Source organism: Melozone crissalis, unplaced genomic scaffold, assembly GCF_028551555.1.
Source record: "Melozone crissalis strain CALT ecotype California unplaced genomic scaffold, PUWL_Pcris_2 ptg000168l_1, whole genome shotgun sequence".
In the NCBI taxonomy this organism is placed as follows: Eukaryota; Metazoa; Chordata; class Aves; order Passeriformes; family Passerellidae; genus Melozone; species Melozone crissalis.
Window position 1 is genome coordinate 53,179 of NW_026535937.1, and position 288,358 is coordinate 341,536.

Sequence of the window (288,358 nt, forward strand, 5' to 3'; positions counted from 1 at the left end):
TTTTTTTCTTATTCAGATCAGCATAGCAATTAAAGAGAAAGTGAAAAACTCACCATTACTGAACATTTCATCATCTGCAGGCTGAGCATCCTTAGCATAGAGGACTCCAAAGTTAAAATTCACCGATCCCTGCAAAATAAAACCAAATATTGTATGATAAACAGTCAGACAGCAAACATAAAAATTTGTTTCCTCTAAGGACTTTCAGGTATGTATGTATCTTTGCATACATCCTACACATTAGAACATACACTTTATACCATCACCTAATACATAATAATTTACCTTTAAATTTTGATAGTATAGCATGAATTTTTAACTTAAATTGGTGATCTATTATTATTAAGTTGGTGCTTAAAGTTATTTCTGCTGTCACGTTCAAAAAAACATTAATTTTTTTTACTGTAATGACCAATTGATTTCAAAGTCATCACAAGCCCATCAAAATACAAAGCTCTGTTCACTGGACGGGTCTGTGAGCTAGAAGTAGTTAGGCTTCTACTTCCCTCTTGTTCTTCCAGAGCCAAGAAATCCTGTCAACAAAACCAGGATCTTTAGCCCACTGCTGTGAAAGATTCTACAAGGATGATGGTTTGATTTGTGTTTAGAAGTTTTGATTTGAAATGGCCAGTTCAATGGATAAAGACAGTTTAAGTAGTATTACATTACTGTTATTATTATTTCTATTATTATTTTTACTATTACTACTACTATTATTATCACCTGTTACTGGAAGAAACAGACCAGTAGTACCTATACTTAATTACTTTTATTTCCAGAAAATAATAAAGAAAAAAGAACCAAACCAAAAAAAGTCACTTCCTACCTTTTCTATCAAGGGATGAAAAATTTCTCTTGGGCTCTCCTCCAATTTACTGTTAAATGGAATGTTCTGTGGAACTGCCATTTCTTTCCCAAAATACTAACTTCCAACACTTCCTGAACGTATTTTGTATTTTCAAACAACAGAAGTTAGTGAGACTCTGTGGAGGTCAGGTTTAAATTTCTTTCCTTCTAAAGCACAGAGTTCTGTTCCATCACCCCGCCCTTTGGCTCTACACTGAATCATGGTGAGCATTTGAGGAGTGCTCAATAACCAATTCTATTTCTCTCTTTTTCTAGTTCTCTCTATTCTTAAATAATTCAAGACAAGTCAAATGAAAAATGACAAGTCAAATGAAAAAGTTCAGCCTCAAAGTCACACTTTTTCCCTTTGTCTGGTCAAGAACAGGCTCTATGCTGCCTTCAACGATTAAGACTTGCAAAACCGGTTTTACAGGTTTATCATAAAACCCACAGAAGGCAAGCTCTGAATAACAGGAAAAGGTACACAGGCAAATATCTAAAGGGATCACTTCTTTGGAAATACATACCTTGATAGAGATCGCACTGAGAACCTTTCTGTGGGACTCTAAGGGAGACGTATTTTCTGAGTACCCTGTAAACAAGAAAAGCTACAATATATTACAGGACACCCCCACTTTTTCTACACATTCAAATAGGATTTTTAATAAAAACAATTCAGTTAAAAAAGAAGGAACAAAACCAAGCTAATTTTACTCAGCTATATTTACTCCCGATTTAGAGGGGAAAAAAAAAAAACTCACAGGTGCTCGCCGTGCTCGCCCGGGGCGGCTCCCGCACAGCCCCGCGCGCCCGCCTGGCCCGCCAGCCAGTCATGTGCCGCGTCAGCCGTTGCGTCACGCGCCGCGCCGGCAGCAGGGCCTGCCGGGAGTTGTAGTCTCGGGATGACAGCCACGGCTCCGTCCCCCAGCGCCGGGACCTGCAGTCCCTCCCGGGCATCAAACGGGACCTTCACCCCTGGGCGGGGAAGGACCTGAGGCACCACCGCTCCTCCCGAATGCCCTCTCTTTTTCCCTCCAACCCTTTTTTCTTTTTTCACTCTGTTTTTCACCCCTTCCCTTCCCTCTTGCTCTCCCGCTTCCTTTCCTTTCCTTTCCCTTCCCTTTCCCTTTCTTGTATTTCTGATCTTGGTTTACCTTTCTAGCTTTAGAATAAAAAAACAGCAGTAGAAACTATCAGGCTACCTGGGAGTAAAAAAAAAAAAAAACTCCAAAACGAAAAGGATTTAAAGAAAACTATTTATTCCCTGGGAGCCTGAAATTTTCTACTGCTGCACGTGACATAGAGCTTTTATTCCTTCTTATAGAGAGTTGATATTTTCTACTTACTTTATACAGCGCCCCCTGCCGTCTGTCCCGGAGCACTGCAGGCACAGCGATCCCTGCCGTCTGCACAGGCGCACTGCAGGCACAGCGATCCCTGGCGTCTGCACAGGCGCACTGCAGGCACAGCGCCCCCTGCCGTCTGCCTCGGAGCACTGCAGGCACAGCGATCCCTGCCACCTGCACAGGCGCACTGCAGGCACAGCGCTGCGGCGTTGTTCGGTTCTGTTGAATGAAACTCGGCTGAATTCGGCTTGGTTCGGCTCTTGGTCTAAAGTCGTTTCAGTTCGGCTCTTCGGCCGAACTCGGCACGGTTCGACTAAACTCGGTCATATTGGGCACATTGTCTAAATGCGGCCAGTGTCGGCTACACTCGGCTATCGGTTCCAGTCGGCTATCATGGTCTCTTGGTGTAAACTGGGCGATTTTGGGCCGCCCTGGGCTCTTCGGTTCAAGTCGGCTGTTTTCGGCCACCCTCGGCTCTTCGGGTCAACTCGGCTATTTCCGGCTTCCCTCGGCCCTTCGGGTCAACTCGGCTGTTTTCGGCCACCCTCGGCTCTTCGGCTCTTCGGAACAATTCGGCCCGGCTCGGCTCCCTCAGGGCGCGAAAGCGGCCGTCAGAGGACCCCGGCACAGCGAGGCGTTTACCCCAGATGCCTGGCACAAACCCGCCAAACTACCCCGCCCGCGGCGCCGCTGAGCCCACAGCATGTGTCGGGTACACATGAAACGCCACAGAAAAATCCGTCGGAGACGCCATGACGTCAGTATTCTGTGCAGGCAGTCCACTTACACCCACCCCGGTCCTCCACTTCCCCGCCCTTTTCGCCGCCATGCTGAGAAGGTCAATTAAAAGTCCGCGACACCCGTGACGCGCCACTCCCAAGGTGGCGGCCTCTCGGTGCAGGGCTGCAGTACCGCGCTCTGCCCACAAGGCGGCAGCACTGCCGCACGCCCCAGCCGGGGGCGCAGCGCGCCTCGGGGCTGCGGGCAGGGAAGGCGGCGAAAAAGAACAGGGGCGGCCCCCGCCGAAAACTGCTCTGAAATAAATGCCCCAAAACAACGGGGAAGAGGAAAAATAAACTTCTGCCTCTAATCTAATAGGATAAAAGACAAAACAAAACACAACACACAAAAAAAACCCCCAAAAACCCAACAATGTCTTTTAAAAAATATTTAAATATTTTTTAAAAAGTTTTTTCCTATTAATATTCACATTTCTATTTACAATGTATATTGATGTACACTGTCCATTTATAAATTTCTTTTTATAAATACATTTCTATTCCATATTGCATATATCCCTAAAACTTAAATTTATTTGTATATTTTTATACATATTTTTACATAGTAAGTATATATTTCTGTTACGATTTTTACTTCTGTAACACTTGCATTATTTAAAATAAAACCTTTGCCTCCATCCACATTAAAGCCAAAAAGAAGCCCTTTCTTCTCAACGGTATTCAAATATTTTTTAAAATTCTAGTTTTCAGGTTCATATTCATATTTACATTTAAAATGTACACTTATGTATACTGTTATTTGTATTCTTCATTACATCTCTTCCTATTATTGGTATTTCTTTATATTTTGTGTTTTTATATATATATTTATATCTCGATTGTATATCTCCATATTTAGAAATAAATAACAATAATATCTACATTCATATTATTTAAAATAAAAACCCTGCCTCTAACACAACAGGAATAAAAAAACCCCCAACCCTTTGTTGTAAACAATATTTAAATAGACTTTATCCTAAAGTTCAATTTTTATATTCATATTTGTATTTATAAGGTATATTAATGTCTATTGCTTACTTATACATTTATCTTTACCAATGTCAAGTTAAAAATAAACTTATATTCTATATTACATCTGATGCGAGTAGTTATTTATGAATTTTTATATATTTTTATTCATATTTTTTATATTGATTAAATATTTCTGCCTCAAGATTTTTACTTCTGGAACACTTATAATATTCAAAATAAAACCCCTGCCTCTACTTAAATAAAAGCCAAAACATTCCCTTTCTTTTAAGCTATATTTACATATTTTTATATTTATATTCCCATTTATAATTTATATTGCCGTATAATGTTATTTACATTCTACACTACAACTCTTCATATTACTTACATATATTTATATATAAATTTATATTCATATTTTAGCAATTTCTCCTTATATATTTATTACATATTTCTATCTTAAGATCCACATTTCTATATTACTTATATTATTTAAAATAAAACTCCTGCCTCTAACCAAATGAAAAGCAAGGACGCCCCTTTATTTGAACCAGATTTAAAAATGTAGGAAGTAAATTTATTTTTCAAAATTAAAATGATATTCATATGGATATTTTAATTTATTTTATTCATAGATATTATATATATTAGAGAGAATACCTTCTAATATAATAAGAGATCTGTATTTTCTGTATTATAGATTTCTTTTACTTATATTTATTTAAATTAAATATTTATAGAGATTTGTATTTGTATATATATTTGTATATCTGAATTGATATTTTATTTCTATCACTTATTTAAAAACCCCAGCCTATAACCTAATAAAACCCCCCCATTTATTTTAACTCCATTTAAATATTTTCATATTAACTATCTATATTTATGTATCTTTGTGTATATATATATATATATAATAGACTATCATTTATCTATATGATGTTACAATTACATACCATGTATTACAGTTTTATGTATGTATCTGTTATCTATATTTATGTTTACCACTCTAATGTTATATTTATTATTAAATGTATATTTATTTCTATTTTCATCTCTATATTAAACCATACAAGTTCATTAACCCCACGCACCAGAACCACAACAATACCGTACCTTTGTCAGCACCGGCGCGCAGCACATGCTCGTCCCATCGCAGCGCATCAAAACAAAACCCACTGCTATTACTAACGGAACAAACGTCCCACAACGTCATTGAACCCTAATAAAAACTCAAATAAACCTAACTGTCAATAAATTTTAAATCCCACTATAAAGTAGCCCAAAACCTCCGCACATTCTCATCATAAACTTCCTCCTAAACCACTATCTCAAAAACCCCAAAAAACTCAAATACACCTTGAAAATGACACAACTGCTAATAAAAACAAACACCCAGTAAAAATTAAATCAAACCAACTCACGAGACTCAAAACTGTACAACTGACCCTAAACATTACTAAAAAAAGTCCCCAAAGCTCTACCTTTATGCTAATGCACAAATAATAACCTATCATCTAGAAAAGTTATTTGAAAAAATTAAAAAAAAATAATTAAAACCATGAAAATCAAAAACCTAAACTATTAAAATACTAAAAAACATCACTACCTAAATTAAAAAACGTATTGCCTAAAAAAACCCACCATATAAATGCCCCTGTCCCAAAAAATAAAAAAAACTATCGAACCAGAAAGAAATCAGAACTTAGGAACACTAAAACCATAGCGTTCAAGAAGTCACACCACATCCCTTATCATACACCAACTACAAACAACAGAAAACAATACAATGAATTCTTAAAAACCACCTTAAAACCACTACATTGAAAAACCTTTCCAAAATTAAAAACTGCATTTAACAAAAGCCATCTCATAAATTCACACCCAAAACTCCAGCAGCCCAGCTGGCCCTACCAAAGCTCTATGTTTATACAGACAGCAAACACAAACAAAAACAAAAATCCCAGTAAAACCCAACCCAAAGAATCCCATTGAAATTAATCCTGCCTCAAATACAAACCAACCCATCCAGAAAGTCAGCTTCACTCAAAAAACAATTTACACAGAGTTAATAATACCAAGAAATAAAACAACACACCATATACCACCAATGAATATAATAGTCAAGTAAAAAAAAAAAACACTACACCTTTTTCTTTTTATTTCTTAAACTAACTTCTTTTATTAGCTAGAACAAAAGATTTTGCCAGGACTGTAACAACAACAACAACCTCTTTTTCTTCTTCTCCTTCTGAAATGTCCCTTCTCACTCCCAAATTCCTTTCAACTCCTGAGTTTACATCCAAGCAAAAAGCAAAATTCGTGCACTCGTGCTCGTTCGCTGCTCCCGTCAGATTCTCTGTTCCCCTCCACATCTTCTCACACTTTCAGTCTCCATGCTGTCCCGCCGTGATGAGTCTGACAGAAGAACTGGCACAAGTTAACAGAGCATTTCCCTCCCTCCCTCCCTCTGCTTTCCTCAGCGCATTTCAATCCATCCCAGGCCTGCAACGATGCACCCTCACCCCAAAGCTCACAGCAAGCGTGCAGCAGCTCAGGCTCACCTGGCTCCAGGGCTCTGTGCCTTGGATAGCCGAGGAAACTTCTGATGAGCCTCCGTTCCAATCAACTGGAATGCAAACTCACCTCCATCTCAGAGCCTCAGTGACCTCGGCCAGCCCCTTCCTCGCTTCCCTGGGTCACAATGACTTCCAGGCACAAGGATGCCAAGCAGGTTCTTGTCTTTTCTCTTGAGTGCCAACAGGTCAAATCTGTAGGCTTTGACATAACTAATTACCCTCTCTTTGAACTCTCCCAAGGACACTTTTAAAGAAAAGACACAAGATTGCGGCTACAGCCATGTGGGATCGGGAGGAAAGCAGCAAGGATCCCAGGTCAGCGGCGCGGCCGGGCAGTGTCACGTCCCTGCCGCCCTGTGACAGGGCGCACGGCTGCAGGGCCCCAGAGCCTGCAGGCCCTGGAGCTGCCGCACGGATGGACCCGGTTCCCTCCCCGGGTGCCCAGAGGGAAACCTGAGGGCAGGTGTCCACCCCGAGGGTGCACCCAGAGCCCCGGGCACGGATGGAGTCACTGGCCGCTCTCTGGGGACGAGACCCTCCCTGCAGGTGACGCTGCCTTGCCCTCTCCCTCCCTGTGGCACAGGCACCTCCAGGCTCTATGACCAGCCTCCTTCCGTCAGCATCCAGGTGCTGTGTCGGAGCCAGAGGGGTCGAGGCTTTCCAGAACCATAGCGTCCTTTAGGCTGCAAAAGCCTTCTAAGGCCATCGAGCCCAGCTGCTGCCCCAGCACTTCCAAGCCCCCACCCAAATCAGGTCCCTAAACACCACATCTTGCCATGCTTCAAATGTCTCCAGCAATGGGGACTGCCCTGGGCAGCCCGCTCCTACGCCTGACCACCCTTTCAGTGAACAAATTGGTCCTCAAAGCCAATCTGAGCCTTCCCTGCTGCAACTTGAGGCCATTTCCTTTTGTCACGGCACTTCTTACCGGGGAGATCTCGGCACTTCAACCTTACCTGCTCCTTCCCTAGGAGCTCTCTGGCTTGCCTGCATGAGAGGAGAAACACTCCCAGCACAGGAACGGCAGCTCCGCAGGTCCCACACCGAGGCAGGGGAGCAGCTGTCCTCACCACAGCTCCCGTGTCAGCTCTCACAGATCGGCTCTGCTCTGCCTCCCGGGGGCAGATCTCTGCTCAGCGCTTCAGAATTGCCTGTTTGGAGGAGGGGGAAAAAACAGCTTAGCCAAGATTTTTATCCAGACTTATCTGATGTCTTTGCCTGCTTTGCCTCTTCCTGACTTCCTCCTGCTAAGAAAACAGCTGTCTTTGGACTTCTAGGGGCAACTGCCACGTAATGCTTGAAAAGGACCTACAGAAAAGTGCCTCATTTTTCAAGACTCAGCCAAGAAGACAGACAACTGCACCTTCTCCATCCCCACTGCCTGCAGAGCTGCCAGGCACCAGGCCAGCTCTGCTCCTGCTTCCAGTTGTTCCCAACTCTGCTGCAAGAACTGAAGGCTGCTTTGGCGTTCCATTGCTCCGCTCCTCCCAAAAAAGATCTTTCAGTGCCGTTCTCCCTCCACGGGAAGGGCCCTTCTGCCTCACACGCTCGGTGACACGAGGCTGCGCCAAGCTGCAGCAGCCTCTGCTCCAGCTGGGAAGGGCTTTCTTCCTCCTCTGGCAACTGGCTGGCACAGGTTGCTCACACATGCTGGGGCTGCCCCATCCCTGCAAGTGTTCCAAGGCCCATTGGTGCTCTGGGATCAGGCTCAGAGCGACCTGGTCCATGGAACCGTGTCCCTGCCCACGGCACCAGGCTCGGAACGAGGTGATCTTTAGAGCCCCTTCCAACCTGAATTATTCCATGACTCTGTGAACTCAAAAAACTCGGGGAATAAATCTGTAAAGTCACTAAATACATAAAAGCATATCCCCATCAGCATAATTTTGAATGAAAAGTATATCTACAAACAGGGAGAAATATTCTATGTATTTGCTCTTGCTACCTTTCAGGCGTAATTTCAGCTATCTCTTCCAGTTTTAAAATATTCTCTTTTGAAATAATAAGCGGTGTTCAAATTTTAGCATTTTTACACTATTGCAGCAGCAAAAATTGCTGACAATCAGGCCGTGTCATTCTTTATGGAGCAGAGCCATCGTGACAGCATTCCTGGGACAGAAATTTTACAGGACGTCACTCCACAGAGAGCACCAAAATCCATATCAGTTGGCAGTTCTGCTCCTCCACATCAGAAAGCTAAACTAGGACAAGACAGCCTCGGGATTCACGAATGGCAAGGCAATAAGAGACACGCCTTAATAATATCATTACAATTTCCACAGATCTGCCACCTGATCTGCGACAGCACAGCACCCTGGCCCAGAGGAAGGTGAGCCTGCCCAGGACAGGGGTGGAACTAGGTCGTTTTCAACATCTCTTCCACCCCAAACCATTCTGCCGTGTGATGACACAGGAGAGTTGTAAGGGAGAAGAAGGATGAATTCCTTTGGGGAAGGATCATTGTTTGCCTCTCTAGTAGCAGGCTTTGCTGGCAGGATTGTTTTGCTCTTGCACTGACCTTGGCTGAAGGTGCTTCACCCTGCAGAGAGCGGTGACAGCCTGCTGCACACGCTGTTCTTGGGCAGAGCGCACGGAGCCAGAGGGCAAAGAGCCCCCAGCAGGTCCGTGACAGGAGCGGATGCTCCTCCCCACCTTTGGAAATATCCATTAGGGATTTTTCCAGCAGATGGCAACAGCAGACCGGCGTGGACTGCAAGGGCAGACTCTGCGGGCTGCCTGAAACCTGGCTGGGCTCCACCCAAAGCACCTCTCGGGTCTGCTCCTCCCGCTCCTGGCATTGAGCCTGGCTGGCAGCCCAGGGCATGGTTACTGGAATACAGAATGAATCAGTGCTGCAGGAAACTGCACAACAAGCTCTGCGGCTCTTGCTGTGTGTGCAGGCCTTAAAACACACCTGGTGCATTTGGAACAGATGAAAATTATGGCTCCCCCTGAATAAACATGATTTCTCTCCTAGATATCATTTTGAAAAATAATACTTCAAGGGGTGATCAGAATGGGAGCGCAGACAAACACCAAGAATAAAAACTACAGCGTTTGATGCTTTATCAAAAGGTGTGCCTGCCCTACCGTGTCAGGAAGCTGGACTGCTGGACCCAACTTTGCAGCACATTCTTGTCATTGCTTCTGAGCCACCTTCACCAGCTGCTCTCGTGGCATTTGCCGTGCCATTTGCAAATTACAATGCGAGCGAACCTGGAAGGCAAAACACAAGATAAATTTACAGCTGGACGGTCAAATCTTTTTCTCCAAAATGCAATCAATGTACAGCTTTCCCCTTAAGCTGAAGTACAGGCCAAATTCATAGAATCACTCGGGTGAGAGAAGCCCTTCAGGCAGTGAAAACGAGCATTTAGGTGTGGTATGAAGCTTGGGGAGCCCTGAAGAGGCTGTCAAAGTCGACTGATATTCTTTGGAAATTACAAATAAAAAATGGGAGGAATGAATTTACAATGAATCCAGTGCGGAAACGCCGCAAGGGACAGCTTGCAGGGGAGATGCCTGAAAGCCAAAGCTGTGCTTCAGTGGCATCTGAGGTGACAATTTTGCAGAGTGCCTGTACACAAGTTTCTTTTCACTGCGAGCAGTGAGCAGCGGCTCAGAAGACCTGGCTGTAAAAAACACAGGTTATTGTCCCCAAGCACATGCCAGTGGTCTGGAAAAGGGTGACACTCGTTGACATGACTGTTGTGATTGCTCAAGGGGAGAGCTCCTCAGTCCTCCTCACTTCACCGATGCTCCCCCTTGGGGCGCAGGTGAATGGCACCACTGGGCTGTGCTTCACCTCCCTGGGTATATTCTGTGCAGGGAACTGCAGTGCCATTGCAACTTTTCTGCTCTCACATCATTCTTCCAGAGAAAGACAGTACCTTGAAGGGAAAAGTGCCCTGTCCCTGTCCCACTTCCTTTGTCACTTGTGCTAACCCACAGCACACACTCCCTGCACATGTTATCTGAATGTTAACTCTGTTTACAAGTGCTGTGAATAAACCCCAATCCAACTGACAAAGTTCCTCTTTGCTCACATTTCAATACAAGGCTGGAACTATCACCTTGCAAAGAACTTTCCTTTACCAGTGCTAGATGCAAAACCAAAAAGCAAACCTAGGAATGCCTGCCACACTCCAGCACACAAAGCTGCTGCTGCTGCTTTTAATGGCTTAGCCTGAGGGCTTTGCTGCTCTTCCTTTGCTCTGCTAATGGGAAGGACTGGGAGACCTCTTTGAACTAGCTACACATACCAAAGACTGAATAAACAAGTATTCTTCATCCCATTTCTCTTAAGAGTTTGTCCTGACAGATGTCTTCTCCCTCCTGAGGTGTGGATTATAGTTTGTGTTTCCCTTTTTTTCCCCCTTTAGCCCCTGAAGCATTTCACACCCTGCTGGGCAATGCCCAGAATTAATCAGACTGACTGAACACGGGAAACGCAGACAAAAGAAAAGGCTGGAAGCTACTGTTCTTCTCCCAGCTGGCACCACCAGCTCCTGAGGGCTCAGCCACCACAGCCCACGTTTGTGACAGTACCTGTACGCTCTGGTTGTGTGCAGCCCTTCCGTCCTGCGGCAGCCTGGAGCTGCAGGCTCAGATATCCACCGCGAGCTCCTGGATCCTCCAGGACAAAGCCAGCTCTCCCTGCTGCTCCCGTGTTGCGCTGCCTGTGGAGAAGGGAGGGAAGGAGAGGCACACAGGTTAGCACAGTGGCAGTGCACGAGCTGCCAGGCGTCACCCATCTGACCCGCACCAAAGAGGAAATCTTAATTTTCAGAACTTCCCATCATGCCACACAAGACACTGAAGCCGTCCAAATCTGGAAGGGATAGCCTGGCATGATGCCCCCCCAGGTCATATCTTACATCAAGAGTTCTTTTTCTCCTGCACAAGGCTCTATATCCTACTTGGACAGATATACAAATATCTATAGAAACTACAGATATTCAATAAGCCATCTTAAATCATAACAGCCAGGCCTCTGTACGACCGTGCTTAACTCCTGCTCAGCTCACGCCATCTCCCCGTTCCTCAGGCATCAGAAACCACTGAAACTCCCGTGTTTTCCTGGGGGCTGCCTGCCTGCAGCTGCCCTCCTCTCACCAACGGGGCCACCTGCCAGGCTCCCCAGGGCACAGCAGCCTCCAAGGGGAGCATTCGTCTGTTTGAGAGGTGATGGAAAGCCTGGGGAAAAAAAAAGCTCAGCGATACTGTGGCTCTGAAGGTGCAAGAATCATTACCCTGGAGACGTGCAGCTCACCTGGTTCATGCTGAGCACGCTCTCTGCTCGCTTCACCTGAGCGTTCAGCTGGAGAGATCCATTTCCACGCGCTGGGCTGGCTCCATCTCCGTCCCTGCTGCGAGAAGGTGTTCGGGGGGATGCCGCTGCCCGCTCAGCAGACGCTTCACACACTCTGCCAGCAGCAGGGGCAGCCTTTGAGGCCACACCAGCCTGGCACAGAGTCACTGAGCCATTCTGACTGTGTTAACAGCACCACTGATGAATCCTCATACCATCGGGCCTTCATTCTCCGGCACCCCGAGCCCCGCGGCTGCGCGGCAAAGAAGGAAAGCGGGCACCGGAAGAGAGGAGCGAGAACAGGGCATGACACAGGGCGGCGAGGGAGGGCGGGCTGTGCAGGAAAGCGGCACGGGAAGGGAAAGCCCGGGAGGGGGTAGAGGGAGGGTGGACAGAGGAGGCAGAAACGGGGAACGGGAAGGGAGTAGCGGGGAAGGGGCTGGACAGGAAGGAGCCGGGGTTGTGGGGGGAGAGGGAATGGGGGAAAGGGAGCGAGAGAAGGCGAATACGGGGAGAAGGAAGGAGGGCTAGAGAGAGGGACAGGCGGGGAAGCCTCACAGAGCCCCGGCTGCACCCCGAGCCCGGGCCGGCGCCTCGCCCTGCCCGGGAGGCTGCGCTCGGGGGAGCTGGGCTCGCTCCGGAGTCACTCGGCTCCAGTCGGCTCTTCGGCTAAACTCGGCTATTGTCGGCTAAACTCGGCAATTGGCGGCCGCATTCGGCTGCATTCGTCCCTTCGGCGCGCTTCGGCCCAACTCGGAGCCGCTCTCTGCGCGTTCGGCTGAGCTCGGCTCGGCTCGCCTCCCCGAGGGCGGGAAGCGGCGCCGCCTCACGTTAAACTCGCCCGGCTCGGGGCTCTCCTGCTGCCGCGTCCCGCGGGCGGCCCGGCCATCGCACCGACACGACCGGGAGCGCGGGGTGGCACAGGAGCTCATTGGGCTGTGACCGCACTCGCGCTAATTAGCGCGCACGAGAGCAGCGGGCTCGGTTCGGCTGAGCTCGGCTCCGTTCAGGCAGCCTCGCAAGCCTGGCCTCGGTTCGCTCGAGCCCGTCAGGTTCGGCCGGTCTCGCCTTGGTTCGGCTGAGCTCGTTCCATTCGGCCGAAGGCGGCCTCGTTCAGTCGTGTTTTTACAAATATCTTTCTATATTGACTGTATATTTCTATATTTAGATTTATATTTCTATATAAATCTTCCCTTTCCTTTCCTCACTTCAACAAGGGCAAAGAAATGCGTTCTCCCCTTCAGTTTCGTCCCCTACGAGAGCAGAAAAGAAGGGGCGCTCCTTAAATGAAAGTCTTCGACTGATGGGAAAGGGCGATTTCGACCTCCATTCAAACCCTTGAAAAGGAGGGACACCAGGGCTGCCCCCTCCATTTAAACCCGAGGGTGATGAAAATGGGGTGGGCTGCCTTCAAATCAAACCCATAACACCACAAGAATACTTTTCCCATTCCCCTTAAAATAGAACGCAGGGATTCCCTGTCACCCCCGGAATACCCCTAACAGCCTGGAAAAGGCAGCTTTTCCTGCAATCATCACCCTTAAAACCCCAAGTGAAGAGGGATCCCCTCAGTTCAAACGCAGACAATAAAAGAAGAGTAGCTGCTTCCTTCTCCTTAATCCCTTTTGTCCTCATAAGCTCCATTTTTGTTCCTAGGGAACCGGGGAGGGACTGGCGAGATGAAATTGCAAAGGGGAAGGAGAAAATTCCCCGCTCCAAACCCACACGGGCTCACCTGTTCGGCTGCTGCTCCCCGGCACCAAGATTCGTCCCTCGGCGCCTCCTTTAAGCGATGCTCCACGTATCCAAGCGCGGATCCAGGCGTTCCCCCCGACCCTGTGAGAAGCTCCTGCAGTCCTTCCATGAGACAGCGCCGGGAGCGCCCCATAAACCCCTCCACTCAGCGGCTCAGTTGCATAAATCTGTTTTCTTTATGAACAACAACGTGAGCAGCTGGGCCTGAGCATGCGACTTTATGGTCAGCAGGAACTTTGCCAATGACCTTTGTGATCCCAGGAGGAATAAAACCAATGCATACATGAATTCCCCTGCTTTTCACTCTTCACCTCTTGTATCACCTTAAATGCTGTACAAATCAGAAACGTTGATTCCCCTCAATGCCTAGGTCAGCATCTGTTATGATTTAATTAAAAGCTTGCTCTCTGAGGGGGTTTCTCTCTGTGATGATACCCTTCCACTCTGTTATTTCTCTTCTCATTTCTTAAACTGAATGAAGCAGTAAGCTTCAGGCTTTTAAAAATAAAACAATACAATTTTCTATTAATTTCATCATTATTTAATCAGATTTAATTTTCTACATATGTTGATTTATCTCAGATGGTCCAAATCCTTGCTGAGGAGTGAGGTTTCCTCCTCTGACTCACCTGCTTCTGAAACCTACACACAGCTTAGTCACATTTAAGGGTAATTAAAAATATTCCAGTCTCATTCTGCAGCGCTGAGCAGTTTGTGAAACGTGAAAACTTTCCAATTTGCACTATTTTATCTCTCAACTCAATTGCTCTCTTTAGTTTAAAATATGTTTGACCCTTTTACTGATATCAAATCATCATATCAAAGCATCAAATTCAAAAGCCGGATGAGGCTGTGAATAAGCTGCTCTGCTTTGCTTTTCATGTGCCCACAGCCAAATTCCTTCGAAGGTCCCACTTCCACAGTCAGGCTTAGCCTCTGCCCTCATTTATGCCATCAAACTCAGCTGAGCCAAATTCAACACAAAATCTTTATTTTATCCCTTTTGAAAAAGCAAGTGTGAGAGAATTAGAGGACTGCTTAAGTTATAAGATTTCTCATCAAGACAAGCTGCATCATAAAGTTTTATAGTCAAAGCACAAATCAAACTACCAAAATATCTCATACTCCTTCTAGTTGTCACCTGAAGGAAACGGCTACCATGATTTTCACATTTTAAAAGATAATAAAAAGATATTTTAAACTGAAATATAATGGAAAACCCACAACATCTCTCTACCCCATAGTCAAATGTTTTAATTAAGGTTGTAGAACAAATTCTAAAAGGACAGCTTTGTAAAAAAAAGAATTGTTTTCTTTCTCAAAGAACTTCTATGAAATGGTGTTGAACCAGATAGCAATTTATAGGGTTTCTTGGTTCTTTTACTACAAGTGTTACTTTTTCTCTGTCACTAAATAAAATAAATTGATGGAAGTGTACTATCTGGTATGTTTGAAAGACTATGCTTTCTTAATAAATACTTTCCTGCAATCCAGAAAAAACCCCAAAAGGTTCTAAAAGAAATTAATTCTTTTGTCATGTCATGGTCTGGGGTTTTGTTAGTAGTTTGTACAGAATATACCTTTGGTATAAAGCATATTAATTGTGTGTGTCTGTGTGTAACTACATACATGTTATAATGTGCATAAACCTACCCACTTTATAATATACAGCAGTGTGTCTGTATGTGTAATGCACATGGAGTAGTGTGGATAGAAAAACATGTAAACCACTGCTGGGTTTTGAAGTATTGGGAATTGACTCTGTTCCTTACAGGAAAAAAGTCACAGATAAAATTCTATAATATGCCGAGACATGTGGAGCTACATAAAAACTGAAATACTTTTTGCATTATGACTCCTATTCCTTTGAATGTTCCCAAACGTGAAGTCCTTGGGACACAGAAAGCCCTCATGACACACCTAGAATATGTCAAAAAGGGAATTATAAAAATGAAATAACTGCTCAGAGTATAGTGAGCAGTCCACTACTATTTTGAGGATGCTGAAGTCACTGGACAGTGTGAAAGAGCTACTCTGAATAACCTTAACCCACTTAATCTAACAAAAAATTTTCTAATTACCATCAATGTAGCTCTCTGACTCTTGCAGAGCCTAAGTTTAAACATGAAGCTTCACAGACTGGTAGTCTCTGTTAGAGAATTTTTCAAGCTGACATTTGAAACTTTAGATCTAGTCCAAATTTCCAAACAAAATTTGTTTTGTCAAACATACATTTAATGCTGCTATTTTTTTGTCAAAAATATTTTTGGGGGGAAAATGGTCTTCTGGGTTGTTTTTTAAAACTTATTTACAATATTTCAATGTATGAAACCACACTATACAACTGAACTTTAAATGCCTTGCAGGGAAACTGAAAGCACACATATATGACAACCATCCATCTCTGGAATTTATTAAAATGAAATCAAGATTAGTATTTTGTCATTGTATTTAATTCAAAGCATGTTTTGGTTGCTCAAATCGTTAATGTGATGTAGAGAATCTGTTCTGATCTATTTCAATGAGTCTTCCACTGGATCTCATATACTGTGGAATTATGAGGTGTTTTAATTGCTCAAACATAAAAAACCCTGAAAGGGTTTCATTTTCTTCACTTGAAGGTTTCATTTTCTGCCATAGAGAATTCAAAGTATAGCCTAATTTTAGTTGTTCTGTGACTGAATAGAAATTGTTGTTTTGTACTTCATACATTCTACGCTTCATAAGTACAACCCTTGGCAGTATTACAAATTAATGGGCTTGTTCTCACTGGTATTTATAAGATAAGAACAGAACTTCTTTGCACTGCATTTATATTCTATGGAGACTGCTTAAAAGTTTTTAAATAACAAAAATAAGAACATTTCTTTTCCTAGTATTCATCAAATTCCTCTGTGTCTCTAACAAATTATTTTCACTCATGATGTTTAAAAAAAACCCTCCCAACACAAAAATCCCCATATCAACATGCAAGCAGGAGGGTCCTGAATTGGCTCTCAGTATCCCAGAATTGGTAGTCTCTCTTGTGATAATGGTATTCATTTACCTGCCTGCAGCTGCATATCTAGACATCAGTAGTCCAAAAGAGTGAGTTGTAAACGACATTGATCGTGCATTTCCTCTAAATTGAAGCACGCAGTGAGTCACAGCCTCCCATGCCTAGGAAAATGTAGAGAAACATGCATTAGTGGAAAAGGTTCTTTTGTGAGTCAGTAATTGCTGCTCTGAGTCATTGCCAAATGCTGCTGCAGACATCGGCAAGCCCATCTCTTTGGGTCAGCTATCAGCTCAGAGGAGAAGCAGTGACTCCACCTGAGGGGCAGCTAAATTCTAAATCTAAAGTTTGCATGGACTACATGAGATCACTCCAAGGAAAAGCATTTCTGACTCTGCAGATCCCACTTCTAACAAAGGCTGTGCTGATTCTGTCCCGCCTTTCAGCATTCCAGAAATAATTTCACTGTTCTCAATGAATGACAAAAACCCTCATGGAAACCAGATGCCTCGGATCAGGATCATCTGAAATGTCTGTAGGCCATTTTTAGCCTCTGCAACTTTCCAAGATAAAGAAAGTAGGATTGAGGCTCACACAGCCTCAGACACTCTATCCTGCTTACACTGGTATTTTGTGCCTCTGAGAATCTGGAGCTCCATCTCTTTTGAAGGCCTTTAAAAATAAAATATTGATTTTATCTCATGAGGAAGATAATGGATATCATTATTTATGTCCTCTAGGGATCTAGCACAACATTTTTGCCTAAAAAGTTCACTTAGTTCTGACATGTTTGAAAACACTGTCAATCTAAATTAGCTCTAATTTTCCTGGTTCTTTCACTGTTTAATACATTTTCCCATGAAGCTATTCTTTTGGGGCATGGATTTTTTTTCCCTTCTTTCTTCTATTGAGTCCCTGCCAATAGAAAAATATCTCTTCCATTTGGTGAGAACCTCAGGAGCCTATAGGCAGTACAAGGGTCACAAGCTTATGCAAAAATTTTATTTTTAAGAAAATATTTCCCCTGGAGTTGTCTTCTAAAAATTAGTACATATCAAATATTGCAGAGGAAAATAGGGAACATGTCTTGAATAACACCAGTTTCTTCTCATTTGTGTTTTACCCTTAAATGTAATGCCCTCTGACACTATTGGCTTTGAACTGTATTTCTGTAGTATACAGAAATGGTAGAAAAGTTATTTTGTGATGAAAGTTTAAGCTGCCTTGTGAAAAAAGACTATTTTCATGAAATTGAGGGGGGTCTTTAAAGGTGAAGGTTAGAAGGATACTGTGTTATGTTCCAGAATAATCAATAACCTTAATTCTTACCATTTTAGCGCAGATCTTGAGAATCTTACACTGTCCTCCCCATTCCCTCTTCTCAAAATTTCTCCTTCATGTGAGCTTCAGAGTCCTGCTGTGCTTTATCTTCTACATTATGCATTTTCCCCACAAAATTCTGTCCCAGCATTTACTTCAAATGTATAAGCTTATTTTCAGAACATAATTAATAAAGTATAAAAAATAACATCCTGACAGTCACGTGCTGTCAGCCAATTCGAGGAAAAACTTTACCTCCAATATACAGCTAAAAGCCCACTACCATTTTCCTACAATTTGTGGCAAGTCTCCTCTCTTTTGGATGGTCTCAACTCCTGACCTTCTGTCTCCCCCATGAAAATTCAAACTGAAACAGTCGTTGTCATTAGTCATTGTCACTTTCTGATGTGAAAGGGCCCATGGAGGAGTGAAGCATTCCATGGTGACCTAAATAGAAAGCCAAGATGTCAGTTCTTGTAAAAGAAATTCCTGGAGTTCCCACTTCACATGGAGTTAATGTTTTGCAGGGGAAAAGGTGCACACACCGTCCAGAACGGGGACCAGTTCCTGAGGTGAATTATTATTATTATTCACCTTTGCTTGCCTTCGCTGAAAATCCTTGCTTGATGGCCGCTGGCACCTACACAGAGGAAGAATGTAGGGCAAGACCTAATTCAGCCACCCCTTTTCAGATCAGGAGTGCTTGAGGCCGTTGGGAAGAGCAGACCTCTGTCGACAGCTACAGAAAATGGAACAGAATCTTTAGTGCCCCTTTTTCTGGGCAGGCTATTCTCTTCCAATGAGGTGATCTGTGTGACAAGTCTCTTCCAGTTGTCAGCTCCTCATGTGTCAGAGGCACTACCACACTTGCATTGGTGTAGGATTTGGGCTGCCCTCTTTGAGCTGATGCTTTTCAGGAACAGGTATTTATTTTTGGAATATTCACTAGACTCGGTGAAAATCCAAAACTGTCACTGCCTTCATCATCTGCACTGAAATGCTGCTTTCCTCTGTAGCCTAGTTTCTACATGAAAATGCCTGATGAGACTGAAAACACTCAAATCCTCAAAACACATACTAAAACCTGAAACGCATATCACAAATTGAAAGGAGAATGGGTTTTTGTTGTTATCCTTTTACTGATTGCCAAACTCCATAGTTAACCTAATTTAGACAATTCTTGTCTTACTCTGAAGGCCACCAGAAGAAATTTTTGAGCACTAGTCAGTCGTGACTTCTCCTGAAAATCTGTGGTGAAGTAATGCTGGGAAAAGAGGCTACCCATAAAATAAAAATACTTTATCGACTCTTTTAGGTAAAGAAAGATGGATTTTTATGCCATGGAATTCTTTCTAAAATCAGTGGCTGTTTGAGAAACACAAAGATTTTATTGTGTTTCAATATGAAGAGTCCCAAGGCTCCACTTGAGAAAGGAGGACACTTCTTTTCTGAATGTTGCTCCGCTTTGGGTCCCTATTAATCAGTAAGGAGAAATGCAGCACTTTTCACATATGTTTCATTAAAAATTGTTACCAAGATTTCTGGAGGGATGCTTTTTATCTCTGTCACATCAGTAGCTTTTGCTGCCCATGTGCTGTATTGATCTTCTCCTGAGAATTGTTATGGTATGTTTGATATGACATTTCACTGCACAGATTTTGAGGATAATAAATATTTGTTTTGTTGGGTAACCAAGGTTGAACAGCTTGATGGTCATACTAGGATTGAGAGATAATCTGATTTAATGTGCTGAGTGATAATTTTCTACATATTACCTAACATTTTGTCACTCATGTTCTTTGATAAAAAGAAAATATAGTATTTTTGAGACAGTGAAAATTACATTTTCTGTATCAGTTTAGTGTGTTTTGTGGAACTAGAAGGATTCAAAAGTTATCAGTCTACTAAGCAATAGTAATCAATTAATTTAATCCAGAAAGATAACTGGTTGCATTCAAAGAGCAGTTAACAAAATGAAAACATCTTAAATAAGGATTTGAATAGCCAAAATTGCCATTATAGAGTTGGCTGCAGAAAAAGGGGTGAATGAGTAAAATAAGTATGTATAAAATATAATAGAGCCACAAGGTAAATTTGAAAAGTGGATTGAAAAGACTAGTGAAACACAGTCGGTGAATAAGACAAAGATTTTATATGAACCTGTTTCTTTTTACTTTGGTTTTGCACATAAACCCCACAGCTGATTAGTTTTCATTTGGTGATCAAAAGCAGACCTTGTATGACTTTCACAGTGATTTTGTCCTCTCAGTTGCAGACATGGTACTAAGTGATGTTTTTAGCTTTCATAAGGGAATTTGCCTTGATAGATCCAAGCCTTTTTAGTGTAACCCATTTTCTTTTCAAGCCTGACAACCTTTGAGACATGACAGAACATTTTCCATTAAAAAACCCAAAACAATACAAAAAGAAACAAACAAACAAACAAAACCAAACAAAACCCAGAACTCATTCCTTTTTTGGAAGATGGATTTTTATGTTTACTGTACTTCAGGAGCACAAGGTGGATATCACACCAAGAACTGGCTTTGTTAACTTCACGAGAAAGTTCCAGTGGTGCACTGCCAGGGCAAACTGCACAGGAGAGCTTTTTCTCCAAATTAAATAAAACTGGAGGACAATGTCAGGCCACCAGGGCTGACCCCTTCACCTGCCAGAGAGTTACGCAGCGCAGAAATGATCAGTGATCTCCAGCCAAAGCATGTCAGCTCTTTAAAAGAAGGCCTGCCAGTGCTGTTGATAGACCAGGAAAGATGAAACCTGAAAGCCATGGAATACCAGGAGTTCATTTGAGACATGCCAGGATAATCTCGGAAAGGCTACTGCATAAAAACCAAGAGGAAATCAGTAGCTCCCTAGATATTCCAAAGATATTTAGATATTTCTCTGTCGTATTTATTCCTCAGTGTCTGCTCCAGTGTCTTTCACAGAGCAAATTCTCACTGCTGAACACAGCTTGTGCCATGGCATTAACCCTGCTGCCCCAAACCCGTGGAAGATTAATGCCTTTAACGCTACAGTTTTTCCTGCCATTTCAGTAAAATTAGCCAACAGTTTCTGAGATTATTGGAGGGAAAAAACCAGACATGATTATATGAACCTTGCTCTCCTAGGAAAGCGGATTAAAACATTTTTAAAGGTGCCTGACACTCTGACCTGCAGAAAAAAATTATAGCCCAGGCATCCAATATCACCGTGAACATATTAGTAAGGCATGAAAAGCAGTGGAGAGGAGCCTCTGTCCCACCTCCCACCTTGCTTGGGATTCACTGTGTGATCCACAACTCTAAGAAATCTTGAGTGTTTCAGAGAAGGAAAATTATAAATAAAAATGCCAGAAACCAAGTTAGTATGAGAGGAAGGATTGTCTCAGGCATCTGACTGAAGTCCTGATACATGACAATTAATTGTAGCCATTATTTCAATGTGGAGACATCACTCTGCAGCCCCAAGATACTGATAGGCTCTTCTGAGATCAAACCCCCACCATTCTCCCTTGTCCTATTGTAAAATATCTCATATCTTCATAATTAAAGACATCTACCTATATTAAAACTCTCTACAGCCTTATTGACTTATCTATTGAAAAATAATACAAACGGAATTCTATAAATCCACATGGTTTGTTTTCTGCCTAATCTGTGTAGCCCTTTGTTTAAATTCCCTACTTTCTATTAAGTTCCATTTCACACAGAAACCAGAACTCAGCAGTGTTTGTCTCTAAAAATTCCATATGTGTTCATTCCAGGATGGCAACCAATGTTTTTCCCAGAGCATTGATGTGATTACCTACAATTTATTAAAAAAAAAAAAATCACCAAAATGCACAGCCTAAACCAGACCAAATATTTCCACACACCCTTTTGCATAGTTTAGCACTGCAGTTTTATAATCTGGTTTAAGTAATTCACGTGAGACATTCTTGTTCAGACAAGCCCTTCTCAGGACCGTGATTTCAGAACAATATAAGTGAAACAAATAACAAACTGAAGCAAGATTTAAACCTGCACAAAGGATGTCTGCTAGCACCAATCCATTTCTCACCACCAGCAGGTTCCCCTCCAAGGCAGCACACCTGATTTTCAGTTATGGAATTCTATAATCTTTACAGCACCCACCAGATTCAAATCCCACTGGAGAGCCTGAACTTTATTCTGCCATGTGTTGTACTGAAATCAATCTGTTTCCAGGACACACACTTTCAAGAAGAAAATGTATGGAAATGAAATTGAACGAATTAAATACATGTTGAATACTTTTGCATTCAACAAAGTATTTCTATATGAGAAAATTTTGTAATATTTTTAAACGTTCATTCCTTTGTTTGGAATCTATCCCAGCTACTTGCACACATTCACTGTGTCAGAATTTCTTGGCTGAGTCATTTCAAATTTCTATATATTTTCCTAGTTGCAGTCACTTGATCTTCTTGACACTTACAGTAAGTACAGCAATCCAGCTACGTGGATTTACTGTCCTAGTTGAATCTAGTTTTCTAAGAATTATCACAACCAATTAAATGTGTCTTCCCCTTAGTCTCAGGGGTTGTCCAGCTTTGGTAGCTGGAATGGAAGGCTAGAAAGAGAGGAGACTGCAAGCTGAGCTCCTTGCTGGTGGAGGGATTTCATGCAGTGAGGCCCAAGAATGTGGTAAAATACAGAGTTATGTATTTTGCTTTAGAAAATGAGGATGTACACATGCCAAATAAATAGAACAGCTCTGCTGTTACCAGTGAAAAGAATGTCTATGCAATCTGAGTTGAATATGTTGTAATAACGTAATAGAGATTTGTTAGTTCATCCAGTGCTGCATTCTCTAACTCACCCACATTCCTCTTTACCCACTTGGAAAATGCAAGTTCTAATGTCAGTGAAAATCCAATATCCTGTCTCATAAGATCATATCCCATCAAACTTTTCAGGTCTTAGTTGATTTTCCCCTTTGTGCAGTTATTTCCTATATCTTCTGTATAGTAGTAGTGATCTTATCCACAACACACAGCACTGCATTGTTAGTTCCATAACATTTCCCTCTTGATTTGGAGAGCATCTAGGGAAACCCTGAACACAGAAAATACCTTTATCTTCATTCTCACTTTTAATCCTACTCAGATCATGGTTCTGCACTGTCTCTGCACCTTCCCCCTCAGTAAAAAGAATAACTACTTAATAATAACATTTCTATATTTTTGCAATGTTAATACAAACTATAAAGACAGAAACTCGTGTAATTTGCATCACAAGAACAATTTTTGGAGTTAGTACATAACTTGCCTTTATTTTATGCTATCCACTACTACTTCCTAATTTTTACCTTTTTTATTTCCTGAATCCTTAATACCTTTTTTCAAAGATGTTATGTTTCCTATAGTCTAATAGCAAGGCTCCATTCCTGCAATTCATCAGCCTCCATCAGACACTCACGATTTGGGCTTCTGGTTTCCTCGCAGGAAGCAGTGATGAAGGAGTAAAACCTCTGAGGAGAAGGAGTAAAACCAAACCCTCGAGCAGGTGCATATAAGGCAGTGCTTCACCCATGTTTATCTAAGGAGCTTTTAAAAATTCACCTGTTGGGCTCTTGCTGTGTATCAGCTTTGACAGAGCAGGCTCTTTGGTTTCTCTGCAGTCTTGTACAATGTCTGAGGAACTTTCCCTGCCTCAGGAATGCCGTTCATCCATTATTTGTCATTTTTAAAATTGAGAAATATGTACTAGGCAATTGCTTCATTTAATTTAAAACCACAATGTTGACAAAGAAAATAAAAGAAAGAAAATAATTAGTCTTAAAAGTGTGAGGTTTTTCATTGAACACCTGTAACCACCACCCCTCCAAAAAAATAAACCTGAACATGAGATCAATCAGAACTTTATTTTATATTTAAGCCAGAGCAGTTGTAGTAGATTGAGAAATTAGTATAAGTGTTGGTTCAAGTCATGTGCAGAAAGTCGACAACAAGCCTAAACACGATTTTCTCCAGCAACATCCCCAGAGATACTCTCAAACAAATGCATTGATTAATCCTTTGTGAATTCTATATGAAAATTAACAGTGGCAGAAGCCTGAAAGAGTCCTATGTGCCACTGATTTTTCATCAAAACAAATGAAGGAATGTAGAAATAATTTCACCTGCTGCTGTGTTGTTGTTTCTCATCATAAAGGTCCAACAAGTAAAAAGAGGTTTCCTGTGAAACAATACAATGTGCAAAAAGGATAATCCACTGAGTGGACACTGCCAACAAAAGCAGTTTGCTGGAAGTAACCACAGCCTCAGGAAACCATAATTAACATAAACTGTCTAGACTTAAATACAGCCTGATCAACTCTGCATCTCCCCACAAATTTAATTTAGAGAAAATACTTGCTCGTTATATTTACTTCAGGTTATTAATTTATGCAGAGCAGCCAGCCAGGAAGTCTAAAGAGCTGCATTTCTCACAAGGAAAAATCCACCTTTTTTATTCTTTCCCCTTGAAGCTCTGTTTCCTTTTTGGTTTAGACAGGCTGGGTAGAGATGGAGGAAACTCCATGAGGAGTGTTATTTCAACCACAGAAATATCCAGAGCTAGAATTTAAACGGGATATTTTAATATCCACCATGTCTTTTCTGCTGGCATTGTCTGTGGGGTGGAAAAGCAATTATTGTTTTATAACTGGCATGGAAAGGCAGTGTTACTGGAGTGAAGGCCAGCTCTGACAGCACTTACTGTCAGCTCGACATGAGGCCACAGCCAGCCCTAGGACATCTGCACTCTGACACTCTCAGAGTCTCTAATTCCTGCCTGTACTCCTTAGAGCTCATGGAAGGTCTCAAGCTGCACTCAGGCACTGCATTTTCAGCTCAGATTGAAAAGCTTATTATTTCAAGAGGATTAATTTGGTATTAGGACCACGATTACTCCTTGGATAGTTTTCCTTTTTAGTATGCTGAGTATATTTGTGGATTAACCTGATTCTTTATTATTATTGTTTGCTATGGGCAGCACTATTTAATTATTTTTATTAAGTCTCCACCTGAAAACCTCAGAGAATACTGCAATAAAGAAATGACACAATAATAGTAAATCCATATACAGTTGGGAGTACATGATACAAGTTTGGTTTATGTCAGAACAATTAGTAAGAACAATTCAATTCTGAGCTTCTTTCATAGTAGTTTCAGGAAAACTATTAAAAATGGAGTTAAATTATAAAGACAATTACCACACTTTGTGTATTTCACTTCGTACAAGTTACAGTTGGCATCTCACAGCCCAATCCTGGTTTACACAGTTTGGTGCTCTTTGATGGAGACACTCTCAAATTTATCCTGAAATCATCCTTTCCTGCACGGAAAAGTCATCACCTCACTCTGATGAAAGGACTCCTGAATTTGGTGTACTTATGTCACACCAATTCTCTGTAGTTTTTTAATCTTTTTTTACCTTTCAAAAAATTTTAAGGGAATGGGCAGGGAAAATTCAGCAGTATTAGTTATTTGGGTTATTTATGCTCTTTCTGGGAATTTTTACATCTAGTCAGTCTCTTCACTGTGGAAATCCACCCTGTAAGTGCTTTAAAAAGAAGTGGAAAGCTCTGTGATACCAAAGAAAGTGCCTGTCAAACAATTACCAATTAGTTTGGCTTGTGGCTAGACAGAAAGTCATACACAGGCAGGGTGGTGGTCTTTGCCATGGACTCATTACCATGGTTATATAAAAAAACCCCAAATTCCTTCAATTCCCAACTCACAGATTAGGGAAGCGGTTTTGAGAGGTTAAATCTAATATGTGTCACTTTCAAAACAAATGTTTTGAAAACAAAAACTTACAGAAGAATTGCAATATTTCCTTTTATCACAAAACGTCAAGGCAGACTGGAAAAGAAGATCATCCCAGTTTTGGATATTTTGACCAAACTTCAAACCTGGCCTGAAAATCCATTTTGTTTTAGTATCATTTCTGCAGGCATTTTGGTACAAGGGGTCTCTCTTCAGTGAGCTTAATTTTCATTTGGAATGCAAAGAAAGATCTTAATTTCTGAGCAGTGTCAGCAGGAGTTATCACAATACAAATTAAAGTGTCTGACTTATCTTAGGGGAAGAATGGCGGAATATTCCTCTGGAGTTCACACAATGGTTTATTGAATGCTGGCACATCTGAAACTCAGAACCAAAGAGTTTCCAGCTGGGCACTGCTCAGACCTAGCTACAGAGAGAGGGATTTTTTACAATAGTTCCCTTATGTGGATTCCACAGACACTTGTATCAAACTTGATTGACCATCGTGTAGCCAGTTATCCCATATATCTCCAGAGGTTTGGCTATGGCTTACATTAGCAGAATCTCTATGTCCACAGATTCTGTGATTTCTGAATTTGCTTATTTGACTCCTGAGAAATTACACCATACTCTCAATAAAAATCCTAGTTCCAGAAAAATAAATTAAAGGGAAAATTCTATATGGCAAATGAAAAGCCAGGATTTGCAGCTGATAAAAGACAGAAAATGCTGCCCTGAGGATTGGATGGGACTGCAAGCAGCCTGGTCTAGTAAAATAGATGTCCTTGCCCGTGGCACAGGGATTGGGAGAAGATGGTCTTTAAGGTCCCCTTCCAACCCAGAGCACTCTATGACTCAATGAAGCTGCAGCTGACACAGAACACAAAACACTGTGGGAAATCAAGTGGAGTAAAAGGTCCCAAAGACAGCACTGACATTACAAATTGTCAAAACGTGGCACCCTCACTGCACAAAAGCATTAGTTGCCCAAGTGAAAAACTTTCCCTGCTGGCAGGTGATTTCCTAAAGCACACATTAGCGTCTCATAAAGACAGAGTCCTTTTCCAATCACCTTTCTTATCTTCTTCCCTCTTACTAGAATTCTGCTAAATCACTAAGGGTGTGGGGAGGCAGGAAGAAAACAGTCAAGAGAATGCACTTGTCATATATACCCTTACCTTTCCTTTTTACCTTTGGACAGCACTAATAAAAGAAAGTTTGTCATTGCTGCAATAACAGCAGCACTGCAGAGCAGTATCCAATGGTTCTGCTTAGTCAGGTGGAATGTACTGACATTCTAAAGACTGTCTGGACACAGGTCCCCACATAATCTTTGATAATGCTCTCCATTCCATACAGGCCACTAAGACTTGATTGCTAATGCATAGAATCTTCAAAGACAGTGTTTCTTAACTAAAAATATTTAACCATTTATCTTATTGTGTGGTTTGATCTCTGCTGGTCACTCTTCCCATCCTTACTCCCAAGGAAAGTCATTGAAAGGCATGATAAGTTCACTTTTCAGCTATTAAAGTAAAAGTTTAGATCTTGTTGCCTTTACCAAATTTGTATGCAGATTTTATTCAATAAGGTCACTTATACATTTGTCCACCAGAAGAAAATCTGAAACAAGAATTAAATAGAGCAGAGGATTCCCTGTATAGAAACTCCTACTTCATTGAAAACTGTTCTGCTTTTGCCTGGTTTTTTTTTTTTTTTTTTTTTTTTTGTTTTACTGATTTGAAACAAAAGTGGCTTATAACGAGGATCTGTCACAGCCTTTAAAAAGGCTGTCTGTGTTAGTTAAAGCACTTTTTGAATCATGTCCAGCAATACAACCTGTGCAGGAATAAATGCTTGGGAGGGCTTGTTTGACAGTGAATGTGGCACCTGAGGCCAAGAGCGTATCAGCTATCACACTTTCAGCAGCATCAGGAAGCTGGTTCTGTCTGTGAGCATGCTGAGGCTTGCACTCACATTAACAACATAACTGGTGAGGGAAGTTTTGTTCCACCAACAACTCGCTGCTCTGACAAGCTGGTAGGCTCCTATTTCGTCCTGTCCTGGGATCTGATTTCTTTTCTCTGGCATGCACGGGTGCTAAAAATGCCTTGATTGCTTTGTGCCGTGCTAGGTTTACGCACTGACCTCCCTCAGTGCAGACCAACAGGGAGGGGGAATCAGGGGCATCCACAGAAGAAGTTGCACTTGCATTCTACAAGGAAACATTGCCATTTGCTGATTATAGGGCTTATGCACTGAGGAGTAATAAAAAAACCACATAAAGAATGCAGCAGGATCACATTTAAAACAAAATCCAACTTAAATTGTTTATTCAGAAAAGCTGTCAGGAAATAAAACATTTAGCAGTGTGCACCATTAGCAGATACCTTTTCAGCAGCTCCAGCTGACAGCAGCTATAGAACACCAGGGGTATTTTTGTTGCCATTGTTTACTCCCTTTAGGGAGCCAGTAAGCTCAGAATACACCCTGGCCCAGTCTTTCTCCACTTATCCCCCAGAAAACCAGAGTTTGCAATATATTTTTTTAGCTTTGGGCATCTGTGTAGCAACATGGAATATGACCTCCAGTGATACATTTTCCCCTCCAACATCTTGCCCAGGCCATTCTGCTGTAGCTCATTTGTTTCCTGAGAGATTCGCTGTCCACAGCATTCCAGGAAAATTCAGGCAGATGATATCAGGAAAATCTTTCCAAGATTAAACACTGGAAGTCACAGGGAAAATCTGACTGGATTTTTGGGGGGCAGAGGAAGGATGCATTGTTTTCCCTTCTGTCTGACATCTCAATGGTGTGCCAGCAGGTTAAATATCACTCAGGAGTGAAAGGAGGGAGATGGGCTCTGTAAGCCCCCAGTTTTCTATGGTTCAGTATGCTCCCTCACCAAAATGAGAAGTTATTTAAGGATAATTCACAGCTGCTTAAGAAGAATAAAAATTGGTTCTATCTGCAAAACTCAGATCCACGATTCACATACTAGCAAGAGCTAGAGGTAACATGGACAAAGATTCAGAAATCTTTTCCAGGATCCTGCCCTAAGAAAACTTTGTTGGTATATAATATGAACTCCTACAAATACTGGTGTCAGTTCAGTGAAAAACCTGAAAGTTGCAGGTAGTGGATGTGTATTTATGGCTCAGAACCAAGTAGGCAGAGAAATCAAACTATTCCCAGTGCTCCTAGATATAAACAATGAATGAGCTGTACTAATTAGCTTTCACTTACAAGTGCAAAGCAGGTTAATTAAAAATAAACTTTACTACATTACAGCACTGAAGACATCCCTTACCCTAATTCAAGTACAGATGAATGGATACAGCAAATTGGATCTATATGTGTTCACTGGGTTAATTAAAAGTCACGCACGCATCTGCAGAACCAGACAGAATTTTTTATTTCTACAACGGCTGCTGGCAACTTGGGATTAAGAAAAAGATGAAGAAAAAAAGCATCTGGTATCTGTTGAAGTTGAAAGATCCTTTACAACAGGAAATCTAAAACACTGCTGACATGAGAAATGTTGACTCAAGCAAAGCCTTCCACACCCTATCCTCTGCACTGCCTTTTTTTTCCTATGGAAACTGCTGTGTCTATAGCATGATAAAAGCCTGAAGGCATGAACTCATTCTGAATTAGTTTACTGTCAGCCTCTTATTTAGAAATGTCAGCAGCACTGAAAGCAAAATGACTAAGAAAATCTCTAATCCTTAGGATGATCTTGTTGGCAGAGGCTTTAAATACACCTTCAGCAGTATCGGATTCTCCCTCACCTTTCCTGGAATATTCTTTGAAGAGATCACGAATTACGCATTCCTTAATGTGGTATATAATCTCTTCATATGGGAACCATGTGTCAGAAGAAAGTGTTGAGCAGATCCCTTCTGTGTGGGGAAGCCCATAAATGACCTCATTCATCAAGAATTCAAGCACAGCCGTGTCCCGCCCTGCCTCACAGAGGCAGCAATTTTATTGTACTTAATATTCCTCCTCCATCCCCCTTCAGTGGCACGAAATAATGATTTAGATGCAAGAAAACACAGTGTGTATGAGGAAATTATTGTCAAGAATGCTTCCTTCAAAACACTTTTGGCATACAAATGGTTGTGCTTCCACACCGGTGGCCCCCAAGGCAGCACCAAGCAGGATATTGGAATACCTGCCTTGCAGGACAAGGAGGCTGAAGGTGGGAGGACAAACATTTTTACTGCTCAGGGACCCCTCAGTCACCTTCAGTCCAAGGAACCCAATGCAGCACCAAAATGGCATTCACACACTCACACACAGTCAGTTCTTGCTGGATTTCTGCCATCATAATGTGAAAGGACCATCAATGTCCACGAGAACTGCAGGAGCTGAATCCAGCCCGAGAGTAAGAAGCGGGCACTTGTAAACTCCGTGCCAATCTTGGTTTTTCCAGTGACCTATGAAATACAGGTGATGAGGCTTCTCTTCCAACAAAGCTAAAAAGTCTGTGCTGGCTTATTCATAAAGCTGAAGTAATTAAGCAGTAATTCCACTGATATTTCAGCTGCTACTTTTCCTGTAAAACCTGCTGAGAAATATAACATACCCCAGAATGAAAAAAACCCAAACCCGACAGTGAAAATGTGCTTCTTTAAAGTTGCACTCTTCACTTAAAAGAAAACTGTTGGAGAGTATAAAACTAATTCTAAGTACTATCACAAGTATAAGAGAAGAGTAAACTTTATTTATCTCACTGTTATAGTTTTCAATAAAGATTTATTAGCAATCAGTTCCAAATGACAGCAGTTTGAAATCTTCCAATGCTGAACTTAGGAAGAGGAAATATAAAATCTGTTTGATTCCAAGGGAAAGAAGATATTTTTAAACAAAACCACAGGTGCAAAATACCCAGCATAGTCACAAATTGAATCTTTCTGAAATGAAATAATAATAAAAAGGCATGTATAAAACAAAATAATCTAAATAGAGGTGTTACCTCTCAAAGTATCACCAAGGATTTTGCTATTATTAAGGCACTAGAAAAGGGTTCAATATGATTTCAGATAGCTGGTTCAGAAAAGCAAAAGGAAATTTATTTTTAACTCCTCCCATTACTGTCTCTTTCCCAAATGGTTTGATCTTAGTGAAATGGTTGGAGTTGTCCTCCTAAATCATATGCTGGGGGCAATGTCATAAGGTCAAATGAGAATCCTCATGGGAAAAAATCTTTCTTCCCCTCAAGTTCCTCTGTGCAGCACACAGACCCACCTGGTACCTCAGCTCTGCTGCAGCACTTGGGGGAAAGAGTGGGCTGTGCTTTCAGATGGCAGAACGGCAAAGATTCAGCACAGGCCATCAGAGTGGGCTGTGCTTTCAGATGCAGAATAGCAAAGATTCAGCACGGGCCATCAGAGTGGGCTGTGCTTTCAGATGGCAGAACAGCAAAGATTCAGCACAGGCCATCAGAGTGGGCTGTGCTTTCAGATGGCAGAACAGCAAAGATTCAGCACAAGCCATCCGAATTCCCCTTACAGAGCCACTGCTGGAGCAGAGAGGACAGACAGACGAGCAGCACTGCCCTCCTCTGAAAAGGAAGCAGTCAAGGAAAAGGCAGAGAACAAACAGGCAGCTTGCTTTCGAATGCTCTTTTACATTCTGCAAGTGGATTTTTAAAACAGAAAGAGAATTAAAGGTACTCCCTTTCACATGCTACTAGGTTACAAAATAAAGGATTCTGAAGTTGTGAAGGTCCTGATTTTTCCTCGCAGAGTTGCCATCCCTGGCTGTGCTGCACAAGCAGGTCTGATGCAATCCCTCTTGGAAATAGCAATTCCCTGCTGAAATGATCTATGCTCTGAGGCCATGGGCACAGCACAATCCCCTCAGGGACCCCATCCTGACCTTGCCATGGCTCTGAGGGGAGCCTGTTGTCTTCTCTCCAAATACTCACCACAGCAGTAGTGGGAAGACCCTGTGCAACAAGTTTCACTTGGGAGAGCTGATTTCTTTCCTTTTTATTTTCTTCCTTTTTTAAATGGATCTCCTGTTCAGCTCAGCCTGTCAAGATGGAGCCTTTGCTTAGTGGAGGATTTGCCTCAACTGGCTGATCAATGGCAGCTTCCTCAGGAGGAAAACCACCATCACAACACCAGCTCCTCGAGGAGAAGGCCTCACGCCTGTCTTGGCCTCACTGGGTGTCCCTAGGGCTCCTGCAGCCCCTCCACAGGCCTCTGACACAATTCGGAAGAGCGGCCTTCCTCAAAGATACTCTTCAGAGTTTCCCAAAGGACCCCCTCACACCTTCCAGAGGGTTCTGCTGTCCCTGCAGTGAGACAGCCCCGAGGAGCTGTGGCAGGAGGCTCACAGACACCTGTGCTGGCCTGCAGGGTGCCCCCACCGTGGACAGTAACACAGAACTCTGGAAAACCCTCCCTGGAAATTAACTTACCAAGATTCACCAAACACGCTGGTTTTCTGGATGTTAACAACACTCCTGCCTGCCCATGTGTGATGCTGATGATGAAGAATGTCTCTGTGAGGAATTGAGGGAAGTGTCTCTGTGAGGAATTGAGGGAAGTGCTTCAACTGACGGTTTTTCTCCATGGTGGTGCTTCCTCTGGCCCCAGACCCAAGGAGATCTGTTGTTCCCCCTGTCAGAGGGTTTACACTCAGGGCTGCTTTCGTTAGTGGTTACACCTGAAATGTGTCTTGAAGGGCTGCCAGAGAAACAAAAACCCCAACCCTACCTCTACGAAACCCAACCCTTCTACAGTCCCAAGATGTTTAATATTCCCAAGGAGAATTGATTTTGTTTGGAATGATTGCTAGACCCGTCTGTTTGAGTAGCTAATTCTGTTGCAATGACTGAGAAGTAGGTGCCATTAAAAGAGCTTTTTTGGAAGTGCTGACTATTCACTATTCCACTGACAGGCAGCAACTTCTGAAGAGAGAATTGCCCCATTTATCTTTCTTCCTTCAAGACAAAGGGAAGCCATTTTGGCAAGGAGGAGACCAAGGGGTATTTGGGGCAGCCAATGTATTGCTGTATATTTGAATGCCATTGCTTTTTATAGCCATGCAGATGTGAAAACTGCCAGCAAATTTTTTGTCAGCACTGCTGTGATTATTCTGTGATTTCAGTGCAAGTCGCAGCAACTCCTTACATTTCCTCCAAGCTCAGAGAAGCACGTCTCTGCAGAGAGGAATTCAGGATATGGTATTCAAGCTGCTGCTTTATTTGTCAGCCTAATCTCACAATCCAGATGCTTAAAGCAATGTGGCTGTTGGTTCTTTCCCTTGAAATAGCAGTCTTGCATCCCCCTTCCACTGCTGCTCCAGCCACAGGGCTGCCAGGTATTCCACTGATGGCCATACCTGCTGTGCTGTCAGCCTTGCTTTCAATAACAATGATTTCTAACCTTTCCAAGTTAAAAAGCTTGACCTTATGGCTCAGCACAGGCTTTGCTATTGAATTAGCCCAGAGAGAGAGAGAGAGCACACTAAGCCCCTACATGTAGCTGAAAAGTATTTTATTTACCTTTCATTTCAAAACTTCCTTTCACCAAGTAAAAAACTAGATAAGCAATTTGACCAATAGCCAGCTTTCAATATTACAGTCTTGTCTGCAAATAGATTGAGGGCTACAGTCATAAATTACTTACTTTTAATGTCACTGCAGAGTAAATGTTGCTGCTGGCTAAATTCAAGATGCGCTGCTTGATTATTAAAAAGGATTTTTGGTACTGAATTTTGGCAGACTGGCAACATAGTACAGACATATCGAGACAACCCCATGTTCACTTCCTTAAAACAGCATTTATCTTGCTTTTCCACACCTTGAGCATTCTTGAAAAAGCTTTTCTAACACATCTTAGGCTTCTCTGTATTTTTTTAACAACAGCTTTATTTTCCTTTCCTCAGCTGAACAACACTGACAGCTGGCAGCTGCTGTGACTAGGATTCAGAAATCCTAACTTAGGCTATAGGTGTCTAATTTAAACTGCTTTTCAGAGCTCCCTATTTAGTCCCTTCCTAACTTAGATAAAGACTAATATCTTTAGAGGACAGGTCACACATTCCTTAAAGAATTGGATTGATGATGTTTCTGGCTGTGGCCATTTTTCTCCTGGGAATGTAAATGACAATTAGACTAAATATAGACAACAGAAGTGACATATAAACCAAGTCTCCACTTTAACATAAAATCCTTGATTATATATTTCAACCTGCTGTTTTTGAATTGCCTGTCCTAAAACTAAGGACTACCTGACATGAACCTAGCATGAACTTGTGGGATTCACATTCTCTGAACAGAGAGAGACAATTATCTCTCTCAGGCTTTTTCCTGGAGAAGGACAGAGGGAAAACAGTTCTTATCTCATGTGCTGCTCCTGTTGTTTTGTGAACGTGTGGAATGTGTTGGAAGATTATTTACCTGAAGGAATGTGGTAATAGGATTCTTGTGTGAGTGTTTTGTTTTCTTTACCAATCTTTGCAAGCTGAGTCTGGATGGTTGGTCAGGAGACAGTCACAAGATTTTGCTCCGTGGAGTTCTTGTTCAGTTTCAGTTTAGATGTAGTGTAATATAGTATAGAATAATAGTATAATAAAGTAATTAATTAGCCTGCTGATATCATGGAGTCCCCCTCATCATCCCTCCTGCCAATGGGGAGAAATTTCCCTGATATGAGCTAAGCTGCACAAGTGCTCCTTCCTTTACCTAAAGGCTTCACCCATTTCCCATGCTGTATAGCTTTGGGTTCACTAGGCAGTACTGGATAAAATACCCACTTCTGGTGAAGAAGAGCCCATGAGAAGGCTTGCAGTGATTCCTCCGCATCCCCCTGAGGGGTCTGTATGCACATGTGGGTATCAGTCACAGTCACAGTCTCTGAGAAGGACTGAACATCCAATGGCCTTTGGATTTGTATTGCTCTCAGGTATATGGGGTTATTTGGCCATACTTTATGAAGCATGGAGGAGTTCATTATTTCTTCTGGTCTCAAGTCCTAGGAAACTCTATTGAATAAAGAAATAGGATCTGACATGCCATAGACCGGCACAACTAATTTTTCCCATATCCATCTATTTGGGCCATTGTTTCTCTGGTTCTCTTTGTTATAGTAAGTTCAGATATAAATAACTTGTTATAAAAGTCTTTACAGGGAAAAGGAAGTGAATAAGTTATCAACTACCTATAAACATACTAAAAAATGTGAAATTATAATAAAGACCCATCTTAGTAAGAACATGTCATTTTAAAATGTGGTAGTCTTAATGATAGCTAATTTATCAATGAGAGAAATGCAAAGGTTTAATTTTCTTTTGGAAAACATTTTGATGTGGAATTTATCACAATTCCTCCAGCAGGTCAAATGAAATAAGGCAGCATTAAATTCAGATTGCAGTCTCAGAACTGTGATGGCAATGTGTTACATCTTGCATCATTTGCAAAATCTCAATGCAGTTAGCAACTCAGAAAACTGTGATCCGTTCCATTTTCACTGCTGAAGAATGTATCACTACAGTGATGGTAATTTGCTGTAGAATAAAGTAGAGAGACAAAAAGTGTTATGTCTGTATTCCTGCTGGTGCACTATATATATATATATATATATATATATATTTATATATATATATACACTCATTGTTATGAAGAGAAATACATATTACTGTGCACTACACCTTTTTCCCTTTTGTTTTATGTCCTTTTCTAGACAGTGGAAGAGGATGAAGATTATCAGCCAATAAAAACTGTAGCAAACACCAGGCAAAGAGATAGAGGAGTTTGACATACAGCCAGCATCCCAAGGTCAAGCTCCTGGGACATGGATTGCTGCAGGGAAGCACAGAGTAAGAAAATAAGTATGAACATCCAGCTGCCTCAAACAAGAATAGATATAAAACTCTCCTATCTGCTTTGTGTGCTGATCTGGAATTTAAGTTGCCTTAATTGCTATTAGTCTTCATTTTGCTGTTTCAATAACACACTAGAGAAATGGGAGATATTATGACACATTTTCTGTCAAACCTAGTCATGAACTGAGCAGTACACTGGGAGAAAATGATTGAGGAAACTGTTGAAGTGGAATAAAGCTTTTAGTACCATGCAAGAGGGCTGCAACTTCTCAAGTTACCAGATGAGCAATGAAAGCAGGAAGCTAGATTGTAAAACAAAATTCTGGCAGAGGAAAACTAAGTACTAGAAACTTCCTGTGGTGTCATAGATCTATATTGCTGATAGTGGCAGGGATTTATTGACACAGAGATGATTCAGATCGAGACTCACCAGAGTATTTAATCCATAGAAGGAACTTCTCATGTGTCTGGTTATCTTTTGTAGTATCTTCTTTGAGGACATGAACTCATATCTACTTATGTAGGTTATTCATTAAATCATGAATTGCTAATTAGATCATAACTTAAAAAGGAGATAGGAGGTGCTAGAGCAAAACAAAAGGCCAGCATATTTAGTAGGTCACAGGATTATGACAGTATTTATGATCCATGAGAGTGCAATCACAAACCATGAAAATATCTGAAGGCCATTTGATCCACACAGTTCCCTTCTTAGCTAAGGTGCATCCACCCTTCTCCCTAACACTAAGCAGTGCTCAGCTGAAAAAAGAATCCGTAATTCGGAAATGTGCCTTTCAGAACACTAATCATAGAAAAGAGTTTTGAATTAATGTCATATTGTAATGAAAAGAAAAATCAATTGACTCAGCCCCAAAATGTTCCATTTAAAACCTGTCACATCATAGCAGTCTTCTTCTCCAGACACCTAACAGGTATGGGGGCTGCACCTCAAGCACAGAAATTAGTGGGAGTATTCTGTAATGCTGGCTTTGCAAAAGTCAGGATCCTGTGTTTTGTGTGCTTCATGCTCTTGAACATAGCAGCGATATTTTCTTAACTCTACAATTTTCCCTTGTGCAAATGGCTGTTTGCGTGTCTGTTTGTGTGTGTGAGTGCAGACAATTAATAACTTGACAGGAATTTCAGTGCCTTAGTAGCACTAGAAGTTGTCATATTTTCATTTTAATGGTGTCCAAACAAATTATCTGTTAAAAATAAACTGCATGGTAGCACAATGGGAAGCAGAATTTAGCAGGCGGAAGATCAAAAGGAATTAAGTTCCAGAACTCTAGCCTATGTGCTTGTAAAAATTGATTTGACTTAATAAGTTTAATGCAAAAGCGAATTGCATAGTGTGCACTGCTTTCCTGTTGATTTTTAAAAAGTGTGGGATCACATCTCCCCTGCTGATGTCCATTAACCATGCCATTGAATATGTGAATATAAACTGGGTGCTCCACTTTTTTGTTTTTTGAACTCTTACTCAGTATTTTATACCTAAGTACACTAACTGGATTCACACACAAAAAACCTGCTAACACCTACTACTTCCCACCCATGAAATGATCACTTCTATTTCCCATACTGATATTAAAAAAGCAAAAACCCTGACTTAATTTTTTTTAATTAATTCTTTCTTTCAACAAAGCATGGAGGTGGTGTATCATGAGGAGGTAAAGGTAGTCATTAAAAGTATTCATTTATACTAGATGATGTTATTTTGTGAGTTTGGGAGTTGTTTTTAATTCCTGCTGAAAATTACCTTGATATGTATCAAATATTCCCGTTGAACAGTATAAATAATTAACCTATTTAAACTTAATTAAAAGTACTTAGAAGCAAGTAATTTATATTTACATTAGGACTTGCAATCAACCTCTAAAATTCTCTTTATCTTTTCTTTATCTAAAATGCTTTGTAACCTTTGGATGTGACTACAATTTTTATCTATCATAAAAAAAGCATTAAACCTTGATGCATTGTTACACTCCTTACCTCCTCAGCTGAGCACTGTCCTCTTCCCTTGCTGTTGGCAGAATGTGCAAAGTGGAACAACCATTTTTCCCTCAAAATCAAGCTCTTGCCTAGCAGAAGCAGCATTTGTGAACACATTCTGTTACAGGCAGCAATGGTCAGCCCAGTGTGGAACCCTGCAGACTGTGGTTCAGAAATATTATGTCACATACTCAAGCATGCTCTGAAGTAACACTGGAAAGGGAATCAGTGAAAACATATTTTTGCTATCATATTATTCTATCATCTCACTTCAGCTGTAGGTTCTTTCTCCTTTTCTGTCTTACATCGTTGTGAGAAGAAAGCGGCTCCCAGTTTACGAGGAAAATAAAATCCATAAACATGCAAAGTGAGACAAAGTAATTTAAAAATACTTTCACTTTTATTACTAAGAGACAAAACTCCTAGGCTCCTGTTAGCTGAATGCTAACAGCTTTTTAATTTATTTCCAAAGAAGCACCAATTCCCAGTGTTTTCTAAAGGTTATCAAGAACTCTGCAAGTAGTTAAAATCTCACTAAATATATTTTAGTAAAACTAAAAATGCTAACATATAAACAGAGATACTAAATTATGCAACCACCTTCTACTCGTAGTACTGACAGTACAGATGAGCCACATTTTATCATATACCCGAACAGAAGATCTGTTTGCTACATTTCAGCCAGCCATGGGGAACTTACCTTTCATTGTGGTGAGAGATCATATAATAAATCCGGATTCCAACAGAAACTCAAGAAAACAGCACAGAAGCAATCCATAATTATTTCCCAAGGAAATAATTTGCTGCGATGGTGAAGATGTGATACCAGACAAAGCATGACACATCACCTTTTTAAAAGTCTTCATTACGAAAAGCCTTGATCCCACCTGAATTAAAGATCAACAGTTATGTGAAAGGGATCTCCTTATGGGCATTGGAATGTTTTGTTTGCTTTGAACTAGAAAACGCATGACCCACCTGGTTCTGAGATGAAAGTTATGGTAAGACTAAGAAGAATATGAACTATAAATTTTTGCCCATTGCCGGCTTTTAAATGTTATTTCAGAACTTTTCTTAAATCCTTGCTCCTAGAGGTGATGAGACCTGTGAGTGGGCTTCCCCCAACTGCTTCAGGAGGGAACACACTGTCATCAGCATGGACAATCCTCCCTCTGGGCAACGCCACCGCAATGACAATGAAAAATGAATAACGAACAGAAAAGTCAGAAACATAAAAAATAAACATTAAATTTATTTAAATAAAAATATACACATAGTGTACAATGGACATGGCTTACAGACAGCAATGAAACAAAACTGATAAACCCTGAAATATAAAAAGCATTGAATTCCTATAGTTGTGCTTTGTTTCTCTGGACACACACATGCTGCGGACTGAGGTCCTGTTAATGTTACTGATACACAGCCCTGTGTGCTCCAGAATGTAAGACAGGAACATCACAAGGAACAGCTACACAAAAGGAAAACAAGTACCAAAGTAATTTGGGATTTTAGAAGTTTTAAAGTCAGGCCATTCATAAACAGAAGTGCTGAAAACTTTCAAGGCACTTTGCATGCAAGGAAGGAGTAACCAAACACCACTGCAGCGTGGTTGAATTCTCACTGCTCTGAACCTGGCATGGCCAGGGCACTCTGTTAGCACAGACTCCAACTGTAACCTTTTTTCCCAGCCAGCACACAAATCCTGTGCCTTATGTTTCAGCTCTTTGGAATAGGGAGACGCTGGTTCACAAGTGTCTTACAGTTCATTTATCCTGAAGTATTTGCTCATATCTGAGCAAATGTAAGTTTTTAACTTGGATCGTGAGTATCATGCTGATAGTCACGGCTGTTATATTACTTATTCAGCAGATGCTATGAAAGAAAGAAAATAAATGTTTGAGTCCTGCAGAGTGCAAGCCAAATGCTTGGCAGCACAACAGTTGAGGTGTTGTACGGCTAAGGGAAAACCCCAGTGTTTTAAGGACTGAAATCTGTGATTTTTTTCTCTCTAAAAAGCATTTGTATGATTTTTTTTTTTGTAAACACACAATATACAAGGTAAGTTTGTGTTTTCGAGAACAGCAAATTACTTTAAAGCATTTCCACTGTAAACATCTGCTTTTAAGCTGCAAGGAAGTGAAAAGCAAGATGCAAACATGCCTCATGGCACTACCTATACAGCGCAGTTCTTTATAATAAAAAAGAGCATAAATATAAATATCAATAGTTTCAAGTTTACAACATAACCAACTGGCACAATATACGTATAAGACTGTTAAGTGATTACATACATTAACTCACACAAGTAATTTTGCTGCATAGTTTTCAATGCAATTCCTTTCTTTATTACACTGGTGGATGTTCAGTGCATTTCATGCTTTTTTTTAAATGGACCAAAGGATTTCTTGGAACTTGTGTTTAATCTAGAAATAAAAATAATTTTTTCCTGAAACTTTTAATAGGCATATTATAGAGTAGGCTTCAGAACGGAGTGTTGCACTTCTTTATACCAAAATTACTAATGAAGATTTAGAATATCATTACAAGTTATTCCACTGCAACTAAGTGAATTTTCATCAGGAGAGATTGATTTAGACACAAAATTGTTTGTTAATTTCCTCATTTCACTTACGTAATGGCAAAATTCAGACAGAAAAAAATTAAAATTGCATTGCAAAGGGCTTCCTTAAGGCTACTTCCCAGTTAATATTTTGTTTCAGCTGTCCTCCTAAATTATTTTTTTTTATAACACAGACATTGCTAGGATTCCATCAAAATACATAGCTTCACATAGACAAAAATCACACAACATGATTAAAAATTTTTGCTTTCTAATTGCTCCATAAAAGCCAAAGTATGAACATTAATCAGAATGCATTTTAAATTCCTCAGAAGACCTCAAAAAAAATACCCTGCCTGCTTAATGTCAGTCATAAACATGTATTATAAACAATAGATAATATAATGTCACTCATAGACATGTATTATAACAATATTACAATCATTTCTGGGGAAAAATACTTTAACATTCCTTTCCTTATGTTTTTAGTTATTTTAGGCTAGCTCTCTATTTAGTCACTACTCTGTGGTACAAAACCCCCATGGAAGTGTGTGATGCATTGTACAAATATTGAAAGCTAGAAGCCCTTATTTCAGGATTCCTCGAGACAGATCCTGATTAGATTTCTACAAATAATATCATCTCTAAGACAAGATTTGGCTTTAGATGCCAGATGTATTTTTGAATTTTCATCTTCTAGCCCTTAAGAACTGCCCTCCTCTAAAAGCAGATTATTTTATACCTTACAAAAGTTTTAAGACAGCAGTTATGGAACAGTTTTTGTGGAGCCACCATCAAAATCACTCTGCTTATGTTATCCCTCTGCAAGACAAAAAATGTAGTTTGCTCATAAAAATTAAGTAGTGCACTGAAATGCACAGTGAGCTAGAAGATAATGTGCAAGACCCCAGGGATGATTTAACTCCTCTGTCAGACACTCAAACAACCCACAGGGCTGGGAGCAGCTGCTACAAAGAGTAAATGTACTCCATGTAGCACAACCATCAACCTGCAGCAAGCCCCTCTTTGTTTCTCCATAAAAGGCAAACCAGAAAACCCCAAAATTTTGAATCCATGGCCAGCTGACGGCACAGCCTTTGCCCACAGGGACCACAGTAGCCCCAGCAGGCACTGACCAAACAACAAAATCTTTGGGCCTGTTTTGCTACTGAAGCAATGAGGTTTTTCCAGGACACTTGGAGCGCTTGTGCAGGTTTTACAAAGCTCTCCAGACCTACAACAAGATGTTCCAATCCAAATATCAGTGAGAAAAATTTCAGCACTATTTAGCACAGAGCTCAGGCAACTCTTCTGTAATGGCCCAAGCACGAGGCTTCACGGCAGCTGACTGATGTATTTGTGGTTTTGTCTAATTATCTTTAGCAAATAAGGGATTTATTTAATTTCACAAGAACATACTGTGAATGGTTGCTAAAACAAAAAGGATAGCAATCCAGTGCCATTTTTTCTTTCTCCTCATCAAATCCATGGCTTCAGCGTGAAAAACAATTTCAACGCAAAAATAACATGGTAGTGATAACAGCAATTTAGAGCCTGGGCAGGGCTAAAATGCTGAGGCACAATCTTGAAATACTATTTTCCTGGCAAGAAAATCTAGAATAATTTCATATTTTAATGTGACAGAATGCCAATGGGACTCAGATAAAGAAGTCTAGGTACCTATAGCACCCAGCAAAGAGCACCATCTCCACTGAGATTTTTACAGACAGTTTCAGAATTACTGTGCAATGGTTGGCATTCTCTACTGCATGCCTGGAGGTTATTTCAGAGACCCATAAGGAATTTATCACTATCTCTAAACTGCATATGTAGGGGTTCTTTAAGCTAATAATAAACATGTATATAGTGAGGGTTAGTGCAGCAGCCTGACACAAGAAAAATTACTTTTCTAGGAAAGATTATGTTCCATAAATTCAGAAGAAAGTTTCACACAGATCAGCTACATTATATTAATAGACAAACACTAATTTATGCACATATCCAGCCACCCAATGAGTATTGTCCCCTTCTACTGGTACATGACAAGAAGAAATCAAGGCATTATGTTCTCATGAGTCTGAGCTTATCTGTGATGCATTGTCAACTCTTCTGACATATACTGAATACATTCCAAGAAAAAGGAAGCAATTAATGACAGCATATTATATAATAGAAATAAAAAACTAATGCACCAAAACACTACTTACATTATCTACTTTTCTTGGAAAAAATAGTTCCAATTAGCTAATGTATTGTATAGGTGAATTTCTGGCTCCACTGAAGTCAATGAGTATTAGAACAAGAATCTCTTTCTGATGTTTTCCTACAAACTCCAAAGCCTGATCTTGCAAATACACAAGATGGATTTAATTTTAGGCAAATGATAGATCAGTTCCATGGATCACCCAAATAGAATTTGCAGAATCAGGCTCTTAAATTCTATTATAGTTACAGATTTATACCCAGTAATGAATATTAATGGATTAAAAAGAACTAATTAAAAGTCACGGTGTATAGAGATTTCTTTGACTTCCATAGGAGTAAGCAAACGTCTACTTCTTTATCCATGGCAATTACAATTTCCTACAGATGCTCAAATTCCCAGGGTAGTTTCATTAGGCTACATTTCTCATACTTCTGCTCTAGATATAAAAAGAAGGCATTGCATAAAGGTCAGTAACCAGTGAATACTTGGGAATTTTAAATTGTATTCCTCTCTGGGAGGCAGAAGAAGGTAAATAGAAGTAAATAGACACAATTAGAAAACACAAATGTTCTTTGCAAGACAAATTTCAGGATTAACACCAGCTGGCAGAACATTAACATTCATTTTTAAAGCTGATAGCTCTTCATCCTAGAGTGTCTACCTGCAGCATTACAAATTTGATATAAATCAGCTGCTGTGGCTAACTAGTCCTAGTACAGCAGTTTACTCATAACATTTATTTTAGGCTTTCTAATAACATACAAGTTTTCAGAGTCTAAAGATACATTAACTCCTGTATATACAACTTATTTTCCCTAGCACTAAAGAAAATTTGCTTTTAAGGGTTTACACTAAAGAGGAGGTGAAATTCAAGTCACATGACTTGTGGAATTAATCGCCCTGATTTCAGTGTGATCTATGTGAAAGTGAAATAAGTGGTATTTGGCTGGGGTACAGAAAACCAAGAGTGATACATCCAAATGAACCGCAGGGAATCAAAATGGAATTACTGAAATTACAGTCTGCAATTACTAAAAACACATTATGAAGTTACCACGCTTATGTAAAGAAGCTAATTGTAATTACCAAAATTATATTTAGCCCAGGTATTATCATTAGCATCTTTCATAAACATTTCTGTGAAGGGTTTAATCCTTAGTGATCAAGACCTCAGTGCTCTGCTGGTTACAGAAAACACCTTTTCCAGCAGTAAGATACCCCTTAAATCAAATCTCAGGGTTTGGTTTGGAGTCAGAATGCCACCTTCCAGATTACTAATCTCTGTTCCTACAGCAAATGCCATTTCCCTTTTTAATCTTCAATCAAATGACCCCAGAAACTAATTCCAGCTGGCTTATGAGTCATACTAAGCTTCAATTTCACAAAGATAAGTTGAGTATATTTGATTTTCAGAATATCCAGTCCATTGCTTTTTCATGGTTTTATTTCATGACTAATCAGATTCATTTCAGTGTAAAGTGATAAAACCTGCTAAAAATAACACCTCCACTGGTCATACATTCCCAATTCATATGTCATAAACAGCAGTTGTTATATTCACTAATTAGCATGATACATGCTCCTGATTACACTTTTGTTAAACTTAGGTGTCAGCTTTTCCATATGTCCCCTCTGGAGGTCTGTAGTACTTTGGGAAAGCCATCAGCTGTATCATGTTGAATGCATACTTTCTGCATTTGACATTCTTCAGAACGTTCTCTATGCGGCATCCTTCTCTAGTGAAAGGGGGAAAAAGTACAACTTCATGAAACATAGAATAAATAAATATGCTTTATTTGTTCATTGCAGAGTTTCAGCAACAGTTGAAGTAAAAATAACAAGGATTCAACTCTACATTTTTGTTTTCCATGAGTGATGATACATCTTACAGAATTAAATCCAAGGCCAGGCCCAGTACACTTATTGCCCTCAGAAATAGGTGATAAGATTTTCCATCCCCCTAATATATCTGCCCTTGAGGTTTAAAGTTCAGTAAAAAAATTTAATAACTTTAATGATACATTTTGTTCTAATTCCAGAAATATATTTGCCTTTTAAACCTTTTCATACCTTTCTTTTTCAATTGATTTGCTATATATGTGTGAGTATACATTGCCCTAAAATGCACATTCTAGGAATAAGGAATTTTATTAAGTCTGGCCCTAGAGATTCGTGAAGGAAAGTTTCATCTCTGCTTCATTTGCTGTATGTTCAGCTTTGCAATGAAAAAAAGAGAGAATGGCTTTTCAAACAGCCCAATCCACCTCTCTGCTTTATAAAGGAAGGATGTTCGTTCACATACAGTACAAGAGTCACAAGTGCCAAAGTGGTGCATCAAGACATAAACAGGACTTTGTTAAAAAGAATATAAAAGTGTACTGAAAGCAAAAGCAACTAAAGCAACAATTACAAACAGGCTAATTTCATTACAAAACAGAACTTAGTATATTCTATTTACTCTACAGAAAAGGGTTAGTTGTAGCAAAGTAATAATAATTTATTAAACGAAAACAATCCCGTTAGCTAGTTACAATGAAAAAACACAACGGAAGATAAGTCTCACAAACCATTGCCCTGCCATATAGGGGTTAGTTTGTGTTGTGCAAATTTTTTTTTTTTTTTTTTTTTTTTTTTTTGTCAGAGTAATTACTCTGGAAAGAGGGATTCAAGCATTCAGGATTCCACAACTTCTATACAGTGACAGCATTGTAAGTGGGCTTTCTTTGCGCTAATTACAGTGGGAAAGCTTTACCATGAACAGAAAGAGCAAATCAATTCACTCAATGCATAGTATACTTCTCGGAGTTCAGAAAAAAAGAATGAAAACACAGTACATTTCAGACATGGGAATCTTAAAGATGAATCCTTGGGGTCTGAGACTGTAGAAATATTACAACATGATTCTTTTTTCTAGAGTTAGTTCGTTGCTGTTTGTAGAAAAGAAAGGAACACAAGTAAAGTTTATTGATATTTGGCTAATAGCAAAGCAAGACTTAAAATAAGCCACACAACCAGCAGGTGTGAGCTGACAAGCAGCAAGGCGACAGGATAGAAGTGTCGAGCAGTTGGCTTGTTATCAGTTAGACAGCCTGTTTCGGGATCATCCGAGTCAGTCAGTGCTCCCTGGGTCTGTCTGCTGTTAAACAGGGAAGTTAGGAACAGATAGAACAGCATTTCAGCAGCAAAGAAAGCCAACATGCAGGCATTTTGACAAAATGAAAGTACAGAGCCATTTTGAGGAAATAGATTTATCTAAGTACTTCCAGTATAACTTTTGTGTTCTACAGCTGACACAGGAAGCACCATCACTGGGCGGCTACTAGCATACTAATGCTACTAGGTGCCTTGGAGTAGTATTCACAAGTGAACATTAAATCACTTCCACAATGAACTACACCATCACTAAAATCAACACACACACTGAACAGAAATGAAATAAGGAGGTTGAAAAAAAAAGTTAAGGAAGCAAAGAAAAAAAGATCATGAGTACGTCATAATGCAACACTGAACAAATGATGTCTCCATGGTGCTCACAGGCTTTTCAGTCCTGCTTCAGTATCTATTAGGAAGTTTATTGGCAGAAATGAAAAGGCCACACACTAACAGCTATTCTAAAATAGTATTAAATGATGGTAAACTGACTTCAAAAATTCATCACTGCTGGTGACTCAAAGTCCATAGCAGTTCTTTTTATTCAAAGGCTCGCACCTGCATTCCTGTAAGTAAATCACCTTGTATCTTTATCAGTCAACACAGGGAGGAGCTAATCTACTTAGAAGGAAGTTCTACTGAATCACGCTGGATTGTGTGGTCCTTGTCCTACCAGAGCAACAGGGACACTTCCACTGCCAGGCTTGCCTTTTGTATTCTTGACAGATTCTCTGTAAGTACAATTACTCACACTGCAACCACACTTCTTCAATTCCTCTGAAGCTTACTTGCATACACTCAGGAGTCCTGTTTATAGACTTCCTTTGGGCAGCAAGGACTGGCAAGATTTTTTTTTTTTTTCTATTTACTATGAATATCCTGTGATGAAAAGATAACTTGCCATTTTTTAATGTGGACTTGAGAATATCCAAATATATCAGATGACAATGCAGTGCCCTTTCAGAAGGACAGGTCACAAGTATGCTCTTGCTTTCAAGAGAGAAAAAGCTGGCAGACATTATCTTTACTGTCCCACAGCTGCAGGTAAGATGAAGAGGATACTCTGAAAACAGCAGCAGCCACATCACCTTACAGAAAGCCTGCCTTCTGACTCGTGTGTTAAAGGGCAGTGCTACATTTCCTAAGCTTGGATAGCAAGAGAGGTGCAAGAGCTGCGTTTGCAGGTGGAACCCTAGGCAAGGGGGGGTTGATCAAAACCTTTCCTTGCCCAATTTCTCTTTTGAACAAGCCTTCCATAATAAGTTCTTAGTCTTAGTCTTTGCTTTGAACTTCAGTCTGTATGTCACACTAATAAAGGGATCAATACATACTATTTTGAATAGCAAAATAAGAGATAAAAAAATAAAACCCCTGCTATTTTCATCTACTGCTGGTGGCAGGGTGTTTGCTGCTTTTGTTCTACAGATCTCAAGTGTCCATGGATGGAACTTGGGCAGAACTGAGACTTTGCTGTAGACATTATCTCAGAAACTATCAAGAAATTAAGCTGATTGCATGGTTTATTGGCCTTGTCAGCACTGAAATAAGTAATTCTGTGTTTCTCTATCAGACTGCTCCAGCTATGCCTCTGTCCTAGGGCCCACCTACAGAACTGCCTTCCTCTTCTGCTCACAGTGACATTACTATTTGTGATCAGCTGGGAGGACTAACTTTATTGTTCCCAGTTAATGTTGTCCTCCATTATGTATTTCTATATACTTTTTTAAGAACCTGCTGCTTGCTGGTTTTCCTTTTCTTTTTTTAATCTCCACAGCATCCCACAGGTTTGTCCCTTTGACCCTGTCCCCTTACTCCCTTCCAACTCCTCAAGGTGAGCCTGCAGGTTTCAGCTTACTCCCCTTATGCCCACAACTCATGAGAAGTCCAGCTCAACCCTCCCAGTCCCATCTCTTCCTTCCCAGTCACAGAGTCCGGGTGATTTTTGTTTGCCCTGCATCCCTTCCATCACAGACATCACGTGTGCTCCTATGCACACACCAAACTTTTTTCTTCTGGAGAAATCCATCTGGGCAGCAGTGAAGTTGAGCATTCAGTAGGGTGCACAGCCACTGCATTAATCAGATTGATTGTTTACACCAATCTGGAGAGCCCTGGCTTTGCACACCAATGGTTCATTCCAAGCAGGCTGAGTCACACACTTGCAGGTTGTTCCTACAGGGATGAACCCTCCTGCTTCTGTGGTGTGCCTTGCTCTGTTGGACTCCACATCTCAACAGTGTCTGGCTTTCATCTGCATTGCTACAAGTCACATTAGCTTCAGTGAGATTTATGCGGGAGTAATGATGGAAATACAGATAAAAGCCATTTGTTCTCTTTTTTTTTTTTTTTTCCAACAGAAAAGCCTACAGTACATTTGTTCTTTGATATGCTGAAAAGAATGATCGGTGTCTTTTAACATAAAAAGTTTATCTTCCCCCCAGGAAAGCAACCGTGAACAGCTGATGCACAGGCACTCTGTTCCACAAATTAGTCACATCATTCAATGCATGATTCAATAAGATGTCGCCAAAATAGAGCAAGAGGATCCAAGTCCATTATTAGCTTCCTAAGAACAAGCTGAGCAGAATAGCTACGCATGCTTTTAATTGAGGAGGAATATTTGATCAGGGTCAGATGCCTTGCTATAGCGTGTGCCAACATTTCTCAGTGCAGTGCAGTGACAGTGCCTTCCAACACACCCCAAAGTGTCCTCTGCAGTGACTATTGAACAAAGCAAAGACCTACACCCAGCTGTCAGCACCATAACATTGCTTCCCCTGGCTCACCCCACCCTGGAGGAGTTTCACTGCAAACAGCAGAAATCCCACTAGTGCCCTGTCAGCTGGATTCATGTGGCTTCTGACTGACAGCACAACCAGAACAGAGCGCTAAGGGTGCTACATGCTCAGGTGTGAAGGTACAGCCATAGTTTCAGACGTTATCTCCATCACAAATTGAACTTAAACAGCAAAAGGAAGGAAGAAAACTTGAAAAATAACCAGCAAGTTTCTATTTTACAAATAATTTAAACAGAAGTAGTGAAACCACCTAAGTTCGCAACATCTGGAGTCATGAACACCCCACTAACCTATCATACAATTTTTATTCATTTACTCTCAAATTGTTCATTTGAGACCTCCGGCACAGCACAAACACATTGTAGCAGCCAAGGGTTCTGTAAGTTAATGACAATATAACCATTTCAGCCTGCCTTCTATCTCATTTGATGTTTTATCATCCTAAACTCCTGTTAGGAGTTGCTACATGCTTATCAAATGAGGCAAAGGCAAAACAGCAGGTATTTTTTGTTCTTTTCAAATTCAGCTGATAAATTATTTGGACCTCAAAGTAGTGAAGCAGAGATGATGAAAATGGTGTGAGGAAAAAGCCTCTCAAGTCCTTAAGAGAGTCAAGCACACACATGAGGGCACATTCTGGCTTTCGATTGTCAGTCACACTGATGTCCCTGAGCAACGTTTTTGGAGGAGATGATTTTCACATTTTGGGATGTATGCTTCTTTTTTAGAACTTTTCCAGCTACAGTTATTAGCAACACTGGAAACGTTGAACTCTTCTACACGATTTCTTCAGGTGGAATAAACAGGCAGCTTTCTATTAACAGGTGTCCCACGTGCTAGTGGTGACTACCGTTTGAATTCATGTCCTACTGCACTTGTACTTTATGGGAATTTCCCTTTTTTTTTTTGTAGACAGATTCAAGCAAGGTTTTTCTGGTCCTGATGTGTTTTTCTTCTTAAACTTCGGTGCTGACACAGAAAATAGCAAAAGTAAGTTGCTTCTCTAGAGTGCCATCTGGTAATAGTAGAGACATTTCTTCAAATAGAAAGGATGGCTAACAGTTCTCAGTCTTACACAATTTTGATAACTTACCTATTCCTTTTATTTCAAGACAGTCAAGTTCATAAGCAGCTTTCAAGAAGCAGCTTCTCTTAAGCAGTTTTTGGAACGAAAGCATCCTAATTTCTACATGATACATGTTACTGGGATTGACTGAAACACTTCAGAGAATAATCACCTGTATCAATGTACAGCACTACAGTTCAAGAAGGCAGCCTTAACTTTTTCAAAGAGAAAATGTGGGATCCTTGTGAACATCTCCTAGCCATTACCAAGCTGCTGCACTAGCACATCTAGAAGAATAAAACATCATGCAGAAGGAAATAAACAGGTATCAGCCTAGTCCTGAAGGATTTCAGTATCAGAGCAGAACTCAGATAAAACATATAAAGGAACATCGGGAAACAAAATTTTATTTTGAAATATGAAGTTGATGCAATAAACCTCCAACAATTTTTAAGAACAAAAAATGGTTCTGCATTGTTTCAAAATGGAAGCTAAGGGAGGGGAATCAGCAGAGACATCTTTTGTATCAATGATCTTTAAAATTATTCTTTTTCTGATACGCATTTAATAACTTAAATTTTTTCCCTCAAATCCACATGGCACTAAATAAAGTAGAAGATGCTAGAAATCAATTTTTGCTGCTTACATGATCCTATAATCTCAGCTCAAAACAACGAGAATTGCTGAAACTGATAAGCAGTCTTAGATCCAAGAATACTGAGAAATTCAGTTAGTGATTTAGGAAGCTGCTATTTAAACATACACAAAAACCCCAGACTGTTTATCAAATCTGTTTTATCAAATTGTCACACTAAACTCCCTCCTCCTGTTTTAACCTTTTGTAATGCAAGTTTTTCCCTACTCTTGTTGCTAGAATAGAAATCCTCTATTTCCCCACTCCTTTCTTCTCTCCTTGCTTGGTTATAACACACGACTTTTCTAATGCAATATTTAGGAAATAGAAAGGAAAGTAGATCATACAATATGAGGCTTGACCACTGAGTTGGACCATGCAGCAGATTCATGGTGCAGTCATGATGATAGGACACCTAGATCTTGAAAATCAGCTATTGTGAAGTAACTGTGGGGTTTGGGCTCAAAACCATTACAGAGTTTCAGTCTGTACAGAGCTAAAAATTCAATTTTGAGGAGGTGGTCAGAGACAGCAAGCTACTGGAGGCTCAGTGCTGGACAGGGTACAGGTTTTCAGCACTATTATGAACAGGCCTTAACAGTTCAGTACAGAGCAAGAGATTAATAAAGAAACCCTCTTGCAGCAATATTTAATAACAGGCAAGGAGACACTTGGTCCCACAGCCACACAACCACATCCGGGAAAACCCTGTTGTCTTATGTGCTGACATGGACAGGGATCCTTTGGAAGGAATGCTGAAGTCAAAACTCAATTTACACAGTTGCTCTTTTGCTCTGCTGTGTATGTGTTCTCCTTGAAGTCAAAATAATTATAAATGTGCAAATTTATGACCTATTTTATCAGCTTAGCTGTGTTTGGATTTCCCAGAGCAAGTGAAAGAGGCACACACCCTGCACTGCAGGCAACAAAACAGCACAACTCACTCCAGCTTTGGGCCATGGAAACATCTCCCGAATTGCTGGTTCACACAGAGCAACACCCCTATATTTGTCTATGTTTACTTTTTAACATACAATTAACTCCAAAGAATAGACGGGAAAAGGGCAGTTTCAAGCTTGATATCTAATATGCATAAAACATGCTACTGGGTAATATACATCTCTACCAGTGTTCATCTTAGCACTTTAGAAATCTCTGCTGATTGCAGAAGAATTAATATTTTCCTTTTTGACTGATACAGAATGCCTTCAAGAATGGTTTTCCCTCAATGTTAAAGAGTATCTATGTGGTAAAAAAATAACATTGACAAACTTATTATAGTGAAAATACAAGAAACATTAAGAAAAAATTCCAGTTAGAATCACAATTTTTGTCACTGGTGCATTTAGGACACCTCCATTAGCAGGCTAAATTCACCCTCAGCATCTGAACAGCAAAGCCAAGTTGACTTTCTGTGCCTGTGTCCCTTAATCTGCCAAAATGGACAGCAGATGCTGCCCCATGGGCACAGTATCCTGGTCATGCCAACTCCCAAAGTGCCCTGGAATCACTTGAGAGCACACTTAATCTGCCAAAACTGCATCCGCAAACATTTAATAATTTCACTGTATAAAATGACTGAGATCATGTTCTAGCATCTGTCCCCAGAGGTTTTCAATTTACAGCTGTGGCCAGAAGCTTCAAGTCCTGCAAAGTCATTGTGGTGACTGTGTGAGAGATTAGCTTCAGAACTGGAAAGTGATGGGTTTGCAGAGGAGATTCTTCTTTACCTGTCGAGACAGCAGAGCAGTTTCTGAAACATGATTTTCACCTCTACTGTACTCCAAGGAAAGGATTTGCTATTTCATTCTGCTTTTTACTGATAGTCCTCTGTAGTATTACACATCAATTTTACAAAGGTTTCTCTGTCTATCAAAAAGTATGGTTCTAATAATCTTCCTAGACACTCTTCTATAAAGTATTAGGATTACATGTGTATGGGAATTTCTCAGGTCAAAGTTGCGAAATCTTTCCTGACAAATTTCTCTTACAAGGTGTCAAATTCAGTCTAATGTACGACCAACACTAAAGCCAATGTGGTCTGCATCTCTGTGCAGGAAAACAACCAAGCAAAACCCCACGGGTTTGACATTCACTTGAGCTCTGAACAGATCCAACATTTCCCTTCCGTAAGGGTAGGGCACTGGCATAATTGGTTAGCGAGTCACACTTGTTTCCAGACTGTTTCTGTCACAGCAAGAGAGTTTTACTGAAGATGTAGTTACACATTTAGCTCACATAGCACAGTGAAACATAAATCCATGATAAATTCTTTCATATGTCTAATCAGGTTTAAATACTTTCTGTTGGCCATGAAAATAAATCTTTGTGAGTCATCCCTTTTCTTTTGGCAAAAATTTTTTTAGTCTTTTTCCCCATGCTGAGGACAAAGTAGCAAAGCTGATTTAAGAGGCAGAAAGGGCTTCCTACACTAGTTAACAGACACGTGTGAAAGATGAAGCTTAAAATCTGTTATTCATTTCGAGATGTCCAAATCTATGGGTAGGATGACAGAATTAAGGTCAGAGAACTGCTGGTGTAAACAGAACATCATTTAATCTATGTTGCATCCCTAATTTAGGTATTTTAAGGGAGGAGGGTGCTGAACAGAAGGAATTCTAAATTTGAATGTTGTGACTTGCTGGGTTTTCACTTTGAGATATATGAAAGGAGGAATGCAACTGCTTTTCATTAATGACACCAAGAGACATAGTCTCTTCATGGGATTAACCAAAGTGTGAGTCATAAACTGCAGACAACTGCTAGTCTCTAAATAATTCAGCTAAATAATGTCAGTTCATTAAAAAAACTTTCACCTAACACACTGATACATTTTTTAAAAACCACAAAACCAGTTTGAGATTTTATCTGTTCTGATCCCAGCTGTTCTTTCAGCAGCACACAGTCTGGGGGTATATTTATACAAGGTGAATTTGTGCACATATAGATTCCCCAGCCACAAAGAAAAATGCATCTAAATCTGATTTTAGCTGCCACCAGGAAAAAAAATGCAGCCCTGTTTTGGTTAGGTAGGGAGCTAACCAAAACAACCTATCCAAAAAATGCATAGGCTGGGATGCACACTGCAGCAACCTGAAAATTGTGTCCCAACATTACTACCAATAAACCATCTTCTCCTCTCTTCAGCAGGTAGATTGTTAGAGAACTTTGGAAAATGCAAGGAAAACTCCATTTGAATCAGAAACACACAATTTTTCCATGTACTTCCTTCAGGGCAAATGACAAGGCTGGATAAAATTCTAATTTAAATGCCTTGAATGCATTTGTCATCTTTTCTGTTAATAGGTACAATGTGGAGACTTAGAGAAATAAACCTTTCTATGAGAAATTAGGAGTGAATGTAATTCTTTCATCTTACTTGTTTTGTTTCAGTATCTTTTTAGAAGATGGCTGAAATTTTGGAGTCTGTTCTTCACTCAAGTACCAAGGAGGAGAACTGAAACTGAAATCTTTTAAACAATATTGAATACAAGCATTTTCTCTTTGGTTGTTAAGCTGCATTTGTAAGGAAATCTTTATTTGAATGCTACTGCAGATTTGTTAAGAAGTTCATTGTATCTCACAAAGACAATATTAGCACAGATTCACTTTTTAAGCAAAAATACCACTGCACTGAAAGGGAAAATAAAGAGATGAAAGCCCATACTATTTTTCCCCCAGTATCAAGAAAAAAAAAAAGACTTTCAGAAGATTTGAGATCACTAAAGACTAAAAATTCAATAAGCCATTTATTTACCTTCTGCATTCCTAAATCTTTGCTGGCAGAAAGGAGTAAATAATTTATAACACAGGTGCAAATACCTTCCTCTCTGCAATAACACTACATTTTTCTCACTGTTACAAAGAGCTGAAGGACGTGGTTTTGCTCAGTGCAGTAACAGTAATTGTCAGTTTGCCAAAGATCAAAGACGCAGTTCTCAGGATAAGCTCTATGAACTATGCTCAAGACTCCCTGAGCTCAAGAGGAGTTCACTGCACTGTCAGCAGCACTTAACCATGAGCTAAGTCTCTGACAGATGAAAAAAATGGCCATTTATTTCCTGACCTGGACTGAACTATCAGATACATATGAAGTTTCTTATAAAGTCAGTCTTTCCTGCGTTGCAGACTGTGTTCCCTCAAGCGCATGACCAGTGGTGCTGAAACATTATCACCAGAGTTTAAACTACAATGCCTTGGGACCTTCTACAGAACCTGCCAATTCCTGAAACTTTGGAGTCTCTGGGTTTGAGATATTTTAAGTATGAATGTTCCCAAGCACATGTTTAGCAAGCCACATATGCAACTGCCAAGCAGAACAGCAATGGGGCTTTCCACATTTGGTGGCAATTGCAATCACGGGGAAAAGAGGGTGTTTTCCTGTGAGAAATCCAAAACATTAAAAAAAAAAAAAAAAGAACCATCCAAGATTTTGTGGGAAACATTCATCCATTATTATTTTCTTCTGAAGAAGCAGCATGCCAATAGCAATGTTGGAGTATTCCTTCCTTCCTTCCTTCCCCAGGATGGGACACAGAAGGTAGCAAGTGGGTACAAATGTCTCACTGGGATGGTGGAGAGTGACCTTTGTCTGCAGTGCATTTTCCTACTCTATTATATGCACTGCTTATTATGTGCACTGGAAGGAAAACAGCTCAAGGTACATTTCAGAGTTTCATCATCTCACGGTGCTCCGACTTTAGCTAAACACTGCTCCAATTTTCCAGAAAAACTCTGTATTTTGAAATAACTACAAAATATTAGACTACACAGATTGAGGTTGTGCTGGAGGCAATGCCAGTGCCTCTGATTTTACACTCTCTTTATAAGAATACAGTTCTCAACTATATTCTTATACGTATATAAGATTACATTCTTATTACATTTGTATTACATTCATATATTCTGGTATGCTTATGTTTCTGGCCATGCCTTCTTCAGTCACTAGGAAAACCAATAACACTTATTCATATGCTTCAGGTGTTTGGATCAAATAAATATGAGCCAGAGGCCAGGTGTTCATACAGAAAAACCTACAGTGCAGCCAAAAAGCACACAGGTTGTTAATGAGAAACATTTCATCCTCTCCAAATGCCTGTAATGTCAGGCCTTAAGGAATTCCGCTTTCTTTTCAATTTCTAATAAATGCTAATGTCCTTCAATTATATTGCAACTCACTCCACATTAACCTCATTAGGAATAATGCTGCCTTTCCAGGTGAGTGAGGGATGTCAGCACTCACAGTCCTCTCTAGCACTTGCTCGTGGCCAGGGGACTACGAAAAAGGGCAGCCACCCTCCAAAAACATCTGAGCAGGCTGATTCTGTCCCTGGTTTTTAGATAATCCTGAGCTTCTATGTCTGTTGGACAGCACTTACAGGCTTCTGGTAACTAAACAATTTCGGTTTGGTTATTTTTTAAAGATCTCAACAATTCTTATAGCTTTATTCTCAATTACCCTTTATTAAAAACTTATGGTCAGTTAACATCATCTTGTCAGAGCCTGGTTTACACATGGAAATTAGTCCACTTGTCCCTTTTTATTAGTATTCAATTCTGTGTTAAATGCACTATTAATGTACAGCTACTGATAGCTTAAATAAAATCTATAAAACACAAAAGCTGCAATTAAACAGCAAAAGCAATTTAAAAAAAATTATCTTTGCAGAGCTACAGGCATCTCTTGTTATCTCATTAATGTACACATGGGACAGGGCTTGTGCTCTCTTTGTTGTTCATAATATCCTTGCTACTCTCTTAGAACACTGGAGTTGGTTAAAGCAAGCACTCTGAATTCCTTGAACTATTTCCTTTGCTTTTCCTGCTTGCATGAATAGCTAATGATGGCAGATATGAGATTCAAATAAAGCTAAAGATATGTGAGTGCAGGCCAGCAGCTGCACTTGTCAGACAAGAAGGCTCATCAATGCAGACAGAGTATTTTGATGTATGAAATAATAAATGACATTTTCCCATGTATGGTGCACAGTAATGAAGCACATGCAGAACACTACAGAATATGAGAAATATTATAATCCTCCCCAAGATGGAATTGCTCACAGATAATGGAAATTTCAATGGAAAAGTAATGGGTTTAGATTTGACCAATAATGTTCTCTCGAGTGCAGAGGAATTCAACAACCGAAGAAGCAACAGACAACCTGAGGGCAAGGAAAGAGCTCTCTACCAAACACTTGCTTCCATAAACAGGACATACTTTATTTAGAAAGCTTCCTCACCCTCCCATTCATTCAAATTATTAGCTGCATATTTTTATTAAGGAACACTGATTATAAGTTCTTTTTCAAAAATAAACACATCAAATCACAATGGTAGAAAAACTAGAGCAACATCTAACGAAATACTGAAAAAGTGTTCTTCAGTATAGAAGTATAACTTCTGCACATGTATCTACTCAAAATGGCTAAATATCTGCAGAATTTGTAATGTTGCTGAAGTTATGCAAGCTAAAGTAACTTTGTCTGGAAGAGTTATCAAATAAAGTTTTTCTATGAAAATAAACAAGAATTTAGCATAAGGGCACTATAACTACATCACTTGATGGCTACTGCTCTCTATGTAAACAAGGAAAGTAACCAAAGTGGACTTCTACCCTTATTGCAAAGCATGCAGTAGTTATCATATGAATTGAGCAAACAAGCAGCCTCTATCTTGTAGCAGCTAAAGTTTAAAGAGTAACTTAACAGTACACATTTCGTTTCTTACCCATTTCTTCTTTCTAATAACTCCTGGCTTCCTTGACCTCATGATAATAAATAAATTAGTGTCTAGTGACAAGCATATGTTTAAAAGCCCATCAGGTTCTGATGTCAGCAAAATTTTCCTCAAGCTAAGTTTTGCCCTCATACCTTTATTTCACCTTCAGGTATTTACCATGACAACTACAGAATACACTTCTGAGACCTGATCCAACTCCTTTAAAAGGCAACATTCCCTAACCATGAGTGGCAAGTCTTTGGGTGCCAAATTTAACAGCCCAGGCTTCCTCTAGTTCTACAGAGCATCCCCAGGATGATTCAGGGCCCCTAAATCAGGCTACTAACCATCCTCCCCAGGACAGTATTGGGAACCTGAGTCCTTAGCTGGGATACAATAGCTATCTAAAGTTTTATGATAGAAATAGCTTGATTATAAGTGTTGCACTGAATTCAGTGGTCTTTGGAAATAACTTCTCCAATGCCAATCGCCCAAATGTTTTTTCCCTCTCATCTTCAAAGAGCTTCATAATCTCAAGTCCATACTTGCACTGCCACTGTATCCCCTAAAATATGAAGCTCACAAGCCTAGATTTTATCTCCAGCACCATAAACATAGTCAAACATGATGGATAACAACATAAACTTTCAAGCTCACTTGACGACAGAGTACTTTTGAAGGACAGACTTGATTTTTGTCTGTAGTGTAAATAAAAGAAAAACCAAGAGATTTATGAGCCAGGAATTGTCAGGTTTGGGCTACATTATGATGTGGTACAGAACATTAGGCTTTGCAACAAGATGAAATGTATTATTTCTCTTTTGGCATTCCATACCCAATGGAGTATGGATAGCGAGCTTCAAGTTTTTATTTTTGCCATATAAGATCATTTGACTTTTTCCACTCCATTGTAGTATATTTTTAATTTAATAAAACTTATCATTAAAAAACCCCTTCTAGTTTATTCAAGGATTACAATTCAGAGGGGGTTCATTTAATTCCAATAGTTTTAACATCTGTGGTTTAAGTTGCAGAAAGCTTCAAAAGTAGCTATTGAAGTAATGTATTGCTTCATTTACAAAGGAAATTGGATGCCTAATGCATTTTGTGGTGCAATAATAACGAAGCTGTAGTATTTGCATAAAGCAGCCCACAGTAGTACCAGGTGTAGGTCCTGTCTGAAGAAAGGCTTTTAGACTTTTCCTAGCCCAGTGTGGACACATTATTCCATCGGGTTACACATTAGCATAGAGTTTTGCTTTCCAAATGGCTTTGATTGGTCTGATCAGAGGATCAGCCTCTTCATCTCAACAACCTATTATTTGCTACAAGGATCTCATCCTGATAATCATGAGCCATACTTCTTCTGGGTATGAATTTATGTAGACCTAATTCAAACCTAGGAGGTGAACTCCAAACGGTGTTACCGTATTCGCTGCAACAACAAGCAAAGCAGAAAATGTCAGGGTTTAATCTGCTCAAGAGAGAAACACTCTCAGAAGAGAACTATGTCTCAAAAATATCTGTCTTGTGTTTGAACATCTGTGTAAGCATGCAGGAGGTAATCTGTACTAAGTTCAAGTTCATTACCACCTCATTGCAAGTTTTTCAGATTGGAATTAAGTTAAGACTGAAATGAGGTTTTTTTAATCCCTATTGTGCTGCACCAAAGAAGATGCTTTGTGACAGCAGGAAGAACGATTGCCTTTAGGATAGAAAATATAAAATTTGAGATACATCTGTCACAAAAAGATTTTTAAATAGTCTGCTAAGCCTACAAATACTTTTCTACACTACTGTACCCAGCATTGTCTTGCCAGTGAATACCCTTGGTGTAAAAGTAAGAAAATGTGTCTGATTTGAAAAATGTTACTGCACTCAAGTTTCTCTGAAAACCAAGAACAAGAGCTTGATCACATTGTATGAAATGCCTACATTTTCCTAGAGCTTCTATCCCACCAAAATTTTCATTTACAAACAAAGATCATCACATGAAGATAATAAATCTGGCAGCACATCTTGGGCTCCTTGCATGGCACAGGAGAGAAAATAAACAGCATCATAGTCGTCTGATATGTGCCAAATTACTTGAAAAATAAATTCAAAAAGCGTCTTCACACGGCAAATGAACGTCAAACTAACTTTAATGTGGTTATCTACAAATTTGCTGATAATATCACTGTGATAGCAAATTTTTACAGAGAAAGGTGACATAGGGAGCAGCCTTCTCCCTGAGGCTACCACACAGCAGGAAAGCCAGAGAGGATTTTATTCAGGATGATGTTGAGGGAAGATTATCCATCAGCACTCAAAAGCTTAAACACCAGTTCAGCAGTGTCCAGAAGGCAGAGAGCCTTGAATTGTGCAGCCAGCATTGCTGCATTTGCTATGTCAGCATGAACCCAAGTAGCAAGGAGGAGTGTGAAAACAGAATTAGTACTATGCAGAAAAGTGAATGTCAGTAAGGTAATGAACATTATTTACAAGCTTTGCTATTGCACACTCAAGTACAGCAACAGGACTCTTATTTAAAGCAAAACAGTCTATGAGAAGAGGCCCTTTTAAAGAAAAAGTAGATTCAAATGAAATTTCAAACAAAGGAAGGACTATGATGTCATAAAGGACTTGGCACCTCTGTACTAGTTTTCTCCCACTTTAAAATTGAAAGAGATCCAAGAGCATTTCTTTCTCTTGCCCTTTGGTTGTCAATTATAAGCTTTTTAAATCAAAAAACATTTGACTTTAAAAAGTGCAAGTGGAATAAATACTCAAACCAGTTATAGCCAATATTATCAAAGCAGTCTCTTGTGGATTTTAAGAATAATTTAATGGATCTTTGAGAATGAGATATTGTTGTAGCTGCTTGCCTCTGCCTGATGCTACTTTGATCACTTCAAAACCAGCCAATAATGCCTCTGCCACAGTGCCAGTTTACCCATTTTCATTTGCTTTCCTGAGGCTTTCAATGTAACAACCATTTAGGAGAAATAAACTTAGAACAGAGACCATGCCAGTCTTGGTTAAACACCATGAGCTAAAACCCTAAAGAAACCAAACCAAAACCATGTGAAAAACACTCCACAACAAACTACTCTGGACCCTCACATATTTTACTTACTACACACCACAAGGCAGTTTGTTGGAAGCTGCAAACCTTTCTGAGCTGATTACTTTGTATTCTGTAGATGCTCTGCTATCAACAGTTATGAAAGAATTACAAAGGAATTTAAATTAAAAAACCACCAACTTTGGAACGATGGTTGCAAATCAAATATAAAAGCCAACACTATTTTGACAGGAATTATGTATTTTCATCAGATTTTCAGTTCACCCAGGACACAAACTATTAACCAGATGATCCTACAACGGGGTTTTATAAAATACATGACTGTGTGATCAGATTGCACCTCAGTCTTTTCAATGTTTCAGTAATCTAAACAAGTTCCTCAAATCTGAAAAATGCTGAGTGGAGAGGGGCTGAAGAGTAAATATATATATTTTTTAAAGTCAGGTGTATCTCAGTGATCTATTGCAGATAATATGATGCCTTTTTAGCCTGTCTTTCTCTAGAAAGCAAAGGGCACATGCTAGCTCTCGGTGTGAGGGGAAGGAACAGCAATGTGTACATATCCTCTTTGGGCACAAGGACTGAGTTCAGCTAAACTGAAATGTGGGATAAGAAGGCTCACACATTACAGTGTTCCCACAAGGGTAAGGAGACGTGCAGCCAAGGGGAGGCTGTAGCATGAAATTAAAGCTGATGATACATCAGAAAACCCATAGGATGAATGAGAGGGACAGAAAGGAAGGTTTCTTATCTATGTACTACACAACAATTTCACGGAGCAGTAAGTGAAGTTCCTGAGCAGCACACACAGAGGCATTGTCTCCCTCAGCAAGAGGCAACCTAACAAAAGAGGCTGGTTCACATACCAAAGGATGTCATCCCTTAACAGAAGAGAGAGGGAGCAGTGATTCCCTTCCCACGCGCTGATCTCCGTGGTCTAAGGGACTGTAGATCTTGGCTAAGCCTTGTCTGGAATCACAAGACTCTGCAGAGGCAGAAACGCGCTCTGGCACCTTCCTGGGGCATTAGGAGCATCTCCAACAGAGCAGAAAAGCCAAGGGCTTTTCCCACTGCTGGAAGACAACACACACATGGCAACTTGCAGGCTGGGGAGAGGAGACAGGCTGGCAGGGAAGTAAACCCAGACCAGGGCACGGGAACAGCACTGCAGATGCACAGCCAAACCAGTGCCCAGGGATTGTGGCATTAGGGGTTTGGTTAGACCCACAGGACAACTGCAGCACCACTAAGTCCCAGGGCTGCAGAAACTACTTTAACTGTTCTATCATTAGGAGTCAGCTGTGGAGCGGGCTGTGCACTTTGGCAGGACTCCAACATTTCCTTTGCATTAACTTCCTTACAAACATGTGCTTTCTATTCATACAAATTATAGCAGAGACCTCCACTACTAAGAATGCAAATTCCCCAAACTATCTCCCAGCTTTATCTCTGGGTGATCTAGAGAATAGGACAGCAATATAATACTGCTGTCTCCATTCCTGGGTTTAGTTCCAGCTGACTGCAGACAACATCATGAAAGTAGGAAATACATAATAGGTACATAATGATCCAAATGGAAACTCCTCTGGTCACTGCCCTGCAAACAGCTACCAGGACTTGTATTGCAGGTTAATACTGAGAAACAACTTGTTGCTGCCAGGGATTCCAGTGAAAGGTCACCAGTGGCTGCTGTAATGGTAAGGACACGCTTACAAAATGTCACTCACCAAACCAGAGCTGCCACAGAAAGCAACAAGTAGAAACTACTGCTAAAACTAAGCTGAGAAAAGCCACTGTCAGAAGAGTTTCTATAAAAATACCACACACTAAGATGTTACTGCAAGAGAGTAAGAAACAGGGAAATGCTCATTGGAAAAAGAAAAAGCAGCAGGCTGAAGGGAGAAAACCCCCATACATCAAAGACAGTTCCTCAAATTATGGTTATAAAATACGGGGGCTGATGATGACACACAATTACATCTCTCCTTTTATTTTGGTATCCAATATGATTTTAGATTCCTTCCCTAAAGAACCTGAGATAGAAAAATTCAGATCCAGTGTCTGAAGCTGAATAGGACCCTAATTATTTGAAAGCACAATTGTATAACAGAATGTGCCTGGTCACCTTATGAATGCATCATAATAAAAAATGGAAAAAGATAATGTGGAGATTGAATGCTGAATTCTCTCATGTCATGTACATCTTAAGCACTAGGCTAGCCCCCAGAGATGGTGGCTGGCCCTGAGCCAGTGTTCCATCCCAAAGGATGGGACTCAGGGAAAAAAAACCTGAAACCAGGCTGCTGGACAAGAAAAGATGATTATCTGAGCCAGAGAGCATTCCTACAATAGGAAACTAAGTTTATGAAGGGATCAAGGGAGTCTAAAATGAGAGGAAAGATAAACCTAGAAATGTATTTAGCTGCTTCCTTTACAAGGCAGCCAGAGCTATAGCCTGACACTCCGTCACCTTTCTCCTGAAGGAATGCAGGATCTGCTATCACAAAACCACCTTGTCTGGAAGAGCAGCTGGTTGCTTCATCCTTGTGTGCCCCCTCCCACCTTTGGACAGTCTGTAGGTTGCTGGGACTGCAGACAGGAAGTTATGAGCCCTCCCTGTCCAAGTTATATCACTCTGAGAAGAACACTGGTTTAGAGGCCAGTAACTTCTAGAAGAAATTTCATGTTTGATAGCTTTAACTCGCTGTTGTATGCTACTACTGCCCTCTTACTCTCATTTCCTGCTTCTTTCTTATCTACATTTTAGACTTGGCAGTGTTGTTCTTCCTGAGATTTAGCTGAACATGGCCAAAGCCATGGTAATTCAGCTGTAGGAACTGGATTTTCAATAGATAATGAACATGCATACAGGACTTTTCCCACACACTCTTCCAGGAAATCTTAATCAAAGTGAAATATAACAGGAAGAAACCTGGTATTACTCAGTCTGGTGATTATAAACATCTGGTTGTTGATTTCTGCTAAGACCGAGTTTTTCATGGAAGCTCTTAATAAGCAATAAAGCACTAGATGAATGAGAAAATTAATGAAGTTTTCCATAAGCAACTAGAAAAACCTCAAAAGTGAACACCAAACAATATTTTACAATAATCTAACTACTTGCATGCTAGCTTTGTCTAATCACAACAGGTGAATTAACTTTTAGAAAACAAGATGGATGGCAGTTCAAAGCACCAAAACTGGACCTTACTGTTACTTAATGCCCAGGCTCCTATCAGCACATCAGGTGATGCAAATCATCTACAGCTTCCACCTCCAAATAGAGATGTTAAGTTTCTAAAGAGCCATAGAATGATGTAAAAATCTATACTGGAAGTCAGGCTTGCCTTTCGAAAGTTTTGTTTGCACTGTGCTTATACTTTTAAAAGAAAAAAGAAAAGGTGGTGGAGGTCAGATATTCCTCCTCCTCAACTCACTCATTTTTAATGTCCTCAAACAGCTCTTTAAAAAAGGAGATATTTTCTTTATAATTGGCTCATCAAAAGCCCAATACTTGTTGTCCAGATCATTCATTCTTTGAACTCGTGCTTCAGGGAGATTTTTGATAGGCACTTTATCTAAGACACCCTGAAATATCCTTAACCGTTTCAAGTGGAAACAGTGTGTGCCACACTGAGTCAAATTTTGTATTCAATGTCAGAAACACGTGACAGGTGTTGTGCCCAGCTCAGAACGATGATAAGGCTGACAGCATGGAGGATTCACCATAGACAGTGGATTTGTCATGGCCTTTGTTACTGCTTTGAGGCTTTATTGGAAACATGCCCAATGACAGGAGATCCTGAGGTTATTCATGACCCACAGCCTCCAAAAGGGATCCTGTCACTGAAACAATAAAGCTAAATAGAGTCAGAAAAGAAATAAATTTTAAAAAGGGAAAAAAATCTATTTTTTTTTACAGAGCTACTTCATTATGCATTGCCCACCAGTCCATCCTCCCTTAACAGCAGTCAGCTCTAAAGACCAAAAAAATAGAACCATGTGACAGATACTGCAATGAACTCAGGTAAACCAGTTTTGTGCCTCTCTGTCTCTTGGAATAGACTTAACACTGAATGATAGGAAACATTCAGGTATGGGTGAAGGGAAAAATAAGAATATTGATGCCTGCAAAAAGAGACTTGGAAGTGGCAGAGACATTATAAACAGGGTTTTAATACGATGTGAATTACAAGCACTTGATACAGAGGGGATGATATATTGATTTTCCTCATTCTGAACTATGCCTGTCACTAAGATCAATGGAAGTCACAAACCTATATCAAGGAAATTATAATATGTGGAATTATTTATAGAATGGCTGCTCCAGGTACACATCAATTGCAGCATCATAATGGCCCGACTTATGACTGAGGACAAAGCCATCTATTACATATTGTAAATGAGAAAGTGTGCATTGCCATCATTGCTTCATTTTCCACATTTTTCATAAGTGAAAGGAAGAACTAATAGAAGCATTCTTGTACAGCCTTTTTTTATAAAGAAGCAACAAACATTGTAGAGTTTATCACTAAACGACAACAATTCCACTTACAAACTAAGTCATTAAAAGAACAGCTACAGGCAGTATTTTCCAAAACAGAGTTATGCAATGTACACCAAGGCAAATACGCTGAAACTTTGGGAATCACTTCTGGATTGCTCAAAATTCTGGGCACCCTGAAGAAGCTGAAAAGCAGCAGCACACAGGAGGGCAGCATCTCCAAGCTGCTGGTGGCAAGGAAGCATGAACCTGTAAACGCATGCTTCCTTTTTCCACTGCAAAAGCTCTGTCACCACTGGCAGACAAAGAAAAAGTCTAATGGCTACACAGGCACCTTTATAATTTTCATATCTCAAAATTATGGCATTTCCAATAAAGTCTGCTTTTGAATCACCATTTACTTCTACAGTTCACTTAGTTTCACAGCAGTCTCTACCTCCCACTGTTAACTCTTAAAAGAAGCCTTTCAAAGGTCAACCCAAACTGTTAGGATTCTAGATGGTAAAACTGAATTTTTCATGTCTACTTGTTCTTCTGAAAGGCTTAAAAGCAATTTGTGGCAATCAGCACAAAGGGATTTGATTGACAAACTTTAACAAAGTGATCTAGAGAAGATTCATTGGGAAAAAAACTGCTAAAATTGCAAATTAAATGGCAAATAGTTTTTCTCTGTCTGCCCTTGAAGGAAAATAGGTTCTCTTCTTAGACGTGAAAATTTTGAATTCGGGAGGGAAAAAGAGGAATTTGGCTGGGTTTTTTTTGTATTTTATTTTTAAACCTCTAGTATTGTGTTAGACTGATAGCAACCAGCATAGTTAGAAGATTTATTTCTTTACTATCCTGATGGTGCAAATTATTTTGTATGCTACTGCCACTACTGCAAAGCCTTTGCTTTAGTCCTCAGACAATCCTATTACCCAAGTCAAAGTAACTCATTTTTCACCTACTTTAATTCAGTTCTGAAATTCATATACAGGGCAAGAGCAGGATAAAGCTTTTGTCTGTTTGAAAGTACAGCATAACTGATAGATTTTACATTTTTGTAATGGTGCTTCAACCTCATATACCCATTTGCTTGTTTAATTTTTAAGTATTATTCTGATTTTTTTGCCTTTACAACATTCTTCTGTGACTTCAAATTACTGTTGCCTGCAAATATAACTAATGTGTTAATCTTCTCAACTTTCAAATCACTCACATGACATAAACCCACTCAAAACCATTTATATTTTGATCTACAAAAACCTACTACATTTTTTTACTAACAAGTTCAGGTTTTTTAAAATTATATTTATGTCTGTGAAAATTTTCCAATCTCCTACTCTACTCAAAGCTATTCTAACATTATGGCGATTTTATGTAATTAAATTATTTTCCTGTCTGGTAACTTACTGTAGTTTACATACTTTTGTATTTATTGGAGACATACCAGAAAAAAAAAAAAAAGCATTTGAAATGCCAAAAAACAAAATTTAACACAGAAAACTCAGAATTCATTAATGATAAAATATGTAGTTATGAAAGACTGCACAAAACTCATTCACTCACTGAATCACTACAGAGACTGAGGGATTTATGCAAGGTGCAATACATCCAAAACAATACAGCTCAGTTCAACACACCACATCTCACTGCATTAGTAGCACTTGTCAACTAAACCTACAGCTAAGCCATCTCAGCTCATTTACTCTTTATAAAATTACCTTTTCTCTTCAGAGCAGCTATCTTTGCCAAAGGACAAAGGGTTTATGTGGGCAAACCTACAGTATTAGTCTACACATTAAGCACCTATTCTGGCAATAATAAATATGAAGGTCCAGAATTACCCATTACAGACCGTAAACATGCTTGTTTACTTATTAGGATCTTTATAAAGCCACCATACAAACAATTTGTGTTTAAGAAAAGTCCAAGATATGATTCAGTTACTTCTTTGCAGGCTGACCAAAATATTTTCTATTAGTTTTGCAGTGACCTTTGTTATATGTTATTCTAGTGTCGGGGATACACATTTTAAAACTCCTCTTGACAATGTGATTAGAACTGTTACTATATGATTAAAACTATATGATTAAGCTCATTAAAACCAATGATGAAAGTTTCTTTAGATAATCTAGCATGTGGATTAATTTTATGATTGACATTTGTTTGCTCAAGAAGGTTTTTTTATTCATCAAAGACTCAGGTAATGAAAAATCTTTACATCTTTTAATTACACATTCCTGATAATATCAGCCTCAATTTCTGCATAGTTGCAATTTAGAATAAAACATGTTTTAATTCACTTCTTCTAAAGCGCAGTAAAGATTTCATCAGGTATTAGTGGCAAACACCACCAGTCCAAACCTACTTGGATGTTTCTTTTCAATAACGTGACTAGTAAGAATTGCCATGCGTAACAAATTTTTCTTTTGCTTTCTCTGTGTTTGTGTAGATGTCGAACAAAAAATTTAATGACTGCGCAAATGGTTTTTAAAATACCCTCAAAATTGAAAGATAACTTTTTTTAAAAGCAACTGCTGCTCAGACTACTGCTCATATTCTACACTCGGTGAGCTGACCCTTGCAAGATTTCACATATCTGTCTCACAAACTGTTAATGACAGATAAAACACACCGCTGCAAAGAGCCTGCCCTGAGGTGACCCAGCAGCAGTCAGGCTGCTGCTCAGGCAGGCCTGGGCTCTGCTGGGCACTCAGAACCAGCCTCAGACCCTGTGCAGGCAGGCCTGGGCTCTGCTGGGCACTCAGAACCAGCCTCAGACCCTGTGCAGGCAGGCCTGGGCTCTGCTGGGCACTCAGAACCAGCCTGGGCTCTGCTGGGCACTCAGAACCAGCCTCAGACCCTGTGCAGGCAGGCCTGGGCTCTGCTGGGCCCTCAGAACCAGTCTCAGACCCTGTGTGCCCGTGGCCCTGGGCTCTGCTGGGCACTCAGCACCAGTCTGGGCTCTGCTGGGCACTCAGAACCAGCCTCAGACCCTGTGTGCCCGTGGCCCTGGGCACTCAGAACCAGCCTGGGCTCTGCTGGGCACTCAGCACCAGCCTGGGCTCTGCTGGGCCCTCAGAACCAGCCTCAGACCCTGTGTGCCCGTGGCCCTGGGCTCTGCTGGGCACTCAGCACCAGTCTGGGCTCTGCTGGGCACTCAGAACCAGCCTCAGACCCTGTGTGCCCGTGGCCCTGGGCACTCAGAACCAGCCTGGGCTCTGCTGGGCACTCAGCACCAGCCTGGGCTCTGCTGGGCCCTCAGAACCAGCCTCAGACCCTGTGTGCCCGTGGCCCTGGGCTCTGCTGGGCACTCAGCACCAGCCTGGGCTCTGCTGGGCACTCAGAACCAGCCTCAGACCCTGTGTGCCCGTGGCCCTGGGCACTCAGAACCAGCCTGGGCTCTGCTGGGCACTCAGCACCAGCCTGGGCTCTGCTGGGCACTCAGAACCAGCCTCAGACCCTGTGTGCCCGTGGCCCTGGGCTCTGCTGGGCACTCAGCACCAGTCTGGGCTCTGCTGGGCACTCAGAACCAGCCTCAGACCCTGTGTGCCCGTGGCCCTGGGCACTCAGAACCAGCCTGGGCTCTGCTGGGCACTCAGCACCAGCCTGGGCTCTGCTGGGCACTCAGAACCAGCCTCAGACCCTGTGTGCCCGTGGCCCTGGGCTCTGCTGGGCACTCAGCACCAGCCTGGGCTCTGCTAGGCACTCAGAACCAGCCTCAGACCCTGTGCAGGCAGGCCTGGGCTCTGCTGGGCACTCAGAACCAGCCTCAGACCCTGTGTGCCCGTGGCCCTGGGCTCTGCTGGGCACTCAGCACCAGCCTGGGCTCTGCTGGGCACTCAAAACCAGCCTGGGCTCTGCTGGGCACTCAGAACCAGCCTCAGACCCTGTGTGCCCGTGGCCCTGGGCTCTGCTGGGCACTCAGAACCAGCCTCAGGCTCTGCTGGGCACTCAGAACCACCCTCAGACCCTGTGTGCCCGTGGCCCTGGGCTCTGCTGGGCACTCAGAACCTGCCTCAGGCTCTGCTGGGCCCTCAGAACCAGCCTCAGGCCCTGTTCGCTGGCAGCCCTGGCCTGGCTCAGAGTTCCATGGAGCCCCACGTACCTCCTCATGCAATCCAGCGCCCGGATGAAGAAGTCTTTGTGCAGCTGGTGCTCGTCCCTCAGGATGGAGCACTGCTCCAGCGTCACTGACATGGATGTCCTGTCTTTGGCACTCTTGCAGCAGGTGAAGCGCACTCCGTTCAGCTTGCGGCAAATCTGAAACACGGGCAGGCCCCACAGGTCAGCCCTTCCTTCCTACCAGGCTGCGCAGCCCTACAGCTCTGCAAGCCCAGCGAGGGCTTCCAGACAGCTACAGCACTTCTCAAGAAGAAAACATCTTCTGGAAGTTAGTACCAGTACACTGAATTCCTGAATTTGACATGGGACTTTCATAACTATAAAAGAAACAGTTCCTTCACCGTTTCCTCACTGAATGCAGCAGCTGCCCTGTTCAATGAAAGCTAAATTGTCTGAATATCTGATGAATGAAGATATGGTGAGTCTTAACTCACAAACATGAATGTAGCAGACTAACTTCTTGTGAAGGTATGGAGTCAGACACATCTAACTTACATAGTTTTTATTTTCAACAGGTGAACTGTTCAATGTATGGCTCACAATTAATAAAGTTTAACAAATTGCTGCCATGGATTGTCTACTTTCACTTATACTTTGAAAAAGTTATAACACATAAAGGAAACATGACATTTTGGAGGATGATTCCTCCTCTTAGGAATCAATCTGTGGTTGTATCATTCCATTAGTTTATACTATGGTTTCAAATGATATTTTACTAGAAAAAGAAAAATTGAAGGAGAGCTTCTGTGCCCAAATCTACCATTTCCCAGATATAACCTGTCCTGAGAAAAGGTAATACTTTGCTTACACCTATCCCTGGGGAATCACAGCTGTAATGGTACAAAACCTCAAAATGTTTGTGAGAATGCAGCAAGGCAATAAACTACAGCAGGAATCACAAAAAGAAACTTCCCGCATTGGCTATCATGGGAGAGCTCGCAGGATGAACTGGAACATGAACTGAAACATGACCAGTGTCAGTCCAGCAAATAAGTGTTTCTTCATCTAATGCTAATTGCATTCTTAGAAATTCTATTAAACAATAAATACTATTAAATTCTATAAAAATCAGAAAATACTTAGAGCCTTTAAGTTCTTTGTGATACCATGGTGAGGACAATCTCAAAAGTTTAATTTAGGGAACCAATTAAGGGAATCTTACTTAGAATCCAAAGAGGTACAGGATAGTGAAGGAGAACCTATGAGTGTTTCTTCCATCATATAATTGAAAATTTTAAAAGTTAAATCTGTTTAAAAATTTGAACAGTTGCACTGGGATTTAAAACAAGTACTATATGATAATCTGCTTAAATAATTATGTGAAAGAACTGTTTCATTGAAGAGATTAATTCTCTTTGCACTAGTATCTTTGGAAGCCCCCGATTCATTGGGGCTATTCGATGTGAATGAGTCCTAAAAAAATTTTAAAATATTAAAAAATCATTTATAAAATAAAGTAAAAAAATCCCAGGTAATTATTCTGGATGAGTGATGGGCTCATATGTGGAATCTTGTACTTCCACTGCAATAAAAAAGTGATATTGCACAGCTACTGCACTGACAAAGTTTTCTTCTTACATCTTTTTCAATAAATAAATGGAATATAGAATAACAGTGTGTAGATCACTAGGACCAGAAATACACATTTCAGAAAGTTAAAGTAAGGGAACCAAGCAATCGTGTCCCACATCATACCTCAAGGACACTAAAAAATTATTTTGAGTAATTTTATATTATCAAAGAATGGATATCAAACAAATCACTCAAATTCTAGCAGGTTCTACCAGTTTAAAAAGTGAGAAAAAGAAATTGTCTGCAAAAAACTATTACAGCACATCTGCCTCCTTTAACCAGTGAGTTTTCCAGTCATTTCCTTAAAATCCATTGCAGTTACAAAGTCAGCAAGCTTATGAAAATGAGTTTATGGTTAGTTCATCAATTTCTTTGAAACAAGAGAGCTCACCGTTGCAGCCAGCCACATGATTTCTACATTCTTTCTCTTTTTGGCCTGGATATTTTGATGAAGACTTTCTAGCAATCCCTTTAAATCATTTTGTTCTTGAAAATGTGGTAAACCTGGGAAAAAAGGACGAAAAAAGTTGCTCATTTTGATAAGGTTGGTGATATGATTGTCCCGACTAAAGAACGCTCATGGTAAAGAACAGGTCTATTATTTACAGCCTTGTTTTGGAACACAGGATAGAAATTACCAGCTAAATATTTAAGGAATAAGCAAACCTTATGTCTTTTGAGTATTGCCTTGTCCTCCCTAAGATCTTCACGTGGAAATTTGAAGTATCTTCAACCTTTATCTTATAAATGGATGGTGAAAAACAAAACCAAATCTCTGCTGTAGTTCTGTTCATCAGCTATTACAGACATTCAAAAGAAATCAGAAAAATAAAAAAAAAACTGAGTGTATTACAACCTGCTTTGATGGGATGATTATTTTTTAAAATTAAAGTAAAAAATTAGGGTTTTGTTTTCAAATTGAAACATCTAGTTTTTGTTTTAAAATATGCCTTAGATTTTTCTATAATGTAAGATAAGGGTTAAACAGCACTTAGTATCCCCTCTAAAAAGTAACAAAGTATATTTCTCCTGAAATTAAGTGGGGCTTTATTTTGAAGTAGAAAATAATTTCAAGTTTGCTTAAAATCCAAAAATTTACCTGCTTGTTCTGGGTATGGAATTTAAGTTGAAGTTTAATTTATCCTACATCTCCAGCAAAAATTCAAGAGTAGGCAATTTAATTTCCCCCTCTGTTTCATATGTATATAGAGGAGGGATTTTTCTAATGTTGCATTTATCCTTGCTAGTTCTGAAAATCAATAAAAACATGCAGAATCTGTTTTTTGAAATTATTTCTTCTCATGGTGGCAAAGTAAAAAGAATTTAAATCATAGTTATCACCAAATAAAGGGGCCAGAATCAAGTGGAACAAAGTGAAACTAAATTGATCAATGGATTTCTTCAAGCAGAGAAAGTAAATTATCCATCCAGTGAGGGGAAAAAACCCCACAACCCAAGCCCCAAACCCAAGCCCAAAAACTTATACTCAATTGGAAGAAAAAAAATGAGGGAAGTATTAATGAAGGTCAATATCCATTCTCCTAACGTGATCCAAGTTGGAATGATCCCTCTCATCAACAGGCTTTTACCTTTTACATCTAATAAATTCTGTAGTTTCCCTTATCCATGATTCATAGGAAGAAGTACTTTAAATCTATTCAAAAAGAACTAAGTTGCTCCAGTCATACTGTGCTGTCTAAAAAAACTCACAAACAAACAAGAAAAAAAGAAAAAGGGAGGAAAACGTACATCCAGAATCTGTTTTGCAATAATTTTAATGTGGATTGTTTTACCTCTGTATCACAAGCTCTGATTGTACATTAGATAATGTAGAGCACATAAAACCACATCACACTCTGCTAGACTATTACACTTATGGGTGCATCTGTTTCTTTAAAACAGAGAGCACAAAATGGCAAAGATGCTTTGAGATGATGCAAATGTATCACTAAACATTCTATTGCTCCCAGTAGCTTTCCTTTGGGTCACAGCAGAAAACGTGACATCTCAGAGGGATGACTTCAGCACAGGTACAGCAAGAGTCTCCTAATTCACAGAACTGCCAAAGGGGTTGCACCTTGACTGGAAATGATCAATGGCCTAAACTCCTTGGGTCCCCCACAGTACCAAACCACCAAATCAGGCTGATAAGGGGGAGAAGCCTGGAAATACCAAACAGCCTTTTTGTTTTCAGGTACTTACGTACTACTAAACAACTATCTTACGTTTTTGGACCCTTACTGTCTTAGTATTTCTATAAAAGCAGTACCATTTTGAGCTATATTTGGTCAGCATTTTTGGTAGGAACCTTGCTGGAAACATGCTCTTATTTTCAGTTTCTGCTAAAAGAATTTAAGAAGTTAACAAATGGGTAAATGACGAAGTGTATGTTCATCCTAAAGACAGAAAGTCAGTGGATGCTTAGTTACAAGCAAGACTATTATTGCCAAGGAGAAATACAGACACAAGAGGAAAACTAACAGCGAAGGTGGCAATACCTTTCAGGGAGTGGGAAATTGAATTCTTTGAAAGGGAATATATGAATGAGGCAGCAGGCCAGGGAGGCTACCAAGGGTGGATCCAACAGCCTGGCAAATAGGGCTGCAAATGCTCAAATTCTGTTGGGCTTTTTGAGCACTGTTTGGAACTGACAGCTTTGGGAACACAGTCCTGCATTGATTTTGTAGCACAGATTTGGCATTATAGGAAATTATCTGGATAGGTGGGACAAAACCATCAAAAAGCCATCAATATTGAATGCCTCTCACGTGGCCCCAGCACCAGGGTTGCTGCCAGCCTTGTATGGAGGTTTGTCTTCCAGACGAGGGGGAACAGGAGTGGGATTAAGTCCTGCCACAAATGAACAAGTTTGAGAGCTTCCCTTTTTTCCCAGGGGGCTGGTTTAAAAGGCACATTTCTCCAAGGCAAAAGACTGACTCTGTATACTGGCAGGGAGCTACTGGGAAGGGCAGTGGAACCAAAAGATGCTTTATGTTCCACAAAAAATTGTATAAAGAAGAGACTGAGTTCTTAAAGGTAAAGAAAAAAAGCAAGAAAGTTATAATAACCAGAAAATACACGATGAACTAGACACAATTAGTTCTCAAAAGCCTTCACAGTCTGAAAGAAGTCCAGGAACTGTGTGGCTCACTAATAATCCTTCAGGAAGGCAGTACAAGTTTAAATTGTGTTAATGAAAAGTAGCCAATACTGTCTGCATGCAGTATTTTATAAAATAAAATCCATTTATGAGGTAGCAGATCTACCTTAGTCCTAACCTGCATGAGGTTAGTTTTTCGAGGATGTTTTCTTAGCAAGATTCCCCTCAATTAATCACCCAACTTATTGTATGAGTTTCTCTGTAGACATCCTGGAAATAAATACTAGGTCTGTGGGGGGATGGATGGGCATCCTGCCCATCATTTAGGAAGGGCTTTTGTTTCTGTCAAAATGATTAACAAATTAAAATCATCCTGATATAAGAGATAAACATGTATACATACGCATGTGATGTATTAAAGTTTTACATAGCATTTAAACATCAGGCAGTTAAATCTCCCACATTTGGGACTATAGTTTGGGCATTAAAACTAACAGGATTCGATTGATGCAGATGTTTTCTTCAGTCCTTGCTTCTGGCAATCAGAGTAACAGCATAGTAATGCTTATGTTTATAATACAGAAGTTCTACAGAAGTGGAATACAGGGCCTATTCCAATGAAACCTTGTCGTTCATATAATGATGATGTGGCTCATTGCTTGTATTTGATCTGCAGATTTCTCCATGGTTCACCAAACCTCAACATATTTTCAGAATAAGAACAGAGGGTATGACTGAAGCTGATGAAATTGCCCACCAAGTATTTATGTAAAAATACAGTAGGTACAGACTGTCCTCTACATGAAATATTAACAAACTTATTATTTTAATAACTTAAAATAGCTGTTCAGTTCATCATTCCTCTGTTTCATTTTCTCTGTAGTTTCTGCTGTGGCACAAGGCCTGAAATCACTCCTGAGACCAGCAGGGTCATGTACAGGTACAAAATGTTTAAATTTATGGAACAAGTTATGGGATTCTGCTAATATTACTGTCTTATAACCTTCTACCTACTCAAAGCTTTTCAAACCGATTTGGACATTGCATTATTTTGTACTCACAATCAGGAGGCATTTTTTCTGTAAATAACTTGTAATATTCTTTGAGAAGCTCTAAGTTTTCCTGGTTAATGTTTTCCTGCAAAGTGGTATCTCCAAACCTATGAAAATACACAATAAATTATGAAAAAAACCCAAAACCCACAAACAACAACAAAAGATAAATTATCCTTCATAGTTATTTCTTTGCATAAAGAAATAACTTTGGTGCTAAATGCATTAGATTTTGTCAAACATGCAGTAGTTAAGTTCTTGTATGCTTTGGAATTAATTTTTGGAAACGAGATCATCGCTGATGCATACTTCTTCCAAAACTTTATTAACAAAGCAATCTATTTACAAACATGCAATAAGGCACTTATTCTTTTCCCCTCACAAATCGTGAATAAATGGAAAGGCACTTTGGGGGAATTCCAATTCCAAAAATTGGGTACCACAGGCAGAGAACACCAACTCTCCATCTCTTAGTGCTGCTACTGCTTAAGCATACCAATTTCTGTAAGAGCTGGATAATATGGAAGTGACACAAGATGGAAGAGAAGCTTATCTACAAAATAACTGTAGCTATAAAAACAAATATCTTTCTCTCTGAGACCAAGATTTCTACAACAGCCACATTTCACATGCCAAGAAACTAAATCTCACGGTACTACAGGAGATATGATTGTAAAGACACGAATGTCCCCATGACAATTAGGGCCAAAGTTTTGAAATTCATCTTCAGAATAGATTTGAAAAGGGAATGGAGGAGTACAGGAAGAGAGGCATGGGCAGATAAGTGAGAAACTCAGAGAGAAGGGGACACAGATCAGAAGATACCAAATATGCTGCTAAATTGGGAACAAGGGAAGCAAATATTTCAACAGGCCACAGGGAGAAGATGTAACTACTTCCTTAGTAGCCATTGCTGCACTGTCACATGAGAACATTTCTTTTAAATCGGAAACATTCTCAAGTGTATTCTATCAAAAAACAAATTAAAAGATTTTTTTTCTAATACAGTAACATTTCCTAGAAATTTGCCACGAAAGTGTTTTTATATTCTCAGGTTCTTTATCCCACAAACCCCTCCATGTTTTTAGCCATAAATCGTGTGTGGTGTTTTCAGTCTCAAAAACAAATGTACAACTTTAGGAGTTAAGCAGCATTTTGAATTAAGACAAAAGCAGACTGTAACTGCATGCATTAAAGCTGCTTCTGCATTGAACTTATTTTCTTGGCAGATATTAGTACATATCCATATTTATAAATATGCAGTTATTTTGTTTTCTCCTATGGCTTTCTTTGCACACAATGTAAAATGACCACTGGGAACAACACTTCCTGCCACTTCACTTGCAAGCCAGACATCTTTTCATACCAACTCCTCTACAAGCCCCCAGGTAATCAGGCTATTTCTAAATGTTGTCAAATTTTTCCTCAGACTATTCATAACTCAGTCCTTCCTGCCTATCTCACTCGTGTAAGCTCCCACCAGCCTGCTTCTTGCTTACCACATCATGTCTTACCTCTTATTTTTTGAGTGTCCCACTCAGAACTGTCATGACTGATTTTGTTGGTTTTGCACATTATGAGTTTGGCCACGTCACTCCTCTCAGCACTTTTCTCTTTATGTCATCAGAATAACCTATTTTCATTTTCAAGAAGTTTCCAAGTTCTCTAACCAGCTATCCAGCTCTTTCACAGTAAAATGCCAGATTTTACTGTCTTTAGATTCAGTCTATGTCTCCCATTTCAACTTTCTGCCTAAATTTTCTCACATACCACCACTCAACTTGGAGAAGTGTCCCATAAACATTCACAAAGCTACCTAATGACATTCTTTAGTAGACTTCTTTAAAAGACTGGGTTTACTTGGCTGTCTACAGTGAACAGGAGATAAAATCCTGTGGTGTTTAACTTCTTGCCTATTACCCAGGTTAAGGATTTTCACTGTATCCCTCCATTACTCCAGCTACAGCTTTGCTATAAGCTTTTGGCTTAGAGCAAATGCAACCTCAAGATAAGCATTAGGTATTTTGGACGCTCTGTTAATAAAAGCAGCTAAAAGAAAAGAAGTTTTAACAAAGTAGCTGTCTGTATTGACATCTTGACTTCTACTTTGCAGTTTTAGCCCTGCACAAATGTGGTAATTTAACATGACTGACAGATACCCTTCTCTTGGAAGAGAAAATTAATACGTTGGTGAATCCATGACTATTTTTATACTAATTAATTAGTTTCCAGCAATCTGTTGCAGAGGAGTACTAATTTCTCTAGCTTATCACTTGTTTGGTCTCTTCAAACCCATCTTCAAGATGTAAGAATTTTGAATTTTCAAACTTGTGTGAGAATTTCAGAGTACTGCATACAACCAAAATTCTGCATCTGAAATAGAAATCCATTTTGCACCTGTATCCAAGAGAAACATGGCACCAACTCTGTGAAACGGAGCCCTGCTTATGATCTTATCTTCATCTGGACTTTTTCACTGTTCTACATTGCTTCATAGCTTGTGTTTATTTCCTTTAATACCTTTGAAAATACACACTGAGTCAATGTGAGATTGTCTAAGAGCAAATAACAAAGAAGATTTGTTTCTAATCCTGAGAGATAGCCTGTACCAGCATGGAGTACTTGGACAGAAAATGCAACGTGACTTTTCCTTACCTCTCTGCCAGTGTTTGCTGCTCATTGATTCCAACATTAAAGAGCACTGGATACATGCGAAGCAGCTTTCCCTCTTTAATCTCTTGTGGCAGCAGCTGAAACATCTTTGCTGGGAGCTGGACCTCTATAATGTAATGTTCACTAGCAACAATGAAAACAAGAGTGAGGATGGGGTTCTTGAATGTCAGGAAAAGTTTCTTCAGCCAGAGAATGGTTGAGCAGGTTGAACTGGCTCCCCTGGGAAGTGTCACAGCACCAAGCCTCACAGAGTTCAAGAAGCATCTGAACTCTCAGGCACGGGGTGTGATTCTTGGGAAGCCCTGTGCAAGGCCAGGAGTTGCACTTGATGATGCATATGGGTCCCTTCTAACTCAAAATATTCTGTGATTCTGTAAAGAATGTTCCAAAAGCGCCTCTAATAAAAGAATGGCCTCTAATAAAAGCATGTGAGCTCCTGAACAGAATTTCACCTCCCCTGGGTGGCTGGTGTCTACCACCCACACCAGATGATCAGTGCACTGCTAGACAGTGCCACACACTTTGGATTGATTTGTTTGTGCACACAGAATGTCAGGTTTAAGCACTTTCCTAGAAAAAACAATTACAAGTAAATATGCTGACTCTTCAAGATAAGAATTTGTAGTTTGATTTTTCTGTCTTGCATTTCTACAGTCTTTCACTCTCATTTATTGAGCCATACCATATAACAACCAAAATAAAAATGGAGGGTTTCTAAAAAAATTATTAGAAAATAACTAGATTTTCACCTTTTCATCTTTTCTTTTTACGGTTCACTTCCAATGCTGTTTGATAGGAGCAGTCTTATCACAGCTCTAAGAGGAATGGCACTCCTCCACATAAACCTTGTAGATTTTATTTTTAAAATTTTTTTAATTTTAATTATTCCCATTGTATTGCCTATCATATTCCAGCCTTCCTGTTATTTATTCAATCCCTTCTCAGAAAGCCCATATGATGAGAGTGAATCATCCAGATTAATTAAGTAAATCAGTGGTGAAAGCCCCCTTCAGAGGAAACATATATTTTCTAAAAGTTCCTGCTTTTAGCTGAATTTAATTTACAGTCATCTTAAGAGCAATGATACTATTAAGGAAGTGATTTTTGCAAAATAAAACTATTTGGAGCTTCAGACTAGAATAATAATAAAGATGAAAAATCCATTCCAATCTTGTTAACCCTCAAATAGCCAAAATAAACGGAGTATTGCAGTATATGTCCTGACATTCAGCAGTACTCACGTGAGATTCATAAAGGATAAGTGATTTTGTGCAAGGATTTCTGAGACTGCCTATGTCCTGTGTGATTTTCAGCAGCTAAAAAAGGCTTCCATTTTTAAAAGTGACTACTAAGTTTTTAATACTAAGTGGCATCGGAGTTTTTTGGTTTCCATCTTAAAAACAATCAAGGCCTAACTCTTGGAACTGCAGTTTCATTTCTCATGCTGAAATACAAATTCAGGACATTCAAAAGCAAAGTTTCTCAGTTAGAGACCACATTTGTAAACAATGGCCTTGTCACTTGTCCAGGGTTCAGTATCCATGTGTGAATAATGCACCAGCAGCTCTGCACAACACAGACGCTGCTCAGATTAATCTGTATTAGTAACTGGAACTTCACCTTTTTATCAGGAGAGTAACCCAGAGCCTACTGGCTTTTAGAATCCCTACTAACTCACCTTCTAAAAAGTAAAACAATGCACTTTCAATAAAACAGAACTCAGCAACAAGAAAACCATTAGACGGGTTTCATGGGCTACAGATTAAAACTGCAGCTCAGTTTCCTGGGCTCCAAGAAACAAAGTTCTTACCGCCTTCCACTTATAATAGGCAAAAAATCTTCTGACTTGGCTTCAATTACTCTAAACATTACTTTCTGCAAATCTGAAATGCCCACAGCCATGTCTTCGAGCATCCCTGCTTCTTCACCTACATGAAAAGATTAAAGAGACTATTAACAGAGTTGGCAGATCAGTCACTGTATAGGTCAGGGCAAAGCAATATATTTTCCAGTCTGTGCATCTAAAAATCACAGTTCTAAATCCACATTACAGTAACCTACATAAAACCAGACTCATTTCTTGAACTGCTGACAATTCTGTGCCCTAAATGGTAACCATGAGTATTAAGCAATTCTGAAAATCAGCCTGCTCTATATAGACATAAAATAACCTCAGAAAAGCCATTTTTGTCTATTCTGAAAGTTTTCAAAAGGCTTTCCTGCTGATGGAGGACAAAGGTTTTGAGAATAAAAACAAGCATCATGTAAAATGAAGAAGACAGCTATCTCCAAATGAGCAACTGCATAATAAAGCTGCACAAATGCTAAATTCCTCTACTTTAGTCAAAATCTCTGATTCAGGGAATGATTCCAATAGATCTAGTTCAAAGTTTGAAAGATAAGGCAATTTCTCCCTCCAAATTTCCTTTTTAATACATATCAAATAATGGCATGTGTAACAAACTATGAAACTCTTTTCAGGCTATCTTCACATTATCAGCACTGGGGATCAGGGCCGAGGCTGATAAAAGCAGTAAGTGTTTAAATCTTCCGTTTGCATTAGTTTTATAAACCTGCTATTTTGGGTCAGGTCTGCATGGAACAATAAGCAGGCCGTGTTCTCTGAGGAACTCAGAATGAAACAGATTAATAACTTTTGCTGCAGAATTAACAACACAGTGTCAATGACTTCAGCTGTGCTATTATGTGCAAGTCTACTGTCTTGTAAGGACAAGATTTGATTCAGCAAGCCAAATAAGAGGCTTGCTGAGGTTAAAATAAGAACTTCCTGGGTAACTTCTGGGCAGGGAACATAAGAAACTTTGTCCAAGAGCAATACTTACTGTATGTGCTAAGGAGTCCTTCATACTGCACCAGCAATCCAACAGTGTGAAGCTGTTGTAAAAATCCTTGATCATGTAAACCTGTGTGCAATTTGATTGCAAAACCACAGACCAATCCAGCGAGTTGTAAAGATAATTAAAACATGTGCAAGAGTGTTACAAGACAAACAGATACAAGACATTTCAACTGTTACAAGACAAACAGTTAAAATGAGGCTTGCCATCATTATACACAACAGAGGTAGCACCTACATATTTGAGAAATCAGCATAGGTATTTCTGTTTAGTGACTAAGTACATGATTTCATAATAATGTATTTTGATGGGTTTTTTGGGGGTGTATAAAGTAGTGAAATATTCTGTTAAGGTATATTAGATAAGCTTAATTTGTTTTGTATCATTGTGTGTTATTTACACTGACATAAATAAGACCAGAACCTCACTTGTCAGGCTTCAAACATGCAAGACTGTGAATTAAACATGTGAATTCTGATGGATTTGAAAGTGGTTCAACATCTAATGTAACTGAATCTCCTAGGCAGCTGCCAACTTAAGAGAGAAATTAAGTGAAATGTTTAGAAAAAAATCTATCTGAAAAAAACATGATATACAGGAGAAGACATAAAGAGCTTCAGTTATTTGCCAAGAAAAGACAGTTCTAAGGAAAGACATGCTAATAGTATTTAAACACTTAAAACACTGCCACAAACTGAAAACAAATTGTCTTCTCCCTATTTCCAAGGTGACCAGGAGAAAAAAATCTCCCTGGCTTGGATGCTGCCTAGCCAGTACCATGGATTTCTACTTCCTATTTAATTTCTTACCACATTATAAATTATTTAGGTGAATATAATGGAAAATAAATGAAAAAGCTGTATCAAATTGTAAGGGAAAAAAAAAAAACCAATGAGAAAGAAACCCACAAACACTGGCATGAAGAGTATGCTTATAATTAGAGCAAGAGAAGGAAGTGAGCGACACAAGACAACCTACTGCTTGGCTGAAGACGATGTCTCTCCTCAGGGTCAGCATCAGGCACTGGGGCAAGCCACAGGCAAGTTCCTGGAGCAGGACAAAGGCCATGGACTGCTTGGCCCTGGTCACCACCTCTGCCATGCAGTCCTTCAGCGTGACCACCAGCGGGTACAGCTGCTCGTACCAGTCACCTACAACACGACAGGTCATCTGCTCCAGACTGGAAAACTCGCAGTGAAAAACCCTTCTTCACTAGGAAGGATGGCAGGAGCAGCTGTGCACATCACCCTTCCCTTTAAAACAACCCCTGCAGCTCTCCCCAGACCACTGTGGGACCACAAATGCCACTGGAGAACATACTTATAAGCAGGATTCCATCTTACCACTGGGAATGGGGTTAAATCCCTGGCCTGAATCCAACTGCACTCTGAAACAATGGCCTTTTCCAACAGTCCCAGCATCCCTGTAAAACTGGTATTCAAGTGTCACAAACAGAGTACACAGGGAAACACATAAAACCTCATTTAGCACACAGAGATTAATACAGTGGCGATGGAGTCTCCTTTCAGGACTCAGAACTGGCTATGTAAGAAATGAAATAGCATCAAAAATGCAAAACCAGAGAGAATAACCAAATATTTAAGAAAAGGTGGGTGCTGGAGGGTAAAACACAATAACAAATAGGTATCTGGAAGGGTATCACCTACTTAATCTACAGGCTGGAAATATAAAAAGCTTCAGACCATATTCCTTTTTTTTTAGATTCTGTGTTGTTCTCTTTAAACATTTAGACATTTTGAACTCATTTTAGCTATTTCTATCAGAGAGATGCAGAGTATTTTGAAACATGTTTTTCTCTATGAAAATACACGCTAGGCATATTAAAAAAAACACTCATGAAATGATTGAAAAATGTGATTCCTTAATACATTACAAATGAAACAGTGATAACTAGGAATGGAGGAGAATTGGAACACCTTACACAAACTTGCCCAATAATCCCAGCTACTCCTGAATTTTATATGATTTAATAAAATCAGACCTGCCTGGTAGTTGCATATGGCTTTGCCTACCCCTAAGTTGAGCAAATAATAAAAACAAATAAATAAATCCCCCTCCTTCAGAATCTACATCTCAGTTTGATTGTACAGTTTGAAATGAGGGAAATCAACACTCTAGAAGAATCTATATAAAAGTTGGGAATGCAACTGACAATGCAACAGTCTATAATTGGCTCATATTTTCTGTAGGTCAGTGTAATTAAGAATCAATGATAATTAAAATCTGTTGTAATTAGGTGCAAGACAGCAGCGTGTTGTTTCAGGTAACATTCTGAGTCAGGCCAGTAAAACCTCATTAGAACTGAGGAAGTTCTTGAGGCAGAAGACAGCTGCCTGTTGCCAGTCAATTTGGCTGAGCTCCAGAAAAACACACAAATTAATAAAACTGCAGCCAAGAAGACTGCAGAGAGCTTTGAAAGCTGGGAGAAATTAGAGAAAGCAAGGAGCAGGAAAGGGGAACAAGGACAGAGCATGCACAGAGAATCGGATGAGCTCTTTGTTAACTTTGTGGTCAGACAACATGAGTTTTACCACAGTCATACATATTTAACCATGAGTAACACAGACTGAGGAAGCATTCCCTGGAAAAAAGCAGTTCTGAAGCGAGTGTCATCCTGACAAAACAGACCATGAGCCACCCCCAGGCACAAGCTCCAGGTGATTTTATACATGTCATTGGCTAACAGAGTGATGACACGCTGTGTGCCAAACGCTGGTGTACACGTTTTAGAGAGGCTGCTGGAAAAATGGAGAGCTTGCAGCGCAGAGCTACCAAGATTTAATCTCCTTAAGCTGATGAAAAAGACTGAGCAGCAACTTGATTTCCCCTCTTCCTGAGGAGAAAATAACAAGAACTAACTGTGGTGTTTATTCCAGGGAATAAAAGCAAAAGAACAACCAGAGGCTGCTGCAAAACACAGACGAGTTTAGAAATAAGGTAGACAAAAAAGTGTAATGTACTGGAAGCCAGTGTAGACAGATCAGGCAATCTAAAGTCTCAGTCAAATTACAATCCTTTATTAATTTAAGCAATATACATATGCCAATAAAAGCATCAGCAGCAAAGTAAGCTCAAAGTCTAAAGTCTAAGAGTTCTCTTAGAGTGACTCAGTAAATCATATTGTATACATTTTAGAATAAGATATTTTTCAGAATACCTTTGTAGAATCACTTCAGGAAAGGAATAATACAAATTATTGCTTTTAACACATTCATGGACTCACACACATTGAGCCTTCGGATCTCAACTTTCTTTTAAATTAAAATCACAGCGGAAAATTGTTTGAAGAAGGGGTGAAGAATTAACTGAATGAGTGACCATCTAAAAAAAGGAGATTAGAAGCAAGAACAGAAGCGACAAGGAGACTCCGGGATGACTGTCAGGTTGCTAAAATGACATGGGCAGCCTGTCAGTTTGGAACACTTAGCATCCAGAAGAACTGTCAGAGTCTCCGGATAAAGCAAAGAAACTCAGCACAAAAATAGAGCTAGTCAGCCACGGGAAACTAAAACAAGGCATGAAAACCAAACATATTAAATTAAAAAATTAAAGGATGAAACTAAAAGGACAGTACCACCGCTATGCAGTTAGAATGAGATTAAAACAAAAGTGCATGTTCCACAAAGCACTGAGTAAATATTCCATGTTCATTGCCAAGAGAGTGATGGCAGCTCAGTCTGTGACAGGATTTGCCCTTTGGTTACTGGAAAACGCCCTTCAGCCCCATGTTCCTGTAATCAACAGGCTGTGCAGGCAAATGACCTGCTTAGCACCCAGCTAGTCAGTTCTGCGTGCTCATATCCAAGTTGCAATATGTCAAACCACATGTTAAATTTTATAAACTTTGGCAGAAAAGCAAGCTTCTGGTCTTTTCAAAGTCAGGCCCACTGAAATGCTCATTAAAATATGCTGGTAACCAAAAAGGATGCTTCAGCATAGTACTCCTATCTCCTTTAGCCCTAGCAACAGATTAAAAAAGCCAATTTTGTCACTGCTATTTGTGCCACCTAAAATCCATAAATTGCTTTAAGTCACTTCAAAACTTGAATGGTATGAAGTTAAAAAACCAAACCTTAAAGAAAAAGCAGAAGAATGCATAATGTTGTGCCCTTAAAGCAAAGGGGGGCACTACAGCCACACAAATGTAAGAAATACAAATATAAATGTGACGTATAAATGTAACAGCAGATACCCACGAGGTAACGTTTCACTTAAATTAATCACTCGCTACCTGATCATAAAAATATTCCATGACAGAATTGAAATAATTAGAGGTAAAAAAACATAAATGAGTTGTCTTTATATCACAAAGTGATCATTAGACAAACTCTGTTTTAATGAAAAAGGCAGGCAAATCAAACCAACCAACCAACACAGCAGCAGTAAATCCCTAAAATCAGCATGAAATAATTAACCCAGAATTTGATTTTACTGACTTAGGAAAGGAACAGTCTTTGAATTAATGTTTTTTTTTTTTTTTAAAGGGAGGTTTAAAAAGACAGAAGATTGCACATATTCAACTTTGCACCATAAAAAGGTCAGTGCCTTATTTCTTTATTTTGCCACGCAGCTCTTGGAGCTCAGCTGAACTGCAGCTGAGGGCTAAGCTCTTTGAAAAAGGAGGAGGCTTTGTACTCATAATGCTGCAGCAGTTCTTGCAGGAACAATAAAAACCTGAATAAGATTTCCTGGTGTTCCTGCACTTGAAGGTAGCAGTTTGCTTTGCACAGTTTGGGTGTCCAGAAATTTGGAATTCTTGGGATTTATTATTCCACTGCAACCATCCAAGATTTTCTCCACTGTCACATGGATTAATAGCTAAACCCAAAACCATCCAATAATACCTACATGAGCATCTCAGCATGCTTAGTCAGAGTGAAAACAGAAAGAGAGGACAAAGGTAATAAAAGACAAAGCTAAGAAAATCTAATACACTTTAAGCATAGGGAGGTTCTGTGAATGCTGTGCAACTAAATATTCTTATATCTTGTTTTAGTTTGTTGATTCAGTTAAACAGTCTTTCCCTTACATATTTTTCAGCTTCTGTTTTTAGCCAAAGTACTTAGAGAAAGTACTGCTGAAGGGGATTGTCTTGTATTCCTGGGCTACATTCAGCCCAGATAAGGATCCTATCAAAAAGAAAAGGATGACACAGAAGAGAGGGGAAAAGGGGAAAAAAAAGCATAAGTAAAACTTTTGTAAATACAAGCTTCAAAGAAAAGGAAGGAAAAATGTGAGGAAGAGGAAGGAAAGAGAAAGCTTTTCACATGTGACTGCTCTAAATAAATTATGTCTGCTGCTCAAGGACACAGACCACAGAAAAATTTTTCATCTTCATGACTAAACAATATTTTATAATAAAAGCTTTTCTGAAGATTCCAATAAAACTAGAGCACGGCTTTATTTCCCACAGAACATAGCTTTATTTCCCACTTCTACCAGCCTGCATTGGAAGGGATGCAACGAAAGATGTAGTCCCCATCCCCAGGGCAATGAAAGTCCGAAATTTTGAATCTAAACTTATATAGTCCCCAACAGGTATGAGATAATACAAGAAAAATAAACCCACATGTGTCTGTAGCAATGTGAGTATGAACAGAGGTCTCCTGTAATTCCAGCTAGGAAATGTGGCAATGTTCCCCAGGTGCTCTTTGCAAACCTATGCTGAAGGTTATCAAGGGCCAGTTCACGGAGCTCATGATTCCATAATTCACTTAAAGGCAAAATCCAGGTGCAATCACACTGGCAACTCAAATTGTTTGTGATGCTAGGTGGATCCTGTGTGTATCAAATGGGGGAGTCCTCACGCAGAGGCAGCGAGGGAACGGCTGGGTGGGAGCTCTGACAGGAGGCACGAGCAGCAGACAGAAACAGCAGCCACATGCAGCAGCCAAGCACAGACATCTGTCGGGGCTGTGCCAGCACCAGAGCCAACGCTGTGTTCCACTGGCACCTCTAATGCTGCAGGACAGGCTTTCACATCACAACTCTCACGGAAAACGAAAAGGCAAAAGTGAAAAGAATTTAATGTTGTCACATATTTCTCCAAGGCAAACCAGACTAGAGTCAGAAGAACAACAAAAAAGCCCTCTCCTTAAAAATCCTTCTACTCTTCCTGATTTATCCTGCAGAGGATTCATAATCCTGCGACTGATGAAACCATAGCATGTTACCTTGGTAACTGTAACTCAAATTCAGTCTTTAGAATACACTCAAAGGTCAGACTGCATGAAAAGTTAAGGCTAAGGAAGGTATAATTCACATTGAAAGGCAGAGTACAGCAAAAAAAAGTGCTCCAGTATCTCCAATTACAAAGATTCCAAACAACAAATATAAACATGTTTGAAAAAAGAGAGTAAGACCACACAATGCTATAGTCACTGAGACTGCAAATATCAACCTACTTTAGGAAACTCTGAATATATGTTACAACAATATCTAAATTTATATGAAAATGCTATTGCATCAAAATATTGTCATAATATTTTCTATCATCTAAAATGAACAGATGTGCATTTTTTGAAAGGTCTTTCATTGCTATATGCTACAAAAAACCAGTCAGGTTCACTAAATAAGCAAAAATTTAATCTCATACTTCAAGGCTTATTTGTTATTATTTTGTTCAAAACTCTGCATTCTTTTTCTTACAAAAGCAGCCCAATTTCTCTGAGTATCAACTAAAGCAGTTTCAGACTTAAAGATCAACCTGTGCCATATATTTGCAGTATTAATGAAATACATTATGCTCAAATATGCTCAAATTATGTATAATATATAAGCAAGATGTGGCAAGCTTTTCATTTATGTCACGTTTGTGAATTTTAAGTAGTGCAAAAGTCTGTTATTTTAGAAATGTATCTATGGGCGTACACAGTGTGATTTTGTATCTAGGAAAATGCTGTGAACTCATAATCAGGCTTCAAGTTTAAAATGAAGCAGAATTAAAGCCAAATTTGTAACTGTAAACTTGGAATCTCAACCTCTGTGTAGTTGCTTCACAGTGCAGCCTTAGGGTTTCACGTTAAATTTCAGAGAGGGAGATGCAGAGAAAAACAAACATCTACACCCACACTCTCATAGAGAAGTCAAGCATGAAAAATTCTGGCCCCAAAGTTTTGAAAATCATTAGGGAACCAACTTTGGCACACACCTGGAAAGCTCTTCGGAAAGCTCCATCTTTCAAGTTAGTCCTATAAAAGAAAGCAATTTTAAAACGTCTCCATCTCTATGTGACCTTGAAAGTCCTATAAACTGTCCAAGGCATTCCTAAAACGATGTCTTACTCAAAAAGGACATGAAAACACAGCAGTTTGCCCCACAGATCTCTGCAGCTCTCATGTGAGGGAGTGTTAGAGAACTTTCAGGACAGCTCAACAAAAGCACTGCTCTCACTGAAGGACACCTGTACTTATTCAAGAGAAATAGGGATGGCTCTGAAATGAAGAAAAAAGCAAGGATTTATTCCAGCATCATAGCAGTTGGATATTTTTTGTGTCTTTGGCCCACCAGCTCCAGAAGACAACCTCTCAGCTGGATGAAGCTCATCTAAAATTTTCTAACCATCACTATTATCATTATTGCTAAGCAAGAGCTACCTTTCATTCTACTTGATGACTTGATGGCTGCCTTATTACAGTACTTTAAATGATGCAACTTTGCTTTTTCCTTTTTTGTTTTTGGCTTGTGACCTAAAAGTTGTAACCAATATTTCATTTGCCTGTGCTGGTTAAATCCATAACACGGCGTATAGCAGAGGAGATACTCAGGGGGTTGAAGAGAGTGAAGGAAATTAGGGAAAAGTCTGTAAAAGTCTGTAAAAGGCCCACCATCTAAGGATTCTCCCAAGTTCAAAACTACACCTACCTAGCTGTTGAATATTTGTACTTTCTCTGAGGAAGGCGGGAAAGGTGTAGAAAGCTGTGTTGATATTTTTCACCTGCAAGCCTTCACTAGAGAGCAGAGATTATATCACCCTCCTGTCTAACATTACATGCCTGGTAGACAGAAACTTAGAGAACCAAACAGATAAGGAATAAGCTGCTCTCTGAACAAATCACACAAAATCAAGTCCAACACATCTTGCACTGAAAACAAGGATGCCAGGACTCCAGCATAAACCTCTCACACTGGTAAAATGCAGATGTTACAGCTGCATTAAAAATCAATACTACAACCAGAATTCACAGATCTCACCAGTACTACACAAATGACATAAAACTTTAAAAGTGATTTTAATTCTTGTTGTGTAAGAAATAAATTACAAGTGAGTACTGATAACTTTAAAAGTCTTTATATAAAATGATGTAATTAAATTCCGTGGAGAACATGTAAGGGAAGACACAGGATAAAATGCACAATGAAAAAAAAGAAAATTGAAACTATACAAAACTGTACAAAATAAAGCAGTTGTGTTGGTTTGTTGTTTTGTATGGGGAGTTGATTTATTTAGCCAAAGAGTGGCACAAAGGTTGGCTCTGATGTCCTTCCATTAGGACTACTACCACCATCACTAAGGATCTGTTTCATTTATTGCAACACACTTTCAGACTAGAAAATTCCATTAGACTTATTAAGCAGATATAATCTATGCATCAAGAATGCAAACATGAATCATAGGAGAAGATCAGAAGAAGATCAGAAGATGAGAAGGAGAAGATCAGAAGGTGACAAGGACCCTTGTCACAAAATTTTCTTTACATCATCCCACTGAATTATTCCATTTGACCTTTTGACACAGGCTGACAGGTATATCCAGGTAAACATGAATTTTATCAAATCAGAAAATAAAACTCAGTATATCACCTCAGAAAAGCAGAAGCATTTGCAGGAGAATGACACTGATTCAGAATGTTCACCTTTCCTTACAAATTTTCTATGGGGTAAGACACAGTCCAATTTTTTTTTTCCTCAAAATACTACACGCAAGTAAAATCTAGAGTAAATTAAATTACATCAGCCTACAAAAAGAAAAGACTGTAGTTTCAAAAGGTTTACACTCTAGTACAAACAACTGCACATGGCAAGCAGTCTGAGCACACATTAAAGCTGTACTTTGATAAATAACCTCCCACAAATGTGTAAACCTTGCCATTAGCACTCTCATCAAAGATACTATGGAGTCTTCTCTAGATGACTTTTCTGTAGCTGTGCAAATTTTTCTTTACTCTTGTCAATGACTAAAAAAAAAAAAATTAGGGGAGGTTGCTTACCGCCTGTATGCAACACCTTGCAATCTTCTGCTGAAGGCTCATTTTCACCCTCTTTGATGTTGCTGATGTTGTCCTTTTCAAGCAGCCTGTCCACCATGGCAATAAGGCAGTTCAAACTCTTTGCCACGTTGGCCCAGACCCTGTCCTGAAAAGACCAGAATTATCACTGCATGTTACTGCAGAAAAAAAACCAAAAAGGGACAATAGTAAGTTATTCATGATGTTAGCATACGACTGCTCCTCTCATCCTTCAGCCTATTACCAACCTGAGCCTTTTTCATGGAGATTCTCTTGCAGCGTAAATGAACCCAAACTTTTATGGTTTTAGACACTGTGCACAAGCGCTTCAAACTCGACATAATGCAGACAAAGTTTCAGGTCTAATAGCAAGGAACTGAGCAGCTTGTCTATTTAAATGATACCTTAAGAGTACAGACACACTCAAAGCTTGACAAATGAAACCTTGTGTGGGCCAGTTTTGTCACAGTGTTTAATAACCTCTTTTTGATAATTTAACATATCCTGTATTTTATCACATCAGTTACTCTGCTGAAGAAAATGTTAATTCAAGGACTAAAATGAGAAACTTGCTGTCATGGCATATTTATTAGCTAACACAATTTCAGTTTTGTTCCTCACCTCTCACACAAACTGCAACCATCACACTTAACTGAGTTTACAATAGGAGAATTAGGGAAGTAATAGAGAGGTACAAAAAGTTCTGTACAAGCAGAGAGGAAAAGAAATCATGTGGAGCATAAGAAAGAGCTGTTATGGATCAGAGATATAGGGAGGGTCCTTCAGGTGCTGGATGCTGCAGAAATCAAAGCTTTTGCACCTACTTTTGCAGCACTGAATAAGAAGGAAGAAACCAAGCCATACAAGTAATGAGGCTGTTCACAAGACAAGCAATCAGACTAAAACCAAACCATAACAAACCCACAGAAACCACCCTTCCCTCTCCAAGTATATGTTTCAATGCTGAGTCATTCTGAAAGTATTGCAGAGCAACCAGAGTTTGCTTGAGGGTTAAAAATGGGAATTTAACATCACTGCTTTGTTTTGTATTTTACAGAGCCAGAAGCATTATGTATTTGTCAGGTCTTCAGGCAGAAAAATGAAGTTGCAAAAATACCAAGAGAGAAGGTTAAAGAAAACTGAGAACTCAGAGAAATAGCATAGTTCCGTTTAAATGGCAACCCTTGGATTTTGAGTGGAGGCAAATCTAGAGCCACTGCTAAGGCAAACATTTAAATCTAATGTCGCTTTTCAACTATATGCCTCGCTTCAGCCTGACTAGAGGGATCTTATCTTATGCCCTGCTCCCTCCTCCTGAGGACACAAAAGACTGAGGGCAGGTATAGATTCCTTCAAAAGTTTCCTCCTCTATGCACTTCAAGCAATCCTGAAAAAACATTTACAATATGTGTGAAACTACTGATTTTTACCGCCCACAAGCATAATTCTGGGGAGAAGGATTCTATGAAGAATCCTCCAGAGTATAAGGGAGCTTCAGAGCTTTCAGTCACTGAAGTTGCTGAGGAATATGCAAGTGAGGTTGCTCAGAGAAGTTGGAGCAATCTAATTTCCCTTTTCTTTTGTGTGATGGGGGAACTTAATTCCTGCACAAAAAAAGCATTAAGCTCTTAAAGAGCATCTGGAGTTATTGCACAAGCAACACAAATATGAGCCCTTGTTTCACATTGGAAAGAGCACTTTTTTCAAACCAACTATTAACCCAGCATTGAGATGATTTCTATACAATATTCCCACAAACGTTCCCTGAGGGTTTAGAAGCGAAATTCATAAACATCTGTTGACAGAAAGCTCACTCTTATTATCATGTATCTGGCTTTTTTATATACAAGCAACTGAGAGGGAGCAAGGGCCTGTTTCACTGCCCCTTTTCTCCACACAGGAGGCTCCTGGGATTGTGGGCAGATAGAAAATGTAGAGGCATCTATTTATCATTCATTGAGATGTTATTCTGTCTGCACCAAAGGCAGTCACATTTATCTAAGAAGGCTGTTGAAATTCTGCAGTTTGGCAGGAACAATTTTCAAGTAAAACTGCAGTTTCCCATCACTGAAAATCAAGTGGCTTCTATGATTCTCCATGAGAAGAAATTAATCCGTTTCTTTGTTGGAGAATTTTGCTCAGACATGGCTTGAAGGAAAAAAGGCCATGAAAATATACAGCTGATTGAAAAGTAAAAGGCAGCTGTAAACAGCAAAGTTCTCAGGCTTGTTTTTAATAACAAGTAAATACCTTGTCCTTGGGTAGTGATGGGAAAGCAGTGACAAACATGGAGGCCTTGAGAACAGTTAATAACAGGATGAGAAACACAAGTTTTGGTCTCAATAACAAACCACAGGTATTGAAAACAAGAGGAGGGGTTGCTGTGTAATCTGTAGCCAATGATGAGCTCGGGTTTTGCAATATGTATGAACTTAATTAACACGGTTATAAAAATGTGCATGTTAGATCAATAAATTGGAGTTCGATGCTGATCAATTAAGATGGGCCGTCTCCCTTCACTTCGTCACTTCTTATTGTCATCTTTTACTACTTCCAGAATATTTTCCTGTAGCCTAGCACTGACCTTTCATCTTCTTAAGCAGATGAAAAGATGGAAAGGCAGGCCTTGGCATCAGTGAAAGCTGGGCACCTCTCCTAGGACAATTAAAAATGAGCCTGTAAAATAATTCTCTTTCATTCATCCAACTGAAAAAATTGTAATTAAGTTCCATCTGATCAGAAAGTATCATTAAAAACTAAGACACCTTCCTCATTTCAGAGAGCAGGAATGGACACTCCTTTCTGTCACTGCACCTGACTGGATGTCTTCCTTCTAAACACTGCCAGCCAGTGGAGTCCCAGAGGCTGTTTCTGTTTTTAAAGGATTCTCAGCCTTTCCGAATTCACCACAGAGCTCCTCAGTCACTTCTTGTCCCTCCATACACACCACTTCAGCTGTGTGCTTTGCTTGTGCCATGTATGGCACAGCATCTGCACGTCCAAGCACTCTGAAGATGCTGTGTCGCCTTCATTTCAGTGGATATTCAGATAATTCCTTAAGGCCTTTTTGAGCTCTGCTCAGAGATTAACACCCTCGTGGGCTGCTTCAAGGGTCAGCTTAAAGAGTTGTTTAAGGATGTAGATTTCAGGCAAAACTAAAGTTCCAACTGCAAAATGTAACACTAGTACTTATAATAGTACTTATAACACTTAGTACTGATAATAGTGAGGAAAAAACCTACAACAGCAAAGGAGGATAGAGCATTGTGCATACAAAGCAACATATATTAAAGTTTTTCCCTTTATAGTTGTGTTTCACAGTGGATTAAGTGTTTTTTCAAATTTTACATGCCTTTATTCTTTCTCTTTCCATCGTGCTAATCACAATTTGATTATTAAAACTCATATCACCTCTACTGACAGAAATAACTGAAAAGTTTAACCATTCAAATCCAGAAAAAATCACAAAATTTCTCCAAAATTTATACTGTCTCAAGTTTGACAATGACTCTGACTCAGCTCAATTCAGAAAACAGTGAATGATACATTTAATTTGAATCAAGATTACTAATTCAGCAGAAAAAAATGAATGCTGTTTAAAATGACCCACTTATGCAGTTTAATAGGTGAGGACCAAGCACCTGGCGGCTTTTAGTTATGAATTACAGCAAAGCTATCTTCTCTTCAGAGATGCTGAACTGCAGTACTGAATTAAAATGCAGCTTTCACAAATGCCACTTTTTCCAGTGCAAAATTTATCTCTTTTACAAAAACTATTGTGTTATTTATATCTCTAAATGTTTCAACAGCTAAAAACAAACATTTTGGCTTTAGTTCAAGCAAAGAGCACCATTCCAGCCCCTCAGGTTGTTGAGAAAACAAGAAAAAGTGAATTAAAGGCTCTAAAACTGGAGGACAAATGAAATAATGAGTTATTTATTGTTTAAATTTCACGAATACTTAATGCATGGGGCTGGAAATAATTGCCTTTCTTCTAGAAGAAATATATTCTTCTTCCTTTATTTTTGGTGTGGAAAAAATTACAGGTTAGGTGGAATACCATAGCTCACACAAGTTATTAATTATTTACAATAGAGATGAATATGCTGACATCCTTTACGTCTATGAGAATACAGTGATGAACTCAAAGCATGAGCCTGGACTGAATAAAAATAGCTTGAGTACGTATGAAATAAAGTAACAGACCTATTAAAGAAGACATCCACCAAAATAATTGATTTATAACATTTCAGCCATATAAATAATACATATCTTTGAAAGATATGCTAAGAATGTTAAAATCCAAACACTGTATTTAATTCTTTTACAGAACCTCAGACAGTTTCTAAGAACAGAGTCTAGGGGCAATGGGCTGAGGGTTAATTCAGTGTATTTAAAATGATTACACCCTGAGGGCTGGAGAGGGGTGTTGCAGGGGGTGGGGAAGAAAAAAACCATTTCCCTGTGAACAGCATATACTGTTCCAGTCCTTAAATCTGCCCAACTAGCAAAACCAACCCAAGTAAGAACAAAGACTATTCTTGTGTCTGGGCAAGAATACACTCAACACCTTCACTGTTCTATGCACAACTAGGCAGTCTCAGAGCAGCACACTGTACTTAGGCAAAGCCTTGCAATTTAGCTTCAAAATCTGCATATCTGCGATGCATCTGAGAAGCACAATTTTACAGTTTTGCACCCCTTTGCCCCCTGCAACGGCATGTGACAAGGACACTGAGGGCTTGAGGTGGCTTATGCTAATTTGTAGGGTTTCACTGGCCAAGGGTTTCTGTCCACTTACCCACTCCTCCTCATCATACTCAGAATGATGGGGTATGGAGTCCTGCCTTTTGATGTGAGCAGGATGGTCCTGGTGCTGTGCATCAGCCCCATCCTCTGCACTGCTCCTGGGCACAGCTGGTTTCTTGAGCACACAGCCAGGCCGGGCCGTGTACAGCGCTAGAAGGGCACTTCTCACCAGCTGGTCCTTGAACGTGTGCACAAATAACTCCGTCTAGGGAAAAAACCAAACCAATGGAAAGGTTAGAGCAACGAATGTGGTATGGCAGCAAAGCTGTGTAACACTGAATTATCCTTAGGCAGAGCGGCTATTTGTTTCAGGCCTGCCTGGGAGGCAGAAAACAAAGTAGGCCAACAAATAATGAGGAAAATTTCAAGAGTTTTAGAGATCACATTCTACAATCCCAGTGTTCTAAGCATTAACACAGGAGCACATTATCTGTCAGAGATCACAATCTTTTCACATTTTATTTGAATTCCAAATTTCACCTCAGAGGCAAGCCTCAACAAGAACCACTTCCAAGAGTAACCAACCACAGCACAATGATTTCTGAATAAGTGTAAGATAAAACACAATTAACCAGTTCAATAATCTCTCTAAATAAAACCCACCACTCTACAATGCTGAAATAGCAGTATCTGCAAAAGCAGTATTTCCACAGATAAATTTTACTACTGGTAGGTGTCAACCCAGATATCATGGTAGGTGACACCTGATTTCAAGCTTGATTTTTTTGTATATTTTAAAGAAAGGAAACTCTGAAGTTGTCTTCTCGGGTCTTCTGAAGATGCTATTCAATCTCTGCATCATTTTTCTATGTTGACTGTTACAGCTGGCATTTTACCGTATTTTTTAAATCCTTCAACCTCCCTGCATTATTCATCTCCCTTCCACCTCAACAAGGAAAGTATGCCTTTGTGCAGACAATCTTAATTAAACAGGGATGTGGGAAGGTATGTAGATAAGAGTCAGAGGATCCAGCCTCAACCAGCAGGAAATGCCAAAAATGAGGGCTGCCCAGCCAAGCTCTCTTCAGCCCTTATGTGCTGCTTATGCAAAAACTGGAGGGAAAAGTAGCCAAAAAAACCCCAAAACAAACAAGTGCCAAGTGCCAGCACCTCCCTGGAACTCCTGAGAAGATTCCTGGAAGTCTTTTCTCCCAGTTTCTGCATTTCTTATCCTATCCCTTTCTTCATGCTACCTGTTCCTCTTTTGCACCCACTCCTACTCAACTTCTTTTTCTTGCCTTCCTGTCTCAAGACCCTCTCAAAAGTTTACAGATATTTAAGACAGAAAGGCTCTAAAAAATTAATGGTTTTCTTAAGGCTCCAGCTGCTAGGTGAGGTACTTAAATGAGAAGTTTCTGTCTTTCCCATTTTCATTATGTTTACCAAAAAAATGCTTTCTGAATTGTTTCACATGGACGGGCTGAAAATTTTACTCCAAATAAATCTCTACAGTTCTAAAAATAAGAACTGCAGGCACATCTAAGAAAAATTATTGATTTTTTAAAACCAAAATCAGACCTGACTTGGGATTCTTTAGACTTGGCAACGCTACTCATCTCCCTGGCGATATTACCAGACCCATTCCTTCTCCTCATTACCAACTTGGTGCCTGAGGGAAAGGCCATTTTTTAACAGTTTTCTCAGGACTGTCTCCTCGTTGTCCTGAATTGCTCTGCAGGACAATTGCAGTTTTCTACATTTCCAACCCAGATGGTGCATGCCTGGAGAATGACTTAGTCTCTGGGGAATAGTGCTATCACACCCCACCATTCTTTGCCTTACCATGGCACAATGAGATTTGAGGGGTTGTGTGGTAACAGCAAAGCTCCTCTTCAACACTTCTACAGTTCCATAGCAAGAGAGTTGAAACTCCATTACTTGTCTACCCTTAAAAACAGCAATATCATGGTTTTGCTGAGGTTTAATATCTACCTTCCCCACAATGTCTGTTTGAGAAAATTTCACGTTTCTGGTTCAGAATAACGCTCAAAAAAACTTTACATTTCAAAAAATTAGGAGAATTGGATAGCTTGATGTAAATAATGCCCACTAGGACTGCAAAGTTTAAGTAATATAATTGAATAGAAATATTTTATAGGGAAATTTAGTTTTTAAAAGAAAATCAGTACAGAAGTGTGACTCCATTTTTCATGCAGCAACTCAAATAATTCTGTAATTAAATTCCATTCAGAGATCCCATTGGTTTTACAGCAGTCTATGTTTTAACTTCACTTTCTAACAGCTCAGTACAGCTAAATTTGCAGAACATCACTATTTATGAAACTGCACTGAAATCACAAAACCAGTCTATACAAAGAAATAAAAACTCTGCAAATTCTTTCAGATACTCTACTAAAGAGTATTTCTGCAAACAAAGATAGGCATAGCTGGAAAATTAATTTATCAAGCCTGCTGCAAGCTGCAAATGCTGATACACTTGTCGATAGCTAAAGGCTTCCTTAATCAACTAACAAAAAGGGATGATAAAAGGTTAGTCTCAGGAAAACACTACAGGAAACTGTAAATTATATATGGAGATGCTTAACAGGAGAAAATAAGCTCCTTTTAAGAAGCAGCAGTGGAATTATTTGATTTAATTTTCCACTTTCAATCCATGCAGCCAGTCCTTCCATTTCCAACATGAACACTTTAATGTAATTCACATTATTGATAATTCAGATTTACTCACTGCTACCTAATAATTATAGAAAGAATTCTTATATATACCAAGTGATATGTTTTTTAATAAACTTGCAGAATTTAATCACCAGGCAAATAATTTTTATGGCTTCAAACAGATGTTTACTTTCTAAATATCTATCCAGTTAAAACATCAGAGCATTTATTTTTTACATACAAAAAGTGCAGGAAAGATGGAATAGCAAAGCACTACATATGCCTCAGGAGCACAAGCAGATATCATGTCATTATACTCAGCAGAGCATGTGCTACTCTGTGTTAAATGCAAGCAGGAACACTCTGGTAGTCTTGGTTCTCCAGTACTGTACCAGACTATACAGACAGAATATTTCAAGACAGCAATATAAGGCTTTGAATTAACCATGAGGGATCTAATTTCAGTATTGTGTGGGTTCACTGAGTTTAGGGCTTTGAAATTGTATTTCTCTTTCCTGAAGCTGTTTCTTGGTCTCTCTTCCCCATCTCTCCTCCCCTCTTTACAAGCAGCTGTCCCAGCACACTTGCTTCCTCAGCAATCCACCCTATTTCTCTATTGTCCACCTTTTCCTAGGAGTGCATTTGGTAATAGACAGGGAAGCAGGTATTGAACCACTCCTGCTGCAGTTGTTCAGACAACTGGATTTGTCTCTTCCAAGCAAAAGGTGGAGGCTAGACAGACATCCAAGGAGTACATGGGGTGAGACTCCTTCTTCTGGGAACCTGAGCTCATGCACTAACAGCAATTTAATCCTGGTCCTGAAAAGCTGATATGAACACACTCAACTAAGCCACCAGCTATAAATGTAAAATACCTAAGGCTTTAGCAAACTGAATGAATTGTCTTTTTTGTCCCCTTTTTATAGCCAGAGTCTCTAGCGAGCCATGGTTCAAGCAGTACTTTAGTACCATGGCTCCTGCCTCTGAAATCATCCCCTCCTCCTGTCCAGAGGCCAATGGCAGAGAAAATGCACATTGCTCAGCAACCACCCCTTGGATCTTCAGAACAAACCCTTCTTTGCCTGATTGGCTTTGCCTGTGCATACAGATTTCTTTGAACTAACCTCTAACAGAGCAGCTTCACTCTTCTATGCACAGCTAAAAATGCCCTCCTGCATCCAGAGGTACACCATAATCACTACAGTCCCCCTCCTTAAATTCCTCTGTTTCATTTCCAGGCTGAATTCTGCCTTCTTCCATCACCCCTGACGCTCAGAGCGACTCCACATTCTCAGAGCGAGTGTGGATTCACACATCTGCCGCTGAGAGCGATGTTCCTCTCCCTAGTGCTCTTCTGGAATGCCTTCCCAGCAAGTGGCCAAGCTCAATATCAATATTTGAAACCCTCCTATGGCACGAGGAGCTGCTGGGGTAATGGTGCTCAACAGACCAACAGGGCTGTCACTTCCCAATAGCTGAAGATGCATGGAAATGGTTACTGATCGTGTTATTGAGCCATACTGGGATCATACTGCTGAAGGGATGGCCCGTGGAGAAATGGGAAACTCTTCACAAGCTCTCGGGTCACAGGGTTCATATTGTTATTCATATAAGGGCTCATATTTTTATAGGGTAACATATGCTGGGAAGCACTACAGGCTTCAGCTAATCTCCATTATCAGTCTGTGAGACCAGCGGCGAACATTATCTTCTCTAATTTAGAACTAAAGGAACTAAAATGAGGAAGAGGTTACAGCTACAGACAGATATAATAGGAAAAAGAGAAATAAACTTTGAGATCTCCTAGAGCAAATTTCCCAGCTTCTCCTTCCAGGCTGCATCACCATTTCTGATCATGCTGTTATTCTAAACCTTATACACCAACCTGGCTTGAACTACCTCCCATAACCAGCAGCTTGAAATATCATAGAAAGAGAATGAAAAAAAAAGACTTCTCATACTACAAAATTATTTATAATTGTTGATATTTTCATAAACTCCAGTATGTAGCCACTAGAGGATGAAGAAGCTACATGAAATTAAATTAATTACACTTTTTAATAAAGCAATCTTTATAGATTTCATTAATTTTCTATACGGAAGGCCTACAGAAATGCTAAATAACATTATTTTTCTAATAACAACATTTTGATGCTTATTTTAGCTGAGTTTATTTAACATTTCCTGATGCTGTGAAAGTCAAATGATGCAGAAACCCCCCCCCCCTTCCTCCCCAGCAGTTAGAGAGACTTGGTTACTCCATTTTCCATTGCAGTGAGGATTTGAATCTTACTTTTTCTGAAAGCATCTTTAAAGAGTTCTTCAAGCTGTCTGGAGAACGCTGGCTTGCAGAACTGAGCAGCAGGTCTGCATGGCTTGATATGAGAGGCTGCAGATGACTGATGTTGCTGAGAACTTCTTTTGCCTTGGCTGTGTTTTCAGGTGAATAGTAAATACACTGGTATCCAGTGCTGTGATAACAGAGAGTCACATCATGTCAAATTCATTTCTGCCATTAACAGCAATGCTTATGGTGCTAAAAATCTTACCACTACTTTTGCAAAAAAAAAAAACGCCAGATGCCTGAACTTCACAGACACCACTGATCCTGCATTTAAGGGTAAAAACAAACCTTTCCTTGAACAGTAAAAGCATAAACGGCATGAAACAGCCCACCACCACATGCTCCAAGTAATACAGTGCAAAATTCCTTTGAGTGGGTGATCTGAACATAAACCCCCATGTTTTTATGTGTTTCTTTTAAACACTGTAATTCTAGAGACAGAAAATATTTGACAAAGTCAGGTAATAATATCAAAGAGCATAAGGCTCCTTATTCTTCCAACTGAGCTCCCCAAAAGAGAATTGACTGCCTCACCGAGTCTTTCCAAGTGGGCCATTAAGGTTGAATTGATCAGTGGCCCACACTGTGTTTTGATTGGCCTCAATGATGTCCAGGAAGAGACGATAAACAGAGTTATCTCCAATAAAGAACAGGCATCTGATTTGCAAGAAGAGACCCAGCAATGGGTGCGGAAGTGAATTACTTCAAAACCACACAAATGCACACTGCAAACTTCCTACTGTCCACTGTTCAAACTACTGCAATTATTTGGCAGGACTTCTCCTATCCCTCTTTCTTCTTTTCCTCCCTACAAATTATGCAATATCCTCTTACACCACTGTTCTCAAACACCACTTCAGACAGCATGCACACACCCACTGGCTCTTGCCTGCAGCCCACAGCTCCTCACCTGAACCTCTGGTACGTAACCCTTCCTTTTATAAAGCCCTGGTTTAGTCTTTCAGAGAAACTAACCAAAATCTTCTGCAGCTTCAGATTAAAACAGGAAAAAAAGAACCCAAGCCCCTCCTGGCACATCACCAATGCCAGAGGAATGTACATGCTACTCCCAGCTGGTACTGTTTGTATCTCCCTTCTCTCCTTTTTGTCTGAAGTATTTCAGTCCCTTCAGCCATTTCACCACTTTCTTTCTTTCTTAATTTGGCATACCAAGACCAAATACTGACACTTGTTCAATCCTCTGAACTTTATGCATTCGCTTTCATTTCAGTCTTTGTCCAGATCTCTTCCCTACCCCCAGTTCCCCTTTGTGCCTTTTATTGAGTGAATTCTAGTTCCTTCTCTTTAGTTTTCTACAAATTAGAAACTAAATCTTGATCAGTCCCTTCCAATTCAGCATTTTCTATGATTCTGGCAAATAAGGATAGCTTCAAGCAGTTTTAAAATGAAGGCTCTTGCTTACATATTTTGCTGAGGTATACTCTCAATACCCAATTCTAATTTTCTATTCCCCAATATCCATTCTATTTTTCTGTCTTTCACCAATGTCTTCATTCCTAGATACAATTCTTTGTAGAAGCAATCAGGATTAATGGCATATAGCTGCCATTACTACCAGCCACATCTAAATTATGACGCATCTCCAACTTACATGAGCTACTCATGTCTACTAGACCCATGTCTAGTAGAAGTCATAATTCTGAGTATTTCAGCAAAGTGAATAATATAAACTGTCCCTCCTAATGAATTAGGAAAAACAAGCAAACCTCTGTCCCTCTGAGTAATCAAGAAACTGCCACAGTTCTGCCTTTGAGGTGGAGAGCCTGTTAGTGAGATGACTTCCAGAGTCAGATCTGGCACTACATCCACTGGAACCCTCAAGCAGCAGGCTCAGTGGATAGGGCAGGGACAAAGAGCAACAGTCTATGTTAATTGCAGTGAAGACATAGTCTTAAAAGTCTTGACACTTCTCTAATTCCCCATCAGGCTTTTCCCTCCCTTTATCAAAAAGTCCTTTTTGCAGGCTGAATCTGGCTAATGCTGTTATCAAGTTCACTCCTTTCTGGGATTTCCCTCAGTCTTTAAATCCTAGATAGTTTTCACTGATCTCCCACAGCTCTAGGCTTCACTGAATATTGCAGCAGAAAAGCTACAGACACCACTTGTAAGAAAGAGGGCAGTGACACCAAAGGTGTGGGCAGTTCTCATTGCAATTAAGTAAATCATAGCTTTTAAGTAAAGGAATTAGTGAAGAGAGAATGACTCTTCAGAATGAAGTGCACTACCAGACTGGTAATTATTTGGACAATTTAAACATTTTCAGAACCCTAGAAAGCACGACACAACTTCAAATATTTAGTTCCTCTCATAATTTGAGAGCAACTTTCTCAATCCCCCTAGAAGAATGTGTAATTATTTTTCAGAAACAACACGTTTGAAGTTTCTAACTGTTGTGTTCACACTGCTGCATGTATGACTAGCTGAGGTTTTCTGTGGCCTTAGCCTTCACAAACAGATATTCCCACTCACAAGTAAGCGACATTCCCTCCTCTGCAGCTACTTTTAAAGCTTACTGCTGCATGCAGCTCTGGTATGTAAGCACTGTTAGGCAGAAGAGAAACTTTTCACAGGTGTCCTAAGGCACAAACTGCATGAAACTTCTGCATTAGGGTAAAGGCCGCATGGGTAGGTCCAGTGCAGAATAGCAGCAGCATAATGAAAACATACCTCTCATATGTAAATTATGACTCAGGTACCTTTTGAAAACTGTATTATAATGCTTTCTGGGAAAAGTTTGAAAGCTTTCACTAAGCATATAAAACCACACTTGACCATTTCCATATATTGGCGCCATCATTAACCATAACCACATGACTGTCAGCGGTCATTTCAGTCCTAAACTTGCTTTATGGACATTCTTCAGATCACATACCAGAAACTTTTCACTTAAAAGAAAAGCCTTTCTTGCTCTCATTTCAGGTCCTATTTTTTTTTTATAATGTGCCTTTTATAAAAATTGGATATGACATTCCTGATGGTAATAAATGAGAGAAGAATTGCAAAGCCACTGCATTTTTGTAAATATTATTATACAGGACTTTCCCTTTGTGTCTGCACAAAGATTGATATTCTGTGTAATAGAAAAGATGCCAGAACTATCTTCACATACACATTTTCCACATTCTTCTGCTTGATAAACTTTCACAAAACATATGTCTCAGTCTTGTTTTTGTTTTGCAACTGCAAATGCTACCAGATAACTGTTTCTCTTTGTCTGCAAATTCCACAAGTCTAAGACTGCGCAAGAAATATATTGCAATATGCTGACACTGTTGAATATTTTGATAAACTGCTCTAATAATCAGACTGAAGGTCAAAAACACGCAAGGCAATTCTGTCACATCTAGACAGCTGCTAGGATTGGCTGAGAACTAGTCTCTTCCCACGTCCTGCATTAGGTCTTCAGCTCAGTTAGCCTAGAGAAAACGGCTGCTGAATCTGCATTTTTCCTGTTCGTTCTGTATTCTGACTGATATCGCAAGGTGTCACTTCTTCCTTCAACAAAATCTTCAGAAAATCTAGCCCCATCATAAAACAGGAAATTCAAATTGCAGAAGGTGCCCCGGGGGACACAAGGTGTCCTCAAAACACCTTTATCCAGCAAAATAAACAGGTGCATGCAAAGTAGCACTGTTGTCGCCAGAGTGAAATAAATTTGTCCATTATAAGATTGAGAATGTAGTAAGAAATGGTTCATTTTCTGAAAGGTGAGCACTGTGAGAACTGTAATGCTACTTTATATCATATAACTTTAAAGGATTATGTCTATTATATTATTTATATCTAGCAGCTTCAGTTATAAATTTTTATGATAAAAACCCACAAATCACTATTGCAACTGCATTAATCAGATAGTAAAGGAGAAAATACTTTAAGAAGTGTCTTCAGGCATTTTCTTCAACAGAAAACATGTACTTTCTAGGCCCTCATATGATGGGGATGAGGCTGCCCATACCAGTTTGCTGACAGCAGAATATTAACACCGAGTTTCTCGATGCGTCTTATGTGATCAACATGATGTACGTGTTTCATTGGCAGGTTTCAGCATCAGAGGTGGTCAGGGAAATGAAAGCTTTTTGAAGATTTAACAGGGTTTTTATACTGTGTAGGGCAAGCAAGACCCCCTCAATAATACAGCTTTCAAAGCAACTAGATCTGCTGGGTTTTGTTTGATGTTAATATTAATGCCAGCTCCTATTCAACCTAGAAGTCAACAGAAGAATTGAATAATTTCCCTTTTATTCTCTATGATATTTTATCCATGAAACTTTTTTGAGCATTGACTATAATGGAATTAATTTGCTGTGGACTGTCATGGTAATTTAGATCAGAGCACTCCCTCCCTGCTTTCCCTTTGGAATGCTGTAACACTGCAGTTGGCACCATCAGCTGGAGCACTGAGCAGTCACAACTACTGAAAAAATCTGAACAGCCACAGCAACAAACACAAATACATCCCATTCTTAGGAAAAGATGTGACTAACACTTTGGCGCATGTTCAACAGTGAACAAAGCATTTGAGCTCCACAATAAACTGAAACCTTTATTTTTGATTAGTCTTATTTTGGCTTTCTGAAGAATAAGAGTAGTTTGTTTTTTCACAGCGTACTAAAAATACTTCTACCTTAGCATACACCCAGGCCTGTCAGAAATAAAGCTGCTACCTTAAGTTACAATTTCTGTATTTAAAAATTGTCTACAGATACATTCCTCTTAGCACAAGAATTGCCAAAGAGATCGCTCATTCTGAACAGCAGGTTTTCAAGTACTGATATACCTCCAGCTTCCTAAAATACAAGGAAAAAAAATCATAATTTTGAACCATTAAGGTTGCAGAGGACCTCCAAGATCATCGAGTCCAACCTTTGACAGAACAACCCCCATATCAACTAAACCGCAGCACCGAGTGCCGAGTCCTGCCTTTTCTTGAGCACTTCCAGGGATGATGACTCCACCACAAGTCCCAATGCACAAAAACCCTTTACATGAAGAAATCCTCCCAACCTGAACACCCTGCAGCACAGCTTGAGGTAATTTCCTGTGTTTACTCAAAATTGGTCTTAACACAAGAACTAGAGCGTGTTTCAATTTTCATCAAAGCAGGGGAAAAAAGGGGAATATTTTATGAATGCAGTGTTCAATCCTACCAGATTTTAATCTTCCATTCATTCAGCAGGATAAACTGTTTTGTTATTCAGTGAGCTTATAGCATTTTAATGCAACCTTAATGGTATTTTCCCAGCTGTTGGAAAGAATACTTACTTTCGTCTTTCAGCCTCAAATTTACTCAGCAGTTTCCGGAGACCACCATTCTTAAATCCTTGGAAATGTGCTTCTGGGGCTCCCACAGTGATAACATCATACAGAGCATCTGGAATGGGAACAGAGGAACACAGACATCTGAATGCTTCTATCCCTAAATCATGGAAACACTATGACATCTATTCCACAAAAAGTAAGGACAAGTCTATATAATTTCCAGGGAATAATTGATAATCCATGTCCCAAGAAGGCCCAAGAGCTAATCAATCTTTCTATACAGCCACTGCACACTTTAAAAAGTTCATTTGATTTATGGCTATATGTAAATTATGTGCCACTGAGTAGAAGAATATTCCAGCTCTGCAGTTTACAAAGCTGACAAGTAAATTGGCCCATTGCGTATTCCACTCTATTGCCCCTTTCATTATTTAACTTGTAGTCATGTTCAAGCATTTTAGAGTCAAAAGAGACCATTTTGATGGAATAGTCTGACTGAATAATAGAGACTACTGAATCACAGCTAATAATTCCTGCATCAAGCTTGTCTCTTGGTTGAGTGAAGGCATCTCTTTGTTTAGGCATCTAATCTTGATTAAAAGATTTCAAATGACAACAAACTCACTGCATTCCCAGAGAAGTCAATTAGGCTAGTAAAAATCCCTATTCCTTTTCTAGCTTCAATTTGTTCGGATGTAATGCTACTGTACTTTCAGATATAATGGTGTTTAATGCTGAATTGGTGAGCCCTGCTCTAGGATATACACTTCTTATATATGTTTATAAACACAAAGTCAGTTGAGAAGCTACCAGAATAGGAAATAAATCATACTAATGAAATGCTTGCTGAGAAAACAATCTGTTGTCTCTTTCTGTATATACCTGGTGCCTTATGACATAGGGGATGAATTCTTTTTGTGGATATATGCTTACAGAACTGGAGGTGAAACATCATTTTTCAAAGAGCTCGTGATTGATTCTCAGGGTGGAGATGAAGATTTAATTACATCCCACACCACATAACTATTTTTTTCTAAGTTTAAAAATTTACATTTACAGTAAGTACCTGTTTTGTACCTGAACTTACTGGAGGTACAAAAGTGCAGTTCCGAATGCCTCATCTTTAAAATGCATTTCTAAAGGAAACGTTACAGGATGTTTTTTGAGAACTGTTTTATTCCTCAAAGAAGTTTCCCATGTAAATTAAAATCTAGACCTCTCCTAAAATAGAACTTGCATTGTGATGATAAATATGCCCAGAAGCATGAGCACTGTACAAATGATTCACAGTTAATGAACTATGCCTTACTTCCTGAGCTGAATCTCAGAACACATTTGCTCAAATTGATTTGAGCTCTAATGAGTTGGTGACTCTTCAATATCCACTTAAAAGGAGAAGTGACATAATTTCATTTGCCTAAGGTGAGCCTCAAGGTTCTTAAATAGCCCATTCTTTTAGGTCTTTATACAGATTATCACTAATACATATTCTTCAGCTATTAGGACTCCACTGATACTTGACAATAAGGAGGAGGAGGAGGCAGTCAGTGTCTTAAACTGGCCAGATGCAAAACAAAAACCACTTCAGTTCACCAAATCTATTTAAAACAAGCACATATTGCAAACAGAAACAAAAGCAAAGCTATGTCAATATACAGATTTAAGTTCTCTAGTATGATGAACAGAGCACAATGTGGGGTTTATCAAATGGATAAGGATACCATTGACCCATAGGAAAACAGTATTTTTCCTCAAAGCTACTCCTACTGAAAGCTTAAGCACACTTTCTCTTCCATTTCAGTACTCAATGACAACCCAAACAAAAGTTCAGGAAAAGCAAACCTATTATTATACATGTCAAACACAAAAAAACCCACATACCAATGTGTATATACAATAGATGGGATAAAAACCTATCTTGCATTCCCAAAATTAAGATATCTGATAGTGTAAGGGCTAATGACACCTCCATGGATCATTAGCTTGTTTAAATGCCACCTCCATGAATTTTTATTCTTCCCCTTCCAGTATCATTCTCCTGGTTATATTCCAGGTGTCCTTTGATATATGCCAAGCAAACCATGAGCTGAGAAAGACCAACTTCATATCGAAGTGCTGCCTATTCCAGATCAATTAGCAATTGCTGCAAACTGCTTAGCCTGCATATATCTAATACAAGACACAGGGAAGAACATCAGTTAACTAACAGAGGCAGAGTTTTATAATTTGAAGATCCAAATTTGGAAGACAACTAGAACAATTCTAACATTTATCTCTTCCTGTACTCTTTTTGATTATCAATTAATGATGTGTGCAAAGCAAAATGGTTTTGGAGAAGAAGGGAGAAAATTCATTAAAAAGCAAAACAAAACTCCAGTACTGTAAAAGTTGTGGGTGCTTAAGTAAGTCACAGATTTCACTCAAATTCTCTTTTTATTTAGCAAATAGAACAGTGTCCTGTTCACAAAGAGGTTTTGTTGAAAAGACAACGTTAAGCTTCTGGCCCCCATTACAAACCTAAAAATCCTTTTCAGTTAATTAATTAACTTGAAAACATTAAATTAAAATCTGTGTTATCACATTATGTCACTATAAATCCCCATCTTGTAGAAATATTTGGAGGCACAGTTTTTTAGTAAAACAAATAACAAAATATTGAACCAACAAGTATCTAACAGATAATTGGAAGCCCCTGTGTCCCAATTTAGAAGTGGATGTATACTCACACAGTACAAAACAGGAAATTTACCACTGTTTTTATTTCCTGTTTTACAATCTTAGATGCAGAGTGTATTAATAAGGCAAAAACCGTATCAGAATGTAATTTCTGTGTTTGTAGTTACAGCAAATTTATCAGATCTCAATTGATCAACAAATTATTCACTGTGCCATTTGGTCATATATATGTATCAATATGATCTTTGATCTGTAAAGGAAGCTGCTAAAATCATATGCAAGTGGCAACAACAGAATTCTGTGTTAAAAAGAACCACAGACCATGTTAGAGAAAGTTATCCCCCTTTCCAGGGGATGTTGGAAGTTTGCAGTATTTTCACTCAACACTGAGCCAAAATAGCACATATTCTCCATTTACTTATTTGCTTGAAGTGTCATAGGAACAACATGAGCACATTCTTGGAATCTGTTTTTAGAAAAGAACTTGGAAGAAATTTAGTTAACCAGCCCCTAGTTTTCCAAGATGTGCAGTAATTGTCCACAACTTGTGGCATCAGAAGACGAGGCAGGGAAATTCCTTGCAGAGCTTTGACTTTGGATGTGATTTCTAGATTTCAGTGAAACTGTGTTTCAAAGCACACTTAGTCATACTTGGGGAATTTCTTTACCTTTCAATCGAGGACTATGCACATGCATTCTTTGCAGATGAAGATTTATTGGGATGAATTCTAGTGTTTTTTCTCCTTTGCTACAGCTTGATTTAAAGGAAGAACCTGAAAAACAAAAGTTTAAAGAATCATTGTCTTAACTACCCAGATGTTTTTGTATTCCTTTTAAAGGGAGACAATACTTGTATGTGAGGAGTTGTCTTTAATTTACCTTCAATGGATAATTATATATTAGGAGATGAAATGTTCACTGAGTCTCAGCATGTATCCATACTGGAAGCAGCAAAGCAGCATTTAATTCACAGAGCAATCTAACTGTTTTATTCTGGGAGACAGATACTCTTCCCTGCTGTCTGAAATCAGTCTGTAGTCTGCTGGAGACAACGCAGCAGTTAATGTGCATTGTGTATATTCTGTGCTAAAACTGCGAGGTTACAGAGCTATGATGGCACTGCATTTTTCCAAGTAAGATTATTTTCTTTGAAGAAAAGTATTGTATTGAATAGGCTATGCGTTCTTCCTAGAAAGGTCAAATAAAGAAACACAAACTATCTTAAGAAAAGCTATATATTTGTTCAGAGGAGGCATGATGCCTTGGAAAAACAAAACAAAACAAATTAATATGGCTGTATATTTCCAAAACATTAGAATTTGAGTAGTTTTTTGGTAGCGTAAAGAAAAATAATTAAAGTCCAACAGCATTAAAATATAATTTACCTGAACACATTTAATACAGAATCTGTATAAAATAAAAGGGTGTAGATTAGGAAAGAGAGGTGGCCTTGTCTTCTAACTCAGGCAGCCCAACGTTCACCTAGGCCACTTTTCCAACATTCTATCATTTCGCCAACTATTAATTACTAGAACTAAAATTCCTCTCACTCAGATGGAATTTTTAAATAAGTTTTGCCAAGGTTCAGCCTTTTTTTGAAGCAAACACATAAAAAGATAAAGAAAATATTTTAAATTGTTTTTTGCTTGCCCAATCAAGACTTGCTAGTGTTTATCTGTTGAAACTGCCACAGGACTGAGCACTGAGCCTCCCAATATAAACCACTCTGCCAGAGGGCACCAACGATGCTCCAGACCAGCCAAGCATGCTCAGGCTGCTCCCTAAGTTAGGAACTTTAAATTATAATTTAATACAGATGAAGAGCACAGCCAGGAGTCAAAATTTTAGATTAGACAGGAAATCCCATGATGCAGATTGAAACAAACAAATAATTTTCAAAGTTCCACTCCCTCCCAATATCACCAAATCTGTGCTTTAGAGTTACCTGAAATTACTGGGCTTTTTGTTTCCTAACACTTATATCTTCCTGGTATATTTCCTTACAATAAAATGCTTTACATTCTCTCAAATTCTCCCATAACTGAGGATAAAAGTGTTTGCCAAAACAACTCAAATCTGAAATAGTTTTAACTTTCTTAAACATCCATTTTCAATAAATATGCTGGTAAACCAAAATTGCTGTCTAACACTAATGTGGCTTCCTCATACTTCCACAGCAATCTCTCAACTTCAAAAAGAAATTAGGTGGTCTCCTAACAGCCTTCTCCACTAAATTCCCAAATAGTTTGGTTGAGTTCAAGTGGGTATCACTCAAAAAGCCCAACGTGAGATTATTGTGCTGGGGAAGCATGAGCATATTTTGGAGAAATTTTATTTGCAGGTGCCATCTGCCCTTCTGAACAATTCAACACAAACTCAGGCGATGTTTTAGGATGAAGAAAGACACCTGCACTGGCTACACTGAACAGCAAAATGGTTTTTGGCATGCCTTGAAATATGTTGACCTGAAAAGTCTGAATTAAAATTGTACTCACATCCCTAATCTTAGCAATTTCTACTTCATAAGTACTTGAATTTCAACGTGCTCCCAACGTAACTATTTGTTCAACTACAGTATTAAATCAAATCTATGTCTGGCTTGCTTTTCTGATCTTGTATACAATCTTGTATTAGACTGCTTTGTTTTCTGATTAATGTCCCTTTCTCTTTTACATGTGCTGATTTGCTCCTCCCGGATGACCTCAGTTTCCCAGGACCACATTATTTCTCTCAAGACCCAATTAAGATGGGTCCTTTAACATTATAAACCCTTTAGAAAGCCACTTTGCACAACACAGGTCTTGCAGGGTTTATGTTTAAGAGATTATATTGTCTGTTTTTTAAAATCTCAAAATGTCCCCTCAATATCTTCCTGAATGTTATAATTATTACATTGGATCTGTCATTATCTATATTTATTGGCTTGTTTACGACACTTTATGGAGCGCTTTCAAGATTAATTAGGCAAAGATTGAAAATACATATAGATACTATTTAAAACAGAATCAGGAAGTGCCATACTGGGCTAGACAGTAGATGCCAAAATTGGAACTGGGATATTCTGATGATGACAAACAATCATAAATACAAGAAACGTCACTTCTGCCAACAAAATGGAAATAATTATACAACATTTAGTGCAACACAAGAGCTTTTTCCCCCACCAAATATTTAAGCAGCTGACCGACTGCTTTCAAAAAGGTGACTTTCAGTTAGAGACTGGTTTTTTTTAATACACTCAAATCGGATTTCTCCTTTTCTGTGACCAAGATCTCTGCATCCAGCTCTGGGCTCCCAGCGCAGGAGGGACACAGACCTGCTGGAGTGAGTCCAGAGGAGGCCACAGAGATGCTGATTGGAACAGTTCAGCTTGGGAAAGAGATTTCAGGCTGATGCAATTGCAACCTTACTGCCTCAGTACCTGGAGGGAGCTTACAATAAAAGCTGGAGCGGGACTTTCTACAAGATCATGTGATGACAGGACAAGGGGATTCAAACTTAAATGAGGAGATCTGGATTAGACATAAGGAAGAAATTCTTTAATGTGGAGGGAGGTGAGACACTGGAACAGGCTGCCCAGAGGAGCTGGGGATGCCCCATTGCTGGAAGTATTCAAGGCCAGGCTGGATGGGAGTTTGAGTAACCTGGTCCAGGTGGGCTAGAACTTGATAATCTTTAAGGTCCCTTCCAATCCAAACCATCCTTTGATTCTAAGATTTTTATGTATTTTATTCCCACTGAATATGCCAGTATTTTATAGCTAACAATCTAGTAAGCTCTGAAAGGTTCCAGATAAAATCACAGATTCCCACCTGTATGCTTCCCAAGCTCTGCCAGAGTGTCCTGGTACATGCTCAGCAACTGATCACAGTGAGCAATTACACTTTTGCGCATGTTGTCCCAGTGAGGAGCAAGTTCTCCCAGGTCTTTAAGCTCCTGATTCCTGTACCAAAAAGCAAAAAGGGAAGGCGCTAATTAACTCATTAATCTATCAAGGTTCATCCAAATTAATCTAAAACAAGTTTGCTACAAAACATCAGAAAGATTTCTAATTGAAATAAAATCCGTTTTCGGACTGCTTGTGAGATCTGCTTTTCATCTCTCTTTTACAAGTAAACAATAAATTATGTCAGTAGATAATGCAGTAACTTTTGTGCTCAAAACTCATCTGGTATAAATGCAGTAACCTTCAAAATGAAATACCACTTCTTTCATGAAGGAAAGAAGGCTTCCAGGCTCCAGAGAGTTGTGCTCAGAGCAAGTAACTTTATCTCAAGAGATATTAAACAACATTGGAAAGAATATAAAGTTTCTTTTTCCTGCAAAACTTTCAGTATGGTTGTTTTGATGCACTACTCTTTGTATACTTTCATAAACATTTCATAAACACATATTTCTAGCAGTGTTTCTACAAATTCAGTTTAATCAACACATCAGCTCTCACCACATTTCTTCAGGATTCAAAACAAAATATACACAAAAAATCCCAACACCTGCTCCCTAAAATGTCATGTCCAGTGTTCATCAGGTCAAAAAAGTACTGCTGTGGTAACCAAACAGGTCACTGGAAATCCAAAAGGAAATCCTTTAGTAAATTATCAGTTTTCCTGTACACTCCTGAGAGCTGACCTGAGTGAAATAGAGATCATCTGAATTTCCTGCACAAACAAGCTTAGTATTTTGGGCTTTCTGTTTGGTTTTTCCTCTTGCAGAGGAAGTTTCTCCTGTATCTCTCCCAAAGCCATTTTGTGGGACCTGCTTTTAAGGAAAATAAAAGATCTTCAGTCAGTCTTCAAACATCTGGAATTTAACAGGAGAAAATGTTTGCAACACAACCAGTTTTCATTATTTTCCTTGGAGCATCAAGAAGAGTGTTCCACTGTAATTCTTGGAAGTCTCCAAAAAGTCTTCCAGAAGACAGTTCTTGCATATAGAAAAATTATGTAAGAAAAAGCAAAAATAGGGTAGAAGAGGTGGAAAGAGGGAGGAAAGGACCAGTGAGCTTGCAGCGCAGGAACACAGAGCTCACTTATGTGAGCAGCAGATCTGACCATTAGTCAAAAAAGCCTTAAAATGACTTCTTAAATGGAACAGCAACACACTGGTGGTGCTTTCCCCATCATTATTAGCTTTGCATTAGTGTGAGCAGTGCAGTCAGAACAAGCTCCATAGGCAGACCTCTGCTCCTGGTGTAGGTGACAATCAAAACCAGAGAGACTGCACTGGAAGCGGAATTAAAGCATTGCATTTGTACATGTTCTTGAAAATATCAACATGGAAACAAAGACACAACACGTGGACTTGCTGACAGTCTATGTTAACGATATTATTACTTTCTGCCATTTAATTGCTCCTGAAGCTGAACCAATTAAACTTTCCTCCAGCAATACAAACTGGTAATGCTGTAGCATAAGAACAATCTGTCACGAAGGGATTTGAGAGGATAAACCAAACATTCTCAGGGACCATTTTCTTTGCCAGTTTTTAGCAGTATAACATGAGGTTCCCTTTCAATTAAAATCTTAGGGCTTCCTTCTCAGCAAAATGTGTAAAATTTGTCAGGATATGCAATTTTGTTTATGTGCAGCGATAATGTTTTGGCCCTTAATATTTATGGTGTCTGATTTAATAGTTTTAGCAACAATGTTTGGACCTGGCTGGCTTCCAAAACTTTACTACTCCTTCTGTATAGGAATAGAGTATTCTATCCAAGAACTACATCCCTGCCTCCATCTAAGCTCATGCCTGGAGCTGCTGGTCTCAAACTGAAGTTTGAGAGTTAACTCCACTGACATCAATAGCAATGGGAATATTAATTTTAATAGGTCTTCAAGAAATATCAAATCCTGTCCCCATTACTGGTGACAAGGTTGGTATTTGTTTCTCCTCAGAAACATGTACAAATCAATGAAGTAAAAATTCAGTCTTCAATATGTGGCAAAAAAAGACACATCAACAATGCTTAAAGTGAGAGTACAGCGCTATAGCAATCTAGAGCATACACAGCGTGGAAATTTTAAAGACTACGATTTCTGAATTTATTTGCATTTTAAACTCCAGCAAAATCAAAACCATTAGAAAACAGGATTATATGGCAGACACTTCCATAGAAAACAGTCTCATAGCCTCACTTTATTTCTTTTTCTAATGAAATTATAGAAGACAGAGCATTTAAATTGGATTTATGTCTCGTGGTCTTTTTACAGTTTATCACTGCTGTTGTTGACTCCATAAAATTCTGAGTTATGAATGAAAAAAGAGTTGTCTTTTCTATATCTAAACTCCATCAACAATACTCCACAGTACCAAGCTTTATTATTATTACATGAAAGGCCTTTTCTAAAAGTACACAGAGTGGAAAAACCATAATATTTTCCATTTTTGAAAAAGTTTACAGTTCACACTAATACAATTGTTGAAATTTTTAATAATATTTTAATACTTTAATGTTAACTTATTTCATTGAATAACTTTAAAAATCCACTTCAACCAGTAACTGTGTCAAACAACAATTGTGCTATTAAAAAGCACATAAGCTGAAAATGCTGTATGAAGGCCAAGTAGCAATTTTTTATACATACAGCTTCAAAAATCTAATGATGTGTTTCCTAGTAAAGCAAACATGACAAATTCAAAACCTAGAAGACTAAGTGATTTTGGCCTCCGCTAAGCAAAATGAGCTTCTGAAATCTACTTTTGCAAAACATCAGTGCGCGAGGGCGTACACGGCCCTAAGTCCGGCTAGCTGAAGGGGTAAAGCGGCCGACGCCCCTGCGCATCTGAGGCCAGCCCCCCTTGGCGTCCTGGCCTCGGGCTGGGCTGGATTGCGGACTTGGGTTCGCGCTGGACGAGACGAGAGAGGAGGCGACCACTTGCTGGGGGTAAAACGTCGGTTTATTGAAGAGCCCACATGCAGCACAGGGCAAACCAACAGGTGGAAAAACCCACAGCAAAAATGGCCCCGAACACGGGGGGAGACAGAGTTTTACAGGGAAGGGGTGGAGACGGGAGGGGAAGCCCAGCTAACCAATAGGGGAACATGTGGGGAGGTACATAAGAAAACTGACACAAGAACTTATCCAATAAGGAGGGGCCCTGGGACGCCAGCCAACTATGACCCCCAGAGAGAAGAATGTTCTCGAAAGCAGGGAGGAGTGGGGGGTGATTGACTGGGCCCAGGGAGGAGGAAAACTTTACTTATATGGTGGGATAAGGGAGGAGCAGTTATGTAACTTGAGAGACTGACAAATAAGGGGGACAGGGGTAACCGTGGTAACATAACTGCCAAAGACTCTGTGGCGGGAAAACTGGAGGGGGAAGAACCATCTTACAAAGAACAGGGAGAGAATAATACCTAAAATGGGGGAACAAAACAAGAAACTTAAAAACACACTACAACATCTCCCCGTTTCTTAATAAATAAAATAAAAAGAACGGGAAGTCCACAGAAACTTAAAATTCAGGATCTCGCGGCTGGTCCGGCCAGGCCTCGCTTTCTTCGAGCTGGAATCCGCCCGCCCCTGGGTGGTCGAAGGACGGTGCGGTCGCCCCTTCCTCATCTGTAGCTTCTTCGGCCTCCGAGGAGAGGTCTTCCAGCTCGATGGGCTTGTCCGACGGGACTGCGGCATGGTTGACAGATGCTGAGGTATCTCTGACCATTAGTCTCTGGACCAAACCGCGGATCAAAATAATGAAAACTAAAAGTACTAATTAACTCAGAACAACCTTGCAAACAGATCCTATTATGGAACCGGCCCACCCGCTGAGGCCCCAACCCTTGAAAATGTCCCCCAGCCAGTCAGAGGTTTCTTGCTTGACCTGATGGACAAGGTCTTGCAGCCTCTTGATGGAATGTCTGGCGTCCTCGGCTCGAGAGGATAGGTTCAGGCAGCAGAGGCCCTCAAACTCCTCACAGTGATGATGATGGAGCAGCAATAGAAAATCTATTGCTGCTCTGTTTTGGAGTGTCGCCTTCCTTGTTATTTCCTCGTCTGTGAGGAGGTCGTAGAGCGCGGCCGAAGTAAAATTTGCTTGTTTAGCCACCCAACACTCTAGACAGCCCAATTCACCTAGAGCCTTCGCCACCGATACCCAAGGCAACAAGATGGTAAAGGCGACGGATTTTGAGTGTGACCAATGAGTAATTTCATCATCACAATCCTCAATGAGATCCTTGAGATCTCTTTTAGGTCTAGCCAATTTAGATGTGATGTTTGTCTTCTTCCAATTGATAATTTGAGTGACGTTGGGGGTAAACAGTGTCAGCCGGCCAAAAGTGCACGGCCCTTCCGACCAGGCCAGAGGGGATGCCTGCCCACGCCCGGTCGCCACAATTAAAAACACGCCTCGGGGAAGGGAGTAAGGGGTCCGTCTGGTAGTGGTGGGGCCGAGGATCTTTAGGACAGCCTTACACCACTGCTTAGCTTGGTATTCTAACTTGGACTGTAGCACTACCTCACTACCCCTCTCGACGGGGGTGATTGTATAATCAAACTGAAAGCAAATTGATGCATTGGTCGAACCGAGGAAATGTAACTCTGTGGGCTCGGAGGGTGCAGGATCTAGCCTGCTCACTCCGTCTCTCCAGGCGTTGGAGGAATCACAACTGGGGAGGATAGTGAGGCTCTGGGCTAGGATAGCATTAAAGGCACTTTAGAAGGCAGGGAGAAACTCGCCTGGAGAGAAAGGGATCCCCACAAGGCGACATCGGGTCCTCTGCTGCGCCGGTGTCTAGGCATATACTGTCCTGTCCTAACGATTGAGCCAAGGCACGCCAGACGTTGACTTTCCGCTGGGGGATGACCCACGGCTCCGAAGGTGGCAAAAGGAGTCCGCAGGTCGTCATGATCGCCATTAGCAGGCTAGGGATGGGAGTCAGCGATGTTGAAACGGGGGCCATGGGGGAGATGTAACTGAAATGAGATAAGATAGTAAAAGTATGACGAATTCACAAAAATGGTTCTTCTCCAAACAACCAGTTTAAGTAAAACATACAGGGGGTAAGAGCTGGAGCAGGGGGTGAATGGGAGGAAACATGACATAGGAGGTCAAGGGGTGGAGGAGAAGCTGGAGGAGAGGGCTCTTCTGTAACTGGGGGAAGATCTGGAAAGAAAGACAAAGATTGATGGTGTGGTTTCCTCCGCCAACGCCAACAAGCTTGCCGGACTTGTGGTACTGCCTCCTTCTTAGTCCTCTGTTTCGGGACGAAGGGCCTGACCCACTTAGATGGAATCCACCTGGGGCCTGAGGGAGTGGACACGCAGGCATATCCCCTCCCCCAGGTCACCAGGTCAAAGGGGCCCTCCGTCCGCCAGGTCTCCGGATCTTTTACAAGAACCGGTGGCCTGGCTTTAGGCTGCAGCTGCTGGTGACTGCCAAAGTGCCGGACCACTGGAGGATTTTGGCTGTCAAAAGAGCAATTTAGAAAGTTAAGCGTGTACAATGCCCTTGACAGCCGGACGTGGGGGGTCTCCACCTTCATCGCCGGTTGTTGCCGGGATAAGATCTTCTTAAAGCTCTGGTGGGCCCTCTCCACCATGGCTTGGCCTGTTGGGGAATAGGGGATGCCAGTCATATGGACTACTCCCCATTGCTGCAGGAAGCTCTGCAGCTCCTTGGAGGTATACGCAGGGCCATTATCTGTTTTTAGGGCCCTAGGGATGCCCAAGACAGCGAATGCCTGAAGCAGATGCTTCTGCACATCCGCTGCCTTTTCACCTGTGTGGGCAGAAGCATAGATAGCCCCAGAGAAGGTATCAACTGAGACATGGACGTAACACAATCGACCAAAAGATGGGACATGCGTCACGTCCATCTGCCACACTTCGCAGCTCGCCAAACCTCGGGGATTGGCCCCTGAGGCCACAGTAGGCATCTGATCTTGTTGGCATTGGGGACATGTGGCCACTATCGCCTTGGCCTGATCCTGTGTCAGACTGAACTGCCGGACCAGGCCAGGCGCATTCTGATGGAAAAGTTGGTGACTGATCTTAGCCTGGCCGAACACGTCTGGGAGAGGGGCCTGCGTAACAGCAGCCGCGGCCAGAGAGTCGGCACAACGGTTGCCTTCCGCAATAAACCCGGGCAGAGCAGTATGTGATCTCACATGCATAACATAAAAAGGGTGCTCGCGGTGGGAGACTAGCTCGACGAGCCTGTTAAGCAACTCAAATAATCTTTTGCTGGTGACCTCTTGAAGAACCGCAGACTCAGCTTGAGACACTACACCTGCGACATATGCAGAATCTGTAACCAAATTAGAAGGCCCAGGGAACCTCTGGAATGCCCTGACGACTGCGTCCAACTCAGCAACTTGTGGAGAGCCCTCCACAACAACAACATCAGTCTCCCACTGCTGAGTCTGAGAATCTTTCCAAGTCATTACTGACTTGTGGGATGCTCCAGACGCGTCTGTGAAAACTGTCAAGGCATCCAGCAGCTTCCTGCTCTGAACCTTTTTCAGCGATAATTTAAACTCCGAATTGAATAATTTGTGGGCCGGCCGATCTACTGCGATGCGCCCGGTGTAGCTGTCGAGTGCAAACTGAAGATATTCATTAGTTTGCAGCAGTTCTTCAAAGGTCTTTAATTTGAGTTGTCCTGATTCTAATTTAATTGGGATATGTATGCATGCGAAATCACACCCCGCCAGCTCCCTGATCCTCGATCTTGCTTTGAGGATCAGTTCGGCTACCAACTCCTGTGGCCGTGTCATTCTTTTGGACCGATGGTGGCTGAGAAACACCCACTCTATAATTAAGAGGGGGTCACCCAGCCCCTGGTCCTTTACACTGGTGTCCCACTGGTGTATCACGCCATGGAGATGTGGCAATTTTCTCAGTATAATAAATTTGAAGGGCAGGCCCGGATGGTAACGGTGGGCCTGCCTGGCCAAAATAACTTTCTGTATCTTCTCCAAAGCCACCCCTGCCTCTGGGGTGAGAGCCCTAGGGGAACTCAGCCCCTCTCCCCCTTTCAACAAATTGAAAAGGGGGGCTAGGTCTTCAGTTGAAATGCCTAGCCAGGGTCTCACCCAATTTAAAGACCCACACAGCTGATGGACATCTGCTAGGGTCTGGACTTTTGTCCTAATAGCCAATTTCTGCGGAACAATGGTCCGCTTTGTGATTTCGAGGCCCAGGTATTTCCAAGGTGGCATCCGCTGAATTTTGTCCTGCTGGAGCTCGAACCCTGCAGCAACCAACGCATTGGTTGTCAGGTCAAGCGCATGGGCAAGCAGACTGTGGTCGGGTGCACACACGAGGATGTCGTCCATGTAATGGTGAATGATGACGGCATCCCCGAGGGCTGTACGTATGGGTGACAGCAGCAAAGCGACATACCATTGGCAGATCACAGGGCTGTTCTTTAGGCCTTGCGGAAGCATTCGCCAATGATAGCGCTTGGCTGGGGACTCACGATTGATGGATGGAACCGTGAACGCAAAGCGCGGGGCATCGTCTGGGTGCAGGGGAATCTGGAAAAAACCATCTTTTATATCTATAACTGCCAAATTCCAGTTTTGGGGGAGCATTGCTGGGGAAGGCATCCCTGGCTGAAGAGGACCCATGTCCATTATTTGTTCGTTAATTTGGCGGAGGTCGATCAGGAGCCGCCACTTGTCCTTATTAGGCTTCTTAATGACAAACACTGGGGAGTTCCAAGGTGACATTGTCTCCACCAGGTGGCCTTTCAGTAACTGCTCCTGAATGAGCTCATTGAGCGCTTTTAATTTTTGCTTGTTGAGTGGCCACTGCAAGACCTGTACTGGTTTATCTGACAGCCAATTCAGCTTCCAGGTCTGGCGCTCCTCAGTGGCCACTGCCCGAAAAACCTGGGGAGCCTTTGGGAGGTCAATTCTGGCTCCCCACTGGGCTAGTAGGTCCCTTCCCCAGAGAGGCTCGGTATAATCTAAAACGAACGGGCGTATAGAGGCCAATTGCCCATCGGGCCCCTTAATTTGCACAATGCTCTTAGATTGATTGGCCAATTGAAGGCCCCCAACACCTGAGATTGTGCCCGCAGCGCTTTGCAAGTCCCAATGTGACGGCCACTCCCGAGAGGGAATGATCGTCACATCCGCACCTGTGTCCAAAAGACCCCTCACGATCTTTCTGTCCCCTCCCAACGAGAGCTGACAAGTCAGGCGGGGCTTCTCCCTCCCCACCAGCTGTGCCCAGGCTACTGTCGGAGGCGATGTCTTCTCCACGGAGTTCTTCCAATTATCTTTATCTGGAACCGGAATAGCCTGGGCAATGATCTGTCCCTTAGGGAGGAAGAGTGGGGGTCGGACACAGTACAGCCCTACCGCGAAACGGTCCCGGTCGGTAGTTACTAGACCAGGGACGATGTGAATGTCTCGCGGTGTGTGCTTTGTGTCCCCGACGACTGTCCACCTGCAACGTCCAAGTTTCCTCCAGCGACCCGGGTGTTGCAGGTCGACAGACACCAGCTGCATGTCACTACTAGGGAGATAGAAGTCCCTAGTTAGCTGCAGCCTGTAGGGACAGAGGACATGGTGTCAAGCGCAGGTGTAGGCTGAATACCACAGGTATGTGTCAAGTCTGGTACTAAGTAAGACAAATCCGGCAGTGTGTACGGCAGCTCTCTGTCGTCTCCTCCCTCCCCGCTTGTTGTTAAGTGGCCTGCCGCATTTTTGTCTTCGCGCAGGGAGGGGCTGCGCTCCAGGCCTAGTTTTTTGTGCCCTTACTCTCCTCCTTTTCCCGCTTCCTTCTATACTCCAAATAATCTAATCGCATCTGGCATTGAGGCATCCAATGCCCTGTCTTGCCACAGAGGTGGCAGGGGTGGGTGGCTGTTGATCTTCTGCCGGACCCGGGTGTTGGGGGCCCGGCAACGGGGGCAGCTTCTATATCAAAGAAGTCCGGTTCGGGGTCCTCCGCAAAAGCCACTGAGGCTCTTTTAGGCCGCGATGGTAAGGATACCTGGCCTACCACGGCCTCTATCATGGCCTCCACCGTGGGCCGGGGACTTCGAGGGAGCCTCCTGATGGCCTTCCGACACTCTAGGTTGGCGTTGCTATACGCCATCCTCCAGAGCATCTTCTCCCTGTCGTCGTCCCCGGTCGCCTGCGCCTCCACGTATCTGTAGAGGCGCTCGATAAAAACCATGTAAGGCTCTTGCGGCCCCTGCCGGACTTCATCGTCCTCCCATTGGGAGGTCATCACCTCTAGCTTATAAAAGGCCCGCTCTGCTGCCTTAGCGGTCTCTACAAGCTGAGACGAGAACAAGGCCTTTGCTTGAGCTATCCCCTCTGCCCACTGTCCCTCGCCTAAAAGATATTCTTGGGAAATTGCCAAACCGGCCGCGTCATGAGACACTGAAGGATTCCCCCAAAGAATCGGGAGAACCTCCACTATCTCCCTCCTCCATTCCCCCACCCAGACCCTAAACTCCATGGGTCTTGTTAAACTAGAGAAAAGGGCCCTCAGGTCCGCCGGCACCAGATCTCCCTGTGCAAGGGCATTCCGGAGCATACCCCAGAAGTATTCAGACCCGCGGGAGTAGTCCTTCTGCGCCTTGCACAGTTTCTTAATCCGGGCCTGTGCTAAAGGCACCCACTGGGCCTGAGAGCTCCCCTCCCCGCTGAGGTGGTACGTAACCGGAGCGGCTTCCAATAAAGGCGCCTGCCCCGGCTTCCAGTCATCCATCCCCCCCCACCCCGAACACAAGGCGTGAGAACCGGAAGGGGGAGCGTGGGAACCGGAGTTGGAGGAGGTTGAGGCGGAGTCTGGCAATGGGGCAGGGCGAGGGAGTGGGCGCGGCACACCGCCCCTCTCCGCCCCCTGGGTGGAGTTCGGAGGCGGAGCAGAGTATGAAGGTGGAGCAGGGGAGGAGTAAACAGGGGGCTGAACTGGGGGAGGAACCTGGGGAGGAGCCGACGGAGGATCGGAGGGCGGAGAAATGGAAGGAGCAGAGGAAAGAGATGGGGGAGGGACAACCGAAAAAGAGGTTCGGTCCAGGGGAAGGAAAGGGTTAGCATTAGGGAGGAAAGGGTTAGGAGCAGAAGAAAGAGCCCTGGCGGGAGCGGCCGCGTGGCCGCCGCCATCTCGGGCACCAAGGGACCCCTTTTGAGGGTCGTCGCAAAACCGAACAACTTTGGGGTTTGGAACCGGGGACTTGGGGACCGGGTTGGAGGGTAAGGGAAGAGAAGGAGCCTGGCCAGGGCTCCTCGAAGGGGGAGGCCGAGCCGGTCGAGGGGGAGCAGGGGCAGGATGGACACCCTGCCTCTGGTCGGCCCTCAAAATCCCCCTCGAGGGCTCATGCCTACGGGACGAGGGAAAGGTTTGGGGGACAAGGGCAACTGAACGAGGAGAACGAGGGGACAAACCAGAAACCGCGGGACATTTCTTAGGCTCCACAGGCACGCCGAGTGTCGCATGAACTCTGCGCGCGCAATACGCCACGGTGGCTAGTTTTGTCTCCCCGGAATTTATGGCCTCTTCTAATTTTGCCACAACGGCTGCCCAAAACCGCGGCTCTTTTACGCGTTCCGGGGAGACCTCGGGAAACCTAGAAAATACCCACTTAACTAAACATTTTAACTCCTGCTTGCGGGCTTTCTGACCACCCCCAAGCAACAAACCCTTCACAACATAATAAACCTCCTTCTGGGATTTTCCCATTGCGCCTTTCTAGAGCAGAAACTGCTACCGCTAGAAAGGGGGAAAATCCTCTGATGACGCAACCGCACGCCCGGGAAACAACGAGAACTTAAACAATGAGCCGCCTGCCGCCGGCCCCTGCCCCCCCCACTGCCCCAAAGTCTGGGTAAACAGCCGGAGGGAAAAAGAGATTGGGTGATGGGTGCGGCCCCACGTCTGGGGAAATCCGGCACCCAAAGGGAAGAGAAAACAAAAACGGCGCGGGGACGAGGAAAAACCTCAAGGAGAGAAGGCGGGGGGGTAGGTCCCCAACGCAGGGCATATACCCCTAGGGAAAGTTAAAAAGGCAGAGGGGAAGCCGGAGAGTCCCCAGGACGGGGCCCGAACTCACCAATCCTGCTGCGGCGACAAAGAAAAAACCAGGCGAAGGTCACTCGTCTCGGGGAGTCGTCCTCTGAGGGTGCGAGGAGTCCCGACTCCCTTCCGCCGGGGAGCGCTGCTTCTAAAACGAAGCCTGCTACTACCCGGGGTAGTCTGGCGTCCAGAGGGTAAGTAAATCCCAACTCCGCAGGGTCCAGTCCGTGGTCAAAAGTCCACTTCGTCGGCCCCAACGTTGGACGGCAAACTGCGCGAGGGCGTACACGGCCCTAAGTCCGGCTAGCTGAAGGGGTAAAGCGGCCGACGCCCCTGCGCATCTGAGGCCAGCCCCCCTTGGCATCCTGGCCTCGGGCTGGGCTGGATTGCGGACTTGGGTTCGCGCTGGACGAGACGAGAGAGGAGGCGACCACTTGCTGGGGGTAAAACGTCGGTTTATTGAAGAGCCCACATGCAGCACAGGGCAAACCAACAGGTGGAAAAACCCACAGCAAAATGGCCCCGAACACGGGGGGAGACAGAGTTTTACAGGGAAGGGGTGGAGACGGGAGGGGAAGCCCAGCTAACCAATAGGGGAACATGTGGGGAGGTACATAAGAAAACTGACACAAGAACTTATCCAATAAACATAGAACAAAGGAGGGGCCCTGGGACGCCAGCCAACTATGACCCCCAGAGAGAAGAATGTTCTCGAAAGCAGGGAGGAGTGGGGGGTGATTGACTGGGCCCAGGGAGGAGGAAAACTTTACTTATATGGTGGGATAAGGGAGGAGCAGTTATGTAACTTGGGAGATTGACAAATAAGGGGGGCAGGGGTAACCGTGGTAACATAACTGCCAAAGACTCTGTGGCGGGAAAACTGGAGGGGGAAGAACCATCTTACAAAGAACAGGGAGAGAATAATACCTAAAATGGGGGAACAAAACAAGAAACTTAAAAACACACTACAACACATCAGAAGCAAAGAGCTTAGCAGGATTCAAAACAAGAGGGGACATTTCTGCAGATTATATTTGCAAAACTTCTGTAATATTGTAACAGCTTAAAAATTCTGAATATTTATCAAACAGCAGCTTTGGAGTAAATATAAACTATAGCTTTGGGATATGACTCAATCATTCATACATAATGGAAGTTTAGAAGCTTCTAAGGAAAGGAGCACAGGAATTATTCTTCCTAACAAAGTTCACTTTAAAATGTATGGATAACCACTTCAATTTTTTTTTTTTTTTTTAAAGAACAGAATCAGATAAAATTACTCTCATTTTTCTTTGCTACAAGATATGCTTCTGTGATATATAGGCAATAAACTCCAGACAAACAATATAACATTCCCTCCAGAAATAAAATACTCATAGCTTTTTCACTCTGTTGTTTCCAAACCAGGCAAATAATTATTACGGAGGAGTCAATAAGAAAAAAAAAAGAAAAAAAAGAAAAAAAAAAAGGCATGTTTTTCTTTCTCTACTAATAATCTCATTTTAGACTCTCTTGAAAACAGTTGCAATTTTTGTCTCCTTACAGAATTTCCCAAAATTATTTCAAGTTTTGGTGAGCCTGACCCGACAGGCAACTAAAAACTTCAATGTGAGTTGTGCTTACCTTTGCATGCCCTGAACAGTTGTTTAGAAACAGAAAAAGAGAAAACAAAGCAGAAAAAAGAGACAAAAGAAACCCCACCAGAACCCCATGAGCAAACTACCCACCCCAAAAATGGCAACAAATACATTTAAAATTATTTTAAAGCCTCTTTTCCTATGCATGTGAGGAGAATAGACTGGGATTTGCAAAGCCATGATACGATTTTATATGGTTCCTAAGAGATGAAAACTTTAAGTTCCTTTTAAATTTCTATCCACTACACTTTTTATTATACAAAAGTGTAGACAATTATAAGCTAAATTTAACTTGTTTCTCCCTTCCTACTTTAAGATCATTTTGCTTCCATTCCTGCTTTAAATTCTTTCCCTTAAAGTTAAAATAAAGTCAAATACTGTTAGAAGTTACAAATTTCAAAGCATCATGTCAATAAATGAAAGGGTTTGGTTAACAATGAACACTGAAGTTTTATCAAGAGACAATCAATCTCAAGATGGCGAGAAAAGGGAATTTAAACTACAATTTTTAATGAATACTGAATAGCATTAACACTTACTGGCACATTTTTATAGATAATTGCTTCAGGCCTGACTATATTGAAGCCACAATAAAAAAAATGAAACAGGCTGAGTATGATAAGTGGCTTCTGAGACAGAAATATTTATCCTTTTATACTAACAGAGGGGAAAAGACACAGAGAAGAATACTTGAGCCCACACCGAATATAGCAGCATCCTCCTCACACGTTCTACTAGACTACAAGTGTAAGGACTCCACAAGAACACACATCTCCACAATTGCTTTTCTTGAAAAAGAAAGGCCAGACAAAGCAGAAGCTCCAACTCACACTCTTATATGATGGTAGATGACACAGATGCTCCTGTTCCCACCATCTGCTGGTATTCTACATAGTGTTGCTCATTTTGGTTAGTCTTATCTCCTCCTCCAGACTGCATCAATCACTTGGTCTCTTTCTTTCACACCCACACTTTCAACTAGGCTTGAACAGCTCAACCACACCGGCAGTCAGGAAAATCAGAGGCACTTATCTCAATCTTTGTGCCACTGTTACTTCTGTTTCTTTTTCAAATCTTTATTTTGGTGAAGAGAAAACCCCACCATGGTGAATTCTTACTAGGAGTTTGTCCAGGGAGGTGAATTCTATAATATGATACAACAACAAGGGCTATTACTTGTATTATGCCTTTGGAGAGAATAATGCAGAAGTAGTAAAAGTGGTTCAAGTAATCCTCTAACATTTAAAAGGCACTTACCCATGAGGCAAATGAAAATATGGGAAGTGCATGAACTGTGAGACTCAGTATAATCTATTTTTATTGCTTACTGCAAAAACCTTGCCCATAAGTATTCTCAAACAAGATGAGGCCATAAATGCCTAAACACAGTACTAAATGAATAAAATAAACTATTATAACAATTCATAGGAATTTTATAACCCATCATCACCATGCATAAGGATGTATCAGTCCAGTGACTTTATTAAAATCAAGATTCCAGCCTCCCACATGCTGTTCTATTGGCATATAAACATCACAGGGAAGCAACAGATGGGGTAAATAAAAAAAGGAAAAGAAGCTTGGTACTGCAGAACAAACAGCCACAACAGGTTGTTTTGGGATGTGACACAACAGGAAGGAATTGCCTCAAAGCGCACAGGATGGCTTTGGAATGCAGCACTGGGTCCCAGCATCACTCTTACACATGAGACCAGCTGCCCATCTATGTGTTAAGTAACTTGCATGAGGAAGGAGGCAATATCTTCTACATCATCCATTATCGCTGGAAGAAGAAGGAGGCACTGTCTTCAGGGTAGCCCTGGGTTACTTAAAAAGATGTTTCCCCAAATTTTATCAGCACAGCTTACAAGGGTTCAAGGACAGGCTCCATTTTAATCACTGCAATGGCAAATTGGACATTCAAAGGCTTTTGGGACACCTGTGTTCTCTATTCTCCTTTTTCTCCAGGCCATACACATTGTTATGATTCTCAGATATCTCTCTGGGTTATGAGGCCAAACGTTAGGGTTTCAAACAAACATTACTTTGGAATCCTTTTCTTATGCCAACTAATTTAGATTAGCTAAAGGAATGTCCATTTTATCCTCATTGCTCCTTTATTCACTATAAACTTGTCATTTTTCATGGCATAATGTTTGTCTATGTTATTAACTCTACCCAGACACATAGCCAAACACAGCACAATGTTGCTCAGCCCCCTGTCATTTTCTGATCCTTTATAAAATGCTAATGTTCCAGAATATTTAAATTGTTAATCAAACGGTGGTGCTAACAGGTTTAAAGCCATGACTGCACTTTAGCACAGTTCATTGCTCAGAACTTATGAGGTCACTGGAGTCCTATTGAGCAATCAATTCTGTTCAGTTACAGCTGTAAATTCTTAGCAGCTATAAAAGTGCCCATTTCATACTACAAATAAATATATTTTAGCTCCTCGTCTGCATGATTCAAAGTCAGAAAAATATAATTTATATTGCTGCCTCTTCCTTACCTTCTCATGTCCTCCTTTATGTGCAGATTTATTAGTTCTTTAGGAACGTGGAAGGAGAGGGTGGTCTCAGCCATCTGCTCCCGGATCCGCATCCACTTGTTGTCAGAAGTAGGGAATCTATACAACTTACAAACAGGGTTTCTCAACACTGCAAAGAGCAAAAATAATATCATTGCTTTCATGTGCTTATATGAGTCCAAACATTTATGACAATAACCTGCATAATTATTATATTATTTCCCCCTAGCTTACAAAATTAATTTTAGTATCATTAAAATTCCACTAAAAACATTTAATATCTATTTCATTTTTATACCAGCATGTGGAGGGCAAAGTATTACTAGTACATCAATAAATCACATTTTACCAGCAGAGTAGCTAACTTTTGAATTTAGGTCTTCAAAGTAGTGAGAATGTCAATCAGACTCTCTTTTCTTGCATTTCAGCTGGAGTTAGGAAAACCAGAGAGCACAAATGAACAATGAACTCAGTACAGCCACCACCACAGCTTGCCAGCACCACTCACAATTCCAATAAATTGCACAGGACTCAGGGTTCAGCTGCATCTTCCCCTGGACATGCACACACAAATCATTAATGCAAATTGGAGGTGTGCTTCTGCATTAAAGGAAACTTGAACATATTAGAGTTACCTGGAACTTTGATGGGGTCAAGACACTGCCACTACATAGAAATAAATATAACAGCCCTGTCGATATGTTACACACACAGTTTTCAGATCACTATTGCAATGTGACATAAGAACATCACTTGACTTGGAATGAGTGACAGCTACTAACAGTGACAGCTACTAACAGACATTTCACAGACACCATTAATGTTTATGTAGTCTGATTTATAGAGAATTAAAAATAAAAGGTACCCAAACTGCCTTGTCTATCTAAGCAATCAGGATTTTTAACAAATATCCTTTAGGAAAGGCCTAAAAGAAGACCAGAGATTTAAATACACTGATAATAAACCCACTGCTTGCAACCCGAAGAAAGGAGCAATGTTTAAGTGGTCGCACTGCTCTATATTCCCATCACTCCACTGAGATGTCTTTCATCAGCAATCTTGGATGAAAAACTGTTGTTGGATTATGCCCTTTTCTGATCCAGAGATGGAGCAACCGAGTCTTAAAAAACTTTTATTCTATTTTCAATCTCTTGGGAAGGGTGAGACAATACAGATGTTATAATTTACGCCTTTACAATCAGAAGCCAACTATTTCTTAATTACAGTACATTATAAGCACTTCTTGCCATTTTATTGTCATTTTATGAGCCTTTTTAGAGTAATTTTGCCTTTAGTTCTTAGTGATTTTACTTTCAAAAACTAAATTTTCACTCAGTATTGTGAAATAAGCGAAAGAGATGCTTAATTTCTCTGACATATTAAAAAGAGCAATTTTTCTTTACTATCAATACCCAAAATATCTCAATGTTCAAACCTCAGGAAACTAAGGGCTAATTCAAGGGCTAATTCAAGTCTGGCCTTAAACAGAAAACTGCCAAACCAGATGATAATTTTGAGTTGGTACTGTTTTTTCTGTTGTGCCCCCCGATCAGCATATTACCTGGACATTTTAAATGATGATGCCCCTGACACAAAAGATTCTTTATTTTACCTTTTTATATCTACTTCCTAAGGAGTTTATCAAGGGATTTTTTCCAAGAGCAGCCCTTAAATTCACACTCAGAATCGACTACACTGAAAAATGCACATTAATCTGTGAGAACCTAATGCAAATATGTATCTGAAAAATCTCTTTCCTCCCATCTCCCCAATGTTGCCACCATCACAAAGTAAAACAAAGCCCAGAAAACCCATCACAACTGCACCAAGGGACAAAGAACACTAAAAATATGGATTCAAAGTTGTGACTTTTATTGTGGCTAGAATTATTAAACTCCTCTCCAGGTACTGGCTTCATCTTCAGGTCTTTGATTCAGGTCTGAATTTTCAGATGGGGATAATCTCAAGTGTGTTGTAAGTTTTTTAAATGGTCAAATCCATGGGTTTAAGAAGAAAATTTCATTTACAAAGTCAAAAAAAGCCTGGGCATTTTTCCCAAATAATCCCAATATGCAGTATTGCTAAAGCTTAAGATTTAAGGCCAATAAAAGCTGCATAAGTACTTGATGTTTTTTCCTTATAAACAGAACTACTGAAGGCATGCAACTCCATAAAAATCTCAGAAGTATCTTCCCCTCCAACTGCAACAATAATTAATTTCTACCTGTAACAAGTTGTCTAGAACCAAATTCTAGAGGGCATGTACAATAAGAAGGGTGAGACTAGAATTGGTTTTCATAAAAAGTAGTGATTAAAATGAGTGGAAGTTTCATAAAGATAATCCTTGCTGTACTCAGACAGTGATCATGAGAGGCATTGAAGAAAACCCAAAATCCACATGAACTGCAGTGGTTAAAAAAGAGAAAACTCTGTTTTAAAAGCTTTTCTCCACAGCATCAAGCCTGAAAGCCAATGCCATATATTTACCCATGAATATTTTTGGACATTGTCATTTTTAATATGAAGAACCTCTGTGCTTTTTATTCCATGCAATATCCTTCACATTGCTTCCCCTGAAAGTACAATAAAAATAATAAAAGATTGAATACTCTGGTTTTATTTTCATTCCCTATTGAACACAGATCAAAGCATATCTTTGCCATATATTAATTTGCTAACAGTGTTCCTATTTATATCTTTCTTTGTAGCATAGGAATATGATGTGTATTACCTCAGGAATAATAATTAAAGCTTTCCTAATTTTGCTTAATTTCAATTACTTTTCTTATCTTTCTTTTTTAATTTAGAATGCAATTTGTTTACATGTAAACAACTGGCAAACTCTCCAGCATTATAAATAAGTAACTGAATTTTGAGACGTAAATTCAGTCTCTGGAGGTATAGAAGCAATAGTGATAAGGCTCTGAAACACACTGCTTATTCCCACTCGCTCAACAAGCATCTCATAACTCACTGGAGGGCTGAGAGTTCCCTATCCTAGGATTTAAATTTCACAAGAATGCCAGCATGCTTCTATGCCTACAAGCTTAAGGATTCACAGAGGCAGCTTTTTTTTTCAGTTTCATCATTTTGAAGGCCTGATAAACAACAAGAAAATACCAGAAAGCTTTACAGCAGCATACACGTGAACTAAATATGAATGTATATGGAAAACATACTGTTCTGGGGGCAGTTCTGTATGAGCACAGCATGTCAGCAGGAAAGTGGAGGTGATGCTGCACGAGAAGAGAAAGTCACAAATACAGGAAACAGACTGAAGACTAATTATTTATCTGAGAAAAACTTCCTGTGAGTGCAAACTCTTCCCAATAGCCTGCATGCTGTCATTTCTTGCATATGCACCTCTTTCCCCTCAATTCTTTAAAAAAAGCCTGACAACCCAAAAAATGACAAAAAAAAAAAAAAAAAAAAAAGCTCTTCAAGGTGTGTTTGACTTTATAACTTTATAAACCCGAGTAGTGTTGGGTGGGCTTTGGTTTTATATTGTGTTTGTATATGACAATAACAAATGTGAAAACGCTGCCTAGATACACTGTAGAATCACATGGAAATATTCTTGACAAATTGATCGAGACTTCAATATTCCTAAAACTGACATCTACCTTGGAAGTTCCAACAAAACATATTCACAACCTACAGCATTTTCCTATACAAAAGAAGTCAACAAAAAACCCCAATCAGACCTATACAAGGGAGGCAACAAACAGAAAACAATCTGTTGTGAATCAGCATCGTTCTCTGGCAGAAATGTCATTTCTTCAAGTCTCACTAATCTGGATGACATACAGAATCACAACCAAAGAACTGCACTGGGCTAGATGAAATCCTTCACCTGGCCTCTGTATCTTGTGCCCAAGAAAAGCCATAAATACACACCTGGAGACACAGGATACCCTCCATGCCTCCAGCTATTTCCAGTTCAGGAATTTCTGGAGCCGGATGTAGCTCCGGCACATTCAGAAATTCTCAATTAACATCTTTCTCACTTTGAATTGATGAAAATAAATGGTATTTCTCTAGAACATATTTTTTCTGATTCTGATCTAATCTCAACAACTCACAGAAAAAAAATGCAATATTCACACACATATGGAAGAACTTAATTTTTGGCAGTTTTTAGGGCTTCCTTCAGACTGCAAAGCAGATTCAGAAAGTCTGCCCTATCAGAGAAATCAGATTAAAAAGTTTCAAGAAAGATTTTAAAAAGTTGTAAAAGTTTGGTAACATTCCTCCTCAACGGTATGTAGCAAACACAGAATTCTTGACAGTGCTGTGGTTTTAGATGACCCATATAACTTATTTGTGACATTGTTATTGCCGAGTAATGGAGATTCATAAACTCGGGCTAATAAAGGTTTTATGGCACAGCACATCAGCATGTAATACTCCTCAGATAATGAAAGAAAAACAGATCTAGTTTAACACCATGCACTCAAGCCCAAGCTGGCCTAGAATTGAGAATGCCTTGCCAACAGCTCCCTTCATTCTAGGACAGACAGTTTCCAGATCAATCTGAAACTGCCACTTCACCAGTTATGAATGAGAGAGATTGATTGTCCTGGGTATTCACTTACAAATAATGCAGAATTATTTTACAGAATGCCGTGCAATGACACAACAGAAACTAATGATGGTAATTCCATGCCCATGGAAGTCACTGACAGTGATTTTTAGTCACTGAAAATCACTGAACAGTAAAGATGCAGGAGATGGAGATTTCAGCACTGCTTCAGAAAGCGCAATTGACACACACTTATTCAAACTTCTCCGTGAAATGATAATGCCAAACATGTATAAAACACTAAAATATTGAACTTGAACATCTGTGCAGCATTTGAAGAGACATTGATGAGCTCTGCCACGAATCTGTGTGATTTCTACAGGACCAGAGGTGGAGTTGCAAGAGCTGTCTCTTACAGATATTGGAATTCTTACCTGCATTTAAGGAAGGCAGGTTGTCCTTCCCACTTATGCCCTCAGTGGCTGTACACTCACGAACCAATGCACACTGCAAAAAAATACAATACAGATGTGACACATTCAGGGGGTCTGAGATAAATCCATGGCAGTTTATAAAAGGTAGGCTGAAAACCATGAGTGATAATAATACAAACTTCCAAAGTCTTACTTAGAATTTACATTTTTCTTTATATTTCTGTTCCAAGATACTGAAACACAATCAGAATTATAGCCAAGAAAATGAAAAAAATATGATCAGCTGTTCCATAACAAAACAGAAATGTTTCCTACCAGTATTATGGCAGAAATGTTGAGAGATAGTAATAGTTTAGCTTAATACGTTTTACTATAAAAATAAGGCACTTTAGTTTAAAACCATTTTTGACAAGTTCCATACTTTCGAAGAGGTTTCTTTAGACAAAGCAGTTTTCACATGCACAGTGCAAGAAAACCCTTCATTAATTTTTAAACAAGGGAAAAGCAGGAAGCACAAAAAAGTCCTTAAAATGTGCTCAGATTTTGTGATTCACCAGTTCAAAACTTATTTATTTTTTATTAATTCAATGACTCACCATTCTCACAATTGCATCCTCACTATCAACATATAATCCAAGACTGTGTTGCCACTGATTTGTACAAACCAAGGACTCCTTTAAAGACCATACATTGGTCATGAGTCTGGTCTCTCTTTACAAGTATTAGAAACCCCTAGAAAGCTGCTATTAAAGCCTTCTGTGTCCCCCAGGCCCAACAGAGCTCAGTAACTACATCTCCAATAACTGCAAGGAGTCTCATTCCACATTCTGCAGTGGAAGAAAAGCCAAATAAAAGAGAAGGCTGAAAAAAACAGCTCATGTTGCCTATATTGTGCAAGTTTTACGGGTCAAAGTCAGGAAGATTTCACAGCATTTGTTGCTTTTTTGGAACTGGTCACACTCATCTAAGGCATTGAAGTTCTCTGAGATAAGCAGTGAAAAAAAAGTGTGAAATTTACCCTCAGACTGATTTTGCTATGCAGAAAAGATACTGAAAATATTGTCCTCTGCTCAAAAAATAGTTTTATATGTAACTTCCAAACAAAAAAATCCTGCATTCCCTGTAGCAATATTTCCTTTTATTCAGGAAGAACAGGATACACCACAGTGTTAAGCAGTGAACTGTTGTATTCTGGCTGCAAAAATTGTGTGCTCCCATTTAATGCAGATGAACCTGCCCCTTTGCAAGGGAATTTACCTCTTCTTTGCTTTGCCTGTCTGTCATTCTTCCAGCTTTTCAGTATTGTGGGCACAGATTGCACATAAAAATCAACATAAACAGGACTTCAAGGGCAGAAACCAGACCAGCTGTCCAAGGAAAAAAGAAGCTGTATTTATGGCATCTCTCTGGACAGTTTTTATCAGAAGTGATCAAATATATTCAGTTGAGATAAAAATAAGCTATTTTTTTCTTCAAGAAGGAGAGGGCCTAGGAAACTCAGGTTAGGATATTACTCTGTACATCTTCATGAATTTGGTTTTTTTGGATGAGGGAGATAAGTTTACACAGCACTTGCGCCACAAATTTTGTTTTAAGTTCTTAACCCAATTTGGTAATTAGTATTTTAGACATCTGGTACAACAGATCATTCTAATTAACTTTGTGCAATAAACTGAGTTTCTACCTTTTGATCCTGAGCATCTGCTGTGATGTGGTCTGTTTCCCCCTCATCCAGCTCTCCCATCTTCATAAGATTGACTTCAATGGTACCAACTGTCTTTCCACCATCAGATGTCCTGGGAAAAAAACCAACCCATGACACCGGGTCACTTGCAGCATCAAATCCTTTCAATTAGAATAACATCAGTAAATATTTAGTGCCCTCTCCATTCTGTAAAGTGCAGCCACCGCTACTGAGCTGGCTATTTACCATCACAAACCAAATGTTAACAACAATGAGGCAACTTCTTCAGGACAATGAAAGCTCTCATCACAACACTGAGGACAGGTAAGTGCTATGAATGGTGCATGAATCCATGAACACTGCCAGGTTCTCATTCTAGACCTTATCCTCTTTGTGGACCATTGGATAAAGGGCTGTAACACTGCACCAATATTCCACTTAGGATCTGCAATCCCAATGCAGAGTACATGGCTTTGTTTCCTAACAATCTGCAAAGAAAGGACAGAGTGTATTAACAGAATCCCTGCAAAACCAAAACAGTGAAGCTAATCTGAATATCACGTTTCCCTTTGTAATCCCTCCACAGAGAAATTATTCAGAATCCATCCCATTTCTTGAACTATATGGGAATGGTAGTATAGTTACAGGTGAATTCCTTCATTATCATCCCCATAAATAGTTTACTTTCAATTAATCAAAAACAAATAATTTAGATGTACATCACCGAGGGAAGAGCATTGCTGACTTCCTTTAGGAAGAAACAAGGATTTAAACTCCTGAAAGATACCAAATGCTTTTTCAGCTTTCACTGGCAGCACAGCACCAAGTTTATCTCCCTGACTTCTTCTGAACAGCTAGATTTTTTTTTTTTAAAGGAAGGAAAGAAGAGTAACTGATAGTTTCATAATAATGAGGAAAGGGTAACAAAAGGCACCAAGCAAAAATAGGCAAAAAGGAAATGACGAGAATAAGTTCAGCACAATTACAAAAACACAGCGAGGAAGGAGAATCAAAACAAATACGTGTGGGGCAATACTGTGTCTTTTCTGAGCAGTGGAAATGAAGAGTGATGAATCAAGAAAAAAGAATACATAGAAAACTTCAATGTCATAAAATCATTAAACCACAGAATTATTGAATATGCTGAGTTGGAAGGGACCCATTAAACAAGTTCAGCTCGTACAGTAAAGTCTCAAAAAATAGTTACCCCCAAGCTTTCAAATTAAATAATTATCTTCCTTGAAAACCATTAGGCTTTACTATGCACTCAGTAGAATACACTCATCTTGCAACTACACAAATCTGGTCTTCTATAAAACCTTGCAAAATAAACATAATTCTTCATATTTTACATGTGTAAAACTTCATCTGCTCTAAGCCAAATTAATTACTGACAATAAAGAGACTATTAAAAATGAACCAGTTCCAGATATTTTTGCAATTGAAGAAGCCTGTATTAATTTAAGAAGTATCCAGAAGAAAAGCAGTAAGGGTTCAGTGTCCAAATTATGAGCAGAAATACATAATAATATTGAAAGGGCCTTCTGAATGAAGAACTTTCTCTGGAGTTGCTACAGCCGTGTGGCTTGACTGCTCCTTCTTGTGTCAAACCAGCACCCAAACTAGGCTCTGTCAACAAATGCACTGCAGCATCCCCAGCAGAAAGGGAATACAGCAGATGTCAGCAAATCACATATCTTTAGAAGCCAAAGTGTGTGGTTATGAGACTGACAATTTTTCAGGAGCTTAAGGTGTTCCGATCAAAGTGCCAAGCAAATGAACTGATCCAAACCAACAGGGCCTGTTGCTCCAGTAAAATGGAAATGCTAACTACACTTTCTCATCCTTGTCTCCTGTTCTTTAGAATCCTAAATATTTCCCTTGGTGCTATTATTAAAAGCTTGGCCTCAGTATGATAACGAGCATTGCACTGTTTGCCTGCACAAGGAGCAATATGTATTTTGTATGGGTTTAAAAACAGTGATTGATATAATTCCACTTTTATATATTTTTTTATTATTATTTTCTTCTCAAAATCACTCCTGTTCTGGTCTAATACATATTTAATACTACAATCTGTTACAGGTGTTACCTGTAAGAGAAGGTAATGCAACACAATAAAACTAAACAGTGGGACTTGTTGCACTGTAGTTGCACTCCTTTCTCCAGTTCTTATCTTCCCACACAGAAATACGAAGACACATTTTAACGAAAAAGGCAACAACAACAAAATCAACAAATCCAAACCCAAAGTTTCTTTTGAATGCTACAGGCATACAAATCAACAAAGAGCTCTGTAAATGCCCAGGGTAAAACTGTCAGACTGATTTTAAAACACCAGCAGTGCTTGAGAGTCTTCAGCTACTTGAAAACACGCATTTCAAACTTTCCAGCAATACCATGAGATTAAAATTTCATTTGAAAGAAAATTTAAAAAGAGAAACAGAAGTGACGGAGTGGGAAAAAAAAAAAAAGCTTAGTGATCATACCTTAGTAGGATAAAACCCTGCATAATTTTACTTTGCACTAACAGTATTGAGCACACACACACATTATGTATACACCTCATGTCCTTTGCTTGTAGAGATGTAAAAAGTCTCACACAGACACACTGTTCAACACAGCACCAGATAAGGAATCAATTGGTTTTAGGATACTTCACAATGCATTAGAATGAGATCAGCTTATTTGCTGTAGTTTAATAAAGCTGAGAAGGGCACTCTGCACTCACACGGTGCAGTGAAGACGGTCCCTGCACCAAATTGCTTTCAGTCATGAGTGAGGAGACACATCCCCACAAAACAAAGGACTGCACCTTGACAACCTGCTTAGGGCGAGTTGGGATGGGGAATCTGGCCAAGAGAATAAACTCAGCATCAACATAAGAAGCCCATACACGGGACAAAACCCACCTGGCTTATGGAGATGGAAAATTGCTGATATTTTTTGGCACCCTGGGACAAGGATCAGCACTCATCTGATACCTGTCAGCAGAGCACCTGCATTTGAAACAGATTTCTCTACTATCCCAGGTCCTTAAGGATCCCCAGGTCAGTATTAGTTCCCCCAAATGTGAGGGAAGGAGATAGCCAGTAACACCATGAGCAGCAGGAATCTGTGCCCACCTTACTCCTTCTGGCCATAAAATGCTGACCAAGGCATCCAGGGAGAAAAAAGGTAACAAGCTAGTGATGGAAAAGTAAGTGAACAAGATGGACTGAGAACAGCAGGCATTTGCCTCCAATCTTCTAAAAAAAAAAAAAAAAAAAAAAATCAGCTTTTATTGCTAAATTAGCAACCAGTATACCTAGCTCTTATTTAGAAAGGAAAAAAAAAAGTGTGATTTTATTTTTTTCATCAGACACACTGTATCATACACTCAATATTAAGAAACATTCTCCTACTGAAAAATACTTCTGTTGCATTCAACAGCCCATTTTTTGCCTTTCATCATCACAACTGTATGAGAAAGCTGGAAGCAAGTGACATTGCGTTATCACTGCAAAATGAAACATGCAAGTCTATAGAAAACCTCTCTCTTCTTATAAATTCCATATTGAAAACTGCAATCCCAAATCTCTAATAACTAAATTCCTCTCCCAACACCTGTTGTGTACACTGAAGTAATTCTGCAAATCAATCTTTTTGTGTTTTGATGATTACTGCATAGATCTACCAGAAACACTCAGCCACCAGTTTAGGACACCTTTATGGAGAAGAAAGGACAATCAAAATAAAAACTTCTTTTGCAGAGGTTTTGTAACTTGTGTCCCTAATCACTATTAGGGCACAATGGTAGAAAAAAAGGGAAGTAGAGCACTGTGTGTCAGCAGTAAGAATTTGTAGACACAAGCCAGCTCTCCACAAAATAACAGAAAAACACAAGAATGCTCCTTTGAAAACACTTTTATATTGTTCCATTGTACCTCAGAAAGATAAAGGAAAAACATAACTAAAAAAAAGGAAAAGAAAAAGAAAACTCAGTTAAAAATTAAGCAGATTCTATAATTACACCAATCTTTACAGGGCACACCACAGAGCTATTTCTGGGTCCTTAAATCTCTACTTTAAATCTAACAAAGGAGTATCTCAATCACAGGCATGCCCTGATAAACTCCTATCCAAAGAATATCAACAAGAATTAAATAGAATTTGTTGCTCTGACAAGTCCCTTGATATATCCTCTATCCTCCTGAGAGGTACTAATATTGCAGGGTAATTAGAGGAAAGCAAGCTTAAATAAGTAGACTGCTCTGGTTAAATTGCCATCAAAGAAATGTGGATCATTTCTACTGACATTCTGCTGCCCAATAGTCATAACCAGAAAACAAACCCACTTTTGAAAGGTTAGGATGTTTTTCTTAAAAAATATCCAACTGACTAAACCCTACCATTTAATGTGTCTGCAAATTAAATTTCATTGGTACATTTGTATTTTAGTGTTAGCTGAACAAAGAGGGCAACCAAGACTAAAAATATTAATGAAAACCAATTTTTTCATCTATTTCTTATGAGTTTTCCATCTTAACTTTTTGCTTACAAATTGGATGGCTGAGATACAAAATATTTACTCTGAAACCGAAGCTTTCCGTTCTGTCAATTACTGTGCCACCTGTTGGAGACAATCTTCCAGATCAAATTTTCAATATGTCAGTTAGGGAAACCAAATTTATCCCAAAGAGCTGAAGACAACTTGAATTCCTGTAAGAACAGATTCTTACGATCACTAAGCTGGAGTTCATCAACCTAGGTCTGTACCCTGTCACTGATTAGAGTTCTGTATCACACCCCCTGCAGTCTCAGTGTAGCTGCATACAACGAGTTCAGGAGACCACAAGCATTTTCATGTGGGAGACACCTTCAATAATTAGGACCACCTTCTTTAAACATGCCTAAAAAAACCTGTACACTGCTAATTCTTTAAACCACACACACCAAACAAAACTGACAATTTTATGCTCCTTTCTAAAGGAAACTTTGAATGAATATTCCCTATGCCAAGTTCTCTACAATTCTTCCATAGGTTATCATGGTATAAAATGAGCTTTTCTAATCTGGCACATGGGAAGCTCACTTGCTACCTCTTGGGAGAAGAGACCAACCTGCATTTCTCAACATGGCCTTTCAGTTAACTGTGGAGGGTGACAGGGTCTGGCTGAGCCTCCTTTTCTGCAGGATGAACATGCCAGCTCCCTCAGCCATTCCTTGTTCGACTCGTGCTGCAGACCCTTCCCTATCTCTGCTGCCATTCTTTGGATGAGAAATGCCAAAGGTTAGTACTTAGAAAAACCCTGATTTACAACACTTACCTGAGGGTGAGGGTCAACTGCTGCTCCTTTGACTTTACCAGATCACCCACTCTAAAAGTTGCACAGCCCAGGAAGCTTCGCTACAAATCAAAGCAGAAAGAAAAGATAACATATTCATTCATTTTTGTTATTTCTTTTGCTCACACACTTGAAAATCTTTCTTTGCTACAAAGAAAAATATTGCATTTCAATATAACAGTTTGATACTTAATCCTCTAGAATTTTTTTTGTGCAGCATGATTATCAGTAAACTGTTAAAAACTTTGGTTTTATGGGCAGGAACCTTTCTCATTTCCATTAAGAACAGTCTAACAACCTGACAAAATAACAGGTTGTAAGATGTACAGCCACAGGAAGATTTTCATTCAGTACCAGTATTTGCATTTTGCATCTGTTCCTTCCTATTTTTCTAATTTCTGGATTACAAGAAGTGCTAAGTTTTCAGTGTTATACCAAAGTTGTTCTTGTTATGGTTTTTCCTCAAGCCATTGGCACTACCATCCACGTATTCAAAATATGAATGTATGTGCTAGGAAGGCATTCTTAAATTGAGTTCAGCACAAGTTTATTAATAGAAATGTTTTATTTCTCTAGTTCTTGGCAATGTTTTAAGTAGTGTTTTCCTCTATTTCCATTGTAAGGTGAACTTATTTACTGCATTAAAATTGCAGAGAAATGTGGTAATGTAACTAGAATGCCTAAAGTTAAATTAGGCTACACCACTGTATCTTTTTCTTCTATAAAAATCACTCTTCACGCATAACAAAGTACAAAGAGGAAAAAGGGTTAAATCTTCTCTTGCACTTGGGCTATTTTTTAACCTCTGCTCATATCCTGCTGAGATCCCATTTTGTCAATTTGGCCAGCAGTAGTATTCTTGCCTTGGGAACAATGGGCAAGAAACTAACAGCCATCTTCTACCAATTTATCTTTCAAATGTACAACACAACATCACTTGCTCTAAATAAATTGTAAGAAGATCATGACATTATGTTTAATTTTTAGCAAAAAAAAATAAGAAGGGCACAAAGTTTGGTTTTTCTTACATAACACTAAGTTTACTGTTGGAATGGCAAATTAGAATTCCAGGCTAAATTATATACATTCTTGGCTATACAAATGAAAGAAGAATCAAGTTGCTCTGAGTCAACAGAGGCTGCCTACAGAGAGCAATGTTCTCTTCAAGGAAAACAGAAAAGAATTTGTCACTGCTGAGAAGAGTTACTTCTCTGGTAAAAAAACAAACAAACCTTCAGCCTGCTTTCTTTCAGGAAAGCCAGCAGGATGTTGTGTGCTTGAATGCAAACAATAAAGCTTTACACTAAGATAAGTTTTCTTCCATACACAACGTACAGTTCAAACACCAACTCTGAAATTGGGCAAGCACCCACAGTGCAGTTAGTAAACTGCAAACTGCATGTCTGCAGTTCAATAAACTGAGTCATGAGGTAAGGCTTGTTCCCATAAATGGCACAGCCTTAGATTTCCTAAGCAGCATGTAAGCAGCAATGGAACAAGGACACGAGTGTCTAGGGCAGGCTGGAAAAACATTGAATTTGGGAAGCGATGAACAGGAAGAAAGGAAGAAAAATAACACAGCCACACAAGCAAAGAGCACAGTTAGTTTTCAATGCCAAAATTAAAGGCACTTCTACAAAAAAAGACATCCAGGTGCAACACATGGTGATGCACAGCCTTGCTGGAGTGAACACACAGGTGGTTCTGTCTTCCTTTGGATGAGTCAGTGTGAGAGTGTTTCCACACTAAAACTCTGTGGTCACACACACTTAGCCCAGATTATTCATCTTCTTCCAAGAGCATATCCTTCTCCATGCTGCAAGAACGCATTCCACAGCACTGTCTCTCCACAGCAGCCTTTATTCTGGCATTTCATGACATTTGAGTGTTTGTATTTGAAACCTGACCGCTTGGAAAGGGGAAGAGGGCTATTTGGAATGAAACTGATATAAGGTTTGGTCACCTGGGGCTTCTTTCTGCAGCAAAATAGAACCATAAATATATTTAAGAATCCTAAGTCAGAATCCTCAAGTGACCAGGGCCAAGAGACAACTACACTGCTCTCTCATAAAGCCAAAGAGCTTTGGTCATTGTACCCACTAAACATGTCTGAGCATCAGATCTACTTCTTCTGTGTCATGAAATTAAAGGTGAATGATTTTATCGGCTTAAAATGTTCTACTTAGTTCTCTGTTTCATATTCATATGCTTATTTAGAAAAAAAGAAATTCTTTGCTTGACAGCACAGAGCTATGTGCAAAATCAAATAAAATTTCAAATGATCCCATGACCCAAATTAAGAGAGTTATGCTAATGTTCAAGGGGTCTAATATCAAACTGGAGAATACTTTTTCTATACTGATTCAGATACCAATAGTCCACCCTGGGGCCTGAACTGGCAGTCTACAAACCAATTTAACTTTGCCCACATGACTTGGAAAGGCTTGAAAAGTAGGCTTTAGAACAAAATTTGTGCTGTAATCCTAATCGCAGAGTAATGCTCCTTCGGAATTTTGCTAGTGTTCCAGACACAAATCTAAAGACACTCGCCTTGAGTAGTTTGATGAATAATCTCAACTAGCCAAAGAGAAAAGTCTCTATAATAGCTATATGGAAAGCTAAAACACACTGATTATTTCACTAAGATTGAACTTGCTGCCAAGCTACAGGTTTTTCAAACACTAGCTGAAGTCTTGAAAACCATGCCAAGGAAGCCCTTGTAAGGCAGAAAAGTCAAACCCTTAGGCTAAAAAATTGAAGCCTCCAGGCATTTTCCATATTTGCAGACAGATCTGACACCTGCACCAGGTGAGCTTTGTTCTTCTACTCAGCTCGAGCAGGACCAACCTTTCCCACTCCCACCAGGGGCCCATATTATCCATGAGGTTTTAGCCCTCTCAGAAAATGACTTCCCATCCAGACTGCTTGCTTGATATTAGCAAGGACTTTACAGGGTTATGCTGGTCTCAGGATAGCTTCAGTTGAAAGAGGTTTTCAAAAAGATGTGAATGGGATGACATCAATCCATGAGACTGCCACTCCTGCCTTGATTATTTTATTCATTCCACCAAAAACTTTCGCTATTAAAAAAGCTTTTCAGCTCCTGTTGAGCACTGAGTGTTAGTGCCTTCCAATGAGATGGAAAAAAAAAAAATCAATTACTGAAAATGATTTCTTACCCCAACATCTGCTCTTGGTTCCTTGTGGTCAGGTAGGACACTGGTGTGGACCTGAGAGAAGGGAGGGGAAAAAAAGGCAAGAAATAATCAAACTCCTTCTGTAAATCTCTCTGCAAAAGACTCATTTTTTTTCCCATGCCCTCAAAAGTGACCCTCAATTCTTCTATTCTAGCTGCAACTTAGTGCACAAAAAGAAACACTCCTTTAATGTAAAGATAATTTAATTGTCTGTTTGTTATTCTAAATACATGTTGTTATAAAGCACCAATATAAAGGCTACCACAAAGACTTGACAAAGCAGAACCACAGCTTTTCTCAGCCAGCTCTTATCCCTTGATTTCCTACAGTGAGAACTTTGATTTTTCCACAAAAGCCTGGAGATAGTAAAAAAAATGCTATAATTAATTTATTAAGGGACAGCATACTTTAGAAATCTGTGGGAGTCCTCATATGGATGCAATTTTACATTTCGATTTTCCACACTAATACATTAGCAACTCCAAAGCATTTGGAAATCTACAGAAAGCTAGTATAAAATGTTCAATCATGATATTTTTATCTAAAATTAACCTTTAAATGCTTCACGCCCTGAATGAAAATGAAATTACTGGCATTTTCTTGTTGGTGATACCCATCTTTCCCTTTTGAAGCTGAGGAAATAACTTAGAGCAATCTGTTTCTTAAAAGAAAGATGGAGTATCAACACCAAACCAAAAATGCTGTGTCATTTTAAGATGCTAAAAAGCTGCTCTATGTGCCAGCCTCAAAGAAGTGACATCTGGCCCAACAACTGAGGTATTTATATTTTCTAATTATTATTATGGCTATTTATTCAAGAGAAATAAACTAATAATGTAAGAATTAACACTCCTTTTCATAATTTACTTACGTATTTGTAACCCAACAGCAGTTCATATTTTTAACAGTGTATGTGTTTTTATATGAGACTACGTTGTATTTCACAGCAAGAGAAAGCTAATGTTTCTTTTACACATACTGAAATCAAGGAAATTCAACATTAATTTAGAATCAAAGAATATTAATTCCTTCTTTTGCTGGATAAAATATCAATTCAGGAGAACATATTTCAGCTTTTCTGACCCAACACAGGAGCAGAAAGGGATGTCAACACCTGACTAACCTAGAGTCTTCCATATAATAAAAGCATATTCCTGAATTTCAAATGGACTTAAAATACAGAAAAAACTTCTGCTGCATTTTGCAATACTTTTTGGTTCAGCTATGTTTATTTGTTTTCATTGGGTTTTAACCCCTTTAAATTAGACTGTACATTAGACCGTACCTCTCTTCTTCCCAAAGTATATTTTGTTTGAAATTAAATCTAGTGCCTTGATCCAAGTGTGTGCAAATATCTGCAATTTCGGAAGCAGTTTTACTATTTGACATTTATCAAAAGAGAAGCCACATATGTGTATGTAAATACATACATGGGTGGTACAGGCTGAACACTATCAGGCTGTCTGTTGGTTGAGTTCCCGAACAAACTCTCTGAATGCTGCAATTACTGGGGTATCATTATGGGGTGTTCACACAGGCCTCATTATAAACATCAGGTCAGCTCATAAAAACTTATAAAACATAAGAAACGAGTCAGTTTTAGTCCCAGTCCACAAAATGGAAGAGAAAAAATGGGAGATAAATACAGAGGATTTGACAGGTCAAATATCCTCCCAGCGCATTTCTTGATTAAACAAACTGCCACACTTTTTAAAACCACGTCATAAATCAACTTTTCCCCTCTGGCCCCATCCAGAACAACTATAAAATCTAAAAGCAAACAGAAAGTCAGATTTTATTCCCAAACCTCCACTACTCTGTTAGAATTTCAGTTTTCCCATTACTCTCTCTAGGTTTTCCTGTGCAAAATGCAAACCTCTGAGTGGGGAGGTCATTCACAACCGGGGTAAGCCCATGCCTGCAGGGAATAGCACCACTACTGCTTTACCTTTGTGACACAAAGAGATCACAAAGGCACACAAGAAACACAGCTTGTGACCTGGACTAAATGCAGCAAAGGTTTTGGCATCTATCCATTCCTGTAATTTTGTGTGTAGAACAACACAGTTACCTTTTTACACCACAGTGGAGGCCTGTGAACCCACTGGGAAAAGGGCAGTGTGATGAAGGTTCGTGCAAGTGAAAGATGCACAAGAGTAGAGTTAGTTTTCAATGCCAAACACATCAGAGTCCAGGAGTTACGACTCCCTGGAATTTCCCAGTCAAACAAATTGCAGCTTTGTGTGTTTGTGCTGGGTGAGCCTAAAATGCCAAAACTGTTATGGGGTTCTGCCACAAAACCAATCAGTTTTTCCTACAGTCCATATAAAACAAAAGAGAAAATCTTTTCAAAATGGACATGCACGTGGTATTGCGGGATTCTACAGTTCCAATGGAAAACCTGATAGGCAGCGAAACTAATAAATGTTAAAACTTCATTAAAGATGAAAACTAATAAAGGGAATATAAGATTTATCAAATTACTGCAACATTGCATAATAACTGCATGATTTTTATTATATATTAATTAGTTTAAACTTACAAAATATTTTTATATATATATATATATATATATATATATATATATATATATATATGTGCCTGTGTGTGTATATATATATATATATATATATTTCCTACTACAGATAGTAGGGAAAATATGTATGCCCCTATCACTTGCTGTATAGCAACTGATATGGCACGAGAGAAGAATCACGAGATCCCCCAAGCAAAGACTGAGTTTAACATAAATCTAAATAATTTTAATATGTTTTTAGTATATGCAACGAAAAAAATGGAAGGAAGGAAGAGTTTATTTACCTTCTTAACACAGCACACAGCGTGAGACTGGATTCAATTTTTTTAACCAATTTGAAACAGCATTTTTTCTGCAGAGAAAGCTTTGTCACGTAAGGTTATGCCACAGATAAAAAGTGACAAAGAAAAACGTGTATAACTGTGACAGGGACACTCAGGCATCCCAGTGCCCCACAGTGATGAGTGCTGACTGGCACAGACCCACTGGGGTTTTTTTAAGCAGTTGAATTTTTGCAATCCATGACCACTGGTAGCAAGCTAATGAGCCACAGGCTTTTTCTGCCATTTTTCAGGCTTTTTTGAACAAAGCCCAATGATGCAAAGTAGCCTTCTAAAGTCTTAATAGGTACTGAATATTCTAAGCATTTGGTCAGTTATAATTTTAATGAAATAGAGCAGAAAATCACATTTAAGTCTGTAGCTGTTACAATCAGCCAGTTAGCCTTGCCTCCTCCCCATAATAATTCCCAGGAATGAACCTGTTGAAGTCTGTTTTATGCTGGGAACAATCTGCAAAATTTGAAGAGTAAAAATACCCTTCAAAGTGCTTGCGGTGCCTCCTCTTTCCAGCTTTCTTCCACTGTGAAATAAAATTCACAAAAAGCAAATTCTGGCTTCTGTCAGCAAGCTACAGCTGGAGCATTCCTAAGCTCTTCTGGCTCTTCATTTACATGGAGCAGGCAATGGGGACCTGTGTTCCCAGATCCAAACACCTCAGCCTAGTCACTGCAATGGCACTATTCAAAAATCCCCGAGACAGACTCCACAGTCCAAACAAGGCAGCAGCTAATGGCAGCCAAAGAAATCCAGATGTTCTGACAAATTATATCCCAAAAAATACTCACTCTAGTGCGATGAAGGAAATAGGAAACTTGAGAGGATGCAAGCCCAAGCTGGTAAAAAGCTCCTACAGTTGTCTGATGAACACTCAGGTCAGCTCCACCTCGCTTCAGTGTATGGCAGACAACATGAATTAAAGCAAGTATTACTGGAGTGATCAGATGAGCTCAATGGCATAACAAAATTTCCAGAACATGATCTTCTGCCTCAAAACTTCAGCAAAATTTAAAATTTGACTGTGAATATCTGACAAAATAAACTGAAATCCTATATTTTGATTTACCGAATAAACAGCCTTTTTTGAATATGCTAAAGTCCACGTTTCATAATTTGCATCTATTACCATAGAAGCTGCAGTAAGAAATCTTAGTATAAATTAAGCATGATGCCATTTCCACTGACGAACCAGTTACAAGAAACAAGATTGATTTTATTCATTTTTTAGAGGTATATCCAAGTGTTCCAGTTCCTTACCAGATTGCAACATCTACTCAAGTGACAAAAGATTATTCACATATTAAACACAGAAAAAAAGTCTTGCTGCCTTAAACAAGTCCAGACCCTTCAAGACTCCACACAAAATACCCCTGTCTTCTGACTCATGGCAGAAGCTGAAATGAAGAACTCAGAATTTAACTTGCTGGAGCAGTCCATGAACCTCCAAAGTTCCCTTGAGGAGCTTGTATTATCCCTCTGCCAAGAAGACCTAAGTGCATTTCCAGCTGGGGGCCTTGAGTTCAATATTTTGAAAGAGTTATTTTCATGTGAGGTACCAAACTAACCAAATATAGAAGCAAACAGTGGTTTTAAGATCACCCCCAAAAAACAGTGAAGATTTTATCCCCCACTCCATGTTTTATGGTAACTTTTTAACATAAATTTTTAGATTCTAAAGTGAACACTTTCTAACTACACATTGAAATTATTTTAATTTCCTATTTCCTCTGCCTCTCTTCTGACTGGAAGGTCATTCAAAACACAGGATTGCAATGATAGCTCAGAGTCCTTTCCTAATCTACAGCCCATCATTATTCATGGCAAGTTTATACTCCTTTGCTCTTCTGCCAACATGGTGTCTTAGATAAGTAATTCTTTTCTGTTCCTCATACTGGTCTCCTGATGAATCAATGAGAAAGGAATCATATGCCCTCTTGTACTTCATTTTGTTAGGATAATAAGCCAATCTTTTCCAGTACACTGTCATACCATAAGCTCTGCATTCCCCAAATCACATCATCTGCTCCAGTCCTATGTCACACTTTGAACAACTAATTTACCTTTTTTTTTCCTTCACACCATTTGTTTCTGATGTATTAAGTCTTTGTTCACCCAAAAAACTTCATGTTATTAGAAAAGCACAGAGGCATGTACTGAGAGTCTACTTTATTTCATCCTGTTTGCATTGTTCCAGCTGGCAAACGCTTTTTTTTTAGGAGAACTAAGGGAAATTTCTGCACACACCAAACTTTTCTCTAACACATAGAAGCTGAAGGACTCTCGCACAAACATCCACAAAAGCAAAGAAAATTATATTTGCCAAGAAGGATTTTTCTTTTCTTCTCCTGACAGTTTGTGATAATGTTTAAAAAACAGCTGAGGCTGAGGTCTGGTGCTAGCATTACCTAATGGATAGGATTTCACTTCTCCTTTACAGAATTAGGGGTAAAATTGCTCATCAGATTTACTGTGGCAGAAGGTGTATTTTAGACAGATGAGAGGGAGTAGGAAAATATTTGGGGCTTCCTACAAGCTCTGGTTTTTTTTGCCTTCATAGACAGGATCTATTTATTCACAAAAGTCTGTTCTAGCAAGATTATAGCTGCACTTCCATAGTGAATGTCCCTTCCAGCCTGTGGAAAAGCAGCATGAGAATTCATGAGAATTACTGCTCTGTCCAGGGCTCCCACATGCTCCGTCCACATTTCTAACAATCCGCGCTCGAGGGGAGCAAGGAATTTTCTCTAAAGAGCCTCCAGAAGATCCTGGGAAAATAAATGTTGCCAGCTATCCAAATATAAACACTCCCAACTACCCAAATATAAACATTTCTAAAGCTATCTAAAAAGAAAAAATGTACAATTGTTTTTTTTCATTTGAGAAAGCATTTTTTCTTGGGTTAAAACAGTTAAACCTGCATAGCAAGAATTAAATTCTTAAGTACACAAACACTAAAACCCATAACCTCCTGATCAGCTATCTTTAAATAGTTTTTGCTAGTGCTCTGCCCTTTGCTCCCTGTCTTCTGAGATGAGAAACTGAAAGGAGTTTTATTTATTTATTTATCAAATAAATTCACTGCTGGCTTTGGAAGAAGTTTCCAGACAAATGTGTCATCTGTCCCACAATCTAAATTAGTTTCTGCTTTAAAGGAAGGAGGAGGTATCACTGGGAACAAGTATCTCTGTGGGACTATTTCACTATGCAGCAACCCAAAAGAAACTTTGTGCCTACAAGCGAAGGTAAAAAGCAGTTTTCACACAGCACCTTCTCTCTCCTGTACCAGACACAGGTTTGTGTGAAGAGAAGTTCATTTTCCCATCAGTGATACTGTATTCATGGCTACATCCCCATTAAACACACGTGATTTTGCTCTCCAAACCATTTCACAGGAAGAGCAGCTTTCCTCACCAGAGTGTGCGTCATTGTGCCTGACTGCCACACAAAGATAAACCCTTTCCCTCCTCTACAGCGTCAATTCTACTTTTTTTAAAGCACAACTGCAATCTGCAAGACATGGTAATCCTCTTCTGCAAGCATGATCAAGCTCTTGCAGAGATGTTACTTAAAACCAGGTAAGAAATGAGCTCCCTACTTTCAGACTGATAAGCAGGCTCAGGAAAGTTCATAGTCACAGCTGCCTGAGATAAGTAATTAAACTCTGATTCTTACGAAGCACAAGGTGTGAATAAAGACATTAGGTGTATGTTTTTAAGCAATCATTTTGCCTCTTTCAGAATTAATGCAGAAAGATGCTAAGGCTCAGAGAGCCAAATATATTTCAATATTTTCACTGCTTAGAAAAAACAAAATAAGAGTTTTTTCAGAACCTGAAAAGTGGCCTTTTTTTGGGGAACTGTTTCAGTGATGCTTTTTCTGCAAATAAAAGGATCTATTAGGAACAATATTGTTGGCAAAGCTGCTTAGGTCTGAAATTTGACCACCACACTTCTATTTCTAGAAATTACTTACAGATTCTTTCTTCCTTTTTATATTGCATCTTCTTATTTGGAAATTCAGCATGACATTGTTTTCTGGGAAAGATAGGATCTGTTATCAGACAAGCTGATGTAAGATGGAAACAGGCACTTTTTTCTTGGCCCAAGGTTCCTTCAGGAACTAAAGAAAGCTCGTGCTTCTGAAAATTTCTGTGTTTTCTCCATCATACCGCAAGAATAGGGGTTGAAAAAAGCACGTGCACATTTCCACAGCAAGGATTTTATGTAATCTAAATTAGATGACAGAGTTGATTTCTCTCTAAATAAAGTGAAAGGAACAGATACATTTTGCCGTAGACAAATCTAAATATACATAACTTGAAATGGGTCACTACAGATAATGCAACATCTTGAGGAGGGACTTCTGAAAAACAGTGAGAGATTCTATCAGTTTAATAAACCACATAGTCTGTGCTTCCAAAAATGTGTTGGTGGCCTCATGTATCATAAGGCCACAGGCCACAAGTTGTAGGTATCATAATTCAGCCAAGTACAGAGCAGCTTCACTCCTTCCACATGGAGCAGAACCTCCTTCCCTGACAAAGGGAGTCATTATTTGTAAAAGAAAACCATTTTAACACATGATGGATGATATGAACAGTAACTTTACATGTGAAAATATGGTAACCTCCTCAGCCTGAGGACAGCTGGTGATATAGCATCCCCAATAGCACAGCATCCCATGTGCTGGCAGGATAATGGTAGTTCTGGAAAATTAATGTTTAAAGGCTTCCCCTTCCACAACTCAACTAAAAGGGAAAAAGATATATGCAACAAGGAAGAGCTTATATGTGAAATAATGTTGTATTCACAGAACATCGCACAACTCATGCTATAAATTCTCCGTAAATTATTGCAGACCCACATTGCATCCAATATTACTATTATGGTGGAATCATAGAATCATCAGTGTTGGAAAAGCCCTCCAAAAGGAGTCCTCCAACTCAACCATCTTACAGATGGGTCCTTCTGACAAAAATCAAAAGCAAGACAAAACTCCATTAGATAAAAATGCATTCATTTTTATCTAATTAATTCCAGGAAACATTTCAAGATATTAACTAAGCTAGCATGAATGCCAAGGGTCACGTGCCCAGTTTTCTAATAAAACCCATTCAATTTCCAATGTTAAAAAAGCCATATCCAGCAGCTGAATTGTCCAAGTTAATTCAGAATCAAACCCCAAAAATACAACCCCAAAAACACAACCCAAAACACCTCCTACACACAGATTTATGACTTTTATTTGTCATACCACAAATAAAGAGTCCAAGTCCTCATCCACAACAGCAACAGCCACACTGAAAAATGACAAACAAAACATGAGGATGTAATGAGGTCAATGAACACTGGAGATGAGTAGAGAGTCTAACCTTAAAGGGAGACAGACAGTGTCTGTTTCACACACATCATTTGAAACACCCCATATAAAAGTTTATCACATCTTTCTGAAGACAGAAAAATCCCATTCTCACATATATGCCCCAACTTAGTCATTATTTTGTACAGTACCAGTATCATCAGAATTATTTTGAAATTAATCCTGAGTCTTCTCTCCATCTTTAAAACTTCCATAAAGTTGGCCAAAATTAATTTTGTCACTTCTAGCTTATTTCACAAAGGAAAGAATAAAAAGGCTCAAAATGCTTTTCAATATTTTGGCTAGCAAATCAAAAAAATATTTTTAAAATCTAAGAAGCTAATAATTTAACTTTAAAAAGAACCAAACACCAGCAAAATCACAATAAGTATTTCCATACACATCTCCTAGAATTCGCTACAATTTCCTCTATTTGCACATAAATATTAGCACCATTAAAAACCATCTTTATTCAGATGTACAAGAACGAAAATGGGCAGTTAAACCAAAGTATACCAATTGTTTATTTATGCACCTTCAATAGACATGGCCTAAACGAGAATAATTTCTTTTTGTTGCAGTCTGTGATTTCATTAAGTCACTCTGCTCAGCTTTAAGCACTAAAGATCTTGAAATAATACCTAATTTAATACTGCTGCAAGAACCTTAACTCCAAAGCTATCAGCACAGACCTCATCAGAGAGCCATTAATAAAATGCTCTTTATTGAAGTCTATCTTTTGGTTTTGAAAAGATCAGAGTGGAATAAAACCCACATTAATGATCTTCAGTAATCATTCCCTGCAAAAACTAAAACATGCTTGGACTTGAAAGCACACATTTAAAAATAATAGCTGAGCATTCTTTTAAAAGGAAGGCCCAGCACTGATCTAAATTTCATGTGAGGCTTCAGCTCAAGATTATGTTAGGATTAACAAAGTGTGCATGACAGGTGTGATTTAAAGACTGCAGCTTAAAATTCTCCTCCTTCCACACAAATCTCATGGCACAGAAAGGCAGTGATTTATGTACCACTCTCTACCACAAACCTTTGAGCAATCCACAATTGCAAATACCTTGAGAGGGACAGTTTCAGGGCATGTGAAGGTCCTCAAAAACGCCAAGAATTCTCAAGGTTGGTCTGAGGGTCTGAGTTAACAATACTTCCCTTTTCCCTTGTGCATGTAAGAATAAACCAAGAGCCCTTGAATGAAGCCCATGAAGAACGTTTTGCAAACACAAGAGTGACAGACTTGCAGACCTCTGCAGGAAGGTTGATTGTGTGAAATAGCAAGCTCAAAAGCTAGACATTTATGGAAGCTGTTTTCTGGTCAATATTCATCTCATAAAAGCCATCCATGTCTATGTAAAACTAAATGCCTTTGTCCTGCAGAATGGAGGACCTAAGATGCTGGAGCCAGGACATCAATTCTCTGCTCCACCTGTCCTCTCGTTTCTGTCATGGTAGTTTTTGTTTCCCCTACCCCAATTTAATTCAACTGTTAATTTATTTTCTACCTAGCATCTTTGTCCTTAGCACACAGCAATTCCTTCCATGCTGCCACAGTGAAACACGTCCTTCCTGAGGCAGCACTTCCCTTAATTCCTCACCATGACTCACAACAGGACAAAGAATGACATTTTCAGCCTCTGTCAGAGGGAAGTCAGACTGCACAGCACTCAGCACCCAGACCCTTCTTTTCTTCAAAAGCCATGTGCCAACCCAGGCGTATTTTCTCCTGAGATATTTCTCTCCTGGAAGAGAGAATTGCTTTTCCTGCCTAACAGTGAGCTGAACACAGTGATCTACAAAGCCCTGCTGAGGAAAGCTGGTATTTAACACCTCAACCTGGACAGCACCAGGATGGATCACATGTCATAAGCATCCTTCCAGGATTCCTGGACTCCCATGATCAGAAACTTCTCTTTGCTGGTAGGCCAAACTTCTACTCTTTTCCATTCTTCACTACCAAGAATTTGATAATAAAGTTTGCTGCAGAAGTTTCCTTTTCATGTAAGTCATTATGACGTTTTACCACTGGCATATGAAACAAAAGTTAAGTTGGTTACTCTTTTTTATTTTATGGACATAAAAAGGAAACTCATGCAAATAAATGCCTTCATTTAAAAAAATTACCATTCCCTCTTTTTAAGTTTTATTTGTGAACACAGCTGGTAGAAGCCTTGGGAAAAGGCACACAGCTGCTGAAGGACTACTTTTTGGCACATGTCTCTTCCAAGTTCTTCCAAATGACAGAACCCATTTTACTCCTAACTTCAGTTTCTACTTAAAAATACCATACCAGTTATCCATAACATATAATCACAGAAACTTGGTTCTTCCAAAGACAACATTAAGAAGCAGCAACTGGAAATGTCAGCATCATGAGAAGTATTATTAGTCTCACGGCCAAAAAATTCCTGTTGGTTCTTCTGGTTTGCCATGTATTGATGATCATTTTACAATCATGCACTTCACCTGCCTACACACAAGAGAGCTCCTGCCAGTACTATAGCTACCATAACCCCACAAATCCAAGTGAAGTCTGGAAGATATTTTTTTTTCCCTGCTAAAAAGTGATCTTCAAATGACAAAGAATTATTCAAGGTTTAACCTTTTTGTTCATCTACTGTGTTGTGGATGCTAAAGATCTCTCAAGGGCAGAGCTACTGTTCTTGTTCCATTTCACCAAAGACATAAGCACAGTGTCATCCCAGCAAACTACACTTTCCAGGAAAGAACATCTGTAGGCTGGCTTCCATTTTGTCTTGCATATTTCTCTGTAAAGATAAGCACCAGTGCCTGGTGAACATCGTTTAAGAACACCAAACTTCCTGAGCAGATGCTCAGTTTGCTTCCAGCACTGCCTCCATATAGCAAAGCAACGACAAAAGCCACTTCCAGTTATGCAGCTCAATTGTATTAACAGCAGTATTTCTTCCTCTCCCTTTTTTTCTCCCCTAAATTTCCCACATCCTGTGCTGATAATAAACAGCTCCAATGCATTCTGTATAAATCCTGCTCTGTTGGCAACCCATGAATCATGTGGCAGTATAATTCCTCGTGCCTGCAGGGCACAGATAAAGGCTGCCCCGTGGCACGGGGCCAGTGCAGCACATTCACTGGTTCCAGACACCAGGAGTCGGCATGGTCACGCTGAACCCAGAAAAGGGTTTTACTCTTTTCTCTGTATATCTTATTCTTTTGTTAGTAACCACAAATCAAACTAGGCTCTGTGCTTGACTCGGAGCAACCAGCTCACTGGCCACCAAGTTTGCATCACAAAGGAAAGTCATCTCTGCTTTTCTAAACTCCCACATTCACAGCCTTTTTATATTAAGGCCTTAACAAACTCCATCTGCAAAGTTTCAAATTCAAAATTATCAAAGTTCGCATACATGTCTTTTAACTTTCACTTACATGTCTTTTAACTTTCTTTTAATCCTTACCGTAACATTGGCAAATATATTCCTGGGTGTGATCTACTAGCATTTATAATAGGATTTCACAGAAATTTTTTCTTGTACAAATATTTTAATATACACCACTTTCCATGAGGAGACACACACACATTAGACTGCACTAAACAACTGTTCGGTTATCTACTCCTGACTTTCCTGCTCTTTATTTTCTGAGAATAAGATTTGCTCTCTCCATATATGAAAGAAAATTATTCATAAACGGTCTCATGCTCCTGCAAACTTCAGTAATTTCTGTACAACAGTAGATCAGTAGATCAGAAAAACCTGACACCCACATTTCAAATTTTAAAGAAACAAACAAAAAACCTCTCCACTTGTTTGCATATTAAAACAAGCAACACCACCATACTCAAAATAAGTGAAAACAAGCTGCAGTGAATAGTCAGGGTGAAGCCCCCAGAGGCTGACTGGCAGCCAAGCAGGACAACACAAAATATTTCAGCAAAGGTTACACACAGTAACATTTAAGTTAAAGGCAGCTCAGTCGGGTAACTAAACGAAATGCCAGCTCAAATCACATTCCTGACCATCACACACAGTAATATTCCATGGAACTCACTCCAGTGTATCTGCAGCTGCAAAAAAGGGTTAATAAACCAAGAATCTATGGAAAAGCTTTGGATCCCTATTCATTTCAGGTAGACAGATGAACTCTAGCTACAAAAGCATTAAAAGAAAAAAATCTGTTTCTATTACCTTGATTGCTGTGTATTTATATACCTTTGTGAAAGAAAAAGAAGGAAAAAAGAAACACACTATAGGTTTTTTACTTGGTTTAGCTGTTCAGAAACTGTTTTAAATTATGGCACTCTTCCTCCATTCTGGTCAGAATTCACCACACAAAAGAGTTTGGGCTGAAATGAGTAACTTTGCCTTCTCCCACAGCCCAAGACCCCCAGAGATAAAATGAATTACTTATGAGGAATTTACCTGCAGAAAACTAAAACCATTCCTCTCCACGAGTGATACTTTCACAAGGGGCATGAATAATACTGCTTCAGAACTCCTCACTGGAGTCAGGAACTGCCTTTGGCAGTGGAATGCACGCTGGTTTGGGGAAGAGGTGAAAAAATTATGCGCAAACAAGTTGTTGCACCAGGATGGAAAATAAATTCTAAAGCCGCTGGTAGCCCCCTGGCATCCCAAGGAAGAAACTCAACTTTTCTACTTAGTTAGAATGCAGATGGCTAATATCAGTAGAGTCTAAAAGCTGGGGTAGTCTTTAACCAAAAGCAAAGAACTGAAGCTTTTGGAACATCCCAAACACTATGCCACAGCACGTGGGGACACCCAAACCAGACAGATAGCAGTGTATTAAAGACTCCAAGCAGGTCTAAGTTTCTCAGCATCCCTCTATTTAGAACTAGTGACAAGAAAAGTGGCAGAACCTTACTAGAAAAAGTGAACTTCCTTGCATCCAAATGCAAATAGATAAAAATAGATACAAGTCACTGTTTAAAGACTGAATAATACCAAAATAATTTAAACAAGAGATCCCCTTGTGACTCAGCATAATTATTTTTCTTTCAGAAAAGATTAGTTTTCAACCTAACTGAATCCTATCTTCCAAATGACCATATCTTCAAATGTAATTGAAAAATTGCAAATTCCCTTTGGGCTGTACTCCTCTTGAATTCTTTTGGGCACTCCATGACTGCTGCTATGCTTGCACTGCCCTGGGGACCATGACTGCTATTCTGGGCCACAGCAGACACACTCAGCTATGAATCTGGCACAGTTTTAACCACCTGGCCTGGATTCAGTGGCACAGGCTCAAAGCACCCAAAATTCCTGTTTTGTCCTGAGGTGTGTAAAAGAGTAAGAGCATTGCCTTGCTTAAAATAGTGACAGTATTGTTGTGCTAATTACATACATCCACATAAGCACAGGATCGGTACTGTAGCCCCCAACACAACCTTCCTCATTCCTCCTTACCCTATTCTCGCTAATTACTTAAAATGAACAATAAAAAAACCCAAATAACAAAACCCCCCACAAAACTAACCCAGCCGAAGAACCTCTTCCAAACCAAACCATCACACTCAAGCACCTCAAACCAATTACTTTTAAAATTAATTTTAAAAATAATAAGCATTACATATATTCACACTGTCAGAATAAGAGGTCCCTGTATCAAAATCTTCTTTGACAAAAAACCCTGCAAGAGAATAGGAATTTCAGAAAGGACTTGCTGACAGAGCTGAAATTTCCTAAATGCATTCTTGTTGCTGTTCTAAACACTTACTTTCCTTTCCAGTGGTCCTTTATAACAAAGATTTAGAAGCAAAAGGCATCACAGCCTTCATGGACCTTCCTGTGACTGTAAGAACAGGAGTAATGAACACACGTTCATATTTCAGTTTAAGAGTTTTATTGCTAAGTTTTTTCACTAAAAAAGGATGGAGAGGGAAGCAAAATGTGTTTGTTTTTTGACTCCCAGGAATGTGTTTCATCCAGACCCCTGATTAATGAATTCTTGGAAAGGTGCTTGGTCTTCCTCTCTGAAGTAAATGGAGCATACTGCTTTGTGTAGGTAGGCTGAACTCTGCATTCTAACAGAGATGCTCTGTTGGGCACCACTCTGGAGAAGTCAGGGTCACATTTTTCAAATGCACACGGAGTCTGAAAATGGTGCTGACACATTTCTTCAAGCAGTTTTAAAAGTGCCTGAGGAGATACATGGGGCTAAAAAAAAAAAAAAAAAAGTATCTCAAATACCTAAAAAAAATGGGAAATTGGATGTCTAATTTGATTCAAATCCATTGAGCAGCCCATTGACATCTCCAGGTGTATAAGTATCTCCCATCAGAATACCTTTATAAAATCTACCCATAAGAGTTAACATACTCTTCAGCTACAGCAGAAGTTCTAACATGAAGGAAAAAAATGAAAAAACATTAAAAACTCATGTTTCCTTCTTAAAAAGCACCTTAGACAATCCAGTCCCATTCCAGACCTTTCAGTCTTTTTCCAGCCCAGTGTATAAGCTATGATTTCCCCAAAGGCTATACAGCACATAAATAGTAACATCTACAGTCTTAGTAGGTTACGTGCAAACTCTGTGTGTTAGGGGAGTAACTTTGTCATGCAGGATAAACTGCCTTTTTTCTTTGCACTGCTGTGGTAAATCCATGCTAAAAGGTAAAAAAGTAACAAATAGTGACATGCAGCAGAGCCTATCACAAATTACATAAATCTAATTCTACAGGTGAATGAAAATTATATAAGAATCAACTGCCTTTGCAGCAGCCAACTGAATGAAAAATATTCAGTGAAATTTATGTCAGAAATCTCCCTTTTGTTCAAGGGTATGATGTGTTGTGCTTTAAAAGACAAACAAGGTAGGACCGTGAAACAGAGGATGCCACAAATCATAAAGCCATTGAAAAGAAACTGTTATTTTTTAGGGCACTTTTCAGAAATCTGTAAGTTTGTCAGCAGAACTGGTTTCATTTGCTACTGACCTGACTCTTCAACTTTCTGAAATTAACAGAAGGGAACTACAGCAGCAAGCACCATGAGCAACATAAAAAGTTCATGGCAAATTTAACAATTTCCATGAAGATCAGTGAGGAATCTACTCTTCCCTTTTTCTCTTTGCTTTTTTCAACAAATTTCCTTTCAGTTCCAAATAAGGACAGACTGATTAAGAATCCCATTATATCTGAAAAGACTGGATTCAAATACAAGTTCTGGAGCTGAAAGTAGGTAAATTTTCATGTACATTTACTGCAAAGAAAATTTTCATTAGCAAGAAATTTTCAGAGTTATGTGAACAGTAACACTTTTAACAGAACCCTCAGAAGAAAGACGTGGGAGCACTCAGTACATGTTGCAAACAACTCTGTGTTTGAAGTGATATCACCAGGGAAATCCTGCAGTCACACATCACTTCAACTTCCAGAGAGACACTAGAGAAAAGGATTTATTAACAGAACTCGTACATTTCCAGCTCTGGATCTGAAGCTAATCAAATGTAGCAACACAAGCACTACTTCAGCTCCCTTCCCTAAAAACTGAAAGGTTAAGGAGAGACAGTGAACTTGATCAGCAGTAACAAGGACTATCTAGATTTAGAAAGAGGAAAACACAAACAAACAAACAAAAAATGTAAATAAAGATACCTGATACCGTAGCCTACATTCCAGCCTTTTCCTTTAAACATCTTGAAGAAACTATACCTCAAAAAGTAGCATCTTTTCTAAGACTGCATGTCTCTAAATACAGGTATACAAATTCCTCCTGCATGAATACGAACTGCTCTATTAACATGCAGCAGACCTTCAATGCTATTCATTGTTTTATCATAGACTGTTTTCATTTTTCATAGGACTTTGTTAATATTGACTCTAGAAGCAGCACACAGGAAAAAGAGCACTAAGCAGCACACTCTGCTCTTGGGTACAAACTCCAGTCTTTACACCTAGCTTAGAAAATAATCCACCTATATGTGACCTCCTTACTGCTCTGAAAACCAGGAGGAGGAGTAAGAGATTAAAGGAAACAACTTAAGCTGCCTTCCAGAAATGAATGTAGAAACCTTCATGTAAGGACATGCACCTTTTAGAATCCTAGCCCTGTCTCCTGCAAATGCCACTGTGGCTGAGACACTAACCTACATTCCAGGCTGCAAGCAGCACCCTGCCCGCAAACTCCGAGCCAGCTCAAGCTCCAGCAGTTACACCACATGGAAATTCTGACTCATCCAGCCAGCTAGGCCTACGAGGTTTAAAGCACTATCAGGCCAAGGATCTTGACAGAAACAGTCCCTTTCCCCCCTAAAAGTATCTCCCAATCAAACCAAACCAAACCTAATTCAAGGGAAATCAAACACACCAGGTGAACATTCTTGGAATTTTATTTCAAACATTTAAAGGGTACTTTGTCTAATATCAGCTTTTAGAACAGTTTAAATTTCATGGAGGACAAGAAAATGAAAGCATTTTAGAAATATGAGCCAAACCAAACGTCCCCATTAACCACTGTGTTCTTCAGGAAGGTGAGGTGTTATTAGAAGTGAATGGCCTCACAGTAACAGGAGAGGCTAATTTAAGATAAAGTGATGATCTGCTTAAAATAACTGCTAATAATAATGCAATATTATTACATTAGTTTAATGGTAATGACAACGTTTCCTTCTTTGGAAAAGCCAACTTACATATTTCATTGAAAAATTAAATTATTTTAATAAAGTATTGAAGGCTTTTTCTCATATGTTGCAGGGCTAATCCTGAACAAGACATGAATACATCACATAAATGAGCAACCACAATAAAATGAAATAAAGTACTTGAATCACTATTTTGGTATAGGCAAGCACACTAGACAATTTGATATTCTCTGAACATGTTTTTAAGATATTAAGAAAAATACTTGCAAAATTCATCACATATAGACACCTGTAGTCAATGGTTACATCCAATTTGTCTTAAAATAAAAGTGAAAAAAAATCAGGTAACTCTAAAAGCAGCTTCATCTAGGAGTTTCAGAAACATCAAATAAACAGCGTGGTCCATGCTGAGCATACAGAACAGGCTGCACACCTAGCAGGGAAACCAAACTGCAAATCTGGAAAAAAAAATGAACTGGCAGGAAAAGGGGGGAAACAAACCAAACCCAGGGCAAATAATGCTTTGCTTTTTCAAACTGCATAACACCCCTTCACTTCTTGTTACCGTCTCTTCAACTCCTTCAAAAGATAGCTCATGGATTATGAGGAACAATAGTTCAGATGTTAAGAATGCCAGTGTCCTATTCCTGTGGAGTTTATGCCACTGGAGTCAACAGGCTTTTTGTCTTCATACTGAATACCCTGCTCATTATGAGTTTCGCCTGCCTGAGAACAGACATGAACACTTCAGGCCCTGTGGTCCCTCCGAGAGGAGCCTTTTCCAGGGGCCACTGAGATGCTGCCTAAGGAACTTCAGAAAGCAGTAGAGAAAAGGAATACATCCCTGCCCTACTATCAAATACTCTGTACAGGGCTAATTCTAAGTCCAGACAGAGTTATTCACCACGAGAGGACTGCAGGCTGATAATGCCAAGGTCGTCTTAATGGGCAATGAAACTTTGGACATGACTATTTTGGGTCAGAGAGAAAAGTCTCTCGGGAAGCCTCTCAATGAAATTGGGTCTATGTGCCTATACTTTAATTTATACTGCAAAGACAGTCTTCTGTCATACCCAAGCCTGAAAGCCATTTGGACCCAGCTAATTATTCAGAACCTTCCTTGTCTCACAGGGATGACGTTATTTCAAAACAGGGTAGCAATAATTGGGCAGTAACCATCCAGAGCTTCCACGTTCAGAGATAATTTCTTTAGCAAGAGTCTAGCAATTACTTCTTTTTGAAAAGCTGCCAAGTTATTCAGCAGGAACAGAGGCAATGAGAATCTACAGCTATAACAATCAAAGACCTCAGTGTTCGATTTCGCTGAGGCAGCTGTGTGCCAAAATCCAAGCCTTCCAAGGATCTCAAAAACATACTAACCGCTGCCTTCTACAGGCAAAAAATCACATTTGTCCCTCATGACACAGACCTTCTGTTCAGAAGCAAACAAACCTGTCTGAAGGGTTCTCAACAGAGAAATTATTTTTCCAACACAAACTCATGGATCTGCATTTTAAGACAAAACATACCTACACACAACTACTCACAGTGTAGATGCTGTTGCAATGAAAGGAAATAGCTTGTAACTCTGGATGCACTTCTAATACACCCAGTAAAACTTCTGTAAAGTAGGGAAAAAAACCCTGAAGCGCTGTGATACAATGCTGCTCCAACTGCTGCTGCCAGATTTTGATGGAAATAGTAGAGACCAATTTCTAAGACACTTACACCTGCACAATTTGTTTTTGCTAAAAGACCCAGACTTCTACTCCACGGAGAGATCTAGAAATTTTCTTTCTTTCACTAAAAATACAGTAACAAATGCCCACGGTCTTGCCTTAGAACCAAAAAGCTGAGCAATGTAGACAACCATAGGCAACAGTGAGATACATGAAGTAAAATGATTTCAGATTCCACCAGAAAGGGTTGTCAAGGCAGATATCAAGTCAGACTAACATATAACATAGACACACTCAAAACCTTCATTTTATCTCACAAGAATACATATGCTAGAAATGTTCTGCTTACTTACTATTCCTGATGTGTGTGACAACATGTCTGCTTAGCAACTTGCAGACGAAATACATTCCTCTACTTCCTCTCCAGTGAGAGACCTCTGAATTTCGTTGACGTTAGTGAGACTGTGTATACAGCAAGGGATTTAAGGATGATAAGCCTGCAAGAATAAAGATCAACAGCTGCATGGTACTCTAAAAGTATTCAACTATTCTTGCTTTAAAAATACCATGATTGCAATGAGAAGAACTCAGGAGGGTGGTGGAGGGTGAGGTGGGAAGGGAGGACAGAAGGGAGGGGGAACAAAATGCACTGAATTCTCATCACTGAAGAATGGTGAAAAAAACCACCAAAAAAAGAATAAATAGAAACATAACCAATGTCTCCCTGTGTCAGTGAATCCTTGGTTATAACCCAAGATCTCACCTAAAAGTAATAAATTCAAGGTGAAAGGACATCTCAGACACCACAAATTGCCAGAACACTACAAAGCAGCTGATGCTCTGCTGAATGCAGTAACTGCTTTGCACACTGAAACCTTGGGCCCACAATTGTTGCTGTTGATAGTGCTCATTCACATTTATGCTGCTGAGATTTTGACAGGACCACATGCACTAAATTCTGACCATGCTACAAGACTGCATTTTTTTCGTTTGTTCTCCTGGCTTTCTGGTCATCACTACGCAAGCTGCATTGTTTAAAAACGATGCATGTTAGAAGGCAGGGATTCTTGCCCTCTCTTTGAGATCACACAATCTGTGACGAACAGGACAAAACAAAGAACAGATCAAAACAAAATCCTCATTTTTGGCATGAAGAAAGACAAGCATGGAGAATTTCAGCCACATGGGAATTTAGCTCTGTAAAATACTGCATAATGATTACATCAAGAGGCTTTGATTACTGTAAAATACAATGATACGTGCACTTCTAACAGCATTGGAAATCCTAAATGATTACACAAGCCTTTCATGTTTATTCATCAAATATTTAAAATACAGCATAGTACAAAACGTTGAACTAGTTTGCTTTGAGAGCAATTTACTGTGCTCTTCCAGCAAAAATTTGCTCAAGAAGATAAAGTCTCACGTTACGTCCAGTGCATATGTTTCTAACGTTATTTTTTAATAGAATTATTTCCTCAGCTTTAGTTTTTAGGTACAAATTTTCAAATGTAAACATTTACTGGTACAAGCATGGCTGTAACTGTAAAAGACACTTTTATGAGGCACACGGCAGAGGAAGAAAAATCTGTTCTAACAGATTGAATTTGCTGCTTTCAATTTCACAGAGCACACACTCCAAAACCTCCAAAGAAAAATCTGGTTCCAACCTCTGAGTACCTGCTCTCATAGCACAGAAGCAAGGGCAGACTTACCACTGCTCCATACACCTTTCTTTTCATCTTTTCAATCCTGATGGGATACTTTGCTCTGTTTGACATCAATCTCTACAAAGGGTGCAATGTCTACAAACCCTTCAGAAGGGGTAAGCAAGGAAGGAGATAGGAGGTGGGGTAGCCCCACATGTTAGGAAGGGCTCTGTTAGGATTGTCTAGAGCTGGGACTCAAGGAGAAAAAGAGAGTTTGTGGCCCTTGGAAGAAAGGGAAAGCAATGCAGGAGGACTACAAGGATTCCATTCGCTTATACAGGGAGAAAATTAGAAAGACCAAAGGCTAGCTGACATTTCATTTGGCGTCTGCCATCAAAGACAGTAACAAATGTTTCTATAAATACGTTAGCTACAAAAGGAGGGCTAAGGAGAACCTCATCTTTAATGGATGCAGAGACACACAGAGACAAAAGACGAGGGAAAGGCTGAGGTACTTCAAATGCCTTCTTTGCTCCAGACTTTAATAGCAAGGCCAGCTGTTGTCTGGCTACCCGTGCATCTGAGCTGGAAGAACTGATCAAGAAATGAAAAACTGACAACAAATAAAAAATGACCAATGAGAACAAACAAATCTCATCCTTGAAGTGACTCTAACATTTCCATGTTGCTGCATTTAGCTCAAGGAAATCCTTCACCCCTGTGGTGTGCCTGGGCTCCCTAGGAGGGCTTCAGTATCCAGCACCAGCCATCCCTCCTGAGGGATGAGCAGCTCCTCCAGTGCCTTGTCCAGTAAAATTTACAGGAAAATGCAATCATTTACTAATTCGTTCTTTTCTTCCTAAGCAATTTTCAAGGCAACCCTTTAAACTCTCAGAGAATACCATTAGTCTCATTGCTAGGTACTTGTACAAACCTTTGCCCAAATGTCAGCTCTTAGAACAAACCTTTGCCTGATGTGAGGCAGCAAATAACATTTGATTGGCAGAGCAGGTGGAAAAGGAAAAGAAAATAGAAAATTAACAAACAGTAGGTTACAATTTTCCCTGAAGATACAGGAAGAGGGAGGAGTTTTCCTCAATAAGAAAAGAAAAAAAAGTAATAAAAGGGTAGGAGAAAAAGTAGTAGATAGTTTCAAAGGGAGAAAGATTTTTGCAAAACCAAATCCTCCCACTAAATTTTCAAAGGTGAGGTGCAAAGAGCAGTAAGGCTACAAATGGACTTTAAGCCTATAACTGTAACTTGACCAGTCTTGACACTTCTCCTCAATTCTCTTACAGATAGACTAAGATATATGAAACCTATTTGTAGCTCAGCCACTTCAAAGAAAGAATTTATATCAATATAAACCCAAAGAAAAGTCAGTAGTTTGACTTTCCCTTTTTGCATCCAAGACTTTTAAAAAATACGGAAACAACTGACAATACTTTAGAGGGATTCAACATGCAGGTGCCTCGAAGAATCAAAAGACGTTCCTCTCCTCCTCCTAATAATGATGTTTAGTAAGAACATCCAGCCTGATGCAAAAGGAAAACTAAATCTATCATCAAATATATATTTATGAAAAAAATAGATGATTTTGCAGAGAAAGATGAACATCTAAAGCTTTAATGCAAGTACTTCTGTGGGTAGGACTGTAGCAGACTACAGTACTGCTCTATTACGGAGAATGAGATAATAGGAGTTTCTAGTTTAAGGCAATATTTCTCTGCAAATCCTGCAGAGACAGCAGGGAACACAACTGATAAAGGGAAGACTTAGGTGTTTTTGTCTTTAAACAAAGTATACCACTTTGCTTCAGCTTTTGAAGATAAACTGTTTCGGTATTTTTAGCATTCGCAGGAATGAGGGACTGTGTGCACTGTGGTGCAGGCAGAGAACGGGAAGGCGAGGTAGAGATTTCACATTGATCTCTGCCAATGCATTTTACACACTGCCCTGCAGCACTCCTGGTGCTCCAGTGTCCCCTCAGCAGAGATGGCAAAGGCACAAGGACCAAACTGCATGGTGGTGGTGGTGTAACAGGGATCAGTGCCCACAAGGGAACACAGAACGCTGTCACTTCAGATTTGGCTTAACTCAAAACGCCTCTGTCGTGATGGACAGGCCTCATTTTCCAGCTCACCCCAGCAGGATTCAATTTTAACAGGGGCGCTTGCAAAATCAAGAAACACACAAAGCAAAGCCTTTTGCAAAATATCATTCCCAGTGAACAGGTTTAATAGAAAATTTAAACCCCAAAAGTTAGAAGACAAGTTATTTAAAGCCTGAGTAATCTTAAATTGCCACTTTACAAGATATATTCCCATATCAAAAACAGAACTTCTAGCCCCACTACTTCTAAGATTATCAAATGAGTCGACTTTTATTCTGAGTGATTAAGATGAAATTTGGGGAGTAAAAAAAGGGAGACCGGACTGTCAAATGCAATATTTTAACAGTATTTTATACATCCAGTTTCTCCTTGCCCTCAGGAGATAACACTGGAGTGGCTGTGTGTAACTTTCAGTACCGCACATGAATTCCAATAGTAATATCCATCCAAAGGAGATTATCTTTGAAGGGATGACGCAAAGATCAGATATAGAAAGTTCCCAGCAGGTTCAGAAAGTTGCTCCTGCCTCTGTTCCCAGCACTTGTCCATGTGTGGATGAAAAAGAAGTGGCCAACTCACTGGGTATGAGGTTAATTCTTGCTGCAGGATAGACATATTCCAAACAAAGAACAACACCCACTGCCTCCCAGATGAGGAGCAGAGGAGGAGGAGGAGTCCACACTGAGTAGACTTCTCTCAGTGGAACACAAAACCATCAGCTTTGTATTCTCTGTGGCTCTGCCATGCAGCAGTGGTACCTGACTCGTGCTATGCAGTATTGTCCCAGAGAATGAGCCCAGCTTCAGCTCTAAATCTTGCCAGACCAAACTGGGCTAACCTACATGCCTATAAGAAAGGTAAGAACAGCATGCCTGTGCAAAAGTGGGACAGAGGTAATTTTTCAACGATTTATAAGCCTATAATTCTGATCTTATTTGACAATGACATAGAACAGGTACAGCCCCAGCATTACAAAAAACCCAACTTTATAAAATCCTAAAGACAGTGTAGCTCAAGCCAGCAAAACATAAATTTGCCCACGGCAATATGAGAAGAAAAATCTTTGTGATGTAGAAACAGATGTCACTATGCATTTCTCACAATATGGCATTACCCACCGATCTGTATGCGTGGCTTCGCTGGAAATATTTAAAGGATATTTCATAAGCGTTTCAGCTACGTTGTTCTGAGTATATCTAAGTGAACTGGGAATACCATAGTCTTTCTTAAAAGTTTCTATTTACGTGAAAACTTACAGTAACAAATCACTTAGAAAGACTAGTCAAAACAAACAAAAACCCCCCTTTCATCAACCTAAAAAGCCGCAATAACAGAAAATCTGACACAGCCAAGATATAATTATGATCAACATCAGACAGAGAAGCATAAAAAGTGAGAAGTGCAGTCTGAACATTCCGGGTGTCAAGCAGAGTGAATGTGATCCCAGCTGCACAGTATTTCAATATAATTAAACCATACTTCTTACATAATGGAAGTGAAGTGACAGTCAAGAGTGAAGCAACTAAAAGCTTCCTGGTACAGGAATACTAGCATTGAAAGGTAATTTTCAAGATTTTTTTTTTTTTTTAAAGAGCAGGCCAAAAATAAATTCTGGTTGTTTCTCAATGAGGAGCATCTTCTTTCACTTTAATGTTATCACTTGTGTGCACAACTCAAGAAGTATTTAGTTAGTTTTCTATTATAGTAAAATTCCAGCAGATTTGAAAATGAGAGCAAATTCTCTTGTACAGTCAGAGCCAGGTTTAACAAAACCCAAGTGTCATGGTTTGACCCGGAAACAGGATTTCTGGGATGTTGTGTGGATGGGGCCAATGAGTGCTCAGATTTGAATATTGCCATCTGGCCTAACCACTGGGCACTGGGATCCACCTCTGAGAACACAGGGTAAAAGCAGGGCTCTCCCCCGGCAGCTTCTCTTTGGATTTCCGGCGGCGAAGGAGTTGGGTCTCTTCCCCCGGCCCAGTTGCTGGCTGGGCGGGGGGAGGGGAAAAGCCATGCGGCCCGGCCCGGGAGAGGTAGGCCTGGCCCCCCCCAAGGGTGGAAGGAAGAAGTAAAGAAATGCCAGGAAGCAATGGGCAGCCTGTTCCCCCCCCTTGGAGACAGACAGAGAGAGAGAGAGGGCAGCCTGTGTTTGTGTGCCGTTACCTTGAAAGCAGTAAACATGTGCTGGCAGCAGGCAGCCCGGCTGAGGAGATGGGGGGGGTGCAGCCAGGAGTCCAGCCGCTTGGAGGAGTTTTTCACCCTTTTTTTTTGGACAATGAAAACTTCACAGAACATTACCCCTTCCTAGACGAGAGATAAGAGTGGAGGAGGACGAAGGAAATGAGCGAGTGATGAAGGTCTGGACCAGAGAGAGAGAGAGAGTGAGAGATGTTGGAAAGATGGAGAAGAGGGAGTGGCATTTTATGCTGGACTCTTTTGTGTAGCCATGGACAGAGCTATGTTTCCGTGTAATACAGAGACTGAGTCCAGGGGGAGAAATGTCCCAGAGCCAAAGAAGATTCAGTGTGGGCACCCCTCGGCCCCAGGGGGTATATAAAATATGGGGGGGACAGATGTCCCAGAGGTGAGAGATTGAGCTTTTCTGGAACTGGACACAGCCTCCTTAAAAGGACAACCCTGGAAGCAGCCCTGATTCTGGTCCGGTGGTGAGAGCACCGGAACAAGGACGGAAAAGGCCACCATGACACATGGAAGGACTCCCTCTCCTCTTGAGGAACTGAAGTCGAGTATTCTAAAGGGTGGTGCTGGACCCAGAATTGATTTTGGATTGTATTGTATTGGGAATTTGGGGGGGGGAGGAGGAGGAGGAGAGTGTTTTTGTGAGGTTTTCATTTTCCTTGTGTTTTTTTTTTTCCCCTTTCTTTTGTGTGTAGTTTGGTAATTGTTTTTGTAGTTTAGTTAATAAATTTTTCTTCTTTTTCAAGTGAGAGCCTGCTTTGTTTATTCCTGGTCAAAATCTCACAGCAGACACCAGAGAAGGTGTATTTTCATGGGGGCATTTGGCCTTGTGCCAATGTCAAACCTTTGACAACAAGAAAATGCTTTACCCGTGATGTACTCACTGCCCTTTTCCCGCCTTCTCTACAGTCTTCTATTTGTGGTAGTAAAATCCTGCTGAGTTTAATTCATGCACAGAATTCACTTCCTATAGTTGCATCAAAATAAATAAGAAAAGTTAAAGTATTTATTTGTGACAAGAGATATTAACTACTTTGAGCTCATTAACTGAGGCAAGCAGTAGCACAGCCCTGATGCTGTGGGAATTATTGCTGTAACACGATTTCTGCAGAACAGCTCACAGTCCAATCCAAGGTTTATTTCTGCTACAAATGCCCAATGATTTGAGCTCACATCTGCTCTGGAGCACAGCCTGGAAGAGCAGGGCATGCCTAGCAGGCCTGGATTCCCCCCCACCCAAAACTGGATTACCTGTCCGTTTGGAGGAATGGTGGGACTACATTTGGCAGCTGTAATACGTGGCAGCACTTTTTGAAGAACAGGAAAGCCAGCTCTGCTGCAGACTGGAGAATCAGAGCTGTGACACCACAGCCCTGGGAGCAGTTTCACTGCCAAAGGGACATATCCAGTTTGTTTGGTTTGATCTCCAAGCATGGAGATCCGTGCTGTTGCAGCTATGCTGGTAATGATATCAAATTATAGCTCGTTTTAACCTGACTCTTATGAGCCTACATAAACATCCAGACTTGAAAAAAAATCACCCAAACTAATAGAAAGCATGATGGTTTCTAATTAATTACAGGTAAGAAAGTCAAGTGATAGCATGACTGAGATTCTGGGATGTAAACAGAAGTGGAAATATTGCCACAGACGAAGTTGCAACTAGGGTAGCCTGGGGTCATTCACATATGCTGCAGCTCATCTTGATTTAAATCTTGCATCTTATTTAATTTTTTATTGCCTACATCCAGCTTAAAATGGTTGAGTAGTAAAAAATGCTAAATGTATGTAAATCAGAGATGAGATCAATACTTGCCCCCACAAAAAGGTCCTACAGCACAGATCTAGAATGTTTCACATAGGAACAATACAAATGCTACGACAAAAGAGAAAGGTATTATCTCGTGATTTACAAGCTACATCAGTGGGATTCCCTGGGAGAGACTCTAGTCCTGAACTACAATTGTAAGGAACAGTTACAGAAAGTCCTTACATGTTTGCAAAAAGCTTATCAAGTTCTATTAGTTCTCTAGGGTAGATCTTCTCTTTCATAAGTGGCAGTAGAGGAGCCTGGAGCTAGAAAAGCAGTAACACAGGGAAAAAGTACTACCAACCCAGTTCACTTTTATCACTTACTGATAGGATATTATTTTCCAGCATCTGTCAGTCAAAATGAAACTGGAAGGGAAGGACAAAGTCCAACTCCATTAACTCAATGCCTGTTACCTGTCCACAGGTGACAACTCTATTGAAGAAACAGCAGATCCCATTTTAAGTCCCTGTAGTCTAATCCAACACCAAATTTAAAATATATACATTATAAAATGCATATACATGTCCCTTCCCTTCTTAAACAGAGAAGAAATTCAGATTTGATGCTTAAGACACTCCACATATTCCCATGAAAGAGCACAGTGAGGGGACAGAAGCAACCTGCTGGCTCACAAAGGTTGAAAATTTAAACAAATAGACCAATAATTTTCTACCTGAAAAAATTACAAGTTCTCAAAACATAGAACTTTACTTTTGTAAGCAGCTCAAAGACAGTCCCAAGCTTCAAATCATGTCCTCGATTACCTTCTTCTAGATAATGAACATATATACAGCCAGGACAGAAGCTTGCACTTGCTTTCATCATGCTGGGTGCCAACTACAGAGCAATTCAGTCAATTCAACACAGGTGTCAACGTGGCCATTCTTGATGGCTGAGAGCAAACTAATCAGCTGGACTCCAGCCTGCTGCAGAAGAAAAATACACATCTCCCACAGGTCCTGTTATGACATCTAGCTCTGTCCTAGGCTAAGACAAAGGCTTAGCCCTTGTCTAAGGCTGTCTTGGATTATCTGGAACACATCAAATAGTACTCAAGCTCTTTATTTGGCAGTTTAACCACTCAGATTGTTCCTCTGACCTCCATGTATCAGCCCAAGTGAGTAACTCCCAAGAATAAAAAGCTGACTCTGTACTCAAGAGTCTACAACACTGGAACCCCAAATGATTCACCTTTAGCTGTAGAGTTTGGACTGCTACAAATCAAGAACAAAAGCAGCAACAGAAAGCTGCAGGTATCACCACCCAAGAGATTAAATAGGAGTAGCTCTCTCCCAAGTTACAGGCTCTACTGTCATTCTGGTTTATGCAGAGAAGTAAAATATTATCAGAAATATATTTCTGAAAAGTTATTCACAGCAGTGCTATCAGAGTCTATTCCATGTGTTCTCTGCTCTCAAAAAGCACAAGAGAGCAGTCTTTTCTTTGCCAGGAATACCTGTGCTGACTCATGTAACCAGTTAAAAAGCCAATAGCAAAAAGCCCACCTTAAGTGCATGGTTCTCTTTCTCTAGTCTCTAACATATCAACAACAGATGAAGTAGATTTTAGGCACAAGAGAACAACAAAACCAATTTGACATCAAACCATCTCCCCAATTTGCTAATGAGAGCCGAAGAACAACACAGCAAGAAACTCATTCCTCAGTCAGATCTGTGCACGGACTGAAGCAAAGCGCTTACCGTGTCTTGGGATTTATCTTTGACATCGTAGACCGTGAGTTTTATTTTAGTTTCCTCATAGATGGGGTATTCCGGTGGGAAGGTCACACCAGTCAGAAACAGAGGATCTTTTGTACCCTGTGCAACATGGGCAAACACTCAGTAAGGACAGCTGAGCAATGTGAAGGGTGTCACTGTGGAGGTACAGAAACCCAGAGGGTGCCAGCTGTCTACAGCAGAGAGATGGAAACAGCTCAGTTTTATTACCCAATCAAAGAGAAAAAACAAACAGCCTTAAAACTTTATCAGGAAAGCTAAAAGCAAACAAGCAAAACCCAAACAAAACTACAAGAACTTCCTGGAAAGTTTTTTTAACTGGGAAGGATATGAAGTGCTTCAGAGGCAGAGCCTGCTATCACATTTTTAAACAGCTCAGCTAGTACCAGGTTCTGGAATACAACCTATAATAACCAAAAAACCTTTCTTACTCCCTCAACACTTTTTGAAAGTACCAAAATTTCATCTTAATTTAGATGAACTAAGGATTTAACATGCACACACATACAAAAAAGAGCAATCTTCATTAAGCCACAATACTGAGTGTATAGAAATGCTACAGAGACTCTCAGTATTACATTAAGGATACTGATTTTGTGGAGAGGGGATTGAAATATTCCTCTTTAGGCTGTACTGCTATAAAATAAAATTCCTGTGCTTTGAAACATTATGATTACACTTAAAAGCTGTACACAGAACTAACTATATCATAGCTAAAGATGTACAATTAAATGAATAATGCAAAACATTATTTATAATTTCTTCATGTTTAATTACACCTAATTGCCAAAGATTACCAGGTGGGTATCATTAAATTTTCCATTAAGTAATTAAAAAAAAAAAAAAAAAGGCTTGTGCACGACAAAGGTAATTTATCTTACGGATTAACTTTCTGTGACCCTGCCTTGCCCTCCACCAAAGCTTGACTACAAAGCCAAGAACCTTGATAAAACAAATTCAGGAATTTATTGAGGTCTAGGACATTGTATTAGGAAATGCATCAACTTCTATTTCAAAGAATACATGGTTATCTATCCATCTTTTGCACAACATCATTCCAGACAGTCTGCAATGAGACATCCTGATCAGATACAAGATATTTGAATTAGACAGTTTCAGGATGGTTGAGGGCTGAAATCATAATAATTTAATTAGTAGTTGGTTGAAAGTAATCACACAAAGACCTCATGAAATATTCTCATTGTATTTAAGAGTTAAAACAAGCCTCTGGTGAAATCATGTGTGTGTTTACAATGAGACTTTCCTGCTCTTAATGAATCTCCCCTGTAAGTTAAGCAAGTTACATCTACATTGCTCACCCTTCATTTTCTCTGAACCATTTTCGCTGTTTCTGACACCAATGCTTACAGGGCAAAGTCAGGATTAGCAAAGCAGCCTCAGACGACTTTTGTTGTCACGTATGGTACCAATTACTAATTCTTACATGTAAAGTCACAGACATTACATACACACATTTCTTTCCCAAATTATAGATCTAGAGTAATATTTTTCAAATTGCAAAAGCATCAGCTCTTTAATGGAAAAAATAGAACAAAAACCAAATAGGATAACAGACCATGTAATACACCTATGCTTTTCTGCATTTAAAAATACTTTCCAAACTCACTATACTCTTAATTAAGTTTTATTTTGCATTGCCTTGTCCCTTCATGAGAGCAACTATTCCCTGTTTCATTCTAAACCTGTGTCTGGAGAATTGGAATATTCTCCATGCCTCCACTTGGAACAACAGAGCTTTCATGAGAAGCCAAGTGAATTTCTCTTGATCCTGCTTAAATGCCAAGAACTACAGCACACTTCAGTATGCTTTACTAACTGCCAGGGTGTGCTTGTCTTACCTGGCACTATGCACCAACTTGTTTTATTCCTAACTCACTTTCTAAGGAAGAAATGAGCAATGGAACAATCAGCATGTTAATTGAGTAAGGAAGACTCTCACCTCCACGATTTCAGTGCTCGAATACCGCGCGGCAATGTGCTCTGCTGGATGCACCACTGAGACCTGGACAAACGTGCTCAGCTTCCGATCACGAGTAGCAGCCACTAGACCCTTGCACGCTGGAGACAGTGCAAAATAAAAATGAAATACTCCAAAGCAAACTCCAGGAAAGTGCTGTCAGAGGCACAGGACAAAGCAGACCACGCTCCAGCTCCAGATTAAATCTCCAGAGACGAGTCCATTTAACAGAGGAAGTCCCTTGGAAGTAACCTACCGAAATAGGAAGTCACATGCCGCAGAACTGAGCTGAGGTCTCCTTTCCACTGAAAACATTTGCAGCTTCTGCAAAGCTCCCTGCCAGAGGCTCATCAGCCCCAGCCCACCAGTGTGCACGCGCATACGCTGCAATAGTAAGGAATTTTACCGAAGTACTCATTTCATTTGCCCACAAAATCTCTTTTAGCAGCCTGATTGGATCTTCTCTTGTCTGACAATTTCCCCAGTTACACAACCTTTTCAAACACATTCTAAAACAGCTAATTGCTACCAGTGGTTAAGCTGGTTTCTATCGTTTGTTACTACTTGTGAACTTAGAGCTAGTTGTCAGGTATAAATCTACATACCTAAAAGCAGGCAGCAACAATCAATTCTTTTGTCAGGGTATACAAATGAGAAATGCATTCTGCCTATGTGGCATCATTCTTAAAACCCATTCTACCTCAGAGAGAAATTCTGTTCTAATAATTCACTTTTATCCTGGACTCAGAGTCCCTTACCATGAGATCATTCTTTACACTTCCACACCTTATGCCTTCAAAATGAAAGGGTCAAAGCACTGAAGAAAAAGAAGGAAGGAAGAAATAAATAAACGCATCATCAGCTACTCCACAGAAGGGACACAGATTAATGAGCCATGCATTGAAATATATATGTATTTTATATATATATATATATATATATATATATATATACAGGAATATACAGCAGTGAACACTGCTGTGGGATCTACCCAGTGCTTTCTGCAGGGCAATAAACTATCCTGGGCTCCCAGAAGCCTGAGGCAAGCAAAGACAAGACCATGGTCCAGAGAAGGTAACTGTCAAGAAAGAGCTGAGAGTATTTTTATGAGCCTGCATTGCCTACCAGGGGCTTCCTCAAGTGCAGCTGACCTTTACCTTTCCAAAAGGTGAGTCAGATTATCCTCACAGCAAGCAAGCTTGGTCTGATGAGAAACCAATGCTACAAAAGCTCTGATACATACAAAAGGCCAAGTCAGCTTGTTTTACACCTTTTTTTTTTTTCCTTTGGGCTCGAACCTGCTGCTGGAGTAAATAAAAGGAAAACTAGCTGAAGCTTTTTCACTACTCTTTTATTACAGTTAAGAGAGGCAGGGAGACAATTAAATCTAACCTTCAGAGATTAAAGTTTTTGCTTTAGCCCAAATTGCCAATGAAATCTCCTGGTATATAGTTTCAAATTGACCCCTATTTTAATTTGGTGGAAAAAGTGGGATAAGCATAAAAGTTTGTGCATGATGAAGCCTTCACAAAAGAGCTGATGTAACAGCACCAGGCTCAAACAGCGAGTTGCCAGCAAGTCTTTGCTGCTAAGACTCACTGCCTTATTAAAATGACTGAATACTAGCACTACTTGACATCATCTTAAAAATTATAGTCGATGTCGTGCAAAGCAGTTGTCAAAAGGCTCAGCAGACACCTTCTGACGCTATTTGACTTTGTCCTCTCTAAAGCTGATCACGAGTAGTAGCAGATCACTGAGATTTCCAAATACAGCCAGTTCCCCCCACAGAACCTGACCTCATGCCACCATACAACCCTTAAATACTGCACTCCATAATCATCTTTTTAGAATGTAGCACAGTTTCAGAGGAATGGCAAGAGAGCTCATGTTCACCAGAGGCTGGAACAGCGAGACAGTCCAATTTTTCACACCTACCACACAGGAAGGCTAGCTGGCTCACAACTCACTAGAATGCAACAAAAGTGAGAAAAACAAAGACACACAGAGACACCTAGGAAAAACAAAATCAGACCCCCAAAAAACCTTATCAGTGTCTCTGGTAGGAGCTCTGCAGCCGAACTCTTGGAAAATGTACTACCGCATGATGAATCGAGGCAAAACCCTCACAAATAATCATTTGATCTAGTTGTGTCTTGTCTCAAATACATTATCTAGATGTGACTAAATCTTTTAGCTGCCAAGAGCACAGGCTTTTATGCTACTGAGAAACCATTAACAATAGGAAGAAGATTTGCACTAAGTGGTCACCACCTTGCTGCTATCTGAACATAGGAGGCAATTTATTTCCATGACAGTACTGCAATCCAGTCATTAGATTATTTTTCCTGTAAAAAGGTGGCCTAGCAGCACGATCTTGACTTTCATTGGACAGAGCTGACAGAAAAATAACTCATCTGCATATCTCCAGTAGGGAGGATCAGCACAAAGCATCAGAACTCTTCGGGAAACACTGGTGCAGAGGATAAATGAAATTAAATGAAACCTGCATCTACTTCGATAACAGTGTTATTTATCTCTACTGTGACACTGGACTAGTGTTGTTCACCACTCTCCTTTCAGTCAGAGAGGATATTCAATAAAGTTATCCCAGTAAAGAACACAGAAGTTGCCAGTTTGAGCCACAGTACATCACTTCCCTTCAAAACAGCCCAAATTAAAAGTTTCACAAAACAAAAGGACTACTTTTAAGCTGATGCCAAAGAATAGAAGCTTGTTATATCCTGTTCACAGCCTGGCAAGCTCCACAGCCCCATGCTGCATTATCGCCCTTTCAACAATTTTACTATCAGCACCTTAGGTCTTCAAAGAAACAAAGTGGACAAAGTGAAACATTACGCAGTTAGGAAAGTATGCTATATATTTAAACAAGTTTGTTAGGTAGTATAGGCATGCCCCTCAAAGAGAAACTGATAAAAATACAAGCATGGAAGGCATTCTGAGGCTGTTTCCTTAACTGCAAATGTAGCATTGTGAGAGCAGGTAACAACATCAACTCACTTTCCACCATAACCTACGCCCAAGCAGAGCACAGGTTATGTTGCTTCTCAATGCTTCAGAATGTCTGAATTAACTCTGGAAAAATTCATCGACAAAACACAGTGAAATGAAGCACCAGCTTGTACTTACATGCCAAAAGTATATGAATCTACTCATTGTGACTGTTGACTCAGAGTGTAAAAGCCTGAGTCATCCATTCCCCAGTGACCAAACCTTTGCTGAGCCTATCAGCGTACAAGGAATGTTTAAGGAAGAACCGCATTAAGAATAACTTATGCTTTAATATCAACAAAGAAAAAAAGTTAGGATAGCAGGAAGAAACAAATCCTCTACTGATATTTCACTGTTCTCTGTGCTGCACTGACAGGATGACTGTGCCCTCTGCCCTTCTGAGTGTGTGCCTACACAAAGAAATGAAAGACTGGTTACTGTTTCCTCATGGGACCTTGGAGGATTTTTGAAAAATGTTATTTCTATATTGGAAGAGAGTACAGAGAGAAAAACTAAAAAAAAACCTATTAGCATATAACAGTAAGAAGAAAGGAAACAAACAAAACCCAAAATAGAAATAGCCTGGAAATTCACCATCTACCTTCCCTGAAACTGTAACACTTCTGACCAGGCATTTTGCACTCTCTGCTCCAAGCACAAAGCCCACTGGAGCAAAAAAGAATTAGTCTGGCAGAGAAACAGAGAGATGCAGCATCTCCCAGAAATGGAAAAGATCCAGTAGCCAGAACAAACAACACAGGCAGCGGGAATGAAAGACATTCCCAGCTCAGAGTTGTTTGGGAAATGAGGCAAGAAGGATATCAAAAATTGGGAAATGGCATTGAAACGGAATCGTTTATTTTTGCTAGTGAGGAAAAATACAGTACCCTGGTGAATGTCTCCTCATACTCTGGATTCACACAATGTATGTATCAGCCCATCTCACAGCGTGCAAGGTAGCTCTTTCTTTAACCAGGGACAAACACCGTTTCCCCACAGCTTCATTTCTTCCCATATTCCAAACCAAAACATTTTCCAGGGGCTGGCTAGGAACAGGAATTCACAACACAGCCCTGTTGTCTCCAGGGTATGCTATTTTGTATGCTGTCCAAACAACAGAAAATGAGTAGCATCTGATGGCAAGGGGCATGGGAAAAGCCTGTGCCTCACATGCACATATATATGTGAAGGTAATGTTCAAATTTTTACTCATTCATCGACAGCGCAGAAGCATTATTATCCCAGAGCAACTTAGTTTATAAGCAATAATGTACAGTCTGTCTTGATAAACTAATCAGTAAGGTGTAGCTATTCCTTAGTGGGCAAAAGGACCTGATAGAGAAGGGAATGCCAGACTTGGCAATTTGCAATGTGGACTCCCAGAATAATTCACCATGCAAGACTAAATTAGAATGCCCATGCTATCACAAAATGAGAGCACAGTTACACAGCCATGCAACAGGTATGCATTAGGAGGGACACCTTTTAATTGTAGCAACCAAAATAGATGCTCAGACTCAGGTGAACTCTATCATGAAAAGAAACTCAGGGCAACAGAAAACTACATTGGAGCATATATACAAATAAGTAAAGATCCATTGATTTTTACCCATGGAGACATTCAAGATCACTGTTCCTGTCTCTGGGGGTGAGAGGCTTCTATAAAAATAATAAATCTCTTCTCCAGAACATACGGCTGGTTGCCAAAGTAACCTAGTTATATTTTCAAGGAAAGGTACATACATAAAACGATTAGTATCCTTCAGGGAGGTATGTAACAAACAGCAGGAAGAAAATTTCTACCAGTAATCCAAGGAGAAAGATGATAGGGAAGTCTTACCAAATTAATCATTAAAAAAAAATAATCTCTAAGACCTACAAGTACAGGTTTTGAGGGAATAAACCCCCACAAGCACAAAACAATATGAACAGTACTAACCATACATAATCTATCAGTATGCTGCCCAGAAAAACCTCAGTCATCAGCCACTTAATTTGCAGCTAAAAGAACATAATTATTTATGAGTCACTGAAGTAAGATACACATGAATGCTGCTGGGGAGAAATGCTGTACGCTGGTAAGGGATCATGCCCGTGAGTGGAGATGCCAGCTGCACTCATCATCTCATTTGCAGATGAAGCGATTAATGTGGTTAGAATCATCAGGGTGCAACCCAGAGGTGATCTCTCTCAGACCAAGTTTAGAATCACCAGGGTGCAAACCAGAGGTGATCTCTCTCAGACCAAGGTTAGAATCACCAGGATGCAAACCAGAGGTGATCTCTCTCAGACTAGGGTTAGAATCACCACCAGGGTGCAAACCAGAGGTAATCTCTCTCAGACTAAGGTTACAATCATATGTGTTCAGCACCCATCCAGTGCTATTCACATTTGTTGTGCATTGATCTGCTGCTAACGTCAGACAATCGGTTCCTGCACATCCACAACCTTCCTCCAGCTTTATTTACAGTTGTGAGAACCGAGTTCTGTCATCTTCATGCTCTAGGCTTCAGCTACACAACAGCAACATGAGGAGAACTTAGAGCTTGGCTTAGAAAAGCTCCTCAAGTAATGAAACAAACTGGTTTTGATCAAAATTTTTAAACTTCTGTAATTTTTGAAAATGCATCGGAGAATACACATCTGCTTATTGCTTTCAAGTAATTGCGAAAAGATATTTTTTCCCAAGAAGATTTCCTTACTGAGCACATTGTGACTCTAATAGCACAGCAAGCTTTCTCAGAGATGCAGCAGACTTGTGACAGCAAGGCAGATCTCTTGCTGTTTGCTTTAGGTTATCAATTACCCTCTTTCCTTCTGTTCAAAACTATTCTACACAAGGCACCAGCTCCTAATGATATTTAGGCTCTTCTCTTCAGTTTTGTAGGGAGAGAAATTAAGAAAGAAGGGGGCAGGGGCTTGAAGCCTTACAAAAACTTGCTATACATTACTAATCAAAAATACATCCATATCAAAATAAATTTTGCTACTGCAATTCCAATGCTGCAATTTATTTTGGGGTTGTTGGTATTTCAGAACACCACCAAAGGGTTTGAATCTTCATGGAAACAGAGCTAAACACCATTTTCTCCTTCCCCTTCTCCTAATATTGTCATATCAAGTATCTAACGACAAAGGAATCTTGCTGTAGTTTCTCTCACAGATTTCTAGCTATCCAAAAAAGAGAGTGGTTACAAGTTAAAGTAGCAAATGAAGAATCAGAACATCTGCAAATGGTAAGCAGAACTCCATTACTCTGTGAACTATTACCTGCTTCATACCATAAGCTTATACTGGTAATCACTTCATCTGAAATAAGATGATGACTGCAGCTGGCATCTCAACAAAAATCACTAAGGACCTATAACAATTAATTTCAGATTCCATTTAAAATATATATTCTTCTGTTTACTAACATTTGACATCTCTGTGGAAATAAAATAAATGTAAAAAAAAACATCAGCAACACCACAAGAAAATGAAAAGAAACAAAAGTGCCACGGATTGAAAGCATCTTAAACATGTCAAGTATTTCATTGTAGATGATCTGTGATCCAAATACTTCTTCCACCTTAGAGAGGGACAGAACAATTCTTCCATATCACGATGGTTTAAAATTCTATCAAGCAATGTTTTGTGCTGAAAAGATCTCACCTATTTTTTCCTTTTTTTCAAAGAAAATATTCCTAGACATACAAGACATGAGAACTAAGTAATTTAAAAGAAACAAATGAAATGAAAATGATTTGTAAATGGAATGAAATGAAAAGCTGTCTTTTAAATAGGAGCTAAATGTTCAACAGAATTTTTGTACCAGGCATTTGAACTATTGCACCAGCTCCTTTGCCCATAAAGAGAGGCATTTAGCATTTCAGTCTTTTCCAAGGTGTTCATGATCTTCTATGCTGATCTCTGTGTGTGCCTAGGTGTGTGTGGAAGGGGGGGCATGTGAACGGGAGTGTGTAGGTTTGCTTAACCCTTGTTGTGGCAGATTCATGCCTCCGCTCCACATTTTGTTTTAGAAAGGTCACACAGAGTGGATATGAAGTTTACTATCAACAAGAGATCAATTCCCAAACCATCCATTTGACTCTACCTTATAAATCATGTGCTTTGTTGCATATTTGATCAAACATACTTTCAAGCCAGATGGAGGAAGGAGAATGTGGGAATCCCTCCACTGTCTTGCGACTTTTATGCAAGTAGCTTTTCAAGAAAATCATCCTTTCTCTTTTCAATATGTCTGGAACAGGCATGATGGTGGTGTCAACCTGTTGGAGTTTTTCTTGCTGGGAGAAGTTATACAAAAGGATTGGTTTTTCCATTGAGCAGTTAGTGAAAGCAGCGCAGGAATACACTGGAAATTCAACTGGGAGTTCCTTTTCCCCGCAGACTACTTCCAGAACGAGCTTGTCCGCTGAAGCTGACTCTTTTGCTCTCTTTTTGTTTCTTTCCTATTTTCTTGGCTTCTTTGCCACTATCTAGACAAATTCGGATCTTTTTTCCCAACTCAAATCTCAAATGGTTTCAATAGTCTGATAGTGATAATACATTTTTACAAGGAATTTTTAAAATCTTTCCTCCAGTTAAGAAAGTCAAGGACTTAGGTCTTTTTCTTCCCTTATCAATATTGCAATGAAATTGAGAAATAAAGACCAACTCTGTATTTTTGTTTTTAACCCAAGTAGATGATTCCCATCCATTCATCCATTTTGTGGACCAATATTTGCCATTCTGATGTCAGTTGTCACTTCTTAACAGTAGACATTCTGTGACTATGTTGACAACACTTTGGGTGAAGATCCTAACTGGTCTTAGATACACATAGGGAGAAATTTGCTCAGCCAGTGTCAGTCTAATGCACGCGTATCAGAAGATCTTTCTATAGCTGGGAATTTACCCCTGAAAGGGATTCAGTTAGGGAAGAGATACTTGTCCCAGAGTTTTATATTCTTCTTGAACACTGCTTAAGGAACTTAGATCCCATGTCCATTTGGATCTCTGCACAGAACTTTGTCATGCCAGTGCTTGAAGTGCATCTCCAAGAGAATTCACTAGCACAGAACGACTGAGAGTGGAAGGGGTTGGTGGGGCTAACCAGATCCAACCCCCCTGCTAAACCAGGATACCTAGAGCCTCTTGCCCAGGATTCTATCTGGGTGTAATTTTAATGTCTTCAAAGATCCAGGCTCCACAGCCTTTCTGGGCAGTCTGTGCCATGGTTCAGTCACCCTCACATTAAAAAATCTTTTGGTGATGTTCAAAGGCAATATCCGGTATTTCAGAGTGTGCCCACTGCCTCTTGTCTTTTCACTCAGCATCACTGAAAAGACACTGGTTCCCTCCCCTTAGCATTATTGCTTCCAGTATGTATGTGTGCTGCCATGCAGAGAAATGCCAAAAACCTCCCTGAGGCCCAGGCAGTCAAAATTCCGTTCATCGACCAGTCGATTCATCAGAGGAGTTGAAAAAGATGTTCAGCAAAAAATTCCCCCGGAAAATCCATGCTGACGACCTGAGTTTGCCGTACTTCATGTGCCGGGCAAGTCTTTCCAGGAATAGCTGCTCCATAAATTTCCTGGAGATAAAAAACAGGCTGGCTGGTTCGGACTCTTCCGAGCACACCTAATTGCCTTCTTTGAAGATGGGTGTCATTTGCTTTCATCCAGTCTTTAGCGTCTCTACACGTCTACATCTTAGCAAAAAGCTTTTCCACTACGTCTGGCAAGGAGAAACTGTGCCAGCACAGAAAACATCTCCCATCGTGTTCTAGAAGTGTCACAGAGGTCTGCAGAGTGTTTTCCAAGAAGAGGAAGAAAGTTGTCCAAAACAGCTTGGAATCGAATGTTCATGTGAATAGAAAAGGCAGGAGAGTGGTCAGGTACTGTTTTCTCTCAGTTGGCAAGCTGCGCACACAATCGCAGTGTTGTACAGCTTGTTTCATCACCTTTGCGAAGCTGCCGCTCTCTCCGGCTCCCGGAGACGAAGAAGCTGCTTCTTCAGGCAAAGACGATTCTGCCGCTCACAGTGCTCTGCGGTGTGCGGCTTCTGCCGAAAGAGGCCCGGGAGCGGTGCTTAGCTCTGCAGAGCACCGTACCTTCGTCTTTAGCCTCTCTTCTCGTCTACATCTTAGCAAAAAGCTTTTCCACTCTGTCTGGCAAGGAGAAACTGTGCCAGCACAGAAAACATCTCCCATCGTGTTCTAGAAGCTGCACGGAGGTCTGCCGAGTGTTTTGCAAGAAGAGAAAGAAAGTTGTCCAAAACAGCTTGCAATCGAATGTTCATGTGAATAGAAAAGGCAGGAGAGTGGTCAGGTACTGTTTTCTCTCACTTGGCAAGCTGCGCACACAATCGCAGTGTTGTACAGCTTGTTTCATCACCTTTGCGAAGTTGCCGCTCTCTCCGGCTCCCGGAGACGAAGAAGCTGCTTCTTCGCGCAAAGACGATTCTGCCGCTCACAGTGCTCTGCGGTGTGCGCCTTCTGCCGAAAGAGGCCCGGGAGCGGTGCTTAGCTCTGCAGAGCACCGTACCTTCGTCTTTAGCGTCTGCTCTCGTCTACATCTTAGCAAAAAGCTTTTCCACTCTGTCTGGCAAGGAGAAACTTTGCCAGCACAGAAAACATCTCCCATCGTGTTCTAGAAGCTGCACGGAGGTCTGCCGAGTGTTTTGCAAGAAGAGAAAGAAAGTTGTCCAAAACAGCTTGCAATCGAATGTTCATGTGAATAGAAAAGGCAGGAGAGTGGTCAGGTACTGTTTTCTCTCAGTTGGCAAGCTGCGCACACAATCGCAGTGTTGTACAGCTTGTTTCATCACCTTTGCGAAGTTGCCGCTCTCTCCGGCTCCCGGAGACGAAGAAGCTGCTTCTTCACGCAAAGACGATTCTGCCGCTCACAGTGCTCTGCGGTGTGCCGCTTCTGCCGAAAGAGGCCCGGGAGCAGAGCTTAGCTCTGCAGAGCACCGTACCTTCGTCTTTAGCCTCTCTTCTCGTCTACATCTTAGCAAAAAGCTTTTCCACTCTGTCTGGCAAGGAGAAACTGTGCCAGCACAGAAAACATCTCCCATCGTGTTCTAGAGGCTGCACGGACGTTTGCCGAGTGTTTTGCAAGAAGAGAAAGAAAGTTGTCCAAAACAGCTTGCAATCGAATGTTCATGTGAATAGAAAAGGCAGGAGAGTGGTCAGGTACTGTTTTCTCTCAGTTGGCAAGCTGCGCACACAATCGCAGTGTTGTACAGCTTGTTTCATCACCTTTGCGAAGCTGCCTCTCTCTCCGGCTCCCGGAGACGAAGAAGCTGCTTCTTCGCGCAAAGACGATTCTGCCGCTCACAGTGCTCTGCGGTGTGCGCCTTCTGCCGAAAGAGGTCCGGGAGCGGTGCTTCGCTCTGCAGAGCGCCGTACCTTCGTCTTTAGCCTCTCTTCTCGTCTACATCTTAGCAAAAAGCTTTTCCACTCTGTCTGGCAAGGAGAAACTTTGCCAGCACAGAAAACATCTCCCATCGTGTTCTAGAGGCTGCACGGAGGTCTGCCGAGTGTTTTGCAAGAAGAGAAAGAAAGTTGTCCAAAACAGCTTCCAATCGAATGTTCATGTGAATAGAAAAGGCAGGAGAGTGGTCAGGTACTGTTTTCTCTCACTTGGCAAGCTGCGCCCACAATCGCAGTGTTGTACAGCTTGTTTCATCACCTTTGCGAAGCTGCCGCTCTCTCCGGCTCCCGGAGACGAAGAAGCTGCTTCTTCGCGCAAAGACGATTCTGCCGCTCACAGTGCTCTGCGGTGTGCGACTTCTTCCGAAAGAGGTCCGGGAGCTGTGCTTAGCTCTGCAGAGCACCGTACCTTCGTCTTTAGCCTCTCTTCTCGTCTACATCTTAGCAAAAAGCTTTTCCACTCTGTCTGGCAAGGAGAAACTGTGCCAGCACAAAAAACATCTCCCATCGTGTTCTAGAGGCTGCACGGAGGTCTGCCGAGTGTTTTGCAAGAAATGAAAGAAAGTTGTCCAAAACAGCTTGCAATCGAATGTTCATGTGAATAGAAAAGGCAGGAGAGTGGTCAGGTACTGTTTTCTCTCAGTTGGCAAGCTGCGCACACAATCGCAGTGTCGTACAGCTTGTTTCATCACCTTTGCGAAGCTGCCGCTCTCTCCGGCTCCCGGAGACGAAGAAGCTGCTTCTTCGCGCAAAGACGATTCTGCCGCTCACAGTGCTCTGCGGTGTGCGCCTTCTGCCGTAAGAGGCCCGGGAGCTGTGCTTAGCTCTGCAGAGCACCATACCTGCTTCTTTAGCCTCTCTTCTCGTCTACATCTTAGCAAAAAGCTTTTCCACTCTGTCTGGCAAGGAGAAACTGTGCCAGCACAAAAAACATCTCCCATCGTGTTCTAGAGGCTGCACGGAGGTCTGCCGAGTGTTTTGCAAGAAGAGAAAGAAAGTTGTCCAAAACAGCTTGCAATCGAATGTTCATGCGATTAGAAAAGGCAGGAGAGTGTCAGGTACTGTTTTCTCTCAGTTGGCAAGCTGCGCACACAATCGCAGTGTTGTACAGCTTGTTTCATCACCTTTGCGAAGCTGCCGCTCTCTCCGGCTCCCGGAGACGAAGAAGCTGCTTCTTCGCGCAAAGACGATTCTGCCGCTCACAGTGCTCTGCGGTGTGCGCCTTCTGCCGAAAGAGGCCCGGGAGCTGTGCTTAGCTCTGCAGAGCACCGTACCTTCGTCTTTAGCCTCTCTTCTCGTCTACATCTTAGCAAAAAGCTTTTCCACTCTGTCTGGCAAGGAGAAACTGTGCCAGCACAGAAAACATCTCCCATCGTGTTCTAGAAGCTGCACGGAGGTCTGCCGAGTGTTTTGCAAGAAGAGAAAGAAAGTTGTCCAAAACAGCTTGCAATCGAATGTTCATGTGAATAGAAAAGGCAGGAGAGTGGTCAGGTACTGTTTTCTCTCACTTGGCAAGCTGCGCACACAATCGCAGTGTTGTACAGCTTGTTTCATCACCTTTGCGAAGTTGCCGCTCTCTCCGGCTCCCGGAGACGAAGAAGCTGCTTCTTCGCGCAAAGACGATTCTGCCGCTCACAGTGCTCTGCGGTGTGCGCCTTCTGCCGAAAGAGGCCCGGGAGCGGTGCTTAGCTCTGCAGAGCACCGTACCTTCGTCTTTAGCGTCTGCTCTCGTCTACATCTTAGCAAAAAGCTTTTCCACTCTGTCTGGCAAGGAGAAACTTTGCCAGCACAGAAAACATCTCCCATCGTGTTCTAGAAGCTGCACGGAGGTCTGCCGAGTGTTTTGCAAGAAGAGAAAGAAAGTTGTCCAAAACAGCTTGCAATCGAATGTTCATGTGAATAGAAAAGGCAGGAGAGTGGTCAGGTACTGTTTTCTCTCAGTTGGCAAGCTGCGCACACAATCGCAGTGTTGTACAGCTTGTTTCATCACCTTTGCGAAGTTGCCGCTCTCTCCGGCTCCCGGAGACGAAGAAGCTGCTTCTTCACGCAAAGACGATTCTGCCGCTCACAGTGCTCTGCGGTGTGCCGCTTCTGCCGAAAGAGGCCCGGGAGCAGAGCTTAGCTCTGCAGAGCACCGTACCTTCGTCTTTAGCCTCTCTTCTCGTCTACATCTTAGCAAAAAGCTTTTCCACTCTGTCTGGCAAGGAGAAACTGTGCCAGCACAGAAAACATCTCCCATCGTGTTCTAGAGGCTGCACGGACGTTTGCCGAGTGTTTTGCAAGAAGAGAAAGAAAGTTGTCCAAAACAGCTTGCAATCGAATGTTCATGTGAATAGAAAAGGCAGGAGAGTGGTCAGGTACTGTTTTCTCTCAGTTGGCAAGCTGCGCACACAATCGCAGTGTTGTACAGCTTGTTTCATCACCTTTGCGAAGCTGCCTCTCTCTCCGGCTCCCGGAGACGAAGAAGCTGCTTCTTCGCGCAAAGACGATTCTGCTACTCACAGTGCTCTGCGGTGTGCGCCTTCTGCCGAAAGAGGTCCGGGAGCGGTGCTTAGCTCTGCAGAGCACCGTACCTTCGTCTTTAGCCTCTCTTCTCGTCTACATCTTAGCAAAAAGCTTTTCCACTCTGTCTGGCAAGGAGAAACTGTGCCAGCACAAAAAACATCTCCCATCGTGTTCTAGAGGCTGCACGGAGGTCTGCCGAGTGTTTTGCAAGAAGAGAAAGAAAGTTGTCCAAAACAGCTTGCAATCGAATGTTCATGTGAATAGAAAAGGCAGGAGAGTGGTCAGGTACTGTTTTCTCTCAGTTGGCAAGCTGCGCCCACAATCGCAGTGTTGTACAGCTTGTTTCATCACCTTTGCGAAGCTGCCGCTCTCTCCGGCTCCCGGAGACGAAGAAGCTGCTTCTTCGCGCAAAGACGATTCTGCCGCTCACAGTGCTCTGCGGTGTGCGCCTTCTGCCGAAAGAGGTCCGGGAGCGGTGCTTCGCTCTGCAGAGCACCGTACCTTCGTCTTTAGCCTCTCTTCTCGTCTACATCTTAGCAAAAAGCTTTTCCACTCTGTCTGGCAAGGAGAAACTTTGCCAGCACAGAAAACATCTCCCATCGTGTTCTAGAGGCTGCACGGAGGTCTGCCGAGTGTTTTGCAAGAAGAGAAAGAAAGTTGTCCAAAACAGCTTCCAATCGAATGTTCATGTGAATAGAAAAGGCAGGAGAGTGGTCAGGTACTGTTTTCTCTCACTTGGCAAGCTGCGCCCACAATCGCAGTGTTGTACAGCTTGTTTCATCACCTTTGCGAAGCTGCCGCTCTCTCCGGCTCCCGGAGACGAAGAAGCTGCTTCTTCGCGCAAAGACGATTCTGCCGCTCACAGTGCTCTGCGGTGTGCGACTTCTTCCGAAAGAGGTCCGGGAGCTGTGCTTAGCTCTGCAGAGCACCGTACCTTCGTCTTTAGCCTCTCTTCTCGTCTACATCTTAGCAAAAAGCTTTTCCACTCTGTCTGGCAAGGAGAAACTGTGCCAGCACAAAAAACATCTCCCATCGTGTTCTAGAGGCTGCACGGAGGTCTGCCGAGTGTTTTGCAAGAAATGAAAGAAAGTTGTCCAAAACAGCTTGCAATCGAATGTTCATGTGAATAGAAAAGGCAGGAGAGTGGTCAGGTACTGTTTTCTCTCAGTTGGCAAGCTGCGCACACAATCGCAGTGTCGTACAGCTTGTTTCATCACCTTTGCGAAGCTGCCGCTCTCTCCGGCTCCCGGAGACGAAGAAGCTGCTTCTTCGCGCAAAGACGATTCTGCCGCTCACAGTGCTCTGCGGTGTGCGCCTTCTGCCGTAAGAGGTCCGGGAGCTGTGCTTAGCTCTGCAGAGCACCATACCTGCTTCTTTAGCCTCTCTTCTCGTCTACATCTTAGCAAAAAGCTTTTCCACTCTGTCTGGCAAGGAGAAACTGTGCCAGCACAAAAAACATCTCCCATCGTGTTCTAGAGGCTGCACGGAGGTCTGCCGAGTGTTTTGCAAGAAGAGAAAGAAAGTTGTCCAAAACAGCTTGCAATCGAATGTTCATGCGATTAGAAAAGGCAGGAGAGTGTCAGGTACTGTTTTCTCTCAGTTGGCAAGCTGCGCACACAATCGCAGTGTTGTACAGCTTGTTTCATCACCTTTGCGAAGCTGCCGCTCTCTCCGGCTCCCGGAGACGAAGAAGCTGCTTCTTTGCGCAAAGACGATTCTGCCGCTCACAGTGCTCTGCGGTGTGCGCCTTCTGCCGAAAGAGGCCCGGGAGCTGTGCTTAGCTCTGCAGAGCACCATACCTGCTTCTTTAGCCTCTCTTCTCGTCTACATCTTAGCAAAAAGCTTTTCCACTCTGTCTGGCAAGGAGAAACTGTGCCAGCACAAAAAACATCTCCCATCGTGTTCTAGAGGCTGCACGCAGGTCTGCCGAGTGTTTTGCAAGAAGAGAAAGAAAGTTGTCCAAAACAGCTTGCAATCGAATGTTCATGCGATTAGAAAAGGCAGGAGAGTGTCAGGTACTGTTTTCTCTCAGTTGGCAAGCTGCGCACACAATCGCAGTGTTGTACAGCTTGTTTCATCACCTTTGCGAAGCTGCCGCTCTCTCCGGCTCCCGGAGACGAAGAAGCTGCTTCTTCGCGCAAAGACGATTCTGCCGCTCACAGTGCTCTGCGGTGTGCGCCTTCTGCCGAAAGAGGTCCGGGAGCGGTGCTTAGCTCTGCAGAGCACCGTACCTTCGTCTTTAGCCTCTCTTCTCGTCTACATCTCAGCAAAAAGCTTTTCCACTCTGTCTGGCAAGGAGAAACTGTGCCAGCACAGAAAACATCTCCCATCGTGTTCTAGAGGCTGCACGGACGTTTGCCGAGTGTTTTGCAAGAAGAGAAAGAAAGTTGTCCAAAACAGCTTGCAATCGAATGTTCATGTGAATAGAAAAGGCAGGAGAGTGGTCAGGTACTGTTTTCTCGCAGTTGGCAAGCTGCGCACACAATCGCAGTGTTGTACAGATTGTTTCATCACCTTTGCGAAGCTGCCGCTCTCTCCGGCTCCCGGAGACGAAGAAGCTGCTTCTTCGCGCAAAGACGATTCTGCCGCTCACAGTGCTCTGCGGTGTGCGCCTTCTGCCGAAAGAGGTCCGGGAGCGGTGCTTAGCTCTGCAGAGCACCGTACCTTCGTCTTTAGCCTCTCTTCTCGTCTACATCTTAGCAAAAAGCTTTTCCACTCTGTCTGGCAAGGAGAAACTGTGCCAGCACAGAAAACATCTCCCATCGTGTTCTAGAGGCTGCACGGAGGTCTGCTGAGTGTTTTGCAAGAAGAGAAAGAAAGTTGTCCAAAACAGCTTGCAATCGAATGTTCATGTGAATAGAAAAGGCAGGAGAGTGGTCAGGTACTGTTTTCTCTCAGTTGGCAAGCTGCGCACACAATCGCAGTGTTGTACAGCTTGTTTCATCACCTTTGCGAAGTTGCCGCTCTCTCCGGCTCCCGGAGACGAAGAAGCTGCTTCTTCGCGCAAAGACGATTCTGCCACTCACAGTGCTCTGCGGTGTGCGCCTTCTGTCGAAAGAGGTCCGGGAGCGGTGCTTCGCTCTGCAGAGCACCGTACCTTCGTCTTTAGCCTCTCTTCTCGTCTACATCTTAGCAAAAAGCTTTTCCACTCTGTCTGGCAAGGAGAAACTGTGCCAGCACAAAAAACATCTCCCATCTTGTTCTAGAGGCTGCACGGAGGTCTGCCGAGTGTTTTGCAAGAAATGAAAGAAAGTTGTCCAAAACAGCTTGCAATCGAATGTTCATGTGAATAGAAAAGGCAGGAGAGTGGTCAGGTACTGTTTTCTCTCAGTTGGCAAGGTGCGCACACAATCGCAGTGTTGTGCAGCTTGTTTCATCACCTTTGCGAAGCTGCCGCTCTCTCCGGCTCCCGGAGACGAAGAAGCTGCTTCTTCGCGCAAAGACGATTCTGCCGCTCACCGTGCTCTGCGGTGTGCGCCTTCTGCCGAAAGAGGCCCGGGAGCTGTGCTTAGCTCTGCAGAGCACCATACCTGCTTCTTTAGCCTCTCTTCTCGTCTACATCTTAGCAAAAAGCTTTTCCACTCTGTCTGGCAAGGAGAAACTGTGCCAGCACAAAAAACATCTCCCATCGTGTTCTAGAGGCTGCACGGACGTTTGCCGAGTGTTTTGCAAGAAGAGAAAAAAGTTGTCCAAAACAGCTTGCAATCGAATGTTCATGTGAATAGAAAAGGCAGGAGAGTGGTCAGGTACTGTTTTCTCTCAGTTGGCAAGCTGCGCACACAATCGCAGTGTTGTACAGCTTGTTTCATCACCTTTGCGAAGCTGCCGCTCTCTCCGGCTCCCGGAGACGAAGAAGCTGCTTCTTCGCGCAAAGAGGATTCTGCCGCTCACAGTGCTCTGCGGTGTGCGCCTTCTGCCGAAAGAGGTCCGGGAGCGGTGCTTAGCTCTGCAGAGCACCGTACCTTCGTCTTTAGCCTCTCTTCTCGTCTACATCTTAGCAAAAAGCTTTTCCACTCTGTCTGGCAAGGAGAAACTGTGCCAGCACAGAAAACATCTCCCATCGTGTTCTAGAGGCTGCACGCAGGTCTGCCGAGTGTTTTGCAAGAAGAGAAAGAAAGTTGTCCAAAACAGCTTCCAATCGAATGTTCATGTGAATAGAAAAGGCAGCAGAGTGGTCAGGTACTGTTTTCTCTCACTTGGCAAGCTGCGCACACAATCGCAGTGTTGTACAGCTTGTTTCATCACCTTTGCGAAGTTGCCGCTCTCTCCGGCTCCCGGAGACGAAGAAGCTGCGTTTTCGCGCAAAGAGGATTCTGCCGCTCACAGTGCTCTGCAGTGTGCGTCTTCTGCCGAAAGAGGCCCGGGAGCTGTGCTTAGCTCTGCAGAGCACCGTACCTTCGTTTTTATCCTCTCTTCTCCTCTACATCTTAGCAAAAAGCTTTTCCACTCTGTCTGGCAAGGAGAAACTGTGCCAGCACAAAAAACATCTCCCATCGTGTTCTAGAGGCTGCACGGAGGTCTGCCGAGTGTTTTGCAAGAAGAGAAAGAAAGTTGTCCAAAGCAGCTTGCAATCGAATGTTCATGTGAATAGAAAAGGCAGGAGAGTGGTCAGGTACTGTTTTCTCTCAGTTGGCAAGCTGCGCACACAATCGCAGTGTTGTACAGCTTGTTTCATCACCTTTGCGAAGCTGCCGCTCTCTCCGGCTCCCGGAGACGAAGAAGCTGCTTCTTCGCGCAAAGACGATTCTGCCGCTCACAGTGCTCTGCGGTGTGCGCCTTCTGCCGAAAGAGGTCCGGGAGCGGTGCTTAGCTCTGCAGAGCACCGTACCTTCGTCTTTAGCCTCTCTTCTCGTCTACATCTCAGCAAAAACCTTTTCCACTCTGTCTGGCAAGGAGAAACTGTGCCAGCACAGAAAACATCTCCCATCGTGTTCTAGAGGCTGCACGGAGGTCTGCCGAGTGTTTTGCAAGAAGAGAAAGAAAGTTGTCCAAAACAGCTTGCAATCGAATGTTCATGTGAATAGAAAAGGCAGGAGAGTGGTCAGGTACTGTTTTCTCTCAGTTGGCAAGCTGCGCACACAATCGCAGTGTTGTAAAGCTTGTTTCATCACCTTTGCGAAGTTGCCGCTCTCTCCGCTTCCCGGAGACGAATGTTGGAATCCATAAGGTTAGAGGGTTTTTAGAAAATGGTTAAAAAAGGTATAGGCCTCAGACTGAAGTTCTGTTAGCATTGCAAATGCAAGCAGAAATGTTTCCCATGCAAGCAGAAAAGTTTCCCAAGCAGTAGACGTGACAAATAACAATAGGTCTCTGTAGAATTGGTTTTAGGATGGCAACAAGGTTATTTAATGTATATCTTTAGAAGGTTAGCATGAATAGAGCTCTGTTCATTGTCTCTTATGAACCAGTCTTTGTTTTAGCTACGATTACGTATACTTTATGAGATTGGATAGAATGCTTGTCAATATGTGTTTTCTGTGTGTGATTGGCTGAACTCTAGATTGAGATGATTTTATGTATTGCTGTATGAGCCCTCCTGGGGGAGACATTTAAGGGGTGGATCAGTGAGCTGTCATGTCTCCTTCTTGTATTATGAGACTGATGTGCTGGAAATAAAATCAGAAATCTCTTCACTGGTCTGTTTACAATGTTATCCATATTTGGATATTTGCCGCGGCATAGTGGGTTCCTTTTTAAGACGTGGGTTCCTGACACAATTGGACTTATATCTACCCATCCCCCGACAACGAAGAAGCTGCTTCTTCGCGCAAAGACGATTCTGCCGCTCACAGTGCTCTGCAGTGTGCGCCTTCTGCCGAAAGAGGTCCGGGAGCGGTGCTTAGCTCTGCAGAGCACCGTACCTGCTTCTTTAGCCTCTCTTCTCGTCTACATCTTAGCAAAAAGCTTTTCCACTCTGTCTGGCAAGGAGAAACTGTGCCAGCACAGAAAACGTCTCCCAACGTGTTCTAGAGGCTGCACGGAGGTCTGCCGAGTGTTTTGCAAGAAGAGAAAGAAAGTTGTCCAAAACAGCTTGCAATCGAATGTTCATGTGAATAGAAAAGGCAGGACAGTGGTCAGGTACTGTTTTCTCTCAGTTGGCAAGCTGCGCACACAATCGCAGTGTTGTACAGCTTGTTTCATCACCTTTGCGAAGCTGCCGCTCTCTCCGGCTCCCGGAGACGAAGAAGCTGCTTCTTCGCGCAAAGACGATTCTGCCGCTCACAGTGCTCTGCGGTGTGCGCCTTCCGCCGAAAGACGCCCGGGAGCGGTGCTTAGCTCTGCAGAGCACCGTACCTTCGTCTTTAGCCTCTCTTCTCGTCTACATCTTAGCAAAAAGCTTTTCCACTCTGTCTGGCAAGGAGAAACTTTGCCAGCACAGAAAACATCTCCCATCGTGTTCTAGAGACTGCACGGACGTCTGCCGAGTGTTTTGCAAGAAGAGAAAGAAAGTTGTCCAAAACAGCTTCCAATCGAATGTTCATGTGAATAGAAAAGGCAGGAGAGTGGTCAGGTACTGTTTTCTCTCAGTTGGCAAGCTGCGCACACAATCACAGTGTTGTACAGCTTGTTTCATCACCTTTGCGAAGTTGCCGCTCTCTCCGGCTCCCGGAGACGAAGAAGCTGCTTCTTCGCGCAAAGACGATTCTGCCGCTCACAGTGCTCTGCGGTGTGCGCCTTCTGCCGAAAGAGGTCCGGGAGCGGTGCTTAGCTCTGCAGAGCACCGTACCTTCGTCTTTAGCGTCTCTTCTCGTCTACATCTCAGCAAAAAGCTTTTCCAATCTGTCTGGCAATTAGAAACTTTGCCAGCACAGAAAACATCTCCCATCGTGTTCTAGAGGCTGCACGGACGTCTGCCGAGTGTTTTGCAAGAAATGAAAGAAAGTTGTCCAAAACAGCTTGCAATCGAATGTTCATGTGAATAGAAAAGGCAGGAGAGTGGTCAGGTACTGTTTTCTCTCAGTTGGCAAGCTGCGCACACAATCGCAGTGTTGTACAGATTGTTTCATCACCTTTGCGAAGCTGCCGCTCTCTCCGGCTCCCGGAGACGAAGAAGCTGCTTCTTCGCGCAAAGAGGATTCTGCCGCTCACAGTGCTCTGCGGTGTGCGCCTTCTGCCGAAAGAGGTCCGGGAGCGGTGCTTAGCTCTGCAGAGCACCGTACCTTCGTCTTTAGCCTCTCTTCTCGTCTACATCTTAGCAAAAAGCTTTTCCACTCTGTCTGGCAAGGAGAAACTGTGCCAGCACAGAAAACATCTCCCATCGTGTTCTAGAGGCTGCACGGAGGTCTGCCGAGTGTTTTGCAAGAAGAGAAAGAAAGTTGTCCAAAACAGCTTGCAATCGAATGTTCATGTGAATAGAAAAGGCAGGAGAGTGGTCAGGTACTGTTTTCTCTCAGTTGGCAAGCTGCGCACACAATCGCAGTGTTGTACAGCTTGTTTCATCACCTTTGCGAAGTTGCCGCTCTCTCCGGCTCCCGGAGACGAAGAAGCTGCTTCTTCGCGCAAAGACGATTCTGCCACTCACAGTGCTCTGCGGTGTGCGCCTTCTGTCGAAAGAGGTCCGGGAGCGGTGCTTCGCTCTGCAGAGCACCGTACCTTCGTCTTTAGCCTCTCTTCTCGTCTACATCTTAGCAAAAAGCTTTTCCACTCTGTCTGGCAAGGAGAAACTGTGCCAGCACAAAAAACATCTCCCATCGTGTTCTAGAGGCTGCACGGAGGTCTGCCGAGTGTTTTGCAAGAAATGAAAGAAAGTTGTCCAAAACAGCTTGCAATCGAATGTTCATGTGAATAGAAAAGGCAGGAGAGTGGTCAGGTACTGTTTTCTCTCAGTTGGCAAGGTGCGCACACAATCGCAGTGTTGTGCAGCTTATTTCATCACCTTTGCGAAGCTGCCGCTCTCTCCGGCTCCCGGAGACGAAGAAGCTGCTTCTTTGCGCAAAGACGATTCTGCCGCTCATAATGCTCTGCGGTGTGCGCCTTCTGCCGAAAGAGGCCCGGGAGCTGTGCTTAGCTCTGCAGAGCACCATACCTGCTTCTTTAGCCTCTCTTCTCGTCTACATCTTAGCAAAAAGCTTTTCCACTCTGTCTGGCAAGGAGAAACTGTGCCAGCACAAAAAACATCTCCCATCGTGTTCTAGAGGCTGCACGGACGTTTGCCGAGTGTTTTGCAAGAAGAGAAAAAAGTTGTCCAAAACAGCTTGCAATCGAATGTTCATGTGAATAGAAAAGGCAGGAGAGTGGTCAGGTACTGTTTTCTCTCAGTTGGCAAGCTGCGCACACAATCGCAGTGTTGTACAGCTTGTTTCATCACCTTTGCGAAGCTGCCGCTCTCTCCGGCTCCCGGAGACGAAGAAGCTGCTTCTTCGCGCAAAGAGGATTCTGCCGCTCACAGTGCTCTGCGGTGTGCGCCTTCTGCCGAAAGAGGTCCGGGAGCGGTGCTTAGCTCTGCAGAGCACCGTACCTTCGTCTTTAGCCTCTCTTCTCGTCTACATCTTAGCAAAAAGCTTTTCCACTCTGTCTGGCAAGGAGAAACTGTGCCAGCACAGAAAACATCTCCCATCGTGTTCTAGAGGCTGCACGCAGGTCTGCCGAGTGTTTTGCAAGAAGAGAAAGAAAGTTGTCCAAAACAGCTTGCAATCGAATGTTCATGTGAATAGAAAAGGCAGCAGAGTGGTCAGGTACTGTTTTCTCTCACTTGGCAAGCTGCGCACACAATCGCAGTGTTGTACAGCTTGTTTCATCACCTTTGCGAAGTTGCCGCTCTCTCCGGCTCTCGGAGACGAAGAAGCTGCGTTTTCGCGCAAAGAGGATTCTGCCGCTCACAGTGCTCTGCAGTGTGCGTCTTCTGCCGAAAGAGGCCCGGGAGCTGTGCTTAGCTCTGCAGAGCACCGTACCTTCGTTTTTATCCTCTCTTCTCCTCTACATCTTAGCAAAAAGCTTTTCCACTCTGTCTGGCAAGGAGAAACTGTGCCAGCACAAAAAACATCTCCCATCGTGTTCTAGAGGCTGCACGGAGGTCTGCCGAGTGTTTTGCAAGAAGAGAAAGAAAGTTGTCCAAAACAGCTTCCAATCGAATGTTCATGTGAATAGAAAAGGCAGGAGAGTGGTCAGGTACTGTTTTCTCTCACTTGGCAAGCTGCGCCCACAATCGCAGTGTTGTACAGCTTGTTTCATCACCTTTGCGAAGCTGCCGCTCTCTCCGGCTCCCGGAGACGAAGAAGCTGCTTCTTCGCGCAAAGACGATTCTGCCGCTCACAGTGCTCTGCGGTGTGCGACTTCTTCCGAAAGAGGTCCGGGAGCTGTGCTTAGCTCTGCAGAGCACCGTACCTTCGTCTTTAGCCTCTCTTCTCGTCTACATCTTAGCAAAAAGCTTTTCCACTCTGTCTGGCAAGGAGAAACTGTGCCAGCACAAAAAACATCTCCCATCGTGTTCTAGAGGCTGCACGGAGGTCTGCCGAGTGTTTTGCAAGAAATGAAAGAAAGTTGTCCAAAACAGCTTGCAATCGAATGTTCATGTGAATAGAAAAGGCAGGAGAGTGGTCAGGTACTGTTTTCTCTCAGTTGGCAAGCTGCGCACACAATCGCAGTGTCGTACAGCTTGTTTCATCACCTTTGCGAAGCTGCCGCTCTCTCCGGCTCCCGGAGACGAAGAAGCTGCTTCTTCGCGCAAAGACGATTCTGCCGCTCACAGTGCTCTGCGGTGTGCGCCTTCTGCCGTAAGAGGCCCGGGAGCTGTGCTTAGCTCTGCAGAGCACCATACCTGCTTCTTTAGCCTCTCTTCTCGTCTACATCTTAGCAAAAAGCTTTTCCACTCTGTCTGGCAAGGAGAAACTGTGCCAGCACAAAAAACATCTCCCATCGTGTTCTAGAGGCTGCACGGAGGTCTGCCGAGTGTTTTGCAAGAAGAGAAAGAAAGTTGTCCAAAACAGCTTGCAATCGAATGTTCATGCGATTAGAAAAGGCAGGAGAGTGTCAGGTACTGTTTTCTCTCAGTTGGCAAGCTGCGCACACAATCGCAGTGTTGTACAGCTTGTTTCATCACCTTTGCGAAGCTGCCGCTCTCTCCGGCTCCCGGAGACGAAGAAGCTGCTTCTTTGCGCAAAGACGATTCTGCCGCTCACAGTGCTCTGCGGTGTGCGCCTTCTGCCGAAAGAGGCCCGGGAGCTGTGCTTAGCTCTGCAGAGCACCATACCTGCTTCTTTAGCCTCTCTTCTCGTCTACATCTTAGCAAAAAGCTTTTCCACTCTGTCTAGCAAGGAGAAACTGTGCCAGCACAAAAAACATCTCCCATCGTGTTCTAGAGGCTGCACGCAGGTCTGCCGAGTGTTTTGCAAGAAGAGAAAGAAAGTTGTCCAAAACAGCTTGCAATCGAATGTTCATGCGATTAGAAAAGGCAGGAGAGTGTCAGGTACTGTTTTCTCTCAGTTGGCAAGCTGCGCACACAATCGCAGTGTTGTACAGCTTGTTTCATCACCTTTGCGAAGCTGCCGCTCTCTCCGGCTCCCGGAGACGAAGAAGCTGCTTCTTCGCGCAAAGACGATTCTGCCGCTCACAGTGCTCTGCGGTGTGCGCCTTCTGCCGAAAGAGGTCCGGGAGCGGTGCTTAGCTCTGCAGAGCACCGTACCTTCGTCTTTAGCCTCTCTTCTCGTCTACATCTCAGCAAAAAGCTTTTCCACTCTGTCTGGCAAGGAGAAACTGTGCCAGCACAGAAAACATCTCCCATCGTGTTCTAGAGGCTGCACGGACGTTTGCCGAGTGTTTTGCAAGAAGAGAAAGAAAGTTGTCCAAAACAGCTTGCAATCGAATGTTCATGTGAATAGAAAAGGCAGGAGAGTGGTCAGGTACTGTTTTCTCTCAGTTGGCAAGCTGCGCACACAATCGCAGTGTTGTACAGATTGTTTCATCACCTTTGCGAAGCTGCCGCTCTCTCCGGCTCCCGGAGACGAAGAAGCTGCTTCTTCGCGCAAAGACGATTCTGCCGCTCACAGTGCTCTGCGGTGTGCGCCTTCTGCCGAAAGAGGTCCGGGAGCGGTGCTTAGCTCTGCAGAGCACCGTACCTTCGTCTTTAGCCTCTCTTCTCGTCTACATCTTAGCAAAAAGCTTTTCCACTCTGTCTGGCAAGGAGAAACTGTGCCAGCACAGAAAACATCTCCCATCGTGTTCTAGAGGCTGCACGGAGGTCTGCCGAGTGTTTTGCAAGAAGAGAAAGAAAGTTGTCCAAAACAGCTTGCAATCGAATGTTCATGTGAATAGAAAAGGCAGGAGAGTGGTCAGGTACTGTTTTCTCTCAGTTGGCAAGCTGCGCACACAATCGCAGTGTTGTACAGCTTGTTTCATCACCTTTGCGAAGTTGCCGCTCTCTCCGGCTCCCGGAGACGAAGAAGCTGCTTCTTCGCGCAAAGACGATTCTGCCACTCACAGTGCTCTGCGGTGTGCGCCTTCTGTCGAAAGAGGTCCGGGAGCGGTGCTTCGCTCTGCAGAGCACCGTACCTTCGTCTTTAGCCTCTCTTCTCGTCTACATCTTAGCAAAAAGCTTTTCCACTCTGTCTGGCAAGGAGAAACTGTGCCAGCACAAAAAACATCTCCCATCGTGTTCTAGAGGCTGCACGGAGGTCTGCCGAGTGTTTTGCAAGAAATGAAAGAAAGTTGTCCAAAACAGCTTGCAATCGAATGTTCATGTGAATAGAAAAGGCAGGAGAGTGGTCAGGTACTGTTTTCTCTCAGTTGGCAAGGTGCGCACACAATCGCAGTGTTGTGCAGCTTATTTCATCACCTTTGCGAAGCTGCCGCTCTCTCCGGCTCCCGGAGACGAAGAAGCTGCTTCTTTGCGCAAAGACGATTCTGCCGCTCATAATGCTCTGCGGTGTGCGCCTTCTGCCGAAAGAGGCCCGGGAGCTGTGCTTAGCTCTGCAGAGCACCATACCTGCTTCTTTAGCCTCTCTTCTCGTCTACATCTTAGCAAAAAGCTTTTCCACTCTGTCTGGCAAGGAGAAACTGTGCCAGCACAAAAAACATCTCCCATCGTGTTCTAGAGGCTGCACGGACGTTTGCCGAGTGTTTTGCAAGAAGAGAAAAAAGTTGTCCAAAACAGCTTGCAATCGAATGTTCATGTGAATAGAAAAGGCAGGAGAGTGGTCAGGTACTGTTTTCTCTCAGTTGGCAAGCTGCGCACACAATCGCAGTGTTGTACAGCTTGTTTCATCACCTTTGCGAAGCTGCCGCTCTCTCCGGCTCCCGGAGACGAAGAAGCTGCTTCTTCGCGCAAAGAGGATTCTGCCGCTCACAGTGCTCTGCGGTGTGCGCCTTCTGCCGAAAGAGGTCCGGGAGCGGTGCTTAGCTCTGCAGAGCACCGTACCTTCGTCTTTAGCCTCTCTTCTCGTCTACATCTTAGCAAAAAGCTTTTCCACTCTGTCTGGCAAGGAGAAACTGTGCCAGCACAGAAAACATCTCCCATCGTGTTCTAGAGGCTGCACGCAGGTCTGCCGAGTGTTTTGCAAGAAGAGAAAGAAAGTTGTCCAAAACAGCTTGCAATCGAATGTTCATGTGAATAGAAAAGGCAGCAGAGTGGTCAGGTACTGTTTTCTCTCACTTGGCAAGCTGCGCACACAATCGCAGTGTTGTACAGCTTGTTTCATCACCTTTGCGAAGTTGCCGCTCTCTCCGGCTCTCGGAGACGAAGAAGCTGCGTTTTCGCGCAAAGAGGATTCTGCCGCTCACAGTGCTCTGCAGTGTGCGTCTTCTGCCGAAAGAGGCCCGGGAGCTGTGCTTAGCTCTGCAGAGCACCGTACCTTCGTTTTTATCCTCTCTTCTCCTCTACATCTTAGCAAAAAGCTTTTCCACTCTGTCTGGCAAGGAGAAACTGTGCCAGCACAAAAAACATCTCCCATCGTGTTCTAGAGGCTGCACGGAGGTCTGCCGAGTGTTTTGCAAGAAGAGAAAGAAAGTTGTCCAAAACAGCTTCCAATCGAATGTTCATGTGAATAGAAAAGGCAGGAGAGTGGTCAGGTACTGTTTTCTCTCACTTGGCAAGCTGCGCCCACAATCGCAGTGTTGTACAGCTTGTTTCATCACCTTTGCGAAGCTGCCGCTCTCTCCGGCTCCCGGAGACGAAGAAGCTGCTTCTTCGCGCAAAGACGATTCTGCCGCTCACAGTGCTCTGCGGTGTGCGACTTCTTCCGAAAGAGGTCCGGGAGCTGTGCTTAGCTCTGCAGAGCACCGTACCTTCGTCTTTAGCCTCTCTTCTCGTCTACATCTTAGCAAAAAGCTTTTCCACTCTGTCTGGCAAGGAGAAACTGTGCCAGCACAAAAAACATCTCCCATCGTGTTCTAGAGGCTGCACGGAGGTCTGCCGAGTGTTTTGCAAGAAATGAAAGAAAGTTGTCCAAAACAGCTTGCAATCGAATGTTCATGTGAATAGAAAAGGCAGGAGAGTGGTCAGGTACTGTTTTCTCTCAGTTGGCAAGCTGCGCACACAATCGCAGTGTCGTACAGCTTGTTTCATCACCTTTGCGAAGCTGCCGCTCTCTCCGGCTCCCGGAGACGAAGAAGCTGCTTCTTCGCGCAAAGACGATTCTGCCGCTCACAGTGCTCTGCGGTGTGCGCCTTCTGCCGTAAGAGGCCCGGGAGCTGTGCTTAGCTCTGCAGAGCACCATACCTGCTTCTTTAGCCTCTCTTCTCGTCTACATCTTAGCAAAAAGCTTTTCCACTCTGTCTGGCAAGGAGAAACTGTGCCAGCACAAAAAACATCTCCCATCGTGTTCTAGAGGCTGCACGGAGGTCTGCCGAGTGTTTTGCAAGAAGAGAAAGAAAGTTGTCCAAAACAGCTTGCAATCGAATGTTCATGCGATTAGAAAAGGCAGGAGAGTGTCAGGTACTGTTTTCTCTCAGTTGGCAAGCTGCGCACACAATCGCAGTGTTGTACAGCTTGTTTCATCACCTTTGCGAAGCTGCCGCTCTCTCCGGCTCCCGGAGACGAAGAAGCTGCTTCTTTGCGCAAAGACGATTCTGCCGCTCACAGTGCTCTGCGGTGTGCGCCTTCTGCCGAAAGAGGCCCGGGAGCTGTGCTTAGCTCTGCAGAGCACCATACCTGCTTCTTTAGCCTCTCTTCTCGTCTACATCTTAGCAAAAAGCTTTTCCACTCTGTCTAGCAAGGAGAAACTGTGCCAGCACAAAAAACATCTCCCATCGTGTTCTAGAGGCTGCACGCAGGTCTGCCGAGTGTTTTGCAAGAAGAGAAAGAAAGTTGTCCAAAACAGCTTGCAATCGAATGTTCATGCGATTAGAAAAGGCAGGAGAGTGTCAGGTACTGTTTTCTCTCAGTTGGCAAGCTGCGCACACAATCGCAGTGTTGTACAGCTTGTTTCATCACCTTTGCGAAGCTGCCGCTCTCTCCGGCTCCCGGAGACGAAGAAGCTGCTTCTTCGCGCAAAGACGATTCTGCCGCTCACAGTGCTCTGCGGTGTGCGCCTTCTGCCGAAAGAGGTCCGGGAGCGGTGCTTAGCTCTGCAGAGCACCGTACCTTCGTCTTTAGCCTCTCTTCTCGTCTACATCTCAGCAAAAAGCTTTTCCACTCTGTCTGGCAAGGAGAAACTGTGCCAGCACAGAAAACATCTCCCATCGTGTTCTAGAGGCTGCACGGACGTTTGCCGAGTGTTTTGCAAGAAGAGAAAGAAAGTTGTCCAAAACAGCTTGCAATCGAATGTTCATGTGAATAGAAAAGGCAGGAGAGTGGTCAGGTACTGTTTTCTCTCAGTTGGCAAGCTGCGCACACAATCGCAGTGTTGTACAGATTGTTTCATCACCTTTGCGAAGCTGCCGCTCTCTCCGGCTCCCGGAGACGAAGAAGCTGCTTCTTCGCGCAAAGACGATTCTGCCGCTCACAGTGCTCTGCGGTGTGCGCCTTCTGCCGAAAGAGGTCCGGGAGCGGTGCTTAGCTCTGCAGAGCACCGTACCTTCGTCTTTAGCCTCTCTTCTCGTCTACATCTTAGCAAAAAGCTTTTCCACTCTGTCTGGCAAGGAGAAACTGTGCCAGCACAGAAAACATCTCCCATCGTGTTCTAGAGGCTGCACGGAGGTCTGCCGAGTGTTTTGCAAGAAGAGAAAGAAAGTTGTCCAAAACAGCTTGCAATCGAATGTTCATGTGAATAGAAAAGGCAGGAGAGTGGTCAGGTACTGTTTTCTCTCAGTTGGCAAGCTGCGCACACAATCGCAGTGTTGTACAGCTTGTTTCATCACCTTTGCGAAGTTGCCGCTCTCTCCGGCTCCCGGAGACGAAGAAGCTGCTTCTTCGCGCAAAGACGATTCTGCCACTCACAGTGCTCTGCGGTGTGCGCCTTCTGTCGAAAGAGGTCCGGGAGCGGTGCTTCGCTCTGCAGAGCACCGTACCTTCGTCTTTAGCCTCTCTTCTCGTCTACATCTTAGCAAAAAGCTTTTCCACTCTGTCTGGCAAGGAGAAACTGTGCCAGCACAAAAAACATCTCCCATCGTGTTCTAGAGGCTGCACGGAGGTCTGCCGAGTGTTTTGCAAGAAATGAAAGAAAGTTGTCCAAAACAGCTTGCAATCGAATGTTCATGTGAATAGAAAAGGCAGGAGAGTGGTCAGGTACTGTTTTCTCTCAGTTGGCAAGGTGCGCACACAATCGCAGTGTTGTGCAGCTTGTTTCATCACCTTTGCGAAGCTGCCGCTCTCTCCGGCTCCCGGAGACGAAGAAGCTGCTTCTTCGCGCAAAGACGATTCTGCCGCTCACCGTGCTCTGCGGTGTGCGCCTTCTGCCGAAAGAGGCCCGGGAGCTGTGCTTAGCTCTGCAGAGCACCATACCTGCTTCTTTAGCCTCTCTTCTCGTCTACATCTTAGCAAAAAGCTTTTCCACTCTGTCTGGCAAGGAGAAACTGTGCCAGCACAAAAAACATCTCCCATCGTGTTCTAGAGGCTGCACGGACGTTTGCCGAGTGTTTTGCAAGAAGAGAAAAAAGTTGTCCAAAACAGCTTGCAATCGAATGTTCATGTGAATAGAAAAGGCAGGAGAGTGGTCAGGTACTGTTTTCTCTCAGTTGGCAAGCTGCGCACACAATCGCAGTGTTGTACAGCTTGTTTCATCACCTTTGCGAAGCTGCCGCTCTCTCCGGCTCCCGGAGACGAAGAAGCTGCTTCTTCGCGCAAAGAGGATTCTGCCGCTCACAGTGCTCTGCGGTGTGCGCCTTCTGCCGAAAGAGGTCCGGGAGCGGTGCTTAGCTCTGCAGAGCACCGTACCTTCGTCTTTAGCCTCTCTTCTCGTCTACATCTTAGCAAAAAGCTTTTCCACTCTGTCTGGCAAGGAGAAACTGTGCCAGCACAAAAAACATCTCCCATCGTGTTCTAGAGGCTGCACGCAGGTCTGCCGAGTGTTTTGCAAGAAGAGAAAGAAAGTTGTCCAAAACAGCTTGCAATCGAATGTTCATGTGAATAGAAAAGGCAGCAGAGTGGTCAGGTACTGTTTTCTCTCACTTGGCAAGCTGCGCACACAATCGCAGTGTTGTACAGCTTGTTTCATCACCTTTGCGAAGTTGCCGCTCTCTCCGGCTCCCGGAGACGAAGAAGCTGCGTTTTCGCGCAAAGAGGATTCTGCCGCTCACAGTGCTCTGCAGTGTGCGTCTTCTGCCGAAAGAGGCCCGGGAGCTGTGCTTAGCTCTGCAGAGCACCGTACCTTCGTTTTTATCCTCTCTTCTCCTCTACATCTTAGCAAAAAGCTTTTCCACTCTGTCTGGCAAGGAGAAACTGTGCCAGCACAAAAAACATCTCCCATCGTGTTCTAGAGGCTGCACGGAGGTCTGCCGAGTGTTTTGCAAGAAGAGAAAGAAAGTTGTCCAAAGCAGCTTGCAATCGAATGTTCATGTGAATAGAAAAGGCAGGAGAGTGGTCAGGTACTGTTTTCTCTCAGTTGGCAAGCTGCGCACACAATCGCAGTGTTGTACAGCTTGTTTCATCACCTTTGCGAAGCTGCCGCTCTCTCCTGCTCCCGGAGACGAAGAAGCTGCTTCTTCGCGCAAAGACGATTCTGCCGCTCACCGTGCTCTGCGGTGTGCGCCTTCTGCCGAAAGAGGTCCGGGAGCGGTGCTTAGCTCTGCAGAGCACCGTACCTTCGTCTTTAGCCTCTCTTCTCGTCTACATCTCAGCAAAAACCTTTTCCACTCTGTCTGGCAAGGAGAAACTGTGCCAGCACAGAAAACATCTCCCATCGTGTTCTAGAGGCTGCACGGAGGTCTGCCGAGTGTTTTGCAAGAAGAGAAAGAAAGTTGTCCAAAACAGCTTGCAATCGAATGTTCATGTGAATAGAAAAGGCAGGAGAGTGGTCAGGTACTGTTTTCTCTCCGTTGGCAAGCTGCGCACACAATCGCAGTGTTGTAAAGCTTGTTTCATCACCTTTGCGAAGTTGCCGCTCTCTCCGCTTCCCGGAGACGAATGTTGGAATCCATAAGGTTAGAGGGTTTTTAGAAAATGGTTAAAAAAGGTATAGGCCTCAGACTGAAGTTCTGTTAGCATTGCAAATGCAAGCAGAAATGTTTCCCATGCAAGCAGAAAAGTTTCCCAAGCAGTAGACGTGACAAATAACAATAGGTCTCTGTAGAATTGGTTTTAGGATGGCAACAAGGTTATTTAATGTATATCTTTAGAAGGTTAGCATGAATAGAGCTCTGTTCATTGTCTCTTATGAACCAGTCTTTGTTTTAGCTACGATTACGTATACTTTATGAGATTGGATAGAATGCTTGTCAATATGTGTTTTCTGTGTGTGATTGGCTGAACTCTAGATTGAGATGATTTTATGTATTGCTGTATGAGCCCTCCTGGGGGAGACATTTAAGGGGTGGATCAGTGAGCTGTCATGTCTCCTTCTTGTATTATGAGACTGATGTGCTGGAAATAAAATCAGAAATCTCTTCACTGGTCTGTTTACAATGTTATCCATATTTGGATATTTGCCGCGGCATAGTGGGTTCCTTTTTAAGACGTGGGTTCCTGACACAATTGGACTTATATCTACCCATCCCCCGACAACGAAGAAGCTGCTTCTTCGCGCAAAGACGATTCTGCCGCTCACAGTGCTCTGCAGTGTGCGCCTTCTGCCGAAAGAGGTCCGGGAGCGGTGCTTAGCTCTGCAGAGCACCGTACCTGCTTCTTTAGCCTCTCTTCTCGTCTACATCTTAGCAAAAAGCTTTTCCACTCTGTCTGGCAAGGAGAAACTGTGCCAGCACAGAAAACGTCTCCCAACGTGTTCTAGAGGCTGCACGGAGGTCTGCCGAGTGTTTTGCAAGAAGAGAAAGAAAGTTGTCCAAAACAGCTTGCAATCGAATGTTCATGTGAATAGAAAAGGCAGGACAGTGGTCAGGTACTGTTTTCTCTCAGTTGGCAAGCTGCGCACACAATCGCAGTGTTGTACAGCTTGTTTCATCACCTTTGCGAAGCTGCCGCTCTCTCCGGCTCCCGGAGACGAAGAAGCTGCTTCTTCGCGCAAAGACGATTCTGCCGCTCACAGTGCTCTGCGGTGTGCGCCTTCCGCCGAAAGACGCCCGGGAGCGGTGCTTAGCTCTGCAGAGCACCGTACCTTCGTCTTTAGCCTCTCTTCTCGTCTACATCTTAGCAAAAAGCTTTTCCACTCTGTCTGGCAAGGAGAAACTTTGCCAGCACAGAAAACATCTCCCATCGTGTTCTAGAGACTGCACGGACGTCTGCCGAGTGTTTTGCAAGAAGAGAAAGAAAGTTGTCCAAAACAGCTTCCAATCGAATGTTCATGTGAATAGAAAAGGCAGGAGAGTGGTCAGGTACTGTTTTCTCTCAGTTGGCAAGCTGCGCACACAATCACAGTGTTGTACAGCTTGTTTCATCACCTTTGCGAAGTTGCCGCTCTCTCCGGCTCCCGGAGACGAAGAAGCTGCTTCTTCGCGCAAAGACGATTCTGCCGCTCACAGTGCTCTGCGGTGTGCGCCTTCTGCCGAAAGAGGTCCGGGAGCGGTGCTTAGCTCTGCAGAGCACCGTACCTTCGTCTTTAGCCTCTCTTCTCGTCTACATCTTAGCAAAAAGCTTTTCCACTCTGTCTGGCAAGGAGAAACTGTGCCAGCACAGAAAACATCTCCCATCGTGTTCTAGAGGCTGCACGGAGGTCTGCCGAGTGTTTTGCAAGAAGAGAAAGAAAGTTGTCCAAAACAGCTTGCAATCGAATGTTCATGTGAATAGAAAAGGCAGGAGAGTGGTCAGGTACTGTTTTCTCTCAGTTGGCAAGCTGCGCACACAATCGCAGTGTTGTACAGCTTGTTTCATCACCTTTGCGAAGTTGCCGCTCTCTCCGGCTCCCGGAGACGAAGAAGCTGCTTCTTCGCGCAAAGACGATTCTGCCACTCACAGTGCTCTGCGGTGTGCGCCTTCTGTCGAAAGAGGTCCGGGAGCGGTGCTTCGCTCTGCAGAGCACCGTACCTTCGTCTTTAGCCTCTCTTCTCGTCTACATCTTAGCAAAAAGCTTTTCCACTCTGTCTGGCAAGGAGAAACTGTGCCAGCACAAAAAACATCTCCCATCGTGTTCTAGAGGCTGCACGGAGGTCTGCCGAGTGTTTTGCAAGAAATGAAAGAAAGTTGTCCAAAACAGCTTGCAATCGAATGTTCATGTGAATAGAAAAGGCAGGAGAGTGGTCAGGTACTGTTTTCTCTCAGTTGGCAAGGTGCGCACACAATCGCAGTGTTGTGCAGCTTGTTTCATCACCTTTGCGAAGCTGCCGCTCTCTCCGGCTCCCGGAGACGAAGAAGCTGCTTCTTCGCGCAAAGACGATTCTGCCGCTCACCGTGCTCTGCGGTGTGCGCCTTCTGCCGAAAGAGGCCCGGGAGCTGTGCTTAGCTCTGCAGAGCACCATACCTGCTTCTTTAGCCTCTCTTCTCGTCTACATCTTAGCAAAAAGCTTTTCCACTCTGTCTGGCAAGGAGAAACTGTGCCAGCACAAAAAACATCTCCCATCGTGTTCTAGAGGCTGCACGGACGTTTGCCGAGTGTTTTGCAAGAAGAGAAAAAAGTTGTCCAAAACAGCTTGCAATCGAATGTTCATGTGAATAGAAAAGGCAGGAGAGTGGTCAGGTACTGTTTTCTCTCAGTTGGCAAGCTGCGCACACAATCGCAGTGTTGTACAGCTTGTTTCATCACCTTTGCGAAGCTGCCGCTCTCTCCGGCTCCCGGAGACGAAGAAGCTGCTTCTTCGCGCAAAGACGATTCTGCCGCTCACAGTGCTCTGCGGTGTGCGCCTTCTGCCGAAAGAGGTCCGGGAGCGGTGCTTAGCTCTGCAGAGCACCGTACCTTCGTCTTTAGCCTCTCTTCTCGTCTACATCTTAGCAAAAAGCTTTTCCACTCTGTCTGGCAAGGAGAAACTGTGCCAGCACAGAAAACATCTCCCATCGTGTTCTAGAGGCTGCACGCAGGTCTGCCGAGTGTTTTGCAAGAAGAGAAAGAAAGTTGTCCAAAACAGCTTGCAATCGAATGTTCATGTGAATAGAAAAGGCAGCAGAGTGGTCAGGTACTGTTTTCTCTCACTTGGCAAGCTGCGCACACAATCGCAGTGTTGTACAGCTTGTTTCATCACCTTTGCGAAGTTGCCGCTCTCTCCGGCTCCCGGAGACGAAGAAGCTGCGTTTTCGCGCAAAGAGGATTCTGCCGCTCACAGTGCTCTGCAGTGTGCGTCTTCTGCCGAAAGAGGCCCGGGAGCTGTGCTTAGCTCTGCAGAGCACCGTACCTTCGTTTTTATCCTCTCTTCTCCTCTACATCTTAGCAAAAAGCTTTTCCACTCTGTCTGGCAAGGAGAAACTGTGCCAGCACAGAAAACGTCTCCCAACGTGTTCTAGAGGCTGCACGGAGGTCTGCCGAGTGTTTTGCAAGAAGAGAAAGAAAGTTGTCCAAAACAGCTTGCAATCGAATGTTCATGTGAATAGAAAAGGCAGGACAGTGGTCAGGTACTGTTTTCTCTCAGTTGGCAAGCTGCGCACACAATCGCAGTGTTGTACAGCTTGTTTCATCACCTTTGCGAAGCTGCCGCTCTCTCCGGCTCCCGGAGACGAAGAAGCTGCTTCTTCGCGCAAAGACGATTCTGCCGCTCACAGTGCTCTGCGGTGTGCGCCTTCCGCCGAAAGACGCCCGGGAGCGGTGCTTAGCTCTGCAGAGCACCGTACCTTCGTCTTTAGCCTCTCTTCTCGTCTACATCTTAGCAAAAAGCTTTTCCACTCTGTCTGGCAAGGAGAAACTGTGCCAGCACAGAAAACATCTCCCATCGTGTTCTAGAGACTGCACGGACGTCTGCCGAGTGTTTTGCAAGAAGAGAAAGAAAGTTGTCCAAAACAGCTTCCAATCGAATGTTCATGTGAATAGAAAAGGCAGGAGAGTGGTCAGGTACTGTTTTCTCTCAGTTGGCAAGCTGCGCACACAATCACAGTGTTGTACAGCTTGTTTCATCACCTTTGCGAAGTTGCCGCTCTCTCCGGCTCCCGGAGACGAAGAAGCTGCTTCTTCGCGCAAAGACGATTCTGCCGCTCACAGTGCTCTGCGGTGTGCGCCTTCTGCCGAAAGAGGTCCGGGAGCGGTGCTTAGCTCTGCAGAGCACCGTACCTTCGTCTTTAGCCTCTCTTCTCGTCTACATCTTAGCAAAAAGCTTTTCCACTCTGTCTGGCAAGGAGAAACTGTGCCAGCACAGAAAACATCTCCCATCGTGTTCTAGAGGCTGCACGGAGGTCTGCCGAGTGTTTTGCAAGAAGAGAAAGAAAGTTGTCCAAAACAGCTTGCAATCGAATGTTCATGTGAATAGAAAAGGCAGGAGAGTGGTCAGGTACTGTTTTCTCTCAGTTGGCAAGCTGCGCACACAATCGCAGTGTTGTACAGCTTGTTTCATCACCTTTGCGAAGTTGCCGCTCTCTCCGGCTCCCGGAGACGAAGAAGCTGCTTCTTCGCGCAAAGACGATTCTGCCACTCACAGTGCTCTGCGGTGTGCGCCTTCTGTCGAAAGAGGTCCGGGAGCGGTGCTTCGCTCTGCAGAGCACCGTACCTTCGTCTTTAGCCTCTCTTCTCGTCTACATCTTAGCAAAAAGCTTTTCCACTCTGTCTGGCAAGGAGAAACTGTGCCAGCACAAAAAACATCTCCCATCGTGTTCTAGAGGCTGCACGGAGGTCTGCCGAGTGTTTTGCAAGAAATGAAAGAAAGTTGTCCAAAACAGCTTGCAATCGAATGTTCATGTGAATAGAAAAGGCAGGAGAGTGGTCAGGTACTGTTTTCTCTCAGTTGGCAAGGTGCGCACACAATCGCAGTGTTGTGCAGCTTGTTTCATCACCTTTGCGAAGCTGCCGCTCTCTCCGGCTCCCGGAGACGAAGAAGCTGCTTCTTCGCGCAAAGACGATTCTGCCGCTCACCGTGCTCTGCGGTGTGCGCCTTCTGCCGAAAGAGGCCCGGGAGCTGTGCTTAGCTCTGCAGAGCACCATACCTGCTTCTTTAGCCTCTCTTCTCGTCTACATCTTAGCAAAAAGCTTTTCCACTCTGTCTGGCAAGGAGAAACTGTGCCAGCACAAAAAACATCTCCCATCGTGTTCTAGAGGCTGCACGGACGTTTGCCGAGTGTTTTGCAAGAAGAGAAAAAAGTTGTCCAAAACAGCTTGCAATCGAATGTTCATGTGAATAGAAAAGGCAGGAGAGTGGTCAGGTACTGTTTTCTCTCAGTTGGCAAGCTGCGCACACAATCGCAGTGTTGTACAGCTTGTTTCATCACCTTTGCGAAGCTGCCGCTCTCTCCGGCTCCCGGAGACGAAGAAGCTGCTTCTTCGCGCAAAGACGATTCTGCCGCTCACAGTGCTCTGCGGTGTGCGCCTTCTGCCGAAAGAGGTCCGGGAGCGGTGCTTAGCTCTGCAGAGCACCGTACCTTCGTCTTTAGCCTCTCTTCTCGTCTACATCTTAGCAAAAAGCTTTTCCACTCTGTCTGGCAAGGAGAAACTGTGCCAGCACAGAAAATATCTCCCATCGTGTTCTAGAGGCTGCACGCAGGTCTGCCGAGTGTTTTGCAAGAAGAGAAAGAAAGTTGTCCAAAACAGCTTGCAATCGAATGTTCATGTGAATAGAAAAGGCAGCAGAGTGGTCAGGTACTGTTTTCTCTCACTTGGCAAGCTGCGCACACAATCGCAGTGTTGTACAGCTTGTTTCATCACCTTTGCGAAGTTGCCGCTCTCTCCGGCTCCCGGAGACGAAGAAGCTGCGTTTTCGCGCAAAGAGGATTCTGCCGCTCACAGTGCTCTGCAGTGTGCGTCTTCTGCCGAAAGAGGCCCGGGAGCTGTGCTTAGCTCTGCAGAGCACCGTACCTTCGTTTTTATCCTCTCTTCTCCTCTACATCTTAGCAAAAAGCTTTTCCACTCTGTCTGGCAAGGAGAAACTGTGCCAGCACAAAAAACATCTCCCATCGTGTTCTAGAGGCTGCACGGAGGTCTGCCGAGTGTTTTGCAAGAAGAGAAAGAAAGTTGTCCAAAACAGCTTGCAATCGAATGTTCATGTGAATAGAAAAGGCAGGAGAGTGGTCAGGTACTGTTTTCTCTCAGTTGGCAAGCTGCGCACACAATCGCAGTGTTGTACAGCTTGTTTCATCACCTTTGCGAAGCTGCCGCTCTCTCCGGCTCCCGGAGACGAAGAAGCTGCTTCTTCGCGCAAAGACGATTCTGCCGCTCACAGTGCTCTGCGGTGTGCGCCTTCTGCCGAAAGAGGTCCGGGAGCGGTGCTTAGCTCTGCAGAGCACCGTACCTTCGTCTTTAGCCTCTCTTCTCGTCTACATCTCAGCAAAAACCTTTTCCCCTCTGTCTGGCAAGGAGAAACTGTGCCAGCACAGAAAACATCTCCCATCGTGTTCTAGAGGCTGCACGGAGGTCTGCCGAGTGTTTTGCAAGAAGAGAAAGAAAGTTGTCCAAAACAGCTTGCAATCGAATGTTCATGTGAATAGAAAAGGCAGGAGAGTGGTCAGGTACTGTTTTCTCTCCGTTGGCAAGCTGCGCACACAATCGCAGTGTTGTAAAGCTTGTTTCATCACCTTTGCGAAGTTGCCGCTCTCTCCGCTTCCCGGAGACGAATGTTGGAATCCATAAGGTTAGAGGGTTTTTAGAAAATGGTTAAAAAAGGTATAGGCCTCAGACTGAAGTTCTGTTAGCATTGCAAATGCAAGCAGAAATGTTTCCCATGCAAGCAGAAAAGTTTCCCAAGCAGTAGACGTGACAAATAACAATAGGTCTCTGTAGAATTGGTTTTAGGATGGCAACAAGGTTATTTAATGTATATCTTTAGAAGGTTAGCATGAATAGAGCTCTGTTCATTGTCTCTTATGAACCAGTCTTTGTTTTAGCTACGATTACGTATACTTTATGAGATTGGATAGAATGCTTGTCAATATGTGTTTTCTGTGTGTGATTGGCTGAACTCTAGATTGAGATGATTTTATGTATTGCTGTATGAGCCCTCCTGGGGGAGACATTTAAGGGGTGGATCAGTGAGCTGTCATGTCTCCTTCTTGTATTATGAGACTGATGTGCTGGAAATAAAATCAGAAATCTCTTCACTGGTCTGTTTACAATGTTATCCATATTTGGATATTTGCCGCGGCATAGTGGGTTCCTTTTTAAGACGTGGGTTCCTGACACAATTGGACTTATATCTACCCATCCCCCGACAACGAAGAAGCTGCTTCTTCGCGCAAAGACGATTCTGCCGCTCACAGTGCTCTGCAGTGTGCGCCTTCTGCCGAAAGAGGTCCGGGAGCGGTGCTTAGCTCTGCAGAGCACCGTACCTGCTTCTTTAGCCTCTCTTCTCGTCTACATCTTAGCAAAAAGCTTTTCCACTCTGTCTGGCAAGGAGAAACTGTGCCAGCACAGAAAACGTCTCCCAACGTGTTCTAGAGGCTGCACGGAGGTCTGCCGAGTGTTTTGCAAGAAGAGAAAGAAAGTTGTCCAAAACAGCTTGCAATCGAATGTTCATGTGAATAGAAAAGGCAGGACAGTGGTCAGGTACTGTTTTCTCTCAGTTGGCAAGCTGCGCACACAATCGCAGTGTTGTACAGCTTGTTTCATCACCTTTGCGAAGCTGCCGCTCTCTCCGGCTCCCGGAGACGAAGAAGCTGCTTCTTCGCGCAAAGACGATTCTGCCGCTCACAGTGCTCTGCGGTGTGCGCCTTCCGCCGAAAGACGCCCGGGAGCGGTGCTTAGCTCTGCAGAGCACCGTACCTTCGTCTTTAGCCTCTCTTCTCGTCTACATCTTAGCAAAAAGCTTTTCCACTCTGTCTGGCAAGGAGAAACTTTGCCAGCACAGAAAACATCTCCCATCGTGTTCTAGAGACTGCACGGACGTCTGCCGAGTGTTTTGCAAGAAGAGAAAGAAAGTTGTCCAAAACAGCTTCCAATCGAATGTTCATGTGAATAGAAAAGGCAGGAGAGTGGTCAGGTACTGTTTTCTCTCAGTTGGCAAGCTGCGCACACAATCACAGTGTTGTACAGCTTGTTTCATCACCTTTGCGAAGTTGCCGCTCTCTCCGGCTCCCGGAGACGAAGAAGCTGCTTCTTCGCGCAAAGACGATTCTGCCGCTCACAGTGCTCTGCGGTGTGCGCCTTCTGCCGAAAGAGGTCCGGGAGCGGTGCTTAGCTCTGCAGAGCACCGTACCTTCGTCTTTAGCGTCTCTTCTCGTCTACATCTCAGCAAAAAGCTTTTCCAATCTGTCTGGCAATTAGAAACTTTGCCAGCACAGAAAACATCTCCCATCGTGTTCTAGAGGCTGCACGGACGTCTGCCGAGTGTTTTGCAAGAAATGAAAGAAAGTTGTCCAAAACAGCTTGCAATCGAATGTTCATGTGAATAGAAAAGGCAGGACAGTGGTCAGGTACTGTTTTCTCTCAGTTGGCAAGCTGCGCACACAATCGCAGTGTTGTACAGCTTGTTTCATCACCTTTGCGAAGTTGCCGCTCTCTCCGGCTCCCGGAGACGAAGAAGCTGCTTCTTCGCGCAAAGACGATTCTGCCGCTCACAGTGCTCTGCGGTGTGCGCCTTCTGCCGAAAGAGGCCCGGGAGCTGTGCTTAGCTCTGCAGAGCACGGTACCTTCGTCTTTAGACTCTCTTCTTGTCTACATTTCAGCAAAAAGCTTTTCGACTCTGTCTGGCAAGGAGAAACTGTGCCAGCACAAAAAACATCTCCCATCGTCTTCTAGAGGCTGCACGGAGGTCTGCCGAGTGTTTTGCAAGAAATGAAAGAAAGTTGTCCAAAACAGCTTGCAATCGAATGTTCATGTGAATAGAAAAGGCAGGAGAGTGGTCAGGTACTGTTTTCTCTCAGTTGGCAAGCTGCGCCCACAATCGCAGTGTTGTACAGCTTGTTTCATCACCTTTGCGAAGCTGCCGCTCTCTCCGGCTCCCGGAGACGAAGAAGCTGCTTCTTCGCGCAAAGACGATTCTGTCGCTCACAGTGCTCTGCGGTGTGCGCCTTCTGCCGAAAGAGGTCCGGGAGCTGTGCTTAGCTCTGCAGAGCACCGTACCTTCGTCTTTAGCATCTCTTCTCGTCTACATTTCAGCAAAAAGCTTTTCCACTCTGTCTGGCAAGGAGAAACTGTGCCAGCACAAAAAACATCTCCCATCGTGTTCTAGAGGCTGCACGGAGGTCTGCCGAGTGTTTTGCAAGAAATGAAAGAAAGTTGTCCAAAACAGCTTGCAATCGAATGTTCATGTGAATAGAAAAGGCAGGAGAGTGGTCAGGTACTGTTTTCTCTCAGTTGGAAAGCTGCGCACACAATCGCAGTGTTGTACAGCTTGTTTCATCACCTTTGCGAAGCTGCCGCTCTCTCCGGCTCCCGGAGACGAAGAAGCTGCTTCTTCGCGCAAAGACGATTCTGCCGCTCACAGTGCTCTGCGGTGTGCGCCTTCTGCCGAAAGAGGCCCGGGAGATGTGCTTAGCTCTGCAGAGCACCATACCTGCTTCTTTAGCCTCTCTTCTCGTCTACATCTTAGCAAAAAGCTTTTCCACTCTGTCTGGCAAGGAGAAACTGTGCCAGCACAGAAAACATCTCCCATCGTGTTCTAGAGGCTGCACGGAGGTCTGCCGAGTGTTTTGCAAGAAGAGAAAGAAAGTTGTCCAAAACAGCTTGCAATCGAATGTTCATGCGATTAGAAAAGGCAGGAGAGTGTCAGGTACTGTTTTCTCTCAGTTGGCAAGCTGCGCACACAATCGCAGTGTTGTACAGCTTGTTTCATCACCTTTGCGAAGCTGCCGCTCTCTCCGGCTCCCGGAGACGAAGAAGCTGCTTCTTCGCGCAAAGACGATTCTGCCGCTCACAGTGCTCTGCGGTGTGCGCCTTCTGCCGAAAGAGGTCCGGGAGCGGTGCTTCGCTCTGCAGAGCACCGTACCTTCGTTTTTAGCCTCTCTTCTCGTCTACATCTTAGCAAAAAGCTTTTCCACTCTGTCTGGCAAGGAGAAACTGTGCCAGCACAGAAAACATCTCCCATCGTGTTCTAGAGGCTGCACGGAGGTTTGCCGAGTGTTTTGAAAGAAATGAAAGAAAGTTGTCCAAAACAGCTTGCAATCGAATGTTCATGTGAATAGAAAAGGCAGGAGAGTAGTCAGGTACTGTTTTCTCTCAGTTGGCAAGCTGCGCACACAATCGCAGTGTTGTACAGCTTGTTTCATCACCTTTGCGAAGCTGCCGCTCTCTCCGGCTCCCGGAGACGAAGAAGCTGCTTCTTCGCACAAAGACGATGCTGACGCTCACAGTGCTCTGCGGTGTGCGCCTTCTGCCGAAAGAGGTCCGGGAGCGGTGCTTAGCTCTGCAGAGCACCGTACCTTCGTCTTTAGCCTCTCTTCTCGTCTCCATCTCAGCAAAAAGCTTTTCCACTCTGTCTGGCAAGGAGAAACTTTGCCAACACAGAAATCATCTCCCATCGTGTTCTTGAAGCTGCACGGAGGTCTGCCGAGTGTTTTGCAAGAAGAGAAAGAAAGTTGTCCAAAACAGCTTGCAATCGAATGTTCATGTGAATAGAAAAGGCAGGAGAGTGGTCAGGTACTCTTTTCTCTCAGTTGGCAAGCTGCGCACACAATCACAGTGTTGTACAGCTTGTTTCATCACCTTTGCGAAGCTGCCGCTCTCTCCGGCTCCCGGAGACGAAGAAGCTGCTTCTTCGCGCAAAGACGATTCTGCCGCTCACAGTGCTCTGCGGTGTGCGCCTTCTGCCGAAAGAGGTCCGGGAGCGGTGCTTAGCTCTGCAGAGCACCGTACCTTCGTCTTTAGCCTCTCTTCTCGTCTCCAACTCAGCAAAAAGCTTTTCCACACTGTCTGGCAAGGAGAAACTTTGCCAGCACAGAAATCATCTCCCATCGTGTTCTAGAGGCTGCACTGACGTCTGCCGAGTGTTTTGCAAGAAGAGAAATAAAGTTGTCCAAAACAGCTTGCAATCGAATGTTCATGTGAATAGAAAAGGCAGGAGAGTGGTCAGGTACTGTTTTCTCTCAGTTGGCAAACTGCGCCCACAATCGCAGTGTTGTACAGTTTGTTTCATCACCTTTGCGAAGCTGCCGCTCTCTCCGGCTCCCGGAGACGAAGAAGCTGCTTCTTCGTGCAAAGACGATTCTGCCGCTCACAGTGCTCTGCGGTGTGCGACTTCTGCCGAAAGAGGTCCGGGAGCTGTGCTTAGCTCTGCAGAGCACCGTACCTTCGTCTTTAGCCTCTCTTCTCGTCTACATTTCAGCAAAATCTTTTCCACTCTGTCTGGCAAGGAGAAACTGTGCCAGCACAAAAAACATCTCCCATCGTGTTCTAGAGGCTGCACGGAGGTCTGCCGAGTGTTTTGCAAGAAATGAAAGAAAGTTGTCCAAAACAGCTTGCAATCGAATGTTCATGTGAATAGAAAAGGCAGGAGAGTGGTCAGGTACTGTTTTCTCTCAGTTGGCAAGCTGCGCACACAATCGCAGTGTTGTACAGCTTGTTTCATCACCTTTGCGAAGCTGCCGCTCTCTCCGGCTCCCGGAGACGAAGAAGCTGCTTCTTCGCGCAAAGACGATTCTGCCGCTCACAGTGCTCTGCGGTGTGCGCCTTCTGCCGAAAGAGGCCCGGGAGCTGTGCTTAGCTCTCCAGAGCACCATACCTGCTTCTTTAGCCTCTCTTCTCGTCTACATCTTAGCAAAAAGCTTTTCCACTCTGTCTGGCAAGGAGAAACTGTGCCAGCACAGAAAACATCTCCCATCGTGTTCTAGAGGCTGCACGGAGGTCTGCCGAGTGTTTTGCAAGAAGAGAAAGAAAGTTGTCCAAAACAGCTTGCAATCGAATGTTCATGCGATTAGAAAAGGCAGGAGAGTGTCAGGTACTGTTTTCTCTCACTTGGCAAGCTGCGCACACAATCGCAGTGTTGTACAGCTTGTTTCATCACCTTTGCGAAGCTGCCGCTCTCTCCGGCTCCCAGAGACGAAGAAGCTGCTTCTTCGCGCAAAGACGATTCTGCCGCTCACAGTGCTCTGCGGTGTGCGCCTTCTGCCGAAAGAGGTCCGGGAGCGGTGCTTAGCTCTGCAGAGCACCGTACCTTCGTCTTTAGCCTCTCTTCTCGTCTACATCTCAGCAAAAAGCTTTTCCACTCTGTCTGGCAAGGAGAAACTTTGCCAGCACAGAAAACATCTCCCATCGTGTTCCTGAGGCTGCACGGAGGTTTGCCGAGTGTTTTGCAAGAAGAGAAAGAAAGTTGTCCAAAACAGCTTGCAATCGAATGTTCATGTGAATAGAAAAGGCAGGAGAGTGGTCAGGTACTGTTTTCTCTCAGTTGGCAAGCTGCGCACACAATCGCAGTGTTGTACAGCTTGTTTCATCACCTTTGCGAAGCTGCCGCTCTCTCCGGCTCCCGGAGACGAAGAAGCTGCTTCTTCGCGCAAAGACGATTCTGCCGCTCACAGTGCTCTGCGGTGTGCGCCTTCTGCCGAAAGAGGTCCGGGAGCGGTGCTTAGCTCTGCAGAGCACCGTACCTTCGTCTTTAGCCTCTCTTCTCGTCTACATCTTAGCAAAAAGCTTTTCCACTCTGTCTGGCAAGGAGAAACTGTGCCAGCACAGAAAACATCTCCCATCGTGTTCTAGAGGCTGCACGGAGGTCTGCCGAGTGTTTTGCAAGAAGAGAAAGAAAGTTGTCCAAAACAGCTTCCAATCGAATGTTCATGTGAATAGAAAAGGCAGGAGAGTGGTCAGGTACTGTTTTCTCTCAGTTGGCAAGCTGCGCACACAATCGCAGTGTTGTACAGCTTGTTTCATCACCTTTGCGAAGCTGCCGCTCTCTCCGGCTCCCGGAGACGAAGAAGCTGCGTTTTCGCGCAAAGACGATTCTGCCGCTCACAGTGCTCTGCGGTGTGCGCCTTCTGCCGAAAGAGGCCCGGGAGCGGTGCTTAGCTCTGCAGAGCACCGTACCTTCGTCTTTAGCCTCTCTTCTCCTCTACATCTTAGCAAAAAGCTTTTCCACTCTCTCTGGCAAGGAGAAACTGTGCCAGCACAAAAAACATCTCCCATCGTGTTCTAGAGGCTGCACGGAGGTCTGCCGAGTGTTTTGCAAGAAGAGAAAGAAAGTTGTCCAAAACAGCTTGCAATCGAATGTTCATGTGAATAGAAAAGGCAGGAGAGTGGTCAGGTACTCTTTTCTCTCAGTTGGCAAGCTGCGCACACAATCACAGTGTTGTACAGCTTGTTTCATCACCTTTGCGAAGCTGCCGCTCTCTCCGGCTCCCGGAGACGAAGAAGCTGCTTCTTCGCGCAAAGACGATTCTGCCGCTCACAGTGCTCTGCGGTGTGCGCCTTCTGCCGAAAGAGGTCCGGGAGCGGTGCTTAGCTCTGCAGAGCACCGTACCTTCGTCTTTAGCCTCTCTTCTCGTCTCCAACTCAGCAAAAAGCTTTTCCACACTGTCTGGCAAGGAGAAACTTTGCCAGCACAGAAATCATCTCCCATCGTGTTCTAGAGGCTGCACTGACGTCTGCCGAGTGTTTTGCAAGAAGAGAAATAAAGTTGTCCAAAACAGCTTGCAATCGAATGTTCATGTGAATAGAAAAGGCAGGAGAGTGGTCAGGTACTGTTTTCTCTCAGTTGGCAAACTGCGCCCACAATCGCAGTGTTGTACAGTTTGTTTCATCACCTTTGCGAAGCTGCCGCTCTCTCCGGCTCCCGGAGACGAAGAAGCTGCTTCTTCGTGCAAAGACGATTCTGCCGCTCACAGTGCTCTGCGGTGTGCGACTTCTGCCGAAAGAGGTCCGGGAGCTGTGCTTAGCTCTGCAGAGCACCGTACCTTCGTCTTTAGCCTCTCTTCTCGTCTACATTTCAGCAAAATCTTTTCCACTCTGTCTGGCAAGGAGAAACTGTGCCAGCACAAAAAACATCTCCCATCGTGTTCTAGAGGCTGCACGGAGGTCTGCCGAGTGTTTTGCAAGAAATGAAAGAAAGTTGTCCAAAACAGCTTGCAATCGAATGTTCATGTGAATAGAAAAGGCAGGAGAGTGGTCAGGTACTGTTTTCTCTCAGTTGGCAAGCTGCGCACACAATCGCAGTGTTGTACAGCTTGTTTCATCACCTTTGCGAAGCTGCCGCTCTCTCCGGCTCCCGGAGACGAAGAAGCTGCTTCTTCGCGCAAAGACGATTCTGCCGCTCACAGTGCTCTGCGGTGTGCGCCTTCTGCCGAAAGAGGCCCGGGAGCTGTGCTTAGCTCTCCAGAGCACCATACCTGCTTCTTTAGCCTCTCTTCTCGTCTACATCTTAGCAAAAAGCTTTTCCACTCTGTCTGGCAAGGAGAAACTGTGCCAGCACAGAAAACATCTCCCATCGTGTTCTAGAGGCTGCACGGAGGTCTGCCGAGTGTTTTGCAAGAAGAGAAAGAAAGTTGTCCAAAACAGCTTGCAATCGAATGTTCATGCGATTAGAAAAGGCAGGAGAGTGTCAGGTACTGTTTTCTCTCACTTGGCAAGCTGCGCACACAATCGCAGTGTTGTACAGCTTGTTTCATCACCTTTGCGAAGCTGCCGCTCTCTCCGGCTCCCAGAGACGAAGAAGCTGCTTCTTCGCGCAAAGACGATTCTGCCGCTCACAGTGCTCTGCGGTGTGCGCCTTCTGCCGAAAGAGGTCCGGGAGCGGTGCTTAGCTCTGCAGAGCACCGTACCTTCGTCTTTAGCCTCTCTTCTCGTCTACATCTCAGCAAAAAGCTTTTCCACTCTGTCTGGCAAGGAGAAACTTTGCCAGCACAGAAAACATCTCCCATCGTGTTCCTGAGGCTGCACGGAGGTTTGCCGAGTGTTTTGCAAGAAGAGAAAGAAAGTTGTCCAAAACAGCTTGCAATCGAATGTTCATGTGAATAGAAAAGGCAGGAGAGTGGTCAGGTACTGTTTTCTCTCAGTTGGCAAGCTGCGCACACAATCGCAGTGTTGTACAGCTTGTTTCATCACCTTTGCGAAGCTGCCGCTCTCTCCGGCTCCCGGAGACGAAGAAGCTGCTTCTTCGCGCAAAGACGATTCTGCCGCTCACAGTGCTCTGCGGTGTGCGCCTTCTGCCGAAAGAGGTCCGGGAGCGGTGCTTAGCTCTGCAGAGCACCGTACCTTCGTCTTTAGCCTCTCTTCTCGTCTACATCTTAGCAAAAAGCTTTTCCACTCTGTCTGGCAAGGAGAAACTGTGCCAGCACAGAAAACATCTCCCATCGTGTTCTAGAGGCTGCACGGAGGTCTGCCGAGTGTTTTGCAAGAAGAGAAAGAAAGTTGTCCAAAACAGCTTCCAATCGAATGTTCATGTGAATAGAAAAGGCAGGAGAGTGGTCAGGTACTGTTTTCTCTCAGTTGGCAAGCTGCGCACACAATCGCAGTGTTGTACAGCTTGTTTCATCACCTTTGCGAAGCTGCCGCTCTCTCCGGCTCCCGGAGACGAAGAAGCTGCGTTTTCGCGCAAAGACGATTCTGCCGCTCACAGTGCTCTGCGGTGTGCGCCTTCTGCCGAAAGAGGCCCGGGAGCGGTGCTTAGCTCTGCAGAGCACCGTACCTTCGTCTTTAGCCTCTCTTCTCCTCTACATCTTAGCAAAAAGCTTTTCCACTCTCTCTGGCAAGGAGAAACTGTGCCAGCACAAAAAACATCTCCCATCGTGTTCTAGAGGCTGCACGGAGGTCTGCCGAGTGTTTTGCAAGAAGAGAAAGAAAGTTGTCCAAAACAGCTTGCAATCGAATGTTCATGTGAATAGAAAAGGCAGGAGAGTGGTCAGGTACTGTTTTCTCTCACTTGGCAAGCTGCGCACACAATCGCAGTGTTGTACAGTTTGTTTCATCACCTTTGCGAAGCTGCCGCTCTCTCCGGCTCCCGGAGACGAAGAAGCTGCTTCTTCGTGCAAAGACGATTCTGCCGCTCACAGTGCTCTGCGGTGTGCGCCTTCTGCCGAAAGAGGCCCGGGATCTGTGCTTAGCTCTCCAGAGCACAGTACCTTCGTTTTTAGCCTCTCTTCTCGTCTACATCTTAGCAAAAAGCTTTTCCACTCTGTCTGGCAAGGAGAAACTGTGCCAGCACAAAAAACATCTCCCATCGTGTTCTAGAGGCTGCACGGAGGTCTGCCGAGTGTTTTGCAAGAAGAGAAAGAAAGTTGTCCAAAACAGCTTGCAATCGAATGTTCATGTGAATAGAAAAGGCAGGAGAGTGGTCAGGTACTCTTTTCTCTCAGTTGGCAAGCTGCGCACACAATCGCAGTGTTGTACAGCTTGTTTCATCACCTTTGCGAAGCTGCCGCTCTCTCCGGCTCCCGGAGACGAAGAAGCTGCTCTTTCGCGCAAAGACGATGCTGCCGCTCACAGTGCTCTGCGGTGTGCGCCTTCTGCCGAAAGAGGTCCGGGAGCGGTGCTTAGCTCTGCAGAGCACCGTACCTTCGTCTTTAGCCTCTCTTCTCGTCTCCAAATCAGCAAAAAGCTTTTCCACACTGTCTGGCAAGGAGAAACTTTGCCAGCACAGAAATCATCTCCCATCGTGTTCTAGAGGCTGCACGGAGGTCTGCCGAGTGTTTTGCAAGAAGAGAAATAAAGTTGTCCAAAACAGCTTGCGATCGAATGTTCATGTGAATAGAAAAGGCAGGAGAGTGGTCAGGTACTGTTTACTCTCAGTTGGCAAACTGCGCCCACAATCGCAGTGTTGTACAGTTTGTTTCATCACCTTTGCGAAGCTGCCGCTCTCTCCGGCTCCCGGAGACGAAGAAGCTGCTTCTTCGCGCAAAGACGATTCTGCCGCTCACAGTGCTCTGCGGTGTGCGACTTCTGCCGAAAGAGGTCCGGGAGCGGTGCTTAGCTCTGCAGAGCACCGTACCTTCGTCTTTAGCCTCTCTTCACGTCTACATCTCAGCAAAAAGCTTTTCCACTCTGTCTGGCAAGGAGAAACTGTGCCAGCACAGAAAACATCTCCCATCGTGTTCTAGAGGCTGCACGGAGGTTTGCCGAGTATTTTGCAAGAAGAGAAAGAAAGTTGTCCAAAACAGCTTGCAATCGAATGTTCATGTGAATAGAAAAGGCAGGAGAGTGGTCAGGTACTGTTTTCTCTCAGTTGGCAAGCTGCGCACACAATCGCAGTGTTGTACAGCTTGTTTCATCACCTTTGCGAAGCTGCCGCTCTCTCCGGCTCCCGGAGACGAAGAAGCTGCTTCTTCGCGCAAAGACGATTCTGCCGCTCACAGTGCTCTGCGGTGTGCGCCTTCTGCCGAAAGAGGTCCGGGAGCGGTGCTTAGCTCTGCAGAGCACCGTACCTTCGTCTTTAGCCTCTCTTCTCGTCTACATCTTAGCAAAAAGCTTTTCCACTCTGTCTGGCAAGGAGAAACTGTGCCAGCACAGAAAACATCTCCCATCGTGTTCTAGAGGCTCCACGGAGGTCTGCCGAGTGTTTTGCAAGAAGAGAAAGAAAGTTGTCCAAAACAGCTTGCAATCGAATGTTCATGTGAATAGAAAAGGCAGGAGAGTGGTCAGGTACTGTTTTCTCTCAGTTGGCAAACTGCGCCCACAATCGCAGTGTTGTACAGTTTGTTTCATCACCTTTGCGAAGCTGCCGCTCTCTCCGGCTCCCGGAGACGAAGAAGCTGCTTCTTCGTGCAAAGACGATTCTGCCGCTCACAGTGCTCTGCGGTGTGCGACTTCTGCCGAAAGAGGTCCGGGAGCTGTGCTTAGCTCTGCAGAGCACCGTACCTTCGTCTTTAGCCTCTCTTCTCGTCTACATTTCAGCAAAATCTTTTCCACTCTGTCTGGCAAGGAGAAACTGTGCCAGCACAAAAAACATCTCCCATCGTGTTCTAGAGGCTGCACGGAGGTCTGCCGAGTGTTTTGCAAGAAATGAAAGAAAGTTGTCCAAAACAGCTTGCAATCGAATGTTCATGTGAATAGAAAAGGCAGGAGAGTGGTCAGGTACTGTTTTCTCTCAGTTGGCAAGCTGCGCACACAATCGCAGTGTTGTACAGCTTGTTTCATCACCTTTGCGAAGTTGCCGCTCTCTCCGGCTCCCGGAGACGAAGAAGCTGCTTCTTCGCGCAAAGACGATTCTGCCGCTCACAGTGCTCTGCGGTGTGCGCCTTCTGCCGAAAGAGGCCCGGGAGCTGTGCTTAGCTCTCCAGAGCACCATACCTGCTTCTTTAGCCTCTCTTCTCCTCTACATCTTAGCAAAAAGCTTTTCCACTCTGTCTGGCAAGGAGAAACTGTGCCAGCACAGAAAACATCTCCCATCGTGTTCTAGAGGCTGCACGGAGGTCTGCCGAGTGTTTTGCAAGAAGAGAAAGAAAGTTGTCCAAAACAGCTTGCAATCGAATGTTCATGCGATTAGAAAAGGCAGGAGAGTGTCAGGTACTGTTTTCTCTCACTTGGCAAGCTGCGCACACAATCGCAGTGTTGTACAGCTTGTTTCATCACCTTTGCGAAGCTGCCGCTCTCTCCGGCTCCCAGAGACGAAGAAGCTGCTTCTTCGCGCAAAGACGATTCTGCCGCTCACAGTGCTCTGCGGTGTGCGCCTTCTGCCGAAAGAGGTCCGGGAGCGGTGCTTAGCTCTGCAGAGCACCGTACCTTCGTCTTTAGCCTCTCTTCACGTCTACATCTCAGCAAAAAGCTTTTCCACTCTGTCTGGCAAGGAGAAACTTTGCCAGCACAGAAAACATCTCCCATCGTGTTCTAGAGGCTGCACGGAGGTTTGCCGAGTGTTTTGCAAGAAGAGAAAGAAAGTTGTCCAAAACAGCTTGCAATCGAATGTTCATGTGAATAGAAAAGGCAGGAGAGTGGTCAGGTACTGTTTTCTCTCAGTTGGCAAGCTGCGCACACAATCGCAGTGTTGTACAGCTTGTTTCATCACCTTTGCGAAGCTGCCGCTCTCTCCGGCTCCCGGAGACGAAGAAGCTGCTTCTTCGCGCAAAGACGATTCTGCCGCTCACAGTGCTCTGCGTTGTGCGCCTTCTGCCGAAAGAGGTCCGGGAGCGGTGCTTAGCTCTGCAGAGCACCGTACCTTCGTCTTTAGCCTCTCTTCTCGTCTACATCTTAGCAAAAAGCTTTTCCACTCTGTCTGGCAAGGAGAAACTGTGCCAGCACAGAAAACATCTCCCATCGTGTTCTAGAGGCTGCACGGAGGTCTGCCGAGTGTTTTGCAAGAAGAGAAAGAAAGTTGTCCAAAACAGCTTCCAATCGAATGTTCATGTGAATAGAAAAGGCAGGAGAGTGGTCAGGTACTGTTTTCTCTCAGTTGGCAAGCTGCGCACACAATCGCAGTGTTGTACAGCTTGTTTCATCACCTTTGCGAAGCTGCCGCTCTCTCCGGCTCCCGGAGACGAAGAAGCTGCGTTTTCGCGCAAAGACGATTCTGCCGCTCACAGTGCTCTGCGGTGTGCGCCTTCTGCCGAAAGAGGCCCGGGAGCGGTGCTTAGCTCTGCAGAGCACCGTACCTTCGTCTTTAGCCTCTCTTCTCCTCTACATCTTAGCAAAAAGCTTTTCCACTCTCTCTGGCAAGGAGAAACTGTGCCAGCACAGAAAACATCTCCCATCGTGTTCTAGAGGCTGCACGGAGGTCTGCCGAGTGTTTTGCAAGAAGAGAAAGAAAGTTGTCCAAAACAGCTTGCAATCGAATGTTCATGTGAATAGAAAAGGCAGGAGAGTGGTCAGGTACTGTTTTCTCTCAGTTGGCAAGCTGCGCACACAATCGCAGTGTTGTACAGCTTGTTTCATCACCTTTGCGAAGTTGCCGCTCTCTCCGGCTCCCGGAGACGAAGAAGCTGCTTCTTCGCGCAAAGACGATTCTGCCACTCACAGTGCTCTGCGGTGTGCGCCTTCTGTCGAAAGAGGTCCGGGAGCGGTGCTTCGCTCTGCAGAGCACCGTACCTTCGTCTTTAGCCTCTCTTCTCGTCTACATCTTAGCAAAAAGCTTTTCCACTCTGTCTGGCAAGGAGAAACTGTGCCAGCACAAAAAACATCTCCCATCGTGTTCTAGAGGCTGCACGGAGGTCTGCTGAGTGTTTTGCAAGAAATGAAAGAAAGTTGTCCAAAACAGCTTGCAATCGAATGTTCATGTGAATAGAAAAGGCAGGAGAGTGGTCAGGTACTGTTTTCTCTCAGTTGGCAAGGTGCGCACACAATCGCAGTGTTGTGCAGCTTGTTTCATCACCTTTGCGAAGCTGCCGCTCTCTCCGGCTCCCGGAGACGAAGAAGCTGCTTCTTCGCGCAAAGACGATTCTGCCGCTCACCGTGCTCTGCGGTGTGCGCCTTCTGCCGAAAGAGGCCCGGGAGCTGTGCTTAGCTCTGCAGAGCACCATACCTGCTTCTTTAGCCTCTCTTCTCGTCTACATCTTAGCAAAAAGCTTTTCCACTCTGTCTGGCAAGGAGAAACTGTGCCAGCACAAAAAACATCTCCCATCGTGTTCTAGAGGCTGCACGGACGTTTGCCGAGTGTTTTGCAAGAAGAGAAAAAAGTTGTCCAAAACAGCTTGCAATCGAATGTTCATGTGAATAGAAAAGGCAGGAGAGTGGTCAGGTACTGTTTTCTCTCAGTTGGCAAGCTGCGCACACAATCGCAGTGTTGTACAGCTTGTTTCATCACCTTTGCGAAGCTGCCGCTCTCTCCGGCTCCCGGAGACGAAGAAGCTGCTTCTTCGCGCAAAGACGATTCTGCCGCTCACAGTGCTCTGCGGTGTGCGCCTTCTGCCGAAAGAGGTCCGGGAGCGGTGCTTAGCTCTGCAGAGCACCGTACCTTCGTCTTTAGCCTCTCTTCTCGTCTACATCTTAGCAAAAAGCTTTTCCACTCTGTCTGGCAAGGAGAAACTGTGCCAGCACAGAAAATATCTCCCATCGTGTTCTAGAGGCTGCACGCAGGTCTGCCGAGTGTTTTGCAAGAAGAGAAAGAAAGTTGTCCAAAACAGCTTGCAATCGAATGTTCATGTGAATAGAAAAGGCAGCAGAGTGGTCAGGTACTGTTTTCTCTCACTTGGCAAGCTGCGCACACAATCGCAGTGTTGTACAGCTTGTTTCATCACCTTTGCGAAGTTGCCGCTCTCTCCGGCTCCCGGAGACGAAGAAGCTGCGTTTTCGCGCAAAGAGGATTCTGCCGCTCACAGTGCTCTGCAGTGTGCGTCTTCTGCCGAAAGAGGCCCGGGAGCTGTGCTTAGCTCTGCAGAGCACCGTACCTTCGTTTTTATCCTCTCTTCTCCTCTACATCTTAGCAAAAAGCTTTTCCACTCTGTCTGGCAAGGAGAAACTGTGCCAGCACAAAAAACATCTCCCATCGTGTTCTAGAGGCTGCACGGAGGTCTGCCGAGTGTTTTGCAAGAAGAGAAAGAAAGTTGTCCAAAACAGCTTGCAATCGAATGTTCATGTGAATAGAAAAGGCAGGAGAGTGGTCAGGTACTGTTTTCTCTCAGTTGGCAAGGTGCGCACACAATCGCAGTGTTGTACAGCTTGTTTCATCACCTTTGCGAAGCTGCCGCTCTCTCCGGCTCCCGGAGACGAAGAAGCTGCTTCTTCGCGCAAAGACGATTCTGCCGCTCACAGTGCTCTGCGGTGTGCGCCTTCTGCCGAAAGAGGTCCGGGAGCGGTGCTTAGCTCTGCAGAGCACCGTACCTTCGTCTTTAGCCTCTCTTCTCGTCTACATCTCAGCAAAAACCTTTTCCCCTCTGTCTGGCAAGGAGAAACTGTGCCAGCACAGAAAACATCTCCCATCGTGTTCTAGAGGCTGCACGGAGGTCTGCCGAGTGTTTTGCAAGAAGAGAAAGAAAGTTGTCCAAAACAGCTTGCAATCGAATGTTCATGTGAATAGAAAAGGCAGGAGAGTGGTCAGGTACTGTTTTCTCTCCGTTGGCAAGCTGCGCACACAATCGCAGTGTTGTAAAGCTTGTTTCATCACCTTTGCGAAGTTGCCGCTCTCTCCGCTTCCCGGAGACGAATGTTGGAATCCATAAGGTTAGAGGGTTTTTAGAAAATGGTTAAAAAAGGTATAGGCCTCAGACTGAAGTTCTGTTAGCATTGCAAATGCAAGCAGAAATGTTTCCCATGCAAGCAGAAAAGTTTCCCAAGCAGTAGACGTGACAAATAACAATAGGTCTCTGTAGAATTGGTTTTAGGATGGCAACAAGGTTATTTAATGTATATCTTTAGAAGGTTAGCATGAATAGAGCTCTGTTCATTGTCTCTTATGAACCAGTCTTTGTTTTAGCTACGATTACGTATACTTTATGAGATTGGATAGAATGCTTGTCAATATGTGTTTTCTGTGTGTGATTGGCTGAACTCTAGATTGAGATGATTTTATGTATTGCTGTATGAGCCCTCCTGGGGGAGACATTTAAGGGGTGGATCAGTGAGCTGTCATGTCTCCTTCTTGTATTATGAGACTGATGTGCTGGAAATAAAATCAGAAATCTCTTCACTGGTCTGTTTACAATGTTATCCATATTTGGATATTTGCCGCGGCATAGTGGGTTCCTTTTTAAGACGTGGGTTCCTGACACAATTGGACTTATATCTACCCATCCCCCGACAACGAAGAAGCTGCTTCTTCGCGCAAAGACGATTCTGCCGCTCACAGTGCTCTGCAGTGTGCGCCTTCTGCCGAAAGAGGTCCGGGAGCGGTGCTTAGCTCTGCAGAGCACCGTACCTGCTTCTTTAGCCTCTCTTCTCGTCTACATCTTAGCAAAAAGCTTTTCCACTCTGTCTGGCAAGGAGAAACTGTGCCAGCACAGAAAACGTCTCCCAACGTGTTCTAGAGGCTGCACGGAGGTCTGCCGAGTGTTTTGCAAGAAGAGAAAGAAAGTTGTCCAAAACAGCTTGCAATCGAATGTTCATGTGAATAGAAAAGGCAGGACAGTGGTCAGGTACTGTTTTCTCTCAGTTGGCAAGCTGCGCACACAATCGCAGTGTTGTACAGCTTGTTTCATCACCTTTGCGAAGCTGCCGCTCTCTCCGGCTCCCGGAGACGAAGAAGCTGCTTCTTCGCGCAAAGACGATTCTGCCGCTCACAGTGCTCTGCGGTGTGCGCCTTCCGCCGAAAGACGCCCGGGAGCGGTGCTTAGCTCTGCAGAGCACCGTACCTTCGTCTTTAGCCTCTCTTCTCGTCTACATCTTAGCAAAAAGCTTTTCCACTCTGTCTGGCAAGGAGAAACTTTGCCAGCACAGAAAACATCTCCCATCGTGTTCTAGAGACTGCACGGACGTCTGCCGAGTGTTTTGCAAGAAGAGAAAGAAAGTTGTCCAAAACAGCTTCCAATCGAATGTTCATGTGAATAGAAAAGGCAGGAGAGTGGTCAGGTACTGTTTTCTCTCAGTTGGCAAGCTGCGCACACAATCACAGTGTTGTACAGCTTGTTTCATCACCTTTGCGAAGTTGCCGCTCTCTCCGGCTCCCGGAGACGAAGAAGCTGCTTCTTCGCGCAAAGACGATTCTGCCGCTCACAGTGCTCTGCGGTGTGCGCCTTCTGCCGAAAGAGGTCCGGGAGCGGTGCTTAGCTCTGCAGAGCACCGTACCTTCGTCTTTAGCGTCTCTTCTCGTCTACATCTCAGCAAAAAGCTTTTCCAATCTGTCTGGCAATTAGAAACTTTGCCAGCACAGAAAACATCTCCCATCGTGTTCTAGAGGCTGCACGGACGTCTGCCGAGTGTTTTGCAAGAAATGAAAGAAAGTTGTCCAAAACAGCTTGCAATCGAATGTTCATGTGAATAGAAAAGGCAGGACAGTGGTCAGGTACTGTTTTCTCTCAGTTGGCAAGCTGCGCACACAATCGCAGTGTTGTACAGCTTGTTTCATCACCTTTGCGAAGTTGCCGCTCTCTCCGGCTCCCGGAGACGAAGAAGCTGCTTCTTCGCGCAAAGACGATTCTGCCGCTCACAGTGCTCTGCGGTGTGCGCCTTCTGCCGAAAGAGGCCCGGGAGCTGTGCTTAGCTCTGCAGAGCACGGTACCTTCGTCTTTAGACTCTCTTCTTGTCTACATTTCAGCAAAAAGCTTTTCGACTCTGTCTGGCAAGGAGAAACTGTGCCAGCACAAAAAACATCTCCCATCGTCTTCTAGAGGCTGCACGGAGGTCTGCCGAGTGTTTTGCAAGAAATGAAAGAAAGTTGTCCAAAACAGCTTGCAATCGAATGTTCATGTGAATAGAAAAGGCAGGAGAGTGGTCAGGTACTGTTTTCTCTCAGTTGGCAAGCTGCGCCCACAATCGCAGTGTTGTACAGCTTGTTTCATCACCTTTGCGAAGCTGCCGCTCTCTCCGGCTCCCGGAGACGAAGAAGCTGCTTCTTCGCGCAAAGACGATTCTGTCGCTCACAGTGCTCTGCGGTGTGCGCCTTCTGCCGAAAGAGGTCCGGGAGCTGTGCTTAGCTCTGCAGAGCACCGTACCTTCGTCTTTAGCATCTCTTCTCGTCTACATTTCAGCAAAAAGCTTTTCCACTCTGTCTGGCAAGGAGAAACTGTGCCAGCACAAAAAACATCTCCCATCGTGTTCTAGAGGCTGCACGGAGGTCTGCCGAGTGTTTTGCAAGAAATGAAAGAAAGTTGTCCAAAACAGCTTGCAATCGAATGTTCATGTGAATAGAAAAGGCAGGAGAGTGGTCAGGTACTGTTTTCTCTCAGTTGGAAAGCTGCGCACACAATCGCAGTGTTGTACAGCTTGTTTCATCACCTTTGCGAAGCTGCCGCTCTCTCCGGCTCCCGGAGACGAAGAAGCTGCTTCTTCGCGCAAAGACGATTCTGCCGCTCACAGTGCTCTGCGGTGTGCGCCTTCTGCCGAAAGAGGCCCGGGAGATGTGCTTAGCTCTGCAGAGCACCATACCTGCTTCTTTAGCCTCTCTTCTCGTCTACATCTTAGCAAAAAGCTTTTCCACTCTGTCTGGCAAGGAGAAACTGTGCCAGCACAGAAAACATCTCCCATCGTGTTCTAGAGGCTGCACGGAGGTCTGCCGAGTGTTTTGCAAGAAGAGAAAGAAAGTTGTCCAAAACAGCTTGCAATCGAATGTTCATGCGATTAGAAAAGGCAGGAGAGTGTCAGGTACTGTTTTCTCTCAGTTGGCAAGCTGCGCACACAATCGCAGTGTTGTACAGCTTGTTTCATCACCTTTGCGAAGCTGCCGCTCTCTCCGGCTCCCGGAGACGAAGAAGCTGCTTCTTCGCGCAAAGACGATTCTGCCGCTCACAGTGCTCTGCGGTGTGCGCCTTCTGCCGAAAGAGGTCCGGGAGCGGTGCTTCGCTCTGCAGAGCACCGTACCTTCGTTTTTAGCCTCTCTTCTCGTCTACATCTTAGCAAAAAGCTTTTCCACTCTGTCTGGCAAGGAGAAACTGTGCCAGCACAGAAAACATCTCCCATCGTGTTCTAGAGGCTGCACGGAGGTTTGCCGAGTGTTTTGAAAGAAATGAAAGAAAGTTGTCCAAAACAGCTTGCAATCGAATGTTCATGTGAATAGAAAAGGCAGGAGAGTAGTCAGGTACTGTTTTCTCTCAGTTGGCAAGCTGCGCACACAATCGCAGTGTTGTACAGCTTGTTTCATCACCTTTGCGAAGCTGCCGCTCTCTCCGGCTCCCGGAGACGAAGAAGCTGCTTCTTCGCACAAAGACGATGCTGACGCTCACAGTGCTCTGCGGTGTGCGCCTTCTGCCGAAAGAGGTCCGGGAGCGGTGCTTAGCTCTGCAGAGCACCGTACCTTCGTCTTTAGCCTCTCTTCTCGTCTCCATCTCAGCAAAAAGCTTTTCCACTCTGTCTGGCAAGGAGAAACTTTGCCAACACAGAAATCATCTCCCATCGTGTTCTTGAAGCTGCACGGAGGTCTGCCGAGTGTTTTGCAAGAAGAGAAAGAAAGTTGTCCAAAACAGCTTGCAATCGAATGTTCATGTGAATAGAAAAGGCAGGAGAGTGGTCAGGTACTCTTTTCTCTCAGTTGGCAAGCTGCGCACACAATCACAGTGTTGTACAGCTTGTTTCATCACCTTTGCGAAGCTGCCGCTCTCTCCGGCTCCCGGAGACGAAGAAGCTGCTTCTTCGCGCAAAGACGATTCTGCCGCTCACAGTGCTCTGCGGTGTGCGCCTTCTGCCGAAAGAGGTCCGGGAGCGGTGCTTAGCTCTGCAGAGCACCGTACCTTCGTCTTTAGCCTCTCTTCTCGTCTCCAACTCAGCAAAAAGCTTTTCCACACTGTCTGGCAAGGAGAAACTTTGCCAGCACAGAAATCATCTCCCATCGTGTTCTAGAGGCTGCACTGACGTCTGCCGAGTGTTTTGCAAGAAGAGAAATAAAGTTGTCCAAAACAGCTTGCAATCGAATGTTCATGTGAATAGAAAAGGCAGGAGAGTGGTCAGGTACTGTTTTCTCTCAGTTGGCAAACTGCGCCCACAATCGCAGTGTTGTACAGTTTGTTTCATCACCTTTGCGAAGCTGCCGCTCTCTCCGGCTCCCGGAGACGAAGAAGCTGCTTCTTCGTGCAAAGACGATTCTGCCGCTCACAGTGCTCTGCGGTGTGCGACTTCTGCCGAAAGAGGTCCGGGAGCTGTGCTTAGCTCTGCAGAGCACCGTACCTTCGTCTTTAGCCTCTCTTCTCGTCTACATTTCAGCAAAATCTTTTCCACTCTGTCTGGCAAGGAGAAACTGTGCCAGCACAAAAAACATCTCCCATCGTGTTCTAGAGGCTGCACGGAGGTCTGCCGAGTGTTTTGCAAGAAATGAAAGAAAGTTGTCCAAAACAGCTTGCAATCGAATGTTCATGTGAATAGAAAAGGCAGGAGAGTGGTCAGGTACTGTTTTCTCTCAGTTGGCAAGCTGCGCACACAATCGCAGTGTTGTACAGCTTGTTTCATCACCTTTGCGAAGCTGCCGCTCTCTCCGGCTCCCGGAGACGAAGAAGCTGCTTCTTCGCGCAAAGACGATTCTGCCGCTCACAGTGCTCTGCGGTGTGCGCCTTCTGCCGAAAGAGGCCCGGGAGCTGTGCTTAGCTCTCCAGAGCACCATACCTGCTTCTTTAGCCTCTCTTCTCGTCTACATCTTAGCAAAAAGCTTTTCCACTCTGTCTGGCAAGGAGAAACTGTGCCAGCACAGAAAACATCTCCCATCGTGTTCTAGAGGCTGCACGGAGGTCTGCCGAGTGTTTTGCAAGAAGAGAAAGAAAGTTGTCCAAAACAGCTTGCAATCGAATGTTCATGCGATTAGAAAAGGCAGGAGAGTGTCAGGTACTGTTTTCTCTCACTTGGCAAGCTGCGCACACAATCGCAGTGTTGTACAGCTTGTTTCATCACCTTTGCGAAGCTGCCGCTCTCTCCGGCTCCCAGAGACGAAGAAGCTGCTTCTTCGCGCAAAGACGATTCTGCCGCTCACAGTGCTCTGCGGTGTGCGCCTTCTGCCGAAAGAGGTCCGGGAGCGGTGCTTAGCTCTGCAGAGCACCGTACCTTCGTCTTTAGCCTCTCTTCACGTCTACATCTCAGCAAAAAGCTTTTCCACTCTGTCTGGCAAGGAGAAACTTTGCCAGCACAGAAAACATCTCCCATCGTGTTCTAGAGGCTGCACGGAGGTTTGCCGAGTGTTTTGCAAGAAGAGAAAGAAAGTTGTCCAAAACAGCTTGCAATCGAATGTTCATGTGAATAGAAAAGGCAGGAGAGTGGTCAGGTACTGTTTTCTCTCAGTTGGCAAGCTGCGCACACAATCGCAGTGTTGTACAGCTTGTTTCATCACCTTTGCGAAGCTGCCGCTCTCTCCGGCTCCCGGAGACGAAGAAGCTGCTTCTTCGCGCAAAGACGATTCTGCCGCTCACAGTGCTCTGCGTTGTGCGCCTTCTGCCGAAAGAGGTCCGGGAGCGGTGCTTAGCTCTGCAGAGCACCGTACCTTCGTCTTTAGCCTCTCTTCTCGTCTACATCTTAGCAAAAAGCTTTTCCACTCTGTCTGGCAAGGAGAAACTGTGCCAGCACAGAAAACATCTCCCATCGTGTTCTAGAGGCTGCACGGAGGTCTGCCGAGTGTTTTGCAAGAAGAGAAAGAAAGTTGTCCAAAACAGCTTCCAATCGAATGTTCATGTGAATAGAAAAGGCAGGAGAGTGGTCAGGTACTGTTTTCTCTCAGTTGGCAAGCTGCGCACACAATCGCAGTGTTGTACAGCTTGTTTCATCACCTTTGCGAAGCTGCCGCTCTCTCCGGCTCCCGGAGACGAAGAAGCTGCGTTTTCGCGCAAAGACGATTCTGCCGCTCACAGTGCTCTGCGGTGTGCGCCTTCTGCCGAAAGAGGCCCGGGAGCGGTGCTTAGCTCTGCAGAGCACCGTACCTTCGTCTTTAGCCTCTCTTCTCCTCTACATCTTAGCAAAAAGCTTTTCCACTCTCTCTGGCAAGGAGAAACTGTGCCAGCACAAAAAACATCTCCCATCGTGTTCTAGAGGCTGCACGGAGGTCTGCCGAGTGTTTTGCAAGAAGAGAAAGAAAGTTGTCCAAAACAGCTTGCAATCGAATGTTCATGTGAATAGAAAAGGCAGGAGAGTGGTCAGGTACTGTTTTCTCTCACTTGGCAAGCTGCGCACACAATCGCAGTGTTGTACAGTTTGTTTCATCACCTTTGCGAAGCTGCCGCTCTCTCCGGCTCCCGGAGACGAAGAAGCTGCTTCTTCGTGCAAAGACGATTCTGCCGCTCACAGTGCTCTGCGGTGTGCGCCTTCTGCCGAAAGAGGCCCGGGATCTGTGCTTAGCTCTCCAGAGCACAGTACCTTCGTTTTTAGCCTCTCTTCTCGTCTACATCTTAGCAAAAAGCTTTTCCACTCTGTCTGGCAAGGAGAAACTGTGCCAGCACAAAAAACATCTCCCATCGTGTTCTAGAGGCTGCACGGAGGTCTGCCGAGTGTTTTGCAAGAAGAGAAAGAAAGTTGTCCAAAACAGCTTGCAATCGAATGTTCATGTGAATAGAAAAGGCAGGAGAGTGGTCAGGTACTCTTTTCTCTCAGTTGGCAAGCTGCGCACACAATCGCAGTGTTGTACAGCTTGTTTCATCACCTTTGCGAAGCTGCCGCTCTCTCCGGCTCCCGGAGACGAAGAAGCTGCTCTTTCGCGCAAAGACGATGCTGCCGCTCACAGTGCTCTGCGGTGTGCGCCTTCTGCCGAAAGAGGTCCGGGAGCGGTGCTTAGCTCTGCAGAGCACCGTACCTTCGTCTTTAGCCTCTCTTCTCGTCTCCAAATCAGCAAAAAGCTTTTCCACACTGTCTGGCAAGGAGAAACTTTGCCAGCACAGAAATCATCTCCCATCGTGTTCTAGAGGCTGCACGGAGGTCTGCCGAGTGTTTTGCAAGAAGAGAAATAAAGTTGTCCAAAACAGATTGCGATCGAATGTTCATGTGAATAGAAAAGGCAGGAGAGTGGTCAGGTACTGTTTACTCTCAGTTGGCAAACTGCGCCCACAATCGCAGTGTTGTACAGTTTGTTTCATCACCTTTGCGAAGCTGCCGCTCTCTCCGGCTCCCGGAGACGAAGAAGCTGCTTCTTCGCGCAAAGACGATTCTGCCGCTCACAGTGCTCTGCGGTGTGCGACTTCTGCCGAAAGAGGTCCGGGAGCGGTGCTTAGCTCTGCAGAGCACCGTACCTTCGTCTTTAGCCTCTCTTCACGTCTACATCTCAGCAAAAAGCTTTTCCACTCTGTCTGGCAAGGAGAAACTGTGCCAGCACAGAAAACATCTCCCATCGTGTTCTAGAGGCTGCACGGAGGTTTGCCGAGTATTTTGCAAGAAGAGAAAGAAAGTTGTCCAAAACAGCTTGCAATCGAATGTTCATGTGAATAGAAAAGGCAGGAGAGTGGTCAGGTACTGTTTTCTCTCAGTTGGCAAGCTGCGCACACAATCGCAGTGTTGTACAGCTTGTTTCATCACCTTTGCGAAGCTGCCGCTCTCTCCGGCTCCCGGAGACGAAGAAGCTGCTTCTTCGCGCAAAGACGATTCTGCCGCTCACAGTGCTCTGCGGTGTGCGCCTTCTGCCGAAAGAGGTCCGGGAGCGGTGCTTAGCTCTGCAGAGCACCGTACCTTCGTCTTTAGCCTCTCTTCTCGTCTACATCTTAGCAAAAAGCTTTTCCACTCTGTCTGGCAAGGAGAAACTGTGCCAGCACAGAAAACATCTCCCATCGTGTTCTAGAGGCTCCACGGAGGTCTGCCGAGTGTTTTGCAAGAAGAGAAAGAAAGTTGTCCAAAACAGCTTGCAATCGAATGTTCATGTGAATAGAAAAGGCAGGAGAGTGGTCAGGTACTGTTTTCTCTCAGTTGGCAAACTGCGCCCACAATCGCAGTGTTGTACAGTTTGTTTCATCACCTTTGCGAAGCTGCCGCTCTCTCCGGCTCCCGGAGACGAAGAAGCTGCTTCTTCGTGCAAAGACGATTCTGCCGCTCACAGTGCTCTGCGGTGTGCGACTTCTGCCGAAAGAGGTCCGGGAGCTGTGCTTAGCTCTGCAGAGCACCGTACCTTCGTCTTTAGCCTCTCTTCTCGTCTACATTTCAGCAAAATCTTTTCCACTCTGTCTGGCAAGGAGAAACTGTGCCAGCACAAAAAACATCTCCCATCGTGTTCTAGAGGCTGCACGGAGGTCTGCCGAGTGTTTTGCAAGAAGAGAAAGAAAGTTGTCCAAAACAGCTTCCAATCGAATGTTCATGTGAATAGAAAAGGCAGGAGAGTGGTCAGGTACTGTTTTCTCTCAGTTGGCAAGCTGCGCACACAATCGCAGTGTTGTACAGCTTGTTTCATCACCTTTGCGAAGCTGCCGCTCTCTCCGGCTCCCGGAGACGAAGAAGCTGCTTCTTCGCGCAAAGACGATTCTGCCGCTCACAGTGCTCTGCGGTGTGCGCCTTCTGCCGAAAGAGGCCCGGGAGCTGTGCTTAGCTCTCCAGAGCACCATACCTGCTTCTTTAGCCTCTCTTCTCCTCTACATCTTAGCAAAAAGCTTTTCCACTCTGTCTGGCAAGGAGAAACTGTGCCAGCACAGAAAACATCTCCCATCGTGTTCTAGAGGCTGCACGGAGGTCTGCCGAGTGTTTTGCAAGAAGAGAAAGAAAGTTGTCCAAAACAGCTTGCAATCGAATGTTCATGCGATTAGAAAAGGCAGGAGAGTGTCAGGTACTGTTTTCTCTCACTTGGCAAGCTGCGCACACAATCGCAGTGTTGTACAGCTTGTTTCATCACCTTTGCGAAGCTGCCGCTCTCTCCGGCTCCCAGAGACGAAGAAGCTGCTTCTTCGCGCAAAGACGATTCTGCCGCTCACAGTGCTCTGCGGTGTGCGCCTTCTGCCGAAAGAGGTCCGGGAGCGGTGCTTAGCTCTGCAGAGCACCGTACCTTCGTCTTTAGCCTCTCTTCACGTCTACATCTCAGCAAAAAGCTTTTCCACTCTGTCTGGCAAGGAGAAACTTTGCCAGCACAGAAAACATCTCCCATCGTGTTCTAGAGGCTGCACGGAGGTTTGCCGAGTGTTTTGCAAGAAGAGAAAGAAAGTTGTCCAAAACAGCTTGCAATCGAATGTTCATGTGAATAGAAAAGGCAGGAGAGTGGTCAGGTACTGTTTTCTCTCAGTTGGCAAGCTGCGCACACAATCGCAGTGTTGTACAGCTTGTTTCATCACCTTTGCGAAGCTGCCGCTCTCTCCGGCTCCCGGAGACGAAGAAGCTGCTTCTTCGCGCAAAGACGATTCTGCCGCTCACAGTGCTCTGCGTTGTGCGCCTTCTGCCGAAAGAGGTCCGGGAGCGGTGCTTAGCTCTGCAGAGCACCGTACCTTCGTCTTTAGCCTCTCTTCTCGTCTACATCTTAGCAAAAAGCTTTTCCACTCTGTCTGGCAAGGAGAAACTGTGCCAGCACAGAAAACATCTCCCATCGTGTTCTAGAGGCTGCACGGAGGTCTGCCGAGTGTTTTGCAAGAAGAGAAAGAAAGTTGTCCAAAACAGCTTCCAATCGAATGTTCATGTGAATAGAAAAGGCAGGAGAGTGGTCAGGTACTGTTTTCTCTCAGTTGGCAAGCTGCGCACACAATCGCAGTGTTGTACAGCTTGTTTCATCACCTTTGCGAAGCTGCCGCTCTCTCCGGCTCCCGGAGACGAAGAAGCTGCGTTTTCGCGCAAAGACGATTCTGCCGCTCACAGTGCTCTGCGGTGTGCGCCTTCTGCCGAAAGAGGCCCGGGAGCGGTGCTTAGCTCTGCAGAGCACCGTACCTTCGTCTTTAGCCTCTCTTCTCCTCTACATCTTAGCAAAAAGCTTTTCCACTCTCTCTGGCAAGGAGAAACTGTGCCAGCACAAAAAACATCTCCCATCGTGTTCTAGAGGCTGCACGGAGGTCTGCGGATTGTTTTGCAAGAAGAGAAAGAAAGAAAGTTGTCCAAAACAGCTTGCAATCGAATGTTCATGTGAATAGAAAAGGCAGGAGAGTGGTCAGGTACTGTTTTCTCTCACTTGGCAAGCTGCGCACACAATCGCAGTGTTGTACAGTTTGTTTCATCACCTTTGCGAAGCTGCCGCTCTCTCCGGCTCCCGGAGACGAAGAAGCTGCTTCTTCGTGCAAAGACGATTCTGCCGCTCACAGTGCTCTGCGGTGTGCGCCTTCTGCCGAAAGACGCCCGGGAGCTGTGCGTAGCTCTCCAGAGCACCGTACCTTCGTTTTTAGCCTCTCTTCTCGTCTACATCTTAGCAAAAAGCTTTTCCACTCTGTCTGGCAAGGAGAAACTGTGCCAGCACAAAAATCATCTCCCATCGTGTTCTAGAGGCTGCACGGAGGTCTGCCGAGTGTTTTGCAAGAAGAGAAAGAAAGTTGTCCAAAACAGCTTGCAATCGAATGTTCATGTGAATAGAAAAGGCAGGAGAGTGGTCAGGTACTCTTTTCTCTCAGTTGGCAAGCTGCGCACACAATCGCAGTGTTGTACAGCTTGTTTCATCACCTTTGCGAAGCTGCCGCTCTCTCCGGCTCCCGGAGACGAAGAAGCTGCTTCTTCGCGCAAAGACGATGCTGCCGCTCACAGTGCTCTGCGGTGTGCGCCTTCTGCCGAAAGAGGTCCGGGAGCGGTGCTTAGCTCTGCAGAGCACCGTACCTTCGTCTTTAGCCTCTCTTCTCGTCTCCAAATCAGCAAAAAGCTTTTCCACACTGTCTGGCAAGGAGAAACTTTGCCAGCACAGAAATCATCTCCCATCGTGTTCTAGAGGCTGCACGGAGGTCTGCCGAGTGTTTTGCAAGAAGAGAAATAAAGTTGTCCAAAACAGCTTGCGATCGAATGTTCATGTGAATAGAAAAGGCAGGAGAGTGGTCAGGTACTGTTTACTCTCAGTTGGCAAACTGCGCCCACAATCGCAGTGTTGTACAGTTTGTTTCATCACCTTTGCGAAGCTGCCGCTCTCTCCGGCTCCCGGAGACGAAGAAGCTGCTTCTTCGCGCAAAGACGATTCTGCCGCTCACAGTGCTCTGCGGTGTGCGACTTCTGCCGAAAGAGGTCCGGGAGCTGTGCTTAGCTCTGCAGAGCACCGTACCTTCGTCTTTAGCCTCTCTTCTCGTCTACATTTCAGCAAAATCTTTTCCACTCTGTCTGGCAAGGAGAAACTGTGCCAGCACAAAAAACATCTCCCATCGTGTTCTAGAGGCTGCACGGAGGTCTGCCGAGTGTTTTGCAAGAAATGAAAGAAAGTTGTCCAAAACAGCTTGCAATCGAATGTTCATGTGAATAGAAAAGGCAGGAGAGTGGTCAGGTACTGTTTTCTCTCAGTTGGCAAGCTGCGCACACAATCGCAGTGTTGTACAGCTTGTTTCATCACCTTTGCGAAGCTGCCGCTCTCTCCGGCTCCCGGAGACGAAGAAGCTGCTTCTTCGCGCAAAGACGATTCTGCCGCTCACAGTGCTCTGCGGTGTGCGCCTTCTGCCGAAAGAGGCCCGGGAGCTGTGCTTAGCTCTCCAGAGCACCATACCTGCTTCTTTAGCCTCTCTTCTCGTCTACATCTTAGCAAAAAGCTTTTCCACTCTGTCTGGCAAGGAGAAACTGTGCCAGCACAGAAAACATCTCCCATCGTGTTCTAGAGGCTGCACGGAGGTCTGCCGAGTGTTTTGCAAGAAGAGAAAGAAAGTTGTCCAAAACAGCTTGCAATCGAATGTTCATGCGATTAGAAAAGGCAGGAGAGTGTCAGGTACTGTTTTCTCTCAGTTGGCAAGCTGCGCACACAATCGCAGTGTTGTACAGCTTGTTTCATCACCTTTGCGAAGCTGCCGCTCTCTCCGGCTCCCGGAGACCAAGAAGCTGCTTCTTCGCGCAAAGACGATTCTGCCGCTCACAGTGCTCTGCGGTGTGCGCCTTCTGCCGAAAGAGGTCCGGGAGCGGTGCTTAGCTCTGCAGAGCACCGTACCTTCGTCTTTAGCCTCTCTTCACGTCTACATCTCAGCAAAAAGCTTTTCCACTCTGTCTGGCAAGGAGAAACTTTGCCAGCACAGAAAACATCTCCCATCGTGTTCTAGAGGCTGCACGGAGGTTTGCCGAGTGTTTTGCAAGAAGAGAAAGAAAGTTGTCCAAAACAGCTTGCAATCGAATGTTCATGTGAATAGAAAAGGCAGGAGAGTGGTCAGGTACTGTTTTCTCTCAGTTGGCAAGCTGCGCACACAATCGCAGTGTTGTACAGCTTGTTTCATCACCTTTGCGAAGCTGCCGCTCTCTCCGGCTCCCGGAGACGAAGAAGCTGCTTCTTCGCGCAAAGACGATTCTGCCGCTCACAGTGCTCTGCGGTGTGCGCCTTCTGCCGAAAGAGGTCCGGGAGCGGTGCTTAGCTCTGCAGAGCACCGTACCTTCGTCTTTAGCCTCTCTTCTCGTCTACATGTTAGCAAAAAGCTTTTCCACTCTGTCTGGCAAGGAGAAACTGTGCCAGCACAGAAAACATCTCCCATCGTGTTCTAGAGGCTGCACGGAGGTCTGCCGAGTGTTTTGCAAGAAGAGAAAGAAAGTTGTCCAAAACAGCTTGCAATCGAATGTTCATGTGAATAGAAAAGGCAGGAGAGTGGTCAGGTACTGTTTTCTCTCAGTTGGCAAGCTGCGCACACAATCGCAGTGTTGTACAGCTTGTTTCATCACCTTTGCGAAGCTGCCGCTCTCTCCGGCTCCCGGAGACGAAGAAGCTGCGTTTTCGCGCAAAGACGATTCTGCCGCTCACAGTGCTCTGCGGTGTGCGCCTTCTGCCGAAAGAGGCCCGGGAGCGGTGCTTAGCTCTGCAGAGCACCGTACCTTCGTCTTTAGCCTCTCTTCTCCTCTACATCTTAGCAAAAAGCTTTTCCACTCTCTCTGGCAAGGAGAAACTGTGCCAGCACAAAAAACATCTCCCATCGTGTTCTAGAGGCTGCACGGAGGTCTGCCGAGTGTTTTGCAAGAAGAGAAAGAAAGTTGTCCAAAACAGCTTGCAATCGAATGTTCATGTGAATAGAAAAGGCAGGAGAGTGGTCAGGTACTGTTTTCTCTCAGTTGGCAAGCTGCGCACACAATCGCAGTGTTGTACAGCTTGTTTCATCACCTTTGCGAAGTTGCCGCTCTCTCCGGCTCCCGGAGACGAAGAAGCTGCTTCTTCGCGCAAAGACGATTCTGCCGCTCACAGTGCTCTGCGGTGTGCGCCTTCTGCCGAAAGAGGTCCGGGAGCTGTGCTTAGCTCTGCAGAGCACCGTACCTTCGTCTTTAGCCTCTCTTCTCGTCTACATTTCAGCAAAATCTTTTCCACTCTGTCTGGCAAGGAGAAACTGTGCCAGCACAAAAAACATCTCCCATCGTGTTCTAGAGGCTGCACGGAGGTCTGCCGAGTGTTTTGCAAGAAATGAAAGAAAGTTGTCCAAAACAGCTTGCAATCGAATGTTCATGTGAATAGAAAAGGCAGGAGAGTGGTCAGGTACTGTTTTCTCTCAGTTGGCAAGCTGCGCACACAATCGCAGTGTTGTACAGCTTGTTTCATCACCTTTGCGAAGCTGCCGCTCTCTCCGGCTCCCGGAGACGAAGAAGCTGCTTCTTCGCGCAAAGACGATTCTGCCGCTCACAGTGCTCTGCGGTGTGCGCCTTCTGCCGAAAGAGGCCCGGGAGCTGTGCTTAGCTCTGCAGAGCACCGTACCTGCTTCTTTAGCCTCTCTTCTCGTCTACATCTTAGCAAAAAGCTTTTCCACTCTGTCTGGCAAGGAGAAACTGTGCCAGCACAGAAAACATCTCCCATCGTGTTCTAGAGGCTGCACGGACGTCTGCCGAGTGTTTTGCAAGAAGAGAAAGAAAGTTGTCCAAAACAGCTTGCAATCGAATGTTCATGCGATTAGAAAAGGCAGGAGAGTGGTCAGGTACTGTTTTCTCTCACTTGGCAAGCTGCGCACACAATCGCAGTGTTGTACAGCTTGTTTCATCACCTTTGCGAAGCTGCCGCTCTCTCCGGCTCCCGGAGACGAAGAAGCTGCTTCTTCGCGCAAAGACGATTCTGCCGCTCACAGTGCTCTGCGGTGTGCGCCTTCTGCCGAAAGAGGTCCGGGAGCGGTGCTTAGTTCTGCAGAGCACCGTACCTTCGTCTTTAGCCTCTCTTCTCGTCTACATCTTAGCAAAAAGCTTTTCCACTCTGTCTGGCAAGGAGAAACTGTGCCAGCACAGAAAACATCTCCCATCGTGTTCTAGAGGCTGCACGGAGGTTTGCCGAGTGTTTTGCAAGAAGACAAAGAAAGTTGTCCAAAACAGCTTGCAATCGAATGTTCATGTGGATAGAAAAGGCAGGAGGGTGGTCAGGTACTGTTTTCTCTCAGTTGGCAAGCTGCGCACACAATCGCAGTGTTGTACAGCTTGTTTCATCACCTTTGCGAAGCTGCCGCTCTCTGCGGCTCCCGGAGACGAAGAAGCTGCTTCTTCGCGCAAAGACGATTCTGCCGCTCACAGTGCTCTGCGGTGTGCGCCTTCTGCTGAAAGAGGTCCGGGAGCGGTGCTTAGCTCTGCAGAGCACCGTACCTTCGTCTTTAGCCTCTCTTCTCCTCTACATCTTAGCAAAAAGCTTTTCCACTCTGTCTGGCAAGGAGAAACTGTGCCAGCACAGAAAACATCTCCCATCGTGTTCTAGAGGCTGCACGGAGGTCTGCCGGGTGTTTTGCAAGAAGAGAAAGAAAGTTGTCCAAAACAGCTTGCAATCGAATGTTCATGTGAATAGAAAAGGCAGGAGAGTGGTCAGGTACTGTTTTCTCTCAGTTGGCAAGCTGCGCACACAATCGCAGTGTTGTACAGCTTGTTTCATCACCTTTGCGAAGCTGCCGCTCTCTCCGGCTCCCGGAGACGAAGAAGCTGCTTCTTCGCGCAAAGACGATTCTGCCGCTCACAGTGCTCTGCGGTGTGCGCCTTCTGCCGAAAGAGGCCCGGGAGCTGTGCTTAGCTCTGCAGAGCACCATACCTTCGTTTTTAGCCTCTCTTCTCCTCTACATCTTAGCAAAAAGCTTTTCCACTCTCTCTGGCAAGGAGAAACTGTGCCAGCACAAAAAACATCTCCCATCGTGTTCTAGAGGCTGCACGGAGGTTTGCCGAGTGTTTTGCAAGAAGAGAAAGAAAGTTGTCCAAAACAGCTTGCAATCGAATGTTCATGTGAATAGAAAAGGCAGGAGAGTGGTCAGGTACTGTTTTCTCTCACTTGGCAAGCTGCGCACACAATCGCAGTGTTGTACAGCTTGTTTTATCACCTTTGCGAAGCTGCCGCTCTCTCCGGCTCCCGGAGACGAAGAAGCTGCTTCTTCGCGCAAAGACGTTTCTGCCGCTCACAGTGCTCTGCGTTGTGCGCCTTCTGCCGAAAGAGGCCCGGGAGCGGTGCTTAGCTCTGCAGAGCACCATACCTGCTTCTTTAGCCTCTCTTCTCGTCTACATCTTAGCAAAAAGCTTTTCCACTCTGTCTGGCAAGGAGAAACTGTGCCAGCACAGAAAACATCTCCCATCGTGTTCTAGAGGCTGCACGGAGGTCTGCCGAGTGTTTTGCAAGAAGAGAAAGAAAGTTGTCCAAAACAGCTTGCAATCGAATGTTCATGCGATTAGAAAAGGCAGGAGAGTGTCAGGTACTGTTTTCTCTCAGTTGGCAAGCTGCGCCCAGAATCGCAGTGTTGTACAGCTTGTTTCATCACCTTTGCGAAGCTGCCGCTCTCTCCGGCTCCCGGAGACGAAGAAGCTGCTTCTTCGCGCAAAGACGATTCTGCCGCTCACAGTGCTCTGCGGTGTGCGCCTTCTGTCGAAAGAGGTCCGGGAGCGGTGCTTCGCTCTGCAGAGCACCGTACCTTCGTCTTTAGCCTCTCCTCTCGTCTACATCTTAGAAAAAGCTTTTCCACTCTGTCTGGCAAGGAGAAACTGTGCCAGCACAGAAAACATCTCCCATCGTGTTCTAGAGGCTGCACGGAGGTCTGCCGAGTGTTTTGCAAGAAGAGAAAGAAAGTTGTCCAAAACAGCTTGCAATCGAATGTTCATGTGAATAGAAAAGGCAGGAGAGTGGTCAGGTACTGTTTTCTCTCAGTTGGCAAGCTGCGCACACAATCGCAGTGTTGTACAGCTTGTTTCATCACCTTTGCGAAGCTGCCGCTCTCTCCGGCTCCCGGAGACGAAGAAGCTGCTTCTTCGCGCAAAGACCATTCTGCCGCTCACAGTGCTCTGCGGTGTGCGCCTTCTGCCGAAAGAGGTCCGGGAGCGGTGCTTAGCTCTGCAGAGCACCGTACCTTCGTCTTTAGCCTCTCTTCTCGTCTACATCTCAGCAAAAAGCTTTTCCACTCTGTCTGGCAAGGAGAAACTGTGCCAGCACAGAAAACATCTCCCATCGTGTTCTAGAGGCTGCACGGAGGTGTGCCGAGTGTTTTGCAAGAAGAGAAAGAAAGTTGTCCAAAACAGCTTGCAATCGAATGTTCATGTGAATAGAAAAGGCAGGAGAGTGGTCAGGTACTGTTTTCTCTCAGTTGGCAAGCTGCGCACACAATCGCAGTGTTGTACAGCTTGTTTCATCACCTTTGCGAAGCTGCCGCTCTCTCCGGCTCCCGGAGACGAAGAAGCTGCTTCTTCGCGCAAAGACGATTCTGCCGCTCACAGTGCTCTGCGGTGTGCGCCTTCTGCCGAAAGAGGCCCGGGAGCGGTGCTTAGCTCTGCAGAGCACCGTACCTTCGTCTTTAGCCTCTCTTCTCGTCTACATTTCAGCAAAAACTTTTCCACTCTGTCTGGCAAGGAGAAACTGTGCCAGCACAAAAAACATCTCCCATCGTGTTCTAGAGGCTGCACGGAGGTCTGCCGAGTGTTTTGCAAGAAATGAAAGAAAGTTGTCCAAAACAGCTTGCAATCGAATGTTCATGCGATTAGAAAAGGCAGGAGAGTGTCAGGTACTGTTTTCTCTCAGTTGGCAAGCTGCGCCCACAATCGCAGTGTTGTACAGCTTGTTTCATCACCTTTGCGAAGCTGCCGCTCTCTCCGACTCCCGGAGACGAAGAAGCTGCTTCTTCGCGCAAAGACGATTCTGCCGCTCACAGTGCTCTGCGGTGTGCGCCTTCTGTCGAAAGAGGTCCGGGAGCGGTGCTTCGCTCTGCAGAGCACCGTACCTTCGTCTTTAGCCTCTCCTCTCGTCTACATCTTAGAAAAAGCTTTTCCACTCTGTCTGGCAAGGAGAAACTGTGCCAGCACAGAAAACATCTCCCATCGTGTTCTAGAGGCTGCACGGAGGTCTGCCGAGTGTTTTGCAAGAAGAGAAAGAAAGTTGTCCAAAACAGCTTCCAATCGAATGTTCATGTGAATAGAAAAGGCAGGAGAGTGGTCAGGTACTGTTTTCTCTCAGTTGGCAAGCTGCGCACACAATCGCAGTGTTGTACAGCTTGTTTCATCACCTTTGCGAAGCTGCCGCTCTCTCCGGCTCCCGGAGACGAAGAAGCTGCTTCTTCGCGCAAAGACCATTCTGCCGCTCACAGTGCTCTGCGGTGTGCGCCTTCTGCCGAAAGAGGTCCGGGAGCGGTGCTTAGCTCTGCAGAGCACCGTACCTTCGTCTTTAGCCTCTCTTCTCGTCTACATCTCAGCAAAAAGCTTTTCCACTCTGTCTGGCAAGGAGAAACTGTGCCAGCACAGAAAACATCTCCCATCGTGTTCTGGAGGCTGCACGGAGGTTTGCCGAGTGTTTTGCAAGAAGAGAAAGAAAGTTGTCCAAAACAGCTTCCAATCGAATGTTCATGTGAATAGAAAAGGCAGGAGAGTGGTCAGGTACTGTTTTCTCTCAGTTGGCAAGCTGCGCACACAATCGCAGTGTCGTACAGCTTGTTTCATCACCTTTGCGAAGCTGCCGCTCTCTCCGGCTCCCGGAGACGAAGAAGCTGCTTCTTCGCGCAAAGACAATTCTGCCGCTCACAGTGCTCTGCGGTGTGCGCCTTCTGCCGAAAGAGGTCCGGGAGCGGTGCTTAGCTCTGCAGAGCACCGTACCTTCGTCTTTAGCCTCTCTTCTCGTCTACATCTTAGCAAAAAGCTTTTCCACTCTGTCTGGCAAGGAGAAACTTTGCCAGCACAGAAAACATCTCCCATCGTGTTCTAGAGGCTGCACGGAGGTCTGCCGAGTGTTTTGCAAGAAGAGAAAGAAAGTTGTCCAAAACAGCTTGCAATCGAATGTTCATGTGAATAGAAAAGGCAGGAGAGTGGTCAGGTACTGTTTTCTCTCAGTTGGCAAGCTGCGCACACAATCGCAGTGTTGTACAGCTTGTTTCATCACCTTTGCGAAGTTGCCGCTCTCTCCGGCTCCCGGAGACGAAGAAGCTGCTTCTTCGCGCAAAGACGATTCTGCCGCTCACAGTGCTCTGCGGTGTGGGCCTGCCGCCGAAAGACACCCGGGAGCTGTGCTAAGCTCTGCAGAGCACCGTACCTTCGTCTTTAGCCTCTCTTCTCGTCTACATCTCAGCAAAAAGCTTTTCCACTCTGTCTGGCAAGGAGAAACTGTGCCAGCACAGAAAACATCTCCCATCGTGTTCTAGAGGCTGCACGGAGGTCTGCCGAGTGTTTTGCAAGAAGAGAAAGAAAGTTGTCCAAAACAGCTTGCAATCGAATGTTCATGTGAATAGAAAAGGCAGGAGAGTGGTCAGGTACTGTTTTCTCTCACTTGGCAAGCTGCGCACACAATCGCAGTGTTGTACAGCTTGTTTCATCACCTTTGCGAAGCTGCCGCTCTCTCCGGCTCCCGGAGACGAAGAAGCTGCTTCTTCGCGCCAAGACCATTCTGCCGCTCACAGTGCTCTGCGGTGTGCGCCTTCTGCTGAAAGAGGCCCGGGAGCGGTGCTTAGCTCTGCAGAGCACCGTACCTTCGTCTTTAGCCTCTCTTCTCGTCTACATCTCAGCAAAAAGCTTTTCCACTCTGTCTGGCAAGGAGAAACTGTGCCAGCACAGAAAACATCTCCCATCGTGTTCTAGAGGCTGCACGGAGGTTTGCCGAGTGTTTTGCAAGAAGAGAAAGAAAGTTGTCCAAAACAGCTTGCAATCGAATGTTCATGTGAATAGAAAAGGCAGGAGAGTGGTCAGGTACTGTTTTCTCTCACTTGGCAAGCTGCGCACACAATCGCAGTGTTGTACAGCTTGTTTCATCACATTTGCGAAGCTGCCGCTCTCTCCGGCTCCCGGAGACGAAGAAGCTGCTTCTTCGCGCAAAGACCATTCTGCCGCTCACAGTGCTCTGCGGTGTGCGCCTTCTGCTGAAAGAGGCCCGGGAGCGGTGCTTAGCTCTGCAGAGCACCGTACCTTCGTCTTTAGCCTCTCTTCTCGTCTACATCTCAGCAAAAAGCTTTTCCACTCTGTCTGGCAAGGAGAAACTGTGCCAGCACAGAAAACATCTCCCATCGTGTTCTAGAGGCTGCACGGAGGTTTGCCGAGTGTTTTGCAAGAAGAGAAAGAAAGTTGTCCAAAACAGCTTGCAATCGAATGTTCATGTGAATAGAAAAGGCAGGAGAGTGGTCAGGTACTGTTTTCTCTCACTTGGCAAGCTGCGCACACAATCGCAGTGTTGTACAGCTTGTTTCATCACCTTTGCGAAGCTGCCGCACTCTCCGGCTCCCGGAGACGAAGAAGCTGCTTCTTCGCGCAAAGACGATTCTGCCGCTCACAGTGCTCTGCGGTGTGCGCCTTCTGCCGAAAGAGGTCCGGGAGCGGTGCTTAGCTCTGCAGAGCACCGTACCTTCGTCTTTAGCCTCTCTTCTCGTCTACATCTTAGCAAAAAGCTTTTCCACTCTGTCTGGCAAGGAGAAACTTTGCCAGCACAGAAAACATCTCCCATCGTGTTCTAGAGGCTGCACGGAGGTCTGCCGAGTGTTTTGCAAGAAGAGAAAGAAAGTTGTCCAAAACAGCTTGCAATCGAATGTTCATGTGAATAGAAAAGGCAGGAGAGTGGTCAGGTACTGTTTTCTCTCAGTTGGCAAGCTGCGCACACAATCGCAGTGTTGTACAGCTTGTTTCATCACCTTTGCGAAGCTGCCGCTCTCTCCGGCTCCCGGAGACGAAGAAGCTGCTTCTTCGCGCAAAGACGATTCTGCCGCTCACAGTACTCTGCGGTGTGCGCCTGCCACCGAAAGACGCCCGGGAGCTGTGCTTAGCTCTGCAGAGCACCGTACCTTCGTCTTTAGCCTCTCTTCTCGTCTACATCTTAGCAAAAAGCTTTTCCACTCTGTCTGGCAAGGAGAAACTTTGCCAGCACAGAAAACATCTCCCATCGTGTTCTAGAGGCTGCACGGAGGTCTGCCGAGTGTTTTGCAAGAAGAGAAAGAAAGTTGTCCAAAACAGCTTGCAATCGAATGTTCATGTGAATAGAAAAGGCAGGAGAGTTGTCAGGTACTGTTTTCTCTCACTTGGCAAGCTGCGCACAGAATCGCAGTGTTGTACAGCTTGTTTCATCACCTTTGCGAAGCTGCCGCACTCTCCGGCTCCCGGAGACGAAGAAGCTGCTTCTTCGCGCAAAGACGATTCTGCCGCTCACAGTGCTCTGCGGTGTGCGCCTTCTGCCGAAAGAGGTCCGGGAGCGGTGCTTAGCTCTGCAGAGCACCGTACCTTCGTCTTTAGCCTCTCTTCTCGTCTACATCTTAGCAAAAAGCTTTTCCACTCTGTCTGGCAAGGAGAAACTTTGCCAGCACAGAAAACATCTCCCATCGTGTTCTAGAGGCTGCACGGAGGTCTGCCGAGTGTTTTGCAAGAAGAGAAAGAAAGTTGTCCAAAACAGCTTGCAATCGAATGTTCATGTGAATAGAAAAGGCAGCAGAGTGGTCAGGTACTGTTTTCTCTCAGTTGGCAAGCTGCGCACACAATCGCAGTGTTGTACAGCTTGTTTCATCACCTTTGCGAAGCTGCCGCTCTCTCCGGCTCCCGGAGACGAAGAAGCTGCTTCTTCGCGCAAAGACGATTCTGCCGCTCACAGTGCTCTGCGGTGTGCGCCTGCCGCCGAAAGAGGCCCGGGAGCTGTGCTTAGCTCTGCAGAGCACCGTACCTTCGTCTTTAGCCTCTCTTCTCGTCTACATCTTAGCAAAAAGCTTTTCCACTCTGTCTGGCAAGGAGAAACTTTGCCAGCACAGAAAACATCTCCCATCGTGTTCTAGAGGCTGCACGGAGGTCTGCCGAGTGTTTTGCAAGAAGAGAAAGAAAGTTGTCCAAAACAGCTTGCAATCGAATGTTCATGTGAATAGAAAAGGCAGGAGAGTTGTCAGGTACTGTTTTCTCTCAGTTGGCAAGCTGCGCACACAATCGCAGTGTTGTACAGCTTGTTTCATCACCTTTGCGAAGTTGCCGCTCTCTCCGGCTCCCGGAGACGAAAAAGCTGCGTTTTCGTGCAAAGAGGATTCTGCCGCTCACAGTGCTCTGCAGTGTGCGTCTTCTGCCGAAAGAGACCCGGGAGCGGTGCTTAGCTCTGCAGAGCACCGTACCTTCGTCTTTAGCCTCTCTTCTCCTCTACATCTTAGCAAAATCTTTTCCACTCTGTCTGGCAAGGAGAAACTGTGCCAGCACAAAAAACATCTCCCATCGTGTTCTAGAGGCTGCACGGAGGTCTGCCGAGTGTTTTGCAAGAAGAGAAAGAAAGTTGTCCAAAACAGCTTGCAATCGAATGTTCATGTGAATAGAAAAGGCAGGAGAGTGGTCAGGTACTGTTTTCTCTCAGTTGTCATGCTGCGCACACAATCGCAGTGTTGTACAGCTTGTTTCATCACCTTTGCGAAGCTGCCGCTCTCTCCGGCTCCCGGAGACGAAGAAGCTGCTTCTTCGCGCAAAGACGATTCTGCCGCTCACAGTGCTCTGCGGTGTGCGCCTTCTGTCGAAAGAGGTCCGGGAGCGGTGCTTCGCTCTGCAGAGCACCGTACCTTCGTCTTTAGCCTCTCTTCTCGTCTACATTTTAGAAAAAGCTTTTCCACTCTGTCTGGCAAGGAGAAACTGTGCCAGCACAGAAAACATCTCCCATCGTGTTCTAGAGGCTGCACGGAGGTCTGCCGAGTGTTTTGCAAGAAGAGAAAGAAAGTTCTCCAAAACAGCTTGCAATCGAATGTTCATGTGAATAGAAAAGGCAGGAGAGTGGTCAGGTACTGTTTTCTCTCAGTTGGCAAGCTGCGCACACAATCGCAGTGTTGTACAGCTTGTTTCATCACCTTTGCGAAGCTGCCGCTCTCTCCGGCTCCCGGAGACGAAGAAGCTGCTTCTTCGCGCAAAGACAATTCTGCCGCTCACAGAGCTCTGAGGTGTGCGCCTTCTGCCGAAAGAGGTCCGGGAGCGGTGCTTAGCTCTGCAGAGCACCGTACCTGCTTCTTTAGCCTCTCTTCTCGTCTACATCTTAGCAAAAAGCTTTTCCACTCTGTCTGGCAAGGAGAAACTTTGCCAGCACAGAAAACATCTCCCATCGTGTTCTAGAGGCTGCACGGAGGTCTGCCGAGTGTTTTGCAAGAAGAGAAAGAAAGTTGTCCAAAACAGCTTGCAATCGAATGTTCATGTGAATAGAAAAGGCAGGAGAGTGGTCAGGTACTGTTTTCTCTCAGTTGGCAAGCTGCGCACACAATCGCAGTGTTGTACAGCTTGTTTCATCACCTTTGCGAAGTTGCCGCTCTCTCCGGCTCCCGGAGACGAAGAAGCTGCTTCTTCGCGCAAAGACGATTCTGCCGCTCACAGTGCTCTGCGGTGTGGGCCTTCCGCCGAAAGACACCCGGGAGCTGTGCTAAGCTCTGCAGAGCACCGTACCTTCGTCTTTAGCCTCTCTTCTCGTCTACATCTCAGCAAAAAGCTTTTCCACTCTGTCTGGCAAGGAGAAACTGTGCCAGCACAGAAAACATCTCCCATCGTGTTCTAGAGGCTGCACGGAGGTCTGCCGAGTGTTTTGCAAGAAGAGAAAGAAAGTTGTCCAAAACAGCTTGCAATCGAATGTTCATGTGAATAGAAAAGGCAGGAGAGTGGTCAGGTAGTGTTTTCTCTCACTTGGCAAGCTGCGCACACAATCGCAGTGTTGTACAGCTTGTTTCATCACCTTTGCGAAGCTGCCGCTCTCTCCGGCTCCCGGAGACCAAGAAGCTGCTTCTTCGCGCAAAGACGATTCTGCCGCTCACAATGCTCTGCGGTGTGCGCCTTCCGCCGAAAGACGCCCGGGAGCTGTGCTTAACTCTGCAGAGCACCGTACCTTCGTCTTTAGCCTCTCTTCTCCTCTACATCTTAGCAAAAAGCTTTTCCACTCTGTCTGGCAAGGAGAAACTTTGCCAGCACAGAAAACATCTCCCATCGTGTTCTAGAGGCTGCACGGAGGTCTGCCGAGTGTTTTGCAAGAAGAGAAAGAAAGTTGTCCAAAACAGCTTGCAATCGAATGTTCATGTGAATAGAAAAGGCAGGAGAGTGGTCAGGTACTGTTTTCTCTCAGTTGGCAAGCTGCGCACACAATCGCAGTGTTGTACAGCTTGTTTCATCACCTTTGCGAAGTTGCCGCTCTCTCCGGCTCCCGGAGACGAAAAAGCTGCGTTTTCGCGCAAAGAGGATTCTGCCGCTCACAGTGCTCTGCAGTGTGCGTCTTCTGCCGAAAGAGACCCGGGAGCGGTGCTTAGCTCTGCAGAGCACCGTACCTTCGTCTTTAGCCTCTCTTCTCGTCTACATCTTAGCAAAAAGCTTTTCCACTCTGTCTGGCAAGGAGAAACTGTGCCAGCACAGAAAACATCTCCCATCGTGTTCTAGAGGCTGCACGGAGGTTTGCCGAGTGTTTTGCAAGAAGAGAAAGAAAGTTGTCCAAAACAGCTTGCAATCGAATGTTCATGTGATTACAAAAGGCAGGAGAGTGGTCAGGTACTGTTTTCTCTCAGTTGGCAAGCTGCGCACACAATCGCAGTGTTGTACAGCTTGTTTCATCACCTTTGCGAAGCTGCCGCTCTCTCCGGCTCCTGGAGACGAAGAAGCTGCTTCTTCGCGCAAAGACGATTCTGCCGCTCACAGTGCTCTGCGGTGTGCGCCTTCTGCCGAAAGAGGTATGGGAGCGGTGCTTAGCTCTGCAGAGCACCGTACCTTCGTCTTTAGCCTCTCTTCTCGTCTACATCTTATCAAAAAGCTTTTCCACTCTGTCTGGCAAGGAGAAACTGTGCCAGCACAGAAAACATCTCCCATCGTGTTCTAGAGGCTGCACGGAGGTCTGCCGAGTGTTTTGCAAGAAGAGAAAGAAAGTTGTCCAAAACAGCTTGCAATCGAATGTTCATGTGAATAGAAAAGGCAGGAGAGTGGTCAGGTACTGTTTTCTCTCACTTGGCAAGCTGCGCACACAATCGCAGTGTTGTACAGCTTGTTTCATCACCTTTGCGAAGCTGCCGCTCTCTCCGGCTCCCGGAGACGTAGAAGCTGCTTCTTCGCGCAAAGACCATTCTGCCGCTCACAGTGCTCTGCGGTGTGCGCCTTTCGCCGAAAGACGCCCGGGAGCTGTGCTTAGCTCTGCAGAGCACTGTACCTTCGTCTTTAGCCTCTCTTCTCCTCTACAACTTAGCAAAAAGCTTTTCCACTCTGTCTGGCAAGGAGAAACTTTGCCAGCACAGAAAACATCTCCCATCATGTTCTAGAGGCTGCACGGAGGTCTGCCGAGTGTTTTGCAAGAAGAGAAAGAAAGTTGTCCAAAACAGCTTGCAATCGAATGTTCATGTGTATAGAAAAGGCAGGAGAGTGGTCAGGTACTGTTTTCTCTCAGTTGTCATGCTGCGCACACAATCGCAGTGTTGTACAGCTTGTTTCATCACCTTTGCGAAGCTGCCGCTCTCTCCGGCTCCCGGAGACGAAGAAGCTGCTTCTTCGCGCAAAGACGATTCTGCCGCTCACAGTGCTCTGCGGTGTGCGCCTTCTGCTGAAAGAGGCCCGGGACCGGTGCTTAGCTCTGCAGAGCACCGTACCTTCGTATTTAGCCTCTCTTCTCGTCTACATCTCAGCAAAAAGCTTTTCCACTCTGTCTGGCAAGGAGAAACTGTGCCAGCACAGAAAACATCTCCCATCGTCTTCTAGAGGCTGCACGGAGTTTTGCCGAGTGTTTTGCAAGAAGAGAAAGAAAGTTGTCCAAAACAGCTTGCAATCGAATGCTCATGTGAATAGAAAAGGCAGGAGAGTGGTCAGGTACTGTTTTCTCTCAGTTGGCAAGCTGCGCACACAATCGCAGTGTTGTACAGCTTGTTTCATCACCTTTGCGAAGTTGCCGCTCTCTCCGGCTCCCGGAGACGAAGAAGCTGCTTCTTCACGCAAAGAGGATTCTGCCGCTCACAGTGCTCTGCGGTGTGCGCCTTCTGCCGAAAGAGGTCCGGGAGCGGTGCTTAGCTCTGCAGAGCACCGTACCTTCGTCTTTAGCCTCTCTTCTCGTCTACATCTCAGCAAAAAGCTTTTCCACTCTGTCTGGCAAGGAGATACTGTGTCAGCACAGAAAACATCTCCCATCGTGTTCTAGAGGCTGCACGGAGGTCTGCCGAGTGTTTTGCAAAAAGAGAAAGAAAGTTGTCCAAAACAGCTTGCAATCGAATGTTCATGTGAATAGAAAAGGCAGGAGAGTGGTCAGGTACTGTTTTCTCTCAGTTGGCAAGCTGCGCACACAATCGCAGTGTTGTACAGCTTGTTTCATCACCTTTGCGAAGTTGCCGCTCTCTCCGGCTCCCGGAGACGAAGAAGCTGCTTCTTCGCGCAAAGACGATTCTGCCGCTCACAGTGCTCTGCGGTGTGCGCCTTCTGCCGAAAGAGGCCCGGGAGCTGTGCTTAGCTCTGCAGAGCACCGTACTTGCTTCTTTAGCCTCTCTTCTCTTCTACATCTTAGCAAAAAGCTTTTCCACTCTGTCTGGCAAGGAGAAACTGTGCCAGCACAGAAAACATCTCCCATCGTGTTCTAGAGGCTGCACGGAGGTCTGCCGAGTGTTTTGCAAGAAGAGAAAGAAAGTTGTCCAAAACAGCTTGCAATCGAATGTTCATGATATTAGAAAAGGCAGGAGAGTGTCAGGTACTGTTTTCTCTCAGTTGGCAAGCTGCGCACACAATCGCAGTGTTGTACAGCTTGTTTCATCACCTTTGCGAAGCTGCCGCTCTCTCCGGCTCCCGGAGACGAAGAAGCTGCTTCTTCGCGCAAAGACGATTCTGCCGCTCACAGTGCTCTGCGGTGTGCGCCTTCTGCCGAAAGAGGTCCGGGAGCGGTGCTTAGTTCTGCAGAGCACCGTACCTTCGTCTTTAGCCTCTCTTCTCGTCTACATCTTAGCAAAAAGCTTTTCCACTCTGTCTGGCAAGGAGAAACTGTGCCAGCACAGAAAACATCTCCCATCGTGTTCTAGAGGCTGCACGGAGGTTTGCCGAGTGTTTTGCAAGAAGAGAAAGAAAGTTGTCCAAAACAGCTTGCAATCGAATGTTCAAGTGAATAGAAAAGGCAGGAGAGTGGTCAGGTACTGTTTTCTCTCAGTTGGCAAGCTGCGCACACAATCACAGTGTTGTACAGCTTGTTTCATCACCTTTGCGAAGTTGCCGCTCTCTCCGGCTCCCGGAGACGGAGAAGCTGCTTCTTCGCGCAAAGACGATTCTGCCGCTCACAGTGCTCTGCGGTGTGCGCCTTCTGCCGAAAGAGGTCCGGGAGCGGTGCTTAGCTCTGCAGAGCACCGTACCTTCGTCTTTAGCCTCTCTTCTCGTCTACATCTTAGCAAAAAGCTTTTCCACTCTGTCTGGCAAGGAGAAATTTTGCCAGCACAAAAAACGTCTCCCATCGTGTTCTAGAGGCTGCACGGAGGTCTGCCGAGTGTTTTGCAAGAAGAGAAAGAAAGTTGTCCAAAACAGCTTGAAATCGAATGTTCATGTGAATAGAAAAGGCAGGAGAGTGGTCAGGTACCGTTTTCTCTCACTTGGCAAGCTGCGCACACAATCGCAGTGTTGTACAGCTTGTTTCATCACCTTTGCGAAGTTGCCGCTCTCTCCGGCTCCCGGAGACGAAGAAGCTGCTTCTTCGCGCAAAGACGATTCTGCCGCTCACAGTGCTCTGCTGTGTGCGCCTTCTGCCGAAAGAGGTCCGGGAGCGGTGCTTAGCTCTGCAGAGCACCGTACCTTCGTCTTTAGCCTCTCTTCTCGTCTACATCTCAGCAAAAATCTTTTCCACTCTGTCTGGCAAGGAGAAACTTTGCCAGCACAGAAAACATCTCCCATCGTGTTCTAGAGGCTGCACGGAGGTTTGCCGAGTGTTTTGCAAGAAGAGAAAGAAAGTTGTCCAAAACAGCTTTCAATCGAATGTTCATGTGAATAGAAAAGGCAGGAGAGTGGTCAGGTACTGTTTTCTCTCAGTTGGCAAGCTGCGCACACAATCGCAGTGTTGTACAGCTTGTTTCATCACCTTTGCGAAGCTGCCGCTCTCTCCGGCTCCCGGAGACGAAGAAGCTGCTTCTTCGCGCAAAGACGATTCTGCCGCTCACAGTGCTCTGCGGTGTGCGACTTCTGCCGAAAGAGGTACGGGAGCTGTGCTTAGCTCTGCAGAGCACCGTACCTTCGTCTTTAGCCTCTCTTCTCGTCTACATTTCAGCAAAAAGCTTTTCCACTCTGTCTGGCAATTAGAAACTGTGCCAGCAGAAAAAACATCTCCCATCGTGTTCTAGAGGCTGCACGGAGGTCTGCCGAGTGTTTTGCAAGAAGAGAAAGAAAGTTGTCCAAAACAGCTTGCAATCGAATGTTCATGTGAATAGAAAAGGCAGGAGAGTGGTCAGGTACTGTTTTCTCTCAGTTGGCAAGCTGCGCACACAATCGCAGTGTTGTACAGCTTGTTTCATCACCTTTGCGAAGCTGCCGCTCTCTCCGGCTCCCGGAGACGAAGAAGCTGCTTCTTCGCGCAAAGACGATTCTGCCGCTCACAGTGCTCTGCGGTGTGCGCCTTCTGCCGAAAGAGGTCCGGGAGCGGTGCTTAGCTCTGCAGAGCACCGTACCTTCGTCTTTAGCCTCTCTTCTCGTCTACATTTCAGCAAAAAGCTTTTCCACTCTGTCTGGCAAGGAGAAACTGTGCCAGCACAAAAAACATCTCCCATCGTGTTCTAGAGGCTGCACGGAGGTCTGCCGAGTGTTTTGCAAGAAATGAAAGAAAGTTGTCCAAAACAGCTTGCAATCGAATGTTCATGTGAATAGAAAAGGCAGGAGAGTGGTCAGGTACTGTTTTCTCTCAGTTGGCAAGCTGCGCACACAATCGCAGTGTTGTACAGCTTGTTTCATCACCTTTGCGAAGCTGCCGCTCTCTCCGGCTCCCGGAGACGAAGAAGCTGCTTCTTCGCGCAAAGACGATTCTGCCGCTCACAGTGCTCTGCGGTGTGCGCCTTCTGCCGAAAGAGGCCCGGGAGCGGTGCTTAGCTCTGCAGAGCACCATACCTGCTTCTTTAGCCTCTCTTCTCGTCTACATCTTAGCAAAATGCTTTTCCACTCTGTCTGGCAAGGAGAAACTGTGCCAGCACAGAAAACATCTCCCATCGTGTTCTAGAGGCTGCACGGAGGTCTGCCGAGTGTTTTGCAAGAAGAGAAAGAAAGTTGTCCAAAAGAGCTTGCAATCGAATGTTCATGCGATTAGAAAAGGCAGGAGAGTGTAAGGTACTGTTTTCTCTCAGTTGGCAAGCTGCGCACACAATCGCAGTGTTGTACAGCTTGTTTCATCACCTTTGCGAAGCTGCCGCTCTCTCCGGCTCCCGGAGACGAAGAAGCTGCTTCTTCGTGCAAAGACGATTCTGCCGCTCACAGTGCTCTGCTGTGTGCGCCTTCTGCCGAAAGAGGCCCGGGAGCGGTGCTTAGCTCTGCAGAGCACCGTACCTTCGTCTTTAGCCTCTCTTCTCGTCTACATCTCAGCAAAAAGCTTTTCCACTCTGTCTGGCAAGGAGAAACTGTGCCAGCACAGAAAACATCTCCCATCGTGTTCTAGAGGCTGCACGGAGGTCTGCCGAGTGTTTTGCAAGAAGAGAAAGAAAGTTGTCCAAAACAGCTTGCAATCGAATGTTCATGTGAATAGAAAAGGCAGGAGAGTGGTCAGGTACTGTTTTCTCTCACTTGGCAAGCTGCGCACACAATCGCAGTGTTGTACAGCTTGTTTCATCACCTTTGCGAAGCTGCCGCTCTCTCCGGCTCCCGGAGACGAAGAAGCTGCTTCTTCGCGCAAAGACGATTCTGCCGCTCACAGTGCTCTGCGGTGTGCGCCTTCCGCCGAAAGAGGCCCGGGAGCTGTGCTTAGCTCTGCAGAGCACCGTACCTTCGTCTTTAGCCTCTCTTCTCGTCTACATCTTAGCAAAAAGCTTTTCCACTCTGTCTGGCAAGGAGAAACTTTGCCAGCACAGAAAACATCTCCCATCGTGTTCTAGAGGCTGCACGGAGGTCTGCCGAGTGTTTTGCAAGAAGAGAAAGAAAGTTGTCCAAAACAGCTTCCAATCGAATGTTCATGTGAATAGAAAAGGCAGGAGAGTGGTCAGGTACTGTTTTCTCTCAGTTGGCAAGCTGCGCACACAATCGCAGTGTTGTACAGCTTGTTTCATCACCTTTGCGAAGTTGCCGCTCTCTCCGGCTCCCGGAGACAAAAAAGCTGCGTTTTCGTGCAAAGAGGATTCTGCCGCTCACAGTGCTCTGCGGTGTGCGCCTTCTGTCGAAAGAGGTCCGGGAGCGGTGCTTCCCTCTGCAGAGCACCGTACCTTCGTCTTTAGCCTCTCTTCTCGTCTACATCTTAGAAAAAGCTTTTCCACTCTGTCTGGCAAGGAGAAACTGTGCCAGCACAGAAAACATCTCCCATCGTGTTCTAGAGGCTGCACGGAGGTCTGCCGAGTGTTTTGCAAGAAGAGAAAGAAAGTTGTCCAAAACAGCTTGCAATCGAATGTTCATGTGAATTGAAAAGGCAGGAGAGTGGTCAGGTACTGTTTTCTCTCAGTTGGCAAGCTGCGCACACAATCGCAGTGTTGTACAGCTTGTTTCATCACCTTTGCGAAGCTGCCGCACTCTCCGGCTCCCGGAGACGAAGAAGCTGCTTCTTCGCGCAAAGACGATTCTGCCGCTCACAGTGCTCTGCGCTGTGCGCCTTCTGCCGAAAGAGGTCCGGGAGCGGTGCTTAGCTCTGCAGAGCACCGTACCTTCGTCTTTAGCATCTCTTGTCATCTACATCTTAGCAAAAAGCTTTTCCACTCTGTCTGGCAAGGAGAAACTTTGCCAGCACAGAAAACATCTCCCATCGTGTTCTAGAGGCTGCACGGAGGTCTGCCGAGTGTTTTGCAAGAAGAGAAAGAAAGTTGTCCAAAACAGCTTGCAATCGAATGTTCATGTGAATAGAAAAGGCAGGAGAGTGGTCAGGTACTGTTTTCTCTCACTTGGCAAGCTGCGCACACAATCGCAGTGTTGTACAGCTTGTTTCATCACCTTTGCGAAGTTGCCGCTCTCTCCGGCTCTAGGAGACGAATAAGCTGCTTCTTCGCGCAAAGAGGATTCTGCCGCTCACAGTGCTCTGCAGTGTGCGTCTTCTGCCGAAAGAGACCCGGGAGCGGTGCTTAGCTCTGCAGAGCACCGTACCTTCGTCTTTAGCCTCTCTTCTCCTCTACATCTTAGCAAAAAGCTTTTCCACTCTGTCTGGCAAGGAGAAACTGTGCCAGCAAAAAAAACATCTCCCATCGTGTTCTAGAGGCTGCACGGAGGTCTGCCGAGTGTTTTGCAAGAAGAGAAAGAATATTGTCCAAAACAGCTTGCAATCGCATGTTCATGTGAATAGAAAAGGCAGGAGAGTGGTCAGGTACTGTTTTCTCTCAGTTGGCAAGCTGCGCACACAATCGCAGTGTTGTACAGCTTGTTTCATCACCTTTGCGAAGCTGCCGCTCTCTCCGGCTCCCGGAGACGAAGAAGCTGCTTCTTCGCGCAAAGACCATTCTGCCGCTCACAGTGCTCTGCGGTGTGCGCCTTCTGCCGAAAGAGGCCCGGGGGCTGTGCTTAGCTCTGCAGAGCACCGTACCTTCGTCTTTAGTCTCTCTTCTCGTCTACATCTTAGCAAAAAGCTTTTCCACTCTGTCTGGCAAGGAGAAACTTTGCCAGCACAGAAAACATCTCCCATCGTGTTCTAGAGGCTGCATGGAGGTCTGCCGAGTGTTTTGCAAGAAATGAAATAAAGTTGTCCAAAACAGCTTGCAATCGAATGTTCATGTGAATAGAAAAGGCAGGAGAGTGGTCAGGTACTGTTTTCTCTCACTTGGCAAGCTGCGCACACAATCGCAGTGTTGTACAGCTTGTTTCATCACCTTTGCGAAGCTGCCGCTCTCTGCGGCTCCCGGAGACGAAGAAGCTGCTTCTTCGCGCAAAGACGATTCTGCCGCTCACAGTGCTCTGCGGTGTGCGCCTTCTGCCGAAAGAGGCCCGGGAGCGGAGCTTAGCTCTGCAGAGAACCATACCTGCTTCTTTAGCCTCTCTTCTCATCTACATCTTAGCAAAAAGCTTTTCCACTCTGTCTGGCAAGGAGAAACTGTGCCAGCACAGAAAACATCTCCCATCGTGTTCTAGAGGCTGCACGCAGGTCTGCCGAGTGTTTTGCAAGAAGAGAAAGAAAGTTGTCCAAAACAGCTTCAAATCGAATGTTCATGCGATTAGAAAAGGCAGGAGAGTGTCAGGTACTGTTTTCTCTCAGTTGGCAAGCTGCGCACACAATCGCAGTGTTGTACAGCTTGTTTCATCACCTTTGCGAAGCTGCCGCTCTCTCTGGCTCCCGGAGACGAAGAAGCTGCTTCTTCGCGCAAAGACGATTCTGCCGCTCACAGTGCTCTGCGGTGTGCGCCTTCTGCCGAAAGAGGTCCGGGAGCGGTGCTTAGCTCTGCAGAGCACCGTACCTTCGTCTTTAGCCTCTCTTCTCGTCTACATCTCAGCAAAAAGCTTTTCCACTCTGTCTGGCAAGGAGAAACTGTGCCAGCACAAAAAACATCTCCCATCGTGTTCTAGAGGCTGCACGGAGGTCTGCCGAGTGTTTTGCAAGAAGAGAAAGAAAATTGTCCAAAACAGCTTGCAATCGCATGTTCATGTGAATAGAAAAGGCAGGAGAGTATTCAGGTACTGTTTTCTGTCACTTGGCAAGCTGCGCACACAATCGCAGTGTTGTACAGCTTGTTTCATCACCTTTGCGAAGCTGCCGCTCTCTCCGGCTCCCGGAGACGAAGAAGCTGCTTCTTCGCGCAAAGACGATTCTGCCGCTCACAGTGCTCTGCGGTGTGCGCCTTCTGCCGAAAGAGGCCCGGGGGCTGTGCTTAGCTCTGCAGAGCACCGTACCTTCGTCTTTAGTCGCTCTTCTCGTCTACATCTTAGCAAAAAGCTTTTCCACTCTGTCTGGCAAGGAGAAACTGTGCCAGCACACAAAACATCTCCCATCGTGTTCTAGAGGCTGCACGGAGGTCTGCCGAGTGTTTTGCAAGAAGAGAAAGAAAGTTGTCCAAAACAGCTTGCAATCGAATGTTCATGTGAATAGAAAAGGCAGGAGAGTGGTCAGGTACTGTTTTCTCTCACTTGGCAAGCTGCGCACACAATCGCAGTGTTGTACAGCTTGTTTCATCACCTTTGCGAAGTTGCCGCTCTCTCCGTCTCCCGGAGACGAAGAAGCTGCTTCTTCGCGCAAAGACGATTCTGCCGCTCACAGTGCTCTGCGGTGTGCGCCTTCTGCCGAAAGAGGTCCGGGAGCGGTGCTTAGCTCTGCAGAGTACCGTACCTTCGTCTTTAGCCTCTCTTCTCGTCTACATCTTAGCAAAAAGCTTTTCCAATCTGTCTGGCAAGGAGAAACTTTGCCAGCACAGAAAATATCTCCCATCGTGTTCTAGAAGCTGCACGGAGGTCTGCAGAGTGTTTTGCAAGAAGAGAAAGGGTACTGTTTTCTCTCAGTTGGCAAGCTGCGCACACAATCGCAGTGTTGTACAGCTTGTTTCATCACCTTTGCGAAGCTGCCGCTCTCTCCGTCTCCCGGAGACGAAGAAGCTGCTTCTTCGCGCAAAGACGATTCTGCCGCTCACAGTGCTCTGCGGTGTGCGCCTTCTTCCGAAAGAGGTCCGGGAGCGGTGCTTCGCTCTGCAGAGCACCGTACCTTCGTCTTTAGCCTCTCCTCTCGTCTACATCTTAGCAAAAAGCTTTTCCACTCTGTCTGGCAAGGAGAAACTGTGCCAGCACAAATAACACCTCCCATCGTGTTCTAGAGGCTGCACGGAGGTCTGCCGAGTGTTTTGCAAGAAGAGAAAGAAAATTGTCCAAAACAGCTTGCAATCGCATGTTCATGTGAATAGAAAACGCAGGAGAATATTCAGGTACTGTTTTCTGTCACTTGGCAAGCTGCGCACACAATCGCAGTGTTGTACAGCTTGTTTCATCACCTTTGCGAAGCTGCCGCTCTCTCCGGCTCCCGGAGACGAAGAAGCTGCTTCTTCGCGCAAAGACGATTCTGCCGCTCACAGTGCTCTGCGGTGTGCGCCTTCTGCCGAAAGAGGCCCGGGGTCTGTGCTTAGCTCTGCAGAGCACCGTACCTTCGTCTTTAGCCTCTCTTCTCGTCTACATCTTAGCAAAAAGCTTTTCCACTCTGTCTGGCAAGGAGAAACTTTGCCAGCACAGAAAACATCTCCCATCGTGTTCTAGAGGCTGCACGGAGGTCTGCCGAGTGTTTTGCAAGAAGAGAAAGAAAGTTGTCCAAAACAGCTTGCAATCGAATGTTCATGTGAATAGAAAAGGCAGGAGAGTGGTCAGGTACTGTTTTCTCTCAGTTGGCAAGCTGCGCACACAATCGCAGTGTTGTACAGCTTGTTTCATCACCTTTGCGAAGTTGCCGCTCTCTCCGTCTCCCGTAGACGAAGAAGCTGCTTCTTCGCGCAAAGACGATTCTGCCGCTCACAGTGCTCTGCGGTGTGCGCCTTCTGCCGAAAGAGGTCCGGGAGCGGTGCTTAGCTCTGCAGAGCACCGTACCTTCGTCTTTAGCCTCTCTTCTCGTCTACATCTTAGCAAAAAGCTTTTCCACTCTGTCTGGCAAGGAGAAACTTTGCCAGCACAGAAAACATCTCCCATCGTGTTCTAGAGGCTGCACGGAGGTCTGCCGAGTGTTTTGCAAGAAGAGAAAGAAAGTTGTCCAAAACAGCTTGCAATCGAATATTCATGTGAATAGAAAAGGCAGGAGAGTGGTCAGGTACTGTTTTCTCTCAGTTGGCAAGCTGCGCACACAATCGCAGTGTTGTAGAGCTTGTTTCATCACCTTTGCGAAGTTGCCGCTCTCTCCGGCTCCCGGAGACCAAGAAGCTGCTTCTTCGCGCAAAGAGGATTCTGCCGCTCACAGTGCTCTGCAGTGTGTGTCTTCTGCCGAAAGAGGCCCTGGAGCTGTTCTTAGCTCTGCAGAGCACCGTACCTTCGTCTTTAGCCTCTCTTCTCGTCTACATCTTAGCAAAAAGCTTTTCCACTCTGTCTGGCAAGGAGAAACTTTGCCAGCACAGAAAACATATCCCATCGTGTTCTAGAAGGTGCACGGAGGTCTGCCGAGTGTTTTGCAAGAAGAGAAAGAAAGTTGTCCAAAACAGCTTGCAATCGAATGTTCATGTGAATAGAAAAGGCAGGAGAGTGGTCAGGTACTGTTTTCTCACAGTTGGCAAGCTGCGCACACAATCGCAGTGTTGTACAGCTTGTTTCATCACCTTTGCGAAGTTGCCGCTCTCTCCGGCTCCCGGAGACGAAGATGCTGCTTCTTCGCGCAAAGACGATTCTGCCGCTCACAGTGCTCTGCGGTGTGCGCCTTCTGCCGAAAGAGGTCCGGGAGCTGTGCTTAGCTCTACAGAGCACCGTACCTTCGTCTTTAGCCTCTCTTCTCGTCTACATCTTAGCAAAAAGCTTTTCCACTCTGTCTGGCAAGGAGAAACTTTGCCAGCACAGAAAACATCTCCCATCGTGTTCTAGAGGCTGCACGGAGGTCTGCCGAGTGTTTTGCAAGAAGAGAAAGAAAGTTGTCCAAAACAGCTTGCAATCGAATGTTCATGTGAATAGAAAAGGCAGGAGAGTGGTCAGGTACTGTTTTCTCTCACTTGGCAAGCTGCGCACACAATCGCAGTGTTGTACAGCTTGTTTCATCACCTTTGCGGAGTTGCCGCTCTCTCCGGCTCCCGGAGACGAAGAAGCTGCTTCTTCGCGCAAAGAAGATTCTGCCGCGCACAGTGCTCTGCGGTGTGCGCCTTCTGCCGAAAGAAGTCCGGGAGCGGTTCGTAGCTCTGCAGAGCACCGTACCTTCGTCTTTAGCATCTCTTGTCATCTACATCTTAGCAAAAAGCTTTTCCACTCTGTCTGGCAAGGAGAAAATGTGCCAGCACAAAAAACATCTCCCATCGTGTTCTAGAGGCTGCACGGAGGTCTGCCGAGTGTTTTGCAAGAAGAGAAAGAAAGTTGTCCAAAACAGCTTGCAATCGAATGTTCATGTGAATAGAAAAGGCAGGAGAGTGGTCAGGTACTGTTTTCTCTCACTTGGCAAGCTGCGCACACAATCGCAGTGTTGTACAGCTTGTTTCATCACCTTTGCGAAGTTGCCGCTCTCTCCGTCTCCCGGAGAAGAAGATGCTGCTTCTTCGCGCAAAGACGATTCTGCCGCTCACAGTGCTCTGCGGTGTGCGCCTTCTGCCGAAAGAGGTCCGGGAGCGGTGCTTAGCTCTGCAGAGCACCGTACCTTCGTCTTTAGCCTCTCTTCTCGTCTACATCTTAGCAAAAAGCTTTTCCACTCTGTCTGGCAAGGAGAAACTTTGCCAGCACAGAAAACATCTCCCATCGTGTTCTAGAGGCTGCACGGAGGTCTGCCGAGTGTTTTGCAAGAAGAGAAAGAAAGTTGTCCAAAACAGCTTGCAATCGAATGTTCATGTGAATAGAAAAGGCAGGAGAGTGGTCAGGTACTGTTTTCTCTCAGTTGGCAAGCTGCGCACACAATCGCAGTGTTGTAAAGCTTGTTTCATCACCTTTGCGAAGTTGCCGCTCTCTCCGGCTCCCGGAGACGAAGAAGCTGCTTCTTCGCGCAAAGACGATTCTGCCGCTCACTGCGCTCTGCGGTGTGCGCCTTCTGCCGAAAGAGGTCCGGGAGCGGTGCTTAGCTCTGCAGAGCACCGTACCTTCGTCTTTAGCCTCTCTTCTCGTCTACATGTTAGCAAAAAGCTTTTCCACTCTGTCTGGCAAGGAGAAACTTTGCCAGCACAGAAAACATCTCCCATCATGTTCTAGAGGCTGCACGGAGGTCTGCCGAGTGTTTTGCAAGAAGAGAAAGAAAGTTGTCCAAAACAGCTTGCAATCGAATGTTCATGTGAATAGAAAAGGCAGGAGAGTGGTCAGGTACTGTTTTCTCTCAGTTGGCAAGCTGCGCACACAATCGCAGTGTTGTAGAGCTTGTTTCATCACCTTTGCGAAGTTGCCGCTCTCTCCGGCTCCCGGAGACCAAGAAGCTGCTTCTTCGCGCAAAGAGGATTCTGACGCTCACAGTGCTCTGCAGTGTGTGTCTTCTGCCGAAAGAGGCCCTGGAGCTGTTCTTAGCTCTGCAGAGCACCGTACCTTCGTCTTTAGCCTCTCTTCTCGTCTACATCTTAGCAAAAAGCTTTTCCACTCTGTCTGGCAAGGAGAAACTTTGCCAGCACAGAAAACATCTCCCATCGTGTTCTAGAAGGTGCACGGAGGTCTGCCGAGTGTTTTGCAAGAAGAGAAAGAAAGTTGTCCAAAACAGCTTGCAATCGAATGTTCATGTGAATAGAAAAGGCAGGAGAGTGGTCAGGTACTGTTTTCTCTCAGTTGGCAAGCTGCGCACACAATCGCAGTGTTGTACAGCTTGTTTCATCACCTTTGCGAAGTTGCCGCTCTCTCCGGCTCCCGGAGACGAAGAAGCTGCTTCTTCGCGCAAAGACGATTCTGCCGCTCACAGTGCTCTGCGGTGTGCGCCTTCTGCCGAAAGACGCCCGGGAGCGGTGCTTAGCTCTTCAGAGCACCGTACCTTCGTCTTTAGCCTCTCTTCTCGTCTACATCTTAGCAAAAAGCTTTTCCACTCTGTCTGGCAAGGAGAAACTTTGCCAGCACAGAAAACATCTCCCATCGTGTTCTAGAGGCTGCACGGAGGTCTGCCGAGTGTTTTGCAAGAAGAGAAAGAAAGTTGTCCAAAACAGCTTCCAATCGAATATTCATGTGAATAGAAATGGCAGGAGAGTGGTCAGGTACTGTTTTCTCTCACTTGGCAAGCTGCGCACACAATCGCAGTGTTGTACAGCTTGTTTCATCACCTTTGCGAAGCTGCCGCTCTCTCCGGCTCCCGGAGACCAAGAAGCTGCTTCTTCGCGCAAAGACGATTCTGCCGCTCACAGTGCTCTGCAGTGTGTGTCTTCTGCCGAAAGAGGCCCTGGAGCTGTTCTTAGCTCTGCAGAGCACCGTACCTTCGTCTTTAGCATCTCTTCTCATCTACATCTTAGCAAAAAGCTTTTCCACTCTGTCTGGCAAGGAGAAACTGTGCCAGCACAAAAAACATCTCCCATCGTGTTCTACAAGCTGCACGGAGGTCTGCCGAGTGTTTTGCAAGAAGAGAAAGAAAGTTGTCCAAAACAGCTTGCAATCGAATGTTCATGTGAATAGAAAAGGCAGGAGAGTGGTCAGGTACTGTTTTCTCTCAGTTGGCAAGCTGCGCACACAATCGCAGTGTTGTACAGCTTGTTTCATCACCTTTGCGGAGTTGCCGCTCTCTCCAGCTCCCGGAGACGAAGAAGCTGCTTCTTCGCGCAAAGACGATTCTGCCGCGCACAGTGCTCTGCCGTGTGCGCCTTCTGCCGAAAGAAGTCCGGGAGCGGTTCGTAGCTCTGCAGAGCACCGTACCTTCGTCTTTAGCATCTCTTCTCATCTACATCTTAGCAAAAAGCTTTTCCACTCTGTCTGGCAAGGAGAAACTGTGCCAGCACAAAAAACATCTCCCATCGTGTTCTACAAGCTGCACGGAGGTCTGCCGAGTGTTTTGCAAGAAGAGAAAGAAAGTTGTCCAAAACAGCTTGCAATCGAATGTTCATGTGAATAGAAAAGGCAGGAGAGTGGTCAGGTACTGTTTTCTCTCAGTTGGCAAGCTGCGCACACAATCGCAGTGTTGTACAGCTTGTTTCATCACCTTTGCGAAGCTGCCGCTCTCTCCGGCTCCCGGAGACGAAGAAGCTGCTTCTTCACGCAAAGACGATTCTGCCGCTCACAGTGCTCTGCGGTGTGCGCCTTCTGCCGAAAGAGGTCTGGGAGCGGTGCTTAGCTCTGCAGAGCACCGTACCTTCGTCTTCAGCCTCTCTTCTCGTCTACATCTTAGCAAAAAGCTTTTCGACTCTGTCTGGCAAGGAGAAACTGTGCCAGCACAAAAAACATCTCCCATCGTGTTCTAGAGGCTGCACGGAGGTCTGCCGAGTGTTTTGCAAGAAGAGAAAGAAAGTTGTCCAAAACAGCTTGCAATCGAATGTTCATGTGAATAGAAAAGGCAGGAGAGTGGTCAGGTACAGTTTTCTCACAGTTGGCAAGCTGCGCACACAATCGCAGTGTTGTACAGCTTGTTTCATCACCTTTGTGAAGTTGCCGCTCTCTCCGGCTCCCGGAGACGAAGATGCTGCTTCTTCGCGCAAAGACGATTCTGCCGCTCACAGTGCTCTGCGGTGTGCGCCTTCTGCCGAAAGAGGTCCGGGAGCTGTGCTTAGCTCTACAGAGCACCGTACCTTCGTCTTTAGCCTCTCTTCTCGTCTACATCTTAGCAAAAAGCTTTTCCACTCTGTCTGGCAAGGAGAAACTTTGCCAGCACAGAAAACATCTCCCATCGTGTTCTAGAGGCTGCACGGAGGTCTGCCGAGTGTTTTGCAAGAAGAGAAAGAAAGTTGTCCAAAACAGCTTGCAATCGAATGTTCATGTGAATAGAAAAGGCAGGAGAGTGGTCAGGTACTGTTTTCTCTCAGTTGGCAAGCTGCGCACACAATCGCAGTGTTGTACAGCTTGTTTCATCACCTTTGCAGAGTTGCCGCTCACTCCGGCTCCCGGAGACGAAGAAGCTGCTTCTTCGCGCAAAGAAGATTCTGCCGCGCACAGTGCTCTGCGGTGTGCGCCTTCTGCCGAAAGAAGTCCGGGAGCGGTTCGTAGCTCTGCAGAGCACCGTACCTTCGTCTTTAGCATCTCTTCTCATCTACATCTTAGCAAAAAGCTTTTCCACTCTGTCTGGCAAGGAGAAACTGTGCCAGCACAAAAAACATCTCCCATCGTGTTCTAGAGGCTGCACGGAGGTCTGCCGAGTGTTTTGCAAGAAGAGAAAGAAAGTTGTCCAAAACAGCTTGCAATCGAATGTTCATGTGAATAGAAAAGGCAGGAGAGTGGTCAGGTACTGTTTTCTCTCACTTGGCAAGCTGCGCACACAATCGCAGTGTTGTACAGCTTGTTTCATCACCTTTGCGAAGTTGCCGCTCTCTCCGTCTCCCGGAGAAGAAGATGCTGCTTCTTCGCGCAAAGACGATTCTGCCGCTCACAGTGCTCTGCGGTGTGCGCCTTCTGCCGAAAGAGGTCCGGGAGCGGTGCTTAGCTCTGCAGAGCACCGTACCTTCGTCTTTAGCCTCTCTTCTCGTCTACATCTTAGCAAAAAGCTTTTCCACTCTGTCTGGCAAGGAGAAACTTTGCCAGCACAGAAAACATCTCCCATCGTGTTCTAGAGGCTGCACGGAGGTCTGCCGAGTGTTTTGCAAGAAGAGAAAGAAAGTTGTCCAAAACAGCTTGCAATCGAATGTTCATGTGAATAGAAAAGGCAGGAGAGTGGTCAGGTACTGTTTTCTCTCAGTTGGCAAGCTGCGCACACAATCGCAGTGTTGTACAGCTTGTTTCATCACCTTTGCGAAGTTGCCGCTCTCTCCGGCTCCCGGAGACGAAGAAGCTGCTTCTTCGCGCAAAGACGATTCTGCCGCTCACTGCGCTCTGCGGTGTGCGCCTTCTGCCGAAAGAGGTCCGGGAGCGGTGCTTAGCTCTGCAGAGCACCGTACCTTCGTCTTTAGCCTCTCTTCTCGTCTACATCTTAGCAAAAAGCTTTTCCACTCTGTCTGGCAAGGAGAAACTTTGCCAGCACAGAAAACATCTCCCATCGTGTTCTAGAGGCTGCACGGAAGTCTGCTGAGTGTTTTGCAAGAAGAGAAAGAAAGTTGTCCAAAACAGCTTGCAATCGAATGTTCATGTGAATAGAAAAGGCAGGAGAGTGGTCAGGTACTGTTTTCTCTCAGTTGGCAAGCTGCGCACACAATCGCAGTGTTGTACAGCTTGTTTCATCACCTTTGCGAAGTTGCCGCTCTCTCCGGCTCCCGGAGACGAAGATGCTGCTTCTTCGCGCAAAGACGGTTCTGCTGCTCACAGTGCTCTGCGGTGTGCGCCTTCTGCCGAAAGAGGTCCGGGAGCGGTGCTTAGCTCTGCAGAGCACCGTACCTTCGTCTTTAGCCTCTCTTCTCGTCTACATCTTAGCAAAAAGCTTTTCCACTCTGTCTGGCAAGGAGAAACTTTGCCAGCACAGAAAACATCTCCCATCGTGTTCTAGAGGCTGCACGGAGGTCTGCCGAGTGTTTTGCAAGAAGAGAAAGAAAGTTGTCCAAAACAGCTTGCAATCGAATGTTCATGTGAATAGAAAAGGCAGGAGAGTGGTCAGGTACTGTTTTCTCTCAGTTGGCAAGCTGCGCACACAATCGCAGTGTTGTAGAGCTTGTTTCATCACCTTTGCGAAGTTGCCGCTCTCTCCGGCTCCCGGAGACGAAGAAGCTGCTTCTTCGCGCAAAGACGATTCTGCCGCTCACAGTGCTCTGCGGTGTGCGCCTTCTGCCGAAAGAGGTCCGGGAGCGGTGCTTAGCTCTGCAGAGCACCGTACCTTCGTCTTTAACCTCTCTCCTCATCTACATCTTAGCAAAAAGCTTTTCCACTCTGTCTGGCAAGGAGAAACTGTGCCAGCACAAAAAACATCTCCCATCGTGTTCTAGAGGCTGCACGGAGGTCTGCAGAGTGTTTTGCAAGAAGAGAAAGAAAGTTGTCCAAAACAGCTTGCAATCGAATGTTCAAGTGAATAGAAAATGCAGGAGAGGGGTCAGGTACTGTTTTCTCTCAGTTGGCAAGCTGCCCACACAATCGCAGTGTTGTACAGCTTGTTTCATCACCTTTGCGAAGTTGCCGCTCTCTCCGGCTCCCGGAGATGAAGAAGCTGCTTCTTCGCGCAAAGACGATTCTGCCGCTCACAGTGCTCTGCGGTGTGCGCCTTCTGCCGAAAGAGGTCCGGGAGCGGTGCTTAGCTCTGCAGAGCACCGTACCTTCGTCTTTAGCCTCTCTTCTCGTCTACATCTTAGCAAAAAGCTTTTCCACTCTGTCTGGCAACGAGAAACTTTACCAGCACAGAAAACATCTCCCATCGTGTTCTAGAAGCTGCACGGAGGTCTGCCGAGTGTTTTGCAAGAAGAGAAATAAAGTTGTCCAAAACAGCTTGCAATCGAATGTTCATGTGAATAGAAAATGCAGGAGAGTGGTCAGGTACTGTTTTCTCTCAGTTGGCAAGCTGCGCACACAATCGCAGTGTTGTACAGCTTGTTTCATCACCTTTGCGAAGTTGCCGCTCTCTCCGGCTCCCGGAGACGAAGAAGCTGCTTCTTCGCGCAAAGACGATTCTGCCGCTCACAGTGCTCTGCGGTGTGCGCCTTCTGCCGAAAGAGGTCCGGGAGCGGTGCTTAGCTCTGCAGAGCACCGTACCTTCGTCTTTAGCCTCTCTTCTCGTCTACATGTTAGCAAAAAGCTTTTCCACTCTGTCTGGCAAGGAGAAACTTTGCCAGCCCAGAAAACATCTCCCATCGTCTTCTAGAGGCTGCACGGAGGTCTGCAGAGTGTTTTGCAAGAAGAGAAAGAAAGTTGTCCAAAACAGCTTGCAATCGAATATTCATGTGAATAGAAAAGGCAGGAGAGTGGTCAGGTACTGTTTTCTCTCACTTGGCAAGCTGCGCACACAATCGCAGTGTTGTACAGCTTGTTTCATCACCTTTGCGAAGTTGCCGCTCTCTCCGTCTCCCGGAGACGAAGAAGCTGCTTCTTCGCGCAAAGACGATTCTGCCGCTCACAGTGCTCTGCGGTGTGCGCCTTCTGCCGAAAGAGGTCCGGGAGCGGTGCTTAGCTCTGCAGAGTACCGTACCTTCGTCTTTAGCCTCTCTTCTCGTCTACATCTTAGCAAAAAGCTTTTCCAATCTGTCTGGCAAGGAGAAACTTTGCCAGCACAGAAAATATCTCCCATCGTGTTCTAGAAGCTGCACGGAGGTCTGCAGAGTGTTTTGCAAGAAGAGAAAGGGTACTGTTTTCTCTCAGTTGGCAAGCTGCGCACACAATCGCAGTGTTGTACAGCTTGTTTCATCACCTTTGCGAAGCTGCCGCTCTCTCCGGCTCCCGGAGACGAAGAAGCTGCTTCTTCGCGCAAAGACGATTCTGCCGCTCACAGTGCTCTGCGGTGTGCGCCTTCTGCCGAAAGAGGTCCGGGAGCGGTGCTTCGCTCTGCAGAGCACCGTACCTTCGTCTTTAGCCTCTCTTCTCGTCTACATCTTAGCAAAAAGCTTTTCCACTCTGTCTGGCAAGGAGAAACTGTGCCAGCACAAATAACACCTCCCATCGTGTTCTAGAGGCTGCACGGAGGTCTGCCGAGTGTTTTGCAAGAAGAGAAAGAAAATTGTCCAAAACAGCTTGCAATCGCATGTTCATGTGAATAGAAAACGCAGGAGAATATTCAGGTACTGTTTTCTGTCACTTGGCAAGCTGCGCACACAATCGCAGTGTTGTACAGCTTGTTTCATCACCTTTGCGAAGCTGCCGCTCTCTCCGGCTCCCGGAGACGAAGAAGCTGCTTCTTCGCGCAAAGACGATTCTGCCGCTCACAGTGCTCTGCGGTGTGCGCCTTCTGCCGAAAGAGGCCCGGGGTCTGTGCTTAGCTCTGCAGAGCACCGTACCTTCGTCTTTAGCCTCTCTTCTCGTCTACATCTTAGCAAAAAGCTTTTCCACTCTGTCTGGCAAGGAGAAACTTTGCCAGCACAGAAAACATCTCCCATCGTGTTCTAGAGGCTGCACGGAGGTCTGCCGAGTGTTTTGCAAGAAGAGAAAGAAAGTTGTCCAAAACAGCTTGCAATCGAATGTTCATGTGAATAGAAAAGGCAGGAGAGTGGTCAGGTACTGTTTTCTCTCAGTTGGCAAGCTGCGCACACAATCGCAGTGTTGTACAGCTTGTTTCATCACCTTTGCGAAGCTGCCGCTCTCTCCGTCTCCCGGAGACGAAGAAGCTGCTTCTTCGCGCAAAGACGATTCTGCCGCTCACAGTGCTCTGCGGTGTGCGCCTTCTGCCGAAAGACGCCCGGGAGCGGTGCTTAGCTCTGCAGAGCACCGTACCTTCGTCTTTAGCCTCTCTTCTCGTCTACATCTTAGCAAAAAGCTTTTCCACTCTGTCTGGCAAGGAGAAACTGTGCCAGCACAAAAAACATCTCCCATCGTGTTCTAGAGGCTGCACGGAGGTCTGCCGAGTGTTTTGCAAGAAGAGAAAGAAAGTTGTCCAAAACAGCTTGCAATCGAATGTTCATGTGAATAGAAAAGGCAGGAGAGTGGTCAGGTACTGTTTTCTCTCAGTTGGCAAGCTGCGCACACAATCGCAGTGTTGTACAGCTTGTTTCATCACCTTTGCGAAGCTGCCGCTCTCTCCGGCTCCCGGAGACGAAGAAGCTGCTTCTTCGCGCAAAGACGATTCTGCCGCTCACAGTGCTCTGCGGTGTGCGCCTTCTGCCGAAAGAGGCCCGGGAGCGGTGCTTAGCCCTGCAGAGCACCGTACCTTCGTCTTTAGCCTCTCTTCTCGTCTACATCTTTGCAAAAAGCTTTTCCACTGTGCCTGGCAAGGAGAAACTGTGCCAGCACAGAAAACATCTCCCATCGTGTTCTAGAAGCTGCACGGAGGTCTGCCGAGTGTTTTGCAAGAAGAGAAAGAAAGTTGTCCAAAACAGCTTGCAATCAAATGTTCATGTGAATAGAAAAGGCAGGAGAGTGGTCAGGTACTGTTTTCTCTCACTTGGCAAGCTGCGCACACAATCGCAGTGTTGTACAGCTTGTTTCATCACCTTTGCGAAGCTGCCGCTCTCTCCGGCTCCCGGAGACAAAGAAGCTGCTTCTTCGCACAAAGACGATTCTGCCGCTCACAGTGCTCTGCGGTGTGCGCCTTCTGCCGAAAGAGGTCCGGGAGCGGTGCTTAGCTCTGCAGAGCACCGTACCTTCGTCTTTAGCCTCTCTTCTCGTCTACATCTTAGCAAAAAGCTTTTCCACTCTGTCTGGCAAGGAGAAACTTTGCCAGCACAGAAAACATCTCCCATCGTATTCTAGAGGCTGCACGGAGGTCTGCCGAGTGTTTTGCAAGAAGAGAAAGAAAGTTGTCCAAAACAGCTTGCAATCGAATATTCATGTGAATAGAAAAGGCAGGAGAGTGGTCAGGTACTGTTTTCTCTCAGTTGGCAAGCTGCGCACACAATCGCAGTGTTGTAGAGCTTGTTTCATCACCTTTGCGAAGTTGCCGCTCTCTCCGGCTCCCGGAGACCAAGAAGCTGCTTCTTCGCGCAAAGAGGATTCTGCCGCTCACAGTGCTCTGCAGTGTGTGTCTTCTGCCGAAAGAGGCCCTGGAGCTGTTCTTAGCTCTGCAGAGCACCGTACCTTCGTCTTTAGCCTCTCTTCTCGTCTACATCTTAGCAAAAAGCTTTTCCACTCTGTCTGGCAAGGAGAAACTTTGCCAGCACAGAAAACATATCCCATCGTGTTCTAGAAGGTGCACGGAGGTCTGCCGAGTGTTTTGCAAGAAGAGAAAGAAAGTTGTCCAAAACAGCTTGCAATCGAATGTTCATGTGAATAGAAAAGGCAGGAGAGTGGTCAGGTACTGTTTTCTCACAGTTGGCAAGCTGCGCACACAATCGCAGTGTTGTACAGCTTGTTTCATCACCTTTGCGAAGTTGCCGCTCTCTCCGGCTCCCGGAGACGAAGATGCTGCTTCTTCGCGCAAAGACGATTCTGCCGCTCACAGTGCTCTGCGGTGTGCGCCTTCTGCCGAAAGAGGTCCGGGAGCTGTGCTTAGCTCTACAGAGCACCGTACCTTCGTCTTTAGCCTCTCTTCTCGTCTACATCTTAGCAAAAAGCTTTTCCACTCTGTCTGGCAAGGAGAAACTTTGCCAGCACAGAAAACATCTCCCATCGTGTTCTAGAGGCTGCACGGAGGTCTGCCGAGTGTTTTGCAAGAAGAGAAAGAAAGTTGTCCAAAACAGCTTGCAATCGAATGTTCATGTGAATAGAAAAGGCAGGAGAGTGGTCAGGTACTGTTTTCTCTCACTTGGCAAGCTGCGCACACAATCGCAGTGTTGTACAGCTTGTTTCATCACCTTTGCGGAGTTGCCGCTCTCTCCGGCTCCCGGAGACGAAGAAGCTGCTTCTTCGCGCAAAGAAGATTCTGCCGCGCACAGTGCTCTGCGGTGTGCGCCTTCTGCCGAAAGAAGTCCGGGAGCGGTTCGTAGCTCTGCAGAGCACCGTACCTTCGTCTTTAGCATCTCTTGTCATCTACATCTTAGCAAAAAGCTTTTCCACTCTGTCTGGCAAGGAGAAAATGTGCCAGCACAAAAAACATCTCCCATCGTGTTCTAGAGGCGGCACGGAGGTCTGCCGAGTGTTTTGCAAGAAGAGAAAGAAAGTTGTCCAAAACAGCTTGCAATCGAATGTTCATGTGAATAGAAAAGGCAGGAGAGTGGTCAGGTACTGTTTTCTCTCACTTGGCAAGCTGCGCACACAATCGCAGTGTTGTACAGCTTGTTTCATCACCTTTGCGAAGTTGCCGCTCTCTCCGGCTCCCGGAGAAGAAGATGCTGCTTCTTCGCGCAAAGACGATTCTGCCGCTCACAGTGCTCTGCGGTGTGCGCCTTCTGCCGAAAGAGGTCCGGGAGCGGTGCTTAGCTCTGCAGAGCACCGTACCTTCGTCTTTAGCCTCTCTTCTCGTCTACATCTTAGCAAAAAGCTTTCCCACTCTGTCTGGCAAGGAGAAACTTTGCCAGCACAGAAAACATCTCCCATCGTGTTCTAGAGGCTGCACGGAGGTCTGCCGAGTGTTTTGCAAGAAGAGAAAGAAAGTTGTCCAAAACAGCTTGCAATCGAATGTTCATGTGAATAGAAAAGGCAGGAGAGTGGTCAGGTACTGTTTTCTCTCAGTTGGCAAGCTGCGCACACAATCGCAGTGTTGTAAAGCTTGTTTCATCACCTTTGCGAAGTTGCCGCTCTCTCCGGCTCCCGGAGACGAAGAAGCTGCTTCTTCGCGCAAAGACGATTCTGCCGCTCACTGCGCTCTGCGGTGTGCGCCTTCTGCCGAAAGAGGTCCGGGAGCGGTGCTTAGCTCTGCAGAGCACCGTACCTTCGTCTTTAGCCTCTCTTCTCGTCTACATGTTAGCAAAAAGCTTTTCCACTCTGTCTGGCAAGGAGAAACTTTGCCAGCACAGAAAACATCTCCCATCGTGTTCTAGAGGCTGCACGGAGGTCTGCCGAGTGTTTTGCAAGAAGAGAAAGAAAGTTGTCCAAAACAGCTTGCAATCGAATGTTCATGTGAATAGAAAAGGCAGGAGAGTGGTCAGGTACTGTTTTCTCTCAGTTGGCAAGCTGCGCACACAATCGCAGTGTTGTAGAGCTTGTTTCATCACCTTTGCGAAGTTGCCGCTCTCTCCGGCTCCCGGAGACCAAGAAGCTGCTTCTTCGCGCAAAGAGGATTCTGACGCTCACAGTGCTCTGCAGTGTGTGTCTTCTGCCGAAAGAGGCCCTGGAGCTGTTCTTAGCTCTGCAGAGCACCGTACCTTCGTCTTTAGCCTCTCTTCTCGTCTACATCTTAGCAAAAAGCTTTTCCACTCTGTCTGGCAAGGAGAAACTTTGCCAGCACAGAAAACATCTCCCATCGTGTTCTAGAAGGTGCACGGAGGTCTGCCGAGTGTTTTGCAAGAAGAGAAAGAAAGTTGTCCAAAACAGCTTGCAATCGAATGTTCATGTGAATAGAAAAGGCAGGAGAGTGGTCAGGTACTGTTTTCTCTCAGTTGGCAAGCTGCGCACACAATCGCAGTGTTGTACAGCTTGTTTCATCACCTTTGCGAAGTTGCCGCTCTCTCCGGCTCCCGGAGACGAAGAAGCTGCTTCTTCGCGCAAAGACGATTCTGCCGCTCACAGTGCTCTGCGGTGTGCGCCTCCTGCCGAAAGACGCCCGGGAGCGGTGCTTAGCTCTTCAGAGCACCGTACCTTCGTCTTTAGCCTCTCTTCTCGTCTACATCTTAGCAAAAAGCTTTTCCACTCTGTCTGGCAAGGAGAAACTTTGCCAGCACAGAAAACATCTCCCATCGTGTTCTAGAGGCTGCACGGAGGTCTGCAGAGTGTTTTGCAAGAAGAGAAAGAAAGTTGTCCAAAACAGCTTCCAATCGAATATTCATGTGAATAGAAATGGCAGGAGAGTGGTAGGTACTGTTTTCTCTCACTTGGCAAGCTGCGCACACAATCGCAGTGTTGTACAGCTTGTTTCATCACCTTTGCGAAGCTGCCGCTCTCTCCGGCTCCCGGAGACCAAGAAGCTGCTTCTTCGCGCAAAGACGATTCTGCCGCTCACAGTGCTCTGCAGTGTGTGTCTTCTGCCGAAAGAGGCCCTGGAGCTGTTCTTAGCTCTGCAGAGCACCGTACCTTCGTCTTTAGCATCTCTTCTCATCTACATCTTAGCAAAAAGCTTTTCCACTCTGTCTGGCAAGGAGAAACTGTGCCAGCACAAAAAACATCTCCCATCGTGTTCTACAAGCTGCACGGAGGTCTGCCGAGTGTTTTGCAAGAAGAGAAAGAAAGTTGTCCAAAACAGCTTGCAATCGAATGTTCATGTGAATAGAAAAGGCAGGAGAGTGGTCAGGTACTGTTTTCTCTCAGTTGGCAAGCTGCGCACACAATCGCAGTGTTGTACAGCTTGTTTCATCACCTTTGCGAAGTTGCCGCTCTCTCCGGCTCCCGGAGACGAAGATGCTGCTTCTTCGCGCAAAGACGGTTCTGCTGCTCACAGTGCTCTGCGGTGTGCGCCTTCTGCCGAAAGAGGTCCGGGAGCGGTGCTTAGCTCTGCAGAGCACCGTACCTTCGTCTTTAGCCTCTCTTCTCGTCTACATCTTAGCAAAAAGCTTTTCCACTCTGTCTGGCAAGGAGAAACTTTGCCAGCACAGAAAACATCTCCCATCGTGTTCTAGAGGCTGCACGGAGGTCTGCCGAGTGTTTTGCAAGAAGAGAAAGAAAGTTGTCCAAAACAGCTTGCAATCGAATGTTCATGTGAATAGAAAAGGCAGGAGAGTGGTCAGGTACTGTTTTCTCTCAGTTGGCAAGCTGCGCACACAATCGCAGTGTTGTAGAGCTTGTTTCATCACCTTTGCGAAGTTGCCGCTCTCTCCGGCTCCCGGAGACGAAGAAGCTGCTTCTTCGCGCAAAGACGATTCTGCCGCTCACAGTGCTCTGCGGTGTGCGCCTTCTGCCGAAAGAGGTCCGGGAGCGGTGCTTAGCTCTGCAGAGCACCGTACCTTCGTCTTTAACCTCTCTCCTCATCTACATCTTAGCAAAAAGCTTTTCCACTCTGTCTGGCAAGGAGAAACTGTGCCAGCACAAAAAACATCTCCCATCGTGTTCTAGAGGCTGCACGGAGGTCTGCAGAGTGTTTTGCAAGAAGAGAAAGAAAGTTGTCCAAAACAGCTTGCAATCGAATGTTCAAGTGAAAAGAAAATGCAGGAGAGGGGTCAGGTACTGTTTTCTCTCAGTTGGCAAGCTGCCCACACAATCGCAGTGTTGTACAGCTTGTTTCATCACCTTTGCGAAGTTGCCGCTCTCTCCGGCTCCCGGAGATGAAGAAGCTGCTTCTTCGCGCAAAGACGATTCTGCCGCTCACAGTGCTCTGCGGTGTGCGCCTTCTGCCGAAAGAGGTCCGGGAGCGGTGCTTAGCTCTGCAGAGCACCGTACCTTCGTCTTTAGCCTCTCTTCTCGTCTACATCTTAGCAAAAAGCTTTTCCACTCTGTCTGGCAACGAGAAACTTTACCAGCACAGAAAACATATCCCATCGTGTTCTAGAAGCTGCACGGAGGTCTGCCGAGTGTTTTGCAAGAAGAGAAAGAAAGTTGTCCAAAACAGCTTGCAATCGAATGTTCATGTGAATAGAAAATGCAGGAGAGTGGTCAGGTACTGTTTTCTCTCAGTTGGCAAGCTGCGCACACAATCGCAGTGTTGTACAGCTTGTTTCATCACCTTTGCGAAGTTGCCGCTCTCTCCGGCTCCCGGAGACGAAGAAGCTGCTTCTTCGCGCAAAGACGATTCTGCCGCTCACAGTGCTCTGCGGTGTGCGCCTTCTGCCGAAAGAGGTCCGGGAGCGGTGCTTAGCTCTGCAGAGCACCGTACCTTCGTCTTTAGCCTCTCTTCTCGTCTACATGTTAGCAAAAAGCTTTTCCACTCTGTCTGGCAAGGAGAAACTTTGCCAGCCCAGAAAACATCTCCCATCGTCTTCTAGAGGCTGCACGGAGGTCTGCCGAGTGTTTTGCAAGAAGAGAAAGAAAGTTGTCCAAAACAGCTTGCAATCGAATATTCATGTGAATAGAAAAGGCAGGAGAGTGGTCAGGTACTGTTTTCTCTCACTTGGCAAGCTGCGCACACAATGGCAGTGTTGTACAGCTTGTTTCATCACCTTTGCGAAGCTGCCGCTCTCTCCGGCTCCCGGAGACAAAGAAGCTGCTTCTTCGCGCAAAGACGACTCTGCCGCTCACAGTGCTCTGCAGTGTGTGTCTTCTGCCGAAAGAGGTCTGGGAGCGGTGTTTAGCTCTGCAGAGCACCGTACCTTCGTCTTTAGCCTCTCTTCTCGTCTACATCTTAGCAAAAAGCTTTTCCACTCTGTCTGGCAAGGAGAAACTTTGCCAGCACATAAAACATCTCCCATCGTGTTCTAGAAGCTGCACGGAGGTCTGCCGAGTGTTTTGCAAGAAGAGAAAGAAAGTTGTCCAAAACAGCTTGCAATCGAATGTTCATGTGAATAGAAAAGGCAGGAGAGTGGTCAGGTACTGTTTTCTCTCAGTTGGCAAGCTGCGCACACAATCGCAGTGTTGTACAGCTTGTTTAATCACCTTTGCGAAGCTGCCGCTCTCTCCGTCTCCCGGAGACAAAGAAGCTGCTTCTTCTCGCAAAGACGACTCTGCCGCTCACAGTGCTCTGCAGTGTGTGTCTTCTGCCGAAAGAGGTCCGGGAGCGGTGCTTAGCTCTGCAGAGCACCGTACCTTCGTCTTTAGCCTCTCTTCTCGTCTACATCTTAGCAAAAAGCTTTTCCACTCTGTCTGGCAAGGAGAAACTTTGCCAGCACATAAAACATCTCCCTTCGTGTTCTAGAAGCTGCACGGAGGTCTGCCCAGTGTTTTGCAAGAAGAGAAAGAAAGTTGTCCAAAACAGCTTGCAATCGAATGTTCATGTGAATAGAAAAGGCAGGAGAGTGGTCAGGTACTGTTTTCTCTCAGTTGGCAAGCTGCGCACACAATCGCAGTGTTGTACAGCTTGTTTCATCACCTTTGCGAAGCTGCCGCTGTCTCCGGCACCCGGAGACGAAGAAGCTGCTTCTTCGCGCAAAGACGATTCTGCCGCTCACAGTGTTCTGCAGTGTGTGTCTTCTGCCAAAAGAGGCCCGGGAGCTGTGCTTAGCTCTGCAGAGCACCGTACCTTCGTCTTTAGCCTCTCTTCTCGTCTACATCTTAGCAAAAAGCTTTTCCACTCTGTCTGGCATGGAGAAACTTTACCAGCACAGAAAACATCTCCCATCGTGTTCTAGAAGCTGCACGGAGGTCTGCAGAATGTTTTGCAAGAAGAGAAAGAAAGTTGTCCAAAACAGCTTGCAATCGAATGTTCATGTGAATAGAAAAGGCAGGAGAGTGGTCAGGTACTGTTTTCTCTCAGTTGGCAAGCTGCGCACACAATCGCAGTGTTGTACAGCTTGTTTAATCACCTTTGCGAAGTTGCCGCTCTCTCCGGCTCTCGGAGACGAAGAAGCTGCTTCTTCGCGCAAAGACGATTCTGCCGCTCACAGTGCTCTGCGGTGTGCGCCTTCTGCCGAAAGAGGTCCGGGAGCGGTGCTTAGCTCTGCAGAGCACCGTACCTTCGTCTTTAACCTCTCTCCTCATCTACATCTTAGCAAAAAGCTTTTCCACTCTGTCTGGCAAGGAGAAACTGTGCCAGCACAAAAAACATCTCCCATCGTGTTCTAGAGCCTGCACGGAGGTCTGCCGAGTGTTTTGCAAGAAGAGAAAGAAAGTTGTCCAAAACAGCTTGCAATCGAATGTTCAAGTGAATAGAAAATGCAGGAGAGTGGTCAGGTACTGTTTTCTCTCAGTTGGCAAGCTGCCCACACAATCGCAGTGTTGTACAGCTTGTTTCATCACCTTTGCGAAGTTGCCGCTCTCTCCGGCTCCCAGAGATGAAGAAGCTGCTTCTTCGCGCAAAGACGATTCTGCCGCTCACAGTGCTCTGCGGTGTGCGCCTTCTGCCGAAAGAGGTCCAGGAGCGGTGCTTAGCTCTGCAGAGCACCGTACCTTCGTCTTTAGCCTCTCTTCTCGTCTACATCTTAGCAAAAAGCTTTTCCACTCTGTCTGGCAAGGAGAAACTTTACCAGCACAGAAAACATCTCCCATCGTGTTCTAGAAGCTGCACGGAGGTCTGCCGAGTGTTTTGCAAGAAGAGAAAGAAAGTTGTCCAAAACAGCTTGCAATCGAATGTTCATGTGAATAGAAAAGGCAGGAGAGTGGTCAGGTACTGTTTTCTCTCAGTTGGCAAGCTGCGCACACAATCGCAGTGTTGTACAGCTTGTTTCATCACCTTTGCGAAGTTGCCGCTCTCTCCGGCTCCCGGAGACGAAGAAGCTGCTTCTTCGCGCAAAGACGATTCTGCCGCTCACAGTGCTCTGCGGTGTGCGCCTTCTGCCGAAAGAGGTCCGGGAGCGGTGCTTAGCTCTGCAGAGCACCGTACCTTCGTCTTTAGCCTCTCTTCTCGTCTACATGTTAGCAAAAAGCTTTTCCACTCTGTCTGGCAAGGAGAAACTTTGCCAGCACAGAAAACATCTCCCATCGTGTTCTAGAGGCTGCACGGAGGTCTGCCGTGTGTTTTGCAAGAAGAGAAAGAAAGTTGTCCAAAACAGCTTGCAATCGAATATTCATGTGAATAGAAAAGGCAGGAGAGTGGTCAGGTACTGTTTTCTCTCAGTTGGCAAGCTGCGCACACAATGGCAGTGTTGTACAGCTTGTTTCATCACCTTTGCGAAGCTGCCGCTCTCTCCGGCTCCCGGAGACAAAGAAGCTGCTTCTTCGCGCAAAGACGACTCTGCCGCTCACAGTGATTTGCAGTGTGTGTCTTCTGCCGAAAGAGGTCCGGGAGCGGTGCTTAGCTCTGCAGAGCACCGTACCTTCGTCTTTAGCCTCTCTTCTCGTCTACATCTTAGCAAAAAGCTTTTCCACTCTGTCTGGCAAGGAGAAACTTTGCCAGCACATAAAACATCTCCCATCGTGTTCTAGAAGCTGCACAGAGGTCTGCCGAGTGTTTTGCAAGAAGAGAAAGAAAGTTGTGCAAAACAGCTTGCAATCGAATGTTCATGTGAATAGAAAAGGCAGGAGAGTGGTCAGGTACTGTTTTCTCTCAGTTGGCAAGCTGCGCACACAATCGCAGTGTTGTACAGCTTGTTTCATCACCTTTGCGAAGCTGCCGCTCTCTCCGGCTCCCGGAGACAAAGAAGCTGCTTCTTCGCGCAAAGACGATTCTGCCGCTCACAGTGTTCTGCAGTGTGTGTCTTCTGCCGAAAGAGGCCCGGGAGCTGTGCTTAGCTCTGCAGAGCACCGTACCTTCGTCTTTAGCCTCTCTTCTCGTCTACATCTTAGCAAAAAGCTTTTCCACTCTGTCTGGCATGGAGAAACTTTACCAGCACAGAAAACATCTCCCATCGTGTTCTAGAAGCTGCACGGAGGTCTGCAGAATGTTTTGCAAGAAGAGAAAGAAAGTTGTCCAAAACAGCTTTCAATCGAATGTTCATGTGAATAGAAAAGGCAGGAGAGTGGTCAGGTACTGTTTTCTCTCAGTTGGCAAGCTGCGCACACAATCGCAGTGTTGTACAGCTTGTTTCATCACCTTTGCGAAGTTGCCGCTCTCTCCGGCTCCCGGAGACGAAGAAGCTGCTTCTTCGCGCAAAGACGATTCTGCCGCTCACAGTGCTCTGCGGTGTGCGCCTTCTGCCGAAAGAGGTCCGGGAGCGGTGCTTAGCTCTGCAGAGCACCATACCTTCGTCTTTAGCCTCTCTTCTCGTCTACATCTCAGCAAAAAGCTTTTCCACTCTGTCTGGCAAGGAGAAACTGTGCCAGCACAAATAACATCTCCCATCGTGTTCTAGAGGCTGCACGGAGGTCTGCCGAGTGTTTTGCAAGAAGAGAAAGAAAGTTGTCCAAAACAGCTTGCAATCGAATGTTCATGTGAATAGACAAGGCAGGAGAGTGGTCAGGTACTGTTTTCTCTCAGTTGGCAAGCTGCGCACACAATCGCAGTGTTGTAGAGCTTGTTTAATCACCTTTGCGAAGTTGCCGCTCTCTCCGGCTCCCGGAGACGAAGAAGCTGCTTCTTCGCGCAAAGACGATTCTGCCGCTCACAGTGCTCTGCGGTGTGCGCCTTCTGCCGAAAGAGGCCCGGGAGCGGTGCTTAGCTCTGCAGAGCACCGTACCTTCGTCTTTAGCCTCTCTTCTCGTCTACATCTTAGCAAAAAGCTTTTCCACTCTGTCTGGCAAGGAGAAACTGTGCCAGCACAGAAAACATCTCCCATCGTGTTCTAGAGGCTGCACGGAGGTCTGCCGAGTGTTTTGCAAGAAGAGAAAGAAAGTTGTCCAAAACAGCTTGCAATCGAATGTTCATGTGAATAGAAAAGGCAGGAGAGTGGTCAGGTACTGTTTTCTCTCAGTTGGCAAGCTGCGCACACAATCGCAGTGTTGTACAGCTTGTTTCATCACCTTTGCGAAGCTGCCGCTCTCTCCGGCTCCCGGAGACGAAGAAGCTGCTTCTTCGCGCAAAGACGATTCTGCCGCTCACAGTGCTCTGCGGTGTGCGCCTTCTGCCGAAAGAGGTCCGGGAGCGGTGCTTAGCTCTGCAGAGCACCGTACCTTCGTCTTTAGCCTCTCTTCTCGTCTACATCTTAGCAAAAAGCTTTTCCACTCTGTCTGGCAAGGAGAAACTTTGCCAGCACAGAAAACATCTCCCATCGTGTTCTAGAGGCTGCACGGAGGTCTGCCGAGTGTTTTGCAAGAAGAGAAAGAAAGTTGTCCAAAACAGCTTGCAATCGAATGTTCATGTGAATAGAAAAGGCAGGAGAGTGGTCAGGTACTGTTTTCTCTCAGTTGGCAAGCTGCGCACACAATCGCAGTGTTGTACAGCTTGTTTCATCACCTTTGCGAAGCTGCCGCTCTCTCCGGCTCCCGGAGACGAAGAAGCTGCTTCTTCGCGCAAAGACGATTCTGCCACTCACAGTGCGCTGCGGTGTGCGCCTTCTGCCGAAAGAGGTCCGGGAGCGGTGCTTAGCTCTGCAGAGCACCGTACCTTCGTCTTTAGCCTCTCTTCTCGTCTACACCTTAGCAAAAAGCTTTTCCACTCTGTCTGGCAAGGAGAAACTGTGCCAGCACAAAAAACATCTCCCATCGTGTTCTAGAGGCTGCACGGAGGTCTGCCGAGTGTTTTGCAAGAAGAGAAAGAAAGTTGTCCAAAACAGCTTGCAATCGAATGTTCAAGTGAATAGAAAAGGCAGGAGAGTGGTCAGGTACTGTTTTCTCTAAGTTGGCAAGCTGCCCACGCAATCGCAGTGTTGTACAGCTTGTTTCATCACCTTTGCGAAGCTGCCGCTCTCTCCGGCTCCCAGAGACGAAGAAGCTGCTTCTTCGCGCAAAGACGATTCTGCCGCTCACAGTGCTCTGCGGTGTGCGCCTTCTGCCGAAAGAGGTCCGGGAGCGGTGCTTAGCTCTGCAGAGCACCGTACCTTCGTCTTTAGCCTCTCTTCTCGTCTACATCTTAGCAAAAAGCTTTTCCACTCTGTCTGGCAAGGAGAAACTTTGCCAGCACAGAAAACATCTCCCATCGTGTTCTAGAGGCTGCACGGAAGTCTGCTGAGTGTTTTGCAAGAAGAGAAAGAAAGTTGTCCAAAACAGCTTGCAATCGAATGTTCATGTGAATAGAAAAGGCAGGAGAGTGGTCAGGTACTGTTTTCTCTCAGTTGGCAAGCTGCGCACACAATCGCAGTGTTGTACAGCTGGTTTCATCACCTTTGCGAAGTTGCCGCTCTCTCCGGCTCCCGGAGACGAAGATGCTGCTTCTTCGCGCAAAGACGGTTCTGCTGCTCACAGTGCTCTGCGGTGTGCGCCTTCTGCCGAAAGAGGTCCGGGAGCGGTGCTTAGCTCTGCAGAGCACCGTACCTTCGTCTTTAGCCTCTCTTCTCGTCTACATCTTAGCAAAAAGCTTTTCCACTCTGTCTGGCAAGGAGAAACTTTGCCAGCACAGAAAACATCTCCCATCGTGTTCTAGAGGCTGCACGGAGGTCTGCCGAGTGTTTTGCAAGAAGAGAAAGAAAGTTGTCCAAAACAGCTTTCAATCGAATGTTCATGTGAATAGAAAAGGCAGGAGAGTGGTCAGGTACTGTTTTCTCTCAGTTGGCAAGCTGCGCACACAATCGCAGTGTTGTAGAGCTTGTTTCATCACCTTTGCGAAGTTGCCGCTCTCTCCGGCTCCCGGAGACCAAGAAGCTGCTTCTTCGCGCAAAGAGGATTCTGCCGCTCACAGTGCTCTGCAGTGTGTGTCTTCTGCCGAAAGAGGCCCTGGAGCTGTTCTTAGCTCTGCAGACCACCGTACCTTCGTCTTTAGCCTCTCTTCTTGTCTACATCTTAGCAAAAAGCTTTTCCACTCTGTCTGGCAAGGAGAAACTTTGCCAGCACAGAAAACATCTCCCATCGTGTTCTAGAGGCTGCACGGAGGTCTGCCGAGTGTTTTGCAAGAAGAGAAAGAAAGTTGTCCAAAACAGCTTGCAATCGAATGTTCATGTGAATAGAAAAGGCAGGAGAGTGGTCAGGTACTGTTTTCTCTCAGTTGGCAAGCTGCGCACACAATCGCAGTGTTGTAAAGCTTGTTTCATCACCTTTGCGAAGCTGCCGCTCTCTCCGGCTCCCGGAGACGAAGAAGCTGCTTCTTCGCGCAAAGACAATTCTGCCGCTCACAGTGCGCTGCGGTGTGCGCCTTCTGCCGAAAGAGGTCCGGGAGCGGTGCTTAGCTCTGCAGAGTACCATGCCTTCGTCTTTAGCCTCTCTTCTCGTCTACATCTTAGCAAAAAGCTTTTCCACTCTGTCTGGCAAGGAGAAACTGTGCCAGCACAAAAAACATCTCCCATCGTGTTCTAGAGGCTGCACGGAGGTCTGCCGAGTGTTTTGCAAGAAGAGAAAGAAAGTTGTCCAAAACAGCTTGCAATCGAATGTTCAAGTGAATAGAAAAGGCAGGAGAGTGGTCAGGTACTGTTTTCTCTAAGTTGGCATGCTGCCCACGCAATCGCAGTGTTGTACAGCTTGTTTCATCACCTTTGCGAAGCTGCCGCTCTCTCCGGCTCCCAGAGACCAAGAAGCTGCTTCTTCGCGCAAAGACGATTCTGCCGCTCACAGTGCTCTGCGGTGTGCGCCTTCTGCCGAAAGAGGTCCGGGAGCGGTGCTTAGCTCTGCAGAGCACCGTACCTTCGTCTTTAGCCTCTCTTCTCGTCTACATCTTAGCAAAAAGCTTTTCCACTCTGTCTGGCAAGGAGAAACTTTACCAGCACAGAAAACATCTCCCATCGTGTTCTAGAAGCTGCACGTAGGTCTGCCGAGTGTTTTGCAAGAAGAGAAAGAAAGTTGTCCAAAACAGCTTGCAATCGAATGTTCATGTGAATAGAAAAGGCAGGAGAGTGGTCAGGTACTGTTTTCTCTCAGTTGGCAAGCTGCGCACACAATCGCAGTGTTGTACAGCTTGTTTCATCACCTTTGCGAAGTTGCCGCTCTCTCCGGCTCCCGGAGACGAAGAAGCTGCTTCTTCGCGCAAAGACGATTCTGCCGCTCACAGTGCTCTGCGGTGTGCGCCTTCTGCCGAAAGAGGTCCGGGAGCGGTGCTTAGCTCTGCAGAGCACCGTACCTTCGTCTTTAGCCTCACTTCTCGTCTACATTTCAGCAAAAAGCTTTTCCACTCTGTCTGGCAAGGAGAAACTGTGCCAGCACAGAAAACATCTCCCATCGTGTTCTAGAGGCTGCACGGAGGTCTGCCGAGTGTTTTGCAAGAAGAGAAAGAAAGTTGTCCAAAACAGTTTGCAATCGAATATTCATGTGAATAGAAAAGGCAGGAGAGTGGTCAGGTACTGTTTTCTCTCAGTTGGCAAGCTGCGCACACAATCGCAGTGTTGTACAGCTTGTTTCATCACTTTTGCGAAGCTGCCGCTCTCTCCGGCTCCCAGAGACGAAGAAGCTGCTTCTTCGCGCAAAGACGATTCTGCCGCTGACAGTGCTCTGCGGTGTGCGCCTTCTGCCGAAAGAGGTCCGGGAGCGGTGCTTAGCTCTGCAGAGCACCGTACCTTCGTCTTTAGCCTCTCTTCTCGTCTACATCTTAGCAAAAAGCTTTTCCACTCTGTCTGGCAAGGAGAAACTTTGCCAGCACAGAAAACATCTCCCATCGTGTTCTAGAGGCTGCACGGAGGTCTGCCGAGTGTTTTGCAAGAAGAGAAAGAAAGTTGTCCAAAACAGCTTGCAATCGAATGTTCATGTGAATAGAAAAGGCAGGAGAGTGGTCAGGTAGTGTTTTCTCTCACTTGGCAAGCTGCGCACACAATCGCAGTGTTGTACAGCTTGTTTCATCACCTTTGCGAAGTTGCCGCTCTCTCCGTCTCCCGGAGAAGAAGATGCTGCTTCTTCGCGCAAAGACGATTCTGCCGCTCACAGTGCTCTGCGGTGTGCGCCTTCTGCCGAAAGAGGTCCGGGAGCGGTGCTTAGCTCTGCAGAGCACCGTACCTTCGTCTTTAGCCTCTCTTCTCGTCTACATCTTAGCAAAAAGCTTTTCCACTCTGTCTGGCAAGGAGAAACTTTGCCAGCACAGAAAACATCTCCCATCGTGTTCTAGAGGCTGCACGGAGGTCTGCCGAGTGTTTTGCAAGAAGAGAAAGAAAGTTGTCCAAAACAGCTTGCAATCGAATGTTCATGTGAATAGAAAAGGCAGGAGAGTGGTCAGGTAATGTTTTCTCTCAGTTGGCAAGCTGCGCACACAATCGCAGTGTTGTAAAGCTTGTTTCATCACCTTTGCGAAGTTGCCGCTCTCTCCGGCTCCCGGATACGAAGATGCTGCTTCTTCGCGCAAAGACGGTTCTGCTGCTCACAGTGCTCTGCGGTGTGCGCCTTCTGCCGAAAGAGGTCCGGGAGCGGTGCTTAGCTCTGCAGAGCACCGTACCTTCGTCTTTAGCCTCTCTTCTCGTCTACATCTTAGCAAAAAGCTTTTCCACTCTGTCTGGCAAGGAGAAACTTTGCCAGCACAGAAAACATCTCCCATCGTGTTCTAGAGGCTGCACGGAGGTCTGCCGAGTGTTTTGCAAGAAGAGAAAGAAAGTTGTCCAAAACAGCTTGCAATCGAATGTTCATGTGAATAGAAAAGGCAGGAGAGTGGTCAGGTACTGTTTTCTCTCACTTGGCAAGCTGCGCACACAATCGCAGTGTTGTACAGCTTGTTTCATCACCTTTGCGGAGTTGCCGCTCTCTCCAGCTCCCGGAGACGAAGAAGCTGCTTCTTCGCGCAAAGACGATTCTGCCGCGCACAGTGCTCTGCCGTGTGCGCCTTCTGCCGAAAGAAGTCCGGGAGAGGTTCGTAGCTCTGCAGAGCACCGTACCTTCGTCTTTAGCATCTCTTCTCATCTACATCTTAGCAAAAAGCTTTTCCACTCTGTCTGGCAAGGAGAAACTGTGCCAGCACAAAAAACATCTCCCATCGTGTTCTACAAGCTGCACGGAGGTCTGCCGAGTGTTTTGCAAGAAGAGAAAAAAGTTGTCCAAAACAGCTTGCAATCGAATGTTCATGTGAATAGAAAAGGCAGGAGAGTGGTCAGGTACTGTTTTCTCTCAGTTGGCAAGCTGCGCACACAATCGCAGTGTTGTACAGCTTGTTTCATCACCTTTGTGAAGTTGCCGCTCTCTCCGGCTCCCGGAGACGAAGATGCTGCTTCTTCGCGCAAAGACGATTCTGCCGCTCACAGTGCTCTGCGGTGTGCGCCTTCTGCCGAAAGAGGTCCGGGAGCTGTGCTTAGCTCTACAGAGCACCGTACCTTCGTCTTTAGCCTCTCTTCTCGTCTACATCTTAGCAAAAAGCTTTTCCACTCTGTCTGGCAAGGAGAAACTTTGCCAGCACAGAAAACATCTCCCATCGTGTTCTAGAGGCTGCACGGAAGTCTGCTGAGTGTTTTGCAAGAAGAGAAAGAAAGTTGTCCAAAACAGCTTGCAATCGAATGTTCATGTGAATAGAAAAGGCAGGAGAGTGGTCAGGTACTGTTTTCTCTCAGTTGGCAAGCTGCGCACACAATCGCAGTGTTGTACAGCTTGTTTCATCACCTTTGCGAAGTTGCCGCTCTCTCCGGCTCCCGGAGACGAAGATGCTGCTTCTTCACGCAAAGACGGTTCTGCTGCTCACAGTGCTCTGCGGTGTGCGCCTTCTGCCGAAAGAGGTCCGGGAGCGGTGCTTAGCTCTGCAGAGCACCGTACCTTCGTCTTTAGCCTCTCTTCTCGTCTACATCTTAGCAAAAAGCTTTTCCACTCTGTCTGGCAAGGAGAAACTTTGCCAGCACAGAAAACATCTCCCATCGTGTTCTAGAGGCTGCACGGAGGTCTGCCGAGTGTTTTGCAAGAAGAGAAAGAAAGTTGTCCAAAACAGCTTGCAATCGAATGTTCATGTGAATAGAAAAGGCAGGAGAGTGGTCAGGTACTGTTTTCTCTCAGTTGGCAAGCTGCGCACACAATCGCAGTGTTGTACAGCTTGTTTCATCACCTTTGCGAAGTTGCCGCTCTCTCTGGCTCCCGGAGACGAAGATGCTGCTTCTTCGCGCAAAGACGGTTCTGCTGCTCACAGTGCTCTGCGGTGTGCGCCTTCTGCCGAAAGAGGTCCGGGAGCGGTGCTTAGCTCTGCAGAGCACCGTACCTTCGTCTTTAGCCTCTCTTCTCGTCTACATCTTAGCAAAAAGCTTTTCCACTCTGTCTGGCAAGGAGAAACTTTGCCAGCACAGAAAACATCTCCCATCGTGTTCTAGAGGCTGCACGGAGGTCTGCCGAGTGTTTTGCAAGAAGAGAAAGAAAGTTGTCCAAAACAGCTTGCAATCGAATGTTCATGTGAATAGAAAAGGCAGGAGAGTGGTCAGGTACTGTTTTCTCTCAGTTGGCAAACTGCGCACACAATCGCAGTGTTGTAGAGCTTGTTTCATCACCTTTGCGAAGTTGCCGCTCTCTCCGGCTCCCGGAGACCAAGAAGCTGCTTCTTCGCGCAAAGAGGATTCTGCCGCTCACAGTGCTCTGCAGTGTGTGTCTTCTGCCGAAAGAGGCCCTGGAGCTGTTCTTAGCTCTGCAGAGCACCGTACCTTCGTCTTTAGCCTTTCTTCTCGTCTACATCTTAGCAAAAAGCTTTTCCACTCTGTCTGGCAAGGAGAAACTTTGCCAGCACAGAAAACATCTCCCATCGTGTTCTAGAAGGTGCACGGAGGTCTGCCGAGTGTTTTGCAAGAAGAGAAAGAAAGTTGTCCAAAACAGCTTGCAATCGAATGTTCATGTGAATAGAAAAGGCAGGAGAGTGGTCAGGTACTGTTTTCTCTCAGTTGGCAAGCTGCGCACACAATCGCAGTGTTGTACAGCTTGTTTCATCACCTTTGCGAAGTTGCCGCTCTCTCCGGCTCCCGGAGACGAAGAAGCTGCTTCTTCGCGCAAAGACGATTCTGCCGCTCACAGTGCTCTGCGGTGTACGCCTTCTGCCGAAAGACGCCCGGGAGCGGTGCTTAGCTCTGCAGAGAACCGTACCTTCGTCTTTAGCCTCTCTTCTCGTCTACATCTTAGCAAAAAGCTTTTCCACTCTGTCGGGCAAGGAGAAACTTTGCCAGCACAGAAAACATCTCCCATCGTGTTCTAGAGGCTGCACGGAGGTCTGCCGAGTGTTTTGCAAGAAGAGAAATAAAGTTGTCCTAAACAGCTTCCAATCGAATATTCATGTGAATAGAAAAGGCAGGAGAGTGGTAGGTACTGTTTCCTCTCACTTGGCAAGCTGCGCACACAATCGCAGTGTTGTAGAGCTTGTTTCATCACCTTTGCGAAGTTGCCGCTCTCTCCGGCTCCCGGAGACCAAGAAGCTGCTTCTTCGCGCAAAGACGATTCTGCCGCTCACAGTGCTCTGCAGTGTGTGTCTTCTGCCGAAAGAGGCCCTGGAGCTGTGCTTAGCTCTGCAGAGCACCGTACTTTCGTCTTTAGCATCTCTTCTCATCTACATCTTTGCAAAAAGCTTTTCCACTCTGTCTGGCAAGGAGAAACTTTGCCAGCACAGAAAACATCTCCCATCGTGTTCTAGAAGGTGCACGGAGGTCTGCCGAGTGTTTTGCAAGAAGAGAAAGAAAGTTGTCCAAAACAGCTTGCAATCGAATGTTCATGTGAATAGAAAAGGCAGGAGAGTGGTCACGTACTGTTTTCTCTCAGTTGGCAAGCTGCGCACACAATCGCAGTGTTGTACAGCTTGTTTCATCACCTTTGCGAAGTTGCCGCTCTCTCCGGCTCCCGGAGACGAAGAAGCTGCTTCTTCGCGCAAAGACGATTCTGCCGCTCACAGTGCTCTGCGGTGTGCGCCTTCTGCCGAAAGACGCCCGGGAGCGGTGCTTAGCTCTGCAGAGCACCGTACCTTCGTCTTTAGCATCTCTTCTCATCTACATCTTAGCAAAAAGCTTTTCCACTCTGTCTGGCAAGGAGAAACTGTGCCAGCACAAAAAACATCTCCCATCGTGTTCTAGAGGCTGCACGGAGGTCTGCCGAGTGTTTTGCAAGAAGAGAAAGAAAGTTGTCCAAAACAGCTTGCAATCGAATGTTCATGTGAATAGAAAAGGCAGGAGAGTGGTCAGGTACTGTTTTCTCTCACTTGGCAAGCTTCGCACACAATCGCAGTGTTGTACAGCTTGTTTCATCACCTTTGCGAAGTTGCCGCTCTCTCCGTCTCCCGGAGAAGAAGATGCTGCTTCTTCGCGCAAAGACGATTCTGCCGCTCACAGTGCTCTGCGGTGTGCGCCTTCTGCCGAAAGAGGTCCGGGAGCGGTGCTTAGCTCTGCAGAGCACCGTACCTTCGTCTTTAGCCTCTCTTCTCGTCTACATCTTAGCAAAAAGCTTTTCCACTCTGTCTGGCAAGGAGAAACTTTGCCAGCACAGAAAACATCTCCCATCGTGTTCTAGAGGCTGCACGCAGGTCTGCCGAGTGTTTTGCAAGAAGAGAAAGAAAGTTGTCCAAAACAGCTTGCAATCGAATGTTCATGTGAATAGAAAAGGCAGCAGAGTGGTCAGGTACTGTTTTCTCTCACTTGGCAAGCTGCGCACACAATCGCAGTGTTGTACAGCTTGTTTCATCACCTTTGCGAAGTTGCCGCTCTCTCCGGCTCCCGGAGACGAAGATGCTGCTTCTTCGCGCAAAGACGATTCTGCCGCTCAGAGTGCTCTGCGGTGTGCGCCTTCTGCCGAAAGAAGTCCGGGAGCTGTGCTTAGCTCTGCAGAGCACCGTACCTTCGTCTTTAGCCTCTCTTCTCGTCTACATCTTAGCAAAAAGCTTTTCCACTCTGTCTGGCAAGGAGAAACTTTGCCAGCACAGAAAACATCTCCCATCGTGTTCTAGAGGCTGCACGGAGGTCTGCCGAGTGTTTTGCAAGAAGAGAAAGAAAGTTGTCCAAAACAGCTTGCAATCGAATGTTCATGGGAATAGAAAAGGCAGCAGAGTGGTCAGGTACTGTTTTCTCTAAGTTGGCAAGCTGCGCACACAATCGCAGTGTTGTAGAGCTTGTTTCATCACCTTTGCGGAGTTGCCGCTCTCTCCAGCTCCCGGAGACGAAGAAGCTGCTTCTTCGCGCAAAGACGATTCTGCCGCGCACACTGCTCTGCGGTGTGCGCCTTCTGCCGAAAGAAGTCCGGGAGCGGTTCGTAGCTCTGCAGAGCACCGTACCTTCATCTTTAGCATCTCTTCTCATCTACATCTTAGCAAAAAGCTTTTCCAATCTGTCTGGCAAGGAGAAACTTTGCCAGCACAGAAAACATCTCCCATCGTGTTCTAGAGGCTGCACAGAGGTCTGCCGAGTGTTTTGCAAGAAGAGAAAGAAAGTTGTCCAAAACAGCTTGCAATCGAATGTTCATGTGAATAGAAAAGGCAGCAGAGTGGTCAGGTACTGTTTTCTCTCAGTTGGCAAGCTGCGCACACAATCGCAGTGTTGTACAGCTTGTTTCATCACCTTTGCCAAGTTGCCGCTCTCTCCGGCTCCCGGAGACGAAGAAGCTGCTTCTTCGCGCAAAGACGATTCTGCCGCTCACAGTGCTCTGCGGTGTGCGCCTTCTGCCGAAAGACGCCCGGGAGCGGTGCTTAGCTCTGCAGAGCACCGTACCTTCGTCTTTAGCCTCTCTTCTCGTCTACATCTTAGCAAAAAGCTTTTCCACTCTGTCTGGCAAGGAGAAACTTTGCCAGCACAGAAAACATCTCCCATCGTGTTCTAGAGGCTGCACGGAGGTCTGCGAGTGTTTTGCAAGAAGAGAAAGAAAGTTGTCCAAAACAGCTTGCAATCGAATGTTCATGTGAATAGAAAAGGCAGGAGAGTGGTCAGGTACTGTTTTCTCTCACTTGGCAAGCTGCGCACACAATCGCAGTGTTGTACAGCTTGTTTCATCACCTTTGCGGAGTTGCCGCTCTCTCCGGCTCCCGGAGACGAAGAAGCTGCTTCTTCGCGCAAAGACGATTCTGCCGCGCACAGTGCTCTGCGGTGTGCGCCTTCTGCCGAAAGAAGTCCGGGAGCGGTTCTTAGCTCTGCAGAGCACCGTACCTTCGTCTTTAGCATCTCTTCTCATCTACATCTTAGCAAAAAGCTTTTCCACTCTGTCTGCCAAGGAGAAACTGTGCCAGAACAAAAAACATCTCCCATCGTGTTCTACAAGCTGCACGGAGGTCTGCCGAGTGTTTTGCAAGAAGAGAAAGAAAGTTGTCCAAAACAGCTTGCAATCGAATGTTCATGTGAATAGAAAAGGCAGGAGAGTGGTCAGGTACTGTTTTCTCTCAGTTGGCAAGCTGCGCACACAATCGCAGTGTTGTACAGCTTGTTTCATCACCTTTGCGGAGTTGCCGCTCTCTCCGGCTCCCGGAGACGAAGAAGCTGCTTCTTCGCGCAAAGAAGATTCTGCCGCGCGCAGTGCTCTGCGGTGTGCGCCTTCTGCCGAAAGAGGTCCGGGAGCGGTGCTTAGCTCTGCAGAGCACCGTACCTTCGTCTTTAGCCTCTCTTCTCGTCTACATCTTAGCAAAAAGCTTTTCCACTCTGTCTTGCAAGGAGAAA

General features: G+C 44.1%; 1 protein-coding gene across 1 annotated transcript; it reads right to left on the bottom strand.

Moving 5' to 3' along the window:
- Positions 1-43,807: 43,807 nt before the first annotated feature.
- Positions 43,808-172,500, bottom strand: LOC128948886 (inositol polyphosphate 4-phosphatase type II-like). Its single transcript, XM_054293645.1, has 21 exons — positions 172,494-172,500; positions 168,848-168,861; positions 140,850-140,900; positions 137,653-137,732; positions 132,344-132,455; positions 130,660-130,732; positions 125,686-125,833; positions 110,371-110,501; positions 107,227-107,331; positions 103,886-103,994; positions 98,552-98,729; positions 93,635-93,847; positions 88,816-88,960; positions 80,565-80,736; positions 79,571-79,695; positions 78,538-78,655; positions 76,710-76,850; positions 74,064-74,161; positions 70,294-70,406; positions 68,314-68,468; positions 43,808-44,023 (listed from the first exon to the last, which is right to left on the bottom strand). Exons 1-21 carry the CDS (start codon positions 172,498-172,500, stop codon positions 43,891-43,893), a joined length of 2,421 nt encoding a protein of 806 aa, XP_054149620.1. The 3' UTR covers positions 43,808-43,890.
- Positions 172,501-288,358: the final 115,858 nt, after the last annotated feature.

What these genes read in the sequence shown, in the direction of transcription:
- LOC128948886 (XM_054293645.1), bottom strand. An exon ending in CAGATGCTCAGGATCAAAAG is followed by an intron (nt 130,733 to 132,343) that starts GTAGAAACTCAG and finishes ATTTTTTTGCAG; the next exon opens with TGTGCATTGGTTCGTGAGTG. An exon ending in GCATAGTCCTCGATTGAAAG is followed by an intron (nt 103,995 to 107,226) that starts GTAAAGAAATTC and finishes TTCCCATTCCAG; the next exon opens with ATGCTCTGTATGATGTTATC.